This window comes from Anomalospiza imberbis, chromosome 4, assembly GCF_031753505.1.
Source record: "Anomalospiza imberbis isolate Cuckoo-Finch-1a 21T00152 chromosome 4, ASM3175350v1, whole genome shotgun sequence".
In the NCBI taxonomy this organism is placed as follows: Eukaryota; Metazoa; Chordata; class Aves; order Passeriformes; family Viduidae; genus Anomalospiza; species Anomalospiza imberbis.
Window position 1 is genome coordinate 67,743,254 of NC_089684.1, and position 284,722 is coordinate 68,027,975.

The 284,722-nt window shown below is 45.4% G+C and overlaps 5 protein-coding genes and 9 long non-coding RNA genes across 20 annotated transcripts; 8 read left to right on the forward strand and 6 right to left on the reverse strand.

The window, feature by feature from the left end:
- Positions 1-20,134: 20,134 nt before the first annotated feature.
- Positions 20,135-23,896, reverse strand: FOXI3 (forkhead box I3). Its single transcript, XM_068189009.1, has 2 exons — positions 22,822-23,896; positions 20,135-21,653 (listed from the first exon to the last, which is right to left on the reverse strand). Exons 1-2 carry the CDS (start codon positions 23,867-23,869, stop codon positions 21,064-21,066), a joined length of 1,638 nt encoding a protein of 545 aa, XP_068045110.1. The 5' UTR covers positions 23,870-23,896; the 3' UTR covers positions 20,135-21,063.
- Positions 23,897-34,760: 10,864 nt separating this feature from the next.
- On the reverse strand, positions 34,761-40,491 carry LOC137473193 (uncharacterized). The gene is made up of 2 exons (XR_010998638.1): positions 40,298-40,491; positions 34,761-35,025 (listed from the first exon to the last, which is right to left on the reverse strand). It is a non-coding gene; the product is annotated as an uncharacterized lncRNA (long non-coding RNA).
- Positions 40,492-40,572: 81 nt separating this feature from the next.
- On the forward strand, positions 40,573-44,919 carry LOC137473192 (uncharacterized). The gene is made up of 4 exons (XR_010998637.1): positions 40,573-40,703; positions 40,921-40,967; positions 42,093-42,185; positions 44,744-44,919. It is a non-coding gene; the product is annotated as an uncharacterized lncRNA (long non-coding RNA).
- A 1,319-nt stretch (positions 44,920-46,238) lies between these two features.
- LOC137473478 (uncharacterized) lies at positions 46,239-49,308 on the forward strand. Of its 2 annotated transcripts, none has more exons than XR_010998835.1 (4): positions 46,239-46,357; positions 47,417-47,546; positions 48,375-48,536; positions 48,980-49,308. It is a non-coding gene; the product is annotated as an uncharacterized lncRNA (long non-coding RNA). The 2 variants fall into 2 exon arrangements; XR_010998834.1 differs by having other exon boundaries at positions 49,012-49,308.
- A 22,404-nt stretch (positions 49,309-71,712) lies between these two features.
- LOC137473194 (histamine H2 receptor-like) lies at positions 71,713-87,784 on the forward strand. 2 transcript variants are annotated; one of them, XM_068189010.1, is made up of 6 exons: positions 71,713-71,937; positions 72,281-72,382; positions 80,444-80,555; positions 80,671-80,944; positions 84,687-84,863; positions 86,039-87,784. In XM_068189010.1, exons 4-6 carry the CDS (start codon positions 80,688-80,690, stop codon positions 86,709-86,711), a joined length of 1,107 nt encoding a protein of 368 aa, XP_068045111.1. In that variant the 5' UTR covers positions 71,713-71,937; positions 72,281-72,382; positions 80,444-80,555; positions 80,671-80,687; the 3' UTR covers positions 86,712-87,784. The 2 variants fall into 2 exon arrangements, with proteins under 2 accessions (XP_068045111.1, XP_068045112.1); XM_068189011.1 differs by lacking the exons at positions 71,713-71,937; positions 72,281-72,382 and adding an exon at positions 73,708-73,810.
- A 1,387-nt stretch (positions 87,785-89,171) lies between these two features.
- Positions 89,172-131,837, reverse strand: EIF2AK3 (eukaryotic translation initiation factor 2 alpha kinase 3). 3 transcript variants are annotated; one of them, XM_068189012.1, is made up of 17 exons: positions 131,437-131,837; positions 124,628-124,757; positions 109,871-110,065; positions 108,085-108,215; positions 106,150-106,384; positions 105,739-105,901; positions 104,718-104,855; positions 104,056-104,178; positions 103,290-103,510; positions 102,847-102,959; positions 101,638-101,760; positions 100,277-100,426; positions 98,473-99,241; positions 94,359-94,526; positions 93,724-93,825; positions 91,426-91,488; positions 89,172-90,376 (listed from the first exon to the last, which is right to left on the reverse strand). In XM_068189012.1, the coding sequence occupies exons 1-17, from the start codon at positions 131,697-131,699 to the stop codon at positions 90,200-90,202; spliced, it is 3,264 nt and encodes a 1,087-aa protein (XP_068045113.1). In that variant the 5' UTR covers positions 131,700-131,837; the 3' UTR covers positions 89,172-90,199. The 3 variants fall into 3 exon arrangements, with proteins under 3 accessions (XP_068045113.1, XP_068045115.1, XP_068045114.1); XM_068189014.1 differs by lacking the exons at positions 124,628-124,757; positions 131,437-131,837 and adding an exon at positions 113,296-113,435; XM_068189013.1 differs by lacking the exons at positions 124,628-124,757; positions 131,437-131,837 and adding an exon at positions 113,207-113,359.
- On the forward strand, positions 89,859-92,913 carry LOC137473197 (uncharacterized). The gene is made up of 2 exons (XR_010998639.1): positions 89,859-89,990; positions 92,693-92,913. It is a non-coding gene; the product is annotated as an uncharacterized lncRNA (long non-coding RNA).
- Positions 131,838-133,154: 1,317 nt separating the features above from the next.
- Positions 133,155-135,905, reverse strand: LOC137473198 (uncharacterized). Its single transcript, XR_010998640.1, has 2 exons — positions 134,917-135,905; positions 133,155-133,584 (listed from the first exon to the last, which is right to left on the reverse strand). It is a non-coding gene; the product is annotated as an uncharacterized lncRNA (long non-coding RNA).
- Positions 135,906-138,517: 2,612 nt separating this feature from the next.
- RPIA (ribose 5-phosphate isomerase A) lies at positions 138,518-155,789 on the forward strand. The gene is made up of 9 exons (XM_068189016.1): positions 138,518-138,784; positions 144,648-144,708; positions 146,730-146,785; positions 150,532-150,591; positions 151,449-151,513; positions 151,852-151,920; positions 152,432-152,573; positions 153,060-153,159; positions 154,948-155,789. Exons 1-9 carry the CDS (start codon positions 138,602-138,604, stop codon positions 155,043-155,045), a joined length of 834 nt encoding a protein of 277 aa, XP_068045117.1. The 5' UTR covers positions 138,518-138,601; the 3' UTR covers positions 155,046-155,789.
- Positions 155,790-161,332: 5,543 nt separating this feature from the next.
- On the reverse strand, positions 161,333-162,666 carry LOC137473479 (uncharacterized). The gene is made up of 2 exons (XR_010998836.1): positions 162,462-162,666; positions 161,333-161,497 (listed from the first exon to the last, which is right to left on the reverse strand). It is a non-coding gene; the product is annotated as an uncharacterized lncRNA (long non-coding RNA).
- Positions 162,667-162,750: 84 nt separating this feature from the next.
- Positions 162,751-165,445, forward strand: LOC137473480 (uncharacterized). Its single transcript, XR_010998837.1, has 4 exons — positions 162,751-162,963; positions 164,965-165,025; positions 165,129-165,251; positions 165,335-165,445. It is a non-coding gene; the product is annotated as an uncharacterized lncRNA (long non-coding RNA).
- Positions 165,446-173,230: 7,785 nt separating this feature from the next.
- SUCLG1 (succinate-CoA ligase GDP/ADP-forming subunit alpha) lies at positions 173,231-188,844 on the forward strand. Of its 2 annotated transcripts, XM_068189017.1 has the most exons (10): positions 173,307-173,381; positions 179,055-179,123; positions 181,858-181,961; positions 182,814-182,930; positions 183,425-183,637; positions 183,726-183,783; positions 186,100-186,183; positions 186,803-186,954; positions 187,449-187,637; positions 188,591-188,844. In XM_068189017.1, the coding sequence occupies exons 1-10, from the start codon at positions 173,330-173,332 to the stop codon at positions 188,615-188,617; spliced, it is 1,065 nt and encodes a 354-aa protein (XP_068045118.1). In that variant the 5' UTR covers positions 173,307-173,329; the 3' UTR covers positions 188,618-188,844. The 2 variants fall into 2 exon arrangements, with proteins under 2 accessions (XP_068045119.1, XP_068045118.1); XM_068189018.1 differs by lacking the exon at positions 179,055-179,123 and having other exon boundaries at positions 173,231-173,381.
- Positions 188,845-230,169: 41,325 nt separating this feature from the next.
- On the reverse strand, positions 230,170-233,967 carry LOC137473481 (uncharacterized). 2 transcript variants are annotated; one of them, XR_010998839.1, is made up of 3 exons: positions 233,090-233,967; positions 232,177-232,323; positions 230,170-230,580 (listed from the first exon to the last, which is right to left on the reverse strand). It is a non-coding gene; the product is annotated as an uncharacterized lncRNA (long non-coding RNA). The 2 variants fall into 2 exon arrangements; XR_010998838.1 differs by lacking the exon at positions 233,090-233,967 and adding an exon at positions 232,646-232,764.
- Positions 233,968-234,493: 526 nt separating this feature from the next.
- On the forward strand, positions 234,494-236,557 carry LOC137473482 (uncharacterized). The gene is made up of 2 exons (XR_010998840.1): positions 234,494-234,600; positions 236,282-236,557. It is a non-coding gene; the product is annotated as an uncharacterized lncRNA (long non-coding RNA).
- Positions 236,558-284,722: the final 48,165 nt, after the last annotated feature.

Below are 284,722 nucleotides of genomic sequence, written 5' to 3' on the forward strand. Positions count from 1 at the left end.
ATGTTCTGCATACTGAATTATCAGTTGGAAGATGATGAGTATGAACAAAAAATATACCAAAGGTAGCTAGTCTATTTTTTACACACTTTAAAATTAAAATTACAGGAAAACATGCAAAAGCAATTACCTTTTAATACACGATTCCCATCTTGCTGATGAAGGATCTGCTAAAGGCACCCTGCTCCATCTGCGCAGCACAAGGCTTTTGCTGGACATGTGCTACATTCCCATTCTGGGATGGACAGCCAAATCATAGCATGCTTGGAAAAGGAGGGGGAGAAAACTGAAGTGATCTGGATCTAGGGAGTTCTGAGCACCCTAATTTCTGCATGAATAGATTTCCATATTTAATCTACAGAAGATTTTCCCTCCAGCAACAGCCAAACACACAGAAGGGGACAGCCACCTGCATGAGAAGAAACTTAGATGGGTGCACACATTTTGAAACACCTTAGGGTTCCACAGTCTGAAGTGGCAGAGAACGTGGCAATTGCCATAGATGTGGGCTCCAGCCCAACTCTATTTGCCCTGGGTGTGAGGACTGCACATGGCCCAATTAATTGCCTAATTACGAGTTCACCATCTACAAGCTTACCCAAATATATTGTATGAAGGAAACGTTTTAAAAATGGGGATTATAGTGCAATTCCCTGGGCAGGAAGGGAGGCAGTGCAGAGTTGAAGGCAGCAGACTCTTTATCCAGACAGGTGAATCCAGGAGAGCTGTTCCCAGCCTCGGAGCAGAGGGTGAATCTCAGGCAAGATCAGGAGCAATGTTATCTAAAGTACCTTGCTGCCAATGCCTCCTTTCCCTCTCTGCTCTGAGAATTCCCTCCATACCCCTGCACTGGGCACTGTGAGCACTTACACACTCTCAATGCTGAATTTCCCCTGAGCTGATTGAGTCTTTGCCAAATGGGATTTTGTTGCCTTTTGGAGATTTTTCTGTTAGCTTTACAGCAAGGATGTCACATCTTTTCTTCAGTTGGGCGTGTTACGCTTGATTGCATTAAGGTGTATCTGATGGCACTAACACAGAGCAAGATTCAAAGTCTTGCAACATGTTCCAGCACAGACAGCATTATGAACTTACACACAGCTCTGTTTAGATCTCATATCGAATATCCTCTGGCATCAGATCTGAAATTCATTCTGTATGGCAACCAAAGAAACGCTCTATCTGTCTGAATAACAAAAAATGAAGAGAGAAAGAGCTTTGCTGTATCACCAGCTCCAATCTGGACAAATGGCAAACGTCCCAGCAGACAGGCAGCCCCATAGCTGTAAGCCCTCTGCTCTTCCCACAGCCCCCTCCCTCTCCCCACAGCTTCTTTTCCTCTCTCCTGCCTGGGCTCACATTTTTCCATAAAGGGCTTTCCAGTCATCCTAACCCTGGAGTGTCTCTCCACCTTCTTGCAGATGAACAATGGTCTTGTCCTTCTCCTTCCACTGGTCTGGATGGTGATGGGATGTCTCTGCCTGCCCTTTACTCAACAGGGTTACAGTGAGAGCGTTAGCTTAGGCACGGGCAGCAAATTTGGTAAATCCAAAATCCGCTGTGTCCACAGTGTGTGAAATTATTATCTTCCCCCATTAAAAGTTTTCCAGCTTTGGAAGGAGACCAGGATTATACTTGACTGAGCTGCTGTGAGCCTGTATGGACATTTTGCATAATGCCATTAGACCCCAGAGTTTCCCTGAACTCGCTCCAGACCTTCCCAATGGGATTCTCTGGTGTGGAAGGTGACGCGTAGATGTAAAACATCATTGTTGGCCCGTCTGTAACGGTACAGTGGAGCATTAAAATTTTGTGTTATAGTTCCCAAACGCAATTTCAGACAGCGCGTTAAAGGAGCTGGGTCATTGCTTTGATGGCTCTGACTGTGAATTGCTCGGGTCTGCTCAGGCATGCGACCCCTCCGTGAGCCACTCTGTGCTTGACTGTGCCACCGGTCCCACGCCACAGCTCCTCCAGCCACACCTCCCACCATGGAGCGCTCCATGGGGCTGCCCTTCCCATGGAGGAGACCCAGCTGCCTGCTGTTAGCTGAGACCTTGTGTCCCTCTGGTTCTCCCGCGAGGGTCCCAGCTGCCTGGGATGCCTGCTGATCTCCCCTCCAGCCCAGCAAACCCTGGGACCCTCGCAGGAGTGGTACAAAAGGCACAAAAGGCTTTTAGTGCTTTGTAATCAGGAAATAGTTGACTTCTGGTTGTGATGGCATGGATTGTAACATCTCTATTGTCTCACCCTTCATATGAGACTGAAAATGGAATAAAAGGTTTTTAAAACGCCTCTCAGTTGCCCCATCTCTGGGTCAGAAAAGGGCTAAATCTGACAGAGACCAACCGAGGCCAGCTGAGCACTGAGTGTTTATTGGCATCCAGCTCCAGCTGAGCAGGGATCATTTCTCCCTCCACCCTAACCGAGGGCTGTGCAGTGGCCAAAAGGGGAGAGGAATGCACACAGCCAGAGCTTTCTGGCAGCCACTTTTAGTGCAGATTAACTCAGTGCTTGCCCCCTTGCTAACTCCAAGCACCTTGGACCTCCATGCTGCCCCATGAGGCTTCCCCTTGTCCTGGGGCTGTATTTGGGGATGCTCTCCATATCCCCATAGCCCCACTGAGGGAGGAATTACAGCCATGGGTCAGGCTGTGCCAGCACCTCAACCAAGCCTGTCCAGTCATCGCTGAGGGCAGTGCTGTGTATCAGAGAGCTGGATAAACCAGAAAGTTTGGAGAACCCCAAGAGGAGGTAAAAGAAAGCCCTGTTAAATCATTGCTTTTCAAAGAACCTACCCTGGAGCTAGCTAACTGATCCTGTCAGATCTTTCTAAGTCAGATAAGAAAAATAATCTGGCAGTAGTCATCAAAGGCAGAATGATGCATTAAAAAGTCCATTGTGAGGAGACCTTGGAATCAAAGGTAGAGGATTTGCAGGCAAGACTGGTGGGACCCACAAGCACCAGCCACATGGAAATTTCCACTCCCTTCCTGGTTGTAGGAAGCAGGTTCGCCCCGCTGCCTTTGACTGAAAGCTGCTTTTCCTATTGACAGCAGACACCTCCTGACTTCCCTGTCTCGCGTGGTGACTCGTTTCCAGGGAAAGAGGGATAAAGAAAGGAAAGACAAGTAAGGCAACACTCAATCCTTTGCTGTTATTTCAGTTCAGTGGGAAACAAGTGAAGGCTACGTGAAGGTAAATACAAGGGTCTTGATTTGTCCTGATGACCCTTTCCCAAACTCCTGCTCTTGGTCCTGTTGGAGACACGACTGGGCCAGGCAGAGTGGTGATCTGAGCCGGACTGCCTGCTCTTATGTTCTGACTTTTCATGACAAAAGAAAAAATAACTAGCAACTACATGGTGCTTTAAACCACTAACCTGCCCTCACACTCCCTTCTGGGGCAGATAAATGGGATATCACTTCCTGCATTTACAGTGTGTGAAAATGGGAGAAAATCGTTCAGTGAGATGCTTTATCCCTTGAAGCTGTGTGGTTCTCACCTGTGCACGTGTCTAAGCAATGCCTGAGTCAGAACTGGCCAAGGAGGATTGGAGTCCCCTCATTGAACGCCTGAAGTGAAAAAAAAACCAAAAAAGAAATGGGAGCTCTGCAAACACAAGGCGTTGCCACAGGATGCACCTCATGTCTTGCCAGAGTGCCCATAAGCTAGAGATCTTGTCTCGTGTTGCCATATGTCACACACTATACATAAATCAGTTTGGTTTTGGCTGCCTGCTACTCCTCTTACAATCTCTTGTGTATCTTTCCATGTTTAATTATGAGTTAAGCCCTTGGAGGAGAGGGAAAGTCATTAAATGTCCTGCTGGCATTTCCTTTGAGACGAAACTGCATCTGCCACTGGAGATGCTGGAGAAAGATGTGGGAAAAGGAGAAATAAAAAGAGGTAGAGAAGCTACACCTCCAGGTTAAAATCCAAAGGTAAGCAAGCAGCTTTTGATTCCATTCACAACCTGTTTGGAACTCAGCTCGAATGAAAAACAAACAAACAAAACAAACCACATGTCATGAAAAACCACCACCACTGAGGAGAGAGGTTACAGATAATGGTCCATCGTCTCCTTCCCTCTGACATGTTGGCTTTATCTTGGCTGCCAAACAATCTAAGATGACAATAACACCTCATTTCTGCTTTGCACTTGTGCCAGAATGCCAGTTTCCCATTCCCAGACTAAAGACAGGGTTTGTGGACATCACCTGTGGAGTGATACTGGACCTTCTGGGCCAGGCTGTGAGGGGTCCCTGCTGCTCCACAAGGGTGTGTGATGCAAACATGGGGATGAATAATTCAGGGCACATATGCCAAAGCCATAAAAAGGTGTATTAGGGGCCCCTATAGAATTTAGCTGGAGTTATATACATACTGCAGTTCCTACATCTGTGCTATTACAGGGTTTGAGTCCTCCCTTTGGTTCTATGCTGAAAGTGAAAAAGGCTGAGGAGAGGCAGCTCACGGTGCTGATGTCACAGTGGGTAAACGTTATGGGCAGTGCTCGAGGAGATCTCCTGCTCCTGGACTGGTTGTCAGGTGTTCCAGTGGATTTCCAAGGGAAAGGAAGAGGAACAGCCAAATCAGTTGTGGATAGATAGACAGGACTCACCTAGCCTAATTGCAGATGTCTGTATGGAAGATGTCTGCTCCTGAGCTGCCAAGCAGGGCTCGTTTCATCAGTCAGATGCAGATATTGAGTTGAAGAGGCTCTGAGAAATCCAGTTTCTCTCCCCTGATGAGAAGAGGAGCCCGAGGCTGGCTCAGATGGAGCAAGGGGCTGGGCAGACACCTGCCTGTGATCAGGTGAGTGTCACCTATTTGGCCCCTGAGCACCTTGGTCGGTGCTCCAGGAGCAGAAATAATTTTCAGGGAAAATGAGTTCTCCAGGGGTAGCAGGGACTGCTCAAGAAGCCTCAGTGGCCACGTTGCCCTGGTGTCCACGCCAGCCCACACAGCACCAGCACAATTCCACGGTGCCTGGAGCTGGCAAAGTCCCACCTGCAGGGGAGACTGGAGGGACAGAAGCTGCAGAGGCTGCCAAGGGCCATTGGCATTAGCAGCTGCTCTCAGCCAGAGGAGGGGATTGCTTGTAAATGCCACATCCTGGAAACAGAAACTTTCCTTCAGACAGGGTTCATGTTTACATTTTTTCACAAATATTTAAAAGCTGGTTTGGTCTTATCCTGCCGTTTTCTCACCACAAAATTTTCGTGAGTAGTTATTAGTTTAAAAAGCATTTAATTTTTTTTTTTTTTCCTAAGGGGAAAAAATTTCATAATCAAAAATTTTGGCTTAAAGTACTATTTAATGCATTAAAACACTAAGATTTTGGAAAAAATATATTGAAAATATGTCCACATGCTGACACTTGCAGTTAATGAACATTTTTCAGGGTATAATTTCCATAAAAATGATGTTATTTTAGCTTTTCACTAGTTTTAGCAATAAGTAATTGAAACAAGAGAATATCCTGCAAGTGGGAAATTCTGGTTTCTAAAGAGGTGTGCTCATGATTGAACCAACTATTGTGCAGAAAGCCATAGTCTGATTTGGGTAATGACCCTCACAAATACTGTTGAGAGATCTAGTGTATTTCTACATAATTACAATCAAATAGTGACTATTATCCATCATTTATAACATTTTTCATTATGCTCTCAAAAGAGCTTGTAGCATTTATTAAACTAAAGTGCTCTCACTCTCTGCTCCTTTTAAATACTTGAAGCTATTTTAAACCCTGCGGGAAGGGATTTAAATTGTCAAAAGAAAAAAAAAAAGAAGAATTTTTAAATAAAACAATTATTCCAACGACCACTGTTCATATTAATCAAGAATAGTTTCTTAGCTGAGTTTTTGTTTACCAAACTCACTTTTCCTTGCTCCATGCTAATTATGAGGATTGCTAGATTATGTATTCGGAGGTTTTGTTTGATTGTTTGTTTCCAAACAAGGTTTGGAACCTTTGAGAACACTTGATAATGAAAAATTACCTCCTCACCTTCTTACCTAAGTCACTGACACCTCTTTGCAACATGCCTTGCTTTGTTACTCATTTCCAGAGATAAGACTAGAGCCCAACCAAAGAGCATTTAGCCAATGCTTTTTATAGCTTTTTATCTTTAAAAATTCCAAAACCCTGCCTGAAGATGAAAAAACTTGAGAGTTTTAGAGGTTTATTGTGTAATTACTTTTGCTCTGTAATCAAGGTAAAGTTATTTCAACATTATTTTACATGAGCATACGTGGGAAAATCATTCTGGAAGTCTTAATATCTACAAGAGGAATATTTTCTTTACCATCATGCAATGAATCAGGGAAAACTTCAAACTTGATAAGAATCAGGTGGAGATTTTCCTTAATCTGGTTTTATATTATGTGATGCTTAGCAGGACATTTCTAGATCTCCCCTCAGGAGCATTAATTAGAGCAAATGCAATTAGTCTATGGCATCCTTATTAAGGCAGAATTCTTATATTAATCAGTAGAAGTTTTGCTGAATTAAAGGATTGTCCCAGGTCTTGCCATAAGATAATACTGAGTTGGCACAGGAGCCAGAAAGGATTTAGAGGACAGAGCCAGGAAAATCTGCTGAACCACAGGAGGCAAGAACAGAAATGTGAATTTTTGCACCAACTTTATCCTGGGGTGGATCTTGTGTGCCATGGTTGACTTCAGATGGCTTCAGAGGAGTTTGTCATGGAGCTCATCTGCTCATGGAGGGCTCATCTGTACCAGCCAACAGGATGAGCTGAAAATTCCAACGCAGGTGGGACTGTGACCTTCAGGGATCTCCAAAAAAAAAAAAAAAAAAAAAAGGCATTTCTGTTGAGCTCTTTCCTGCACAGTTCCTGGGGTGCTGTAGGAAAATGGCAGGTGAATGCACCCACTTTGCCATTTGAGCTTGCACTGTGACCTGGCCAGGGTTCACCACAGGCTGTCAGGGAGATCACACGTGCTCTAAGTCTATTTTCTTGAGCATTGCCACCCAAATGAGAAAAGGGAGAGCAGATACTAAGCACACAGAGAGAGATGCTGGCACACTGCTCTGCCCCATCTTCCCCCACAGAGCAGCACATGCAAGGTTGCCCTGAGTCTTGTGAATCTTATGAGAATTCATGAGGACACTGCTCTGCCTATCACAGCATCACCTGGGCTGGTAGGGACCACAGGACAACTCTGTTCCAACCTCCTGCTCCAGCCAGGCTCGGTGCTGAATTCAGACCATCTTATCCAGCAATACTGTAACCAACAGGGCTGCAAGAAAATGGGGTAAGTAAAAAAAAATGGGGTCTGGTAACTACCCTGCCATTGGGATGCAATTCAGCTTTCCCTGAGAGCACACCTCTCTTGCTTCCTGCCTTCCAGGCAGATACATTTTTTATTAAGGAGGTGGCCTAACTCCAGCAGTGAGATCCCTGTGATAGGCACTTACCCTGAAGGTGCCAAGATTGCCCTGAACAGAACTTTTGGGACTGGGGGCTCAGCTTGCACTGCTTTCCTGTTCTTTCAGCACAAACAGCTCTTCTCTGCAATTTCCCTTGGAGCTCAGCAAAGAGCAGGAGGAAATTCATCAATCTGATGGTTCCATCCAGCTTAGAAAACCAATGCATAGAAAAACTTAGGTGAGAAAGATTGGTTTTGCTCCCAGAGTAATGTTCTTGGGATCTCCTTGAGGGATTAAGAAAAGCAACTTTGTGCATGTGTGTGAATCCTACAGTGGAGGATCCCATTTCCCCAGAAGGGTTAATGCAACCTCTCTTTTCCCCCAATAGCTTCATGGTCCTAACAACTTTCATTGTGAAATGGGTGCAGGTGTGGGCTATGCTTTGTTGATCACAATCCCTTTTGCAGAGGAAGCTTTGAATATGTTTGACATAATCAGCTCACAGCCTTTGCCCGCACTCTTTCATAAACAGGCCATTTTCACATCCTTTTCATGGGATCCGACAAGCGGAAAAATAATTAATGTTACCTCAGCCTAACAGTGACCCAGCTTTGATTCAAAAAGACGGCATGTTGCATAAACTAACCACTTAATTGAGTGATAGAAAAAGCCCACATGTATCAATTCTGCCTCCACGTATTATGATTACTGGGGCTTTGCGAGGATTGTGCTCCCTTGGTCATAAAGCAGAGCTTAAATTCAAGCCCATGAAGTGGTTTCAGAAGGACTGATTGAGCATGAGCTGGGGATTATCTGTGTTTATGGTGGCAGGACATGGGAGCAGGGGAAGATGTGGGTACCCAGCCACCATGGCGCACGTTCAGGTTCTGTCCAGGTTATGTCACGTGTCCTTGTGGGAACTGACAGTGGCCAGATGTTATCCAGCCACAGGACATTTGGGATGCTGATGACACTACATTGCCACCTTGCCATGACCTCAGAGCCAGAGCTAACTGGGATATTCCACAGTTAGGACTACGCCTAATGTGAATAGGACAGAGTCACTGTCGAGGTAACCCACCAAAAAGAAACGTCCAAGATGAATTTCAGTTAAACTGAGATAGAGTCTAAGGGTAGCAGTGACTCCTCCAGCAGTCTTGTGAAAGGCAGGTCCTGCTTGAATAACCTGATGTCCTTCTCTGACAAGGTGACACGCTAAACAGATTAGGGAAAGGCTGTGAATGTTGTCTACCTGGACTTTAGGAAAGCCTTTGACACTGTTTCTCACAGTGTTTTCTTGGAGAAACTGGCTGCTCATGGCTTGGATGGGCTCACAGTTTGCTGGGTGAAAAACTGGCTGGATGGCCAGGCCCAGGGAGCAGTGGGGAATGCAGCCACATCCAGCTGGTGGAGGGTCACAACTCCTGTCCTCCAGGAGAACATTTCTGAGGCCAGCTCTGTTTAATCTCTTTATTGATGATCTGGATGGGGGGAGGGAGGTACCCTCAGTCAATTTGGAGATGACACTAAGCTGGGTGGGAGTGTTGATCTGCAGGAGAGCAGGAAGGCTCTGCAGGGGATCTGGACAGGATGGATGGATGGATGGTCCAAGGCCAAAGGTCTGAGGCTGAACAAAGGCAGGTGCTGGGTCTGCACTTTGGCCACAACAACCTCCTGCAGAACTCCAGGCCAGGGGCTGGAAAGTGGCCCAGCAGAAAAGGCCCTGGGGGTGCTGGTGAACAATGGCAAATCTGTCCCAGGAAGGCCAATGGCACCTGGCCTGTATCAGCAGTAGTGTGGCCAGCAGGACCAGAGCAGTGATTGTCCCCCTGTGCTGGGCGCTGGTGAGGCCAAACTCAGAGTGCTGTGTCCAGCTCTGGGCCCCTCAGTTCAGGAAGGACCTTGAGGGGCTGGAGCCACTCCAGTTGATGAAGACACCACCCTACATGGTCCCCACCAGTTATTTCAGTGCAAGTCCTTGCTTCCACAAGAATTTACCCCTTTAATGTAGAGGGGAAATATTGTCCTTCTCCACAGTCTGAAGAGCCCTGATGAAGCCAGAAAAGCACTTGCTGAGACAAATGGATCAATAATCATGAAGCACATTAGCAGGCTTTACCAGACATCCCAATTTGCTGGGGAAAGGACTCCTGTGCTCAGTGTGGGTGCAGCAGAGGAGAATGAAACAGCCACAGACCCTCAGAAAGCTGGAGACACATGGCAGGCTGTTTGAGATTGAGGTGATGTCAAATGCTGAATGATTAGGAGATGTAGGAGCAGGTACAGAAACCACTCTTCCTCAGAAACCTTCAGTGTTCTCCAGTGGGCCATTTTGTATCTCTAGCAAGTATTGCTTTTAAAATTATCACAAATAGTGGAGATGGAGGAGATGGGGAGCAACAATTCTACTTCAGCTGATTGTATTTAGTTTCACAGCTACTAACACAATCCTCTGTATTTCATACCTGTCTTTGGCTCTTCACACCTCTAGCTATTGGTCATGTTTCTGGCTTGTCTGCCATGCTATTCACACTGAATCACTCTCTGTGTGTCTCACTCACTCTTGATCTTTTCTAATGGTGTTTGATGATTTTTTTTCTCACAGCTGTCCATGTCTTTTCCTTGTTCAAGTACCCCCATCCAACCTGATGGTGAAGGAGGGACTGAAGAAGCACTGATCTCTGGGCATTCACCAGTACCTGTGGCCACAGGAGCCAAAATTTGGTTCCTCCACTGGCCAATGAACAGCCCATGAAACACCACAGAGGAGGCCTCCACTGGGAACTTATTCAAAGGAAAGCTTGAAGGCACTGCAGGGACCAGATCTAGGACTGGTTGCTCCAGCTACCACACCTGTGGTCAAATGGGGTTGGGTGACCTCTTCATGCCTTGGGAACAGACAAGACCTTTCCTGCTTTCCCTGCTATGGATACTGCCCATAAAGTGACCCTGCATAGGCAGGGACTTTCACTTCTCTTCCACTTAAAATCTGAAATTCTTTACTGTGACTGTGGTGAGACATACTGGGAATGGGTTGCCCAGAGAAGCTGTGGCTGCCCCATCCCTGGAAGTGTTCCAGGCCAGGCTGGATGGGGCTCTGATCAACCTGGTCTAGTGGAAGGTGTCCCTGTCTACGGCAGGGGCTGGAACTGGATGATTTTTTAAGGTCTCTTCCAACCCAAACCATTCTGTGTTTCCATAATCTGTCCCCAGCACGGACATGCCGTGTAAAGAGCATTCCAAGGTTTGCTGCTCCCAGACTTTCCTCCTCTGAGCTGCTGGCTCCTCCATCATGGGGCAAGTGCCCAGAGGTCCTGTGGGAGACCTGACTGAGAGAGGGTTGTGCTTTCCCTGGAGATGTCTGCAGCAGGGCAGCTTGCCTAGCTGGGCTAGGTGTCCCTGAGAACTCAGATAAAAATGACCAGGCACAGAGACAAGCGGCAGAAAAGAGGTCTGTAATGCTCTTTCCATCTAGTGACATTCAGAACATTTTGTGAGGAAACTATTTAGTGTTTGTAACACTGCAGTGACACAGAGGAAGGATTTGCTTAGATCCCAGTGAGCGCATCAGCGACAATCCTGCAGCCTGCCTGCCAGCTCAGGGAGTGCATGCTCCTCACACCTGAGTCATCTTTGTTAGTCCCTAACACACAGCAAGTGCCTCTCTGCTTTCTATAATCAGTCACTGCATAACTCCCATCCATTTGCATTTGGGAAGACTGAAGATTAAGGTGCTCTTTAGTGCCTAATGCTGCCCTCATAGGAATGGAGATGACACAGGCAGTTCCAAGATGCTCCTCAGAGGGAGTACGCTGTGTATTTTTTCACAGGCAAAATCCTGGCTCTGGTGAGGTTTCGTCCTCAGCTGGAAGCAGAATATGCTTTGAGGCATGAACTGTCTACAGGCAGTGCCATCACGTTCACCTTTATTTCGGAGGAGGCTGCAGATTCCATGCCCTGTGGGGATGGCAGCCTGCTCCAGGACTGATCCTGCCAGCCCTGCTTACAGCAGGTATTACCTTACCCTGCCTGTTGGTTCCCGCAGAGCACTGACAGAGGAGGATGCTCTTCAAGGTGAAGGTGTGCGTGGGGGGATCAGCCCTGGATGGAAGAGTTTTAATGTGAAATAAGATCAAACATCACTGCCACACCTCTACCTCCAGCAGTTTCAGCCTACACAAGAAAGGGGAACGTGCAGAGGAACAGAGTCCAGGTACTGGTGTAACTTCTGCAAAGGATCAGAGAGGGAAGGGAAGGAAAGGAATATAAAGAAGAAAGAAGATTTAAAAAAAAAAAGAAAAGCTACAAAAAGAGAAAAAATAGAAAGGAAAAAAATTGAAATATAAAAATAAAGGAAAGAAAAATAAGGAAAAGAATGTCTAGAGCTGAAAATTAAATTTGGCTCTCTACTAATATCCATGGACCTCATTTGATTTATTGCCTGAGTGCAGGAATACTTGAAAAAAGATTATGGAAAAAGAAAAGAATTTGAAATTACCACATATAGTATGTTTCAATACAGATGTCAGGACTACAAATGCAGTTAAGATTTGGAAAAATTTTGTAAACCCAGAAAGATTTTAAGTCCAAATGTGATTTGGTGTGCATAGTCCTGATTTTTCTACCCCAGGCAGGTTTTGAAAACATAATGTGAAAGGACAGTTTGTGAGGGTCTTCTTCCCCTTGATTGAAAACGTTGAGGAGAGTGGAGGAAAACACAGAGCTCCCCTGGCAAGGAAGAAGGGAGATTTTCCCTTCACTTTGGGCTGGTGTTGACAGACTCCAAGCAGCAATGCCAGTGGAAAACCTGCACTGGGCAAATTTGCCTGCATCCTTCCAGTGAAAGACAACTGGAGCAACCCACTGGTTAGGAGGGTCCATGTGGGCTGTTCCTCTTCACTGCTTGAGCAGCATTTCACAATCAGGGCCATTGAATTCCATTTCTGGTGTCACTCAGCTGCCCTGGGCCCAGCGTGGCTCCCTGTGCTGCTTTCAGAGAAAATGAAGTTGTCCATGCTGTGAATGGCAGGATGCATCCAGAGGGATTTGCATCAGAAGAGGGACTTGGCCTCATTCCTTCAACAATTGGAGAAACACAGTGGCTCCTGTAGGTGTTGGAGCAAAAGAAAGCAAAGACCTCTTCCATGGGCAGTGAAATGAATGGATGGCTCCTGATGGGTTTGTCTGATCCTGTTTAACCCCTCCTGCCCTCCCCACCTCCCACCTTGCAGCAGCACAGTCTGAAGTCTGAAGGCCAGGCCTGGTGAAGTACAACTCTTTCCCTGCCCTTCATGCCCTTGATTACTTTAATCACACTTATTTTACTGTGGAGAGGGAACTGAGCTATCTAAAGCAAATCTCTCAAGGGATACAGGGACAAATGAATCCATTCCTGAAGAAAACCTAAAAAATTAAAAAAAAAATACAATACAAGCAGGTGCATCACTCCAATTTCTCTATCACTTCAAAGGGTGATTAGCTCAGATGTAGACATCTGACATTCCGTGCTGGAAACACCTGAAGCTGGTGAAACCAATCCCACTGCTAGAAGGAGCTGGGGAGTTTTGGTGGGGATCTGAGAGCCAGGCATGTAGGTGGGCAGGGAGGGCAGGATGCAGCTTGCAGGTGAGACACTGGATCACACATGTCTGCAGGTGGGTGTCTGTGGGTGAGCAGGGTGCCCAGGTCCTGTCAGCAGCAGGGAAATGGGCTGTGCACAGTCAGGGGAGCTCAGGGGCTGAGTCACACCTGGATGAAGGGAGCTGGGGCAATTCCTCTGCTGCAAATTGAAATATTTTCCTAGTTTTATTAAGCCGACACCTCCTAGCAGCTGAGGATCCAGTCACAGTGACTTGGTCAGGAAAGGAGTTCAGAAGTCATTCTCCCTCCTGCTTCCATCACCCTCCTCACAAAAACTCTGGGCATCCTTTGACTTAAAGTGGAAATAGATTGCTAGTGGCAAGGAGGAATGCAGCATTCCTGCACCCCAAACATTTCACCAGAGTCCAGGACCTCATCTGTCCACCAAATACCGCAGGAAAAATATCCCTCCACCCTCAGGAGCAGGAAGAATGGAGGCTCCTAGAGCATTGCAGTGTCTTCATGGAGCTGCACAAGTGCAAGCAAGGCTGCTGCTTGGAGAGAGCTCAGACTGGGTGGAATCAGATTGGTATCACTCCTGGATGCAAAGAGGTTTGCACTGGGGGTAGAGAAGGGACCTGAACTGCTGTAATTAGATTATCAGATCTCCAGAGCAGCATTCAGCTCATAAGGCATTTTAACCCTTTCTTCTAATATTGTGGTGTGCAAACTAAATGTTCCCACTGCAAAACCTGGGCAGATTTGTAATGTGTTGAAAGGGATCACAAGTTTCTGGTCACTGCAGCTCTCAACTGCTGGTATTGTTTATGGCAGGTTTAGCACATTTCCAGTTGTCCTGTGGTTAAGACCAGGTCTTACATCCTATGAGAATCCCTTGGGAGAGAGCCAGTTCCTGGATGTGTAGGTCACTTGTGGGGTTTGGTGGGAGGAAGACTAAGTGCTGCAGGATTTCCTGGGCAGGGCCAGTGTTTTCCCAGCAGCATCCATGCCTCTGTGTAAAGCCACTACAGATAAGACTTAGGGGAGAAATGCTGGCATTTGTTGTGCTTTCCTGTGACAGCATAAGGAAGGGTGAGTTTGGAGCCATGCCAGAGGGTTTCAGGCTGGCTCAGCAGGGACAGTTCAGTGGTGGAGGCATTGCAAAGCATGGATTTGACACCTAACTGCCACAGCACTCAGTGACCTTTGGCAAATCACTTTCCCATGTTGTTCCTTGACCCCTTGCAGTAAAACAGGGCCTGTAACACTTCCTCAGTCATACTTGTCTCTTGGGATTGTCACCTTTTCAGGGTAGGGAATGAGGTTTCACATGTGACAAGCAGCTGCTGTCTGGAATAGAACAGCATTCAGATTTATGCTAAATGACCTTAACATTCATGACATGCTCATTGCCACTGCTCACTTATTCCCTGCCTGGGACAGTGAAAATAAATACCATCCCTTGTTCCATTATAATAAACACATTGCCTGATTCCTTGAAGGGTCTCCTTGGTTTCTTGTCACGTCTGCTGCCCCACCGTGCTGCCAAGGATAAGGGACAAATGTTGGAGAGGAGGAAGACACTGCTTTTTTTCTCTACTGAAGTATGACAGCTCTTATCATCTTTTGACAATCTCTGCCCACATGTAGTCACACACTGCCTCAGCTACAGAGCCCAACTGCTCCCCATCATCCCACAGGGGTTTATGTGCGAGCAGGGGAAGTCCCCCCTACCTTTCTCATCAGTTGAGAGATCTGTCTGAAGAGACTGTGGTTTATTTTCATTTTGCTTGTGAAAGCCACAAAACTCACATTGTCTTAACCAGGATGTAAATGTGTTTCCCTGAGCTTGAAGATGGTCTCTGGTCCAAATGAGGGCCCTAATGAAGCTTCAGCAGTGCACTTCATGAGCAGTTCTAGCAGCAGGCAAGAACTGGGCAAGAGAGAACACACTGATCATGTTGCATTGCTGGAAGGTGCTTGCACAGATTACAGCAGTGTGTGAACAGAGATAAAATGAGTAAAAAAGCTCACCAAAACTTCCTATTCCACCTCAAAGAAATTGCCCAGCAGGAGCTTTCTTCTCCCATGACAAAGGATGCTCACCCATGGATTAGGGCTGTGTCTTGCTTTGAAACCTCCTTCTCTGGTGGTCATGCTACTATTCGTAACCAGATACATGACCCCACGTGACAGATGTCCCATATCTGCAGATATCCATGAATTTCTGCCCTGGGGGAGTAAAAAACTTGGCCTAAATTACCTCTTCAGGCAGCTGCAGAGAACAACTTATCTGCCCTTACTTGGCCAGTTTTTTTTTTTTTTTAAGTAATACCCAGTCTCCCGAAGGAGATCCCAGGGTGTCTCCATCACCTGTAAGGCACCTCCTCCTCTGGTCTGCTTTGAACCTGCTGCCCAACAGCTTCATTAGATGTCCATTGTCTAGACTAGAAGAACACCAACATGAGTGAAAATGTCATTTCCACCCATGGGGAATGTAATTTATCCCATCTGAGTATCATTCACTCTGCTGAAGGAAGCCCAAGCTTGGTTCTGCTCCGTGTTCACTTTGACTCCCTCCGCTGTTTTGGAGTTGAGGCACTATGCCTGTGTCTTCCAGGATCACTCCTTGTGGAGTGGTGGGGTGAGGTGTGGCTTCTGCCACCCTCTGAACTGGCCTGGGAGGGGGGGAATGGCCCAGCTCAGCTCTGCTATTTTCTTTAATTAGATATAAATTAGATATAAATTAATCAGCACCCCTTCAAGGGTCTGAAGGCAGGTTAGCCATCAGTCCTGACCTGATTTGTCACTGTTATGGCAAATGTGGATGGGCTGCACGGCGAGAGCCTTGCTTTGTCAATAAATCCCAGACACAATGGCCTGCAGGGAAGGGGAAATGATCCGAGGAGCTGGGGCAGACAGCTTTGGCTCTCCTAGGGCAGCCAGTGCCTGGATCAGGCCCGCAACTTTCATTTCACAAATGTGCAGCCTTTAGCTGCTTTTACGTGTCCCCAGGCAGTCTCATAGACACCACCTGAAGTGTATGAGAGCCTGGCTGATTATGGGTCTGCTCCAAAGCCCTCTGAAGTCAGTGGGAGTCTTTCCCCTGACTTCACTGTGTTTGGGGCAGGCCCTGGATGACTATCCCTCAGGTTAGACAGTTTAATCATCCATTCAGCAGCACACAAAGCAGATCACATACACTTTTAGCCTGCATTGTATGGTGTTATGAAACGAGAAGATTATTTGATATGATTCAGAGATAGCTCAGGTATAAGGTAAAAAAAAAAAAATATAACACCTTTGATGTTTTACATCACACTTCAGTTATTCCTTGAGGGGCAAATTCTCGTCACCTTACCCAGGTGAATATTGCACTCAGTAATTTGGTCAAAAACGTTCAATCAACCTTCTTTTTAATAGAAAAAAAGGGGCGGGGGGGGGGGAACACGGGCGGAAATTCAGCTTGATGGAGATTTCTGCCAAACAGGACAAAAAAGAAAAGGCAAATCCATGTTTTCCTTCTTTCAGCAATCAGAAAAAAAAATGGAACAAAAATTAGTTTTGAAGGGATTTTTTAAGAGGGCAATAAAACTAGTCTTTTTACCTTCCAAAAGCTAAGGAGAAATATCAATTTCCCAATTATTGCAGTCTCCATCTGGCACAACTGTTTCTAGCTGAGGTGTCAGCCATCCATGGACCATCAGCCAGGCCTGATTCTCATCTTGACTCTCGTTGGTCAAGCTACAAATGAGTCTTTGTCCCTCTTATTTTGTGTGCTATCAGAAGAAGACTAAGAGGACCAGCTTCCATTTTTGAGCTGGGCAGAATTAGGTACATCACAGAGTCAGGTGAGATCTGCAGGGTTTGCAGGGCCTTATCTCAAGAAGTCTGATGAAGATATTTTTTATCTCTAGAAATACAGAGATGGCAAGGGCAGGGATACTTGGAGTTTCCTAGAACACCGCTGTATCATTTGAACTATTCCTTAAAATATTAGGGAAAAATCACCCTTAATCATAATTTAAAAAAAAAAAAAAAAGGGCAATAAAACCTTCTGTACAGGCAACAAGGCAACAACACACTGCCGCCAAATTCCACGGACTTGGTGAGCGACAGGGCGAATCAAAGCCTCCACCTTCAGAGCAGCAGCAAACCACAATCCATGGCCAGTGGCAGTAATTGAAGCCCCACTTCTAAAGGAGTTGGCGGGCGATGAAACCCAGCGCGGATGGCTCTGTTCTGCCTCTGGAACGCCCTCCCACCGCCCCGCAACGCCGCTGCTGCTGGGGGTGGGGGGTTTAGCTTCACTGGCACAGGAGCTCCCTTTGTTGATGGGAGCTGGGTCTCCTCTAGGGGACGGGGCTGATCCAGCTGCGCTGGCAGAGCCTTTGTACTGCGGAGCAGCTCAAGTGCAGACCTGCAGTGGGTGCCTGCCCGAGCCTCTGCTGGCACGTCGATAAGGCCAGCGCTGAGCAGAGTTAAACGACCCCGAGCTGGAGAAATGCCACACGTAGGAGCCAGCAAGCATCTGTGTTACTGATCCAACGCAGCTCTCGAAATGCCTCTGGACCGTGCTTCTTTTCCAGCGGGGAATGCCTCTTTAAGGATGTATGTGTGCTGGGAGCGTGGCAGAGGTACCGGGCAGTCATCAGCACAACCGTGGTTTCTCAGCGGGTGCCACAGCTGGGGAGGCACCTCTCTGGATGCCGAAAGAGAGTGGAGAAGACAAGCAAAGATGGGGCTTCTTGTGATGCTTAACTTCAGTGACCAGCAGCTGGGATCCGTGGGCTACCAACTAATCGGCATGAAATCACTGCTCCCCTAGAGCCAGACGCCTGTGAAAGGCTGATTACGGGGTGATCCCCACAGCTGTCGGAGCAGAGAGGATGAAGGCCTGAAGTTTGAGCCTTTCTCCTAAGGAAGGACAATTCCCGGCTGATTTCCCTGGGAGTGGGCTATGCCCCGGGCTTCTGGGCCATCACCTGACCCGGGCTGGGGAGAGGCTCATTGTCATGGAGAACATGCCCAATCCAGGCATGGCCTTGGCATTTTTAGGGGACTGGGGACTCTCAGGGTGGGACAGCAGGCTAATTGCCTTTGTCTTCCCCCTCCCTCAGTCGGGGAGTCTCAGTAAATCCCTAAACCCATGACAAAAGCCCTGCTGCTTTTAAGTGCTTTTCATTAAACTCAATCGTCTTGCCCTCCCTCTCCCAAGATTTGCTAAAAAGAAGTCCCTTTCAATGTCAAAAGGACACCTAAAAGGCTGCCATTAGCTCATTCACGGTCTCCTCTGCAGACTGGGTGCCTATTTGCTGAAACCTGCTCTCAAGTGTCCCTTGAGCTCACCGGGGGTAGCTCCTCTGGAGGAGGGGCCGCAATCCCCGGCTCCAGCTAAGGATATGCTTTCCCTGGAAGAAGCAGGCTTTGGTGCTTATGGCTGGACAGGTGCGCTGGGGACAGTCAGACCTGCCAAAGCCTCCCTTGAGCCCCCACCATCCATCGGGACCAGGGCTGGAGCGCTGTGGTGGGTGAATCCTTATCTGATTCTGCTCTGGCAGGTTCTGGCTATGCCCCTGCCAACTGAAGTGGCACAAACCCTGTTGAGCCGTGGGATATTGCTGAGGACATACTGCCAGGTGCAGACCACCCTGCATTACAAATTTGTCAGATTTGGGATCCTCAGGAGCAAAAGTTTATGGGTACTGTGCAGATGTGCAGAAACACATAGCTGATGGAAGTGAGAACATGAATTTGCCATTGGTTCTGCATCCTCAAACATTTATGGGTAATGCCTGCAGAGACATAGCTGATGGAAGAGGGTAAATTTAAAAAAAATGTGAGTGGAAGAACATGAGCTGGACGCACACGAGTGTCCTGCATTGGCTCAACGCTTGCTGAGGTCTGAGAGCAGGCCGGCAGAGTGGAGAAGGGGTGCAATGGTCACTGAGATACACAAGTATGCAGTTCCTGGCTCACTTAGGGACTGGATCTTTATCTTTCAGAGGTGTTGGGAATCCCTCCACTGCTCTTAGATCAAACTCAGCAGCCCAAACTCCAAATAAAGCTATTCCACACCTGGTGGGATTGAAGCAGGGCAAGACTGACCACCTTGTCCTTTTCCTAGTGTTAATCTGCCCTTTCCTTCCCATTATGGAATTAAAATCAGGAGGAATTACCCCTAAAGCCAGGAAGATGGTATCTGTGCTGGGAAGGGGCGAGGGGGAGGGAGGAGAGGCAGGAGTTGCCACCCGCCTACTGGTCCCAGCTATTGCACAAAGGGCGCTTGGCCACTGCCGGGGCAAGTACTTGGTCCCGATCCCGAGCACATGGAAGTCATCTGATGTTTCGTCACGGCTTCATTATATTTTGGATCAGGCCAGCGGTTTGTCTTGCATCACTGCCCTGTATGTTCTGCAGGTAGCCAGTGCACAGGCGCTGCCAACTATTTTGTTTTGTGAATAGCCTGCAGGGATGGCCTTAAATCACGGCAGATGCCTGTATGTTAAACAGCTGCAATTTCACGCTCAACTTCATTGTGGATGCTGCATTCCTCAAGAAGACACCTACATTTATGCTCTAACTGCACACAGCCCCCAACAAAGAGCTCGTGAACACGGCAGGAATGAGGGGATACAGCGTACTGGCTACTGGATGATGGATTCTCCTTTCCCAGCAGCAGGAAATCGGGAAGGATTCCCAGAAACGCTCCCTGGCCCTCTGGCTGACTGGTCCCACCTCTTCACTGGCCGACAGTGTAAGCAGGTGCAATCCCATTAGAGAAACTGATTTGCAAAACGGACTGAGCCTCCTGCTAGCTGGCACCGCGCTGGAACCAGTCCCACCTCTTTTACTGTTGCAAGCTTTTATTTTTTTTACCAAACCGGGCTGAAAAAGGACAGTTGTGATTCAGACCGTTGAGAAAAACAAACAAACAAAACCGACATAGAGCCCACCCTGCACAGTGAGACTCCAAGAAACTGCAAACCAGCTCAGATGTGTCTCCTTTGGGAGCAAAGCAGGTCTTTTTTCCACCCTACTGCGCAGATGAAATTGTTCATAAGTTTTTACACCTTTTATCCCAAATGATGTGAAAGAAAAACCTGTCTCCCGCAGAGTTTTAAAATACTTCAAACATACTGATGAACAACCAGGCCAATATCTAACAATTGTTAATATTTTATTCCCGACAGCTGTTCAGCCTGAAAAGTTTCAGTAATACACTAAAAACAAAAACAAAACCAACAAAAAATGCAAAACAAATAAAACAACAAAAAGGAGGGGAAACAAAGTAAAATAAACTTTAACAAAGTTTAAAACACATTATAAATAAGTACAGCTCCAGAGCATAATTTACAAATATAAAACCACATAGAAACGTATGTACAGAAGAGTTACATTACGTACAAATATGTATAAAAATACCCCAGTGTTTATTCTTGTGCTAAAGCTGCGTGGCTAGAGTTATCTTTGGTACTAAGCTCAGGGAAAAAAGATTGTTTTACAAGACACAGCCCTGCTGTGCAATATGCCAGACACAGGAAGACCCTCCGTGAGTTTGAGGAGGTTTTGGGCGGGTGTTTATACAGGGTACTCCCCCTGTGCATTGCATATTGCAGGATCAGGGCACAAGCAAGGGCTTACAGAGGCAATTGCTGGCAGAAGAGGTTTTTTAATACATTGTACAAGGCACTTCATAAGAAATCTCTTCATTTTTTTTTCCTGCTCTCTTCTAAGACTCACTGGATGTCTACGCTTGGCTCTTGCCAATACCACTTTATGGCTATGGTTTTTAAACTTCTTGTTCTACATTCAGGATTAGCAACCTCTGAAAACATTAATTCAGTTCACGCCTGCAGAATTTAGATGGCAAACCACCTACACCACCTAACGTTTTCCTGGATGGGGAAAAAACATTGCATCTGCATTCTGCTGGTGCTTAAGGGGTGTTCTTATTTTGAAAGGTGAGAAGATCAGTCTTCCTGGAAGAACTCCTGGGAAGTGTCCACGTTGAAATGCTGTTTGCAAAAGCGCATGGTCCAACTCCCTTTCCTTTGCAGCGCTGGCCGGCTGGCTGCCCCAGCACCCTACACCTCTGTCCCATCCCGTGTGTAGATGAGGCTGTTGACTGTGAAGTTGTAGTAGTGGTTGTACTGGGCTCCCTGGCTGCCGCTGCTGGGGTGGAAGGAGCTGTAGTAGGCAGGGGAAGGTCCCGCGACCCGCTGCAGCTGGTCTGGGGAAGGCACCTCCTGAGAAGAGCTGCTGGAAGGGGTGAAAGTGCCACTGCTCAGCTGTCCAGCAGAGAAGTTCCTGTGGTGCAGGTCACTGCTGAGACCGCCGGTCAGCCGGCTGCCTCCGCCGCTCAGGGAGCTCATGCCGCTGAAGAAGGTGCTGAGACAGCTGGGCGTGGATGAAATGATACTGGAGGGAGAGGAGCTTTTGGGATGGTCCCTGGCAGAGGGTGAGGGGTCCAGCTCTGGGGGTGGGCTGTTTCCACATGGTTTGCCCGTGGCTGGGATGGGTCGCTCTTCCTCGGCCTTCAGGCCCCCCAGAGAGGAGGCCGCAGAGGCGGTCGCGGGGGCGTTGGGCTCAGAGCGCCGCTTGCGTTTGCGACGGAAGTTCCCGTTGTCAAACATCTTCTCACAGTTGGGATCTAAGGTCCAGTAGTTTCCCTTCCCTGGTGGAAAACAGGAGACACAAGAGAAAAAGTCAACTTCTGCGACAGTGAGCCCCGCTGCTGACAGAGAAGCAGCACCCATGTCTTGTCCAACTGGCACAGAACCCACATCTCTCCTGCACCTGCTCCTTCTCCCTTTGTTGTCCAGTCCATGGATCCAAAACCTTTCTCCAGGACATTTCCACCTCCATCCCTCCAATGCCCAAGTGAACCTTAAGGCCACATTGAAGAGGAGAATATCCCCATCCTAAAGCACAAACAGATCTGTACCTCCAACCTGGCTAAAGAGAATGTGAAGAGGGGCTCCCCTTGTTCTGGCTGCTTCACAGAAGCTGGGCCACTTACAGCCATCTCAGCAGTGGTGACAAGGCAGTGCCCGGGCCATGGCTCATAGCAAAGCTGATGGAGAGGCGGGCTGGCACACTCAGGCACTCCGAGGGGACGGCAAGCCAGCAGCGCTGAGCTGCGGGGCCTGCAGACAAGCTGCCCCTTGCACAAGCCTTGGTGCGGGGTACTCTGGTGGCATCAGCTGTCCCCTCTCGCCTCCTGGCCACGGCCGGGACGGGCGCAGTGACCCCACGAGGTCCCGAGCGGCTCCAGCCCGGCACGTCCCGGCACCGCCGGGCCGGACCAGCGCTGTCTGGGCGCGCCTCCGCCCACTCCCGGGCACCGGCTGTGCCCCGGGGCCGGTCCGGGCAGCGGCGGGCAGGGAGGGGAGCCGTGAATCACGGGCCGAAGGAGCCGGGCCTTGCACAACCGGCGCTCCCGGGCTGCTCGGGGACGGGGCGAGGGCTGGGGCGGCCGGCCCCCGCCTACACCTCCCGCGGGGCAGCGCCGGGCCGGGCTGGGGCGAAAGGGAATGGTCACATCACAGCGCCCGGGGCAAGGGACGGGGGAACGCGATCTCCTCACTGCGCTGGCCCCCGAGGGGACGGGCAGCGCGGTCCCATCACAGCATCCGACTAGAAGGGATGGAGAAGCGCGGGCTCATCATAGCGCTGGCCCTGGGGGCACGGGGAGCGCGGTGTCGGGACAGCGCCCGACTCGAAGGGGACAGGGCACCCGCCGGCCACGGGGACGCTGCCGCTCCTCTCTCAGGCGGTGCCGGTGTCCGCACCCGCCGTTCCCCGCTGCCCAGCCATCCCTCCCGCCCGGCGCGGCACCTCACCGGGGTCGTCCTCGTCGCGGGGCACCTTGCGGAAGCAGTCGTTGAGGCTGAGGTTGTGGCGGATGCTGTTCTGCCACCCGGCCTTGGAGCGCTTGTAGAAGGGGAAGTTCTCGGCCACGTACTGGTAGATGTGGCTGAGGGTGAGCTTCCTCTCGGGCGCGCTCTGGATGGCCATGGCGATCAGCGCCGAGTACGAGTAGGGCGGCCGCACCAGCTTCAGCAGCTCCTCCTGGCTGGCCAGGCTGAGCCAGCTCAGCTCCGCGCCGCCCGCCGACGGCGAGCCGGGCGCCGGGGGCGAGCCCACGAGCTGCCCGCCCCGCGAGCAGCCGTACGAGGCGGGCGGCAGGAAGGGCGCGGCGGCGGCGGCGGCGGCGGCGCCGGGCGGGCCCTGCAGGTAGGGCGCGGGGCTGTTCATGCCCCACAGGTACCCGGCGTTGGCGGGCGCCCCGTAGTCCCCCAGCGCGTACCCGCCCGCCCGCTGCCCCGAGGAGGCGGCGGCGGCGGCAGCGGCGGCGGCGGCCGCGGCGGCGGCGGCGGCGGCGCCGGGCGGGTGAAGGCTGGGCTGGGGGTAGACGCTGAAGTTCTCGCTGCAGTACACGGCCATGTCGGGGGCTTCCTGGGCGCTGCGGGGCTGCGGGGGCGCGGGGGCGGCCGCCGGCGCCGAGGCTCTGGGCTGCGCCTGCTGCAACTCACCGGCGCTCATAATCCCTGGCCATGCAGGGCGGCCGGCGCTCCCCCCCGCTCCCGTGCTCTCCCGGCGACACCCCCCGCCCCGCGGCCCCGGTGGCCCTAGACCAAAAACTCCCGGGGGGCTGCGGAGCGGCGCCCTTATAGGCGCTGCCGTGCGCCCGGACTCCCCGCCCGCGGCCGGGGCCGGGGCTGGGCGGGCGGCGGCGGCGCGCAGGGAGCAGCCAGTAGCGCGGCTCGGTGGCGGGCGGGAGGCGGAGGGGGGCAAGGCCGGGCCCTGAGAGCGGCGATGGGGGAGGGACCGGCGGGGGAGCTGCGGGAGGCGCCAGGGATTTGGCTCCCGGCAGCGCGGGGGCAGCATCCCCGAGCCGGACCCACCCCCCGTGCTGTGCCCGTCCCCCCCTTCCCGACCAGGGGGTCTCTCCCGGCGCTGCCCGGTCGCCCCCGCACCGGCCGCCCCCTCCCTGGAGCTGTCCGCGCTGCCCCGGCGCAATGGGATGCCATCCTGCTTTCCCACGGATGCGATCGGCCCCGATCCCTTCGGCGCCGCCGCTGAGGTCGGAGGGGGATGAGCGATGAGCATCGCTGCGGTTCCCCCGACGGGAATGCCAAGGGAGGAATTCGCTTAAACTCTGTTCTTGAAGTGTAGTTTTGCCGCCCGTCTCCCAACAGCCGGGGCTGAGATCGCCGTTCATTAACTTTGGATAAGGAGTTGTCCGAAATGAAACAAACAAACCCCACCGGCTTCTTCGCTCGTACCGCGGGCGGAACGGGCTGGAGGGCGCGGGGCGAGATTTAGTGAATAAAAGTTATTTCGCCTTAGTGCTCCGTGGCAGCCTGAACGGAAAGCGCATCCTTTTGCACAGAAAAAGCTCTCGGTGTTAATAACGATCCCGACACCCGGGATCTTCAGGGGCCAGCTCCGGCAAATCTTCTGGTCCGGGGCAAAGCGCACGTGTAACAACAAAAATACGGTCAATGGTGCGGGACGATTTAGAGACTTTGTCTAAATACCAGGTACATGAGATGTACGTTTCATTCCTCATTCTTAAATGGAGCTGTTATTCAGTTTACTGCTGGTAAAAATGCCAAAAAATGCCCTTTCCTGGTGTGAACACGAAGCGCTCTCTGCAAGCGCCGGGTGTCTTGGTCTGACAGCAGGATTTGGGGCAGAAAGGAGCGTTTGGGGAAAGTCTGCGTTTTATGTCTTCCATAAAATAGTTATAAAAGCACATGTAAACCAGTGAAGCTTTCCCGAGGTGACTCCAATCCCAAATTTTCGTCCCCTGAGTGATTTGAGCAGGGATATAATTGCCGAAGGATTTTCAACTTTGTATTTCGTTTTAAAACAAGTGAGCAAACGGTTTTTGAGACAGAAAATAACTGAAAAGTGTCTGGGTTAAAGAATTAGGATTTGGGGTTTTTTCCTTTAATCATAAAGAGAGGTGTTCTAGGGCTTTTTTTTTTTTTTTTTTTAATTTTTTTTGTTGTTTTCTTGGGTTCTTGTGTGTGTGCGTGTGTGTTTTTCTTTTTCTGTTGTTATTTTGTTGCCGTCACTGTTGCTTTTGCTGATTTTATTTTGCATCCCATGGGAAAAAAGCTTCCCGTGTGTATTTGAATACCCAGAACAGCAGGAAAAAGTTTACATTACGTTTCACAAGGTGCATTTCCCTTCTCAGCTTCCTTCTCTTTAAGATTTATAACAGCTCCTCATCTTTTTTAGAGCAGGGTCGCGCTGGAAAATGCCGGTTTGAAGTCTGACTGGACAACAGGCATCCAAACCAAGCAGTTTACGGGGAAATCACAGCTAGAAAGGACATTTAAAGGACAAGAAACAGGTAGACTTTTGAAAAGCAACTTCCCTCTAAGTCTGAGGAGCTAAGCCGAAAATATTATTCTCTAAAATTACAATAAATCTGTGTTTATCCGTTTGGCCAAAATCCCCGCGATCGTTGCAGGAGGGAGAGGAGCAGTCAGCCAGCAGTGAATTTCGCCGTATCGCTCGAAATTGAGGGTTTTGCTCCAGGGATTTGATGTTTTTGGGCAAAGGCAGAGCCATCTAGAGGAACAGCCCGGCTACGGCGAGGCTGGGAATGCAGTTTCCCTCACAGGCATGGGGTGCTGCCTTCGAGTTTCCTTTAGCTGATTTCTCTGCCTCCAACAAAGGAAACGAGTTGGAAAATAATGCTGAATTAGCTCTAACAGAAATGCGTGTCCTCAGAAAACTCCGTCTTGCTTTATCAAATCGTAAGGAATGTAAAACAAAAATAGCTTTAGAGAGGTTATTACATAGTTGGGATGGCATGGATATGCAAACCAACACTTAATTTAAAGAGTGGAGAGAATAAAGCTTTGATGCTGTGACAGCTGTAAAAACATTTAATTTTCTTAATGCATTTATCCTGCAAGTAGCATGCAGTGTTGCCTCGAAACATCATCAGCTCTCAGTACAGACCTGTTGCTGCTCCCTTCTGCCAAGGCATGAGGAGAGCATGAAGAGATCCAGCACTCTGCCTCTCTGCTCTCTAAATGCTGCTTTTTTTCTAGAGAGCTCTGGGAGACGTTTGCCTTGCAGAAACGCACCGGGCAGCTGGCAAGGGATGACGAAACACAAAACTGAAATCAGTTTCAAGGTAGGAGTCTGAGGCTACTGTCCATCACTGGGAGCAGATTTGGGGCTGCTTTTCAGCAGCTTTGTTGGCTCTGTGAGTGGGCAGGGAGGGAGAGGAGCCTGGGTAGAGGAGCCTGTGGCACATCGAGCTGGGCTGAGCTGTATCCCCAGCCAGCTGGGGTTAAGTGCAAGCCTCTCCAGCCAGCTGCCTTGGAAAGTGTTTCAAAGCTTCCCAAGTGCTGCAGGAGAGCAAGATCCTCCCCATCCTTGCCTGCTGCTGTCCCCACTGTTGGCTCAGGTGCTGTGCCTGTCCTTGTCATGCACGCAGCACACACTTTTCCCCCTGCAGGAAGACACTGGCTGTGCCTCTGGGGCCCTGCTCCTCTGAACATGTAGGTACAGGCTCCACTTTCTTGGTGTGGATCTCAGGTGTGTGTGCAGCTGAACACAGAAACCTGAAAATGCTTCAGAGCTGAGCGCCCAGCCCAGCAGTGGGAGCAGATACCTGCACCCACCTGGACCTCTCTGTTTCCCAAGGATGCTGAGCTCTGTGCACAGGGTGTGTGTTGGGGGAACAACACAATAGCCCATACTGGCTTCTACTTGGCTTTACCAGGAGGATAAGAGAAACCAGGATCCCTTCAATGTCTCCAGATCCCTGCAGGTTTGTTTTGTTTTGGCTGCACTTGCAATCTGAGTCTCGCTTTTTCCCCAGGGCTGGTGAGGAGCAAGGTGGTGACTCCGAGGTCCACGTAAAATCTGCTCAGTAAAAATTCTTTTCTATCTTTCTCCACAGTGATCAGTGAAATTGGGAATGAGTTCTTCATCCTCAGAGGCAAGATGGAAAAATTATCTTTTCTCCTGAAGTACTTCATTGTCTCTACCCTCAAGAACAATAAGGAATTGACTAAGAGCAGCTCAAATTAAATTTAAGATCTAGTATCCCTCCCTTCCTTAGAGCCAAGCATTTTTCTCCCTATTCTTCCCTATTAATATGCTATAATAACATCTCTTCTTTTCACTCAACCCCTGATTTGTCCTGCAAATGGCTACCAGAGAATGTCTGATGGTGTGCAATAGATGTTTCACTGCTGTGAATTTGGGAGGGGTGTTCTGTGTACATGTACACAGGTTAAAGTAATTTTTATCCCTTACCTGAGGAGAATGATGTATATTCCTCCCTCTCTGTATCTAGTCATTTACTGAAGTTCTGGCAATCTAATTTTGCCAGCTCTCCTTATGATAAGATCAGAGGTTTTCAAACCTTTTCTTGATTTTTCAGACTCTGTCATGTTTCCTGGGGAGGTGTCCTCATCCCACCACGTTCAGGCTACCAACAGCAGGCTTGGTTTGGTTTTGAGTTCATGGTCTCTGTTAAACTCTGCAGGCTGCAAACTGAAGGTTTACGTCCTGGATTATTTATAGTAATATTTTCCCAGTGCAATTCTATGCTGCTGAGTGCCACGGAGCCACAAAGCAAGGAATAACTCATAGCTCATCACAAGCTGTAGATGCTGCAGCACTTTGGGCTGCTGGGAGAAAATCCTGGCTGAAAGGAGCAGTGCCTGCTCTGTGTCCACTTCTCGCTGGTTTTTATGGCTGCTGTGCTCTCACAAGTGTTTCCGTGGCTGACTGGGGCACTAATCCGGTTTGAGAAGGACACCCTCTTCCCAATCTTTTTCTTTCCCCCTTTTTCTTATCCCCTCAGGTTAGCTTTAGCCTGGGCCTGCCTAGCCCCTTCCTGAGTGAGAGCTTGTTAGTGACTGATTAGCCGAAGTTTTGATAAAAGCTTCATTGTTTGTAACCCCTGTAAACTACCCGGAGCTGTGCTCCCAATAAAAGTGGGATTAAATAGACACCTCCGGAGTGAGACAGTTGCAAGTGGGAATTTCAGAGCTTTGAGGGACTGAGGGATGTGGCCAGGCTTCAGTAACTCTGTGTATCAGAAGTGATTTCACCAAAAGTGGGAAAGAAGCCTGACTTTTGTGTTTTGGGGGAAAAGGAACCTGGTGGGAGACAGAAGGAAGTCACCTGTTTGTGGCTGGGTTAAGCACACGCTCCAGGGGTTTGGAAACACGTTTGCAGAAGTTCTCAGCACCCTGCATTCCTCCAGCCTCTCCTCAGGCTTAAGATTCATAAAAAGTATTTTAAAATCCTCAGTCTGATCACATGAATTTAATCCTTCCTCCTTTTATTTTTGCAGCAGTAAAAAAGTCCACTTGGCAACGATGTGTGCCTGACTCGGTGCTATTGGGTTGTGTCTTTTCTGGGAGGAATGTTAAGCAAGGGGCTTCTTCCCTCCTGCCTAGAGCAAGAAATTGACCTGGGCTGAAATAAAACATCTCTGTGCTTTTTAAATGTTTTTTGTCTGCAATGGGATATTTGAAATAGAGCTTGGTGCTCTGGGCTGGTTATTCTAGAGTGATCTCCCCTGTAGGGTAAGGTGAAGGCCAAAATCTTTTGGTCCTAATTCATCTGAATAAGCCACCTCCACTCTGGAACGAGTAATAGAAACAGAAAAACCATAAATTTATGGTCAGCTAAGGTAAAAATAATCAAAACTATTAGTAGATAAAGGCAGTGTCTGCCATCACCACACCACAAGGAAATGGAGGAGTATTAAATTAGTATTTCTTTTCCATGTTTGTCTGGGGCAGAAAAAATCAGATAGTGTGTTAGTTTCAGGTGCTGACGAAAGAGCATTTTGAGCTCCATTAATAACTAGGGATTATGTTAAATAGCAGCCACATAAATGAAATATTTTGTGATCAACCAGTCCCAGTAATTCACAGCCAAGGGTTTCAGAACTCTCTGAACCAGGAACATATTGTGTGGGCTGTTAATGCTGGCTTTTCATTTTGGGACACTGGGAGGGTTTTAGAGCACTAAGAAAGCTGATATTGGCTCATTATTTAAAAGCTTTGGGCTAATGATTTAGTGATGCTCAGACTTTCAGCCCTTCACTGTTAAAGGCAAGAAATGTATGGGTGCATCCCTTAATTAATGATTAATTTCCTTCTTTAAAGAAGGCAATGAAACCGATGCCAACAAGTGGGTAGATAGAAAATAGACCTTGTCAAAATAATTAGCTGTTGTTCTCCAGCAAGAGTGAGCAACTCTTGATGTAACTGATTTCTGAAAGTGTTTGATTAGTTCTGTCTTGGAGGTGGGTTTTACAAACTGGAATAAAATCACCATGGTGCAAATTAAGTGGATCCAACTGGTTAAACCAAGATCTCCTAATTTCACTGTGAAAAAGGAATCCCTGAGTCTCCGCTCAGGGAAATTTGGTGGAAACTGGTTCATTACTCTGTTTCTGTCATTGATTTAGGGGTAAAATAAAGGATTATTATCTACCAATTGTGAAGGAGTCTAAAATTGAGGTCATGGAATGTAAAATAAGGAAGAGAACAGCTCACTGACACAGATCTATCTCTGCCTTGGAATGGGGGGTAAATGGGCAGGGTGTCTTTTGATATGGAAAAGAAAAAGGATACATTTAGGAAAAAAAGATGATATTGAATAGATGATGGAGTCTGTATCAAAAATTAATAATTTTTAAAAGGTTATCATGGTTCTTGAGAACAATCAGCTGTTCCTTGTGCTTTTGGGGTGAATGAGGCGCAAGAATAAGAAATTATGATAACTCCATATTGATGCTGTATGAAATTGTCATGGCACCTATAAAATCATGAGTAACAAGGTAAAATAACAGGGATGAAGTTGTTTATTATCCAGTTAAATACAATACAAATACCCTATGGGATTTAAAGTAACACTGGGACCATGCTTGTGAGCAGATACCACCACACAATGTGCAGCTGTGCCTTGAAGCTTCTCAAGGAACTCTCTTTAATTACTTACAGGAAGGGAATATTAGGGGAGACTTGTTTGTAGTCTATAAATATCTCAGCAAGACCTGGAGCTTGAGGATAAAGGACAAAGTCAGAGCAGGAATCAGGGGCCAGAACTGAAGCAGGACAGAGAGAAGGGGCTCAGTTCAGCTGGTCACACAGAGATGGCTGACCACAGTGACACTATAAAGGCTACTGTAAAGAAACGTTTTGAAATCTGTTCACTCTTCTTGACTATTTGGTGTCTCCAACTTGGTCAGTGTCTGATGAGGGGAAGTGGTCCAGCAAAAGGGTTGCTGCTAGTGGAAGCTTTGGCCTGCAGAAACAGGAGTCTGAGATCAGTTTGGGTAAAATCTCACTGCTAACGAGACAGTTAAAGGTGTTCCAGCATAATCCTGTGTGCCTTTGAAAATCAGGTGGACAGAAAATGGAGCGACACCACATGGAAAATCCTTGTTTTAAAGCAGTGATGCAAAACACCAGAGAGGCATCAGCAGGAATCACGCTCAAAAAACCCAAACCTGGTAAACTCAAGCTTTGTCAACTTACAGAAATCAGCCTTTCTGTTCAGGGCTGTGGACCAGGTTCCCTGATGCTCACAGCTCCATGGGCTCCTACAACTGATGCTGAGGAAGAACTTCCTCGATTTCTTTGAAGAATTTCAGGTGATTTTGCTGCCAGTCAAGGCGTGCCTAAGCCTGACCTTAGGAGTGAACCACTCATGTGCCCAGTGACTGACATTTGTCACTGACTGGCACATGCCAAAAACCAGCAAAGGCAATACTAACCAGGACAGGTATGGCAAGGGCCTGCAGGCTCTCATGAGACTCTGCATAAGCTAAAAGAAGTGCAAGTGCAAAACCTAAACAGTCAAGAGAGCTGAAAAGCTCTGATTGGCATATAGGAAGACCAAAATTAGCAAGGAGAGGAAGAGCAATATCTGGGTTTCCCCTGGGGTCTTCTGCATTAATGTTGAAGAGATCTTCCTGCTTTGAGAGGAGGACAGGCTGAAGAGATGGGGGAAATAGTACCAGAGTTTTTAAAGATGCCCCATCCCAGATTTAGAGACTCTCAGTGTTTGGGAGATTATAATGCTTCAGAAGCAGGCTGACAAGAAGATCTTGCTAGCAAAGGTGCAAAGAAGACTGAGAGAACTGGAATTGTTTGGCCTGGGGAAAAGAAGGCTCTGAGGTGACCTTATTGCAGCCTTTCAGTACCTGAAGGGAGCCTACAGGAAAGCTGGAGAGGAACTTTTTACAAGGGCATGTCATGACAGGACAAGGGGGAATGGCTTTAAACTGACAGAAGGCAGGTTTGGATTGGGTATAAGGAAGAAATCCTTTGTGAGGGTGGTGAGGCTCTGGCACAGGTTGACTTGGAGAACCTGCCTCATCCCTGGAAGTGTTCAAGTCCAGGTTGGACAGGACTGAGAACAATCAGGTTTAGTAGAAAATGTCCTTGCCCATGCTAGGGGTGTTGAAACTGGATGATCTTTAGGGTTTCTTCCAACCCAAACCATTCTATAATTCTATTAAAGGTCGGGACACTGAAAAGTTCTGAGGGGCTGAGAATGGATTGATTTGGCTGTGGCATGGGTCACTGGCCCAACCAGGCACCTGCATGTTACCAGGAGAGAAAAGATCCCTTCAGCAAGGAAAAGGGTTCCTAGTAGGTGAGTTCCCCCAAGGGACCTTCCAAATGTTGTGTGTTTCCTGACACCCAAGCAAATTCCTCACTGTGCTCCTTGCTGGAGGAGTCAGAAGGTGGAATCATTTCACAAAGCAAGAGGGACAGTACAGCAAAACCAGTGCAAGAGGCTGATCCCTGGCAAGTTCAGAGATATCAAGGAGTTCTTCATCTCTTCAGTTGCACAATTTCAAAAAGTCATTTGACCCGGTGTGTTGCAATAGGTGTGTGGAGTGTCCTAGGGCTATATGATATGTGTAAGAAGCTGCTGAAGAACATTATGAAGAGGTGAGGTCAGCAGTGCTGGTCAAGAACAAGCTGAACAACTGGTTCAACACCATGGCTGGTAGCAGACAGGGTGACTTGATAATTCACAGTAACTTCTGGAGCTGCCTGTAGAAAGCAAAGGATGGAGTTACAGACACCAAAGACTTTGGGCAAAGGCAGAAGATCAAAAACCTGAAGATGATCACATCTCCAGTGGTGGTGCCGGCTCCTCAGACATGCAGAGTCAGGTTGCTGTGTCCTGTGATGGATGATGCAGATCAAACATTGGCATGAGCCAGGCAAAGGCCAGGAGGAAAGGGAGAAAGGACGAGAACAACACGGACAGGCAGCAGCCGGGTGGACAAGATGGACAGCCCTGTTTGTCTGAGACATTCTGCCACACGGGCCAGCAGCAGATCCCTCACAGAGATCTGGAGGATGTAACAGGCACATGTGGGTGTAGATCAACTGAAACAGCCATGAAAAGACACAGAAAAATTATGGACGGAAAAAATAAGGCTACTCAGTCAGTCCCTGTCCTTGCTTTTTGTGCAAAGGAATGAATGGTCAGGAAGGTGAAGAAAAAAAGACAGCTAATGTTTGCAATGAGTTATCACCAATTTTAGCAGTGTGCCAGGACTGGGACAGTCAGCAGGAGGATGTGCAAAAAGTCATCTCTGTGAGGAAGCTTGGAGAGCTGCATGGATGGATAATCTCCTTGAACATACCCTGTTCTTTATTCTGGTAAAGGGGAGAGGATTAAGATTCAGATGTTAACAGAAATTAGTTTATTGCTTTTCATTTGGATTTTTTGATGTTAGTTTACAATTTTCTCAACAGAGGTGAGAAATATACCCTTATACCCTGCATTTGCACCTGCCTCTTAATATTCCTCCACAGACCCTTTGGGTCCACAGTCTGTGGATGGAAGGGGTGGAGGACATAAAAAAATGAACCTGTACTTGTTGAGCAGAGAGGAGCACTTGGGAATGACTTGTAACTGCCCTTTATGGTCATTAGTCCGTGGGACAAAAAATAAAGGGCAAACATCTCTGAAAATGGAGATGGCAAAAGCAAGGGAACTGGGAGGGAAAAGGAACAAAGAGCAGATTTTTGCATGCAGCAGTTCCAGTTGATCCGAGAGCAGGGAAGTCACTTTGTGTTTCCAAACGTGGGACCTGTGTCCCCAGGTCACTCTAATGGGCCAGGCAGACAGAGCCCTGACAGACAGCAACCAACACCAAGCGTGTGGAAGAGGCAAAATCAAATTTCCCCAGTCTCCTCTTGACAAGGAGAGTGTAATCTGGCTCTTTACAAGTCAGGAGATTCCTGCAGAGCGGTGAATTCGTGTCACATAGTCCCAAAGTTTTGGATGGGATCCCTTAGGAAAAAAAAAATGTTCAGGATGGAGAGAACCAGATGATTTAATCTGGGTTGTAGGAAGGGTGAGTGAGATAGAGGTGATTGAGCAGCATCAAAGGGTGACAATCAATTTGAATTTCCCCAGAAGTGATGTTGATGCCTGTGCTGCTTCTCCCCGTGCTTTTTCTTTAATTAAATACCGAATGTTCCATTAGTAGTTGGAATAACATGCTGTTCTTGGGGGAAAGAAAACCCAAGTAATCCCTTTATCTGCTAAAATAGATGATTTCTAGTAGATTAAACAATGGCCTTTCAGCTACCAGAGCATAGTTCAGGCCATAATTGAAGTCCTCTCCTCGGCCTCTCCTCGGTCCATGGCAGCCAGCAGCCCGTGGAGCCCCATCATCAGAGATAACCTCAGTGACTCTTGTCTGCCGTGAGTGTTTCTCCAGATGAGGAGATTAGTTGGAGATAAAGCATATTACCTGAAAATAATAAGTGATTACAGTCCTGGACTGTCTGTCCACATTCATTTCATGCTGGTTAACCCTTGCAAAACTGGCTGCTGGTTGGGATTAGGTCTTTAAAGAGGAGGGAGGGTGAAGGAAGGTTTCCAGTGCCTGAGTGGAAAAGGAGGAATTTTGCCTTTTGTTGTCTGTTTCATTGTCTGGGTGGGGATTTCTGGGGATGGCAGGAGGCCTGGCTGCAGCCTCCATGGAGGAGTTGGAGCTGTGCCTTTTGGGGTTTTTGTGTGATGCCATCACCCCCTCCTCCCCCTGCTGATCAGCTGGAAGCTGTAAGGACTTAAAACTCCCTTGTAAGTGATCTTCCATTTACCTGAGAGCAGCACAGGGGAATTCTGGATGCCCAGAACAGACTCAGTGGCTGGATTTCCCTGCTGCATTGAGCAGGACCATGCCATGGGCCCGGGCAGTGACCTGCAGCAGTCCATGCTGTCCAGTTATAAGCAGGGACCAGGCGTGTTTTGGGATTTACAGTACTCTCCCATCCCCAGGCATGGCTCAGAGGCCATAAACTTCTCCAGTGGGCAGTTTCCATGGGACCAGTCTGTTACTGGGAGTGCTGGCTGGGCTGTGTGGATGGGAGCTCAGAACACAGAACAGTCCCTGCTATTTTTTCCAGCATGGATGTAGCTACTCTCACTTGACAACACAGAACCATTTATAGCTTCTCTATTCATTCAACAGCAAGAGATCCAGAGAAATACAAAAACCTTGCAAGGATTTTACAGCAAATTTTAAACCTGTCTAGATGGAAAAAAATATAATATGGAGGTTTTCTAGCGATTCAGGTTGGCTGCCTAGGGATGATGGAGATAAAAATGTAAAATAAAAACATTGAAAAAATGCCTTGAAATCTGCTTATGAGGCTCTGTGTTGTTACCAGTGCTGGGAGTGAGCTCCTGTGCTACAGAGAGTGTCCTGGTGGGACAAAAATTTCCTTGGGCTCCCTGCAAATATTACAGATGAAGTCCTGGCCCCATTGGAGTCACTGGGAGTTTTGTGACCTACTTCATTAGCACCACGGCCATTTCATTCATAAAAGGCTCCTTCCCAGCTCCTGTGCCATTACAGCATCCCCTGTCTGTCATCGGGCTGGTCTCCCTGAGTGAGGGAGAGCAGGTTCATCCTTCTTCTTCTAAATGCTCCATCAGCCGCTCCCTTGAAAACTGTAAATAAAGGCCGCTGGGGATAGCTTTTCTGCTTGACCCCTCACCTGAAATGAAAATAAAGGTGACTGAATTTCATCCTGACGTGGAGCTCCTTCCCAGGCTGGCTCTTTCCCGTGGCTGTTGACAGTTACCTGCCAAGCCCCATGGTTACCTTTGATTTTGCCGTAATGACATCTCCGTGCTTAGGGTGGCTCTGGGACTGTAATCCCCTCTGCAGCCTTAACCAATTTATGGGGTAACCTGAGACCAGGCTCTCTCTTCCCCGTGATTTTTCCACTTGTTAATACTCACTGAAGGCATCAACAAACTAAATGCAGACGGTTTCTTTTGTTGCATGCCCAGGGTTGGTGAATATCTGCGTTCGCACCTGATATGAATCTTGGCCTTCAGAAAGATGCTGCATGTTCTTGCCACATGAAAATGGCAAAGGGTTTTATTTCCCCAAAGTGTGCTGCTAAAACAAATGCTTTGTTAGCAAAAGCCAGGCAGTGCTCCAAGGAGCTGTTAAGAGCAGAAGAGGATTCAGCAAAGTGGGATTTATCCACAGTGTTGCCACAGATTTTCTGTGTGATCTGTAGCTTGCTTTGCCTCAAAGTGCTTCATCTTTAAAATCCTTCCAGTCGAAATCTTGATGTGTCTCACGTGTTTAGACTGTAAGCTTTTCAGGGACAGGGCTTTTTTATTTGCACAGCAGCTTTTATATTAGGTCCCTGATCTCTAGGGAACCTACCTGTGCATGTGTAATACAGTGTTAAAAGAGAAGGCTCAAATTCATCACAGTGAATGATCCTGGTGTTAGGGGAGGACACAAATCCTGATCCCTGCTCCCTAACCTGTACTATTTGTCTTTTCTAAAGGAAATTTTAGGGCAGATGATTTACACGGAAGTAGAAGGAGGATCCCTGGGGAAAGCAAACACTTGAGACTTCAAGGTGGGATGGCTTTGGTGGCACACTTCTGCACTGGCCATCTGATCCAGGAGGTGCCCGCTTCCTAAGCACAGATCAAAGACCAAAGGTGACTTCTGAAATGACATGCAGCCACCTCTTGCATTGCTTAAATTCTCTCCTCCTGCTTCTGTTTGATCTCACTTTGCTTTTCCTGTCACTGGAAGCAGGTGGTTTCTTTATTCTCCCCGACAACTTTAGATCAGCTGAACAGCTCTGATGGCTGCAGTGAGAACCTCCCAGTGGCACTGCCAGCCTAAACCTTGGAGCAGTCAATGGAAAAGCTCCTCTTCACTGCAGTTGGGTGCAGATGGGGTCTGAATGAGCAGATTTGGAGCTGTCATTGTCCTGCCAGACTTGCCTTTAAGAAGCAGACGTGGTTGTAATGCGAGGTGACACTCAGGGAAAGCCCAGGAGCTCCTCCAGGCCTGTGGGCATACAGCTAGAAGATTTTCACGATCTGCTAAAGATCATGAAAGATTTTCATGGTGTGCTAAAGATGCACATTTCCTCTTTATGTCTTGTTAGCAAAGGCTCGTGCTTGTTACCCTGGGCTCTTAGCTCCATAGGGTGGCCCTGCTGACTGCTGGTGAAAATGTCCAGCACAGAGAAGATGTTCATCACATGGGATGAATGTGATCACAAGTGACAGGCATAAGTCAAGTCAATGTCATAGGGTAACCAGAGTTACATTCGGTCAAGGGACTCCCCAGACTTGGGTCACTTGCGTGCTCTGCTCTGAATTTTTTCTCTTTTTCCTATTTCTCTGTAAAGCTGCTCTGCTTTACTCCCGTGAGCCTGTCTCTAATTCTGCTTCTTCCAAGGAGAAAGAGAAGCAGAATTTACCTAACAGGCAAGCTCTTAACAAAGCCTCGGATACCTGATACACATAATGGTCCCAGAGGCATGTTTACTTTGGACTGAGTGAGTGAGTGAAAACCATTTTGGAAGGACTTTTTCACCTCCAGCAACTTAACCTAACGAGGAGAAAAGTGATGTGGTTAAAGGGCTGTTTAAACAACGGCATTAGGGAGCAGATTTAGGCTTTCTGACAATACCCATATGTATTTGCCTTACACAGGTGCATAAATATGCCATGATTTATATCACAGGGCACACGGCATAGGCAGCGATGAGATTTCAGCCATCCTCTGCTGATGGATGGTTTTTGGGGGATTATCAGGGACAAACAATTGATTGTTTTAGCAGGTTACAGCAGAATTGCCCAAAGATTTGGAACACCACGACTGAGTTCACCAGCTGCCCTTGTCTTCTGCGCAGAGGAGTGTCTGTGAAACAAGGAGTTTGCCTTTGAGGGCTCAGTCCTGTAAGTGCTTTAGGTGGCTGGAGGAGAGCAACAGGGGCCTCAGATTTAGGCTGAAGAATGCTGCTTGTTTCTGCTCACAAGAAGTCATAAATGCCCCACCAATTTATCAAGAAAGCAGGGGAGAAGGATGAAATAAATAACTCCATGGGAAATGTGCTCATGCTGGACTGAGGCACTGCCACAAAAGTTCATGTTTTTACACCCAAATGGGTGGCTGACCTCCTGCTGACAGAATGGGCTGTCAACACTCCTCCCTTGAAGAAGAGTCCCCTCTTTGCACTTTGTCTCCTGGTGGTGATAGCCTGAATGGAGATTCCCAGATTAAACCCTGCCTCTTCCACGGGCTGGGGGTCCTGCTTACCCATCACTTCCCTCTTTCAACATCCTCATGGGCAGCAATGAATCTTATTCCTGGCCCAAGGAGCACTTGTCAGGGGCTGGGTTGACAGGGAGGTATGTCCTCCTTGGCCATGTTTTTTGTGCATGGAATTGTTGATAGCTGAGATGGTTCCCCCAGGTCCTGCCAGTGCCCAGAGCAGTGCCTTGCACAAGGGCACTACAGACCTAGAGAGAACTCTTGTGTTTCACAGGTGGAAAAAGACAGCAGAAATGGTAAGTCAGGGCCAAACTGAAGTGAAATTTATCTCTGCATCATGTCCTGTATGCAACTGCAGTCTTACTGAGACTACCAGATTGACTTTCCAGAGTTACATAGGTACCTCTGAGTCGAAGGGCAATGACCAGCAGGATGCCAGGAGGGATCTGCACAGGCCAGGTACACAAATCTCATTGTCTTACATTTTAGTTGAGGTCCTTGACTCTAAGTCTGCCTATGTGATTTTAAAAGATCTTAGCTCAGCTATCACACATTTGGGCCCACTGGCAAATTCTCCCAAGGTACTACTCAAACACATTAATGTCTGCCTTTGATTTTCTGGTCCTGGCTGATTTGTACTTTGCTTTTGTGCATGCATGTAGCACAGTGTGGAGGGGCCAAAAGCACCAGCACCCTCTGAATACCTTCTTGGATGTGTGGAGTTGTCATTGCCTTGAGAAAGAGGGGCACTGCCGTTCAGGTGAATGGTTTAAGCTCCTGACTCTGGGAATCTGAGCCATCGTCTCCCTGGAGTATTGTGAAAATAAACCAATTATTTAAGAGTAATTTCCTCCTGCAGGTGTTTGTTTGGTCTTTAGCACTATCTTCTGTCTCAGGGATGTGCAGACAGCTACACATAGAGCAGCCATGCAGGGCACAGCTTTCTCCATATCTGCATTAGCAAAGAGGAGGCAAATTAGTTCTCTTGGAGGCAGAGGAAAATAAGACCTGCGAGTTTGGTTCCTATCCACTTCTAATTGGGATTATGCTGGCAACTATCAGCCCCATCTATTGATATTTGGGAGGAAGAAATAGGAAACTGAACAGCAATAGTGGGCTGCTCCTGCATAAACTATTCTGGCAAAATGCCTTTTAATTTCATGTGAGCTGTGCCTGCGAGAAGATGGAAGGATCAAGCTATCATCAAGAAAGATTAGGATTTGGAGCCAGGTTTTGGAAATTGTCTCCTATCTCAGTAATGAATCAGACACCTTAGGTTAAATTTGGATCCTACTGAATAAGCATTTTCTTTTTTTTTTTTTTTTTTTTTGAGTTTACCAGGGCCAGGATTTCATCCCTAACTTCAAATAATTCCAAACACTGCTGTGCCTGGGCTTGGAGCTGGTTACCAGTGTTACATCCTAAAATTGCATCTCATTTATATTGAGGTTGTAGGACCCGATTTTGCTCCCCATTATGGGGATTCCAATGCTGAGTTCAAGACAATGGGACAGTCCTGTTTTTACTCTGCTGTATTACAGAATAGTGATATTTTAAAAATGATTCTTCTTAATTTTTATTATTATTGGTAATTCTAGATTGCTGGCTTGGTTTCATTTCCATCAGAAATAGGATCCATTTTCTCTGCCCTGGAAGGAAGACACTCTCAAGAGCTTACTGATATTTGTGTGTTTGACTTCAAGGCAGAAGTTTGTTCCTAATTAATTGAATAAGTGCTTTAATCCCTGGCCTGAGGGCTTCCCATAGAGCATTAGCTGTATTAAGAAGGAAATGGAGTGTAATCCCTTTAATATAAGCACAGGAGAACATGAGAGTCTCACATTTCTGGAAATAGTTTCTTTCCTTGTTGCGTTATTTATTCTAATATTAATTTGCATAAAATGCAGTGAGGACAAAGGGCTTCTCCTCTTTCCTGACACCAGTGCAGAGCTGTCAGCAGCACACAACCCTTGCCAGAGCATCCCTGGGCTCCAGTTGCACACTGTAACAGTGTGCAGAGAGAAGTAACTCGTGGAATTCAGCTCATTCCGACAATGCCTGTGAACACAGATCTGTGGCTGGCTCTCTTCCTGGAGCTGAGATCTCATCTTCCTGCCCCATCACCAGCATTCACTACTATTTGCATCACTGTAGTGGCAGAGAATCTCATTTCTGAGCCAATGGCTGCACTAGGCTCGTGTGCAGCCACAGGAATTGGACTCTTGGGTGACATTCAGCTCACAAAACCTGGGTTTCTGGATTTATTTCAGCCCCTGCTATGTACCTGCATTGGTCACATGAATTGTCCTAAATGAGCCAGGAGGTCAGGAAGGATCAGCTCAGAGGGAGATGTCCTCCTTGTGTACACCCAAAATTAGGCAAGATCAGTCTTTTGGTGAAATGCATCCAAACCTGGTCAAGGCTTGGTGTTTTTTAAAGACTAAATACTGCTCTGTGTGTCCAGTGGGGTGTTCCTCTCTATTCATGGGACAGAGGACTCCATTTGAGCATCCTCTGCTGCCTCATCAGAGGAAGAGAATGGCAGCATGAAGGGGACAATTTAGGTGTCCTCAGCCACCCTCTGAGCCCAAATGGAGATCCCTGCCTGCCTTAATTCTGAGTGTTCCCCATCCTTCCATGCAGGGAGGTAAGGATGCTGTTTCCTTCTGCTCAGCACACTCACAAAATAACATCCTTTTCTTCTCAGTTTCCCCATTTTTGATCACCTCTTTAGTAGGATTTGAGGGGAGGCTTCAAGAGCTCACAAAGGGCAGGCTTTGTCCCTCTCCTGGCCACGTGCCCCCGGCATGGCTGGCTGCAGCTGAAAAAGTGATAACAGCTCCCCAGCATGATTGTTGGGTGCCTTTACCTCCAGGAAAAAACACCAATCCCCTCAGGCCCCCCTTTCTCCACTGAGGCCTCCAGGGTTCTGAAGTTCAGTGGTGTCACAATGGAGTTTTCCCTTGACCCTGGAAACACAGTGACCACACAGGCATTGTTGGATCCCATCAGTGATGTTCCATGTTGCAGGAGGGGTCACACCTGTTCACCCTCTGGGTGATTTTGGGGTTGCTGGTGCTGGGATGCCTCCATCTCGTCCCTTCTGAGTTCCAACAGACTGCATCCCCCGAGGTGTCCATCTCCTTATGTCCTGGTTGGGTATTTTTTACTTTGCTGAGGTTGGCTGAAATCAGTCATACTCTGCCAATCTGAGTATTTCAGCCCCATCTGAATCCCCTTCCTTCTGCCAGTAGCCAGCTTCAGGTCTCCAGTCCCCTTATCCCTTGAGGTGGGATGGAGGAGAAGACCTGGTCTGCTGGTTTTTAACGGAGGGATTTTTCTGCTCCAGGTTCCTGGTTCACCATGGAGATAATAAGGGATGCAAAGCCATGGAAGGTGGAGTACACCCAGGACTCTCATCCTCAGTGGTGTTTCAGTAATGGGTTTGGCTGAGTCTGCTGCTCTGGGAAGATAATAGGAACTGGTGACTATGGAATTCTGCATCCTGGCCAAAGGCAAACGCTGGTCTGCGAAGCCCAGAGGGGGAAAAGAGTGAAATGTTAGAAAAAAAGGACTAAGAATATAAAATATATACTTGCCCAAGGTGGGTGGCTATTGGCAAGGTACACAAAGCCCTCCCTAAGGTGCTGTGTGCTGCTGCAGTATCTCCAGTCACAGGGACATGGCAGTGCAGCACCTGCCAGGGCCGGCCAAGCCACCCCTGTGTGGTGGATGTGTTTGTGTCCCAATGGAGATCACAGTGACACCTGCAATCAGAGCTCACCTCCCCCAGCCCTTGCCTTGCATTGATGAGTTATCACGTTTAATGCTTCAGCAGAGAAACAGCTCTGGAGCCAGCCTGAAAGCTCATCTCAGCAGCTTTCCTGGCTCCAGCAGTGCATGCTGAGGGACAAAGCACACAGACAGTGCTCTCTCCCTAAAATCCACCCCCTGTCTCCCGAAATTTGCTCTGCAAGGATTTCTGGTGTTAGTGCAGGTGTCACTGCCTTTATATCTCCTGGCAGAGTTTTCCTCCATAGTTTCTCCAGTGGTTTTGCAGAACGAGTATTGACATCAGCCAGCTCTTTAAATATGTGATAAGCGCATGGCAAATGTTACTGAAATGGAAGATGGAAGCATGTGCTGATTTAACCTGAGTGACGCTGGACCTCAGCAGCTGATCAAAGTATTTCGGCAGCTCTGTATTAGTGCTCTGCCTGGGGCCATTTGGGCTCTCAGAGGAGGTTTGAGGAAGGCAGGAGGAAGGAGTTTGTTGCAAGGGAAATCCTGGGACAAGAAGAGCCCCAGAAACCATTGCCAAAAGAGTGTAGGGCCTTCCCAGCCACCCTGCTTGGGGCTTAACTGAGCAAGGAATCACCCTGTTGGACTGGTCCCAGGTGGCCCAGAAGAGCAGCTCATCCTCTCCCGAGCTATGAGGGAGCATTTTGGGGTTGTATCACCGCGTTTGAAGGCTTCCCCCGAGGCTTAGTGGTGCCTTGTGTTTGCTCCTCTCCCTCCCAGCTGCCCGCCGCACTGGACAAGTACAAGAGCATCTATCGGAAGGACTTCTGCTGGCACGACGATTATCACTCACCCATGCAGGCGCACGTAGCGGTACCGTGCTCTTGTCCTGCCTTGGATGCCCAGCCCAGGCTGCCAGCTCCCCTCCCGGCTCAGCTGGGTTCGGGGCTGGTGCCAGAGGGGCGGCAGGGCTGGCTGCTGTCTGCGGGGCTGTGGTCCCACGGCTGTGACCCCCCAGCAGCTCCCATCACGCCCAAATGCCCTCGGCTTGTGCCCCCGTCCCTCCTGCGGGAAATCCCCCTTGCACCCTCGGGTGAAGCCGCTGGTGGGGAGCGATGCTAATTACACTCATTAAGTCAGGGCACTAACGACTGCTTGCTGAACCGGTGCCTGAGCCTTGGACTGCGCCTGTTCCCCGTGGGGTGGCTGGGTCAGCCCCAGCCCCATCCCGGGAGCGCCCGGCGGACGGGAATTGCGTTTGGGATGGAGATGGCTCCTTGCCCATCACGGCCTTGAGAAGGCTTCTGTGGGGAAGCTGCTGGTTTTTTTTTTTTTTTTTTTTTTTTTTTTTTTTTTTTTTTTTTTTTTTTTTCCTAATCTCTCGCAGTGCAAGCGACCCCCTGAGCTATTTAATCTGATTTGCCTCGCTCCGCCTGCCCTGGCTTAATTGCTTGTGGCAGCCCGGTGGGGACAGCCGCGGTGTGCGCTGGGCCACTGCGGAGCAGTGGTGGGGGGCATGTTCGGCTGCTGGAGTGCTTTGGGCTCATCCGCTCGCGAGAGAGTGGAAAAAAATACTGAGCCTGGGGAGGAAAAGGTGGGGACAATAACAGAGAAATCATTGTGTGTGTGCCCACCGAGGCAGAGGGGCTGTCTGCGGGCACCGCTGCCATCCCCGCCCGGGCAGCAGCCTGTGGAGCTCCTCTCCTCTCCTCTCCTCTCCTCTCCTCTCCTCTCCTCTCCTCTCCTCTCCTCTCCTCTCCTCTCCTCTCCTCTCCTCTCCTCTCCTCTCCTCTCCTCTCCTCTCCTCTCCTCTCCTCTCCTCTCCTCTCCTCTCCTCTCCTCTCCTCTCCTCTCCTCTCCTCTCCTCTCCTCTCCTCTCCTCTCCTCTCCTCTCCTCTCCTCTCCTCTCCTCTCCTCTCCTCTCCTCTCCTCTCCTCTCCTCTCCTCTCCTCTCCTCTCCTCTCCTCTCCTCTCCTCTCCTCTCCTCTCCTCTCCTCTCCTCTCCTCTCCTCTCCTCTCCTCTCCTCTCCTCTCCTCTCCTCTCCTCTCCTCTCCTCTCCTCTCCTCTCCTCCTCTCCTCTCCTCTCCTCTCCTCTCCTCTCCTCTCCTCTCCTCTCCTCTCCTCTCCTCTCCTCTCCTCTCCTCTCCTCTCCTCTCCTCTCCTCTCCTCTCCTCTCCTCTCCTCTCCTCTCCTCTCCTCTCCTCTCCTCTCCTCTCCTCTCCTCTCCTCTCCTCTCCTCTCCTCTCCTCTCCTCTCCTCTCCTCTCCTCTCCTCTCCTCTCCTCTCCTCTCCTCTCCTCTCCTCTCCTCTCCTCCTGCTGGAGCTCCCGCCTGGCTGGCAGGGCAGGGTTTAACCCCTGCCTGCTGGAACGCAGTTCCCAAACCGTGCATCTCTTTTTTTTTTTTTTTTTTTTTCCCTTTATTTATTTCATTTAAATTTTGTTTCTGGAAGGCTGCACACTTCCTGTGGAGGTGCTGGTGTATCTTGGGAGATAGGAAGGAAGGAAGCTGTGTCTGATTCTCTTGGGTTGCAGCTCCCTTTGGCTCCTTATTCATTCCCAAGGCCTGCCAAAGAAAGCTGTCCCACTGGGCCGTGTGATGATGAGGTACTCGGGAGGCCCAGGTTTCCCTCTTGGCCCTGATAGGATTTGTTCCTTTTTAAGAGAGTAAAACAACTGTGATGTTTTTATCTGTGAAATTTTGGGTACTCTTCCCAAGGGGAAGGGGAACCCCTTGGGTTAAGGAAGAAAGCACTGGCTGGTGAACCATCCCTGCCAGGGTCTCCTGGAGGCTCTTGTGCCTCTGGAGATACCTCAGGAGAAGCTCTGGCCATCCTCAGTGGGGGAAGCACCCAGACACAGGTAGTTCCTGTAGCTCTGCAGCCTCCACCTGCCCTACTGTCAGCCAGGCAAAGGAAAAACATTAGGGGATTGCCCTGGGAACCCTGGAGTTTGAGGGACAAGCAGAAACCCACCGAGATCCAAAACAACAGACAAACCCTGTGAGATGGTCCTTGCTGGCCCAGCAGCCTGGAGTTGCTCACAGCAGGAGAATCCCTTTGTGAGCCCCTAAAAAGCGTCTGCAGCTGCAGCGGCTGGAGGCAGCAGCCACACCAGGATCCTCTTTAGCTTTCCCTGACATGAACCCTGGAGCCATTCCCTCTCCCACTGCTTTTGCCAGGGCTGCCTCCCTGCCTCCCTCCCACTGCCCAGCCAGGGCCCAGCAGAGTCCCAGGCTGTAAGATGGGCAGACAGAGGAAGCTGGAAGTTCCTGTACTTCAGTGAGAGCACAGAGCTGCTCTGTGTCCCCTGTATCCCCAGGGATGCTGACCCCACCCGAGCCCAGGCTTTGCTGTGGGCAGCTGTCGGATGATGCTTTAGCAGCTGTCCCCACCTGCTGCCTCTCCATTCACACGGGACTTTTCCCTGCAGATACCTTCATACCCTCCTCTGGAAGACCTCCCCAAGTGCTGCCTGCCAGAGTTCCAGCCCTCTGACCTGACACCACGGCGGGCGGGGAAACTGGAGATTCTCGAAGAGCCCATGCACGATCTGTGCTGCTGCTCGCCCCTTCCAGCTCCTGCTCCGACACGTGGAACTGAGGGTAACCCCTGATGGTTCACTGCTGGTGAACAGGCCGTGCCCAGCTGCCCGAGGGACTGTCTGCCTGGGCCTCTGCCAGCCCCCCAGCCCCTGGCCCATGCTGGCTGGACACACGTGGATGGGTGGCAGCATCCTGATGATGCCTCGGTGCTGGGCTGAGCCTGGCGAGGGTTCACACAGCGCCGTCACCACGAATATGCTGCTCCCAGGACGGCCCAAAGCATGGGTGTAGGGAGCTGGGGCTTTAGAAACACCTTGGTGTGTGAAGAGCCACTTCTAGCAAGGGTCTCTAAGGGTTTTATCTTTACAGCTCTGCTGGGATAGAGGGAGAGGCGGTCAACCCCACACTGCAGCCGTGCAGGGAGGGAAAAGGGCTCTGGTTGGGTGTGAGGGGTTTGGGTGGTTCAAAAAACCCTTCTGCTAAGGGTACCTGTCTGACAGCAAATGTGCTGGTAGCCAGCCCTCAGCCACACCATTTAACAGCTTGCTTGCATGGATTAAAATACTCATGGAAGTCAGGAAAACAAAAGGAGTGGTCACCAAGCATCATTCTGACATGCCCAGCCATCCCAAAGCAAAGATTTTTTTTCTGACTTCCTGCTTGAGAGGGAAGAGAGTGTCATTGCTCAGCAGTGCTCCAGAAGCAAGCAGGAGACATGGCCAGGGATGTCCTCTCTGTTCCCTGAGCTGACCTCTCCCAGTGTGGGGTGCCTGTGTCTGGATCCTTTAATGATCAGAGGGGAGCAAAGACACAGCCATCTCCTGTAGCTTAAATGCCACCCTGACAATGAGGTGAAGTAAGCCCTGGTGGGTTTTCCCTCTCCACTCAATAGAAGGAGAGTCTGGACAAGCAGCTCAGACAGATGTGTCTCCATATGGACTCCACTTACATCTGAGGGCTGCAAAGATCACCTTGCCAAGCCCATCTGAAGCTGTCTTATTCTAAAACTCCTGTGGGCTTTTCCCTTCCTGCTCTCCCCTGTGTATGCCTGCAGTGCACTCACACACAGACCTGCTGCAGAGGGTCTCCTTTTAGCGCTCCGGGGCAATGTGGAGACAGTGGGCTCCTTCCCCTTGCTTTGCACCAACATAAATCCTTCCCTTACTTGAGTCATGGACCATTAAAATTGATGTCCCTCAGCAAAGCTGATGCACCTTCAGCTGCAAAGCTCTGCTGAAGTGACTGGGTCTGCCCTGGTTTTTGCCAGCTGGGACTCCAACTTGCCCTATCCAAAAGGTAGGATTTGGATGAGTAATTGATGGTGATTCCTGACTAATTCACATTCTTCTCCTCCCATGTCTCAGGGGTGTTGGTGCCAGGGGAGCTGCCATCTGCTAACTTGGTCACCTACCAGCAGTTCGCCCAGGATTTGCACAAGGAAGTGATGTTCAATGCTGATAAATACAAAACCAAGAACCTGAACTCATCTGTTTTAATGCAAGGTCAGTTGATGGAGGCTGTGGAAGCTGCCCCATGAGAATAACTGGTGGCCTTCAGCCTGGTTTTATGGTTTTTAAAATATAATTCCAGAAGAGACTGAGGAGGGTGAAAGGAAATGAGTGACACAGGAAGGGTTCACAGATCCCCTGTAAACATCTGCCCATCCGTGGGGAGAAAGCAGGGCAGAGAAGAACAGTTATCTTCTAGAAGAGTTTGGAGTGCTGTAAATGGTGTTTCTTTCACCCCAGTTTCCATACTGCCCATCCCATGGACCACAGCCCTGCCCGATGTGGTCTCCCTGGAAATAATGTCAGGAGACAGGAGCTGCTGCTGGGTTGCATTAACAACCTGACACGGCCATGCACATGTGAGACACCTGTAACCTCAGCCTAAAAATACTCCACTAAGTACTCACTATAGGAATGTGTCATTTTTGAAATACCCAGAAAATGTCTACAATGGGCAGCTCTTCTTTGTGTGTCCTCCCTGCATGTTTATCCCCAGTTACATCTGCTTGATCAGAAGGACACACACCGAGCTCTTCACACACAGATAAGACGTCTCTGGAGAGTTAGATGGGAGATGGTACCTCTTCAAACCAGCTCCCACAGGGATTTTTGGGGAAGATATTACAGCAGAGGTGATGGTCCTCAATTAGGGGTTAAGTGTGCCGTGAATCTCTTCCTTGGTTTACTCCCTGATGGGTGGCAGGATGGAAAAGAAAATAGACAGTATGGGAAAATGTGTAGCAGGTGACAAGTCAATGTCCAGACAGGAAGATCACAAGATGTCATTTCCAGGTCTGCCTTGTGTGGCTTCCCTCACACAGTCTATAGAAAATAAGGGCTGAATAATCTCATCTAAACAACATTATCTACACCAGGGAAGCAATTCCTCCATTTTCCCTTGGTTAATCCCTTCATCATGGTAACTCCAACAGGAGAGCTGGAAGCACAAACAGCCAATGGAGCTCAGGGGAAGGGGGAACACTAAGACTGTGCAATATAGGAGACAGAGGTCCAAAAAAAAGTCTTTAAATTATTTGGACTCTCTTTCGCTAGACTACTCTGACCTTGAGTGGAAAAGTATCTACAAGCAAGATTTCGAGCCCCGGAGAGGAATCCATGCTGGATTATACACAGAGGAGATAAGGCCTTCTATCATTTTCCCTGAAGATAACCGCTTCAATGAGTAAGGGAGAAGTGGAATGGGGAGAAGGTGGATGCTGGGAGTGGGGGACAGGCTAGGTGTAGGTCAGGGAGGTTCTGGAGCTGCTTGGAATTGGAAGGTGTTTCTCAAGCATATTTCTCCTTGTATTTCTCCTTGTCCACGTTATGCAATGAGCCCAAGGAAATTCCCTCGGGGACAAATCCATTCCTAAAGCCTGATCAGCCTTTTCTTGAAAAGTTTTGCAGTGAGGTTCATAGGAGTGGGGAGACAACTCCTGGGACAGCCTCATCCCTGTGGATAGAAGATCCCCATGGGGCTGGGACAGGAGGCATGTCTCATAATTTCCATGCCCAGGCTTCCCCTGGGAAAGGGCTCTCTCAAATCAAACAGGGCAGGAGCTGTTTGCAACGTGACTCATCTGCACACTATGAACCAAACAGGCATCAACTGCTCCTGAGCTCTCATTTCTCACTGGAAAGACAATTCCTCCCTGCTGCCTCATGCCCCCCACCTTCCCCGAACACACATGTATTTCAGCTCTGCATTGCAGATTTTAATCTGTGATCCTGGACTTATATGTGGGGTGGAGACTGCACCTGGGTAATGGTTGGTCCAGGTGGGAGATGGATCCCGATGGCAGCCGTGTGTGCCGCAGCACCTGCCCCGTTCCTGATGGACACAGGCTGTTCTCCCTCTGCCCCATCCCACCTGAATGTGCTTTTGTTTGCTCCACACAGATTCCTGGCTGGCTGGTCGCACACCGCAGAAGGGGAGGCAGGTCCCTTGTCCCGGTGCACGAAGCACAGGGTGGTGGTCCTCTCCTTATGCTCTTCTCCATGTTCTCTGCAGGAGCCGCTGGGTTTCTGAGTATGCAGACAGCTACAGCATCTTCCTGAAGAGGCTGGACTGGTCCTCTCCCATCTCTGCACAATGGCTGCCCTTTGGGAAGGATGCGCGATGGACGCCGCGATGGAAATTGGTCGGTAACTGAGTGGTGCCAAGGTGGCTGAGGTAAGCACCAGGGTCATCCATTTTGGCCCTGAGAGCTGGGATTTCAGGGACTGAGGCAGTGGGAAAAAGTATGAACAGCTGTGGGACCTGGCACAAACTACCTTGAGACCTGAGAGTTCGGCTGCTGGAATGTTCTTCAGAGTAGCAGCATTTGTCCCAGCTGGGTGCAGGAGGGTTGGGTGAGACGACCTTCAAAGGTCCCTTCCAACCAAAACCATTCTATGATTTTCTGGGCTCCTAGAAAGTGATTTTCCAACCAGGTCTAATTTGGAGAATATATTTCACCGTAGGGGTGGTCAGACACTGTCTGTAGGCTGGAGAGGTGGGAGAGTGGCTTGGAGATGTTCACTGGGTGACAACGCTGGGTCTGAGGAGCCTCTTCTAGGCTGGCCCTGTTGGACCAGGACACCTACATTATTCCACATTTTTCTGATTTCCTTTAGGATGTGTTACCTATGTTGTTCTGTGATTACAGCTCTTTGGCCCTCCAAGCTGCCTGTGTGATATTGCTCATCAGAGACCCTGAAAGCCTTGGAAACCTCATCACTACCAAACCCACCACCGTGTCTGTCAGATGTGAAATGTTTGGCAAAGACCTCTTTAAGAGCAAATTATGATTAAAATCTCCCAAGAACCTCAGCTTTTATCATTGTCAGAAAATGTTTTTTTTTGAGGGGGACAATGGAGGTTACAGAGCTAAAATCACTCGGGTAGTTTCAATTTATGTACTTTAAAGAAAACTTGATGATAAAACTTTGACTCTCAGCAAGAAGTAGTGTGTGTTAAACAGCATTGTTGGTGTAAATTTACCCTCTAAAACCCTGTCCACTTACAGGGAGGGAAATATCCGTGTTATCCAGGGCAGCTGAGTACCAGCCTTGCAGAGCTCCTTCCCCTCCTTTCCATTTAACAATTTATTCCAGGTTTTGACCATCAATTTCCGCTGATGCTGGGCAAACCGGAATTGAGTTTGCCGTGTCCGTTCGGGATTTTTAGGTTTCTGGAAGGCTCAAGGCTGCTCCCAGCCTGAAGATGGCAATGGAGAGCCGCCGAACCCAGACCTGGAAAGGGCTGACAGCCCTTCTGCTGTGGCTTTAGTGATCTGAATGGGTCTTCTAAATTGATGCCAAAATTATCCCAGACTCAGTGGTGTAGAGAAACCTCTCCCTGACTCCTAAAAGGTATTCCTTTTAAAGGACATCCTTGCAGTATTGAGGGATAAGCAAGAAATTTTTAACAGATACAGCTAAAATATCAAAAATAATGAAAAAAAAAACCCCACTTATTTTGTTCTTAACAGTAATATCAACTATCCTCAGACCTGTTGGTGACAGGACCTGTGTAGACACAGCAGCACACTGGTCCCTGCCCCAAAAAGTTCATCATCCAATCTCTGCAGGATTTAGCAAAATGATGTCTGGCAGGGCCAAGCTCCAAGCAGAGGATACAGGGAAGAAGAATGGGCCAGTGTTTCTCAAAGCTGACCTGGTGTGGGGCATTGCTGCCCACAGCTCATGCAGCATTTGGGATTTCCACTGTAGCTTAGTGCAGTGGACTGGTGACAATTTTGGAGGACAGAAACAACGAAACTACCTTTAACTTAGAAAATAAGGAAACATACTTGCTTAGATCAGAGAGGAGACAGAGTTTGACTTCTCTGAGGAAAACGAGACCGTGAGAATTGAGATGTTCTTAAGGGAAATGTGTGCTTTTACACCACTTAAAATTAACCCCATGGCCTTACTGATAACTTTCTCTTATTTAAAAACCCATAATTTTCTTGCCTCCCTATGCTGGAGTTGGGCTCCCCAAACTGATTTCCACACTGCTCTGCTGTGTTTTGCTGCACAGATGGGGGCTGTGTCTAGATAAGTTCTCAGAGCACATATACAAGGTAATATCACTAGGAAAAAGCATATTGCTAAATTTTAATCACAACCACGGTGGGAAAAAATGGCTGGATAGGAATCTTGGGATTGTGCTACACCCTGTCAGGAGCACTAATGAGGATATTCAATCAGGCAGATGGATGCTGGGTTTGCTAAAGGGGTCCTTAAGTTTGTGCCAGGGAGAAGGAAGGAAGCTGCTGATGTTGGAGATAAATGTCCTTTCTGGTTTTTCTGGCAGCATCCTTGCTCAGGTACTTCCCAGATTTGGACACCAGGCTTAGAGATGCAGCTTTTGAAAGTTCAGCCCCGACAAAGGATCCAGCCTGTTGCAGCCTCATCTCCTGCCATTCCTCTTCCCAAAATTTTCTTTCAAACCTTTGTTTCTCCAGCCCTCACTGCCCCTTCCAAATACGGGTCTGTGTGCCATGGCAGTGATTGCTGTTAGTGCTTTTTCCCCCATCCCAGCTCCCTGGGAATGGAAATTGTGATGATCCCAAGGTGGTTCAAACACACCAAAAGGCTCTCACACCTCCCCAGGAGTCACTGCTGCACTCAGGAGACATTCAGGCTGTGTGCAAATATATCCAGATGGCAGAAGGGAGCAGACACAGAATCAGGTTTTCAATTTTCATTTTCAAATTGCATCCAAGGCTTTTCAGTGGATGGATCCTGTTCATGTGAGTGACACAGGGTTAACACTGAAGAGCACTGGAGTCAAAAAGAGATGAGAAGCTCTAGATAATACTGGCTTTACCTGAACACCATCCATTTCCAGTCCATTTTTCTGCAGCACCAAGATGACACCAGCCATGAGCTCAACAGGGTTCAAAAAGGGATGCAGTCAGGTTGTGCAGAAGTAACAAAGACCAAAAGAAAACCCCTGGAACAACACAGAGAAACAAGCTGGGCATGAGTCAGGAAATGGCTGGTGGAGATTAGGAGATTTTTCCAGGATTCTGTTGCCTCTTTACTGCTATGGTTGAGCCATAGGCATATTTTTTCAGAGTATTTGGTGCTTCTCTGTGTCCAAAACAGAGGAACATCACTGGATGGAGGCTGCTCTCATCTGGGGAGAACTCACTGGAGCCATGAGAAGGACAAACAGAAACATGTTCCCTGTCAGGACAATCGGTCCCATCACAAGAAGCACAACCCAGTGAATGTAAAATTTGCAGCTTCCCCCCCACAATGTACAACTTCAGAAAAAACAGGTTTTTAGTAAGGCTGAAGTGATGCTTTTTACCTGAATGCCTTAGTGCCATCTCCTGGGTAGAAGGGGAAATTCTCGTTTTGGAAGTGGAACTGAGCTCCCTTGCCTGTTCAGCCATTAGAATCCCGACTGGCATCAGGATCCCACACTCTGCCTGGTCCTGCTGAGCTGCTAAGGAATTGTCTTCCTTGGGATTCATAATGGAGATGTCTGTTCAGGGAAAAGGATGCTCTGTGTTCATCCCTCATCTTCATCACGAATATTGAAATAGCATTTTCCATCTTTAATTTTGTCTTTTCTATTTCCCAGCCTGGAAGCACTGACTGAACTCTAAATTTACTTCATGTATCCTTTATGGAAAAAATTAATTCAAAATTACATGGGTTAATCCATTGATGACTTTCTCTACTTTGAGTCTTTCTAGAACTCTCCACAAATTATCTCATTGTACATCAGAGGTGCAAAACACCCTTCTTGAATGGCTAAATGAATTTCACGGTGCTGAAAGACAGGCTAAAATATGTCTGTGGTCATTCTGGCCACCACTACAGAGCATCTACTTCACCAAGGAATAATTGAACCCTCAAATGTGTTTGATGCTGCCTGCACCTTGCATGGGAACAGGCAGAAATCCCACAAAAGCTTCCTTGGAAGAGCCTGCTTGGGAAGAACTGGTCATTTGTGTTGTAACAGGCACAAATTTTCAGAGGTGTTTTTACAAATGCAATTAGAGGATTAATTTAGCCCAGCAGAACAAAACATTGGGGTTTCAGTGGCCTGGTGTGACATTTGTAAAAGGGAAGGACCCGCAGTAAAAGCTTGGTCACCTTCACTGCTCTGCAAACAGCACTGCCCTTGAATGCCACCACATCTTTGAAGGCTGCAAAGGCATTCAAGGGCTGATCCTCAGCCCCATCACTGAACAATCAACTTTTCCTCCTGTTTTGGACAAAACTCTTCCCATGGCTGCCACCCAACTCACAAATGTGCAATAAATCATTCAGCAGATGCTTCATGTTAGCAGAGAAGGAGTTAATGATGCAAATCCAGGTCAGCCCTGCCCTTGGCTCAGCCACCAGCCTGAGCAGAAGTGATGAGCAAAGAATTTGCCAACCAACACATTCTGCCAAACTGAATTTTGTCAGGGGATGGTGGTCAGCTCTTTTTGAGTGGTATAGTTTTAATGGCACTTTCTTGGGCAAACGATGGAGTTCAAAAGAGATAGAAAAAAGTGTGAAAGGTTTATTGTGATGTCTTGGCAGTCCAGAACAAAGGCAAGTGCCAGCCACTCCTCCTGACATCCCTAAAAGCAGGTATTTTGCTTTCCAACCAGACTCAGCTGGCCTCATGCCTGTTTCTGCACTGTTTCTGTGGCAGCTCAGGTGCTGTTAGTGCTTGGGAACAGTCTGCTGGGCTTGAATTTGGGACACAACCTTCATAGAAGCTCATAAACCACTAAAAGTTCTTCACTGCCTTTATTTGAACTTGCTTAGATGAACAGGGTTTCTTTGGTTTGGTTAAAAGCTACATGAATCATCAATAGAAAGGGGATGTATTTCTGGATGGGATGACTCCATTCATGGTGTACAGATGTGTCTGATGCTGCTGCAAGATAAAAGTGAGTTTACAGCTATAAATGACTGCATGATGATGACAAGTCCTCTGCATACACCTGCCTGGGCTGTGCTCAGCTCAGAGGTGGCTTCCAAGTGCTTTGCCTCAGATCTCCTCCTTCTGGAAGGAACCACACTCCTGCTGTCAGGACCTGAGGGAACGGCCTGAAGCTGTGTCAGGGGAGGTTTGTGTTGGGTATCAGGAAAAGGTTCTTCCCCCAGGGGGTGGCTGGGCACTGAACAGGCTCCCCAGGGCAGTGGGCACAGCACCAGCCTGGCAGAGCTCAAGCAGTGTTTGGACAATGCTCTGGGGCACAGGGTGACTCTTGGGGATGGTGCTGGGCCGGGCCAGGAGCTGGATTTGATGATTCTTCTGGGTCCCTTCCAACTCAGTCTATTTTGTGGTTCTGTGATCAGCTTGAAAGCTGCTTGAAGGATTTGCCTCCATCAAATATAAACCATGCTGGTAAAACTGTTAGAATTTTCCACCAATTCTGTAATATGTTTTGATTTTGCCCATATTTTTCAGTTCTCCTTCCAGAAGTTCAAAACAGAATGTTTCAACCCAGGGTCATGCTGACCCACATATTTTACTTTCCTCTTCATCTCCTTGGCCACTGGACCTTGAAAAAAGTTGGTTTTTGGGTGGCCTGAGCCTTTCTTCTATCTTGTAGGCCATTCTTGGTGCAGTGGACACGTCTCAGGTGTTCTGGGATCGTGTGGCCTTGGTAGACCTGAGCATTGCTGCTCTCCCTGTGAACAGTGGTGATATCCAACCAGGCCTATCCCCCTTAGGAGGAGCCACTCTTACATGGAACTAAGCCTGTATAAAATATTTCCCTTTAAAAAAAACTCACTGTTAAATGGAAACATGCTGTAATATTTGCAAATTCAGTTCTCATCCTTCCATGACCAGCTGGAAACATCCAGCTGTGTGTGTTACTCAGCAGGAAAGTGATATGCCAGAGAAATATGAAAAAGAAATAGATTTTATTTCTCTGTGGGGTGGATATCAAGGGAGAATATTCTCATGGGTGCTTTTTGATGGCTCCTGGGGGAGTTGCTGATAATGAGTCAATTAATTAAGCAGGTCAGCAGGGCAAACAGTCCCATCAGGAAGCTCCTGCTCTAATCAACATGTGAGGGTCTTCCAGGCTGGGAGCTGCTCCTTTCTCTGCCAGCTGCTCCTGCTTTCCATCACTGCTCACACTGTGAGATTTCACTGGATTTATCCCAGGAATGTGCATGTGAAAGACATTAATAATGACAAAAAGTGAAAACAAGCACTTCAGCATTTTATTTCAATCAAACTGCCTCAGAAGCAGATGTGATTGATGTGCCACCTTTACAATCACCTACACCTTCTTCAATTCAGCTGTGACAAAAACTGCCTTACCTGGAGAGCCAGATCAGCTGTATTGCACTGCAGGTGACAGAGGAGCTCCCAAAATCCCATTGCACCTCTCACTGTGGTGGTGGTGGGTTCACACACCCTGAAAACTGCTTCCAAAGGCTATTGGGTTCCCTGGAAAATTCTACACTTACTTCAAGAGGCTCAGACTTTGTAAAAAATAAATAAGGAAAAAAATTAGAAGTAAATTTAATAAAAAGCAGAGAGAGGAGACCCCTGATGTGACTCTTTGCAGTCCCACAGCTGGAAGTGCTCACTTTCCCCATTGCCTCCCCTGCACTGTTTCTGGCAGTGGTCACAGCTTCCTGCAATAAAATCAATAAACCCAATCTTGCTGCTACAAATACCAGCCTGCAGGTTTTAATTCTGCCTTAGCCTGGCTTTGCAAGGTGCTGGTGCTGAGCTAGGTTTATTCACAGGATGCTGCTGCCCAGACTGGTGCCGAGTGCCAGGTGTGACAGGGCAGGAAAATGGCACAATAACAGAACCCTCAAAAATTGGAGCACTGGCTCAAAGCAGAGCCCCAAACCTTTGCACACCCCACTTTTGGAGGAATGTGAATCTTGAGAGGTGGGAAAAATTGCTTCAAGACGAGCAAAGAAATCAAGAAGTGGTGCAAAGCAGAAGGAGAAGAGCTGAGCAGCAGCTGATGTGCTTGGGGAATTAGGAGCCCTCCGAGCCTGTGCCTGCCCACTGCTGCCTTGGAACCCAGCCAGTGCACATATAAGAAGTGGCAGGTACCCAGTGTTGCTTTGTACCAGTTTCCTGTTTGCCTAATACAAAATAAATGGGCTTTTTTTTTTTTAATTCCAAATGGAGCTGTGCGAGCTCCAGATGGAGAAATGCCAGCTCTGATTCTTTGGTTTTTCATACAATTCTTTGTGATCCCAATATCGCGTTTGCAGGAAAAACATCCAAGCAGCATTTCTGCAGTTCTTGGAGAGCTCTAATATCTGACTCCAGTCCTCTCTGGAGGTCATCCTGGTGAGACAGGAAGACCATTGGTGCTGTGGCTCTGTGGGTTGGAGAACCTGGAGCTGCCCAGGCAGAAGGGAATGAGTGCAGGGTGTGGGAACCAGCCCATCCTGGTTGGGACTGAGGTGTGGGGTGTCAGGTGAGTGCAAGGTTGGGATGTTTTGTGGTTTCAGGAGCAAGTTGCTCTAGGTTAAAAGAAGTGTGGGAATAGTCTTTGAACTAGAGTCAGGCCTTTTCCTTTCACTGGCACGTTTCTAGCTTTTGAAGAAGGCTGAAAAACAGAGGAACTGGAGAAAAGACAATACTTGGGCTTTTAGAAAATCGTAACTCTCTTTTTCCATTCATTTTTGACCTAATTTAGTTATCCACCTTTTCCAGGGTAGAATCTGCTGTCTCTTTAATCAGCATAATCCTAACCATGCTAGCAGTGGGTGTTTGGCGAAACCCACCTGAATTTTCAAATAGTTTTGTGGCCAAAATATTTTTTCATCCTGAATGAAAACTGCATTGAATGGGAACCACTCTTCCCCCAGAATTTCACCTCTGGGAAGGAAGGGAAAAGTTCCTGAGTGTGAGCCCCAGACTCCCAGGCCTGCAGCTGGTAGGGACAGACAGATGGATGGATTTGGGATGCTCCTGGGGATGGGACTTGCACGACAGGACAGAAATCTGCGAGGCTGGAGATGAAACTCTCCACTGAGTCACGTCAGCTCTGCAATGCAGGTGCTTTCCTGTCACTCTGCTCCTCACTGTTTTGACCACTCTTCTGGGGATGACCAATGTCTGAGTCACCCCTCATAAAGCTGCTCCTGGATTCACATTTTCCACGGTTACTGCACGTCCTGTAATAGATGTTTTCCTATTCAAACCCTGTTTGTTGGGGTGTTTTCTCCTCAGAGAAGGCAGCAACCCACTCCTTCATTTGTTGATCACTCAAAACCTTGGCCAATATGTATAACACATAATCTTGTCGGAGGGATAGCACTGAAAGCTGTTTTTTGGGGATTGTTTTGTGTTGGGTTTTTATTATCTTTATTTATTGTGTTGTTTCCATATTAAACCAGACTATGGAGAATGGGTTTGAAAGGAATCCTAAAGGCACTTCTATGATGCTAAATCACAGGGCCAGGGAAATCAGCTGAAGCACTGGAACAGGGTGGTCCATGGAACTGAATTTGTGCTTAGCCCATGTCTCAGCAAGACAAAGCTGCTGTAGAGGATTAGTGACAACGGGTGTGGATGAAAGTCAGATCTGGCTGCCCAGCCTTGTGGCCAGGGTCTGGGTTTGAGCATTTTTTTAATTTAGCACTGTGTGGATGTACCTCTGTGTGTGTGTGTGTACCTGTGTGTGCCCCAGCCTGACTTCAGGCACAGCTCTGTGTTTGCCGGAAGAACAGCTCGTGCACCCCCCCATGCCAGAAGTCCAGCATCCCCAGTGCCAGCTCCTCCTAATCAACCCCTTGTGCATCATACCAGACCTCCTGCAGCCTGTCACCGTCAGCCATTCTTCTGTCACAAATCATTCATTAATTCAAGTTTTTTATCTCCTTGCTTAACACCAAAGCAAGCTCCTGGAAGAGCTCTGCTTTGGGTACTCAAGTTTTAATAGCTGGCTGCACACCTTACTCTGTGCAGTACCTCTTACTGTGAGCCAACCTCTGCTCACCTTGTGATACTCTCCAGATGTTTATTCAGCGATTTATTTAACACTGTCTATCATTTAACAATAATAAACATCCATCTCTTCCAGCCTGCGTCAGGCGCCGTCATCGTGGAGTTTTTCTGGCAGCAGAGAGCTGAGACAGGACGATCACAAGTGTGACACAGCATGGGATGGAGCATATTTAACTGCTGGATTCCCAAATGGGGAGTGATGAGATCCGTTAATGCCAGAAGCATCCCAGCAGTGCCTGCCTGCCCTTCACCTCCAGCTCAGCAGTAATTGCTTTGCCAGGCTTGGCCACAGAGCACAGCACACTGTGACAGCCAGCAGCACTCTTCTGGTGAGGACAGCTCAGAGGTTTAACCAGCTGAACACAAATCTCCACTGGCAACTTGTGCAGGTGGTTTTTTTTTTTTTTTTTTTTTTTTTTTTTTTTTTTTTTTGTTAGGGTCAGGATTAAATGTCTGAGATGATATTTTTTGTTCGGACTCTGATGTTTATTAGTTTTTATTTATATTATATATTTATAAACTGTGAGTTTCATAGTACTTTAACAAGCTAAAAATAGAGCTTTCTCTCTCTTTCTCTACAAGGCTTTTCAAGGATAAATTGTCTAATTAAGAAATGACAAATTATTTTTACTTTTAACTCAATAACTAACTACTTGTGGCCCTCAATGTGTGATTTCTTATTTAATTACACAATACTACATAACCCAACAGCAGCCCATGAAATCTGCATTTTCCCTCCCATTCCGTGTCCAGGGATACAGCGCCTGGATGCTGCAGAAGCCTCTTAGGGGTCACTGGGCACTCTGCAGTTATAAAGCACTTTCTTCAGTCAGTCCATGTGTTGTGCCAAGGGCAAGATGAAGCTTCAGCTTTCCATATTGAGCATAAAATATTAGACTCAACAGGTTTTGGGTTGTTTTGTGAGGCTGCCATATGTTAGTGGTTCAGTCTAAGGCTGAGCTGGGAACTTCAGTGCAGCTCAGACAACTTTATTCTCGGGTTTTTTCTGGCCTTCAGGCCAATTTTTTACTGCAGAAGCACTTGCTCCCAGGTGTGGACCAGTTCTGGGCACCAACACAGGTGTGTTTCACTGCTGGAAGGGTTTTGCCCTCTGGGATTGTGTTGTACAATTGACAGAATTTGGCACAGCAGCAGCAGGTCACCGGCTGGCGTCTCACAGGGCACACTGTATGGGTCAGGGATTTCACTGGGGACTTTGGCTCCTGTCAGGAGTTTCAGGAACACCTCCAGGACAGGTGAGAGCAGTGTAGGAAGGTTTAAATGCTTCATCCATCCCTACTCAGACTCATGGCTTGCTTCCTCTGGGTATTTCCAACATGTGCTTCAGCCATTGCATCTATGCCTGGGGAAAAAAAACCAAAAAAAACAAAACAAAAAAAAACCCCAAACAAATAAAAAACTCAAAACAAAACAACAAAACATATATCAATACATCTATATACATATATAAATATATATGGATTAAAAAAAAAAAAAAATATATATGGATATGCCAATTCCACAGGCAGACCCTAAGTGCCACAGAGGAGTGGGGTCAGAGAGCTGTCGGTCAGTCCTGCTGTACAATTTCCTGTTGTTTTTGTGAACAGATCCCTGAGTGCCTCCAGGAGCCCTGCAGGCTCTAGCACTTTTCTCCCTTGTGTTTGGTCATCCCTGGCTGACCATGCTTGGCAGGCACTGTCAGATGCATTTGCTAAAGGATTCCTGCAGGAAAAACAAACAAAGAAATGAGATTTTTTTTTTTTTAATTATAATTGAAAATGTGTTTTTTTTTTTTGAATGTGGGTCACTTTCCAAAGTGTCCCTGTGACTTATAGGCCCCTGGCTCTGCCATAAAGGGATTTAAGCACACAAGTCCAATAATGGCTTGGAAATCCTTGTGTTCCCTGTGCTTTTGGTTGGAAGAGTTTTTAGGGAGCTGATCATCTGACAAAGAAAGAGGATTCTGATTGTTCTTCAGAGGTGACCTAATCCCATCTATAATTCGCATTTGGGACTGATGACCTTCCAAACAGAACCTGGCCTTGGCCAGGGGCTGGGAACCAGGCTTGGATAGGGGATGCTCTCCAAACCCTTCTGCTCCTCTTCACACTGAGTTCCCACCACAATCTGGGACTGGCAGGAACTGGAGCTGGAAAATGGCTGAGTGTGGCAGCAAGGTCCACTTTGGGAAAGGTGGCCAGAAATGCTCAGAGCAACCATTTTCCAACACCATTATTGTCTTTTAGGCCCTCATCTGCATGGGTTCGGTGCCTTCAACCCCACCACAAGGCACAGGGAGAACTGGGCATGTTGGAAATGTGATCCAGGCACAGTGGGAAGAGGAAACTGCTGAACATCTTCACGGGGTGATGCTGAGCTCAGCTCTTCCCTGGGAAATCAGGCATCTCCCCCCATTTTCATAGGCTCGAGGGGGAATTTCTTGTTCTGTTCATGACCTTTTCCACGTAGCTCAGCCAGGGCTGACTCCTGATGCTGGGATCTGCTGGTGAGGACCATGTCTGGGTGGAGATGACACTTGGATAGTTGTGGAAAAGCATCTGAAAAGTTAACTCCGTCCCTTTGTTCACCAAAACCAAGTTTCTAGCTGCTATCAGATTAAAAAAAAAATTAAAACATTTATTTCTCAATTTAGAAATAAAAATGTCTCCAGGTTTTCTATTTCCCAGTGTTCTTGCCAACTTGAAAAAGGTACCAATGGGCCCCTATTTAAAGGATGGTGAACAACAGAAAACTAAATATTTAAAAAGCAAACAGGCTTTTTTTGCCTAAACACAGAGCTGGACGGGTAAATTTAAAACACAAGCACTGAGTTTAACAGGCTCTGTTTCATGTGTCAGAATGTGAAATGAAAAATATAGACTGCCTCTCACCACAGTTTTTTTTTTATCCCACATCTATCCCTGCCAGGGATGAGGGTGAATCAGGGGAGGAGGATGCCACTTCAGCAGGAGCAGCCAAGGGTGACACTGTCACTGTAACCTACAAATTATACATGGAGAATTGCTGCTGGTTTAACCCTAGACTCAAAGCCATTTTCTATTTTGATGGAAGGCTCTCCTGGGCCCCTTGGGGCCGTGTTTTGGGTGGGCATTGGCTCTGCTGCTCATTCCCCACCTCTGAGGACACACTTCTGCTTCTCCAGTAAGATATTTTTATTATTTCATGTTACACCATGAGCCAGTGAGGAGGTGCTGCCAGGTGCCTCCATCTGAGGAGTCTAGAAAATGTTCAAATACAGACATTCTTCTCCTTTGAGAAGATATGAGCCCTGAATTTTCCCTTTATTTTTGTTCTTATCGTTTCGGCCTCACAGAAAAGCAATTTCATCTGAAGTTCACCTGAGATTAATGTATCTTTATAAAATATTCCCATCCCTACTTTGGAGATGGTTGTTTTTCACTGTACACAATTTGTTTTCCAATCAAACTAAAAGTATTTTTGTGTTTTAGTGGCATTTTTCATTTTCTATCAAAATCCCTGCACTAAATCAAGTTTACGAAGACTGCAAATAAGTTTTCCTATCTCTAATAACAAGCATGAAAAACTGGATTTCAGACTCATCCCACTAATGGCAATGTTTTCTGTGTCCTGCTGTCTCAGTGGTATGGGATTTTGGGTAAGCACAAAACAATTTTGGTGTGTTTTGGGTAAGCACAGAACAATAAGAAGACTGGAGATTTGGGTTTTTTAAAACCAGCATCATCATTCACCTCTTCTAGACACCCCATACCTAGGTTCCCTCCCAAGACATTGCACAGAGGAGGCTCTGTAGCAGTTTATTTTATCTTATCTTATCTTTCTTTATTGGCTCTCTCCAGGCATTATCTTTTTGCCAGGCTCACTGCAGTTTTTTGGAGCAGTTTGTTTAAAACATGGATTTATCATTCAAGTGGCGGTGGGTGCTGGCACAGATCAATTCCTGCAGCAGCTCCTACACTGACAGAACTGCAGATATTGGCCTTCCAATCCACAGAAGCACGATGCCCACAGATGAAACACTGCTTATTTTTAAAATGACAGCACTTCTGTCACGGGGAGCTGGGGAATGTGGTCAATACATAAATCAGCACGCTGGGAAAAGGAAATGGAGTTGCGAGGTTCTTCTCCGTGAGCTTCAATTCTGTGAGTCATGCAATTCACAAGCAAAGGTTAAAAATGTTCTTGGGCTTCGTCTTGTTGTAATGCAGGGGCTGCCAAACTCTCCGGATTGCTCACTCTCTTAAAAAAAAAAAAAAAAAAAGCCCAACAAAAATAAAAGGAGAAATTTAATATGAAAGATTCTCCTACTAATGCATTTTAATTAAAAACTTAATTGGTTTGAGCTAAGTATTTCTGAACTCTGGTAAAGTAAATGAATATTTAAAGCTCCCTTGGGGCCATCATGACAAGCACAAGCCAGAAAAACAGGATTTCCTTTTACCAAAAAATAAAAGCTTTTAACAGAACACCAACAGGCAAAAGTCTGAACTGGGAAGTGGTGAGGAATCTGATTTGTACAAGGGTCTTTTCTCTTCACAGAAACTCTTTTGTTTGCTGCCCCCAACAACTGTTTTTATATTTTGTTTGGGGTTTTTTGGGGGTGGGTGAGGTTCTAGGTGATATTTTTTGTTCTATTTAATGGAGTAGCACTTCCCCAGCAGTGATGTCACTGGAAATTACTAAAATTGCTCTGATTAGAGCAGCCTTTTGGCACCCCCTGGGTGTTCATTGAAAAAGGGACAGGATACAGTATTCTTCATCAATGCTCTGTGCAACATGAACTATATATTAAAAAAAAAAAGCAAATAACCAAATTATCAGAGAAAAAAGCATCTTCACGTGCATCTTAACCTTCTGCAATAATCTACATGAAATCTGATGAATTTACATAGGATCTGATGACCCATCAAAGGGACCTGTTGCTAGAATGATGCTTTTTTTTTCAGAGTTGTGGCTGCCCCAACCCTGGAAGTGTCCAAGGGCAGGTTGGATGGGGCTTGGAGCAACCTGGGCTGGTGGAAGGTGTCCCTGCCATCACCCATCACCTTGTCTGCCTCTGCAGACTCACCCCCAGTCTGCAGGAAGGTATTTATCCCTCCCAGTTAATGGAGCAGAGAATGTGAAATGCTTTAAATTCAGTGCTCAGACCCTGCCTGGGACGTGCCCATCACTGACAGCATCAGAAACTGGCAGCATCTGGTTGTGCTGCTTGGGAAGCCTTTGCTGTCTGTGGTGATGGCTTCAGATCAGGTTGTTTTCCTCATTTTATTCCTGGAATATTGTGGGATTCAGCCTTCAGAGCCACAGGACTCTGCTTCAGCCTCAGTTTTAATAGATAAGCACTCATTTTTGACTACGAATTTCTGTAAAATAATTCTGCAGCCACTTCCAGCTCATTGCCCAAAGACTCCTGGAGATCCTCTGCCAGCTGTGATTCCTTTGGGCTGCCTCTCCTGGTTTTGGAAGGGGAGAGCTGCACAGCCTGAGTGAGCAAAAGCAGAGAGCAAAGCTTTGCTCCAGGTACTGCTCACAGTCAGACCCAGACACGACAGTGCTCCCCCAGGCCAGCCTGAAGGTCACTGTGACCTTCATCTGCTTCTGTGGATGTCCCTGATTTGGGAAATGTCAGCTTTGTGGCTATGGATGGTGTCTAAAGGGGGTGAGTGGCAACTTCATCACAAAAGTTAGAAAAATACAGTTTTGCAAAGAGAAGAAAATAAGAAAACACATGAAAGCACCTTATAACCTGTTCTTGTTTATTACCTGGTTCCTTTTCTATATTCAGATTTTACTTCTTTGCCCTGTTTAAAACTGATTCAGTCAAGCTGCTAACATAAATAGCCTGGATACCAATTCTTTGAATCCAACCTATATTTATCTGGCATAGATCATATTTATCTAGCACAAAGTGTAAAATAAACAAACATAGCCTGGCTTGTACAAAGCCAGACATGAAAAACAGATCAACAAAAAATGAGTTTTGGTATTACAGAGTAGGCAGTGGAAAGCAGACAGATGATTATTGGGAGAGAAGGGTTTTGGTGGTCCTTAGGGATAAGTCTGACACAGTTGTCAACAGAAATACATTTTTGGATTTTGTTCCTTAACCATCAGCTAGGGACAGCACCTGGGGCACCATTTAATGTGAATTCCTGGGAAAGAATTACTGAACTGGGAGAACAGGGGAAAAGGGGCAAAAAAGCAAACATGAGAAAGCAGTGAGATGAAGCAGAGATCTGCTGGGTGGGCATGGTTGTCCAGCAGGGCAATGTGCACACACTCTCACCCCCACCCCGGTTTCTGTTGTCCTCATCAATGATGAGGATTTTCATTCCCTTCCCCACTTTCTTTATATCTGCTCCTGGAAAAGATGAGGTTTTGATGAGATGGATTTTAGTCCTGCCCCTGAAGAGCTGCGTGACCCAGCTCAAAGAAGTTGATCATCTTAGCGGACAAGATGTATTTTCCTCTATTCAGCCTCTCCTATGTCATAACCCAGCAGATGAGTTTCCCTCTCTCCTGCTCTTTCTGAGAGCCAGCAGGTGCAACTGTGGGGTGGCAGAGGGCACAGCTGGGCACAGCTGGGCATCCCCAGCAGAGGTGCCAGCATGAGCACGTGCCCTCAGCAACCTACCAACATGTGCAGTGATTCTTGCTGCCCCCAAACCGCGGCATTTTTTCCATTTATATTCTATCCCTTCTCTTGCCATCCAGATTGAATGACCAAGTAATATTCACACACCACGCCAAAAGAAAAACCCTTGGAGAAGAACACCTGATTTCCAGCACATGCTTCTTTTATCTCCCTGGGGCTCACTTATCTTCGGAGCAGAGCAGCATTTCCAGAGAGTGATTTCCCACCACGGAGGAGCAGCACGCTCCTCCTCCTGCCGCTTCAAACGCATCCTCGTTTCCACAAACCCTTCCATAGGCGTTCCGATCAGGTGTGCGCTCTCGGCACAACCGCGGGCAATTATCCCACCATTCCCGGTGGAACAGCAAGGCTTTGGCTGCTCTCATCAGCTTTCCACCCGTGGAGCTGTGAGGTATTTTGCAGCTTTAGTTAAGCTCAAAAAGACAAGCAATGAGATGTTTTTTACATGCCAATGCACATTGCTTAACTTAGTAAAAGTATAGTGGCAAGGGATGCTTTGTTATTCAGCTCAAAAGTATTTTGTAACCCTAATTATGATTTTATATGTAAAATTTTGATGGGTTAAGTGATGAGAGTAGGGGGGAAGAGAAATCATATTCTAAACAAACAAACAAACATCTTCCACTAGACCAGGTTGCACAAAGCCCCATCCAACGTGGCCTGGAGTACTGCCAGGGATAAGGCATCCACAATTTGTTGGAAAAAAAAAAAAAAAAAAAAAAAAAGTGCATAGTTCAAGCTTTGAATCTTGAATCTTGTAAATGATTTTTAAATCCTCAAGTGAAAATCCATAATAAAACGTGAAATATTAACCTTGCCAGACAACATTTCGTTCTTCAACTAATGAGCCACATCAGTAAACAAGTCTTCTCCTGGACTGAGGATGAAATGCCTGGGAAAAAGTAAAGATTATTAATTTGCTGTTGCTGTGCTCTTCAGCATAAGGTATTCTACATCGTGTCTGTATTTCTGCCACTCCACTTGCTCTGGGTGGGCAGTGATAAGATTTGAAAGAATACCTAATTAAAGCTAAAAATAGACCACAGAGATACTTGTCAAGTGAAAAAGGCACAGCACAGCTTTTTGTAGAGAAGACCACAATTTCCCAACACAACATAGGATGGCCTCACATTGAAACAGTCAGAGCATAGCTCTTTTCCTGCCCAAAATTTCCCTGTGCACACAAGTATTTCCTCATGATTTGTAATTTTTTACTGTGAAACTTCTCAAAAATTCAGGCATCACTGCCCTGATGCCATCCAGCAAGATAAAATCTGTGTTCTGGGCACATTGAAGGAGCTGGGGAATGCACACAGCTCATTTCACACATTTCAAACATATTTCACAGCTCAGGAGCTGTCCCTGGCCCAGCCATGCCAGGAAATGCTGTGCATGTGAATGGGACTGAGTGCAGTGCTTCAGGGATTAAACAAGGGTTTAATCAAGGGATTAAACTTCAAAAATTAAACAGTGAGGGGATGCATTTTCAAATGGGACTGTAAAATTGAAATGAGACTGGCTCTTGTTGGGAGAGGTCCTGGCATCAATGCCATGGAAGTCGAGGAAGAGCATTTAAGAGACTCTGTGTTTCAGAAATTCACTGTCCATCTCACTGTGAAAGGATGAGTTTCTTCAGACTTCTCTGGGGTTTTAGAAGTAGCTTTGTTTTTTAAAAAATTGTCTACTTACTAAAGCCTATCTATAGCAGATCCATCATGTCTGATATTCTGAGACTTACTCCTGTGATCTCATCTTCTGCTCAGCCCGGGGCACTCCTCTGTGGCTCTGGTCTGCCCTGACATGCACAGAATCACAGAACCATAAAATGGTTTGGGTTGCAAGGGACCTTAAAGATCAGCCAGTTTCAACTCCCCTGCCATGGGCAGGGACACCTTCCACTAAACCAGGTTGCGCAGAGCATCATCCAACCTGGCCATGGACACCTCCAGGGTTGGGACAGGCACAACATCTCCAGTAAACCTGTCCCAGGGCCTCACTGCCCTCACAGTAAAGAATTTCCTCCTAACCTCCAATCTAACCCTGCCTTCTCTCTGTTTGAAGCCATTTCCCCTTGTTCTGTCACTCCATGTCTTGTCAAAACTCTCTCTCCAGCTCCCTCGTAGCTCTTTAGGCACTGGAAGAGGTTCTAAGGTCTTCCCAGAGCCTTCTCCTCTCCAGGTGAACACCCCCAGCTCTCCCAGCCTGTCTCCAGAGCAGAGATGCTCCAGCCCCCTGAGCATCTTCCTGGCCTCCTCTGGACTGGCTCCAACAGCTCCAGGTCCTGCTGGAGGTCCCAAAGCTGGACACAGCACAGCAGGTGAGGTCTCGAGAGCTGGTGTAGCCCCAGGGCAGAGAGGAAGAGGTGCTGTAGAACCCAGAAGGACCCTGGTCTTCCAGTGGGGTTGGAGAGGAAGTAAAATGCATTTACTGTGCACCCTGGTGAGGGTGTCCAGGTCTGATTCACCGTGGTGAAGCAGAAACCCTCCTCCCACCACCTGGTGCAGGGCAGGGCTTTCAGGCACCAGCCTTGCTCCTGCACAGGAGGTGCCCATGAAGATTTATTCCAAAGGGGGATCCCTGTGGCAAGCACATTTCCTTCAGGATTTTTTCACAGAGCAGCACAGAGGAAAGAAAGAGAAAATAATTTCTATTTCTGCTCCTTGTTTTTCCCATGTGGAATGTGTTTGGGGAATTGTTTACCTGGGGTGATTGCGTGATTGGATTCTGGTGAGGATTGTTTGAGCCTGATGGCCAATCCCACCCACCTGTGGCTGGACTATGAGAACAGGGTCACAAGTTGTGAGTTAAGTTAGATATGGTAGTTAGAACAAGTAGGTTTGTAGTTTTAATATCTCCTTTAAACAGCATATTAATGTATTATAGCATAGTTATAATAAAGAAATCATTCAGCCTTCTGAACTAGAATCAGACATCATCATTTCTTTCCACCGGATTTGCCTGCATTTACAATAGATCCCCTTTTTTTCTTTAAAACAGGAGGCCCAAGTGATAAATGAATAAAGGGTTTCACAGCCCTTTATTTAAAATAAAGGCTCTGTTTCTTCATCTCTTCTGGACTGTACAAATGGTATCAGCCTGCAACAGGGATTGCCATTGAAGGCACTGGATTGTCTTTTAGTGGTTTGTCTCCTGCCATACTTCCTGCATGCAATAATCCCAGATGTCCGGTGAAATCTTCCTCCCATCTTCTCCCAATTACTCAGCCTAATCCTTGCCAGCCTGTAATCAAGCCAGGCAGCCCTGCGAGACACTAATGTGTTCTGTGACTGCAGCTTGCTTGCCAGCATTTATGACATTTGCAAAGACAGTGGTGAGTCATACGAGACAAATGGTTAGTGCTATCTATTTTTTTATGTATGTATATAATTAGATTTTTCAGCACAAGAGAAAAGAGCCCCTGTCCAGCTTGTCAGGAGAACAATAAAAAGGAAAAAAGAAAATTATCTTTGGCAATTTATTTCAGCCTGACAAGTGGTTTCAATGATAAGTTTCTCTTTTTTTTCCTCAGAATTATACAATAATTTCAGCACTGTTGCTAGAAATACACAACAGAGCCAAGAAACATGATTGTTGGAAGCAATTAAAATATGGCAGCTATTCAAATAGATTCTGTGTCCTGATACAGCATGTAGGATATCCTGACTTTTTTCCTCCAGTGGTTTTGTCTGTGGGTGTTTAGTGCTCTCCTCTCTCTCAGGACACTGTTTGGTGTATCAATGGTGGCTTTTCTTCCAAGATCAACAAAAGCCCTTGCAACTCCCCTTGGTGGTCTCTGCAACAGAGCTCTGGTGTCTCCTCAGTGGGATTTCTGACTAGATTTGTCATTTTCTCCATCCCTCACATCGACACACTCTAATAGACAACACACAGAACCAGAGGTTTTGCCTCAGACCATGACGTTGAGTCACTGTGCAGCTTTTGGCAGGCAGCGAAGGCTTAAAAAATGTCCTCTCGTTTCTGATGACTCAGTTTGAGCATTTTTATACCTCTTGGACTTGAATTTTCTGATGGCCTTTGAGAGCTCAAAGCACACACCGAGCTCAGTGGTACAGCCCTGCTGCAAGCCCAGCCCAATCTGGATGCTTAGGAATGGAGGAGCCCATAATTAGAGAGCACTTTGGGGAATGTTACTCACTGGGTTTCAGTTTAAGGATAAAAATATCAAGGTTCCTTCTGGACAAAGAGTTTCTGTTTGCACAACATGGAGATCTTCAGGTGAGAGTGCCGTGGTGTAAACATGGCAAGGAGCGTGACCATGGTGAAACCCTGACCATCTGATAACTGGGACATGCCCTGCGCAGGGAAAAATATTTTGCTTAGAAGTGCCATCAAATTTCTGGGGAGATCTCCCACACAAATAAAAGTTATAATCTGCCCAACAGCTACAGGGAGATAAACAAGCCACTTCAGAGATGTGAGCAAGCAATTCATGAGAATACGTATCAGATGCGTGCACACTGCAGTGCGAGCTATCCAGAGCTCCCAGAGAGTGTCCTGATGTCTAACAGCTGTAAAAATCATTATTGCTTTCAAGTAAACTCAGGGACAGCTCCCTGGCAGCCTTGGATACCTCTGCTTGAATTACAGGGTATGTCTCTGCTGGATTATCGGCCGGTGAGAGAGGACGGTGATCTGGCAGTATCAGATCTACTATCCCTCTCTGGGATGAAATGTTCAAGGTCTCCCCAAGCAGTGGTGAAGATTCAGCTGGAATTTCTCACTCCTGTGTGGAGGGACACCAGACTGTGGCTGAAGTGAAGCTGCAAAGAACAACACGAACATTCAAGAGCACTCAGGAGCTGTCGCCGTTGCAAGTCACGAGGCAGAGCTGGGCCATTTCTTTGTCTGGATGTGCTTTTAGAGCTTGTGAGCCTCAAACCCTTCTCTAGCTCAAGGGTAAATCCATGACAGAGCAGAATTTGGACACAAAACTTCACTTACTGATTTACTCAGCTCAGTAGCTCCGGCGCTGCAGTTAAGAGGCTGTCAGCAGAGTTCTGGGGACAGTGACCAGAGGTCCCTCTGGCAAACACACATGGCTGGTTTGCACCAGTGGGAAACTCATGGGGAGTGACAGAAAAAAGATTTTGGAACTCATTTTCATCATCAAGCAGCTTCAAAGGAGTCACAGGCTGCTCCTCAGCAGTGCCTGCAGAGCAGCCCTCTGCACTGCCCTGCCCCGTGCCAGAGGTCACATCTGCATCCTGAGCACCAGGACAGACTGGGCTCAATCCACACTTGGCTGGGAGATGCCCACAGCGTTTTAGGGTTTGGGTTCAGGAGATTTAAAGTGTGATTGCTCTTCTTCCTCTCCAAGTGGGATTGATCCAATGACCCCAAATTGCCCTTGAAACCAGAACCATCGAGCATATCCATACAAAATTCCTGATTTGTACAAACACCAGCTCTCATGAGCCAGTTTAAATTTTGAGGATTGTTTTTCTTTTATTTTTTTTTCTATAATTCTATAACTGTATATCCATCTTAACTGCCTTGAATTAATGGGTGTGATGATAATAAATGTCTAATAAACTATCTCAGGCTCCAGTAATTCCCATGGATTTCACCAAGAATGTTTTGGGTCTCTCTAGTTCCCCTGACAGTGGGGAGGATGCTGATTTTTCAGCAGTGTGTCATAGGCTGCAGTTCAGCTGAGGCACACCCAGAGACATGGAGCTATTTGCAGGGTTAAAAGTGTATCAGCATAAACATAGTTGGAAAGTAGTGGCAATATTTGTATTATTTATTTCCAGAATATAAATTGCATACTGCTAAGACAGAAAAATTTAGATCAAGAACGCAAATGCTCCTTTCTTCCTTCTTCTTCTCATGCTGCTGCCTGAAGAAGGGGCTGGAGAAGAGGCAGTGCTGTCAGGACAGGCTCCTCCTCAAGAGGCAAAGGAAAACACCAAAACTGCCACTCCTACGGGCCTATTTGCCCAATGCCATGTGATTTACAGGTCTGTTTTATCTATCATTCTCTGTGCATTTTGTAAATCTCTGTGCATGGTGGGGTTATCACCTGCCACAGCAGCATCTCCACTGCTGAATCATGAGGTCTAAACCCCACCAAGTTTCCTTGTGTCCTTCTACTTGGCAACACAACACGTTGGTCTGAGCTCCTTCCCTCCTTCCCAAGGGATTTAACAATGCTGCCCAAGGGGCCACAGAGTGTAAATGAAGCCTCAATCCATTCCTGAGTATTCCAGCCCCTGCACCACCTTATTTGCCAATTTAAGGAGCTGTACCTCAGTGTCTGCATGTCTTGGTTTGAAAAGACAGGTGTCTGCCAAGGAAGGCAGGAGCCTCCCTTGAAATGGAAAATGTAAACCCCCTCCCTCCAAATTATTATAATTTTGAAATTAAGAGGTTCTCAGGCAAAGATATGGGAGTAGGAATAACAGTTCTGTACTAAGAAAATTTAAAATACAAATGCAATTGTACAAAAAGAAAACAAACCACTGCCAGAGTCAGAACAGGCCCTGGCAGCCTGTGGGTCAGGGTGGTGGCAGCAGTCCCATCCCATGGTGGCTCAGCCCTCCTGCAGTGCCAGCTGTGCTTCTGCTGGAGCAGGGATCCTGGACAAGGCTGGAGTTTTCCTCTGAAGCTCCAGGGCTGCTGGAGATGGGCCTGGGCTTCCTCTGGGAATGCAGTGGAGAAGAAAGCTGCTCCTCTGGGAATGCAGTGGGCAAAGGCTGCTGTGGTGTTGCCAAGGTCAGATTGTATCCAGGTAGGAATGCTTGGCTCCTCCCCCTGGGCAGAGCATCTCCCCATGGGATGATGGAATTTTCTCAGCCATGCAGGGACACTCACTGGCCCATGAACAGAAGATAATTAATTATTAATGGCCCATGAACAGAAGATATCTCCTGGAGGGAGGATTGGTTGTGGAAGAGATAAAGAAAAAACTGCCCAATGATCAGAAGAGAACTGCCCCACCTCTAACAGATGGCAGAAGGATACACACCCCCATTTCCAACCTAAGACAATCCCATTTAGGCCTTTTATCAAGTCCTAAAAACTCTCTACAAATCTGTTTCTCACACGTGAGTATTCCAGCTCCTGCACCACCTTATTTGCCAGCTTGAGGAGCTGTACCTTGGTGTCTGCATAAATGGCTCTACTGCTTCTCAAATTTTCCAAGATCAAGCTGCTTTTCATATGCAAAAGGATCTGAAATGTACATTTCCTATTACCCTCCTTGTTGTGAAGGTCAGAAAGCTAAATAAACTCCATTTTCCCTCATTCCTCTCTTTCCAGGTAGCTTTGAAAATATAATGTAAACCAGAACCCCAGAAACCATGAGACAACATCCCAGGCATCCCTGCTTGACAATATCCTCGAATTTCCAGTAAGTGTTAAATTTTGTCATGGTTTTTTCTGATGGTCTGTGACATGCTGACAGGTGAATTGATCACAGGGGACATTAATATGAGTGGCTGATGCAGCATTTGCAGCACTCTGTCCAGACCACTGCTTGCAGTTTTCTCTCTCCTTTGTCATTTCTTTTGAGATTAGTGCTTTGGAAGAGCTGCAGGCCTTTGCTATTATTCTCTACTCCATAAAAACTCAATTACTGGAGTCTGACAGCCTGCCTGGACTCCAGGAGGACAAAGAAGGACCCAGCCAAAGGAAAGCCAGGACCCAGCTGTGCCACTCTCTGGTGCCACAGACAGTGGCTCAGGCCCCTCCCAGCTCCCAGGAACCGGCAATTAATGCTAATTAGGGAAAGAGGCAGCTTCTTTCGGGAGTTTTGGGCTATTTTTTCACTATGAATTCAAGGGAAATAGAGGAGAAGGGGGTTTTGGCAAGGCCAGGTGCTGAAGCCGGGTGGATGCAACCCCATTATCAATCCAGGCTGGGGGATGAACAGACCAAGAGCAGCCCTGACAAAAAGGATTTGAGGTCCCTGTCCACAGCAGGGGCATTGGAACTGCATGACCTTGAAAGGTCCATTCTGTGAGTCTGTGAGTCTATGAAAAAAGTATGTTTTAGGAAGGTTCTATTAAAAAAAACAAACCAAGACCCACCATAAACTAGATATTATTAAAATAATAATATTATTATTATTAAAATAATATCCTGTTTTTTCTTGTTTCTGCAATGTAATATATTTGTTATGCTTTTAATATATTAATATGACACAAAATATAATTGATATAAAATGTGTATATTATCTATATACTTTAATTCTATTTGTTGATGTTTGTTTGTCAGCAAATGGAGAAATAAAAGACCTTGGTACAAGCTTTTAAATAAAATTTCTACCCTTTTGCTTATCTTCCCTGGTCAGATGCTCCTGTTTGGTTCAGTGGCATTAATGGAGTGAGGAAGGAGATCAAAAAGTGGCTTCAAGAGCTCAGCCTGCAAAGACGCTGGTGAACCATTTCTTCAGGTTTGAAAATTGTTCTTTTTGATCAGAAATAAAATATTTTGCTCAGGTTTCAAGTTTTATTATAAATTTTTAAAATTAAATGTAAATTAGAAGACAATTTTAAACACAATAATTTAAAATATTTACATTGAAGTTGTCAAAGCTGATTTTTTCAGAAACACATGGAAGCTTATTTTGACTAAAGTAATGGAATCAATCTAACTCCACAGAAAACTCTGGTTCAAACATTACTTATTTCTCCTGCTTTATAGAAAATATTTTGTTCTTATTAAAGGAAAATACAGGGATGAGGGTGTGTTTGGCTGTGACATAACCCTTTCCCTTTCCCTTTCCCTTTCCCTTTCCCTTTCCCTTCCCTTCTTTTTTTAAATATTTTATTATGTTCAAAGGACAATCCATTATTTCTGAAGCAATAACTGTGACACAAAGTGATCCAAACGTGCCCTTCCATCACAGTTTGGTTGTTAATGTCACAGAAAAACCTGAAAATTGAGAGGCCAATTGCCAGCCAGGAGCTGAGCTATTCCAGGGAGGGGAAAGTAAATCTGAGTTTCTTTACTTCCCACCAACCCTGATCGAGAGATTTCCTTTAGAATAAAAGGAAATCCATTGAAAAACCCATTGAAAAAAATTCTCCAGTGTCATTTTTTGGTGGTGGGTGAAGACAGATTTCAAAGCCTTTGCAACAGTCTTTGGAAAACAAATGGAAAAGGAGACCGACACGCCAGTGACACCAATTCAGTGTGAAGAGCTGAGCCTTTGAGCGTGATTTGGGCGTTGTTTTAGGACAGGAGCCATGGCCGAGGGTTCCACCCGCCCTTCTTCGTGTGTGACATTCACCCCAGCGCTCAAAGAGCCAGATGTTTACACCGAGTTCATTTTCTGCCAGCTGAGCTCCCCGAGGAGCCCGAGAGGTGCCGGTCCCTCCCTGAGCCCGGACCCGCAGCTGGGGACAGGACTGGTCCTTTCCAGGCCAGTTCAGCCGGGCTGTCCCACGGACATGCCTAAAGAACCCAGTTCCCAAAATCCAGCACCCACCATCCCCGCCCTCCCAGACTCGGGGACAAGGCAGAGCTGGGCTGGCCAGGTGACATCTCACCAACCTCGTGCCACAGGTCCCTCTTCCAGCCCGGGATTTTTCGGATTTTTCCGCTTAGTTTATGAACAAAACGCCCTGTCTGGCAACAGGGAGCCAAACCCACGGAACGCCTCTTATTTTTTTATTGCTGTTTTCATGCATCAGGTCGCCGTGTGCCCGTAGCTGCCGAGGCGGAGTGGGAAGGGCTGGTTGGAAAGCAGGGAGAAGGAGAGCAGCGTTTCCACGCGGAGCCCCGTGTCCCGGAGGGAAGGAAGGTTTCCCGGCTGGAGCGGGAGGAGCGGGCGCTGCGGGGCGGAGGAGAGACGGGGGCGGCTCCTCCGCCTTCCTCGGTAAGTGCTGCCGCTGGAATCCCCATCCTCATCCTCATCCCCATCCCCGGGCAGATCCTGACAGCCCTTCCCCGGGCTGGGCTCCCCTCGGGCAGGGCTGCCGCTGCTGCTGCCCGCTCCGGGGGCTACCCCAGGCACGTCCTGAACCCTCTGCCCCTTCAAATACAGTCTCCCCCTCGGAAAGGGTTTCCTCCTCTTCTTCCCCACCTCCAAGACAGATCGCCTCCGCGGGCAGGACCCCTGCCCCTCCCCGGGCTGATGCAGATGTGCTCCGCAGCATCCTCGGCGTTTTGCCCTAGCTGGGGCCGGGGGTTTTGCTGCCCTGGGGGTTGGGGGTTTTGTCCCCTGAGGTTTGGCGGATTTGACCCCAGGAAGGGTGGATTTGGCACCCCGGGGCTGTGGATTTGCCCCCCGGGGGTAGCGTCTTTGTACTCAAGGGTTTGATGTTTTTGCACCCCAGGGTTTGGGGATTTTTGCACCCGAGGGGTAGGGCTTTTTGCACTCTAGGGGTTGGGGGTTTTGCTCCCCAGAGGGTGAGGGTTTTGCCTCCCCAGGGTTTGGGTTTTGGCACCCCGGCTCCGTTCCTAACGCCGGTGAGCGCCCCAGCGCTGGCAGCGCGGGTTTAACCTCGCCTCGAGTTTCACTGCTGCGATGTCGCTCCGGTCTCCCCTGTGTCCCCGGGGCAGGCAGCGGCTGCCAGAGCTGCTGCGGCTGTGCAGGAGCGTTCCCGTCTGCCGAGGGGTGATCCCGAGCGCCGTGCCGGCTGTGGATGAGGATCCCGCGTCCCGCCTCGGGGCAGGAGCCGTCGGCCTCCCGCAGCCAGGCTGGGAGCAGCTCGGTGGGCAGGGATCCGGGCTGCCCCGAGCCCCGGCTCCCCTGCAGCTGGGAAAACACGCTCCGCGCTCGGGGACAGCGCTGGGCTGCTTCAGCCGGCACTTTGGAAGGTAAGGATATGGTGGTTTACTGTGTTCCCAGCCCCGCGGCTCTCCGAGAGGCTGGAGGAGCGCAGGTTTGGGGGTGGGAAGAAATCGTGCCCTGAGAAATGCTGTCCTTCCAACGGGAAAGCTGGATGGAGGGAGGGCGAGAGAGAGGGAAGGAAAGTCAGTGCAGAGGCTCACTCGCTGCACGGCCCCCTCGGGTGCGTGTCCTGCTGCTGGAAGCATCCCCAGGCATTCTCCCCCTCCTTTATCACCACCCACAGCCTTCCACAGTTCAACAAATTGCTCGCAGAGTTCAACAATCACTGAGCTGTTGCAGTTTTCTCATGGGGAGGAGGAGGGAAAGGTGTGTGAGGTCCTGGGGCAGGCGTTGTTCCCTGCTGCCATGTGCTGGTTTGTGCCTGATTCGGCAGAGCAGCAGAGCCTGGCAGCAAATAATTCCCAGTAATGTATTTCCAGTTTTCATCATTCCTCTAAGATTTTAAAGTGCAGTCAGCCTTGAGATTGCAGGGGGTTTTTTTCTTTTTTTTTTTTTTTCCTCTCTTGCCATCAAAATATGCATTTTACCAGTGAAATTAACCTTTAGCTTGGGATTTGTCTGCTGAATAAATTAGGTCAAACTTTCTGGATATTAAAGGGGAGCAGAAATGGTGGAGTTGCTTTGCCCAGGCAGCCTCAGAGCAGAATCCAGCCCATCAGTTTTTTGAAAGGAAGTAAAACTATAATATCAAAAAAAGAACAGTGCAAACCCTGAGGCATCTGAGATCCCCAGGAAACCTGGGAAGATCCCACATCATGGTACAACTGGGCATTTATCCCTTTGGTTTAAGAGGGCTCTTATAGGTAAGACTGAATGACTGATGTTGTAGAGAGACTCTGGGCTACCTCAGCAGTGTAACCACATGGGCTGCTGCAGCTCACAGGAGCATTTAAAAGCTCCAATATTTTAAGCTGAGGAAGTGCATCCCTGGGAAAGATGACATATCCTGCTTTGTCCCAGTAATTTCCACAGAGAGGTTAAGATAGTTTCATCCCCTGCTTCCCTGCTGACAATTCTCCAGGCAGTTTGAGAGCAGCACTTCTTAGTTAACTTAATTTAGCACACTTTGGATAAATGTTGGCTTCCCAGTCAGAGACAAAAGGATCCACACATCCACCCTGGGCTGCTTGGCTGTGATAGGGACTGTGGATGAGATTCCTGGGATTCTGCCAGAGGGTTCTTAAAAGGGATTAGGAGCAGCAGGATCCTGTTTTCTGCACCCTGAGTTAGAGTTCAAAGTTCAAACCTGAAGCTTCAAGAATGCATCATCTCTTGTTTTTATTGTTGGAGTAATGGATGTCAAATAAAGACAGCCTTATTTCCAGTCCCTCAGCCTTAGTGTTGATAAAAAGAAGAAAAAAAAATGACAGAAGAGTGTTTTTCTGGTGTTTTGTGGGTGTGGGCACATCTGTCTGCTGGTTTTGTGCACTGTCATACTCCTGGATGTATCCTGCATTAAGGAGCCTGCTGTGAGTTTTTCCCTTGAGAAGACCTTTCAACCCAGGCTGGTGGCTGAGATGGTACTTGAGGAGCACAGAGAGCTGGCAAAGAGGAATCCTAATAACCGTGTCCTAATTCTGCTCAAAGTTTGAGAGTGGTGTGTGTTCACAGAGCAGTGTGAGTAATGATGTTCTTTAATTAGAGTTGTTCTAAACGCTGATACAAACTTAATGACTGTGTGGGAGCAGTCATTCTTTGCAGGAAGGTGTGACTTCAAAACCTTCTTGTCTTGGTGTTACATCTAAAAAAACCCAAATAATGAATCCAGAATTCTCATCTATCATTCTCATCTACCCATGAACAAAAATTTGACAGTGATTTTTAAAAAACGTGAAGACCGAATGTTTTAAACTTTAAAATTTGACATAGTGGGGTTTTTTTTTCTGTAAAAAATTGATTTTTCATCAAACCTGATGTTTTGCTGTTCATCTCTTAGGACTATCCTAATGCTGCATGCCCTCCTGGGAGAACCTGGGGTTCACTGGATGGTACTCAAGTGTTTAAACTGGTTAGGGGTCGACTCCAGGTGGGGTCAGAGCGCATTTTCCAGGTCTTGTAGAGGTACCAGAGGTGTGAGGACACCAGCAGGTGTGGGACCTGAGGAGGAAGATGGCTGTGGACCAGGGAATGGCCCTTGGAGAGGCGGCTCTGGAGCCTGGCTCCCGTGTGGCCATGCACCATGTCCATGTGGATTTCCCATCTGGGTCCATGTGGGTTTCCCAGCCGTGTCCATGTGGATTTCCCACCCGGATCCATGTGGATTTCCCACCCGGATCCATGTGGATTTCCAACCCGGATCCATGTGGATTTCCAACCCGGATCCATGTGGATTTCCCAGTCATGTCCATGTGGATTTCCCACCTGTGTCCATGTGGATTTCCCAGTCATGTCCATGTGGATTTCCCACCTGTGTCCATGTGGGTTTCCAACCTGTGTCCATGTGGATTTCCCAGTCATGTCCATGTGGATTTCCCACCCGTGTCCATGTGGGTTTCCCACCCGTGTCCATGTGGGTTTCCCACCCGTGTCCATGTGGGTTTCCCACCCGTGTCCATGTGGATTTCCCACCCGTGTCCATGTGGGTTTCCAACCTGTGTCCATGTGGATTTCCAACCTGTGTCCATGTGGATTTCCCACCTGTGTCCGTGTCCATGTGGATTTCCCACCTGTGTCCATGTGGATTTCCCACCTGTGTCCATGTGGGTTTCCAACCTGTGTCCATGTGGATTTCCAACCTGTGTCCATGTGGATTTCCCAGTCATGTCCATGTGGATTTCCCACCTGTGTCCATGTGGATTTCCCACCTGTGTCATGTGGATTTCCCAGTCATGTCCATGTGGATTTCCCACCTGTGTCCATGTGGATTTCCCACCCGTGTCCATGTGGATTTCCCACCCACTGTCCCGGAGCTGTCTGTGTGGAACACACAGGGAGGAGAACAGCCTGAACAATTCCTTCTGCCAGGAAATGTGGCTGCATTGAAACCCAACTGTTTCACAGGAGCTCATCCAGTCTGATGACATCCTCAGTGGAGCTGTTAGAAAGAATGGCACAGATTATCCACTTTCCTGTCAATTATGGGATAGCTGGAGACTGGATTTTTTTATTTTATTTTATTTTTATGGGGTGTTACCAGGATGTTGAATGTTGTCCAAGGAACATTTTCATTAGGACTAAGGCACTTAAGACACCCTGCAAACTTTTAGCAGGGCTGGCCCAGGGGGCTGCCTGAGATGATGTCCAAAAAACTTGCTTCTTCTCAGTGCTGGAGGAGCAGGAGAGCTTCTGGCTTCAGCCAGCAACTCCCAGCTCCAGTGAGGAAGAGCTTTCCTTTAGGTTTTTTTTTTTATTATTATTATTTTTTATTTTTTACTTGAAAGAAAGGAAACTACTAAGTTCAGCAAATAAACAGAAGTCAGAGGACGGAGCTGAGGATTTTGAAGGATGGGTAGGTGCATGAGCACACAATTACATCCAAGGGAAGGTCACTATTGTTTTCAGAAAATGCAGTCCAGCCTCACAGTTGTGTAGGAATGCTTGGAAAAAGTCGGCAGGTGGAAAAGAAGCACCTGGGTGATGTAGGCTGCTTGAAATTCTGGAAAGTTTTCAATACAGTCCTTTATGGTGGGGGCTTTTAAGGAAATCTAATAGTCCCAAGTCAAGAAGGAAGTTCTCTGTGTGAAGAAATGTGGGAAATGGATTTTTAGAGATATACAAATCTATTTCCCACATTAAAACACTTGTGTGAAAGGTGACATGCAGGAGGGGTAAGTGCATGGTGAGTTACAGAGAGGTCAGGGATGCTCTTTACAGCGATAGGGGTTGGGATATGTGGGATTCTAGAGATCGTGAATCATGAAGTGGTGATATTTACAGGCAAAAGAAAGTGTAACCAGGACATGAAGGATGATGTCTGACTCAATGAAGTCAAAAAAAGTTTTTGTGAGACTCATTGAGAATTACAGTGGAAGAAAGAATTCAACTGTGAAGTGATGGGGTTTTGAAAAAGTGGAGAGAACTTAATTTCCTCATTTCATGCTATTTGCCCATCTAAAGCAGTGGACTCTGAGCTCTTGTTGCTGCCCAGGAATGTTGTTGTGGCCTTTGGATGGCCACAGCCCAGTGGAAAGGTCAGCTCAGTGCCACTCAAAGCAGCAAATCATGCCAGGGATGGTGGTGAAAGGGGAGCAGGACAGAGCAGAGATCATGCCCTTAGGAAAATCCACAGAGCATTTACCTCTTGGAGATTTTTTGGAGTTCTGGTCCTTCTCAGAGGCTCAGAAGAGCAGGAGGGATGGGCAGGAATCCTCCATTGCTTCCCTACTAGGAATGAGCAAGTTGGCAGATGAGGAGGGAGCTGGTGGGGTGTGGCAGAGGTTGAAGAGCCCACCAGTGGCACTGAGGGAGTGGCTGGGGAGGGGTTGTGTGATGTCTCTTCCAAGGCAAGGACCAGAGGCACCGGATGAAGCTGGCTGGTGGCAGGCTCAGAGCAAGCAAAAAGAGGAGTTTCTTTGCAGGGTGTGCAAGGCTGAGCCATGGAAGTTGTTGCTATGGGAGGTGATGGATGCTAAAAGTTTGCTGGGCCAGAGGGGAAGCAGGACAATTTCACGATTCAGAAATCATTGAAACTCTCTTAAGAGGCAATTCTGGACCATAGGCTGCAGGAAGGCAAAGGTGTTGGGAACATTTAGCTGCCTTGTTCTTACACCCCTCCTAAGACAAAGTTTGGCCCCCGTGAGATGAGGCAAGCTGGGTTACAGGGATATTATCCAGTCCCACCCTCACACTGCACTCAGAAGGATGCTCTGGAGATGTGGGATTGACCTGAGGGTGCTGTGGAAGCAGATCCCAGTCACAGGAGAAGTGATGATATTTAAATATAACAATTTTTCATCAGGAAATATTTCTATAATTCTCTTTTCCCCGCAAGTTTTGTCTTTGTGTTCCCTCAGCTGCACCAGTGAGCTTTGAACTGCTGGAGTTTTTGCAGGGCATCATTCCCACCTTCCCACCTACCTGTGGCACACTTGGTAGTCTGGGAACTGAGCTGTGGACAAAAGCATGTGGATTTCCTCAATGGAAAAATCCCCAGTTAAGGAGCTGGGAGCATCACCTCCCATCTGGGCACAGGGGGAACATGAGTCTGGGGTCAGGGCTGCACCTGAGACCCCTCACTGTGGTGATCCTCCAGCCCAAATAATTCTGAGATTCCCTGATTCTGCTCCCTGTGTAGCTGCTGGCAGCCCTGCCTGGCCATTCAGACTGGAGGATGGAGCTGCCCACCTGGTAGTGAAAAACTCCTAAACTTCAGAGTCTGAAAAAGCAGCAGGACAACCCAGGACACAGCACAGACTGAACAGTGGGGCTGTGGAAGCAGCCAGCCCGGGCAAGCAGCCCCAGCTGCTCTGGGGGTGGTGGCAAAGATGATAATGAGAATATAGAACCCAGAATGGTTTAGGTTAAAGACCATCTAGTTCCAACCCCACATTATGTGCACTTGGCATGCTGTTCAGTGGGATTTAGCCCAGCTGCTTTAATTTTTTTATTTCAGTTGTTTTCTTTTCCTCTCTCTGCTCTCAGTACATTTCTGTTTTGTTTTTTTTTTTTTTTTTTTCTGGTCTCATGCTTCATCTGATGATGCATTTTCATTCACAGGAGGGCTTTTAATTGCTGTGAAGGACTTCAGTCAATGCTTCACATTTTTCCTCACCCTCAGGATTTCAGACACTTCTAATGGGCTGCTAACCCAGGACACAGGCACAGCAGGGTGTGTGGATTTTTCCTGGAACAAATGAAGCATAAATGTTATTTCCATCCTCCCTTTCACACACCTACAAATCATCATTGAAGCAATTCTGGTTCTCCCCTTTTCTCTTGTTCAGATTTTAACAGAGGGAAGATGCTGATGGACAGGAATGAAACCCGGCTCTCTAATTTCTCCTCTGCTGCCTCCTCCTTTGCAAGGGGAGGGGCTGGGCTCCAGGAGGTGCTCGTTGGGCTTGTCCTCACCCTCATCGACCTGGTCACACTGCTGGGAAACACCGTGGTGTTCCTCTGCCCGGTGGTGGAGAAGAGGCTGCGCACTGTCACCTACATGTTCATCATGTCCCTGGCCATGGCTGACTTCCTGGTGGCCTGTCTGGTGATGCCCTTCAGGTGAGGAGTGTCTGTGGGGTGGGAGCAGAGGAGGACAAATGTCCTGTCTCCCAGCTCTTGGAGCAGGGCTGGGATTCACCGGCTGGGCTCAGGGCTGGGCTCTCCAAAGGGCTGAACGGTGGCTGTATGTGCTTCCCTGTCTCTGCTCTGTGTTATGGACCCCCTTATAATGCACGGAGACACAATTCCCAAGGGTCTTTTTCCTGTTGGCCACACAGGGACCCTGGCTGCTGATCTGAACTTGATTTCCAGCTTTGCATATGGAGCTCCAGTCGTTGAGCCCCCTCTTCCAGGACTAGCCCTGCATGTGCAATGTAAGGAATTTATTCAGTATAAGCAGAGAAATTTAGGCTTCCCCTACATTTCATGGAGGAAGAGGCTCTTGAGAGGGCACTTGTCCCTGCATGAGGCATGAGGTTTATATTTATGGGAGCTTCACTACCTGGCTGAAACAGTGAAACAAAAGCAGAAAGCAGCTGGCTTGTGATCCTGGCTGTCTTGTCCTGCAAAGCAGCCATGGGTTTGTGTAAATCAGGGGGCTGCACCCCATTTTGAGTTCATGGGGCAATATGAGGAAGCTGAATGCTTTTCATGTTCTATGCTTCGGTTCTCATTGGGCTGCCTACTCCTTTGAATTTGGCACTGAAAAATATTGTCTCAACAAGCAATTACAAACTGAGTTAAAAATTCATGGTATCAGGTAAAAAAAAAATGCAGTTAATGATGTTATTTTATAAAATATTACTGCTAACTTAAATTCTGTGCTCGATGAATTTAAAGTTCAGGTTCTGAAATTATAGAACCATAGTGTGGTTTGGGTTGGCAGGGGCCTTTAGGGGTCATCTAACCCAACCGCTGCACTGGGCAGGGAAAAAGGCAACTGGACCAGGTTGTTCAGAGCTCCATCCAACCTGGCTTTGAACACTTCCAGAGATGGGGCAGCCACAGCATCTCTGGGCATCCTCACTGTAAAAAATTTCTTCCTCCTATCTATTTTGAATCTACTTTTAGTGATGTTTTACTTAAGCAACAAAAAATTACAAAGGGGAGCAAAGATCAGAGCATGGTTGGTGCTTTGTGCCCCTCCTGAATGTCCTGGTGCTGCCTGGTGGGGAGACCTGCCAGCTCCTGGTGGGCCACGTGCTGAGGAATGGACCCTGCTGGCTCCATCAGCCTTGTCCAGCCCTGCCAGCACAGTGGCTGCTGTTTCACACTTTCCTCTCAGGGTCTGGGTGTCAGGATGACCCCAAGATTGTAAAAGTCCTTGTTCTCCCAGCCCGTGCAGCCAAAGGAGTCTGGAATGCATAGGGTTGGCTTCTCAAGGTTGTTTATTTTCTCTTATCTATAACATGCTTTCTCTGACCTGCTGAGCTCTGTCCAGCAGGTTGGCCATGGCATTCTGTGTGCCCTCAGGGTGGTGTTCACACTTTTTTACTCAAAACTACGTGTGCTATGTTTACAATAATGTGCCAATATCTATCATCTATGTTAGACAGTGAGTCTCTACCTTAAACCAATAGAAAAGTGTCAGCATCACACCAAGACATGGAGGACAACACGAAGGAGAAGGCCAGGACATGCCCAAATCCTTCCATCTTGACCCCCTGAACCCCATTCTAAAACCCCCAAAATTCTACTTTTTCACCCTGTGTTAATTCAGCTACTACACTACTCAAACCCTTGTGGCTTATAATTCCTCATACAAAGTTGGCAGATTTTCCATGGGCTAAAATCGAAGCCACAGGTGTTTTTGACTTCTTGCCAGGGTCTCTGAGCCCCCTGCCAGGGTCTCGAGACAGCCAGAGCAGCCAGAGGGATGTCCTGGACTACGACACTTTCCCACTGTTTTGGCTTCACATCTACACTGCTCTTTTGGATTTCAGTTTGCTCCTCAGTTGGCAGGTTATTGCATGCCAAAGGGAAGGAAAAGAAATGATCTTGGTAGGCAATTTGGCTCAGAAGAATGTGACAGAAGGGAAAAACAAATTTGTCTTTGGTGTCTTAATTTCATAAGAGTAAGACACTTGTTTTGTTCCTGGCTTAAGCAGGAGTGGTTCAGCTGAGCTTAGCTCGTTGTCTGAGTACTCCAGCCAGTCTGTCATTTCCAGGCTGAATATTTCCAGCTATTTTCTTCTGCAAACAAAAGGACAAGGCAGGGGCGACTTCATTGTGTGGGTTTTTTTGGCTTTTACTACTCCTTCTTATCCAGCAGCATTTCCAAGCTGCAGAGACTTTTTACCCCAGAGAAGAGGGGTCAGGTATCCATTACCCCATGCCGTGAGGACATCTGCAGGTCAGGTGCATCCCACCAGATGTGTGCAAGTGAGAACTGGGCACCTGCTCACCTGGATCTGTGTGCAAGGGTGTCCCCAGAGCAGCACATCTCCTTCTGGGAGGCCAGGGCACACCACGGGCTCTGCAGCATCTCTGGGGATAAGGAAGGCTCTGAGGAATGGCAAAACAGCACCCAAGTCCAGTGCTGAACCCGTGCTTCAATTCTAATGCCTCATTTTCCCTCTGTAAAAGAGCCATGAAACCTGTCCATGAGTGTGCTGTGGGGTCCTCCATGCTGCCCATGGTGTAAGGACAGGCTCTGCTGTGGTTTGCTTGGATTTTTGCATGGAATCCCACATAACAAAAAGCTCCTGAGGGCTGGGACCCTTCAGCAGCACTGCATCCACCTACAGCAGTTGCTGTGCTCTGGAACAGCCTTTACAAATCGATTTGGTGAACTGGTGCTGATGAGATGTAGATCAGGCATTGTTTTCTGACATCAGGTTGATCTTTCCCCCGTGCTGGACACCGGAGTGCTGCAGCTCAGCAGCCCTCATCTCACTCTATTTTACCAGCAAGCTGGGAAGTTACAGGATAATTAAAGCTTTGCAGGACTAGGGAGTTACTCATCAAATTCACTCACAATGGTGATTTCAGCAGCACCTCGGGAGCTGCAGAAAACTGGAGAAAGAAAGAAGCAAATGGCATCTCACTGAATGCTATAGAAATGTGCATCAGCCTTCCTACAGCTGCCATATGTTCCTTCCTTCACTGCTCACTTCTAACAGGCCCCTCTTGACTTTGTTAGAAATATTTTTGGTACGGTGTCTGTTTTTTCTGGTGTGTTTACCTTGCTGAGGCATTTATGAGCCACATAACGTACAAGCTGCATGGGCTTCCTCCTAGGATGATGTTGTTTTGTATTTTTTTTAACCAAGAGAAATCCTTTCTGGTTTTGAAGCATTTGATTGGATGTGAAGTGAGTTTCTTGGAGATGTCCCATACTCCAGGAATTGGGAAGAAATCATAAGAGACTGTGCTGTGTCAGTCACTGGGAAAATGCTGTGATAAACAGAACTGTGCAGATGTAAATTTGGGGAGCTTTGTGGGGCAAAGCGCCTCTCTCAAGGCACTCAGGCTGCAAGAAGCACAGGTTTGCTCCTGTTCAGTCATGTTCTAGCTGTGGGGTGCTCCTTTTTTGGGTTGTGCTTGGAGGATGAATCCCTGCTGTCTGAGCTGCGTGCCCATCTTTAATAACTGTGTGATAAAATACAGCATTACCTCAGTCACAAAGAAACAGTCACAGAATGGTCTGGGTTGGAAGGAACCTTAAAGACCATCTTGTTCCAGCCCTGGGCAGGAACACCTTCCACTAGACCAGGTTGCTCACCCAGCCTGGCCTCATGCACCTGCAGGGGCTGCTCAAACAGCCCCTCCAGCTCTGACTTCCAGCTGTTTTCTCTCCCAGCATCATTTACGAGGTGACGGGGATGTGGCTCTTTGGGAAGCTGTTCTGCAAGGTCTGGATCTCCTTCGATGTGATGTTCTGCACCGCATCCATTGTCACGCTGTGCTTCATCAGCCTGGACAGGTACTGCTCCGTGGTCACCCCCTACCACTACTCCAGGAGGATGTCCCGGGGCAGGTGAGTGCAGCTGCTCCTCCTTTTGGATCCCTCCAGGTTGTCACTTGGCCATGGCCTACACTGATCTGAGGCTGAATGAGCTCAGGTCATTCAGGTGCTGCCCAGAAGCAGAGTGATGTGGAGAAAGGAACTTTCACCATTTAAAACTGCAGAAAATGCTTCATGCAGTGCAGGAGAGGACAAGGAGGATGCAGCTGAAGGGCTCCTGGGAGAATATTTTTTGAGCTAAGGAAGGGTTGCAAAATCAGGTAGAAACCAGTGATATGGGCTGAGTTGGACCTACAGGTTTTTCCCTGTGCAGTCATTTCACAGGAATTTCATAGAATCACAGAATAGCTTGGGTTGGAAGGGACCTTAAAGATGACCTTGTTCCACCCCCCTGCTGTGAGCAGGGACACCTTCCACTAGACCAGGTTGCTTGAGCCTTGACCTTAAACATTTTCAGAGATGGGGAAGGACACTGAAGAACTTCTAAGGACTAGATGAAAGGAGACCCAGAAGGATGCATGTAGCAGTAGTCTTCCCTCTCTTAAACTCACCATCTTTTCTGAAGTGATATTTGGGGAAAAAAAGGAGAGTTTCTGAGTTCCCATGAGCGTTTCATGTGAAAGGCTGAAATGAGGACTCCAGGGCAAGGAAAGTCATCTGAGGGTGGGCAGAGAGGACCCTGCAGCAGTGGAGTGTTTTACAGGGTGGGTTCAGGCTCTTCCAGGAAGATTTTCCCACTGTCACTCTTGCTGTGTGTGATTTGTGGATCACAGGCAAAGAGAGGAGGGGTCTCTTTGCCCCCCCATCTGGTGTCCATCAGCTCCATCCTCATCAGGCCCCAGAGGGTGAGATAATGGCAGACACTAAAGCTGAAAGCAAAAATATCTATATGCTGCTGTTTCAAATACTAACAAACATCTGTAAAACCTTTCCTCATTTTTTCTCAGCCAGCTCTGAGCACTCCTTAAGCTGACCCCAATTCTGTCAACTACAGACCAATTACCCAATTGTTAGAGATACGCGAGTCTGGACTTGTTGTAGTCCAGCTTTTTCCTTCTCCACGCCCTGCTGGACTGCTCAGCAGCGATATCCCACACAGGTTACCATGGGAATTGAATCGTACTGGATGTTCTCAACCCAAAATTACTCAGACCCTCCCTCCCCTCCACATCTCTTTCCTTTTGCAGATGCATCGTGATGACCTGCACGGTCTGGGTATATTCCTCCCTCATTTCCTTCCTTCCCGTCATGCAAGGCTGGAATGAGATCCCCGGGGTGGACTTTGATGCGGGCAGGGAATGCATCTTCATCACCAACTGGGTTTTTGCCATCGTGGCTTCTGCCCTGGCCTTTTTCCTTCCCTTCGTGGTCATGTGCAGCATGTACTTCTTCATCTACCGAGCCTCCCGCCTCAAGGCCACCCGCATCATGTCCCAGACGCTGGAGATCCACTACCACCCCAACAGCAAGCGGCAGAACCACCTGCAGCTGGAGAACAAGGCCACGAGGACCATCAGCATCATCATCTCCGTGTTCGTGCTGTGCTGGCTGCCCTACTTCGTGCTGAACGTCTGGCTGGCGGCCAGAGGCACCGACTCCACCAGCACCGTGCTGCTCGGCACCTTCAAGATCATCACCTGGCTGGGGTACTGCAACTCCACCATCAACCCCCTGCTCTACGCCTTCCTCAACAGGGACTTCCAGCACGCCCTCAAGAAGCTGCTCCTGTGCAGGCGCAGGTCTCAGGTGGATGTTGGGGAAGACATGGTTTCCATAGCCACGTTTTCCAAGACCGCTCCAGAGCTGGAATACAGCGTGACGGTGCCCAACGGTGCCCCGAAGGGCAAACCCAAATCATAGGGATTCGGGATCAGTTGCTGGAGGTGGTGATACAGAAAGTGCTGGAGCACATCCCAATGGAAAAACAAAGGGTAGGAAAATAGGGGAAGCAGGGGCTGGAATATTACAGCTGGGGACAATACCACAAAGATGCATTTCTTCACCTTCCACAGTTTCAACAACGAGGAACTCGGATGTTTTAGAGGCAATCTGCCATATATTAATGGAACTAATTAATTCCTGGATAATTATTTTTCTAATGAGCATTTTCTAAGACAAATTCAACCTTCATGTTGGGTAAAAAAAAACAAACCAGTATGGTACAACGTGACCTTACATTTGTGCACATCCTGGTGACCTGTGTCAGGTGGGACAGTGTTTCTTATCATGCCACTGTAGCTTCTCATCTCAAAGTTTCATGACAGATTTGACCAGTTTTAATAACTCCACGTGTACCAGTCTGTGCATGGGAATTAGAGGCTGGATGTGCTCACTTCCTGAAGAGGCACCACTCTGCAGCCTGGGCTGTTGCTTAGGGTTCAGCTCACTGGCTTTTGCAACATCTGGAAATTCAGAACTTTCTGTGGCCTTCTGTGAATTATCTGTGGGTTTCCTTGTTAATTCTGGAAGGGAACATGCCCTGTGGTGGGCCCCAGGAGATGACAAAGACTTGCTGTAACAGCAGGAGCACTGCAGTTTCAAAGCTACAGGTGGCTGACACCATCTGAAGATGGAATGTGAGCAGGAATTATTACTTGTGTGTACACTGTGGTATCTACCACAGAGACAAAAAAAAAATCATGATAAATGGAAATGATTATTTTTACTACTCCCAAGTGCTTGTCTGGACTTCCAACAGCACTGGCTCCCTGCAGGAAAGCCACAAGTGCCTCACTGAAGGGTTTCTCTGAAAGAGTAGCAGGGGACTCTCTTCAGAGGTAGCAAAATGCAGGAGGACCTGCCTGGAGCATCTGAGCTACTGAATATGCCAGCACAAGGGTCAGGAGTTCTCTCTCAAGAGCCTGGTAGAAAAAGCAGCCCTGACCTAGGGTTCAAGAGTGGTTCTCGTGTGAAATGACGAGAGGGTGAGCTGTTCCAGACCCTGCAACTCCAGCAACAACACGGAAGTGGTAACTACCTACACCTTATTCTGGGGGAAGCATCCCGTGGGCACAAAGGTGGACAGGGCATAAATCCTGCTGCTGCCACCCAGGTCATTTTGATAAAACAGGACGAGGAATGGGGTTTCATTCCCAAGAGCTATGGGGGAGGAAAGGAGCTGAGGGATAGGCAACATCCTGTGAAAGAATGGGACAGGAGCCTGATGCTGCACAGCAGAACCCCAGGCCAAAGGCCCTTTTGCAGGGCTGTGAGCTCACACTATCCCACTTTGGGTGTTCTTCCACAAAACAGCTGGCAGGAAAGTACACATCATTCCAAGGAAAACCTCTCAGATTAGAGAAGAGCCTTTCTCTGTCAAACCCTGGAGCAAAAAGGGACAAAGACAGGGACATCACACTCCAGTGCTTAGAGAAACAAAGACTGACCAGGCAGTTCAGAGCCGAGCATGGACAGATGCTTTTGTGGCTGGCCAAGGACCCTGCAGGAGAGAACTCACCCACCCCTTTGAGAGCAAATGTAACATCCCAGATTATACACACACACCTGGTGTGAACACATATGCTAGCTCTGGTACTGAAATGCTGCAGGGCCCTTGGAATAGGCAGTTACCCACATCCAGATATACAGCAAGTTAAAAGTACCTTAATCCTCATTTCCTGTGCTCCACCTGTAATCACTGAGCTGGCAGGGAAGGCAGAGAGGCTCCACACGTGGCCATTTCACTGTGCAGCTGCAGCTGATGCAAACGGGGACATCCAAGGGAAGAGGACACACTTAGCTCTCCTACTTTAACCCAGCTAAACAGAAATTCTGTTCTGATCAGATACTCACTGCAGCACTCTGCTTTCACCTGGACAAGCCAGTATCTAGGAGCATTATCCAAGAGGACATGGAAGACAATCATTGTAATCTACTTCTGCCTTATCATAAAGCTGCAGGGTGTCAGCTGGTTTAATTGCTGGTCACAGTGTCACACCACAGTAATCCCCAGAAGGATTTGAGTCCAGTATCTTTTTAGGAAACTCATCTCAGAGACTTTAACAAATTTAAATTTGTAAAACAGAAAAACACAATTGTACAAGAACAGCTCTAACAGCCTAAGAGTCATCCCTCCTCCCCTCTCTGGTGAGCAATTGCCTCCATAATCCACCCAGTTTAGAGGTCAATTCCCTTCTTCCTCCAGATCCTGTCTCACTTCCAAGTGGCACATTCGGTTTTGCGTCATCACACACGCTGTGGCCAGTGTGAGACAGGGAAGCAAAGGAAGTTTCAGGAGTGCAGAGCCCATCCTGTTCCCACTGCACAGGGCTGCCATCTGCAGCACACACGGATGCAGGCTTCCAACAGAAGCAACTACCATTTTGTCTTATAAATAAAAAAAGTTTATTAAATCATTTAGACTTGAAAGAAGTCACAATAATCAATGCACTCAACAATTACAGCAAGTGCATCCTGTACACCACCAACCCAAATGGATTGATTCTGTATTTTATAAATAAAAATTAACATATTTACAGTGAGAAATAAAAGCACGGCATTAGGCAGTTAAATTAGCAGATTACACAAATGCCTACCAGTTGATTTTTTTAAAAAGTACAAATCTACAAGATTACATACCACATGTATGACTTCATTAGGTTTAAATTTTCAGAATCACAACATTTTTGTACATAATTTTGACTATGGCTCTTCCAACCACTGCCTATAAAACCCCCCATTTAATGGCAAAAAGCTCCTTTTCCTTCTCTACAGCTTCATCCATGTAAGATGCAATCCCTAAGATCTACCGTAGTGCAGAAGTATGAATTGATTTCCTCTAATGACAGGCTATGGACAGTGACAATATGTACAACTGTGGTACTTTTTTGCTTTAAAAATAGTGCAGATTCCCAGTTTACCCACCAGGGACAAAAATGGAGTCAAAGTTAATTTCAAAATCATTTTCATTTCACCAAAGAGCAAGTGACCCGGATAGACACTCACTAGGCTTAGAGACTGTAATTCGCTCTATAAAAATACAGTATTTTAATTCTATTTACATGTTACAGATCTCTCACTCACCCAGCAAGCTGACATTTACAAGCTTCAAGAAAACCCAAGAAACCCCCCAAAAAAAGGATAATGGCGCACAATATTGGCAAGCACAGCAGCTGGACCCGTCCGCTTAGGAGAGCAAAGGTAAGGAAAATGGAATGTGAGAGGTTTGGTTACTGGGCTTCGTTGGCTGTCAAAGTAAACAAAAATCGGTCCAACACGTCTTATACATCAAACATGGCAAAAAAAGCTGAAGTAAACTATTCCCAAGATAAACATTCTGCATCATAGGATCCTTCTGCTGAACAATCCCTGTGAAACCTGCCGAGTGGAAGAAGTGATCCTGAGGATAGTTATTTGCTTGGTTGTCTGGAATGTTTATTTCCTGATAGGCTCATTGTCCGTGACCTCTGCCTGAGCACGGGTTTGGGTGGGAGCTCCAAGTCTTCAAAGACAGGATTTTCTATGATTGCTGCAGCCTCTGGTCGTTCAGTGGGACTTGGAGAGAGCATGTCTTTCACCATGGTGTACTGAAAGAAAACACGACACATATTACACGAACCAATCCATGAACTCTTCCTCATTTCATGTCCTGGTGTCAGCTGTGGCTGTGTGAACTACTGGAAAATACCTCCAGCTGCTTTCTGAGTTATTGGGTGTTGGTGCTTTGGCTCAGTAGTTAGATGTGCACTAAAGATTTTAAAATGTATCACTGTCCATCTCTTAAAATGTCTTTACTGTCATCGGACTCAAGGTTTAAGAGAGTTATAAAAAACTTCACATTATTTGCAATCAAAATTAAAATTATGAGACATAACTTACATGTAATTTTTAGATTCATGTTTAAGCCATCACATATTTAGACACATTGAATTTTTCTCGTGGCAAATTAGAATTTTTCCTTTAAATATACAGTAGTCTGATTATTTGTTTCAAATTTAATCAGAATTAGTGTCCTGCTCCAGCTGAGCACAGCACAGCCCCTTCTCCCAGGCAGCCTTCAGCTGTAAAGCAGGAAAGGCTGGTCTCATTTGGCCACTGGTCTGCAGCTACCCTGAACACCTGAAAGCATTGCAGCTTTTTACTGGGGAGGTTTTGTACATCACCTCCTCTTTAGCTACAACCACATCACTTTACAGCCCTCACTAATGAGAACATGCACAATTTGCTCATGTGATTTTCCTCTTGGGAGGTCCACTTTTGGAGGGGATCCCATACAGCCACGGTGCTACCTACAGCTTCTCCTTTACCTGTATGAAGCACTGCACTTTCTCTTTGGAATATGGATTTGTTGCAGGAAATCATGACAGGATGTATGTGAAATGAATGACTGTAAGTGACAAAGGGAAACCAGGTAAAAATATATTCCTGGAGGAAAACTGTGACAGAAGTGTCGTGTCCATTACTGCAGTGTTATAGCTTTGAAATGTAGGGAAGTACTGGGATAGAGAAATGCATCTTAATAACATGAAAGCTACCTGGTTTCTCCATTTTTACCTGCAAAGCAGTTGGAAAGCAAAGAAGAAAAGCTACAATTATTAATGAAAAAGCTGTAATTAATAGCACCAGCTGTACCTACCTCTTGTGCATATTTCTGAGTGAACAATGGTGGAAACTTCAAATTTCGAACATCACTTAAGGTCTGCAAAAATATGAAGAATGACATGTAACTTTTCCAAAATATCATTCTTTAGTAATATTAACCTTATCCTTCAAAAATATGCAAATTATGCAAAGAAATCAACCTGCTGGAAAAGAAAATCCTTTGTTTTAAATTGTTGCTTTAGGGATTAAAAATCACAACCTAGTTGAACGGGTGAGTTGCTGCTTCCCTAGGTGCTGAGCTTGCAACAGGAAGAGTTGTGCTACAAGAATTGTGATCTCTGCAGTTTTAAATCAGTCAGGTACATGAACTTGTACTTTCTCACTTTAGCTGAACAAAATCAACAAATCTGTGCCACCCATAACTCCCAAGATGGCCTACACCAGTATTAAGACACATGAAATGACTGTCTCTGCATTATCGATGTAAGCAACTGTCTTTGTTCAACATTTAAGGACGAATGAGAACATTTATCAGCCGTTTGGAAAGCAGTTGTGTTGCGTATCTCTGTGCTTCTTTCATACAAAGGCCACTGGCTCCATCTAGTGACAGTGTTTTTCCCCTGTTCAGCCAGAAGCACAGTATTTAGCACTTCAATTTCTTTGGAAGGATCTCCTTTTACAAACGTTTGAGCACAAAATACAGGAGTTCTAAAGTTAAATAGAAATTAACTTCACTATTACTCCATTGGAAGTATAAAGTGACCAGTTAATAGTGATGGGCAACAGCCAAACTCCTGTTCAAGAGAACTGAGTTTGATGACATTAAAATGCTTCAGAAAACTTTTCTCCTTTTCTGTCAGTTGAGTCTGCATTTAGTGTTCTGTTTTCCAGCATGGCATTTGGAAATAAAATGCACTGCTACTGACTAACTGCTCACAGCTGGAGACAGAGGTAGCTCTCACACTCCAACTCTGGGGATTTTTTCAGCCAGTTGTCACAAATTCCTAGAATTTGCTGGGTTACTTGGTCAGGCAGAGCATGTTTTGCTTCAGCAAGCAGTGCTAATGCTTGGCTGATGCCAATGAAAACCTCAGTGTAACAACACAGAAATAACTACTGAAATAGTCAAGCTCCAGAACCTGGCAATGAAAGGGCAGGGGTTTCTTTTTAGCAAAAAGAGTGAAATGACAGTGAAAATACTGGAAAGTCAGGGCAGTCTTTTAACACTCTCCTCAAGTAAAAATTCAAATTAGATGGAATTTGGGTTTCATTCTGATTACTTGCTTTGCTTCTGTTCTTAGGAGAGAAACTGGAAGGGCAAAGCCTGTAATCACTGCTGCAAGACATCTGACAATCCAGGATGGCTCTTTCCAGGTATTTTGTTTCAGTAAAACTGATTTAGAGAAACTGAAACTGATTTCAGTGCCAGAAGTTCAAATTAAACACCAATTCCTCCTCTAGACTATACTCTTTGTGCCATTAAAAGCCAGAGCATTTAAATCAAGAGAATGCAACAGATGAAGCACTCAGTCAGGCTGCTGTTCAAGTTGTTTCTTACCTCTCTGCTAAACCCACTCCATCTTCACCTGAGAATGTAATGCCCTCAAGCACATTCAAATGATAAATACAAGTTTTAATGACTCTTTCTTTCCTGCACAGGTCACTGGTTGTCACAGAAGAGAGACCTTTCTGGCTGTAGCCCCTGTTCTCCATGAACTTGCTCCTGAGCAAGATGAATCTCACACTTTAAGAGCAAGCAAGAGCTGTAATGCACAATCAAACATCCCAAGTTCACATCTGGTGAATGTCATCAGTTACAGGAAGATTGTGCTTGAAGCTGAGCGAGACTCACAGCTAAGACTTGCTACAGGAAAAGGAAGAGCCATTTTTCACCATGTGCTCTGGGTGAAAAAGCACTGCAGATGCAAAAGAAGGAAGAAATAATCAAAATGCACAGCATGGTTCCAATTCTTGAATGGAAACCAAGCTGGTAGGCTTAAAGTCACAAGCTGTATTTGTTGCTTGAGTTCTTGGATATTGTAGTTCAATAGCTTCTCTTACTTGGCTTGACAACAGAGGAGCTTTGTAAAGAAATTAAAGCCTCAATTCAACTACACACAGTAGGAAGGCTGCAGTTTATTTTCAGTGATTCAGGGGGTCTGTACAAGGGTGATAAAGAAGCTGTGCTCCTAGCTGCAAGGCTTTTCTCCTTGAAAAGAAGAAGAAACAGGACAGAAGAAAACAGGACAGGAACCTCTTGCCAGTGTTTCACCAAGCAAATAGCTGTTTTAAACAAATGCTCAAACTGAAGATAATCCAACACCACACATACCTTGACCCTTTCCATCTGTGTGCTGAAGGGATAGAGCAGCTCAAAGAGAATCAGTCCCAGAGAAAAGATATCCACCTTGTGCGAATAGGTGTTGCCACAGATCTGAGAAGGCAAAGTCAGGGTCAGGGCAATCAAGCTACTGCATGCAATTATCTACAAAGTAAACATCACCCTTGCAAGTTCACTTGTGAAAGTCACCAGCCCTGTGCAGAGCTGAAAGCTGCAGCACAGGAATGTTGGTGAGCTTCAGCAATGAGCACCAGGGAGCAAGGTCCTGATCCTCAGCTCCTCTGTGCTGCAAAGCAAAATGTTTCACCCTACTTAACCTACACACAGGAGTGTGTCCTTCCTCAATTAAGTGGAAACTTTTACAGTTACCTTCCTATACTGCATTAAAATCAAGAAAAATGAATGCATCCTGTCTGAATAATTAGCTGCTGTTTTTGCTATAACAAATATATACATTTAAACATTCATTTTGGAATTCAATTTAGCTCAAAACTCTATTTTGCTGAGAAAGAATTTATGTGACTTGATTGCAATGGTTTACTAGGAATGCCTGATCTTAGAGCTCCCAAAAATTCAGGGCTGTTCTGGGCACTGCCAAGCACAGCTTTAGAGAGGAGAGCACAAACCTGTTCCGGGCTCATGTAGAGTTTGGTCCCTACTTGTCCTGTGTGCCTGGCATAAGCTGGCATTGGGGTCAGAACTGATTCCTCCTCCTCATCTTGGTCCATAGCAGTCACCAGTCCAAAATCCCCAACCTTTACTATGTCATCCATTGTGAAAAATATATTGGAAGGCTGAGAAAACAAAGAGGTGAAAAGAAAAAGTAAGAAACAAACAATTGTCTGTGTTTCAGTGGTTATAACACTTGGTTCTAACTCAGAAGCTGTCAAGGTTAAAAACACTCATTAAAGTGCTGAAGAACAGCAGTTAAGAATTTTAACTATTCAGAAAAAAGGAATTTCTCCTGCATTAACCATTGCCTCTTCCTGAAGCTCAGACTGCTCATTTCTTGTCATTCAGCAGAGGTTTACCAGCAGCACACAGGTCTGCTGAGGAACAGAGTCAGCACTGCTGGGAACAGCACAGGTAAGTTATCCAGCTCACAAGACACTTTCACACCACATGCTGCAGTTCCATGTCCTGGGCTTCTGTATTTTAATCCTTAAGTGCTAAAGTAGTTTGCTGCATTATCAACCAGCACACAGCACATCATCTCAGTGTTAAATTATAGATACAATGGGAACAAGGTCTGCTTTTCAGTATAACTCTGCAGTTTACTGTGGGAACACCTGTTTGCATAACAGAATTAGAAGATTATTTCTGGTAGAAGAATAATTTCTTAAGAATTTTGCAATTCATAAAGGCAGCAACAGTGATGATCTGGCTTTACTCTCCTTTAGCCTGTTTGCCAAACACCACCATCCTTGGCTTAGCCTACTGATAAAAGAGACTGGAACAGAGCTGTCCCTTGGCCAATGGTGCACATCCAAGAGTTTTTCAAGAAATTTGCTTCTGGGCTGATAGAACAGCACCCACCAAAAGAATGATTATTCCCTTGAAATATAACCACTCCAGCTGGGTTACAAATGCAGACACAGAGTTTTGGGGGAAGAACAGACTGATCCTGCAAGGGGAAGTAAGCAGCAGGATGCTGTACAGGGCCAAGCTGTGAAGAGGCAGGTGGTGCTGGGCAAGCTCCTCTCAGAGCTCCTGGGCCCTCGAGGCTGGGAGAACATGGTCTATGCTTTGCTGACACAAGCCCTGCAACAGGAGCAGGAAGTCAGACAGATGGCAATGTTTTTCCACAAGATAAAAGACCACAAAGCTGACCTATTTCAAAGTCCATCTGACTTCTTCAGTTAAAAACAAACCCACTGTGTGCACAAGAAACAAGACAGAGAAAAGGATTCTTGTTTTTTGGTTTTTTTGGTTTTTTTTAGGCAATGGCCAGCTCTGAAGGAAGCACTAGAGAAACAGTTCCACAGTGCCCACATCCTGCCTCTGCCTTCTGAACCAGGTCTTCCCCTCCACTCTATTTCCCTGTAATGAACATCCAGCCCTTTGGAGTCACAGTGCATTCAGGGCACAAAAGCCACTGCCCTGTAAACCCACAGTGTCTCCAGGCTCTGGCTGAAGCATTTACAGAGCACCCACCCCTCAGTGCACACCCATGTGGTCAAAAGTTTTGGTATCAGAATTTTAATGCTCAAGGAATAAACATCTTCATCAGGAGTTTGTATCCCATTGCCTTGATCTCCATTCTCCTCCTACAAACATATAAGGCAAGATTTGTCTTGCTTCCTGGGGAAAAACTCCCCATAACAGAAAGTTTAATTTAATACTTCTCTGGCTAGACACAGACTGTCTCTGAACTGGCTGGCACATGGTTTCTACAAATAAGAGGAATGGACTCTCTGCTATTGCAAAATACCAGCAAAAAGAAACCATCAAAATCACATTTGGGAGAAGAAAAAGCCTAAGGCAGAAGCACACAGTTTTGATTCAAATCATCAGCAGAGTACAAGCAAATATAACCACCCTCTAGTTTAGTTATCTGGCCACCTGCACAAAGAAACTTCTCTCCATACTCTTCAGTCAGAATAAGAATTCTCATTTTTTCACATGAATAAGCTTCTCACACATCTGGAATACTCTGTTTAATTCAATTAATGCTGCAAAATGTATCCAAGACTGTTCTTGCAGTTCTGTGAAACTGATAATTTCTTTTGAGCCGCCAAGCATGACCGACAGCTTATCCTAGGAATAACAGTTAATTCACTTGACAGGCAGACTTTTGTTTTTGCACTTCATTTTCTTCAAAAGAATTTGAACTCTGACCTCTTCACTTGCCCACATAAATTCCTGCCATCTTGTCATTACAGTATCTCTGATTAGCAGGAGCCTAATTAATGCATTTTTAATGTGCACTGTTAATTTAATATTTAGACTACTTCTTGGATCTTTTAATATGCCCACCTAGAAATTTATTTTCACACAGATCTACCAGCTTTTGTTGGTGCCAAGGGGAGCAAGAACTGGCCTCTGCTATCGCTGAGCTCTGCCTGCAGCCAAGCCAAAGCAACTTTGCAGGTTATTCAGTTGTTGGTGCTGGCACCAACTCAGGCCTGCATGACCAATCTCTTGGACAAATTACAAAATTAGATGAGATCTCTTCCTAGGAGCTTCTGAAAAGTATAGAAAATAATGAAGTAAACTGGCTGTTGTTTTGACCAAATTAACACATAACAAATAAACTTTGGGATCCAAGAATAACATCTATACATGCATAGAAAGTTTCCTGAAGGAGGAAGTTGTTCATCCAGGGAGATTGTTTCCAAGTTGGTTATACCAAGTAAACAAAATTAAATCTCTTGTTCAAACTGCTGCCAGCACTGAACTTTTAAGATGTTCCAACAAAACATTCTACACCTGATTAAGACTAATACAGTTTTAAGTGAAGATCTACATATGGTTTACTGAACCCTACTGAGCTCAGTGAAGACTGCAGAGGGCTACAACTGACAGTATTGTTAAGAAAGGTTGTTAATTAACATGTCTAGCAACATATTAGTTCAGGGATTTAATTACTTTTATGGCCAGTTTCTCAAGCACTAAAGATTTGTCAGATAACTGGTTCAAGGTAATTGCCTAATGCTGATGGGAAAAGAAAATACTTGGAAGGGCTCGTGACTTTTTCTAACTCTGACATACCCTTTGAGGATTATTGAATTTGAACCTCCTTTTACTGCCACATCTGACATGGTATTTTCTAACTTTTGCTTCTGCTGATAGCAAATTACCATCTGAGAAGACACAATCATTTCAGTAATTACTCCACCGAGGTAGGGTACTAATGCCTCCTCAACAAGCAAAGAGACAGAACTGTCCCCATTTGGCAAAAGGGATTCATTTCTCAGAGCTTGGCCTAATAAAACTAACTTTGGCTGGGCTCTTCAATTAAATTAATTTATTTGGTAACACATACTGACACTTCCAGTGCTTTAAGTTAGAGCAAAATCAGGCACTAGCATAGGAGGATCATGAACAAAATGAAAAAAAAGGTAACAAGGTACTCCTGATTTCAGTTACACTAAACACCAGGGGTGCAAACCACCTTTCCCAGTCCTCACTGCCAGGATGCTATGAGACATTAAAAACACTGTGAATCCTTCAGAAAGCTTCACTGTGACAGCTGGCATTGGCTCACAAGTCTGCTCCAGGAGAGTTTACATTTCAATCTCAGAGCAGCACTACTTAATTTTTACTTTCTCTACCAAGAGTAACACTGCTCCTTTTAGGCTACAGAAAGAAGGAAAATACCAGAATTAGAATCACAGAATTATTTAGGTTGGAAAAGACTTTTAAGATCAAGTCCAACTGCAAGCTCCACACTGCCAATTATCTGCTTCACTTGAAATAGTAGAACAGGATCCAAAATAGCTTTGTCATACAGCTCAGCACTGAACAACCCTGTACAAAGAACATGAATTAAAAATACCATAGAACAAATGCCACTGATCTGTGCTAGGTACAAGAAGTCTTGCTGTAAGAAAGACTTAATTGCAGTTACAAGTGATGAATATTTATTTCCTGGAGCACTGCACCTCCAGATTATTGCACAGACATTAATTCAGCTTTTTTAACATGCATGCCGAGGTCACTGAGAGGAGTCAGCTATTTTGGCAGGCTTTGTCTGCAGTGCCACGTTCCTCCCACATACAGCAACCTATGGATACAAACCTTGAGATCCCTGTGCATTAATCCTTTGCTATGCAGAAAGTCAACAGCTTCAGCAATCTGCAGAAAGATCTGCAGACACTCTGTCCTTTCCCTCTCCTCTATGGTGCATCTTCTGCTCATCCAGTCTTTAAGGTTCTCTTTCCGGCAGAGTTGCATCTGGATGTACAGATACACCTTTGGAGAGGTGGGTTTGACTTTTTCTGCAGTGTTTTTAGAAAGGTCCAGGCTTAAACTCGTTGGCCTTGGAGGAGAAACAGAGAGGGGACTTCCTGAAGCAGATTTCTTGTTATCAGATTCCTTTGTACTTTTCCCTTTATCCTCAGAAGGACTCTCATTATGTGAAGCATCAACTTTATCTTCCTTACTAGAGGCGTTTCCACAGCCAGAATCCTCAAACACAATAGAGGAGGAGGTCCCTTCCTTCAGATGTACAACAGGAACAGCTGAAGAACAAATTTCCAAGGAGTGTCCCAGCTCATTACTGTTGATAGTACTGTCTTCTACATCACAGCCCGTAAGGACACTATCCTGAAGGTTTAACAGTGGATCTTCTGAGTGCTGCAAGTCCCTGTTGTCTGTGTCAGAAAATTCCAGAGGAGAAAACTGGCTTCCAGATGAATCTGACTGACCACAGGGTATCCCCACAGACCTCACCCTCTCCGATGAAGCTGCAGTAACTTCAATGTGTTCCTTTGTTGAAAATGGCTCTGTTGTGATCTTAAATGATGGGACATCCATTGGGCTGGGAGAACTGAGTGGCCAATCAGTGCTGGAAGACAAAGAGGAGAGATCAGTTCTAGAGAAACTGTAGTAGATTCCAATCCTTCCACTAGAAACGCACTTCCAAAAACCCAGATTTTAACAACTGCTACCCCTGACACCGGTGTCATACTGCAACAAGGAGTGACTTCCCAAGTGTGGGAATCACCAATAACCAGGGTTTAGCATCTGTGCCTTAGCAAGGATAATGTTTTCTCATTGGGACAAAAGTGTTGATAAAGGAATATTTAACAAGCTCTACTGCCTGGATTCCTAATGCGCAATCAAGGCTCATCTTCAGTTTGAAAAAATGCAGTCCTTTGGAACACGCACTGCAAGGACTATTTAAAGTGCCTTGGAAGAATTACAGCTGTGAAATGTTAATTTGATGCCTGAAATATAAAGGTTGCTGTATTCTAAAAATTGTGAGGCATGTTAAGATGTTATTATGAAACCACCCAGCAGTCTTGTATTAGGCCTCATTCTATAAATGCCAACATACACCCACTTTTTCCTCTCCCTTCACATTCTCTAACTCCATTATCTAATTTTCCATTTTTAACCTACTTCTACACCAAGCTTCACAAATCCTCAGTCTGATTATCCCTCGTATTTCTAGTGAAATAAATTCATTGAATTCTTGGAGTTCTGTATCAGGTCCATCTAACTAAAGACATTGAACAGGAAGAAAGCAGTAGAAAGGAACAAAGAAGGCAGAAATGCCAAAGTTTGCAACTGAATCACAGCAGCAATGCTCCAAGCTTCCAATCACTCTAAGGTTCAGCTACACAAGTTCAATTAAGAACCATGTAATGTTTCCTAAGCTGAAAGAAGGACCTTAACACAGCAGAGGACCCATAAATCACTAACTTTATGCAGAAGTGTGATATATTTTTATCTGTTCAGTGGAAAAGTTGGCAGGCTAAGTTAAGAACCATCTCTCTCCTAGATAGTCTCTCCATCTTCCTGGACCCTCTACTAGTTTTTCTAGTTCTCCTGACATACAATCTCAAATTCAGTTGTTAAAAAGAGCCCCATGAGTTACCTTTCATCTTTTAACCACTGCTCATCCATCTTTTCCTGCCATCTCTCAGGGGGAGCTTCCAGCCATGCATTGAAATACCGAACAATCCCTGGATGCTCGAGCTTAGCCAAAGCCTTGACTTCCCTCATCACCTTTTCACGAGCCAGCTCCCTGTGGTTTGGGGTGAGGAGAACAAGAGACATGGTCACAAAAAGCAACAGCACAGCACAAAAATTTCTGCAAAGGAATTTAATCAAAGCTGCCCCAGTATACACCAGGCCAGTAGCATTGGTTTTCACATCAAAACAAAAATGTGTCTTAAATTCCCCAGAGTAACTCCTTTAGCTTAGAAGTGTGGAGGAGCAGAATGTGCACATAATGGCTCAATATTTAGTCTTCCCTTTTCACATAATTACAGGCAGCAAAAACAAGAAGAAATTAATCTTCCTCTCAACTGTTCTCAAGGACAGAAAAAAAGATTTTAAACAGCAATATTCTACAGGGATGTAGAAGACACTGACACAAAAGACAGACAGCAATACCTTAGTATTTGTTTTTTAATTGGCAATAGATAAGGAAGTTGCATAAGAATTATTTCTGTTCTGTGGACAGGAAAGCAGGCAGCCTCCTGTCTTACTGAAGGAATTTATCTCTCTTCATAAGACTGTAACTGGATCAAATAAAGTCTGATGGTTTTATTTAATAGCTTTGAATATGCTTGGAAAAGAAGAATTTAGGCTACCTTAAATTTCTGAACAAAACCTTTCATCTTAAATAGTTATGCTTATTGAACACATTAAAAAATAGTAATTCTAGATTTCATAGCTTTACCCCCTCCCTCTTGCTGTTCTAACTTGAGATTTTCAGCAGCAGTGTCTCCCATCTCCCACTAAAAGGAAGTGCTGCAAGCTCTGGGTAGGGTAATCCAGCAGCATGGCTTGACCACCTATGACTGAGAGAAAAGGTAGGGGTTGTGGGACCAGAAAATGAAACAAATGGGCAAATGGAGTCAAAAAAGTAGGTGAGGGAGAGAGAAAAGAAAGAGGAGGTGGAGTAGAAAAGGTAAGGAGAAGAAGGAGAGAAGCACATTAACAGCACTACAATAACTGGTCCTGTTAGCAAAGGCTCCATTCACCAAGGAAATCCCCACAGAGCAGCATCCCCACAAAGGGATCTGCAATGTTTTAGCCAAGCAGGCCACCTCTGCTGGGATTACATATGCCAAATTCTCTGTGCCAAAACTGAGACAGCCCCCCATTAAGAAGTATGTCATTCACCCAAATGAATTATCTGGGAAATCAGTTCAGGAGCAGATGGTTCTGTGTAGGATGGGATCCCACCATTCATTCATTATTCTGGGTCCCAACAAATCCATTCATTACCTGTTGGGCAGTCGGATCCTCTTGATGGCATAGTTGCAGTCATCTACTTTATTTCTGGCTTCAAAAACCACTCCAAAACCTCCACGACCCAGACACTGAATTGGTTCAAAATCTGTCAGATATCTGGGAAGAGAGGGGTGTGAGGAAGGGACAGAATAAGGGAGGGAGGATGGATAGAGGAGAAAAATGCATTAGTATAGATAGAAAAATAAAGTAATTTATGGCCATGACTGAAGTAGCTCTGTGCAGGCAAAACATGCTGAAGGACTTGCAGAATTTCTTATTTTTCCCTGCTCACCCACTGTGAGCAATTCCCTATCTATGAAATGGACAGTTGCTAAACATGTACTTATGCAGAGCCTATCAGAGGCCAGCAGGATCCACCCTGCATGCCCTGGACAAACTGAGGACATTTTTCAGAACACCAGGTTGCATGCCTACTGGATCCTGAGTATAGAGCCCACGTTTCTATAGCTGAGTCTTTTCTAAATCATGATTTGCCTTTAACCCTACTCCAAATAATTGTTTCTGCGACTAGTCCTTCTGGTTCTGATGTTTTTCCCTCCTCACTACAAATCAATTAATTCAAAACCAGCACAACATCCCATCCAAAACATCACTGTTCTTATATATCACAACTTTTCTTACTCTTCCTCATCTTAAACTCACCAGTTCTTACTTTCATTGAGTTACAAATGTACAGGAGATGGTCACATTTGCTCTGGAGCATAATGGCATGCCCCTATTAAGCCTTCTGTCTTAAGCAACTCCTTTGTAAAACCAATAAAGGTTTTATTTCAAGTAAAGACTGTTTATTCTGCAGAGTATATAAAATGTCATCTGTTTCCACGTGCAACTGCCTTTCTCTGCCTTACACCATAAACACAGGAACAGATGGAGTAAACACTGATTAAGACCTACAAGGATCAATCTCCCATTTTGCTTATCAGCAAGAAGTATGAGAGCAATACTTTTGATCACATGTAACCTGTTGACTCTCTGGAATTTCTAAGACTAATCATAACTGCAATCTCCCATGAGTAATGGGGTCACAGAGTCCTTTGTGCCAGTTGCTGATTATCCTGGGAAGTCAGAGGACTGGGAGTTCCTAGGTAAGAGCAGGTGAACACCTACTCACTCTATCTCCAGACAGCATTAGTAGCCACACTGATTAAACACCTTGTTTATGTTGTGTTGAACAGACCTCACCTTGACACATATCCAGAGTTCTTGGCATCACTCCAGCTGTTGTCTTTAATGTCTCCACAAGTGGGCTCATACTTACAATCAGTCTGACACTGTGTTTCAGACTCCTTCCGCAGCTAACAAGGATTTCCAAAACAAGAACAAAACAAACAAACAAACAAAATCAACTCCTTGAGTGCCTGAGACTGGTTTGTACCCTAGATATGGCATTAAATAAATATCTCCAGACACGTCAGAAGCAGTCTAATCTGCTTGCTGAAGCAGTTAAGCAAATTGTATGTGGCAGCTGGCAGCCTTCACACACAGATTAAACAATAAATTTAGGCTTCTGATTTTGTTATCTCATTAGTTATTAACTTATTAATATTACTCATTGTAGAGTCCAAACTGAAAGAAACAGCTAAAATAATTCCTTCTGTATTTGGGATTCCGAAAGAAATACTTACTCTGCTGTAAGGGTGGGGATGGAAGAGTTTGCGCACAATAAAGGTTGTGGCCACGATACAAAATAAAATGGTGCCAACAATTTCTTTCCACCAGTGAAGCAGAAGAACAGGATCCTTTTTGCGAATGTTCTTGTAATTCGTGTCGTCAAAAAATCTAACCGTGATCTGGTTGCTGCGTTTATTTCTCTCCCTCTTGTAGTAGGGTAAGTAATAACCATTATCTGTGTATAGAACACAAAGTGAACACAGATTTACTTGCAGGTACCTACAAAACAACTTTGGCTTCTCATTAATAGGTCTCAACAGACATGGGGTGTTTTTATTTCCATGCCCCATGATTTTAAATAGCACATAAGCAAATTCAGTTAATTAAGGTTGTGCTCAGCAACTAGGTCTCTCTAGCTTTAAACCAGAATATCTTCCATATGGACAACTTGTGACAACAATCCTGAGTCTCCAGCACTGTTAGTAAATTCTGAAAAAAGCGATTCCCAAGATTTTTTCCACTCCAAACAACTCTCAGTAGCAACAGCAGCACACACAACAGCTCTTCGGTGGCAATCCCTGGCACTTTGTTGTGCTTTACGTGGCACTAATTGTACCTACATTGCAATCTGGAAATCCTAGTTTGGGCAATAATTTCCTAATTCATTAAACATTAAAAAAATTACACATATTTTAGGTCTAACAAATGGTCATTTATTGAAAGTCACAGATAATAAAACCTGGGTATTTGAAACACTTCAAAGTCTGGAACTCCACCTACCATATGGGTACTGCAGAACTGACAGTGCTCCATTGCTGTACTCCTCATGAGAATACTTGTCATTGCTGAGACACTTATCAAACTCATCAGAGCCCACCAACACTGGAGTCCTGGAAGGAGAATCTAAGCACAGAAAGGACAAAATTCTCTGAGCTGTATTTCAAGTACAGACTGCTTATTCTGCAGAGTATATGAAATGTCAGTTGTTTGTAAAATTCTGCTCTCACATTAATTTAAAGAGGACTCTAATTGTATAATCTTACAAACGCCTCTTGAATCAGGTAATGAGAAGTAAATTTCATAGAATGAAACATTAAGAAAGGTACTTTAAGGTAACAATTACATAGTAATTCTCCCCCTTGACAAGTCAATTCACTCATATTCATGTCACTGCAAAAAATTTCTTCCTCTTTTTGTAGACAAATTTGATTAAGAAGACCCAGCATTTAATTACTAACAAAGTCCCTGTCAAATCCATAGTAAAAGAAAACAGACATTAAACATTTAACTAGAAAAAATAAACACTTAATAAAGCACAGAGATATTCCTGAAGTAGTTTACAGTTGGAAACATCAGACTAGTTTGAAACATACTGGAAACCAGAAAGATGCCCTCACTTTTCTGAGCTAAGGTAATAAATTAAACTCTGAATTGTTACTTACGGATTAAAGGTTTCCATTTGATTTTGGGAAGAGGAATAATTGCATTATCATTCCTGGATTCCAGAGCCTTTGGGTTGGTTGGGAATTTCTCAGAAATTCTGACTGATGATTGAAGATACAACTGGCCCCTGAACATACCTAAGTAATAAACAAGGAAGCATAGTAGTCTTTAGATTTGGTTCTCTTCACCCCTGGAATAAAACTGCCTAGTCAAAATACATGGTTAAAAACATGTTTGAAAATATTCCTTCTTATTCTGAGAACCTGAGATACTGCCTCTGATTGCTAGGCTGGATGAATTCAAGTAATATCTTCCCTCTTTTCTAGTAAAGCAAGTGTTCAGGACATCTCATTTTTACCACTGGAAAGCTGGTGCTACAAGAAAATGTCAGCAACTTTTAAGAGCTATAAAGGAGTTTGGGATTTCCAGAAGTAAGACCTCATTCAAACTTCCTACCCTTGTTAATGCTGCACAAAACAGCCATTACCAGGAAGGCTGCAACAATCTGGCTTCTTTCTAGTGTTATTCTTTATCTGTTATTCTAACCATTAACTGGAAAGCTGCAAGGTGCAAAGACTTAGAGAAAAAGGCTTAAGGCAAACCAAGTCTTAGAAAACTAAAGTACATTTACCTCCCAGAGACAGACAGCTGAGAAGGAGGACCTTGAGCCACTGTATTTCAAATAGTCACAAACCACATCCAATGAATCCTGACAGCTGGATGAAAACTAAGCCATGTAAAATCTTATCTGAATTTTCTTCACAGTAGGTTACTGCAATCAATGTGCAAATTAATGGGCAATAAGGCTGCTTTATTAGCTGTCAACCTGTCTTCTAAAGTTTCAAGACTTTTAGTCATCTTCAATGTACTGATACTACAAAGTAATGAACATTTCAGAATCAAAATGGGAAAAGATTTATGGATTTGAAATCTACCAGTACAAAAAGATTTGCTTTACTACAACCTCAACAGAGAAATGAATAATGTTTACTACAGAAAGTGCTGCAGTTGGTGTCTCACCCAAATAGACACTGGATTCTGTGGCCCCTCTGGCAGCTTCCACAAGATCTTCTTCATCTTCCAGTACCTCGTTATTTGCTGTGTAACTCGTGTCATCAAACAGACTGATTGGAATTACTTTGCCATCCTTAAGCAGCCATGCAGAAGCAATTGGAGTGCAAAACTTAAGAGGAGAGAGGTAATTGGAAAATGAATGTTGCATTAATGAGCTATTAAATAAGAATAATAAAAAAAAAGTGCTTAAATTTCTTGTTTAAATTTTTCTAACAGAGCAGCTCGAAGTCAGAACTTCAGTTAAAAAATTACAAGCAGATGTGTGCTCCTTTACAAAGACAGTGCCTGAAACCAAAGATGAAAGACATCTTCAAAACATCTACTTTTGTGATATTTAATATTCTGTCTTTCCCCCACCTGGTATTCCCATTCCAGATGTCCTCCTCGTCTGTTAAAAGCCATCACCTTCCAGTCAGCCACGGAGACCTTTATCACTGTGTCTTTCATCATAGCTTCCTGCTCATCCACATCTGAAATGATTTTTGTTTCTTCTTTGTTCATAGTTGATTTTAAATTGCTCTCAATGTATCCTGCTCTAGTTTCAATATCTGGGACATAGCGCAGCTCAAAGTGACCAACACTGAAATTCCACCTCAAAGGAAAAGAGAAAACCTCTGTAGAAAGAGTTTTTATATTCCAAGGAAGTCCCAAGTCCTCTGTGCAGAAGATTTCTACACTGAATTACCTATATTTGGCCCATATTTTCACAGTAAACTCTCAGACTGTCAAATGAACAAAACTGTACCAGGAGGGGAGTGCTAATCCAGAAGACAAAGCAAAGAAGCTGAGAAATGTTGTCCAACATGATGGGTGAACTGAGAAAAAAGCTGGTAAAGTAGGACCATCGGCACTAAAGGTTTAGTGTATGAAGGGGGAAATTGGAATCTTCAAGTACTAGAGCTGGGTCTGCCTAGAAAGAAAACACTCTGTAGCTGAGGAAAGCAGTAAGTACAAAACTGTTAGGAAGCAGCATTCTAACAAGCCATTTTTCTCTTCACTACTTAGGTGGATTTAACTGGAAACACAAGACTTTTCCAACTGAGAAAGGGACAATGATTTTTTTTTTTGTTTAACTCCACATACAACCTAACACAAGTCCTTTGACAGGTACTTTATGAAACCAGGACTGCTCATGTGCCATAGGCTAACACCAAAAAAAACCAAATGTATAATGAAATGTGTAAGGAGCTGAGTTTTCTTGCACAACAAAAAACTCTTCAATGCTTGTAAAACTACAAAGATACAGGATGGGAAAAGCATGGCATGTTTGGACAGCATGAAGGGGTAAATATTTATTGAACAGTATATTTGGGTACCTAAAGCTTCTTATCAGTCTGGCAACCACCAGGAGCCCAAACCGTCGCTTTAAAGAATTTACACCCTTATGGTAAAAGTTTGGCATATTTTATACATTCAGTCGATTTATTAAAGACATTACTTTTTTTCCTCTGGATTAAAAGCCCAGATGGTTCCTACCCATTGCGTGTCACCAGGAAAGCACCTCTGTTTCTCACCACAAAGACAGGAGGATTCTGGGACACAAGACTAAATACTATGGTTTTGACATACCTCTCCTGGCTAATATCTGTCACCAAGAAACACAGAAACCAAGATTTATCCTCTCAGACATCTGATCTGTTACTGAGTTCTCATTAGGTTCTCTCTGATAGGCTACAAATTCACAACTTGTCACATCCTGCTGCAAACAGAAGAGGGAGCAGGGGAACACGGAATGACTGGTTCTCCACTATGTTGCTGGGCAGTTACTTGTATCTATGTACAGAACCCATGTTTTTCAGTCTGTGTTTTATGAAGTGGGTTTGGTTTTGTGGTTTTTTTTTTTTCCCAGAAAATACGTGTCTGTAATTTTACAGAAATCTCGATGTATTAAAACTTCAGAGTGACAGCATTAGAAAAATCACAGATTGAATCAGTTTCTACAGCTTAGAAAGAACAAACCACCTACATTATGGAATGAACAACATAAATTTGAGAATGGTATAAAATATCAACTTAAAATGAAAACTTAAGACATCATGCATAACCTCCCTCCCCAGTGACAGTCACCATTAGCAGGTAAAGAACCTTAAATAGATTATAATAAGACTTTTAAACTGTCCCCTCTTGCACAAAAGCAGCAGTTAGAACAAATGTACTGACATTTGCCCTGTGCAGTACAGCAGTGACAAACTTTCCCGAGGTGAGCAAGCACAAGGGGAACAACGTGATCTGACTCCTGTGTTTTCTGCCTCACCATCTCTACGGGAGTGTTCCTGAACAGTTCAGACTCACTTCTCGTTGCCACTGCGTGGCCCCACAGCCCGGACGGTTTTCTGGGTGCGGTGTAGCAGGAGCGTCTCCTCCTGCTCCGTCTCCTCATCGTCCCAGCGGCGGCAGCCCACGGCTGAGCAGATGTACTTCACCTGAGGGACAAGGCAGGCTCATATGTGCGACTTCAAAACTAATATAATCAACAGCAATATTCAAAGCAAACAATCCTTACAGCCTGCTCTTGGCTGGCAGGCAATTTGGAACTCTGTGACTTTAGATGTTTGACTGGAGGGATGTTGAAAAGCCTGGTTTTAGAGATAACGGCTTTTCGGAAAAAAAAAACTTTCAAAGGATTCCAGAAAGTTTACAGTCTGTGGTGTTTTGACTACCGTGTGACAATATTTTGTATGTACTTCTAACACAAAGAAATCTGAGCTCTCTCTTTTCCCACTATTTCTATGGACATCAAAAGAACATTCCTGCAAGACCCACAGCATAATCGTGCTTTCATGTCATATTTGTCTCAGCATAACTCTATCAGCTTCAAATGAAGTACTACTGATTTATCTAGAATACCACAACGCCTTCCCCCTTTGCCTTGACAGCTATTAAAAGAAAACCTTAATGAACTCTCACAGTCACAGCTTCCAACAGTCCCAATCTCAAACAGAATTTGCATTATATGGGCAATGCCAGAGAGATGAAACTGCCCAAACTCTTAGGAAGGAAGAGTCAGGCACTATTTCCTCTAAGAGGCAGCTTTGCTACTGTGAGCATAAGCCAGGAATCAAAACAGAAATGACAATTTCCTCTTCTGAGCACTGGAAAAGGAGGAGCATGTTGGTGCACAGAGCCCTCTGCTACCAGTGAGGAAACCAAAAGGAATTAATGAACTCTGGTTTGGGGTCTGTGCTTTTTATCACTAGTGATGATTCCACACCACACCATAAAAGTGTTCCAGATTAAAATGTATGGTGAAAATGAAAAAAAAAAAAACAAAAAACAAAAAACCACCCTGATTTTGCTGAAAACAAACACTGGAAACTTTAAATTTTTTTAACTGAATCTGTTTTTTAACTTGTTTTAAACGGCAACATTTCTGAACTATCAAATATCTGTTCTTCACTACACAAAGTATTTACAAGCACTTCAATGACATCTGACACTTAACTTTTAAATATGACTTTAAAATATAAGGAGAACAACTTCTGATAGTAAGCACACTGACAAAAACCTGAAGTCCTAAACTTTTGCATATGTTGAATTTTTTCTCTTCTCAGTAGTTTTGAAAAATTTGAAATTAGGTTTAAGAAGGTGTCACCTAAAGCACTAATTGATACACAGTGAGCTGAACTGCAAAATCTCCTTCAAGCAGAGCCAGATGATAAAGCTGAACTCCTTCCAGAGAAAGGGGTCATTCCTCTCACTATGCTCTGGTGACAAAACCCCCATCCTTTCCCTTCTGCTGGCTCTGGCACCCCCTGATCCCCTGCTACAGCTAACCCAGCACAAAACGAATCCAGTAAAAAGTGAACAGTGCTCTGTTCACTTAGTTAGGTTAGCAAATTTGGGTTAGCAAATGATGAGACAAGGGTTAAAGCCAGCACAGGGGGCAGAGCAGGAGCTCCCAGGCAGGAGGAGATTGCAGTGCCATGCCACCTACTGCAGCCCAAGAGGCTCAGGTTCTGCCCTTTTGTGCCCTGCATTTAAACTCTTGAGCTGCCCCACAGTTTAAACCTCAGGAGTGCCCGGTTTGCAAGGCAGAGCTCGAAACACACAGACACAAAACACCTTTTCAGGCTCCTACCTTCCCTGAATAGGAGCTCAGCCCGTAGGTGGTCAAAGACTTTCCCCCAACTAAGACAACGTCCTCGCCGAATTTGTAGGATGACTCGAGAAGAGATTCCACTGTGAAAGGAACTGCTTCCATGCTCTCTCGATCCCGGTCCCACTGGAAGAGGTCCCCATCCAAGGAAGGGATAATCATCTTGTTTCCAAACACCTAAATTAAGTGAATTCAAGGTTAGCTATGATTTAACCATAATTTTATCAAAACACACAGACCACAAATGGCAACGAAAATGCTGTATAAGCAAGTCTAGTGCGTTATGCTCCAGTGTCCTAATGGATTTGTATCTCAGAGTCCTATTGGTTTTGCATCTCAGAGTCCTATTTTTTAAAGTTATACTGAAGACAGAAAACTTTCAGGCATTCAAATCAAATCCATATTTCACTATTCTTAGTTAAAAAACAGTTCAGTGTGTGACACTTCTTCAAAACATTTGAAAGCTCGATGAGTTGACAGGCTTCATCCAAAACTGCAGAAAATATGATGTGGGTTGAAAGCAAATTCTCCAAGAGACAGGCACTGGTTAAAGTGCAAAGTTTTACAGATTATTTGTGATAGTTTCAAAATAGAGTAATTTTGAAAGTACAACTGAGGTTGTTTTCATGATTAATGTCTATTTCAGAATATTCAACTGTCTGTAAAGCAGAGAGAGCAATTATCACTGAGATCAGAGCTCACATTTCACCTTTGCCTCTGCAGACAGTTAAATCTGACTTCTCCTCGGAGTTTCATATCTTTAAGCAGACTGTTCCTTTAAAAATTGCCTGGCTTTTCCCTAAACACACAAGTACGGGGATACAATATTTCACCCATTACACAGAGATTTTCAAGGAGATCCTAGTTCGGAAGTATGAGTCATTGTCAGGGAGTACTAAGGGACTTATTAAGAAACTCATTATCAGCATGATGGACCATAACTAATGCTGTGGAGCCACAGTGGCTGTGCCCATCAAGAACAGTGAGAAACTGTAATCCACATAATCTTAGCTTCTGAGGATATGGATTAACATGGGAGGTTTTACTGCTTTTTCAGAACCTCTGTCCATTTGGGCAGTATCCTACAACATAATTACATTAAATTTGGATACTTGACACACTAGGAATTAAAGACTGCTTCTGGTACATGTGTATTAGTCACTTGGAAAAAAATATTCCTGCTCAGACTCCAAGGCATAGATGTGTATTACAAAGTAGTACAAAAGATGCAGAAGGTTTCTTGTTGTTATGATTTCTGGAGCTACTGTGAGGATCTGAAACCACACCTTCTGCATGATTCAAATTCCATGTAACATGGAATTTTTATTCTTCTAACTGGGTCAGAGTTGAGAAAACAGCATGAAGCAAAGTTGGGATTCACCTGAACAGGGAGGGAAAGAGATGTTGTAGATGTGTGCATGTCATGACTACTATCTCCTCATACACTGTTCAACACACCTCATTTACAGAAAAAATTCAGGTGAGTTACCGCACACTGCTGGTATTTATGATCCCTAAAGGATCCAACACCAATGCTTTCCAGGTTTGAAAAGCCTCATGATGACAGACAATTGAAATAAAAACTTCTCTCAGGAGCAAAATGTGTAATTGAAGACATGATAAAAATAAACTCCTGAGATTAGCTGTGAAGCTCTCACAAAGCAAAACTAGGTGTGTTCTTTCCCTCTCAGATATTTACCTCATGGCAAGAAAGGCCAAATGTCCTGGAAGAGACATTGCATGTGACACACAAATGTTGCATTATGGCCTACCACCGGGGAGGAAAAATAAACACACACAGCCCTATGCACATACACACAGAAATAAACCAACAAAAAAGGAAATATTCCGGTAGGGAGTGGGGCAAGTCATTTGTAGAGATCACCTGATCGGTGGACAAAGCAAGCAAACAAGGTTTATATAAAGATTCATATTTAAGAGCAACCTTGTGGTCTTGAGAAACAAGAGACTGAGAAGATTTGGAAAATACATTTTTAAAACCAAAATGCCAGTGCCGAAATTGCAGCTGTAACCATGGTGGAAGTACCTTGTTAAAACATTCAACACAGAGGAGTAAAGCCACAAAATGTTTCTGTAATATATTCTTTCGGAAGCCCATAATAATTCTGATGACAACTTTTAGCCTGTGCAGCTGTTACTTTGCATTAACAAATCCTCTGAATGGATCTGCACATGATCCATACACATGCAAGTAGTCTGAAAGCCCAGCCAGTATGAGATACTCTGCTCCAAGGGCTGGAGACCATTCCACGGTTTGTGAAGAATGGAGACAGTGGTGTAAACTGCTCAGGAATTGCTGCTGAGCATGGAAGACTCTCTGGGGGTAACTGCAAGCTCTGGGGACAGCGTGACACATGTCACCTTAAGTGCCTCCCCTGTCCCAAAGCTCTCGCTCCAGGGCCCGAGTAGGAAATTTTCCAGCAGCAAACAACACACTCACACTGGCCATCTCTGGGAACCACACCCGAATTTCCAAGATGCATGAAGCTGACTCAACAACACACACCTCTACATCCCCAAAATATGGATCAAATCAGGTTATGGCTTTGAAAATTCCCTGGCAGTGCCTCTCTGACTGCTCGAGTGTTGAAACCTCAGTCCCCAAAAACTGCAGAGGATAGATCAGCTCTGCTGATCACCTGTCCGATCTCCCAACCTTGAGGGCATCCACAGGGAGCAGCACGTCCTGGTGACATTGGGAGGGAAAAGCTGAGAAAAGACACAGCTGCTGTCCATGAACACATCAGGGGAGGGAGCAGGGGCAGCAGGAAGAGCTGTTGCAGTGAAGGACAATGCTAGAGTAGGAGTGGATAAGGTTAAACTGACCCTAAGTGCAAGTGAGACATTTGGGTTACTTACCATCACAAATGAGCTATTTCACTACAGAAACAGAACAGGGAAAAAAATTCACCTCCTTTTAGGATGACTTTATTTATAAATGTATTACATGACAGAGTGCTGACAAGAGGTAGCACCTGATTACCATGAAGGTCTTCTTTCAACAAAATAGCTGTATTTGAAGAATGGGGCAGGTATGCAAATGTGCCAGTTGCAGGTGCCCACACTCATGTGTAACAAAAGACATTTGTGGCCACTTGTGGTGACATCCGTTTTCAAAAGAGCAGTTCAGCCAGAGGCTTTGGAAGGACATTAATAACAGCAACTATCAGAATTATGCAGCTCATTCTCTAGTACATGAGAAGCAGAAAAGGGACTTTCCTTGAAAGTACTAGCAACTAGCATCGGCATGCAGCTCAGGTAAAGGAATGACATCACCCTGTATCTCAAAAGCATTACCTCATCTCCTAATCCAAGGAGTGAGTCACCCAGGCAGTCAGCTGCAAATCTCTTGGCACAGAAAATGTAGGTTACCACGATGCACTTACACATTCCTCTGATCTGTCAATGTAAATAGCTATTTGTTCAGCTTCACTGGTCAGCAATATGGCACATAATTGTTAAGTGGCTTGTCTTTCAGAAGTAACACTTAAAAAAAGCCCCCCCATTAACTACGGAGCCCTAAACGAGCCGCTGCTCTTTTGCTCATTAAGAGTTTGCAGCCCAAGTTCTCCATTGGCTCTGCGAGGGGCTCTGCAGCCCTATCAGCGGCGCGGGCTGCGCAATCTCCAGGCCGACGGGTGAGGTAATGCAGTTTCTAAAAAGCCTCCACAAAAAAGCAAAAAGGCATAACGATCCGGAATGGCACACGCTTCCAGGGAATTTGCTGTCTAGACTCTTTACTGGAAAGGAGGGCACCGTGCGCCAGGTGCCACGGCAGGTTGATCGGTGCAGGAAGCCGCTGATTTACAGCGGTGGAGAGAAGAGAAAAAGAAAAGGAAAAATTGTGTAAACAGAGATCAAAACAAGCTGAAGTACTAAAGCTTCCAGGAGCTGTTTAACAGCAAGCGTGACATTCTACCCCCTTCCTAAGGCTCTTTATCGTCTGAAACAAAAATCAAGCCTGCTCACGTGCAGACACATCTGAGCCCAGTCTGGTGCCAAAACAGTCAATATTATTGTTTACAGATGGGCTGGACTATCTCCTAACTCCAAGGAAATAACCACGCACAAGTGAAATATTTTCCTTAAAATAGGATTTTATGTCGTTATGTTTTTCTAACACTTCTGCTTGTAGTTCTCAAATCTTACTGTTACTATAAGCTGCAAGAGCTTCATTCCAATTACTAATTAACTAAGACCAACCTACATGATCTTAAGCGATAAGGGTACCAGTTTTTTCCCCTCTATGATTATCCCTACAATAGAATCACTGTAACAAACAGGATCAAAGCCAACATCAAGCACGCTCTTAAGAAAACTACTTCTCACTGAGAACTATGTCTTTTAAGCCTCTTTAAAATTAATCTAGGCAACGTATTAAAAGTCACATATGGCAGTTTTATTCTGAAGGGTAGAAACAGGAGTCTGCACAAAGAAATCTGGGAAAGTGAAAGCAAGCTGGTATGCTCCATATTAAAAAAACAAACAAACAAATTAAAAACACAAACACACAGACAGTAACACAGGTATTCTTACTGTAATTGTTTTCAGATTTTTCAGGTAATATAGATATATATAGATATACATACACACACAACTTTTGAGACGTCCCTAGTTTGGGCTGGTCTGGAACTGATTTATTGTCTGCTCTTTTTTGCTATGCATGCAGGAAAATTATCTGCACAGAGACATGGGCTTATGACTTCCTTCCAATAGAAGAGGTTATTTCTCCTCCTCTCCTTAGATTTCAGGATGCTGATTCATCTGTTTTGCCTCCAGCTACCTGCAGAAATCCTGAAGCACAGGGCACTACGAGGATGACATTGTACTATTACTAACAGGCAAACCCTAATCAAACGGCAGCACACAGGGATGAAGGGGCCAACCAGAGTCTTCCAACTTCTGCAAAGCCCACAGCATCCCCACTTCCTTAACAGAACAAAGACCCAGACACAAGCACGGTCTTTTGAAAAACTGAGGCTGTTGAGCTATTCCACTGACTAAAGCACTGGTAAAAAGAGCAAAGTATTCTTCAAAGAACTGTTCAACCAGCCAGGAAAAATAAAACTGACTGTGAAAGGAAGTCCATGATTTAGATCAGTAAAACAACCTGAGACATGTTCAAGGGCAATGAGGAAGCTGAGGCAGGAAATACCAACAGGTTGTTGTTTGTCTAGAAAATTTTTCCTTCTTGTGAGTACCATTACTTCTGATCTCAGCACTACACTTGCTCATGAAGTGCATACCTGTCCTGACCACCTCCTGTGCCTGTTAAACACTGAACATGCCCAAGCCATCTCTGAGACCAGGACCGTGAGAAAGGCTGCACCTGGCCATCAGATAATCAGTATTTTACTGAGCTGTTTACAGACGGGGTTAGGTGGCCTTCCTCCCCTGCAGAGCTGAGAGCCAGCCAGTGCCAGGGCGGCACATCAGAGAAGCCACGGAAATAGGCTTCATCTCAGCTGGGCTGTGACAGCCTGAAAGAGCACACCAGGTCTGCACAGCAACAGTGAGCAGAGATGTTTCTCAGGGCTCAGGCTGATTTTTACCATCAGGCTGTACGGCTCACCCAGCAACAGTTCACAGCATCTATCAAGTGACCAAACCCGGTCCCTGCCTCCTGCCTGCATCAAGTACCTCATGACACAAGTTTGTATCTGTTACAGCCTTTCTTCTCCTTCCATCATCCCCCATACTCCACAAGCTGGTAGTTTCTATTTCATTTTTCATGAATACATGGAAAAGAGTAACAAATTCAACTTTCGTGGGCCTGTATTTTCTGTATGATGAGTGTGTAAAGTGATGCTGTAACCCTGTGCCTGGATGAGTACTAGAGAATTCATTTCAAAACTTCTTTCTTCTCTTTCTTCAAAGCAACACGTGCAACATCCTGCCAACAACTTTAATAAAAGACTAGAGCTGGTATCTCTGCCATGATTCTACAGTTCAGATCTGATCAAAATCTGATCAGGTGTAAGCACCAGAGTCCCAACAAAACTGTCTTTTACACAAGCAGTGTGAAAAGCAACAGATGAAAGCAGCACAGCAGCTTGAGACTTACACTCTCTTTTCCAATGTCAGGGGCGCACTCCCTTGTTCAGCCTGAGTTTGCCCTTAAAAGAATTATTCCTGCTCTGCCCTCCCCTGAAGGGCCATAAAAGAAATCTGAGGAACTGCAGTGTGCTAACTAGACCATCCCAGCTTCAACAGAGATCAGGAACCCAATACTGTTTGCTGTGCAATCACACAGACCCTTCTCTGAAGACAAGCAAACTGAAACACCACCCTTACTTTAATCATAGTCAAGCAAGACTTGGGGTTTTGAGATACAGAGATGCCAGCCTGCTCTGCTGCCATGGTAACAGACTTTTAAAAACTGTTCTCCTTAATAATAATAAAAAAACCAACTGCACAGTGCTTTAAGAAATACTTTATTTTGACATTATTCCATCCCCCTCTTTTACATGGCAAGTTTTATTAATAAGACTGCAAGTATTCTGAAACTTAAGAGCAGTGCTTTCTGAGACAAACTGGTGCTGCTGCTAGCAAGCCCATCGCTGAGCTCCTTGAAACTAACAGCACCTCTGGGAGTGGATTAATGGAAAAAAAAAATTACCCGAAGCCTTGCCTTTCCAGAAACAGGCCCTACACAGTTCCTCAGCCACCATGGCAAAACTGGTACTTGTATTTTGTTTGCAAGGCAAGGCTTTGGTAGTGGGGGGCTACACAGGTGGGAAGAACTCCACACTGGAGCAGGGGAAGAGTGTGAGGGGTCCTCCCCTGAGGAGGAAGAAGTGGCAGAGAAAACGTGTGATGAACTTACTGCAGCCTCCATGCCCCACCCCCTGCACCACTCTCAGGTGGGGGGAGAGAAAATCAGGGTGAAGTTAAGCCTGGGAAGAAGGGAGGGGTGCGGGAACATGTTCTTCAGATTTGGTTTTATTTCTCCTTATCCTACTTATTATCCTATTTATTGGTAATAACACTGGTTTCCCTCAATTGAGTTTGCTTTGCCTGTGACAGTGCCTGGTGAATAATCTCTCCCTGCCCTTACCTGGACCCAAGAGCCTTTTCAACAGATTTTTGTCTCTCCTGTCTAGCCGAGGAGGGATGTGACAGAGTGGCTTTGGTGGGCACCTGGCATCCACGCAGGAGCAATAGCAGAATCTTGTGGCACTTAAGGAGACCAGGATTCAAACTGATCTCAGCTGGACCCTGTGTGTTTCTTCCCCTGGCCCTGCATGAACAGGATGGTTTTGCAGATAAGGACACAGAGTCCATGTGAGAAACTAAGTCCCAGAGGAACTCCTATAGGAAAAGAGCCTGATACAGGAGGAGAACAGAACACGGCAAATCAGTCTCCTCTTTCAAAGATGCAAAGAAAGAGTGCACGAAACATGCAGTGAATCTGACAAAGATTAATAGTTACCTCCTTATGGAGCACAAAGTCCAGAAGAAATTAGGAAATGAGATGTCAGTGGCTGTGCTGCTAGAGGAATGATTTGCTAAGCTGTATAAATCACTTAACCCTTGAAATGGGCCCTTCTTTATATAGATAAAGATATAGCCTGAAAGTCAGAAAAGGCTCTAGGGCAGAATAAATTACTTTTTTTTTGTGTACTGGGCAGCTGAATTCTAACTATCCAAGTTATCTATTACCTGAAACAGGTATTTGTCTAGGTACTAGAGTTGATCCATTTTAGTATCTGTAAACACCAGAACTGCTAAACAGCCAATACAAAACATGCAGTGGGCCATATGCAATAAAATAACAAGCTCTCTTCCTGCCCTTATCCAGACCCAGGAGGTGAAGAGTCCAGACCACAAGATTTGCAAGAAGTGGCTGAGGGAGCTGCAGTTAGTGAGCCTGGAAAAAAAAAGGAGGCTCAGGGAAGACTTTATTGCTCCCTACAACTACCTGAATGGAAGTTTTAGCCAGGTGAGAGGAGTCAATCTCTTTTCCCAAGAAACAAGCAATAGGACAAGAAGGAATGGGCTCGAGTTCCATCAGGGAAGGTTTAGATTGGCTGTAAGGAAAACTTGCTTCACTGAAAAGATGGTCAAGCATTGGAACCGGCTGCCCAGGGCAGTGGTAGAGTCACCATCCCTGGGGAGATGTAAAAGCCTTGTGGATGTGCCACTTAAGGATGTGGCTTAGTGGTGACCTTGGCAGTGCAGAGTTAACACTTAGACTCTGTAATTCTGTAATCTTAGAGGTGTATGCCAACCTAAACCATTCTGTTATTCTACTATAAAGAGAATAAAAAGCCAGAGACAATGGGGATGGTAAAAAGCCTTTCCAATATTTGGAGCATTCTGACTATGGCTATGAGCATGAGATGAAAGCTGGTCACACACACAGCGACTCTGAGAAACTTTCCTGGCTTTGCTGAAGGCAGAGCATCACCTGAGGACAGGTCTCAGAGCTTTGGTATCGCACAGGCCACAATATCCTGTTCTGTAGCTGCTCACGTGTCCTGTAAGGGAAGTTGTCATCCTCAAAAATGTCCTTAAAGCAGTGAAAGGACACGTGTCAGCATTTCCTCAGGACTTTGTCGGTGCTAACTCCAAGTGTCAGCAATGCAGCCACTGAGCCGCAGCTACAAGAAGGCTTTTGGGTTTTTTAACTGAACAGGACACCAAACTAAGAGGACTGAAGATGTGCAGTTTCGATAAATGCATAACACCACTTGCTTAAGCAATAGCCCTACTTGTGGTAATGGTATGATGGTGCTGCACCACACTGACCACCAGCTCACCTCAGGCAGCTGTCAGCAATTCCTCTTTTCCTCAAGTTTGCCATTTCCTACTACAAAAGTTGGCTGTGTTTCCTATAAAAGCTCAGCTTCCAGCTATCAGGGTACTTTAAAACAATTAGTCTTTTGCAGATTACTTTTTGTCCACTAAATAACATTAGAAGTTTATTTTCAGGAGAATTGTAAATTGTGTTTTAGTTTCATCAAGAAAGCAACAAAAATCTGTACTCAGAAATCCACAGGTCTCGCTAGTGAAGTTTCCCAAGCCTGTCACCTCTTCATGCACATGTGTGTTTCCAGCAACAGAACTGAAAAGAACCACTTGTGCCATCAGCAATGCTAAATACATCCATGCAGTTTAAAAGTAGTCACATCCATTCTCTTCCTGCGAAACACAGGCTCCACTCCCCTCGATAGCCCTAATAAGCCTTCTCTGCCTCAATTGCAATTAGAATTTATCTTCCTTTGAAGTACAATTCTGGACACTCACTTCTTATTCATTATGAGCTTTTCCAGGACCATTTAAGACACTAATCTGTCTCTCTCTACCCCGCAGGCAACACGGAATCACATTTCCTTCCCCTGCAGTGGAATGGAGATGGCAGCTGATTCCCTGTCACAGGATATCTTAGTACACAGTTTTCTCAGTTTTAAACTGGTCACCTCCAACCTTCAACAATAAATCCACTGTTATCAATCCCCACATCTTGTATTTCATTTAGCACAGTTTAATTTCATGTCTGTTATAGAAAACCTCTATGACTGAGAAACAGCTGATGCGCCAGTCTTCTTTGGCAGGAATGACACCTCCAACTATCTAAGCATCTGGTGGTTCTACACATCTCAGTAGTACACAAAAATAAAGGCCACTACAGGACACTAGAATACTCTTTCAGACAACTAAAATTATACCAGTTTACCTACAAAGAAACTAGTTTAGTCACCTCAATAACCAGACCACTGATCTACACTCTGCCTGCTTGAAAAGAGTGGCAATTCAGTGCTTTATGTCTGCTCAGAACATATTATAGCTGGAAAGTAATTTTACAGCATGAAAATTAGAATTTTATTCTTTGTTGAGTAAAACTGTCCTTTATAAACCTTTTGTACACACTCGAACACTTCAGAGAACCACTTGCTATTCTATGTATATGAAAGTCTCAGTCTCCTGCGAGCTGCCTGGATGGTGCACAGAGACTCTTCCAAGTGCTAAGCAGGAAAGATTGTTTCTGTTGCTGGCATGTCCTATTCCAGATGTTTTAAGATGCACCCAAGACTAAGAGTTAAAATTACTAACAGTGAACTAGACAGAGGCATTCATTTTTAAGCAGAATTCAGAACAAAGACATTTTCTCAGAATGTCTGTGCAGTTTGAAAAGCATCTCCTTTTTGTTTGGTCAGTGAATGTTAGCAGAGTCAGAACAGTTTTATGCAGGATTAATATAAATTCCTAATATTCATCACTGCATTTAACAGCTGCTATAATAACCTCTTCAGTGGAAACACTCAAGTGTCTGAGAGTCTTAAGTGTTCCCCACCCATATCCAAGACAAACACTATCAGCTTTTCCTTGGATGGTATTTACAGACTGTGACTCAACCGAAAAATAACTATAATAGAAAGCCATGAACCAAACAAACACCTAAGTTTTATCCAAACTAATAAAATACTGCTGTAAGTGGTTGGTGAAACTTTCCTAATTCTTTCAAAGACACTGTTAAATTATTTACCCTCCCTGAACCTCTGGGAGGGCACAAAACAGAATTCACAATTCAAGCCCCTCAAAGGGCATTTTGACCTCTTGCCTTGCCCTGACCCATTTCAATGTGGATTTTGTATTTTCTTCCATTCCAGAGTATAAGAGGTCAAAGGATGGGAATTGCTGAGTTTCCTCCTGTGTTCCCAAAGCAACCCAAGACAGATTTGGGCTCTTCTCTGGCTTGTCTGGGCACAGAGGTGGCCTTATCCTAAGTGCTACAATGCGCAGGCAAGTCAGTACCTCAAAGTGAGTCCCAGGTGTCTGGACACTTCACAGCAGAATTCTGCATTTCTTTTGGGAAACCAAAGCACTGAAAATTTGGAAGGGTTAATGACGCAGATAAAGGGAGGGAAAAAGAAAGAAGATACACTCGTACTGTACATTAAATTCAGTCACTAGTGGAGTTTTTTGAGATTTCAAAATCCTTTTCCAACTCACTGCTCTAAGCAAAAAAGGAACAATCTGCTCAAAGTCTCTATGAGTTCACTTCATCAACAATACAGTGAGTTTTCAGATAACTTCAGTATAAAACTTCCTCACCTCTTCGGATTTCTCTGGAGAAAAAAAGTAACAGTAGGCTATTCCATAAAAATATGTCACTTCTATGTCCAAAAAAGATGACACAGATGTCTAGGTTTGTAGAAAAGTTGGCTTTTATGTGGCTATTACAATAAAATATATTTTTTATGCTTAAATATCTATATATACATACATACACATAATGCAATACAAAGGTCATGAGAGTCTTTATTGGAATAAGGATGTTGACAGATTTGGTGACATAGCATAATCAAATTATTGATTTTTCCAGGATACAGTGGTATGTTTACCCTGCTATAAATGTCAGCCTTGTGAGCTGAAACTGATTTTGTCCCATGATCTTCAATGTCTCAAATAAGGAAATAAGATGCTTACTTAGGGATTAGTCTGTAACAGCCTACCAGGTACTTTTATCGAGCCCATACCAGTGTAGCTTCTGCCCAGAGCACTGAAACAACTCTGATTGGTGCCCATTAAGTAATTTAGTATAAAGCTTGCAGGTAAAAGAATTAATCATCCTCATCAGCAAACTATGTGCTATGAACCTTTCCCACTGCTTCTGAAGCACTTCTCTCTTTCACTGTAATTAAGCATCATTATTTCAACACGCTGCTTCTCCCAAAAGTATTCTTTTCTAAGTATGGACAGTGTATTAATTACAAACCCAAATTTTAAAGAGCAAAGTGTTTTTATTAAAATTAAGCTCCCTTTTAGAAAAGTTGTGATTCAATGACTTTACTGTGAATTTCATCAGGCAATCTTTATGTGCAGGTAACAGGAGAGTTGTAACCAGGCTTTTATAGAGAAAGGTTTTCCATTTTAAAACAATGGATAGGGAAACAGAGTTTTTAAATTCTCACACACAAGCCTGAACTGCAGAGTCAACTCTTCAACATTGGCACCCCGACCATGATTTGTTTATGCTGGAGCTTAGAGCCAAGGAAAGAGTCTTAGCATTTTAGTTACCCAGACACACAATTAATACTTCAGCAGCCCTTCCCTTCTAATTGATCTGTTCACATGACAAATGATGAACATCTCACTTGTCAGTGTCTTAAGCAGTAGTTTCAAGATCTGAAGCGTTTGACAGAACTGCTGGAACATTTGAAATTTCACTGCCTCACTTTCCTAATTAACACAAGAGCTCCAGACAGCCAGGTTGACATTTTACAGTTAGGTAAAGGAAGTTAACTACAGTTCTGTTAAACACTGAAAGTTTGAAGATCTAACATCTATTCTTAAAAGGCACTTGGAAATTAAATTTAAGCTTTTGCACCAGGACTTGGAACTTCAGTTCATTATAGTCACACTACACCTGAGATAGTTAAAAAAACTCTCATCAAAACAATTAGGACCCAGCAACACATACTTTCCTTGCTCTAAAAGAACACAAATCTTTGTCACTGCAAGTGTTACACAGAGTTTCTCATCTGCCATTTCTTGCAAGAAGTTGCAATTTAACAGCTTACATAATGTTACTGCTTTATGAGGAATACTGTGTTGCTAGCACAGAAACCTTTGTTACTTCAAAAATGATGGAAGAGGAAGGAAAAGCCTCAAGACTCAGTTTGAGAGAATAAAACTCGACAGGTCACATGCTCACATCAGTATTTTGACCCAAACCAGAATTTTCTCAGCAATTTTAATGAGGTGAATACTTACTTAAGTATCTAGATTCACTGCATGAAGTCTTTCAGCTGATGACTGACAGCAGATTAAACATTTAAATATTTAAATGCAGTTTATTCAGAGTATTCATCACTTTTCATCATGTTTCTTGTTATGTTCTCTCTTAACAGCATTTGTTTACATGACAGTAAGCAGTCTAAAAAGGCCCATATTCGTAACAGTTAACAGCTTCTAAAAGGCCAAAATGTCCTTTTCCTTCCAAAATTAGTTTATCTTATAGGCTCTGCATGTTAACTGCCAAAATCCCTCAGTGTCTTTGGCCACAGCTGTAGAAATGAAAGTATTTGAAAGCTCATCTGAAAGTCCAACTTCCTCTATCCATAACAAAAGCTGTTAAAAAATGTATTTTTATGACTGACACAACCTACTTGTAATCACAGAAGGGAATTAAACACCACATGGACAAACTATGATTTTTGTTGTCTAAACCCCAACCTTCCATTTCTACAGTCATGCCATATTGGAAAAATATCAAAACCCTGGACAGACAGTTGAATGACAAAATCTATATTTGCAAAAACACTTCTATAATTGGAAATGCTTGCACTCCCAAAATCTTTAAAAACCTGGACTTAAGTTGTAGTGAAAAAACAAAGTTTATATTTGCACAGATTTGAAATGTGTGCTTTTCATAACCACTGGTTCTATTTTCATGTGGTCATCAGAAACTATTTGCAGCAACAGGTAACAGACCAGTATTTTATGTATCTACTGCTGAGAACATTTGTGAAGGAACACACAATCACTGACACCTTCCATCTCACAAAGCTCTTTACAGTTCTCTCTTCTGTATTCTTTTCAATTCTGCTCTTAAACATATTTTTGGAGGGAAAGTTCTTCTTTCCTACAGTGTTTTTTCTAAACCACAAAAATACACCTGAACAAATCTCACAAAGCTGCATCCATAAACAAAATTCTCTCTCAGAAACAAAAGAATGTGAGTAAACATTCACATTACTTCTGCAACCTGAGCTACTCATGAGCAGCTCTCGCAATACCACAGCAACAGATCACACCTTTCCTTTGACTTCTGTACACCGAAACAGAGGTCATGGCCACAGACAGCAACAAAGAACCACAAGCAAGAAAGTCAGGCAGTCTGAACAATCCTGAACTCAACTTTCATTCTCTGATGCTCATTGTGCAAAAGCATGATACAGGATAGGTCATCAAAACCAACCATCCCTGACAGAAAAGGACTGTGTACTTCTGTGGTGTGCTATCACCCCAAATTACCTCTTTGCTGGTGTTTTTATTCCTCCTGATTCTAGGAGAGAATGAATCCGAGATCTCCCCAGTGCAGGAAAAGGAAAAAAAAGGGAAAAAAAACTTTTGTTCTAATTTTTAGTCTAGTTTATTGAAACTGATGGTGGCCAATAGCACCAAACAAGAAACTGAGCTCTAGATTTTCTTCTTGCAGTTCATCAGCAAGAAGTGATGCAACCTTCTACCACTCAGTACTTCAGGGTGACCTTCAGCATTCTGTTTAATTGCTAACACATTCTACTTCACAGGCAGCCTGCTTATCTAGTATAAAACACCCAAAACAATCCTTTGTTCATTTATTAAGTCACAAGGACTTTTGCTTTTCTTGAGGGAAAAAAAAAGCCAGTACTTGCCAAGACATAGTCTAGTAATAGGAGGCAGATGATCCTTTCATTTGCTTGAAATTACAAGTAACTTGTTTTCAATCAGCAATTACACACAATTCCCCAACTCAGTTACATCATCTAGTTTGGTAGTTATCAAATACATCAATCCCAAGGCTGAAATGCTGACACACTCCAGTTTGAAATGGCAACATGATGTAAGCACTCAAAAAAAAAAAAAAGTTTGAGAATAGTACTGACAAAGTTTTCTAAGTGTTTGCTCTATTATTTAACATCTACCAAAGAGGAAGGAAGTTGCATTCCTTTTATTACAGACAACTCCATTTCTAAAGATTTAGTCAGGAAAGAAATTTTGCCTTACCTCTGGTTTACTGAGGCTGGATGACACAAGAGAACCTGATCCCACATCCAGATCCCACTGTTTTCTCCCACTGTTTTCTGGATCCAGTGCAGCAATTCGTCCATCCAAAGTGCTGATAATTACTAGAGATCTGCAAAATGAAAACATTCACAGTCAAAACTACAGCAGGATGGACTTCCCCTATTAGCTGCCTTTTATGCTCAGTAAAATCCAACTCCAACCCCTTAAGTCTCTGTATTCTGCAGAAAAGCAATTCAACTGGGTAGCTCTACCCAGACCAACAACAGAGTAGAAGAGCTGAAGTCTCTGGCTGGCTGTCATACACTAATTTCCATGTTGTAAGACACTTTCAGAGTTCAGATTCAGGGGATGGCAATTGACTTTTTGCTCTTGCATGCAGATGTTACCACTACAATACTGAATGAGATCATCTTTTTGGAGATATTTATACAAACAGTATGGATCCCACTTCTTCCAGTCCCTTCCAAACTGAGCTTTAATACATCCTTTCAAAACAACCCAAACCCGAAACTATTAACCCAACCAACCAGGATATAAGAAATATTAAGTTGCAACCAAGTTTCCAATTATTTTGGATTAAACATTAAATTTCTGTGATATTTTGTAAGTCTCTGAATAAAAAAAAGTCCCTCCAAAGGCACACACAGGGCACTACAAAACCTCCAACACCTGCAGACCACAAAGCAACGAAACTGGGGTTTGCAGCTTAGGCTTTAAGTAGCCTGATGTCTGGGGATACAGGGCCATGGCAGGATGGCTGCCGATTTCTACGGTGCCTGAAGCTCCTCAATTTCAGTAAATCTTGTTTCTTACAGAGCGGTACAATTAGAATAAGCATTTCTGGTTGGGCTAGAGCTCCAGCACTAAAATAAACAAACAAACAAAATAAACAACACATCAGAGACAAAGCACTGACAAGGCATTTCTCTGACGGGCCTTTTTTTTCCTTGAGGATTGCTTTTCTCTGACCTGAAAAAGCTGAAATTTCATTGTCAGTTTAGCTTGCAGCAGCTCCCGAGTCTTCAAAGGCAGAGGGAGTAGAACTTGATCACTTTAAAGGCTGCTTGCACTGAGGGGGGCTGGATCTAGTGACCCAGAAGGACCTTTATAGTCACTGACTTCAATGAGAATAATAAACTGTGCAAATAAAGTGATGGGGAGATTAACCAGTTTCGGGTGAGGGTGAAAGGGCAGGGGGCTGGTAGTGCACACACAGACATGTATATTAATCTTTATTTTAAACAATAAGGGACAATAAATTATTGTGCAGAACTCTGGCCAAATATATTCACTTGTCCAAAGTTAATGGTGTAGTAACACGGAATTTAGGGAAGAAATGATGGGGGTTATTAGTTTGCTTTAAGGAGGGAAAAACTGAAACCATGATCTAAAAACATGTTCAGGGAGAGTGGCTCATGACATCACCTCTAACAAAGGTCATGTAAAACATGGCCATTTTACATGTTAATGTAACCCACAATATTTATAGGACTTTATAATGCTTAAAGCACTACACTACTAATAAACAGAAAAATAAAGAGATCTTTAACCTGTTCCAAAAATGCCATAGCAGCTCCTACTTCTGAAGGTGGCCAAGCATCACATTCCTCCAAAAGCTAAGTCTAACTGTTAGAAAAATACCAATTGTGCAAATATTTGCACAGTAGAAGACACAAGTTTTTATAAGCTGATTACAAACACTTTTCCCAACTGCCTAGAAATGTAGACTGGGTTAATAATAAACCAGATTGCAGGAGATTGACTATTTTCAAGTACTGTAAACAAGTGCTCACACACTAAAGGCCTTGGACACATATTTAACACAATCTGTTTGCTTTATGGTAAAGCAATTTATCTGAAACACTCTAGCATTGCATAAGAAAATATTATTCCAAGTGGGTCTACTTAAATTTTATGTTGATCCTCCTGACAACTAGGTTATAAAAAGAGGTAGAAATGCAGCTAGAATGAAGGGAATTTTGGCAGCCATACTGCAGAGAAGACAAATCCTAAAATTGCACTGTGAAATGTTTTCTTCCCGTGTACTCCCATTGTTTTCTTTTACCTAATTCTTCCTCTTTGACTTCTCCCTCAAGTAACAAATGCTTCATGCCTTTCTATCTTACATTTCTGTATTATCTTTCCCCACCAGATGCAAACCTCAACCTTCCCTAGGAGTTACCTCACTATTTAAGGCTCTCCACCACCACTCAAGATGGTTTTGGAATCTGTACCTGCACCCTGACCTCCAGCCACCCAAATGGTGCTGTAACCACACTTCAGTTTTAAGTTTAGCTGATTAGGAAAGAGGAGGGGAGTGTGGGGAACCTTTGTGCCAGCAGCACACACTTGGAGGAACTGATTTAACCAACCACTTCTGCACAATGTAAAAATCCTGGCTTTTCTTGGGTGCAGTGGCACTCAGGGCTTGTCGCCAGCTGTAGAATGGACTTTGTTTCACCTACTGAGCACACACTTCCATGAGACAGAGGAACAGAGCCAGCCCAGCTATATCTAAATCTTAGGTGTGGCTACCTTTAGAACTGGAACTAGGTATAAGAAAAACATCCATTTCTCTCTGGTTTTTAAATAACTGATTCATTTTCAGCTAAATAGCCACATTTCTGGTTCCAACTTCATCTTGTTCTTCAGTGATACCACATACCAGGAAAAAAAGAGCTAAAACTCCTTACTCTTCTGATAAAATCCTTCATTCCTTACTCTATTTGTCCATGAGTTAAAATCTGAATACCTGTTCTCCTCTTCTCTGATGGACTCCAGTAAGTTAAAACCCCATCACTTGAACTCTAATTGATGCAAGATCTAAAATTTGTGCCCAAGACTCTCTCTAGTGTTAGACTTTCTCACTGTCAGATTTTCCCTTCTCTTTCTCTGTGAGATTCCAGTGCTTGCAGCTTTGTGTACTGGGAGCATGTGAAGTGGTGACAAGGTTGCTCAGGTAGTCTAGTCAAGCACTAAATTAACACATTATGATAAAAGCCATTTAGGCAACTATTTCAAGAAAATATTTCAGAGCTTAAAAACAAACAGGCAGGCGACTTGCTTTCTGTCACCCCACAGAGCCGCTGTGGGCTTACTGCAGTGCATTATGGCAGTTCTTACATCAAACTCTTAGCAACATGAGATGAATACAGCCACAGTTCCACAACACAGTCCTTTCAGCCACCTGTTTGCCAGCCTTTGCTGGCTCAAGATGTCAGGGCTGCAATTCCATTACATTAAACTGAAAAAGTAGTATTTTTGAGGCGTTTTTGGACCAACTGATTGACAAACTGAAAGCAAAAGGAATTCCTGACTCAGTTTCTATTTTGGTTAGGTCTGATAAACTCTTTTATTCTCTGAAAAACGGCACCTTTTTGCTGGCTTTATTAACATCACTTCCTGACTGGGGTAAAGCTGAAAGACTGCCTTGACCAAAGATGCCAGCTTTCAGGAACACACAGGTTTTCTGAGAACACTACCAAACCAGGTTCCCTTCTGAGGAAGGAAAACACAAAATATGACCTAGCTTAAGGCCAAAAGTCACAACTGTAACACCCAGGAAGTGAGGAGGATAGAGACAAACAGCATCAAGGCTGCATCAATACTTGTTGACAGTAAATCGCAGACTATACCAGGGAGTCAATCACATCACAGGGATACAAAATAAAGAAAAGAAAAACAACTATGACCAATACCACAAAATTATATTTCAATAGTCTCCAAAAGCCTGGACTAGAACAAAAAAAAATACAATAATAAATTGCTCAAAATGAGGCAGTCACTTAAATCCCAGGATCCCTCACCTGAAAAAGAAACGTCAGTAAAATGAAGACCTGCACTTCTCCTTGCCTTGAGCTGCTGGTCCAGAATATATTGTGATGGAGGAGAAGAAAATCCCTTCTGGGCCCTTACAGATGGCCAACAGCAGGACTAAAGCAAGGGGCCAGTTTGTGGAGCATACAGAGACAGCAGTAATCAGAGCAGCTGGCAGAGCACAAGCTAATGTTGTGCAGTGAGATTTTATTTGCACTTTGTCACTATGAATGCACATCTGGACATATTTCCCTGACCCCAACCATCTGAAAACAGTCTCTACGGCTGAATGAAAATGTTTTCTTACCAGTTCCTATCCTCTTTTGCTCACAGACAGAAACTTGTTATTCCAGGGCAGTGATAATGTCCCCCCCCTTTAAGTTATGCAAAATATCTACTGCAAACTTCCACATAAGTTGACAAAAGGCCAGTCCTGGGCCTTGAAACCTTTTTTAGTACCCCACAACGAACACAGCCCACTTTGGGAGATCAAGAGGCCTGAGCACAGCGCTGCTCTACCTTAAAAAAGTGAAGATTTACCCACAAACAAAAGGGCTAAGATAGCAAGGAGAGTTGTAAACAGGACAGAGGAGGAACACTTCTTTAGTTCACCTACACCCTTTCACTGCACCAAACTTTGCATTTCTTCAAGTAAGTTGTTTTTGTTAGAAAAACAAAGCAGAACTTGTCGTTATCTTGGTACATTTACCACTATTTCTGTTTCAGTTTAAAAGAATCATCAAACCCTCAACACTCAAAAGTCCATTGGAACATTGCAAATAAGGCTGTTTGTTAAACTTGAACTCTAAGCAGCTATTCCAACAGCAAACCCTGCATGTCTGTATGTAAAGAGCACAGTAAATCACTAATCCTCCTATTTTATTAAAAAAAAAAAAAAACAAAAGAAATCTTCAAACCGAGATGATTATATTAATTTGCTTACAGCAAAGACAGTTGGAGTTTTGGTTTTGTTCTTTTTTTTCCAGATTATATTGACCTCTATATTGCCTGTGTATTGCTGAAGAACAATTAGCTGAGATGAGTGGAAATCTCAGAAACACAGATTAAAAAAAATAAATGCATGCAAACACTATGGCCAGGCAGCCATTCTATTTTTATTTGATGACAGCAAATCTGTTCCTACATACTAATCAATTACAGAGCAGCTACATTTAATCTCAGGCTTAATTTACTACATTGAACATCTTTAGTGTATTCTACTTAGCTGTAGAAGACAAACAGAAAATATATTTTTAAAAATTTCCTAGGCTAAATAAACAAGGGTCCTATCAAAAACTGAATACAGTAGAACTGCAATAAACCAGGTGGTATTTTGATCAATTGATACACAAAAGAATTATCCTGGTGCTAACTGATGAGACTGTCCCCCAAGAAAACAGGGTGCCAAGTTGTCAGCCGGTTTCTTAAGTGAATGCTTGGGCATACTAAGAACAAGCTTTGGGCTATTCATTTTCATGTTTTCAAATACAGCAGGCATTTAGTCATGCTGTTCTTCCTTTGAACTCTGCCTGTGGCTTATCATCTCTTCGTTATCAGCCAATTCAGAAACAGACTGGAATCAGCTCAGTGGCATTTCTGCACTTGAATCATTCATCTAAGTCTTCCTTTTGCCAGAGCTTCTTGCCACACGCAGCTATTAAGAATTTTATTTCCCCTTATATTCTGAAAGTTGTTCATCAATTTGCCTGGCATGTTTGGCCTCCCCTCAGGCACACCCCAGTGTCTGCACTGAACAGACAATTAAGTACACGGGGGAACTGCATTTTATTTAAAACAAAACGATGACAGAAAAGGACGGCGTGCTTTGAACAACTGTGAGCTGCGGGTATTGGGGAAGAGTTTAGACTCCAGATGCTTTAGGGTCTCCTTCCCGCAGGCACAGAACTGCCACCTGCGACCAAGGCAAGGAACGGATCGAGACGTGGTATTACCAGGGTAAGCAGACGGGCCAGATGTCACATAGCGTGACATCCGGCAGCTTGTTTGTCTAAGAACTAAGACAGCCTTTCTCTCCTTCCTAACAACGGCGTAAAGAACAAGCACCTCAGCGCTGGCGAGGTCCCGAAGTTCCTTTTCCTCACTGTCACTGCCTCCCCCTCGGTCCAGCCTGTCCGCCCCTGTAGCGCTACTCCAGCCCCACCACGGGGCTCACCTCTTCCACCTCTTCTCCCTGCACCTCTCCTCCGGCCCTGGGACGCTTCCCTGCGTGTCCCACAGTCCTGCCTCACGCACCAGCCTGCGACACCCTTATTTCACCGCTTTCCCAAGCACTATTCCACCTCCGATAACCCTACAGCACAACTCTCCCTCCTCCCCTCTTCCCGCTCCAACACTCCCGGCCCATCCCAGCGCTATCCCCGTCCATGGCCATTCCTGCGCGGTCCTTTCCCCACACGCGACCCCCGGGATGCTGCAGCCCTTTGCCCACGCACTGCCCCCTCCCCAACACCCCCAGCTGCTGATTCCTAGCCTAGACACAATCGTGTCCCCCGCAGCACCCCTGGACACCGCACCCTTCTCCCCTGAGGCGCGGAACCCGCCCTGCACCCCCACACCGGAGCCGAGCCCGCTCCCCAGCACCTCCCCGCTGAGACCACTGACCCCCAGCCCAGCCCAGCCCCAGACAGCCTTCAACAGTCTCGGACACTGACTGCCATCCCAGTCACTAATACTCGCCCTAATCAGACCCAGGCACTGAGTCCCGACACTCTTCAGCCCCCCTCACGCACCGACCCCATCTCAGCCGCCCCACACCGACCCCCACCCAGTCACTGGCGCCCCTCAGAAACCCCAGCCCCCGACAGCCATCCCAGCCCCCGACACTCTCCCCAGCCAGCCCCAGGCATGACCCTCACCGCAGACACCGACCCCGCACTCTCACCCAGGCACTGAACCTCCCCTTCAGCCGCAGGCACTGATCCCCAGCCCTGTCACCGCCCTCCCCCGCTCACCTGCTGCCGGGCCGGGCCTCTCCGCTGCCCTCAGCGTCCGGCTCTCCGGACGCTGCAGGGGCCACACCGCCCTCATCGTCCTCCACTGTCACGTCCGCGGAACCAGCGGGCAGAGCGGCGGGAGCGGCAGCCGCCCCCAGCCCGAACGCGGCCTCTACAGCCGCGGCATCGCTCGGCGGCGGCTCCGGGCCGCCCGCCGCTACCCCGAGCAGCACCAGCAACGCGAAGGCGGCCAGAGCGCTGCGGCCCCGCGGCCCCCGCATGGAGGGGCCCGGCTCGCCCGCCTCCGCCACCCGTTAGGACATGAACGCCGCTGTCGCCGTCGCCGCCGTCGCCGCCACAGAATGGGCGCCCGCCGCGCGCGCAGCCCTGCCCGCCGCGCCACGCCCGCCCGCCACGTACCGGCACCCCGCGCGCACCCGCCCCTGCGCGGCGGACACGCACCCCATTGGCCCGCCGCCACGCCGCTCAGCCCGCCGCTTCCTTGTGATTGGCCCGCCCGGCGGCGGGGGGCGGGGAGGAGCTGGGTGTTTGTCAACAGAGCCCGCCGGGCCAATCGGAGCCACGCCGCTCTCTCCCCCTCCTCTACCGCCGCGCCGGCCAATCGCCGGGCGCATGATTCACCGGCCCGCCCGCCCATTGGCTGCCGGCTGGCGCGCGGGCGGCGCGGCCCCGCCCCTTCCTCGGCCGGGCTGGAGACGTGGCCGTTCCTGGGCGCCGGCAGGGCGGGGCCAGCGGCGCGCACCACCCGGCGCGGGGGGCGCACAGTGCTCCCCCCCCAGCCCCCAGCGGCATGGAGCCGTCGGGCGGGAAGCGGGCCGGGAGGGAGAGAGCGCCCGCGGGCGCCCAGGGAGGAGCGGGCACGGCGCTGAGTGTCCTGGGGCTGTGCGGGCACACGTGGGACTCGGTCAGCTCAGAGGTCTCGTCCAGCCGAACTGATGCTGTCACTCGGTGGTGCCCCCCCGTCCCCACGTGCCCCCACGGCCCCCCACATACCGTAACATACAAGGTATGTTACATACCTTGTAACATACCGTTACAAGGGCGGTATAGGTAACCCCAGCCCTGACAGCGAAATCGGCCCCGTGCTGACCGCACCTTCCTGCGCCCCCCACCCCAGCGCGCACAGCCCCGGGAGCGGTAGCCCCAGCACTTTGGCCCGGTGTCGTAGCAACCCCAGAAAGCCCCTGTGGTACCTTAAACTCGGGTTCCCTCCATGTGTTCAGAGATCTGGCCTGGGAAATGGTGAATGCCCCGTCCCTGGAAGTGGTCCAGGCCGGGCTGGATGGGGTTCAGAGGAACCTGGTCTAGTGGAAGGTGTCCCTGCCCATGGCAGGGGGTGGAACGAGATGATCTTTGAGGTCCCTTCCAGCCTGAGTCATTCTGTGAGTCTCTGTCTATGGTATACTTGATATAAATGATATATATGATATATAATTGCCCCCTTCAGAGTTAGTTTTCCCCCCAGTTTTTTTCCAGACCCAGTTTACCATGTTTTGAAGGACAGTCCTTTGTCATCCTGCTGGTGCCACCCGACTGATGAGGATGTCATCTGCAAATTGGATTAGGGCTGATTTTGTATTTATTTCCAAATGACTAATGAAAATATTGATTACATATGTGTGTAGCACATACGATCCTGGAGGGTCCTATTAGAAGCAGCCTTATTCAACAGTGATTTATATCCACTTATGAAAAAATAATCTCTGCGACCAGTGTTTAATGTATTCTTCACTGATGCTTTATTACCCTGTTTAATTAAAATATTGTGCAGTTCTAAGTAAAAATGCTTTTAAAAGTTTATTACAGCTTTCCTTCCTTTCAGAGGAAATTGAATTATTTGTTGTCTTTTAGAAGCATGAAATGAGAATTCTATTAGACCTCTGACTGGCATTACTAATTCTTTAATGAGTGACATAACACCCTTTTTTGGTATTTATCCAGAACATTATCCATACGTCTGATGTTATTAAATCTGCATTTCCTCCATATCATGCAGCCTCCTTTCCTGAAGACAGGCACCAACCTGGCACTTTTTTAGCCTCCTAGAATTGCCCTGGTCAATCAAGGTTCACTAAAGAGGAACATCAACACACATGGGGGGTCTCTGCATTCAGCTGTTTCCAAGCTCCTGGGCCACAGTTATCCCTGGAAGACAAGAGCTCCGCTGGTCACTAATGCACTGAAATGAATCCCATCACTGTCAAGTGACCCCCACGCATGTATGTATCTTCCTGCTTCTTTACAAACATTGATCATAAATGTTCAATGAACACTTCTGCATTGTTATTGACATTTTAATCATGTCCATCTAGTAATGGGTCTGTACCATTCACTTCTACGATTTTCTGGGATTTAGCCTTGCCAGCTATGGATTTCCTTTGATGTGCTTCACTTCAAATAACTACTCTGCTTCTCACAGCCTCTCATTTATACCAACACTTTCTTATTTCCTGCTTTCTCCATTTTGGCTATTTGTTTTTTAATTTTACTCACACTCTTCAGTCCATTAATAAAACAAGAGTTGTCAATGTTTTTTTCTCTCTTCAAGTTGTGGCTCTTTGATTGCCTAAAGAATTCTTTAAAAAGAGCTCATAATGGTAATTTTTAGACTTGCACCTAATTTTTTTTCTTCCTGCTTGCACTCTTATTTTCTGATGATTTGGAAATACAGCTCTTTTAGAGCGCCAGGTGAATGCAAACCCAGGTCACAAACACTGCTCCCCAGCCAACCACTGAATTGCAATCTAGGGATCTTTGTTTGGGTTTTTTTACTTCATTATAACAAAGTCCAAAAGAATTTACCTTGTGCCACATGCCAAATGGCACATGTCATTTTTAGAAACTTAAATGACATTTTATTACTGTACCCATATGGTCTTGTGCTACTATTTTCTTTCTTTAGATAACTCCTCTCTCTTGAGTGTCTACCCGTTCATATGTTCATAAAGAGTAATCAAATTCCTTGTTTCTCTAGGCAAACCAAGCCAAAGGCTTTTATTCTTCCCTTACACATTTGGCTCTCTGCTCTAACTTGCCCTCCCCTGCACCTGTCTCCATTTAAATTCATTTTTTCTTGCATGGTGATGTTTTGAACCGTCACGTTGGAGGGTAAATTTAGTTAAATTTTAAACTCCATTATGTTCCTAGACAATGAAGAAAAGCTGATTCCTTGCCATGCTTTTTACACTAACATATCTCTTGTCCCACAGTTATTTGAGGGACTCAGAGACATAACCACAGAGCCCAGAAAGGTCCAGAATATCGGGGTATGTCATGACTAGACTTGCACTTCTACCTTTGTGCTGGGTCATGAAGGTTTATTACACTTCAGGCAGAACAACAACCACCCCCTGCAAGCGTCCCTCTCACACCCATGAGCATGACCTCATTTTCTCACGCCCCCTCCCACCCCCAGCCCCAGATCAGCAGCCTTCCAATCGCAGCCTTTCATTTTGGGGAGGATCTGGCACTTCTCACCAGAGTACACGTTTCCTTCTAGACTCCTCCTAGATTCCGTGGCACCGAGGAATAATGAATAATAATCAGAATGCAAAAGCTCTTATTTTTCTTGTTTTGGAAACATTTCTCCAAGAGATGGACAACGTTATTCTCGAATCCTTATGACAAACATGGCAATACAGCCCTATAATTTTCTCTCTGTATTAAAAATTTGTGGCAACAAAACCAAACTTCCTGCTTTTTGCAAAGCATGACTCACATCCTCCATTCTGTTTTGACTGACTGACATAAGAGATCTATTTCAGTCATATGACAATAACTTTGAATCTGACTAGCCACTTATGTGGAAATCAAAGCCTGTTCTTGCAGGATGGATGGATGTTAACAGGAATGATGTTTTACATAACTCCACCGAAGATCTGCCTGCTTTTCCCGAATAACTTGCTCCTGGAAGAGCGAGGCTCAGCAGTGAAAGCCCAGCGTGCCACCTCGTGGCTGCCCTGTGCCCAGGGCTGTTCCTAGCGCCTCCCTTTTCCAGGAGAATCCAGACCTTCCAAGAGCTGCATATGTTGTAATTACCATAGCAGCACCCCTGCTGATGCCTTCTCACAAGCAGAATAAAACCGAGTAATTCTTCACCCAACACATCAAACCAGAGACAAGCAGGGAGGCAGGTGTTATTCTGAGGAGATGTCACTGAACTGGAGTTTGCAGGATAAAAAATTAGGTCACAGGAATGTAAATTGCAGGGATGTGACAGGCTTGGAGTGCTGCTGCCAACCAGAAAGAGTGTTTGTCTGGGAAATTCTCCATCTTCCACTTGGTTTCACCACTGTGTTGGTGAAGTTTTACTTTCATGGGTCTTGGATTTCAGCTGCTTCAACCTAATCAATGAGAGAGGAGTAGTTAATTGGATCAACACATCTGCCACCCAGAGGGGCTGTGCCTTTGCCAGGATTTCACTCGGGTTAGAATGCACTTTTCCAGCTGGTTTAGGCTGGCTTAAGCCTGCCATGGAAGATTGTCCCACAGCCATCCCTCTTCCAACTGCTAGATCTTGCTGCCTTCCTCAGGAAAGGTCAAGGAAATTTGATTTTTTTGGTTGCTTTACCTTTCAGAAAGAGCAGTTCTCTGCCAACACATGGAAGTAGCAGGAAAACTTGGCAAGCGATGGACCATAAGGTGGGAATGCTCCTTTTTTTTCCTGTCTTAGACCAGAGCAGCTTAAGCCAGTTACAAAACTCCCTTTCAGAGAGATATATTAAGTTTGGCTGACCCACTTCAACCTCACTCACCTGGCAAGAAGAAACTGCTTTTTCTTGCCTGCACGGCAAGGTGAATCAGCACAGGGTCATGGGAATGCCAGCACCAGCATAAACAATGCCCAGGCTGCATGTGGATGGTGACTGAAGGCAGTGAAGAGCAGGCTCTTGCCTTTTTGTCAACGGCAAGCTGTTATCTCAGCTACCATGTAATTTTCCTACCATGTAATTTCAGCCTCAGATGCAGAATTCAGCACCGGGAGTCACGCAGTCGCCCTGATGGCCTGAAAGGGCTGAGCTGCTCCTTCCTCAGCGTGGTTTTTGTTGGGGTTAACACCTCGCAGTTGCTGTTTGACAGGCAGAATGTCTGCTCAAAGCAGGTTCAAACACCTCCTGCACTGAAGCACAGAGGGTGAGAGTTGGCTCCTGGAGAAGCTTTGACATGGACAAAACCAGGCTTGTACAAAAGGACTTGGAGCTGTTTGCAAACAGAGCTGGTTGTTGCTGAAATTCACAGAAGATCCATTTCTAAAATGCCCACTACCAATTTTTTGTGCACAGGCAAGACTCAGCACAGCATAAATTAAAGATTTTTCTGCTTTTACTGGAGGTGTAACTCACCAACAGATTCAGATAAATTGCTAACAGAAAGGTCATTATCTAGAAGTGGAAATGTTTCTGTTTCCCCAGGCACTGCAAGATGTGTTTCAAGCCAAAGTTATCAGCTGTTGCTGTGAGGGTACAACAGGTTTATCACCCCACACTTCTGCACTAACACTCCCCACAACAGTGGGATTTGAGAGAAGCCCAGGCTGGGCTTCCAGAGTCAATATAAAACCCTAGTGGCTGTTCTTCATGTCAGTCACATACAGATCCTGAACAGAATAATCATAGAATCGTGGAGTGGCCTGGGTTGGAAAAGACCTTAAAGATCATCTCGTTTCAACCCCTGCTGTGGGCACAGACATCTTCCACTAGACTAAGTTACCTAGAGCTCCAACCTAGCTTTAAACGACTGAGGCAGCCACAGCTTCTCCGGGCAACCTGTCCCAGTGCTTCACCACCCTCAGTAAATTTTTTCCCCTAATATTTAATCTAAACCTACTCTTAGTTTAAAGCCATTCCCCCTTGTCCTGTCACTACATGCTCTTGTAATGTCTCCCAAAGCAAAGCTCCTTTAGTTTTACCCTTCTTGCATCATGGAAGAGCGCAGTGCTTGGGTCTGATTCCCTCAGAATATATATCCCACTAGCTGTGTGTATTTACACTTTAAAATGGGTAACTTGCAGGAAAAATCGTTGCCAGCTGGCAGAAAACACTGAACCACTGCATAGAACCACGTGCTGCTCTTAACAGCAGTCACCTGCGCTGTACAGAAAGGTAAGGCCTCACCGAGATGAGATAAGCCCGGGCAATGAATAGAGTCTTTGTTGAAATCCCACCCCATTGTTCAAGGACTGCCGTGCCGGCCCAGGGAGAACAAAAGGAAATGTTTCTAGTCCTTGAAAATCACAGCAGAATCAGAGGTTGGCAGCAAAAGCAAGCCAGTCATACACAGAATCAAAAAAGAGAAGTCAGCGGCAGCTTTTCTGTTGAGCAAATAAAGATTATAAAAAGATTATTCTCGACGAATTGTTGCCTGACCTTGGAGTGAGTAGTAAGGTTCTCATCCACCTTTGTGGGATTGCAGCTGGAGAGAAGCTGAGGTGCCTGTGAATGGTCCTAATGAGGAGTGAAAATGCCGGTGTAGAGGGACTTCAAGGTTGTTCTGCCTCTCTCATATGTTTCAGAAACAACTTCATCAGAGGTCAACCCAGGGTAGAGGGAAAACCTGTGACAAATAAAAAGAGGCTCTGTGTGTGTGCTTCAGGAGAGGAGATCTCCGAGGGGTTTTGTCCTGACCCTCCTGCTGGGTGGGGTAAAGACTAAGTGCTGGTTGATACCGTGTGCCCAGAGGACCCCTGGCATTCTTCATGTCCGTGTTGTTACTTTCGAGGGAGATCGTGCTAGACTTTGAGTGAAAGTCCAAGAAAGGCTCCTCCTCAAAACCCGTGGAGCCCGGCCAGAGTTCCAGTAACTCCCTGACCTCAGTGCATTGCCTGGCCTCCTGCAGGGGCTCCCCCCGCCATCCTCCCTCCTTCCCCAGCACTTCCCGGTGGGACACCCCGCATCCCTCTACTCTTTGTGGAAATGCCTGAACCTTTCCAGCCTCGGCAAACCCGGTCTCTCGGTACTTAGCATTGCACATCGATCCAACAAGTTGCTCCGGGGACTGTCGGGCATTGTGGGAGATGTAGTTCGCCGCACGCAGCACTACAAGTCCCAGCCTCCCGGCGGAGGAGAAAGAGGAGGCGGAGGCGGAGGCGGAGGAGGAGAGGAGCCGGCACGGCCCAGGCCTGCAGCCCGTGAGGAAGAGCCCCCCGGGGGCGGGCCGCGCCGGCATGCGGCTCCCCGGCCGGCTCGCCCTGCTCCGGAGCACGCCCCTGGCTGCCCGGCCGCCAGGGAGGGTCCGAACGGGGCGGGCGGCGGCGCGGCGCGGCTTCTCCCGCGGGCGGCTCGGCGGCACCATGGCAGAGGAGGCCAAGAAACGGGCCGCCTTCGCCGCCGTGGACAAGCACGTCCAGGTGAGGCAGCCCGGGCTGCTGCGGGGCGCGGGGGGCGCGGAGCCTCCGGGAGCACGGACGGACCCCGAGTGCACGGAGGGGCTCCGGGCTGTAGGGACCCCCCCCAAAGCACAGAGTGGCTGCAGGGTGCTGGGGTCCCCCAATGCATGCAGTGACCATGGAGTGCACGGAGCGGCTCCAGGGTGACGGGACAAGCCCTGGGTGCCGGGAACTCCAGTACATACAGCGGCTCTGGGGTGCCGGGATAGGATCTGGTGTGCCGGGACCCCCAGTACTCTGAGCGACCACGGGGTGCACGGAGCTTCCCAGCGCTTGGAGAGGCTCTGGAGTGCACGGACCCCCCAGTACACACAGAGATCCCGGAGTGCAGGGACAGGCTCCGGAGTGCCGGGAGCCCCGAATGCACGAGGGACCACGGGGTGCGTGGAGGACCCCAGTGCACGGACGGAGCTCAGGGTGCACGGAGCGACTCCGGGGTGCAGAGACCCCCTAATGCCCGGAATGAGCTCAGGGTGCACGGAGCGACTCCGGGGTTCAGAGACCCCCTAATGCCCGGACTGAGCTCAGGGTGCACGGAGCGACACCGGGGTGCAGAGACCCCCTAATGCCCGGACTGAGCTCAGGGTGCACGGAGCGACTCCGGGGTGCAGAGACCCCCTAATGCCCGGACTGAGCTCAGGGTGCACGGAGCGACTCCGGGGTGCAGAGACCCCCTAATGCCCGGACTGAGCTCAGGGTGCACGGAGCGACTCCGGGGTGCAGAAACCCCCTAATGCCCGGACTGAGCTCAGGGTGCACGGAGCGACTCCGGGGTGCAGAGACCCCCTAATGCCCGGACTGAGCTCAGGGTGCACGGAGCGACTCCGGGGTGCAGAGACCCCCTAATGCCCGGACTGAGCTCAGGGTGCACGGAGCGACTCCGGGGTGCAGAGACCCCCTAATGCCCGGACTGAGCTCAGGGTGCACGGAGCGACTCCGGGGTGCAGAAACCCCCTAATGCCCGGACTGAGCTCAGGGTGCACGGAGCGACTCCGGGGTGCAGAGACCCCCTAATGCCCGGAGCGGCCACATGGTGCGCGGAGTCTCCAGAGGCACGGACGGGTCCCGGGCGGCGTGGAGCGGCTCCGGGCGCAGGGACAGGCTCTGGGGTGCTGCGACTCTGAATGCACGAAGGGGCTGTGAGTTGCACGGAGTCCCCCGGTGCACGGAGCGACTCCGGGGTGTCAGGACTCCACGAAGCACAGAGCGGCCGCGGGGCGCACGGATTTTTGCAGTGCGTGGAGCGGCTCTGGTTTGCAGGCACTGTGGAGTGCCGGGACCCCCCAGTACACGGAGTGGCAGTGAAGTGCACGGAGCTTCGCAGTGCATGGACAGGCTCCGGGATGCACGGATCCCCCAGCACACAGAGTGGCTCTGCGGTGCCGGGACTCCCCAAAGCACTAAGCGACCGCAGGGACCCCCCGTGCATGGAGGGACCTTGGAATGCATGGAGCGATTCTGGGGTGCAGGGACCCCCCAAAGCACAGAGCAGCCACGGTCTCTCCCAGAGCACGGATGGCTCTGGGTTCATGAAGCCGTTCCAGGTGCAGGGACAGGCTTTGGGATGCTGGGACCCCACAAAACATAGGGGTGCATGGAGCCTTCCAGTGCACTGCCAGACCCAGGGCTGTGTGAGGCAGCTCCAGGTGCAGGGACAGGCTGTGGAGTGCCGGGACTCCCCAGTGTATGGAATGGCCATGGAATGTACTGAACTTCCCAGGACATGAATGGGCTTCAGGTGGCACAGACACCTGCAGTGCATAGAGTGGCCCCAAGGTTCATGGATGTAGTGGGGGGCAATGAGAAAACCACTTCCCCCCCCCGAGCATGAACAGTCCTGGGTGCAAAGAAGGACAGAAGGACCCTGGGGTGCATGGATGGGTCTTCCTGAGTCTCTTTCTCCTTTGTTTTGGACTTCTCTCCCTTTAGCTGAGGCGAAGGGAGAAAACTGCTTTTCCTTCCCCAGTGCGTGCCTCCCTAGCAGCAGCTTCATGCCTGATCCAGCTCAGCACTGTGTATGCCGAATTTGGGGTAATGTCTTGCACCTCCAAACTTTCACTTGCACCCTCCTGCTAGGGTTGTGCTTTTTGGCTAATGCCATGTACTGCTTCTTTCTCCAAATCCGGGATGCGCTGCTGCTGCTGCTGCACCCCATTTCTGAGCACCCAAGCAAGGAGCAACAGTCCCTGACCAGGAGATTCTATCTTGTCCTCTGCAGGGAGGGAAATGCAGCCAGGGGCTTGATTCAGCCCCATGAATGTCAGATAGGGCTGGAGCTGCCTGAAGTTTGGCACAGCCTGATTTGGAAGGTCGACGATCAACGGTTACAGTCACGCAGGAGTTTATCGCAGCGCTTGCTGTGCCAGCCCTTTCGCAATAGCAGTGGTGAAATCGGGGTGAGGAGTTGCTGCTAAGAATGTAGATGTTAGCAGTTAGGGGAGAAAAAAAATCCCTTTTCCTTCCTGCTTCCCCCTCGCTGGGTTAGTGTTTTGAGGTTCAGATGGCTTTCCTTATGTGCCATGGAAGTTTGGTTTGCTCTGCAGCCCCGTTCCTCTGAGCAGCCTGTACCTGCCTGAGAACACAGCCACATGTGGTGTGAGACCCAGCCCCTGCCAGGCCAACACCATCAAAAGTGATAAGTGTGTGAGATGGGGGAGCCTGGGGGCTCTGGTAGTTGCATAAAAATCCCCTTTCTTATCCAAGGCAAACCCAAAACTGTGCATTGAGGGGTTGTGCGAGGAAGGACTCGTCTCACGAGGCAGGGAGCCAAGACACCACTGTTGCTGTGAGGCATCATAAATAGGGGTCCTTTGATTTGGATTAGGACCAGTACTTTTGGACTTCAGTAGTGAAATAGCTGGCCTTTATGCTGTTCTATGGCCAGGCAAACTGAGGATAATGTTTCTGGCTGTGTCCCAATGAATTAAAGTTCAATGTCTGACTTGTGATGCCGGTTAGGTAAATCAGGCAATGTCTGTGTGCTTGTGCAAGCTGGCTTCAAGAACTGATGGAGAAGGAGGTCAGAGTCACTGCCCAGGAGCTGGATGGTCTCAGTTCTCAGTTTGCACTGGCAGGGGGCAGCTGCTGTTTGTAATGGATACGTTTGTGTTTGCTTGTTAGAGCTCTCAGGAGCCAGCAATGTTATCTCTGAAAGCAAAGCTAAGGCTTCCCTTGCGCAGCAGGGATGTGTAGGAGACACCAGGGTTTGGTTCTCCTGGACAAGTCTCTCTTGCTTAACTGTGCCATAAATCTGTGGCACTGGGGGCTTGGGACTGGTACTGGCTGAGGCTCCTCGCTTGGCATCCACCTTCACATCCATCCCTACCTTGCCAGGACAGCAGCTCCTTGTGTGGCAGATGTAAACCTGGGTGTGGGAGGGGGATTAGGAGAGGATAACTTGTTTTTCTCTTTCTTTTTTCTTTTTTAATGAAAGGTAGATTGGTGTGTTCACCCACAGCACTTGTCCCTGGGAGCTGCAGGAGCAGAGTTCCCCAGTTCTGGAGTGGACACTGAGATGAGCAGCCTCAGAGCCGTGGACTGTGGGGCTGTGACAGCTTGGGGGAGTGGGGCTGGCACAGGGTTGGGGCTTTAGAGCTGTAAGCTGCTTGGGGAGAGCTGGCTTTGCGTTTATACAACACCTCTGAGGGCGGGCCCTGCGAGCACCTCTGTTAGAAATGAAAATACAGTTACTGCCCTATGTCATACTGCCCCAGAGAGGACTGAGCAAACTCTGGGCTTTGCTCTGTATTTATCTACTGATTTTAGATGGAGCTCTTTGTTCTCTGACCTTGGAAACTTTATGTGGGACTGGCCAGTGCCTGTGTGCTGCGGGTACTGCTCCATCTGTGTTGCCTTATTGGCTTCTGTAGTGCTGGGCAGTGTCTTTAGGCCCTTGGGTTGGCTGAGAAAATGCTGTGGTTATTGCCCACTTCACCTGTACTGGGGTCCTCTGCTGTGCTGTGGCTCAGTGCCTTGGTTTTGTTTGGTGGGCTTTTGGTAAACAACTTGAAATGTAATTTTTTTTTTTTTTTGCATGAGGTGCTTCTTGTCAGTGCTCTGCTTCTCACCAATGTTTGCCCTGCCCCTGTTTTTTAAATGTTTTGTGGTTGGTTTTGCCCCTGGCTGGGGTTGGAGCTGAGGAGGGCGAGGTGGGAGTCATGGTAAGGCAGGGGCTGTGACAGCACCAGTTTAGACTGATTAAAAGTGCTGCTTCACCTCTAATCACTGATAAATGGATGGGCTGGGACCCTTGTGTGCTCCTCCTGCTTCATTATAGTGGAGTTGCCCATGCTGAAGCTTTCCCCATCCCTTTAGGGCACCCAGCTGCTCCAAGAAGCTGTCCCACCCTACAGAAATGAGGGCAAAGAGAAGAAACTTCCTCTCCCTGGGTCAAAACAAGTCTTTTGGGAACACTGGTACTGCCCATGTCCTGCCAGCCTCTGCACAGCTTTGCTTGCCCCTTCCTTGGCTGGCCTTGCTTGGCTCTGCCTGCTGGGTGGGTGACACGAGAGCCTCAGGAGCTGTTGGGTGTCTGCTGGCCACGTTGCAGGTGTGCAGCAGTCACCTGTTCTGCTCAGCTTTTGCAGAGTCACAGAGGTTTAGTGAGAGCTGAGCCTCTGGTTTTGGAGAACTTCTGTATTCTTTAAGCTTTTAACTTGCAGAAGCAAGAGAAATTACTAAACCTAGGGGAGTGTGACCTGTCTTGAACTCCACCTTTCCAGGTAAACTTGCGTGACAGCTAGATTTTAGCTGGTTGAAGTGCTGCAGGTGTGGCTTTTTCCACAGCTGCTGAATTCTGGATTTGCTGCACATGAGCAAAGAGCTCCAGATCTATTTAATGTCCAAGAGATAATGCACAACAGCTCTGTGCCTGCATCTCTGGTTGTCTTCATATCCTCCTCATCTGAAGTCTCTGTGGTGATGCTGGGCCTCTTTAAGTCAATTTGAGCTTTGGATCCCATCCAAAGAAAACAAAGTACACTGAAAATGGGAAGTGCAGAAGGCTGCAGGTCACTTACAGGGGGTGGGAAACCGAGTTGATAATAAACAGAGACTGACATGGCAGAGAACATGTCTTGCAAAAGTAACACAAGTGCACCCATCCACCCTCAGCCTGCAGCACCTTTTAGGAGTGTATCTGTGTTACAGATGACAGGGTAGTGATCTTTCTTAAATCAGGCAATACACAGAGAAAGGCCAGGATGGAGCTGTGGTTAAAATTTCATCCTCTTCAGCACATGCTGCCAGGCTCACCCACCTTCCAAGTTTTGTTGGACTCTCCTATAGGCAGCTTTACACTCTTGTTTTTGGAAAACATTTTTTATTATTCACAGGAACAGCTGCTGTGCTCTCCGCTTTGGCTGCTGGTGCATCTGTGCTGTTTACTAATGATATGGTTGGCAGCAAACACAGCCTTTTACTGTGTGGCTTCCTTGGGAGATTTTATCTTGAGGTTGTTTCCCCTTCTTCATCTGTGGTATTGTCTGAAATTCACAGCTTTCCGGCAGGAGAGCTTTCATGGAATGCCAGCAACCACCAGTGAGTGTGCATTGAACACCCTGAGATCGGACTGTGCTGGTAATTAGCAAGCACATGTCCTTTAATGAGAGGGAGAGTTGATTACAATCCCTTGGCCACAGACCACGGCCGTGCCCTCGCTGGCACAGTGTGTTCCCTCCCTTGCCTGCAGAGTGCTGAGATGCTGTGTCCACGTGCATCCCTGGACAAGGCTCCTCTTGCATGTGTTTATAATGCCAGTTTCACTGGGAAAGTGGAGTCTGGAGCCTCCAGTAACAGCATTCCTCTGTCTCTCTTTGATTTGCAGAACAATCAAGTTCTTGGGATCGGAAGCGGATCTACGATTGTACATGCTGTGCAACGATTAGGTAGGCTGCTCCCCCCACTCCAAAAAGTCCCCTTTTCCATCTGCCCCAACTACTTGAAAAATCCCCTGTGTGCTGACTTAGAGCTGATGCCTTGGGTCTGCTTACCGGCTGCTGTGTCCTGCTTGAAGCTGAAGGTTAAAACTGGGCCTTGGGCTCCAGATCTATAGCCCGAGAGTCCTGAGGAGGTAATGATTTGCCACCTGTTCCTGACAGCCAGGAAAAGCTCTCCACTGGCACCCACCACAAACTGGAGCTGGACTCCTTGGTCTGGTGCCAGCTTTGCCAGCTCTGCCCAGTGCTGACTTGCTGTGTGGCTCGGGGCCATGCAGCTGCTCTGCTTCCTTTAACCCGTTTGCCTGTGGCTCATTCTGCTCCCCACGTCCTCACGATTCACACTGAGGGCCCTGCTGAGGTGTAATGAAAATGAGGAATGTGAAATCCTGCTGCATTTTATTTATGTACCCCGCAGCCAGGTTTACCTACTTGCTCCAGGTGCAGGAGTTTGCTCAGTGATTGATTCAGAAAATGTCAGTAAAATATTCAAGCGAGGCACATGCATTTTTGCAGAGTGAGTGTGAGGGTAATTACTGTCATGGCTCATTACAGAGAGTGCAGAGGTTTAAAGTTCCTTTGCAGGGCAGTCTCAGCCCTGCTTGTGGAGGTGCTGAACTTTGGATGTCCTTGGATGCAGAGCTGAGCAGCTGTGGGGGCCATGGTCGGTTGGGAGTGCAGCATCAGCCCTGTTGTTCTTGGGGGTCTTGCTTGGATACAGAGGGGGGAACCACAGAATCATTATGGTTGGAAAACACCTCCAAGATCCTCAAATCCTACACAGCACCACTGTGTTCACCACCCAGCCATACTCCCAAGTGTTACATCTACACTTCCAGATACGAAGATTCCACCACTTCCCTGGGCAGCACAGGTCAGTGTGTCCCACCTGGGTGGCTCTGCCTGTCTGAGGAGTCCCCTGGTGACCTCCAGCTCCCTTGGGCAGAGCTGTCCTGCAGCCCAGAGCAGGCTGAGTTCTGAGCACAGCTCAGCCCTTCACTGTGCAGGGACACAGCAGGGCTGGGGCTGCGCCTTGTCACCCATTTCCCCACTCTGTGTGTGATGCACTTCATTGTCTAGGAGCTGCTGTTCAGCCTTCTGGGCTTGGCTCAGTACAGCAACCACTCCCTCCTTGAGCACAGAATCAGACTCTAAATAAATGGCTATTGTATTTGGAGAGGAGTGGCTGTTCCAGGCTGCAAATTCTGGCTTTTCACATCTCCTGATTGCTTTAGAACTGGGATGTGCCTTGTAACAACATCCAGCCTCATGTACTGCATGTTCAATCCTTCCAGCAGCAGCATTACCTTGGAGCATGTCGCTCGTGTGCTTGCTCTGGTGCACCGGCTCTTGCTGGCTCTTTGGCTGTTGGCTTGTGCCTGAGTATTGTAATTACTAAAATAACATTTTATCCATAATGATATCTTAGTAATAGATTTTAGTCATTTGAGGTTGGCCTGGGGGAGGAAATATTTCCTTCCATTTAATGGAATACTGTACTTTATTAGTTCTTTTCCTGCTATATATTTAAATGTTCTATAATAAATTAATGTGATGTCCCCAGGGCAACAAGCCAGCAAGCCTTTCAGACAGCTGCTGGAGCTCTGTGTTTACATGGAGAGCAGCAAAAACCTGTCTAATGGAGTGAGAGAGGGGATGGGGCCGATTTCCCAGGTGAGGATTTGCTGATGGGGCTCCTTTGCTGCTGGAGACATAAAGGTTAATGGCTCATGGTGGCTTGGGCTGGGCCAGAGTGGGTGTTTAAACATTTCTGACTGTTGAAACTGAGCCTGAGCCCATGGAGGGGGGCACCTGTTTGCATTTTGAGCGTGACTGAGTTATTTGCAAGCCAAGCAAGTAATTGCAGTGAATCAGAGGGGCTGCGCTGAGCTGAGGTTTCTTAAAGAGAAAGTTGCTGTGTTTTTGCCTTGTGCAATGAACAAACCAAGGCTTCTGCTTTTTGCCTGCAGCTGAGAGAGTTAAGGAGGAGAACCTGACAATTGTCTGCATCCCTACCTCCTTTCAGGTGAGTGCTTTCCTCCTTTGCTTCCTGCCAGTCCAAACACTCCTGCAGGGGATCTCCCCCTGGGCTGTGGGAGACCACCTTGCCTCTCTCTGGTTCACAGCGGTGTGAATGAACCAAAAGCACCAGTGGAAGCAGTCCTGGTGCAGCCTACAGAAAGACCTCACAAAGAAGGTGATGGTGCTGTGTTACCCTGACCTGAGCTCGGTGCTGGGAGGTGTATTTGGAGCCAGTGTGGTAAGGCTGGTTGTGTCAGGGTTGGTGTGTGGCTTCCTCTGGATCCCACTTGCAGGAAAATGCTGCTTAGTGGTGAACCAGGCTCGTAGTGCAAAGCTCACTGGAGACACTTTGTCTCCTTTGAGTCCGTGTCAGCCCTGACAGCTGTAAAGAATAATAGTAAGCTCTTGTGTTTTCAGTAGGAACTTCAAAAGCATCAGCTGGATTTGATAAAAAATGGTAGAAGAGAAATTGGCTTAACCTCTTATTTGCTGTGCAGCCTTTGCAGGAATTGTTTCATAGCAAGCTAGATGTTGAGAGGGCTGGAGGGAGACTCTGGCTTGGTGGTGGAATACAGATCTGCTGGGGAAGCCTCTGAGCATCTCCACTGCCTTTGTCAACTGGCTTTGATCTCTTTGCCTCCGTTCCCTGAGGTGGGAACCTCCTTTTGAGCAGGCAGAGGTGACACAGTGGGGACCACCCAAAGGGTCTTCAAGGCTGGGTGGCAATACCCCAGTCAAGGAAGTGGGCATGTGTCCTTCTCACGGTCATGGGGACTGTACTTTTGTCACAGCCGTGTCACCATGAGGGCAGTCAGGCAGTGTGGCAGGCGGGGCAGGGCCTGTCCTGTGTGCTGTTCAGGGGCTGGGTGGATACAGCCCTGAGCAACCTGGCAGCTGACCCTGCTTTGACCTGGAGGTTGGATGGACAGAGACCAACCTGAATTATCCTAAAAGCTTAGGAAAACCAAACATCCTCTTACCCTGCAGTTGTTTAGGTGTGGGGGTGACAGGGCTCTCTCTTCCCAGCTGTTGCAAACAACTGGGATATAGTGCAAGGTGCTGCAAAGGCCAGAAAGTGAAAAAAAAAAAAACCTTACAGTGATACTTCTCTTGATTATATAGACTGTGGTGAGAGTCTGTCTTTGATCTGTCTCAGATGGTTCCCACCCTGAAATGCCACGTCCCCTTTGAATCTAGAAGTGTTGTGAGTTCAGTCATTAGTTCATAAAGAAAATACTGATGAAGCTCTTGTAGTGAGCATAGGCTGGAGCCTGTCCTGCCTTGAAATGTTGTCATAGCTCATTTAACACCATCGAGTTTCTTACCAGCAAAACAAAAAAGTTGCTATTAAAGGGAAGAGAGAGATTGTACACCTGCAGGAGCCAAAATTCCCAACATGGGGCTGCCTTTTATCTCTTGCAGTCCCTTAGACCTCAACCAATTCCGAGTGGAGCATTGCCAGGTCAGCAAACAGCATTTTATTTTCACTATGTACAGGTGTAGATGGCTGCCTGAGGTCACTGGCAAGGAAGAGTTGGTTTCAGTGGGCTTTTATACTCCTCCCTTCCCTGTTGTCAGGTCATTAATCCATCACCATCAGTAAAGCTAGAGCAGGGTAAGTACCTGTCCCTGGCGTTTGCGTTGTCTCTTCTCACCGGGACGTGTGCGAGGGCACGGAGTGGGACTGCTGCTGTCGAGTGCTGTGCAGTTCCCAGCACTTCTCCCTCAGTTCTGGGAGCTCTGCTTTTGATTCCCACTGCTCCCATTGCCTTGCAAGCAGAGCCTGGAGACAGCCAAGCCACATCGTTGCCACACTGCTGACTCTAAACCTGTTCAGGGTCTGGCCTGCATGTGCAGCACAGTGTTTTTCAATGCTTTGAGTTTCCCAGATCCCTGAAATCTCCTTTTGTGGGCACCATGTGATGAATGCCAACCCACTGGTTTTTATTCCTATCATTGGTGGGAGTCCTTAGGGCCCCACAGCCCATGGGTGTTAAAACTGCATGCTATGAAATGCCATGATGAACTATTCAAATCTTACCTCATTGCCAGGAGTGCCACCTGCTAATTCTAATGTTTCTGGGATGCCAGTACCTGTGACTGGTGCACTTTGTTAGTGTTAGTGGGTAGAATTCAGGGGAATTAGCTGATCCAGGCTTGCATTGGGGTTTCTTGGTGTAGCTGCAGCATGGTAGCAAGTTTGGACTTGAGCAGAGTCTGTGCAAGGAGGGAATCTCACTCAAATCATGATTTGTAGCATAGAAAATTCAACCAGTTAGAGCGTCTGCAGATGACAAGTTGGGTGGGAGTGTCGGTCTGCTGGAAGGCAGGAAGGCTCTGCAGGGGATCTGGACAGGCTGGATGGGTGGATGGACCAAGGCCAAGGGTCTGAGGTTCAGCAAGGCCAAGTGCTGGGTCTGCACTTTGGCCACAACAACCTCCTGCAGAACTCCAGGCTGGGGGCAGAATGGCTGGAAAGTGGCCCAGCAGAAAAGGCCCTGGGGGTGCTGGGAACATGAACCATCGTGTGCCCTGGTGGCCAAGGAGGCCAGGGGCACCTGGCCTGTGGCAGCAATAGTGTGGCAGCAGGACCAGGGCAGGGATTGTCCTCTCTACTGGGCACTGGTGAGGCCACACCTTGAATCCTGTGTTCAGTTTTGTGCCTCGTGACAAGAAGGGCACTTAGGGGCTGGAGTGTGTCCAGAGAAGGGAGTGGAGCTGGGGAGGGGTCTGGAGCACAGTTGTGATGAGGAGCAGCTGAGGAGCTGGAGAAAAGGAATCTTCTCACTCTCCACAACTCCCTGACAGGAGGCGCAGCCACGTCGGCTCTATTCTCCCAAGAAACAAATAACAGGACAAGAGGAAATGGCCCCAAGTTGTGCCAGGAGAGGTTTAGATTGGATATTAGGGAACATTTCTTCACTGAGAAGGTGAAGAAACTGAACAGGCTGCCCAGGGCAGTGGTGGAGTCACCATCCCTGGAGGGATGTAAAAACCATGTGCATGTGACACTTGGGGACATGGTTTAGCAGTGGCCTGGGCAGTGCTGGGTTAAGGGCTGGACTTGATGTTAGTAAACCTGGCTAAACAATTCTGGCCAAGGGCAGCTCTGGCTACCCTGTGTTGTGTTGCCATTGGAGGGAAACAGCCACTGCAGGAGACCTACATCAGAGCCACCAAGCAGCTGTTTCAGCAGCTTCCTACACTTTTCCCACGAGTTGTGCATTTGCTATTTACTTTCTAGCTTATTTCCAATATGAAAAATACTTTCTCTGTTAGTTCCACATTGCTGTGGTGTAAATATTTAATTTTCTTGGTCCCATTTTTCAGCAGAAGGAGATAAGAAGGGCTGGATGGGTGTAAGGGAGAATGATGTCCAAGCTGAAACAACATGGGATTTAAAAATTCCATATCTGCTTTAGTGCTTAGATACAAGTGATTCCCACCAAGCTGTTGAGGCCTCCTGCTATTTAGTATGGAGACACCCAAACCCAGGAGTTCTGTTGTACCACCTGAGCATTTTAGTTCAAATCAGCAGCAGGATTTTCTTTTGATTAAACTGCTCTGGTGTGGAAACATCATTTTCTCCTTGCTGTGTGTTCCTGCTGCAGCCTCTCCACGAGCTCAGAGTGGAGCAGTGGAGCTCTCCCAGGGAGGCTCCATCCTTGCTGCAGGCAGGGAAGGACACCAAGAATCTGTTTTCCCTTCCTGCCACTGGTAAATGGTGTTTTTTGTCTTCTTGGTGCACAGGCTCGTCAGCTGATCCTGCAGAATGGCTTAACACTGAGTGACTTGGACCGAAATCCAGAGGTAAGTGGGACCACAGAGGTGAGACCTCACCTGATTTTCCTCTCACCTGGTCATTCAGAAAGCATCCAGGCTCCTTAGTCCTCCCCTGTGGTTGAGTTTGGGCAGCCATGCTGCAGAACTTGAGTTGGGACAACAGGAAACAGCCTCAAGTTGTGCCACAGGAGGTTCAGATTGCATATTAGGAAAATTTTCTGCACTGAAAGGTTGGTCAAGTACTGGAACAGGCTGCCCAGGGCAGTGGTGGAATCAGCATCCCTGGAAGTGTTCAGAAAACATGAAGATTTGATGCTTAGGGACATGGTTTCATGGGGACCTGGCAGGGTTTTTTGAATGGCTGGACTCAGTGATCTTAAAGGTCTTTTCTAACCTTAATGATTCTATGATTTGAACAGGTTTAGTTTATTTTTCCCCCAAGTTCTTTCTTAGTTCTTGTCCCTTTAGATGGCAAGAAGGCTGCTGGATTGTGTTGCCTTCAGCTGCTTGGGCATCTCTTCCAAGATGAGGCTTGAGACAGGGATGTTGCTGAACTGTCAAAGATTTTTCCTGGGCAAATCTTGCATGCTGCTCCTTAAACAACACCAGAGGCTAAAGAGATGTGCCTTGCAGGCCAGCAGGTGGTTTGGGTTTCTCTTCCTCTCACATGCCTCTGGTTGTTAGAGGGGCTTGGGTGGTCTCAGGGTGTCCTTGGCTGGCCCATCAGACACTTGTCTCTGGTCAGGCTGGCACCAAGGTGGTCCCAGCTCTGGTGACATTTGTGACTGCTGCTTGGGACACTCCAGCCCAGGAGCTGCACCAGGAGCAGGGCCTGGATGCTGCTCAGAAGGGGTTTATACATCCATTTTCTCCTCTTCCCACAGCTTGATGTTGCCATCGATGGAGCAGATGAGGTGGACTCTGACCTCAACCTTATCAAAGGTGGAGGGTGAGCCTTGCTGTCCTTCTGTCTGTCTGTCTTGTCTGTCGCAGTGCTGGTGCTGGGGGCACTGAGCATCCCTGTGTGGCTGTGGGTGTCTCTGGGCTGGAGGGGATCCTGTGCAGGGCTGTGTGTGCACCCACAGTGGGAGATGGCTCCTGGCCAAGGCTGCCAGGGACAAGGGACACAAAGTGAGGGGTGGGGATAATGAGGATAAGGTGGGGGGCAATGGTAGCTCCAAAACCAGCAAGAACATATTAGAGGGCACTGGATTTCAAGGCTATTAGGTACAGTGAGGAGCAGTCTGATGTTTTCTGGTTTTGTTTTTATTTTTTTCCCCCTTGCAGTGGCTGCTTGACACAGGAGAAGATAGTTGCAGGATTTGCAAAGTGCTTCATTGTTATTGCTGATTACAGGTGAAGATATTACTGTTCATAATACCTTTCTCCTCCATGGGAGGTTTCAGATGGTGCTGTGTTGGGCCATTATTGTCATTCCAATGGTTACAGGAGAGCAGGAATGGGTGGAAATGAACCTGGCTCTCAGTATTTCTGCAATTCAATTTATCTTTTTTTTCTTAATTTTCAACTCAGCAGGCCTGCTTGGGAGTCAGCAGAGCTTGTGGGGAAGTGACAGTTCTGCTCTCTGAGCTCAGTGATTGTCAGCATGGAATGAATTTTCCAGCCATGGGGCTGTGGAAAAAACAACTCCTGTTCTGCTTGTCCAAAGCATGTCAAAACAGGGCTTTTGAGTGGATAGAGCATTTTGCATTAAACTGGCTCTTGCTGCACCAGGGCACACATGGACTGACCCTGTGTCCTCCTGATGAGCCTTGTGCCTGAGGGGTTTGCCAAGGGCCTGGGGTGATGTTAATGGTGTCAGCAGTGTAATGTCCAGCACTAATCCCACCTCAAACTGTGCCCTCAGGAAAAAATCTGACAGCCTTGGGGAGCAGTGGAAGAAGGGAGTTCCTATCGAGGTCATCCCCATGGCTTATGTCCCTGTCACCAGAGCCCTGACCAAAAAATTTGGTGGTGTCGTGGAGCTGCGGATGGCTGTTAACAAAGCAGTGAGTGTCCCTGTCAGCCCTGCTTCCCCTGGGGACCCACTTGAACGTGGGCAAAAGGAGGACCAGAGGTCTGGCCCTTCATCTGGTGAAATCTGGGCTTTCACTCCCACAAGTGACATCTTGTGTAATTCCTCCTTGTTACACTTTGGTTACTGGATTGTGTATTTATGTGTTTGGGCTGCTCATTGAAAGCCTCTCTGGCTGTGACTCCTAAAGAAGCATCCTGCAGCAGGGAGCAGAGGGATTGCCAGCCTGGGTCTGACCTGCTGCTCTGGAGGTGTTGGGGGGCTGCAGGGCAGTCAGAGAGGGTCTTGAGCTGGTGATGGTTTCATTGACAGGTTTATTGTGGGGATGGCCCAAATTTACCTGAATGATGACTCTAAACCACTGCAGAGGGGACAGCTGGTCCCAGTGAGGGCTGTGACAATCCCTGGCTGGGATCAGGAGACACAGGGCTCATGCCATGACAACTGGGTTTGCTTCCAGGGCCCTGTGGTGACAGACAATGGGAACTTCATCCTGGACTGGAAGTTTGACAAGGTTCACGAGTGGCGTGAAGTGAACACCGCTATCAAAATGATACCAGGTGAAGTCTGTGAGTTTTTAAAAAACCACAAAAGCTGGCTAAGGCTTGGTGTGTGATATGTAACCTGGACTGTGGCATCTCTCTCTTGGGTAGCAGGAAATGTGTGTGTGTGTCTATTTGCTGCCCTCCTGCAGATCCCTGCGTTTGTTTCTACTCAAGAGAGCAATCAGCTCAGTTGGTACAATTGTGCTCATGGGGCTTTTCCCACAGGGTGGTGAAAACCTGGAGTGATGCTGGTTGATGTTGACACTGTTTCCCATTAGGCACAGCAATTCTGTCCTCTTCCTTACTCTCCTTGTGCCCATTTAGAGAGGGACTTTTAGTGGAAACACCGGTGCACTCTGGAGGGAGGGTTTGCACTGTGCTATGGTATTTTCCAAGAGCTGCTTACAGCTCTGCATCCCATTCCCATTGGGAAGCCCTCCCTGCTGGCCTTGCTGGGAGGATGAAGTGTACTCAAGCTCTTGCTGGGCTTGAGCAGCAGTGGCTGAGTGCTCTGTTTGCAAACAAAACAGCCTCTTTGCAAGGACTTCTGCCTTGCATGAGAGCTGCTGCCCAGGCCAGGGCTGCCTCTGGACCATCCAGGTCTGCCCAGGGGCACTGGCACTCTCTGAACTTCAGGGAATCAGCAGGGAAGCAGCATCTGGATGTCTGGATGTGTTGGCAAACTTGTCCCTGAAGTCCTGCCTTCACACAGCTGCCTTCACTGACTGCTCATGTGTTGCCAGGAAGTGCAGGAACAGATTGGGATCTTGTTGCACAAGTGTCAACATCCCATGCCCAACATCCCATCCAATGCACAAAGCAGCCATATATTGTCCTGGCTCCACAACTGAAACACCAGGCCAGGCACAGGCTCTGGTCAGTAGTTTTGCTTCCCTCAGTAGTGCTTATCACAGAGTCACAGAATTGTTGGGGTTGGAAGGGATCTCTGGTATCCTGGTGCGGTGCTCCATATCCTAATCCAGCTGCTGCCCATGGCTGTACAAATCTCTGTATCATTAGAGCTGTGTCTGTGCAAGAGGCAGACAATGCCTGGTTGCTCTGCACAGCAGGAGCTTCTTCCCTGCATTTCTTGTTGTTTGAGAAGGGAACAGTAAATAATGGGACCTGTTTTCTGCTCAGAAATGGACCTGCTAAGGGAAGTGGATGAGCCTAAATGTGTGGCTGTTAATGCCTAAATGCAGTGCTGGGAGAAGGGTTTTGGCCACATAGTGCTTGTGGTAGCCCTTGTCTCCATTTCTCTCCACCTTCCTGGCCTCTAGCTGTGTCTCAGTGATCTCTGTGAAGTTAGGAGCACCCCATAATTAAATGCAATCAAAAGTACATTTACAAATGGGTTACAAATTGCAGAGGTAGCACCAGAGCTGCTGAGTCTTAACATTTGAACAAGTATTAGCCAGGTGATCTCTTACAGGGAAGTCTTTCAGGTGAGTTTAAAGGCAAAGGGAGTGATCCCCAGTCCTGTGGGTGTGTGCAGCTTCCTCTTGCTCCCATGGGTCATCAGGTAGCAGAAAATGCTTTTCTCGTGGTTGTGTTGGTGCAGCAGTGGTGGCTGGGGCAGCGTGAATGTCGGGGGAGCTTCGGGAGGGGTTCTTCAGTCTCTGGAGAGATCTTGCTGGAAGTGGCTGCATGGGAAAGACTTCCCAGAAGCTGGTCCAGGTTGGACACTTCTCCAAACCTCTGGTGGAGACAGTGGTGCTTTTGAACGAGCGAACCTGCGGGCAGAGCAGAGGACACGAGCGCAGGGGTGGCCCTGGCAGTAACCAGCGACCTCTCGTTCCGCAGGCGTGGTGGAGACGGGGCTGTTCATCGACATGGCCGAGGTGGTGTATTTTGGGATGGAGGACGGCTCCGTCAGCGTGCGGGAGAAGCAGCCCTGCTGACAGGGCCCTGCCCGGGGACTCAGCTGTCCTGCCCGTGCCAACCCGACGTTTTGCCTTAAGGAGCAGCGGCTGTCGCAGGAGACCCGCGGAAAAGCCCGTCAGGATCCGCTGACGTGATTCTGAATGTCTTTTTTTTAAAAAAAAAACAACCAAACAAAAATAGATTCTATTTATATACAGATATATTTTTACTTTACAGGAATGTTGTCTTTTTTTAATGAGTCGTTTCAATGAATTGCTTTAACATTTTTATTTTCTTTTCTAAGAAATACTTACCAAAAACATTACTCCCTGGTTTTGTGTTTAGAGGTTTGTTTTTTTTTTTGTTGTTGTTTTTTTTTTCAAAGAGAACTTGAACCCTTCTGGTTGCTCATAGCACTTAATGATGGAGGTCAGAAATACAATCCTAATGCATCATTCCTAACTATCCTGGCTGGGAGGGTGATGTATGTAACAGGAGCACATCCAGTTGGGACCTGCTGATGCCTTATTTGGAACCTTTTTGGTTCAGTATTTTATGCCTTTTATTTTTCTATACCACTGTTTTTTAATAGTTCAGGATGTCTGGTTGTCCTCTGTGCACATGACAATTCTCTGAGCCTAGGGTGGTCTCTACATCCCCCTCTCTGGGAAACTAATAAGGGCCTTTTCTGGGCTTCTGTATGGAGGAGGCATTCATCCTTTGAGCCAAACTCTGCTCTCATTTAATTCAGTACCTCTGATTAAAGTCTGTCCTGTAGCTGGCGATGTTTGGGACTTTGTCCTTGTAGACCAAGAGCAGAACTGGGTGCTTGATGAAGCTTACAGGAGCATATTTTAGGAGCTTAGGGCATCATGGAATAGTGTTCAGTGGCAAATGATTTGGTTTGGAGTGAAGGTTAATTACCACCCCTCACAGCTGGTTGATTTGTGGAAGGATAGAGCAGAACGCACAGGAAAATAGAGTCTTCCTGCCTAAATTTTTCACGTGTAGCAGGAGAGAGACACTCGTTCAGTATCTCATTTTTGGTGTATAGGTGCTTTGCATGGTTCTGATGTCAAAATGCAAGCCCTCTCTTTGTGTTTTAGACTCTGAAATAAAGAGCTGTTATACTAGACGTGGTGGTAATTTTTGTTCTCAAAAATAACTTATTTTGTGGATAATGGGGTAGATCATGGTCAGACCAACTTCTGCTAACTTCCTCCTTGCAAGAATCCCTCACCCTGACCAAATCCACCCCTCTGCATTTGATTTCTTTTTGCTTAAGGTAAATGAATTATTTAAAATGCACCAAATTATCTGGTCAGCGCTTGTTATCTGCAGTACTTTCCTCAACAGACACTCTACAGTTTGCACATCTAAAACCTGTGCATCTAAATCCAGCTCTTGTACTGAGGAAACTGCCAACAGCTTCCTGGAAACACTGGGATTTCTTTTCCCACAAGCCAGGTGCTGCAGAAGCCATTTGCAAAGCCCTAGCTCTGGCTAGGGGCTGTTTTCAGATGCTCTTGGGCTCCTAATGTAATCCTGGATAAACAGAGAGCAATTGAGCACAGCTTTGTGCCCAAGTGCCTTCTCACTCAGTGTGCTGCTGGAAATGAGATTAGCAGGAGTGAATGCTGCTGTTGCCTCTCCTCTGCCTGAAATCAAACAGCTCCTTCTCAAAAAGCCAATAAACCCATTACTGCACCATTATTTTCTGGCCCTGAGCCAGCTGTGATCTCATTCAGCTTTGTGCTTAGCTAGGCTCCACAGCCTGAAGATGGGCAGGTCTGATTCTTGAGTTGCTCTGGGTGCTGGGGTAGATCCCATGGGGCTTTTGCAGCAGATTTCCCTGCTGGAGTGGGACTTTGAGTGGGTCTTGGGCTGTGGGTTATGGGCACAGTGTGCACTGTACCACCCAGCTGGAATTAAAATGTCTGTGTGGAATTAAAACCCCTGAAGAAAATTTAGCGTCTGAATCCTTGTGCAAGCTCCCCCAGCTGACATCTGCAGTCAGTAGATAGGGTTTGACTTCAGGTGCTCTTGGGAATGGTCATGTCCTTTCCCTTGGAGGCTGCCAGGCTCCCTCATCTGTCATGACCACCCTCATCTTCATCTGCCAGCACATTCAGGTGTGCTGCAGGGAGTCCCTCCCCTCCTGCGGTGGCTTTGTGCCCTGGCTCTGCCCTGTCACCAACACAGCCCACTTACACTGATGCTCAGCTGCCTTGCCACAAGCCTGTTTGAAGAAAGTGAAGTGTACAGGCAGCAGAAGTATTTCTAGTCCCTGCTCCTTGCTTTTCCAGGCTATCGCCATTATTCCATATGTTTTTGGAGAGGTAACAGTTCATAGATGAGCATGCTGTGGTAGATCTCCAGCTGAGGGCAGGCACTGCAGCTCTCTGTCACTTCCTTGGGTAGAAGCAGTGCAGCTTCTGAGAGCTCCTGAGCCTGAGTTTGTTGAATTTGATTTTAACACCTTGGCTGGTTTCACTGTGGCATTTGCTTTGGGCTTTGGTTTTTCAAGGTGCTTTTCAAAAGAGCCTTTGGAAATGGGCTGCCACTTCTCTCCCACCCTGCTCCCTGGCACCCTGGGAGGAAAAGCAGGGATATATTTTTAGAAGATGGCATTGGGAAGAAAATTGCTATCAAAAGCAGGTGGAAGAAGGTGTCCTTTTACACCCAAGGCAGGCTGGTGGTGGCTATTTAGGGTGCATTTTTGTAGTGGGTTCTGTTACCTGATGTGATCCAGCCCCCGCCCCCCATTCCCTTTTGGGTTGTGCATGGTGGGTAATGCACGGAGATTTACCATTAGCTCTGAATTATGGATTAACTTGGCCCTGGAGGAAACAAATGTTTCAAGAAAGAGCAACAGCAGCACTAAAATTAATGAGCAACAGAGGTAATGAAACACTAGTCCCATTCAGGATAAAAATAACAAGGCAATATAAATATAGTAAGAGAGTGCATCAGATCCAATTTAATTAACCTGTGGTTAATAGGTTAAATAATCAAGATAAATTAATTAAACTAACTAGAAAGAAATGATGTGTTTTGTTAAACCAACTCACCTTATTCCATGTTATATAGAAAGTATTACTATTTGTCAAGTTATTATAGTCAGTGTAGGATGGGGTTTATGATCTGACATAATTACTGATCTGAGAAATGTGAAATAAAAAGAGGTGAAAATAATTAAGCAGGCAGCATAGAGGATGTGTGCTCTGGGTATTAAACCAAACAATTACAGCTAAAGTGATGAGGAGGAAATCAGCATAGCATAACCAGTGATAAAAATTAGCTGTGAGGAATATTAGTAAGCTGTAATATGTATTAACATCTTTCAAACATAAAGCCAGGTTCATTTTTTAACTGTGTGGATTTAACAAAAAATGGTGTAATAACACTGTCTGTGGTCCAGCTGGACCAGGAAAGGAGGAGGAAAAGGAAAGATGTCCTTATTTTCAAAGTGATTTTTCCAATTTATCAAGGCTTTTGAATCCTCAAAAATGTCTTTGCAGATTTACTTCACTCAGTACATCAGCAGAAAGGTGATGCATTTCAGATTAAAGATGAACTTAAGACCTAAAACTGCTGGGTTTTTGTACTGAAAATTTGTGAAGTTCATTCACTTCCCCTTCCAGTAACTTTCACAGGAGTTTTATCATCCCTGTTACTCCATAACCTTGGTAGCTGGGACCAGGAATTTTTTTTTTCAGAGCATGAGACTTTTCTGTTTGTATTTTTACACCTACCAACAGAAACACCTCTTAATGACATTTCTAGCCTTGTGAAAGTCATGCCAGACCATCAACATTAAAATGTAGTGAGCAAAACAGAAAAGGATCAGTCACTGGGTTTGACTACAGGAAATTACATAAACTATTTTTTTTTTAGTGGAAACAGAAGACTTTGTACAAGAATGTCTTGAGTTAAAACCATCAATCATGTTGGAAAGCAAAATGCTTTTCATGATTTATGTTGTTTCTGGAAGTCAGTAACAGAAAGATGAAATTCAGCAGAAGAAAAAAAGTGACTATTGAGTCAAATATCTCAGATCTGTAAACCTCACAACATGTTAATATCCAAGTTCCCTTGGGGATGTAGAGTTAGAAATATTCTTAATCACACTAAATTCAAAGTTCATCTCATGCTGTATTGTTAAAAATACGTGCACATGAATTTGATCATGCAAATATCCCCACAGAAGCTGAAGTGCCTGCTAACTGGAATGATCTTTTTTATTGTGCACCAAACCCTAAATTCCCTTGTGGTGGTCTTCCAGTGCAGGATTAATTAAAGAAAATACTACATCAAGTATCCTTTCTACTTATAAATGTCTCACAGCTTTGTGTAATCTCCTACTGAAGCTATTACTTGAATGCCTTATAGATCAACATCTTTAATTAAACATTAATTCCCTTAAAACATTTTCAAAGCCTTAATTTCAGTAACTTGCAAGTTTTATTTGCCTGCCACAGCACGCTGTCTTCTTGTAATCAGTATTTAATAACCTGTACAGTTTAATCCCAATGTAATGTATTTGGCAATGACAAATGAAATTGAAAAACCCTGCTGTAAATCTAGATGGTACACTGGGATGCTTTTCTTACTATCTTAATGTATTGCAGGGGAAAAAAAGACAGTCCTGCCTTCCTTTAACCCTTAAATGAGTATTATTTTTTTGAAGAGGAGATTATAATTATTTCCTTTACTTTTATACGTAACTTAGTGAGGGTTGGACCAGATCAGTGAAGAGTCAAATCCAACAGCTCGTAAGTAATGTACCAAAATCTTGTCTAATTGAAGAGCAAGGAGATAATCCCATGTTCTACTGAGAGGGTTTTCAGGGTGTGATCCTCTGCATATGAGCACCTTGGGCAAACTCAGCCTCTTTGCCACAGACCACCACTTTTTGGACAGGGTACTTGCAGGTTTCTCTGCAGGTCAGCTGGGGCTGTGGTTTATCATTTATGAAATGTTTCTTTCATCCTTATTTGAGAGCTCAAGCATCACATGCTGACCCTGGCTGGGGCTTTGGGGGCTGCACTGGGTGTTTCTGCTCAGGCTCTGTGTTTTTCCTGTGGATTTGCTGCTGTGATAGCCCTGGCTACCAACAGCCTTTTCCAGCCTCCTTCCAGAGACTCCTCAGCAGCAAAAGGTTGCTCTCTCATCTGATCCTTGGAAGCTGCTCAAGGAGTTGCTTTGCTGTAATTCATATCTCTGATGCCCACAAATGCCCAATGGGCTTCATTGCCAGTTCCTGCGATGCCCTGCCTCACCAACACCATTGCCTCAGCATCAGCCAGGCTGGCCAAGAGCTTTTTATCACTTTTAAAGCAAGTCAGCAAGAAACTTTTAGCAGATTGAACATCCTCAGCTGTAGAATCATTAGAAAAATCTTCTCTGCTCATTGGATTGTACAGCTGGAGGTTTTGCCACATGTGACAGTCACAATCACAACAAAACATTACTCAGAGGTTCAGTATCATTTAATCTATCCTGCCTGGGCAATTTCTTGCCTTTTTTGTTATTCAACGAAATCAGTTTTGGGCCATGTATAAAGAATAAAAAAGGTAGGATTTTTTTTTTCTGAAAATCAGATGGACATGTTTTGAAGCTCCCAGGCAAGCAGGCACAGTTCCATGTTCCTTCTCCACAGCTGAGTTTAGCCTGTGTCGAATTGTGAAGAGGAAAACCCATCTGGTTACTTAGCTGGGATTTTTTTTCCCTGGAGTAAATCTAATACCTGAGCCTTAAAAGTCATGGATGTTCTAGAGATAGTGAACTGAAAGTAGCTGATTACATCTCCCATATGCCAGGTCAGCAGGGAATATTTCATCCAAGCTCCTTTATCTCAAAGTGACATTTCTTCACTTCAAGTGCCCAGAATTCTGGACACCAGTCAGAGGATATTATTGTTCCAGCCAGGACATGGCGTATTGGAATTATTCTTTAAGGACTCTCAGGACACCACCAACCCAACCACCCCTGTCCTTGTGGGGTGATTCCACTGGCCAGATGTTAACTGGGAAAAGACAGGTCCAGGAGATTCCCAAGACACCTGGCTGACAACTTCTTGGCAGAGGATCTCGGGGAGCTACTGTGGAGAGCAGGACCAGGAACAACTTATTCCTAGTTTTCCCATATCAGTAATAGGCTTTATCTCACATAACTTGCCACTCAAAAGCTACATGAGCTTGGACAAACCTGGAGCCTTATGGAAAGGTGCCCTTGGTGCTTTGCTACTCGTTCCCAGTGAGGCTCTCGTGGGTGAGGTGGTGACTGGTGGCTGTCTTGGCCACAATGACCATGAAAACACTGATTTTCAAATCTCTGGTACTGCTGGAACCCACCTGGGTCCCGAGGTGGCTCACTGAGCACTGCTGACAAATCAGCATCTTTTATTGGCGTGTCCTCCTGCAGGAAAGGTGCTTGTTGCTTTGAGTCTCTGTGCAGTAACGAGGGACAATGACGATTCTCCAGAGCACTTTGCAAATACAAAAAGAATTTATTGACAACTGAAGTACCCCAAGTGAACTGATTTGAATTAGAGTCTGGCAGCATGCACTAATCATCCAGCTGCAGCTCCATGCAGGAGCACCAGAGCAGGGTGCACAGAGCCTGCAGAGCCCGCCTGGGGCTGGAGGGCTGCCTGTGGACACGCTGCAGGTCACCGAGGGTCCGGGCTGCCAGCTGGGTCCGTGAGGAACAGGGAGAGCAGCAGGGGCTGCCCGGGGCAGGGCTCTGTGTCCCTGCTGCTGGCACCTGCTCATCTGATGTAGAAGGAGTTGCTGCCTTTGCCTCCTCCTGGAGGGGTTCCCACAAGAGCTCCGGGTAGTTGGGGTTGATCCAGACCGTCCGGATTGTGATGTGTCGCCAGTTTTCACACGCCAATGTTTTGTTGCTGTTGTTTTCCCCTTGGGATGGCTTCGGGATTCTGTTGACTTCCCCTTGGGAAAGCTCTCGTTCCATGTGGTTTTCCCCTCGGCACGGCTCAAGGGGATGGCAGACTTCCCTCTTTTCCTCCTCGCTGGCCCAGGCCCCCTCCCCGGGCTCTGGTGCTTCCAGCACTGACCCAGGCCCGCTGAGGGTCTGGGCTGCCCCCTGGGCAGATGAGGGGTCTGGGGGAGAGCAGGAGCTCTGCAGGGGTGGGACACGGCTCTGTGTCCCTGCTGAGGACACCTGCTCGCCCAGGGCTGCTGCCTGTGCTGCCTCTTGTGCCTCAGGAGGAGCATTAGGGCAGTGCTCCTCGTTCTGAGGCTGCCTGTGCTCCACCTGTGGCTGCTGGAAGTCCATCTGTGGGACACAGGAGGCATGGGGTGGAGGGGGCTGTCTTGGCACAGCCCCAGCCCAGCCTTGTGCCATCACCAGCCTCTCTGTCCTGCCCCATTGCTCATCCTTTGCCTCTGCAGGCTCAGCAGCCCTTGGGCGGGCGAGGATTTGGGATTCACCTTCTCCCCGCTGGGTGTCTCTGTCATGCTTTCCTGCAGAGGTTCTCAGGCTGCTGCTGCCTCCTGAGAAAGCTGCGCTGGGGCAGTGGCACCCCAGGCCTCTGTGCCCCAAGAACCCCCCAGAGGTCACAGTGGCCTCTGGGCACAGCACAGCTCCTGTGTCACAAAGGGACATCCCCACAAAGGGACACGAAGGACACTCTGTCACAAAGGGACACCCCAGCACCCCCAGCAACCATGGAACCAGCCAGGACTGGCTGTGCCCAGCACAGGAGAGCCCCTGGCTGGTCTGATCCCACCCCTCCCACACAGCCCCACGGAGACCCCCACTCTGGACTCCTGGGTCCCTCTGGATCACACTGGCTTGGCCTTGGGCCTTTATTTCTCTCCAAGCCTTGATGGGGGCAGCTCACATTGGGGAACATTTCTGCAGGTGTTCTGTGTTTTAACTCAGCTCTTCCACTCAGCTGCCTAAAAGTGGTGCAGTCACCAAGTGCCTAATGTGAGCTCTTGGAGCTTATTTCAGTCATCCAGTTTGGGAACATTCTGGTTATAAAGGGGAAAATAAGCTTTGTTTGGTCAATGAATGCTTAGAAAACTCAAACTTTTATTGATTAAATAATACTCAAGAGTTCCAAACTGAATATTCAGTAAATGAGACAGAAAAAAAGCCTGATGCCTTTCTAGCCTTCATTTGACTAATTTAAGAGAAATAGATAAGATAAAACCAATGTGAGAGAGAGAATCCAGATGTTGCTGTTACTCTGTGGTGGATGGCTGCTTTCCCCAAGAAAAATTCAGTGGAGAAATTCACGCCTGAGGAGTGAGGTATTTCATGGATATCATTATTTACAGGATCAATATTGCTATTTAGCCAGATGGCTGGCCAAGCACAGACAAACACTGTCTGCTATAATTTGTTTATTTGTCTATTGATCCATCTCTGCACCCATTTTGCTGATCAAACAGATGGATAGAGCAGGACCAGGAACAACTTATTCCTAGTTTTCCCACATCAGTAATAGGCTTTATCTCACATAACTTCCCACTTAAAAGCTACACGAGCTTGGACAAACCTGGAGCCTTATGGAAAGAGCAAAATGGATTCACCCCATCTATTTTAGGCAGAACCCCTCACCTCCTGGGGGTGCCAACCCCAGACAAAAGCAACCCACATCCCCTCCTGCATACAAGTCTCTCAACACCAGAGAACTATAATAACACTTTAGCAAAGTGCTGCATTGCTTAGAGCAGAAAATGTGATTCTAGGAGGGATGTGTAGAAGTGGAAAGGATGGATACAAGATTTTCCCGAATTCAGAATATTCAATGGAGGACGCAGAGAGGTTTTTTTCAGATCTGCTGAGGTATACAGAGTACCTCATGTTGGTCCAAGCTGTTGCTTACTTGCTAGGAAAACGTGAAGCCTAGTAAAAGGCTTCCACTGATCAGAAGGTGACAACCCACAGTGAGGGTTCCTCACCTCCACACCAAGCAGGAACAGCTCCAGTGAAGTGGGTGGAGCTGATGAACCAGAAATCACTGTCAGCTGCAGATGGATTCACATATTGAGAGGAAAGATGTTTTGAAAGCTCGAGTGAAATGCAGTTTTAAAAATCAAGGTGTTCCACAGAAAGATCCCTGATGGGACACATTCACTGGGCTCGTTGTGTGCAGAGGTGTGATCAGGGGGAGGATTTGGAGATTAATGTGCTGAAAAATTCCATGGAACCCGTGTGGGAGTGGGGGATGCTTTCTGGGAACCAGCTAGACCACTGCAGAAATACAACAGGTGATTTTTGGAGAGTGAGATGAAGCCAAAACACTCAAATTTGTGTTATCTCCTCATCACAGGGATGGTGACAGTGGCTGTGCTGGGGATGGGGCTGTTTGCCAGTCACCCCCTACATCCAGTATCAGCCCTTCATCACCCACAAAGGTCTGATTTAACACACTCAGGTGCCAGCAGTCAGGCTGCTAAAGAGAATTTCTGGGTTATGACCAAACCTGACCAGCTGTGGGGCTGTTTGTTTTTCAATACAGTTCCAAGAAGACAAAAGAGAAGAGCCTCTCAGTTTTCACCTGGCAATAGTAGTTGTCACCCCTGCTGATAAACAGATGGTTTGAAACCATCCTGTTTTTCTGGAAATATGCAATATTTGGGGAGATCAGTCCAAACAGTCAAGGCAAAACACACAAAGAACCTTTGGTGTCTTGAGGATGATCAGTTGGGGCATCTCTGACACAGCTCCAAGCCCGGAGGGTGGGCTGGTCCAATTGGCACAGCTTGGGAAGTTCACCAAAGGGAGGAAGCCTCCCTGGGTCTCACAGGGTGCTCCCCACGCTGACATGGGGCAGAGGAGGGGCTGTATCTATAGCTATGATTAATGCTTTCATCTAGGATTTGTTAGATTGATTTAGAAAAAGCTGGGCTATGTATTGAGGATGGGGCGGGGGGGGGTAGTAGAAAATGATTCTCTTCTCTCTTCCCTCTTTTCTCCCAGGCAAATTGTGGGCCAAGTTTCTCTTCCCTCCAGTCACAAAGGGAGTTGGCATTGGGCTTGGGTGAGCTGTGATTTGGTGTCATCTCAAAAGAAAGCACGACTGAGTCCAGCAGAGGAGCTCATTTAGCAAAGCCTGTCAGCTTGAACAGACTGAATGGTCTCAGCTGGTTTTAGGCTGCATCTAAAGTCAGACAGACAGACAAAGCATTGTTTTAAAGTGAGGAAGAGGAATTTTACTAAAGCCACTGTAATAATTAATCTTGTAATGGGCAAGTCATGCAAATTAGGTGAATGTAGGCAGGCTGGGAACCCTCTGCCCAGGCCTGAGGCAGTTCAGACACCTTTGTGCCACTCTGGGTTCCTGTTACAGTGGAGAGATGTGGGTCCTAACCCATGGTCCACCCCCTGCTCTGAGGTCCACCTCCTCCTCTGCAGTCCAACCCGACGTGGAGGAAGCACAGCCAGAATCAGCCACTTAAAACCTCGCCTTTCAAATGCTTCTTGTCCTGCACAGGTAAATCCAATCAAAATCATAGTTTGTCACACACAGGTGTATGATGAGTGGTGCTTTGCTGTGGTCTCCTACAGGACCTGGGCTTGTTTCACTCTAAACCTGTCAATAATCCCAGTGAATTTAAGCACTGCAAATATTTCAGTTTGAGGGTTAATGTGCCTGGGTGTTTGAGTGGAGTGTGAGAGCAGACAGCTAACACTCCTCTGTGGCACCCACTGAAGTAGTATAACCAAGCAGAAACCCCACTGAGCAGAAAAATGCCCCTTGCTCAGGAAAAGCAGGCTCCTGCCCGTGCTTCCAATGCCTTGTGATGGGACATCTCCCAGAGAGATGGGAGCACCTCCAGTGGGTTCCTCTGGAACCCACTGCAGGACTGATTCAAAGCTCACTCAAGGTAAAAGTGCCATTTATTTTCTGTGGGATTTTAAATCTGTTTTCCCATTAAATGCACTCAGCTTTTAGAGAAGGACAGTTGGGATACGAACTAATTTAGCTGAAGTTTCTGGACTTTCCCATTTCATGTCCATTTTAGGGATGAAGTTAAACCAGGTTCTTCACAGAATCACAGACCAAGCTGAGTTGGAAGGGACGCACAAGGATCATCTAGCCCAGCTCCTGGCCCAGCCCAGCACCATCCCCAAGAGTCACCCTGTGCCCCAGAGCATTGTCCAAACACTGCTTGAGCTCTGCCAGGCTGGTGCTGTGCCCACTGCCCTGGGGAGCCTGTTCAGTGCCCAGCCACCCTCTGGGGGAAGAACCTTTTCCTGATACCCAACACAAACCTCCCCTGACACAGCTTCAGGCCGTTCCCTGGGTCCTGTCCCTGGGTACAGAGCAGAGATCAATGTCTGTCCTTTCTCTTCCCCTCACAAAGAAGATGTTTCACAATTCAGCACAGTGAGAATACCCCCACCAAGATGTTCACTGCTTCATGTAAGGTGCTGCTGTTCTGACAATCACTTTTGCTTTCTTTTTCTTTGTACTTTTTTATTGGTTTTAGGTGTTTTTTTTTTTTTTTTTTTTTTTTTGTTTTTTCACCTTCAGGAATACTTTAACAGCAATTTCACAGGAATTCAGTTTTGGTATTGTTTGAAATAATTGTTGTCACTGGAGTGAAAAAGGAATCCACAGGAGCAATTACTGGTCATGAGCGAGTGAATAAATGAATTCATTATCCTCAGCTTTGCTATTATTTTCATGCATATAATGATGGCACAGGCTGGTGCTCTGACTACAGTGTGTTTAGGGGAGGGAGAAAAATTCTCTAAAAGCCTGTGGAAGATAATTAGTTTGAACCTCCCTCCAAAAACTATGTATTTTTCTTTTGTGGCAACCTCAGTGCCAAGACCTGAGGATGCACAGGTTCCTATGGATGACACCAGCAGAGACAGAAATCAGATTGCCTTGGGAACAGAGGAAGAATATTCTTCCCTGACCTTCACATGGGCTGAAGCAACTGTGCTCACTCCTTCACCTTCCAATCGTTTGCCTCTCTGCCAGGAGCTGCTAAAATAGGGCAGAGATACAGCCAGCCTCTGTGGCAGTTTGGCATCTAAAATTAGCTTCTGCAACAGAAAACACCTCGAGTTTGGCCTAATTAAGTTCAGTTGATGTTATTGCTATTTCTTCACTATTTCAGTAGGAGGAGGTGGGTGGCTGCTTGTGTGTTCCAGGACCATCAAGCATCAACAACCACAGTGACAACACAAATGCCATATGTTGTACCCAGGGAAAGCGCAGGAAAGTCACTGCCAGCACTGAAATGATCAGAATAAAGGCAAAAATAATATCCTGCGATCACTTTGCTTTCCTGCCTCCAGCACAGTTGTTTGTGTCCCACATCAACTTCTTCTCCACAGTTTTTTGCTGTAGTTTCAAAGGGTCAGTGTGGTCCTGCACAGGAATTTCCTTCATACTGAACAAACTGCAGAGCCTTTTTTCTGCCCAAAACCAGAGGATTTGAGAAAAAACATGATTTTTTTTTTCCTCAAGAAAGGTGTATCCTACAGCACCCTGCACTTCCTGTGGACAGAACCTTGGTTTTGCTTAGTTGTCTTTGTATTTTGCTCCTCAGTTAAACCTGCAAAAGTTGTTCTTCAGCCGAGGCTGTTCAGAAGGGAGCAGTCAAACAGTGAAGCAGTTGTGACATCTAGTGGTGTTTGTGGCTGTTACAATGCACGGAAAAATCAGGGAATCGTAGAATAGTTTGGGTTGGAAGGGACCTTAAAGACCACCTTGTTCTAATCCCTGCCATGGGCAGCAACTCCTCCCACTAGACCAGGCTGGTCAGAGCCTCGTCCTTGGACAATTCCAGGGATGGGGTAGCCACAGCTTCTCTGGACAATGAAAAATATACACTGAATAATACTAAAAATGAAAAATAGGTATACTTATTGAAAACTGATTTTGTGCTTTAAAGAATAAATAGCCAGAGGGGTCTCACAAAGGACAGCAGGTCTCAAGTGCTGCCATTGCAGTGCCTTCACCGCTGCTGCTCCACCTTTAACTGCAAGGATGTGAAATGAGGATTAGCCCCTGTGGATTTAGTTTAGACATTTGTATACATTTTGTAGACATTGAAGAACTAGTCCTAAAGCAAAGGATTTCAGTAGAACATTAACTTGGACCTGCAGAACTTTGCACACTGACATTGCTGTGTCAGCAAGATTTCTGCGATTTCTGCAAAATTAAAACCTCAAAACTCTTCCTTTAGAAAGAATCTGGGTTCTTTTAATGTAGTCAGTTACTTTTACAAGGACAAAGCTGGCTTCAGTGTAACAACAAATTTGAGCAAAATTCTTTTTGTCTTTAGGTGCAAGACAAATCCTGCCATGGAATAAACCTATATTCATATTTTATTCTGGGGCTGTTAAGCCTCCAGAGAAATGGTGGACTCTAGAGAACTTCTACTCTTCATCAATCCCACAGTGCCTGAAAAGAAAAGCAATTTTAGTGCAGAAAAAATCCAACAGATGTGTTTGTGAAGCTGCTGTGGTCAGCTCTGGGATTTCCAGACTGCACATAACCTGTCTGACCACTGAAAATGAGCTGATGGCATCCAATAAAAGGGAGTAAAAATGTGTAATTTCTCAGCTCAGCACTTCTTAAGGCATTGACATATATTCAGATTTGGCAGGGCTCTGAGAAACTTAGTCTAGTGCAAGATGTCCCTGCTCATGACAGGGAATTGGCCTAGGTAGGGGACCTTTAAATGTTCCTTCCAACCCAAAGCACTCTATGGCTTGATGATGCAGAATTAAATAAGAATTGCAACGGAGCTTCTCTTTGCGGTTTTGTGTGTGTGACTCCAGGAGAGATGGGTGAACATCACTGGAACTAAGGGAATTGCCCCAGGAGACTGCTGGAGGGAAAAGCCACCAGTTCCTGCTCCAGGACCACAGAGCCCTTCCCTGCCAAGCCCAGTTGTCCTGCAGTGGCCCGACCAGTCTTCCTATGAAGTAGCTGATGGCAGTGATGGGGGAACAGGGCAAAAGGGAAGGAGCTGGATTTTCTGCTCTCCCTGGTGAAGGTGAACACATTGTTCCATGTGTTTGTGACTTCTGGGGACACCAGACCAGACCAGACCTGATCTGTTGTAGGCTGTGCTACATTTAGCCAGGTTGAGACCTTCCTCTTGGCTGTGGATTTTGGGTGCTCCCAGTCCTTACCACTCTCTTATTTTCTGATGCTGATGTTCAGAATTATGGCTTTCTTAAACCCCACAGGGGTAAAAAAAATCATTGCTCCATGACTAATTATGCAGAGACACATGAACCACAGCATTTCAGGGATGCTGAGGTCAAAAGGAAAGTGTCTATTTCCACTGCTGCAGTTCTGGCCCTTAGATGTCAGGGTTTTATCAGCTTTCAGCTTAACTCCTGCTGAAATGCACCCCACAACCCTGAAACCTTAAAAACAACTGTGGCCTCCAGTGAAGAAGACTTGAGTTTATTTATCACACAGGGATTCATTGGTATTCAGTGGAGTCTTTTTCAGGGCAAAGAATTAGGGGTGGAATGAAATGGTCCCCTTCCAACTCAAACCATTCTACGATTTTATGAAAGAATTAAGAGCCAAACTCAATTCCTGACAGCAGGGAGACAAGCCATGGCCAGAGGCTTTTCTGGCATAAGCATTTCAAGGAACTTATATCCCATTTTGCTCCTGCTTCTTCTTGTGTGGCAGAGGCTTTGCAGGATCCTGTATCCTGCTCCAAAACCAGGAAAACCCCGTGCAGGGTCTCTGAGAACAGAATTTGTCCCAGTCTGCTGTTTTCCCTTTGTGAACCCCTCCCATCTTCAGGTCTGCTCCACTCCTTGTGACCAGCAGTGCAAGCTGATGATCTGGAAGTGCAGGTCTGCAGGATGTGACCTTTCCCAGCACCGTGGGGCAGCCCCAGGTGTGACACCTGTGTTTTTAATAAACCAGATCGCCGTGCTTGGCTGCCCTGTCTCCAGGAGGGAGAAAGGCAGTGGGAGGTGTACGGCTGCAGCCCAGTGAACTGCTACAAAAACCCATCAAATGTCAAGCTTTTCTCTAAGACCTGGAGCTGCTGAAGCATTTCTGGCAAAACTTACTGAATAAAATGAGTAAGCTCTGATAAGCCCCTGATATGTGACAGAGCCAGACTTGCTTCAAATCACAGAGCAAAGGAAAAAAATAACACTATTTGGATGAAGATCACCACAGGCCTTTGGCAGCATCTTCATTCCAGGAGAAATCCAAGCCATGATGGACCTGAAAGGATCATTTTGGGGCTGGCAGGCTGCAGGTGTCCATGCTTGGGACTTCCCACTGAATGTTGTGACCACAGTTGGTGCCAAGCTGAAATCTGATCCCCTGTTTGTGAAGCACTTGTAGAAATGTCAGCCTCTTTAGAAATAACCAAGCCACAGTTAGGGGACGAGGGGTAGTGTTTGTGTGCTTCTTTATTTTCATTTGGCATTAATCATACTGAGCCCCCCAAAGTAACTATACTACTAGTACCACAAAGGTTTGCAGGATTTTTTTCAGAAGCAAAGTATAGAATGTGTTTGCTGAAAGCATAATGGAGATTGCACAGAAAAAAGAGCATGCTGGATGATCCTTTTCCTGCTCCACCTACACCCTCCCTGCCATAACTCTCCATTGGTCCTTATCTCTGCTCTCTGGAGTTACAGAAGTCCCAGCAAAGTTAATTTCTAACTAATTCCTTAGCAGATGCTCTCACCCATAGCTCTCTTACTGAAAACTATAGGCTGCAGGTTAAAAATAAAGCAGGTTAAAGCACAAGTGTGGCTAATCCCTCCAGAGGGAATCCTCAGCTCTGAATTTCTCTTTGCTCTTTTCAAAGGAAAGGAGAGCAGTGGTCCAGCTCCTCCCAGTTACTTTCCTGGGGCTGAGATGCTGGGATTATTTTTACTTATAACCTATACATTAAAGTATAGAAACCCACAAACTTGTCTGTTTTTAGAAGGGTCAGCTCCCCTTATCTGCTGGAAGCTGGATAGATGTGAGGCCAGTGTTTAGCTTCACACTGGGGTTCCTGCCTTGATTCCAGGGAGATGGTGAGGAATGACCAATTTGTTTGCACATCCTTAAGTTCCAGTGATAGGAGGTGATGATGCCACTACAGCTAAGAAGACTCATGAGGATTTCAAGCTGCTGGGTTGTTTTATTGAGGGCAAGATCAGACATCAGCTCAGATCAGACATCAGACAGCAATCAGACATCAGCTGATGCCAGAAATGTAGGTCCAGAGTCATCCCTAAGGTGAGTAAGGGCTAAACCAGCTCAAGCACTTGTCCTTGGTTTAGCAATTCCCTAAATACAGGTTTTCCCTCCAAGGATGGCCTTCCTGCTGAACCCTCCCTACTGGAACCTGCATTTGTCCATGGGGTGTCTTTTAGCTCTGGCTAGCACCAGGAGATGAACCTGCTTCAGGTTCTGAATGGGAAATCAGGGGTATATTTGATGCTGTTCAATACCTGCCCACAAAGTCCATTTTGGGGCTGTACCAGCTGTGCAGTTTGTACAGATGCCAGGCTGAGCACAACCTGAAGTTTTTTAATATGCCCGAGTTTATTGTATGGATCAAGTGTGTGACTCCTCCCACACAGTTACAGAAGGGCTTGGGCTGGAAGGGACATTAAAAACCACCTAGGTCCAACCCTCTGCCTCAGGCAGGGACACCTCCCACCAGACCAGGTTACTCAGAGCCCCAGCAAGTCTGGTCTCAAACACCTCCAGGGACAGGGAATTCACAGCTTTTTTGGGCAACAAGATCATCCCGAAGGATTTCTGCCTGGTGGGAAGCTCACCACAGTGTTTGTGGCACAAGGGGCTGCCATCCTAGGACAGTGAGCAGTCCTTTGGCCACCAGAACTGAGTCTGACCTGAGCTGTGTGAGGCAGCCCCTGTCACTGCTACCTGAGTGTTGATAATTGCTGCATTGTTTCTCCCTGGGCTGAATGGTTTCTCATGAGAAGCTTAACATTTGGATGCTTCATTCGTTACAGCCTCCTTCTGGCCTCAGTTTTAGGGACATAATTAATTAATAAAGCAGGAAGAAATCAGAGTATGACTTTGCTTGTTTATTTTTGTTCCGAAGCAATACTGAAGCAATACTTTGTCTCTTCTTGACCACTTCCACAACCCTCCCACCCCATCTATGCCTGTAAATACACAATTATTTGTACTGGTTATATTTACAGGAATGTTTCTGGAGGCAGCTGATGGCATGGGTCGAATCAGGTAATGCATGGTGGTTCCTCCCAACCTGACCCATCCTATTATTCTGTGAGGTGACGGAGTCACAGAATCACAGACCAAGCTGAGTTGGAAGGGACCCACAAGGATCATCCAGCCCAGCTCCTGGCCCAGCCCAGCACCATCCCCAAGAGTCACCCTGTGCCCCAGAGCATTGTCCAAACACTGCTTGAGCTCTGCCAGGCTGGTGCTGTGCCCACTGCCCTGGGGAGCCTGTTCAGTGCCCAGCCACCCTCTGGGGGAAGAACCTTTTCCTGATACCCAACACAAACCTCCCCTGACACAGCTTCAGGCCGTTCCTTGGGTCCCGTCTCTGTCACCACAGAGCAGAGATCATCGCCTGTCCCTCCTCTTCCCCTCTCGAGGAATTTGTAACTGCACTGAGGTCTCCCCTCCGTCTCCTCCAGGCTGAACAGACCAAGCGCCCTCAGCCTCCCCTCACACGGCTTCCCCTCAAGGCCCTTCACCGTCCGTGTGCCCTCCTTTGGGCACTCTCTAATAGTTTAATGTTTTTCTTGTACTGTGGCACCCAAAGCTGCCCCAGCACTCGCGGTGAGGCCGCCCCAGCCCCGAGCAGAGCGGGACAATCCCCTCCCTTGCCCGGCTGGCCATGCTGGGCCTGCTGCCCCAGGACAGGGATGTCCCTCCTGGCTGCCAGGGCACTGCTGGCTCAGGTTCAACTTTCCACTGACCAGAACCCCCAGAACCTTTTCCTGGCACTGCCCTCCAGCCCCTCATTCCCCAGTCTGTCCGTACACCCAGGGCTGCTCCATCCCAGGTGCAGAACCCAGCACTTTCCCCTGTTGGACCTCACATGGCTGGTGATTGCCCAGCCCTCGCACTTGTTAGATCTCTCTGCAGCGCCTCCCTGCCTTCGAGGGAGTCAGCAGCTCCTCGCAGTCACCGTCCCTGGCGGTGTCTGAGGACAGACTGACGCGTCCGTAGCGGTGCCGGGTGCCGGCTTGGACTCGGCGATGCCGGAGCCCTTCCCCACCCTCATGGCTCCCGTGCCTACAACACCCAGAAGGCCCCGCGGAGCCGCTTCCGCCGCCGGGGCGGGCCGAGCTCGGGGCCGCCGCCGCCGCCGTCTTTGCGGACGGGACGATGTCTCGCTGCAGCCCCGCCGCCGCCCGCCTGCTCGGCCGCTTCCTCCGCCGTGAGTACCGGGACGAGCCCTCCCGGCCCCGCCGCGGGGGCCGCGGGCAGCGCCGGGGCCCGGCCGGGCCGGGCGGGGCAGGGGCCGGGCAAGGTCACGGCGGAGCGCGGCCGGGCGCGCTCGGCCCGCGGGCAGCGGGGCGGGACTCGCGGTGTCCCCGGGGCGGGACTCGCGGTGTCCCCGGGGGTCCCCGCGCTGCTCCCGGCGCTGCTCCGGACATCGCTGGGCGTTCGGAGCGGGGCAGGGGCACGCCTGGCTGCGAGGGAGCTGTGTGTCAGTGTAATGGGAAGTTTTCCCGTGGAGGGTGGGCGGCCGCACGTGTGGGGGCACGGGAAGGTTTTCTCGGCGTTGGAGCCTCGGGAAGACTCCAAAGGGCAAGGGCCGGAGGGAGCCCGTAGAGTTGGGGCTGGTCACTGCGAGGGCTGGAGGCCTCCGGAGGGCCTTGGATTACCCTGTGGTTTCAACACGGCGTGGTGAAGTTCTTTCTGTTGCCAAGAATAAGGTTGTAGACTTCCCTTTTGGAGAGCACGAGCCCTCTGAGACTAGTACTTCAGCTCGAAACATTCAACATGTGTTGTTCTGAACATCACAATGAAAAATAAAGTTCTTTGCTCCCTCTTTTTTTTTTTTTTTTTTTTTTTTTCTTTCCCGTGTGCCTTTTTTTTTTGGCTGCATCCTCTTGAAGAGGAGACTGGTAGTGGTAGAAAGAGGGCAGTGGCTTCAAAGTGAAAGAGGGGAAGTTTAAATTGGATATTAGGAAGAAATTCTTTACAGTGAGGAAACTGGAACAGGTTTCCCAGAGAAGCTGTGGCTGCCCCATCCCTGGACATGTTAAAGGCCAGGTTGATGGGGCTTGGAGCAGCCTGGTCTAGTGGAAGGTGTCCCTGCCCATGGCAAGGGGTTGGAATGAGATGGTCTTTAAGGTCCCTTCCCACCCAAACTATTCTGTGAGATCAGTGTGGGTATGCCCAGGCACAAGAGAAGTTACTAGAAACACCAACAGAGAAAATTGTGCATTAATGTGGTTCTTGTAGCTGAAAACGAATGAACGCACGTAAACTTACCTCACTGGACTGCACACAGAGTGTTTTTGTCTCGGTGGGATGGTGACTTGCAGGTCGGGTAACGTGATCTCACAACCACAGGCTGGTCTGAGTAGTTCCTGTGGCACGCCTACTGTCCAGGTGGGTATCCATTCCTGCCTCTTGTTCTCCACAAGCAGGGTCAGAAAACTATTTATGCTGTTAATTCCTGCCACTTCAGCTTTTTGAATTGGCTCCCCTGGGCCCAATAAGAATTGGTTCTGATGGAGGGGAACAGATGGGAATGTAGCACCTTCCAATTTAGTTTAATTTATACTCCCAGCAGAGCTACTCTGGGGTGCAGTTTTTTGTGTAAAAACCCCACATTATTCCCTTTACAAATAGCAGTAAGAGATTCAGGGAATAGTTACCGAAATTATTTTGAGGGGTAGAAAGCAGGAAGAAATCTAAGTGGCTCAAGAAGTGTCTTTATGCAGCTGTTCATGAAGTCTTTTACAGAAATTCCTGCAAGATGAAATAGTCCTTCATTGGAAATCTTTGGTTTGATAGTTTTAAAGACTGCTGAAACCTTACATTTGGGCTTTGTACATACATTTTCACTAACAGTTAACATCTGCTTCTCTGAGTGATTTGAAATCATGAGTGTCCAGTGTGTTCTGTTGCAGAAGAGATGCAAACCTTGTTTTTTTGTTGGTGCATTGCTGAAGGAAACCTGCAGGGTGTGTATCCCTATGGTTGAGATCAGGAAGTTGTGGAAATGGAGTATGAAATCTGTCAGTGAATGGTGAGTGCTGTTCAAAGGTCACCTCAGAGCACTGCTGGTGTATGGACAGAATCAGGAGAGACCTGGGCTTGTCCATACCCTTGAAGAGTTTTTGTAGGCATCTGAACTGACTGGAGAGTCAGGATTAGGGGTTCCATTGTCCTGGATGTGTTAGAAGGCTTTGGCGAGCTCTTAGATTAAAAGATTACAGTAATTATGTGAGTAATCTTGGCAAAGGATTGCTGCAGAAATAACAACTCAAACTGAAGAATTCCTTAATTGTTTTTATGTCAACAGTGCGGAGGGAGGAAAGGTCACAAACCTTCACCTGCAGACATTCTTGGTGGAGGATACCTGGGGAAGAGCAGCTTGTTGGCTTGCAGGGAGCAGTGGATTTGTACTGAGGAGAGGCTTGGATTAGGAAAGGGAGATGTGTTGAAAGAAATTTTTCTGAATGTCATTTCCCACTAGTTGTAGATTTGTTTTAATGTGATGGGTGTAGTGGAGGCATTGCATCTGCCCTTCACAGACCGATTGATTTACTTAATTCCTCAACTCCTATTTCATGGTCACAGATCTGGGTTTCCATAACTAACAGGATTTTGGCAAGGGAATGGTGAGAGAAGAGAGTGTGGGGACTGATAAACAAGACTCCTGGAGTGCATAATCCTCTTAAACAAAGGAGTAAGATATTTTGAATAGCCCTCAATAGCCTGAAAACGTCTTTGTCATGAAGAAGCATCTTCTGCTAATGTAGCTGATAATTTCAGGGGTGAGTTCTGGGGATGGGGTTATGCTCCTCTGCACTGTCAGGAGCTCCCCAGAGCTGTTCTTGTTGTGGCTTCCTCAGGCCTTGCAGAGGTTGGCAGAGGAAGGAGAAAGGAGATGGTTATAAAAATGTAAATTAAATGTAGAAAACATTGAAAGGAATTCTGAGGAGCAGGGCCCATAACTGATGGGAAGTAAAGAGGGGGGTTTGGGATGTGTGTGTGGAAAAAAGACACAGCATTTTAAGTAGCACTCCTCATACCTCAGTCCTTCCCTGAGCTTTGCCTGCACTGGCCTCCATTTTCCCCACTTACATTGAAGCTCCTATGATTCTAAGGCTTTCTTCTTTCCTTACATAGTTATAGAAAAGAAAAGGAGTATCTTCCATCGTCTCCAAGTTCTGTGGCTATTTCAAGGAGCAATAGAGGAAGAATTTCATTTATTCTTCTTCCCTTAAATAGGTAGTAGAAAAGAAAGGGAATATCTTCCTTCATCTCCAAGTTCTGTGGCTATTTCAAGGAGCAATAGAGAAAGAATTTCAGTCTTCTGGCAACGTAGATGTCAGCTCAGGTCATTGTGGAGAGGAATCTGCTGTTTCACCTTGCTTTTATACTGGACTTGTTTTATGAGCAGCCTCAGATGATACCTCAGCTTCCAAATTTCCTTATTTTTTTGGTTTGGGATAAATATGGTTAAGGAGGAGACACTTTGATTGGATTTGTGTCCATAGGAAATCTTACAAGAAGTCCTGATAATAGTAAATTTTGAGCTTTGTATAGTTTGGATGAAGAAGAGATTCACCCTTTAGTATCTGTGCTGTCACCTGGTTTGCATAACCCAAATAGAGAAGGGCTTGGACTAGATGACCTCTAAAGGTCCCTTCCAACCCAAACCATTCTGTGATTCCATGAAATGTAGCTTGAGTTGCATTGTTTTAAATGACATTTGTGCCTGAGAGGTGTTGCTGCTCAAAGAGGGCCTGAAAGCTCAGTGTAAATGGCATTTAAATACCCTGTGTGCTTTAACATTGTAAATGGATCAGTTTTCTTTTTAACATGTAAATTCCTGTTTGGACTCCATGATAAATAATAGGGTATTTTTCTAGAAAGGCTTGTTAATTGTAATGCACAAATGAGCTTGAAGTCCTGCTTGAGCCTTGGGATTGTGAGATTTTTTTTTTCCTAAGAGGTAAATGAGGTGGATTTTCCAGTTATTTGTACTGCAGTGAGTTCTGCTCTTGGCTGGGGCCTCGTTGCCTGGAAATGCCAGAGGAACCAGCAGCAGTGTGTGGTGTTGGAGTAACTGTCCCTTAGTTTCTAATAAGGTTTCTTGACTCTAAAACAGCTGGTGTTCCACATACAGGCTTATGCCCCACTGCTAAATTTAGATATTGCTTTTCAAATCTCCCCTGAGACAGCAGGGGTTGGGTACTTGAGCACTTTTCATAACCGCTGGCTTTTCTATACCACGGACCAAAGTAGGCTCTTGCCACAGTACATCTCACTTTTTAGCTAAGTAGAAGTTAAAGTACTGAAAAGCCAAAACAATCTTGTTATTTGTGTAACTTTATTTTTAAACCACAGACTGAACAGGGGTGGGGCAGAAATGAACATTGTGCTTGGAAAGATTGTCCAGTCTCTTACTTTATTGTTAATACACTTTGTTTAAGGTCTGTTACAGGCCTTTGTTGGACATGGTAATATTACCTTAGAACTCTGACTTGACAAAATGTAACATTTTCCCTGTGCTTTTGGGAAGAGATGGATTTGATAAGACTTGTCCTTGTGCTCTAGGACTTCACCTTTGTAGCTTGGCCTGTAATTTAGATGTGAGCATTAAAATAGCATCACCAATGGGTTTGGCCTTGCTGGTTCACAGCTGAAGAAGATTTTTTTAAAATTTTTTTTTTTTCCTCCAGTCTTCATGAAGCAGCATGCATTTACACCTAAGCACCCAGATTTTGTTTTGTAGTAAAATCAATTGTCTGGACTGGTTTGGAAGTTGTGAAGCGGGTCCTGGGTGGAAGTTGAGACTTGGCTTCTATTTCTGACTCATACCTGCTGTGAACTTGGGTATGCCATTTCCACTTTCCACCTGTTTCCTTCTCATCTTGTATCTGTCTTAACTATTGCAATTGCCAGCTGCCTGCACCCAGGGCTTGCTGTTTGTGCCACGTGGAGCAGAACCTCATCCTGACCCATGGCCCTGCTGCTCCCCCTCTGTTGATAACCTGGGCAAACCTTGCTGCTGCAGGTGGGGCCAGGAACACAAGTACAGAACTGTATCAAGCCATTTGAAAAACCCCAGGAACTCAGACTCATCCAGCCCAGAGACTGCAAGGCGATTTTTAGGTTTTTTTTTTTTTTTCATCAATCGCTTCAAAAATATATTGCTCTCCAGACATTTGCCCATGCTAAGCTGCCTGCCTCTGGAGACAGCAAAGGGCTCAAATCTATAGCCAGGATTTTTGAACCAGCTGTATTTTCTCTGAAGGAAGGCCATACAGTAATGTAAGAAGCACATGGTTTTCAAGGGTAAATCCATACAAAGCTTAAATTTTAAGCTGCTGTTTAGATATCAGTGCCTAATTTTTTTTAATAGTTTAGAAAATGCTCCAAAGCTTTTTATCCTTGAAAAATATATTAATACTGTCTTCTGAAAATGGAGGAGTGGCAAACTTAAGCTTTCAAAAACTTTTTTGTGCAATGTTATAAATATCTGAAAATAGATCTGGAATGAACAGTTGAACCGGGAGTGTGCAATTGCCATAAGGTGTAGAGAAATGTGACTGTTTGTCAGTTTGTCAGCAACAAGGAGGCACTGGAGTCTCCCTCACTGAGATGTTCAGGAATCATCTGGACACAATCCTGTGCAATGTGCTGTAGGGAGGTTGGACCAGCTGACCCACTGTAATCCCTTCCAACCTGACCCATTGTGTGATTTATCTTTTTTTTAAAGTACTGAAATTGCTCAGTGACAGGTGGCCAGCAAGCATCCCTCTCTTACTTTGCAGGTGGATTTGTCAGTGGTTGGGCACAGGCTCTGTACAACTTAGATCTGAATCAGTTTGTGTTGCCTGTTTGTTCTCTCCCCTTGCAGGCCCATTTTCAAACAGTCATTGCCATTCTCCTGGAAGCCTGGAGTGTTCTCCCCAAGGCCTCGCTGGTGGTAAGGACTTTAAGAGCTCCTTCTCAAGGGGAATCATCCTCTGCTGTCCTCAGGGCTGGGTGTCACCCAGGCACATCTCTTGACAGTGAGGGATTGCCTGAGTGGCTGGGCTCAGGTAGATCAATTCCCTGCTCTCCTGACCAGCATTCCAGCTGGTCCTGGTTTTGTTTTGCCTCTCCTTTGCTGGAGTCAGGCTGCTCTTCTCCAGATGTGCCTTTGAGTTGATTCAGGTGCAGGGCTTTACAGCCCTGCCTAGGAAGACCCAGTCCTTAGCCTAGGACAAAGATTATCCTGTGCTGTTTTCTGTAGCAGTGGCTTCTCTCTCCCCTCCCACAGCCAGCCTGGTAGCATTTGTTCATTAAATCTCAGCCTTAGACATATTTTCATAAAATCATAGACTCACAAAGTGCTTTGGGTCAGAACGTGACCTTAAAGATCATCTTGTTCCACTCCCCTGCCATGGGCAGGGACACCTTCCACTAGACCAGGTTGCTCCAAGCCCCCTCCAGTCTGGCCTGAGACACTCCAGGGATGGGGCAGCCACAGCTCTGGACAACCTGTGCCAGGACCTCACCACCCTCTCAGTACAGTTTTTTTTTTTCCTAATATCCAGTGTAAATGTGCTCTCTTTCACTTTGAAGCCATCCCCTGTCCTGTTATTACATGCCCTTGTCAATAATGTTATTCCATCTTTCCTCTAAATTCCCTTCAGGTACTGAAGGGAATTGAGTCACCCCAAAGGCTTTACTTTTCTAGGCTGAGCAATCCTAATTCTCTCAGCCTATCCTCATAGCTCCATCCCTCTCATCAACTTCCTGCCATCCTCTGGATTCACTCCAGCAGCTCCAGGTCCTTCCTGTGCTGGGTCCCAGAGCTGGACACAGCTCTGCAGGTGGGGTCTCACCTGAGCAGGGCAGAGGGGCAGAATCCCCTCCCTCACTCTGCCCATGCTGCTTTGGATGCAGCCCAGCATACAATTGGCTTTTTTTTTATGGCTTTTCTTAAGGATTTCACATGGATTTTGTCCTTTACTGCTTTGTATTTCCTGGCATAACAAGTTCTGCAGCAGTATTTGTGGTGATTTAGGTTAAAGCCCTGCAGGTCATTAAGCTGAAGTGCACTTTTGCCACTTCCCTTAAAAGTTTACTGCATCCTAGTCTGTACCTTTCTGTATGGAGTTTTACTCTGTGTCTGTGTGAAGCTGAGGATTTGCTGCAGCTCCTTAGAGGACAGCAGAAGGTGGCTGGAGTTAAACCCTGGGTTTGCTAGCACTGTCTAAGAACACAGTAAGGACTTCAGGTTTAGCAATAGCACTGATGTGTGTAGGCTGCTTCTGGCATGGTTTGGTTTTTCTGTTCACTCCTTTGAATACAACTGAAGCATAAAAGCAGTGTAGCACTAAACTTTAGTTGGCAAGAGAGAGCTGTGAAGCTCTGTGATGGAAATGTGTGTGTATGTGGATCTTAAAATGTTTCTGCAGATTTACTACCCCATGGAAATTCTGTTATTATAATAATTTAATCATGCATCTTAACACATTCTGTGCGTTTTCATAAAGATACTTTTAAATTTCTTTCTCCTTAAAAGCTTTTATTCCCTTCCTAAAAAGAGAAAAAGGAAAATCTACTCCCTTGTTCAGTTGTGCCTGTGTATGTATATGGAACAGTCTGGGGACTGTGATTCAGGATCTGTTATTTTGATTTCAACTGCACTGTTTACTTTCTTGAGTCTTAGTTGCAAAAGTTTTAAAAGAGCTAAAGGGGTACATAGTAACTTATTAGTGTATATATTGGAGATCTTGTATTAGGATTGTGCCTTCCCAGGGTGACTCCATGTATAAATTAAGGTTTTTATGTCAGAACACTTGCAGGGAATAAATTAGTTCTGATCCCCTCAAAACTCTGGTGTTTGAAAAAGCATATGGCAATAAATATAGGTGTGCATCCTATTTATACCAGCCCTCTCTTCTCATCTCAAGCTTTCTTCTGTGTAACATTCTGTGCACTTGCTGTCATCATTCCTTTCCCTTCAGCACAGATGCAGTCATTCCCCTTGGCTTTTTGTTGCCAGCATGCACTGTGCCTTTTTTCTACAATTGTGTTGTGTTGTTTTCTTCTCTCAGCACCAGAGTTGTGAGAACTGAATTGAAAATCACTTTAGTGGAGTGTCTGGAGAACTGTGTTTCCTCTCGAGCCCAAATGCATGTCCAGCAGTGATGCCATAGCTACAAATCTGTTGGAAAAAGATCTCTTGCTGTCTTACATAGCATCAGGTTTTTCCTGGGCTGTCTCTCATTGTCTGCTCTGTACTGTGCTCTGTTCACAGGAGGTGTCACATAGTACCAGTGTTGTAACAGCCTCAGGATTTTAGTTCTGCTTTGTCACCTTGCAGAGTATCTGAGAAGATAAAAACGTGTTTGTTTGCAAATGGAAGCAGTGCTTAAGAAGTCGTTTCTGTCTGTCAGGAGGAATCCTGATATTGAGTACTCAATATGAGCAACCTCTCCTAATTTCTGGTAAATTGAGTAATTGGCATAATAGGATGAGCTACAGGTGTTTAATGTCTTGGCATGACAAGCACTGAATGAGGCTTCAGAGCTCCTTTTGAAAACATGAACTGCTCATGATTTTTTGATACAAGCATTGGTTGATATGCACTTACTTGGTAGGACATTTTTTGTCTCAGAGTCTACTAAAGGAGTGAATTAATGGTTTGTGCTCTCTTTTCTCTCCAGTTCAACAGAATGGAGTCCGACACTGCTCCTACACAGCATCCAGAAAAAACCTGTATGTTAATAAAAACACAAAGGTTATCTGTCAGGGTTTTACAGGCAAACAGGTATGTTTATAAGTAATTTTTTCTATCAGCCTTTCAGTCAGAAAATTAATTGCTCAGAAAACGTAGTTATGTATGAAATGGATTATATACTGCCTTTGTCTGTGTTGATAGGAAGCTGGACTTCCTTCACCATCAGGAAGGTCCCTTCAGCACTGAATGTAGTGCTGAATGTAGTTTACATTCTTTGGCCCAGATACTTGTGCACAAGCTTGAAAGTTGGTTTTGAGTCATCTCTGTTCATTTTTGTTTTTCATATTGTATACAGCTGAAAGGGTTTCTCTGTAAGAGGCAGTTTGCAAAAAAACTGCAAAAACCTGCCCATTTCAAAGTGCTTTTTTTCACAAATGCAGTTAAATGTCAATGCCTATGAATTAAATTTCTGTTTTTATTTCAGGATATTTAATAATTTTCTCAGGTTCACTCTTTTACACATTTGCAGGCAGAGAAGGCTGCTTTTGTAAAACTATCAGTTAGTCATGGATGAGCATGCTAGTTTCTTCTATTTCACTGTAGTGTTTGTCGTCTGCCAAACTTGATGTGGGAAAGAAACTGTGGCTGCTGTGTCTGCAGGTGTGTTAGCAGCACACAACAGAAGACCCTTGAGCATGAAACTACAGTGCTATGATTGAAAAACAAAAAGAGCATTTTAGCATATTCCAAATGCATTTAAAACATGTGGATGCACTCGCCAAAATCTGATTTTGTATATATATATGTAGTGAAAACTTCCCTTCTTATTGCAAATTTGCAGTGACATAAATTGCCTTCAGAATTATAAATAACATAAAACTTGTTGGTTAAGTTTGTTTGCTATTACATGCCTTCTAACTTTACTTATTTTCTCTCTCAAAGGGCACCTTTCACAGCCAGCAGGCATTGGACTATGGCACCAATCTAGTTGGAGGAATTTCTCCAGGGAAAGGGGGAAAAACTCATCTAGGTCTGCCTGTGTTTAATTCTGTGAAGGAGGTAATTTGCAGCAGTGACTGGAGGGCACAGAGTTTAAAGCTGAAGGGCTCCTTATTTCATTACTCACACTGGAGAGACAAATATTTGAGCTGAGGATGTCATTGGGCACAGAGTGAAACAGAAGCCTTGTAAAAGAGGGAGCATTCAGGGTGGTCAGGCACAGTTTGACTTCCACTGTGAAGTTCACAGAGTCTGGGTACACTTGCTTTATGAATGCAGCTGGTTTCTGATCGATTCTGCTGTGCATGATGAATTTTTAGCAAACTGTTACGTAAGAGTATTTATGATGGTGATCACAGGGCAGATCCTTTCCAGTTCTCAGTTCCCTGGTTGTGCCCCATCTTCAGGGAATTTAACACTTGCTTAGACTATAGTAGATTAACACAAATTCTTAATTTATGCCTGAGAATGGATGTATTTTAAATGACTTGTTGTCAAACATTCTCTTCAGCCCCGCTAAACACACAATGTGTTTTTTTTCGTGTCTCTTGCAGGCCAAAGAACAAACGGGTGCTTCAGCCACTGTCATCTACGTCCCTCCCCCATTTGCTGCTGCTGCCATCAACGAGGCCATCGATGCAGAGATGCCCCTGGTGGTGTGCATCACTGAGGGCATCCCCCAGCAGGACATGGTGCGGGTCAAACACCGGCTGCTGCGACAGAACAAGACCCGGCTGGTGGGCCCCAACTGCCCCGGAGTCATCAATGTAAGTGACCTCTGGCTTTGGTCCAAGGCTGAACTGTTCCTAGTGGTGGTTGGAATGTTCCATCTGACTTCTCCCACTCTTTCCTTAGCCTGGAGAATGTAAAATTGGTATCATGCCTGGTCACATTCACAAGAAAGGAAGAATTGGTGAGTTTTTGAATATTTATGCGTCATCTAAAACAAAAGTTTGGTGCTCTAGTTCTTCCTTGTGAGGCAAGGCACATCCTGCCCTGGAGAGAGTTGATAACACTGTGGGACAGCTTGTCTGTCCTCAGTTTGTACATGACTTTTAGCATTATCGATCCTGAAGGCCCAAATCTGGAATTCTTCCATAGTAGACACTGGGTGCTGATGGTAGAGGCAAAGCAGTTGGGAATTCCCGTAGGTAATGTGATTGCCTTGGTATCCTCAAAGGAGAGCCTTGAGGAAACTTCCATTTTTCTTGGGATTTGAGAGCACTAAGCTCTCCAACACTATTCCTTTCAGCAGCTTGGCTGCTTGGGACTGGGATCCTACTCTTGTAGTGATCTCAGTACTACAGCAAAGAGAAGAGACTACAGATAAGTTTATAACATAACTTAGACAACTATGAAACCATCACAAGTGGAAGTGACAAATATTCCCAATTTTCAGGCAGTGTGGTAAAGGACAGGAAGGCAGCGACTTGTTGGTCACACTCCCTGTGTGTAATGAGTTACACACCCTGTTACATGCTACTCTCATGTCCTGACTTCTGTCAGCTCCTTGTTGTAAACTATAGAAATAACAACTTGATTTTTTTTTTATTTTCAAATAATGCAGTTCAGGAGCTGTAGAGAAATTTCTTCTGAAATGTCCATTTGTACTTAGGTAGAGCTTCAGAAATATTGCTGTAAACAGCACATGCTGCTGTTGCCTGTCAGCAAGGCAACCAGTTTCACTTGAGCACAGTAGTACCCTTTGCAGCATTACCTTTTTTTTTTGATGGAAAATGTGTTTATTGTGGGAAAGCCTGTTCAGTGCTGTTGAATTACAGGGACTCAGTGCATTTTTTTAGCATGGAGAGCTCCGTCTGCTATGTGACCACTTCTGGCTTGAGACTTGACTGCACCTAAGGAATGCTGGAAGATGTGTTAGCACTCATGTTCCACCTCCAGCTTTTATAAGTACCCATAAACCTGGAATTGAAAAATGAAATGGCTGCAATTATGCCTTTTATAAAAACCACTGAGACATTGCTCTATGACTGTAAAAGGGAACATCGACCAGTGTTGCTCTGAGATCCCTTCTGAATCAAAGTTCTGTTCTGATTTTCTGAATATATACATGTGTTGCAGCCACAAGTTATGAGAATCTGAATGCAAGGCACATCAAGTGCAAAAGAATATTTAACATCTCGAATCCAGTAGCTGTGCCATTGCTGGAAATGTTTTCAACGGTGAGCCAAGAATCAAGGAATAAAAATGTGGATTTGCCACCCTCCCAGTTTCATCTAACGTGTGACCTTTGGTGATGTGCTCTCCAGCTTTCTATTACTGTGAGGCATCCAATAATCATCTGAATATACTGTGATGCAAGGCACAAAAATAGCCACAGTCTTTGGACTTTCATCTGTAGCTTCTCTGAGGCAATCTGATCTTAGTGGTAAACAGGGAGGCCTTTTCAAACATAGCAAGGAAAAAGCACTGTGCTAGAACACATCTGAGCTGGCCAACAGTATAAATAGTTGATAAAACTAAGGTTCTTAGTCTAGTGGTGTATTTTCTCCTCTGTTCATGCAATGTGTGTGTTATATTCCTTGTTATACGGCTTGTAGTAGATGGAAGATGGTGTCTGTTTTTCCTGAAAACTTCTCCTTTTGTTGTGTTAACAGAAGTCTTGACTTGAAAAAATGAACAAAAAGCCATGCAAATATTCTGCCCCTGCTCTAAGCTCTGTGCTACCTTCCATCCTGAATTTAAAACTGGGCTTGTGATCTCTTGTGATTTTGTAATGTAAATGCCAGATGTGTTCTATAGAGCAGCAACAAATATCTTGGTAGTGATAACTTGAATTTGTGCAGCATTTTTCTGTTTTGGAAGATCTCTTGTGTGCCTGACCATACTGGGGATGTTATTAATACAGAATTCTTTTGTTAACTGTTGAGCTGCAACTCTGTTTCAAGACCAGTACATCAGCTACTCACATACAAGATAAGAAGTATTTTCTTTTATTTTCTTTTCAGTCTTCTTTCTTGGTAAGGCTTTTAGCAGGACAAAAATATTACTGACTTTCTGGGCAGCTTTAGTCCATTGACAGTTAAGTGTCAAAAGATGAAAACGAAGAAATGGTACCGAAAGAATCTTACAGAGTGTTTTGGCAAGGACAGGTGGAAAACCTGGAATCTCATGTTGTTTACTGAGGTGATTTTCATGACTATAAGAACAGCTGCCTCTAGTTATGCGCTGTGTTAGTGGTAAGTTTATCTTCTTTTCTTTCCTCAAGGTATTGTGTCAAGATCTGGAACCCTGACATACGAAGCTGTTCATCAGACAACACAAGTTGGGTTGGGGCAGTCTTTTTGTGTTGGTAGGTTCCCTCAGAATCAGTCTCTTGGACCTAGACTAATCTGCTTTTTCTTCACAAGCGTAAATCCAAAATAATTCCTTTTTGCAAGTGTAGAGTTTGCTGAATGGCAGTTGTGTTGACAAGTGGGATTTCTATGTGCTGTGAAGAGTGCAGCTCTTCTCTGTTACCATTTCCACATCAGGTTAATAAAAACCTTAAAGCCAGCTTTGAAATGAGAACTGCCAGCAAATATGATGTCAATTTGGAAATAGACTGTCCCAAGTTGTTCAGTTATAAAGGATTAGGGCATTCTTAGGCATTTAATTGGGTGTGTTAAGTAAACTCAGTTTTCATACACCAAAATTCTGGAGCTGGCATCTTGGTCCTGCTGTGTTCATAACATTTTGTTTATGGTTTAAAAGGTGAACAGTCAGATATCAGAGTTTTCTGTGAATTGTGGGGGAGGTATTTGGAGCAGGACTTTGACATGCTCTGACTTGGGTAGAGCCTTCAGAGCTGCCTGTCTTATGAGCCTCTGGGAATACTCCTCATGATGAAATTTACTTCTAAACTTCCATTGTAAGTGTAATATCTTTATCCTGAGTTACTCTTTTTTTTGTGGTTTTAATATTTTTTGTAGGTATTGGAGGTGATCCCTTCAATGGAACTAATTTTATTGACTGCCTTGATGTCTTCCTGAAGGATCCTCATACTGAGGGGATCATACTGATTGGGGAGATTGGAGGAAATGCTGAAGAAGATGCAGCAGCATTTTTGAAAGAAAATAATGCCGTAAGTCTTAAAACACCTTGCTTCCAGACACTTTCATAGTTAGCCAGCTTCTTTTCCCACATCAAGGAAAATTCGTTTCACCCTTTCATCTCTATTTACAAAAACCACAAACAGTCATGGGTTTTTAAAGAAAAAGAGTTGAAATTAAGAGTGTTGTCGAGTTTGGACTCAATCTTAGAGGTCTTTCCAGCCATGTTCTGTGAAGTGGGGAGCATTGTCAACTTCAGAATTTTATTCCTGTAACAATATTTGTAGTGATTTTTTTTTTGTAGTATGCATGGGTCTGTAGAAAGATTTAAAGTTTGTTTGCTTCTGGTTTATGATGATTATCAGGAGAGGAAGTACTCCACAATTCTTTGTGCTGTGTGAGCTTATTTTATAAATTTGCCTGGTGAGTTAATATTTAAATAAAAAATGAACAAAATGAGCAATTTGCCACCTGGAACTGCTTTTCCCCTCACCCTCCTCACACATAACACATTTATCTCTTCCAGGGCCCCAATGCCAAGCCAGTGGTGTCCTTCATAGCTGGCCTGACAGCTCCTCCGGGCCGGAGGATGGGCCACGCTGGAGCCATCATTGCTGGGGGAAAGGGGGGAGCCAAGGAGAAGATTGCAGCCCTCCAGAGCGCAGGGGTTGTGGTCAGCATGTCCCCTGCTCAGCTGGGCAGCACCATCTACAAGGTTGGTTCCTCAGGCATTGGCTCATCTAGAGCAAGAAGCCACTTTTGAGGGAATATGAGCTGGGAGTCCATCTCTTACCCAGACACTGCTGCTCTGAACTTGCTTAAACATAAGAACTCTATTGGCTGGACAAGCTGAAATCACTGCATAAAAGATATGTGCACACAGTTTTAGTTAATATTGTTTTATAGAAAAGTAAATGTAGCAAAATAGAGGAGAGATTACATTCTGCTTTCACGCGTAGCTACTTGTTGAAATTGTTTTCTGGATGCAAAGAGCCTGAATGAATGTAAAATATGAGAACATTATTTCTAAATAGGGTATTTGAGGAAGGAGAACCTTGGCATATAATTCAGAGTTGTGGTTGAATATATGCTGCTGAAAAATTGAGGTGTGGAATGGGATTATTTGCATTTTACTTAATTCATATCCAAAAAAGGGATTGCTTCACAGCTAGAGGAGATGCATAATTCAGCTCTGTTAGGTATTTTTTTGTTTCCTGTGGTGACTGTATAGTACAGCATCTCCACAGGCTGCTGTGGGATTCTTCCCTTCTTTTGTCGTGCTTTTTCTTTACTGAAACGAAAATCTTGATTTTGTTGCTTCCCTGGCTTGAGTCCTTTACTGTAAGGATTCTCCTGCAGTTCTGATACAGATTTGGTGTTTTTCAAGCCCATTATGCTGTGTCTGGGAGCAAATGGTTCCTTGACAGCATTGCAGTCTGGCAGTGATTATAGTCTGGCTTTCCAGAGCTGGCTTGTTAATGTGAGGTGGGACAATGCTCAGTTTCCTTTCCCCCTAACTTGCACACTTCATGCTTTTTATATTTTAATTTTTAATACCAGTTTTTAAACATCAGATTTCCTTAGATACATACAAAGTAATTTGAAATAGAAGAATAATAGAAGCATTTTATGTTTTCCCTTCTGGTAACATCTGTGTGCTCTTTGCAGGAGTTTGAGAAAAGGAAATTGCTGTAAGAGAAGACACTTTGGAATACTTTCTCCAAAACACCAGTGCAGCACCCGGCCTACGCTTATCTTTTGTCTGCTAATCTTCAGTTGCCCCAATGTCTTGACACTGGTCAATGAATTTGACTCAGAAGCCATAAACCTCCTGGCTAAACCTGTTTTGGTGTCTCCTTGTTTCAGACGTTGTCACCCTGTTGTAAATCACAGCAAATTAATAAACCTACTACTAAATCTGATCCATCTTTTCAATTCCTGGAGCAGAGCTGTTTCTTCGGTCATCATAAACAAAATCTTTTGTAACTTAAGCACTGCTCCTTTTTAAGGTGAAGTTGCTTGTAGAGCTGCTTTTAAGGATCAAGGCACTGACTTTATGCACATACCACACTTTGCTTTATTTTTAAGAAGTCCAGTCCTGCTCGTTCGTTGCTGGCCAGTACCTTTGAAAAACAGGCCAAAGTTTCCGTCCATTAAACCAAAGCTGCTGGATCTGGAGGGATTGGTGTTGATCCACGTAGCTGGATATGCCTGAGGTCCAGACTTTCTCTTCAAGGCTGATTAGCCATGCACAGTGCAGTCCTCTGCTGGCAAGGAATTCTGTTTGTTGTGTATAGAAATGGAATTGTTACTGATAAAAATTAATATAATTTCACATGCAAAATATATATTCAAAGTTGTCTGTAACTATGAAGATGATTTGGTCTTTAGCTGATGTTACCCTAATTTCCACTTTATCTTAACTAGCATTACACTACTTGTATTCTGAAATCCAAGTAACAATGGGACACAGTAGAGAAGGATTTTTATTCTCTAGAAAAGAATATAATAAGGTAACTTTCTTGTTAACCACTCCCAGCACTGTAATGGAAACCCCTCTTTTTTTTACTGTGGATATAGCCCAAGTATTGTGCCTATAAATGTTGCAAGTTTCATCAGGATGGATTAAACCCCAGATTGCTTTATATAGAGGACTGAAAGTTCATGTAACCTGGCACTTGTTTAAAGCTAACCTCGTGTCCCATAAAGGTGCTGTTACGAAAACCCGTGTCGTTATTTATTTAAAACTGTTCTTAGTTTTCCTACTCAAATAAATCCCTGTGGAATTTCTCCTCCTGAAGCAAGCAGGTGTGTCACTACTGACATTTGCAGCTCCTACGGCTAAGCCCTGATGAAGTGCATAAGGGACAGGTCATGTCTCTGCACACTGAAGGTGTATCCATGCACTTGATGTAGGGTCTGGTGATCCAGGCCTTGGGACACAGAGACCAGGTGCTGCATTGTTCACCTTGGCATGATTTACTGAAATGAACCTGACACCCTGTCACCAGACAGCTGAAAGCAGCACTGAGCAGTAAATCATTTGATAAAGCCTATGACAACAGATAAGGGTTTTTTTTTTTCACTAGGTCTGCCCAGTTTTCTGGTGATGCTTGTTTTAATCTGGAGCAAAAAGACTGATGGGTGCCCTTTGGAGAAATAGCACTGCTAAACTGACTCAGTCTGTGCAAGAGTGCAATTCCTCAGCAATGAGTGTCAGGGAATTGCAGCCAGTCTTCTTATGAGCCAGGTAATCAGAGTAACTCATGGAGTGCTGTGCTGCTGCCCTTTGGGAGTGGCACTGCTCTGTGATGAACTGCCTGAATTTCATCCCTGTAACAGATGCTCTTCCAGGACAGCTGAGGTGGAGGGAGTTTCCTCCTAGGGATTGCTCCTTGGAAGCTCTTTTAGAGGCACCAGCTATTTTAGAAGAGAGTTATAAACTCCAGTGATTGCTATATCCTGAGAAAGTGTTTCCTTCTGTCTTGAGGGTGGGTTTAGCAATTCACCCCTGGTTCTAAGGTTTCCAGCAGTGTCCAATGCTGTGCCTCAGCAGCTGCCTGGATCTGCTCCAGCCTGGGCAGCAGTTTGTGCTAACCTGGCACTGATGTCATCTCAGGATGGAGAAGGACCCTGACCTTGTCTGGTAGAAAGGTTTGGTTTGCACAGTTTTTTCTTGCTGCCTAAAAATGTGCACTTGACAAATATCAGCTAATTAATGACAGCATCTCTTTGGAAAACATTCACATCTGTTTAGTACCATATGTTCTTGTGGATAAATATTTTGAGTAATCTGATCTGGAAAACTGTTTATTTATTCTTTTTAAAGGCAAAACTTAAATTAGTGCTGAGCCTTAAAGCAGTTGCTACTTTATAACCTAGTAGTTAACCTATATAACTATAACCTGGTATAACCCAGGGAGATTTTATGTGCAAGAGAAACTTGCTGCCAATGTTGGTGTTTCCATATTTCGTGGAATAGTCCTTTTTGCGTTTCTTGATCTACACTTGACAGTGGTGTCGATCCATAAATCACTTTCACTTTGGAGAGATGAATTCTGTAAGTTCATTTTGGTCAGGGAACTTTATTGCCACGCTGATTTTCTTCAACAAAGAGAGAAGGATGTAGAGCCCCTTGGGTTTTTTTCCTCTTACTGGACAATACGTGGTTCTGGATCATCCCTAACACTTTGTAGTGGCTGGATTCCCTGGCAGCAGCCAGGTGTCAATGCAAACTGGGCCAGAAAATGCCAGGATCTGAGCCATGAGAGGTACATTTCAAGAAGAACTTCAGACTGACTTCTGTGCTGGTGGTTTCAAAGCAATGCCCAACTTGTGGTGTCCAAAGTCTTAATTTTGCTGGAAGTGTGGAATTAAATCTTGTGCTGCAGCACAACTATTTGCTCAGTTTACCATCACCTTTGCCTTCCCTCTCCCACTGCCTGTGGCTGGTCAGGATTAGATGACAGCTTTTCCCTGGAAGGTCTGTCTGATACCATGGGCAGGAGCCTGCAGGTGATTTTGGGGGGTGGCAGAAGGTTCTGGGTGTTGTACACAGTGGGCTGTTCCTCCTGGAGCATCTGTACAGGGCTGGGAGTGCTCAGACAGCCTCTAGCTTTGGGATGACTAGAAATAGCTGGTGAAGAGGGAAGAGTCCAGGTTTGATGCTTTCCACAGAAATTTTAACACCAAAAAAAACCCCAAAAAGTCTCTTGGATATCAACTTGCAGCATTCCAGTAGCAATTAAATAAGGCTTATGCTACTGGCCATATTGTTAAATAATTGTTTTTCCTGAGTTACTGAATAAGGGGTTAAAACTGTATTTCTCTGTCAGAGATTATACCCCAGCACAGGGTGGTGCAGTTAGTTAATTAAGGCTACAGGCAAGAGCATATTTGGGAATTGCTGTTTGATTTGCATCCAACCTTTGCTCTGTGCAGCCCAAGGCTCCGAGGACCCTCACAGAGGCTGATTGAGGTGAGTGGTGGGGGTAAGGTATTTCACAATGTAGGCTAAATAATGCACAGTCCTGAAACTATCTGCCACTTCCTCCTTTCCTGCCTGGGCTGTATGATGAACCCTGGAGCCCTGTGACTGAATGTGTGTGATGGAGGTGATTCTACGATACAGCAAGGAAAACCTGTCAGGTACCATTGTTAGGGAGAGGTTACTTCAGGATGTCCCCTCTCCTTTTATCTCTGTGAGTTTGGTTTAATGTTCAATTGACCTGAAATCAATTCCAGCAATTTTGGAAAATTTCTTGACTCAATAAATGCCGAAAGTCTTTCAATTTTCTAAAGGAATTTGTCAGTTTGTCCCACTTGAACTTGAGGTACAAACAGGGTATTTTCTTAGAAGTGGAAATCTGAGAGTTTTACTCAAGTTAAAAACCTCAGGGAGATTGCTCAGAGTTGCACCAGGGTTCTGGTTTGTTTATTTGTTTTGTGTGTATGTGGTCTGTTGTTTGGATTTTTTTATTGCATGGGATTTTTTGTTGTTTGTTTGTTTTTGTTGGTTTGCTTTGGTTTGTGGTTGTTCTTTTTTTTACTTGTTGGACCTGCTGACCCTCCATACCTCACTCACAGGGCTCAGACCCAGACAATTCTCTGCCACTCAGAACATCCAAAAACTCTCATGAAATCTGACTTTATTTCTGCAGCAGTTACATGATCTCAAAAGAAAAGGCAAGAGATGCCTCTCTGTTTACAAAGCCACGTAAATTTCTAGGACTGGGAGTAAACCTGTGTTTCTGAGCTGTAATGAGTAACCATGCAGAGCAGTGTTGGTGCTGGGAGTAGGAGCAGTATCCTGTAACTATGTCTGTGCTGTGCGGATAACATAATTGAGGGTCTCTTAAAACCTGTTTTGTTGCTGTAAAAGACAGCACAGCAAATTTATAGTTTCCAGCACATCTGAAACATTACGAGGTTGTTGCTTTAAAAATCCCCACTAGCCTCCAAGCCTGCTCCTTCCCATTTGCTGTTTTGCTCTCTAGGTGGCAGGTTTTGACTCCAAAACATGGGTTTGGTTCCTGCTCTGAACTCGGGCTCAAAGTGTGCTGGAGAAATAAAAGATGGAAGCAAGCTACTGCTACTTTATTCTTTCTTTGTGTTAGATTGATTTATGATAGTATCCTTTTTTATGAATTGGAGAGAGGTGTTAAAGAGCCCACCTGGTTTCCTCGTGGTGTTCTCACTACTCTCGTGATGTTGAAATGTCTTCGTGTTTTTCTTGCAGTGTGTTGTCTGAACTGTGTGGGTTTGGCAGTCAAATGGGACCTGCCTTAGAGAAACACCTGTCTTCATTTTGAAACAGGCAATAAATGGCTCAGACTGTTTCTTCGAGGGCTTAGCAGCTCTGCCTTTACTTTTTTTCCCCTCTTTTCTTCTCTCACTTGTTTGCTCCTTGGAAGAGAAGCATCCTCTGTGCTGCTGTGTCCACCCGGCTCTGTAACCTCCAGGGCAATGGGTCAGCTGTGCCCTCAGGGCTGGACCAGTCCTGCTGCTCCCAGTGCCAGCTGGGCACGAGACCAGTTTGGTTGAGTGGAACCAACCCAGTCTTGTGGGAGGTGTCCCTGCCCGTGGCAGGGGGGTTGGAACTGGACGACCTTCTGAGGTCCCTTCCAACCCAAACCATTCTGTGATTCCACGATTCGAGGTCTGAAGTGCCAGCCCTTGCATGGAAGAGGCTGCCAGGGCTCTTGTGGGCCAGGAGCTGTCTGGGAACAGCTGCTGTGTGTGTGGAGCCAGATGTGTGCGTGTACAAGTGTCTCTGAAGGATTTGTACCCTGAGGGACGGTGCCTTGCTCAAGGTCACCCTCTCCTCCCTTGTTCTGCTTTCAGACTGCAAGTCTAATTGCTGACCAGAGCCTTAGCTACAAGGAGAATACAATAAGCAGGAGATTGAGCCTCCAGTCATTTCAGTCATTTAACTGAGTGCATTTTATTTATATTTCTGTAGGCAACTGTTATGTTTTGCTCAAGACAGGCACTACATTTTTGTCTTCCCCAGAGTACAGATGACTTAGATGTAAATCCAACCCAAGCTCACAGATGCCAGCCTAGACTGTGGCTCAGCCCTGTCCTGAAACATGGAATTTGGGGCAAGATCCATATCCACATCCCAAAGTTTAGACACGTGGTAGAATCCAGTGCTTGGGGAACACATAAGAAACAAGGCAAAGACAGCAGAGCCTCTGAAATTGTCACGTTTCAGGCATGCTTGATCACTGACCTCTCCTGGTCAGAGCAGAAACTTGGACACCCTCGCCTGCATGGAGACAGCTGTGCCTGCAGGACAGCTTGGCTGGCTCTGCCTGGAGCTGCAATCTCCCTCCCCTTGGCCAAGTGACTTACCCAAAGTCATGCTGGAAGTCAAGCTGCCACTCCCACACCTCAAACAGTCACCTGAGCTTCCCTTCCAATTTTAAATAGGTGCCATTTTACTCAGTATGGGCCGTGTCATCCTCATTCCTGATGCATTGAAACGCAGCAGCAGATAATGTATTTTTCAATTTGTCCTATTTATGGTACAGCCCATTTCTGTTGCAAAAACACAGTTAATAATTTATTTAATGTATCTTTTATACAACACTTGAGAATGCCAAGATCTGATTTTGTACAGGGAATGAAATCATACAGCATGAATCCTCTCTTTCGTGCAACGATGGAAAACAATATAATTAGAAGCCATTCTTTCAGCCTGGAAATTGTAATTGGATTGTCAGTTTTATAGCGTCAGCCTTCAAAGAATAAACAAGAATTAGTCAACTAAAGAAAATATGCTCAGCTTGTTTTCAGCAGGGGCTGTCTTCAGTGGTTAACTTTAGGGGTTATTGTTGTTTGTTCATTTTTTTTCTTTGCTGCTGGCAAATAAGGCATCCTTAGAGGCTTAAAACAGATTTTTTTTTTCCTAGGAAAACCCACTGTGGTGCTAGTCACTCAGCCTGAAGCACCTGCAGTGCTCCTGTCCCCTTTGCTTTCCACCTTGAAGGTTGCTTGGATCACCTCTGGGGGTATCAGTGATCCTGTGGATCAGATTTTGAGAATTGGTGGGGAAGCCAGTGCACCCGAAATGGGGGTGATATAGCAATGGCAAAAATGAAAGAAAATACCTCAAACCCCAAAAATGGGAGTGCTGGAGAGCGACAGAGGCAGAAGAGAGAAGGCAGCAGGGGAATTGTGGAGGGGAAGGGGCTTGACTGTATTTACTGCTCAACCATTTAATCTGCATTGAAAGGCAGAAAAGAAATTGCTGGTCAAGGTATTTATTAGCTCTGCTTATGACAAATGGTAGAAATTATCTTGTGTGAATCACTTAATGAGTACTGGGTAGAAAACAGGCTTCCCCTCCAGTGGGAATCATAGAATCATTAAGGTTGGAAAAGGCCTCCAAGATCATCAACTCCAACTGTTAACCCAGCACTGCTGGGTCCCCACTAAGCCATGACCCTGAGCATCACATCTACATGGCTTTTGAACACTTCCAGGGATGCTGATTCCACCACTGCCCTGGGCAGCCTCTTCTAATGCCTGACCACCCTTTTCTGTGAATAAATTTTTCCTGATTTCCAATCTGTTTGGAGCTTCTTTCTAGCCCTGCCAGCCCAAGAGTGAGGGTGGTGGCTGAACCTGCAAAGCTATGGAGGTATCTCAGGGCATCTCCTGCACAATGTTTCGTGTCCCAGCAGCCCGTGGAGATGGATGTTCTTCCTTGAGGACCTCCACCCTCCTCTTCTTTCCTTAACGTTGTCTCTGGTTTCCCAGATGGAAAGCTGTTTCCAACTCCTTCCAGACCAAACACCACATGGTGAGCTTACACAGTAAGGGCCCATTTGAATTTTTTGTCAGACAGTGAGAAGTGAGGTTTTGGCAAACACTGCATATTCTTATAGAGACGTTGTTACCTTTGGTTTATGGTTAAATCAACCCAGTAACAACACAGTCTCTTGAAAACGCTCCTATCCATAAATTTGTGATCCTCCCTTCTCCCCCCAGCCCATGAGGCTTTGCAATCATCCTCACTACATCACTGTCCCACAGACAGGGCTGGGGATCCTCCTGTGACAGCTTTATGGTTGATGCCTGAAGAACGAGCTGTTACTCCTTGCAAATTATTTTCTAGATTGCCACCAAAGTATACATCATTGTGTCATGGGATGGCAACTGTATTAAATCTGGTTAGATAGTTAGGGTGGGTTGCTGTCATAAATCAGCCCCTGCCTGCCTGCCTTGTTGTGGTGGAAATACAATCAATAGTTGTTGCAGCAGTTTATAGAGTTAAAAACATTTCTTTTTGCAAAACAAATTTTTAATACTTCCCCAGTTCATTAACATCCTGTCTATTTACTGCTTTGGAAAAACCCCGAACACATCCTCTTGGAGTGTGCATTGTCACTTCAATAACGCATCCGTAGGAACATTTGGAAGTCGTTAAAAAGGGGAATTATTTCATCATGATAAAATAGAAGGATGAGAACAGCTCAGCTGAAAAGATTGCATTGTCAGTTCTGATTTAATGTGTGAATAATGCTTGCAGGATGGGGAGATCATCTTCTGCTGGAAAGATTGTTTTTATGTTGCTAGAGTCTGAGAACTGGGATTTACAGCTTCAAACTATGTTTCTTTTTTTCAGAGGGTAGTTGTAATGAGACGGGGTTTGTTTCATTCCCCTTGGCTATAAGGATCTCCTGGATGCCAGTGCAGAAGCCTGAAGATGGTTTGGATTAGAGGAACTCATCTTAAAGTTTAGACCAAAAGCCCTGCTGCCAACTCTCAAATTCTTGTTGCATGCCCTATAACTTAATTCTGCTCCTTCATTGCCCAGCTCCAGGGGCTGGAAGCCAGAACTGTCCCTGTGAGGCTGCCAGCCCATTGCAGTGTCTGTGTCTCCATTTGGAGGGACACTTTGGGAGCTTGTACCCCCGGCTGTGCGGAAAAGCCTGAAAACCTGACCTTAGAGCTCAGAAATGGATATGAGGGGAACCCTGCATCCTCTGGAGACAGAGCAGCCATAAAGGCCTTTTGAAGAGTTTCCTTTCGTCTTAGGTGACAAAATGTAGCTGGGGGTGTGTATCCTTCTGCCATCTGTCAGAGGTGGGGCAGTTCTCTGCTGTTCATTTGGCAGTTTTTTCTTTATCTCTTCCACAACCAGTCCTTCCTCCAGGAGATATCTTCTGTTCATGGGCCATTAATTATTAATTATCTTCTGTTCATGGGCCATTAACTATTAATTATCTTCTGTTCACGGGCCAGTGAGTGTCCCTGCTTGGCTGATAAAATTCCATCATCCCATGGGGAGATGTCCCGCCCAGGGGAGGAGCCAAGCATTCCTACCTGGATACAATCTGACCTTGGCATCACCACAGCAGCCTTTGCCCACTGCATTCCCAGAGGAGCAGCTTTCTTCTCCACTGCATTCCCAGAGGAAGCCCAGGCCCATCTCCAGCAGCCCTGGAGCTTCAGAGGAAAACTCCACCCTTGTCCAGGATCCCTGCTCCAGCAGAGCCACAGCTGGCACTGCAGGAGGGCTGAGCCACCATGGGATGGGACTGCTGCCACCACCCTGACCCACAGGCTGCCAGGGCCTGTTCTGACTCTGGCAGTGGTTTGTTTTTTTTTGTTTTTTTTTTTTTTTTTTTTTTTTTTTTTAAATTTTTTTTTTACTATTGCATTTGTATTTTTAATTTTCCTAATAAAGAACTGTTATTCCTACTCCCATATCTTTGCCTGAGAGCCTCTTAATTTCAAAATTATAATAATTCAGAGGGACGGGGGTTACCTTTTCCATTTCAAGAGAGGCTCCTGCTTTCCTTAGCAGACACCTGTCTTTTCAAACCAAGACATGCAGACACTGAGGTACAGCTCCTTAAACTGACTGGACAAGTGAATTCCTTAGGATTTGATTATTTTGTTCTCCACAGATGCAGCACTAAAGATCAGCTAATAAATGCCAATTACCCCAGGTAGCAGAGTGTCCTGCAATGGCAGGAGGCCACCAAATTTGATGACTTATTTGAGCCACCAGTGACCTCTGCTGCATCTGCTCTCTGCATCAAACCATTTCTGCTCTCTTTCCTATGGCAAGGCCCCCTCATGCAAAATATGAAAGAAACACACCTGTAATTAAACCACTGCTTCCACAGATGGGACAGTTTAAATCCTGCTCATCCGGAATAAGGATATTGGTATTCTCATTATAAATGACTTATCAAATAATTGAATTTTCCCCCTTAAAACACTAAAAGCTCTTTAGAAACTTTACAAACTAGCAAATGATTTCTTAGAGGGTGTTTTAGGAGACTGTGAGATGGAGCAGAAGGGGAAGAGATATCTGATGGTGTGAACAGTGGTCACGGAAGGGGAAGAGAATACTCTTGTTCAGCTCCAGGTTCAGGCAACTAAATTCATTTTTTGACAAATCGTAGAAGTGGGATTCAGCTTTCCACATGGAGATGCCAAATAGGCAAATCTTCCACGTGGGGCTTGTGAATGTGATCCAGCACCTGTGGAAGATTCATGGGCTAAAGGAGAGCAGATGGAGGTCGGGGAGGGCAGCCTGATACATCTGAACAGACATCAGCTGCTTGCCAACTTGCCCCTGTGATCTCCACTGAGACTTAGAGAACCAGCTAGTTCCTGCTTTTGGATGCCAAGATGTGTCTCTTGTGCTGAATCCCATTTTTAATGTTGCTCAAAAATAAAAGGGGGATGTGTGTGTGAATTTTGACATGAAAAATTCTGCTTCATTAACTGACTTTCTTCTTTGTGTGTCTGTCAGGCTGCCTGTCTGTCCAAACTGACCAGCATCTGTGTTTCTGTGCTCTGTGGCTGTTGAGGAGGTCTGTGCTGGCAGATCAGTCTGTCCTTTGTGATATGGGTCCAAGTGTTCAGCTATTAATTGATCTGGCAAAATGTTAGAAGCGTTTTCAAGTTTCTCCTGAGCCTGAGACTTACAGGGTGTGTTGTGTCACTCTTCACCACCAAGGGATTTAAGATATATAAAATATTATTTGAGCCTGCGTCAGTCTTGCACCCATTTTCAGACTGATGTGAATTTCAGACCCAGCTTTAATCACAGGTTGTGAGCCCTGTGGGGAGAACAAGGATGGCTGGACAAGAAGAGGCTTTTCTCTGAGGTCCTAAATTGCTGCTGGGGGCTCCTCTTTCCTTTTGTGGTCAATAAATAAGCACCTGTTTCAGCAAAAGGGTTACAGTGCCTCTTTCCTACACTGGCATCCTCTTAAGGGATTAAGACCTTCAGGTGTCTCAGCTCTGAAGGTGTTTGCAATGCCTCTACATTAATGGGCAAAGTGGTCATGGCAAAGAAGTGTTTAGTGCAGAACATTGGCTAAAATGCTTTTGTCTGTGTGTTCAGGAGGTCACACTCAATGACCATGATGGTTTTTCTGGCTTTCAACACCTGTTAAGTCATTTTTATTCTGCAGACCTGGTTGGCTCATCATCATCATGTGCGCCTGATTTGGTGTGTGCCTGCAAAGCATTCAAAATAGTGATTTGTACCACGGATTACTGTCCTGCAAGGGCTTTGACCAAAACCTTTGAACACTTCACCTCAGGGAAGCTCCAGCTAAGTACACAACCAAGGTGGCAGGAGGGGAGTGGCTGGGGGATCACAGGATAAAGCAAGTGAGGAAGGGACCTCTGGTTCAGTTTCCTGCTCAAAGCAGGGCCAGCAATGAGGTCACTGCAGCAAACACAGGTGGGCAGCAGCAGCTTTTTTCAGAAATTTGCTGTTTGAACATGAAGCTGCTCTTTGCTTTGTATCCCCACTATAGTCCCACACTTCAGTTTCCTGTTTGCAGCCTGATTCTGCAGCACCCCCAGCAGAGTTTGGGTATTTTAAGCTCTTTGTCTACATGGACACTTGAATTATTCATTCTGGTTGGGCTTGGTTTCTTCAACACTCATTGCCTGGTCTAGAGGTGGGTTGACTCATCCTCAAGCTGTGTCAAAAGGAAAGGAAAGGAAATCCTACTGGTCTTGCCCATCATGGTTAATATGAGAGTTGTGCTTCTGCTTCACTATCAGTTTTGCTTCCTAAACATGCTGAAGGAGGAAAAATACATCCAATGGATTTCTTGAATTCCCTTTCATGTATCTACACACCTCAGGAAGATATAAATCAGATATGATACTTAAAGGCTTCAGACCAGTTTGGCATTAAGATTTAAGAAGGAACAAGAAGACAAATCAGTTTGATGTTGAAGGTAGTGTGAACCACAGCTTCACAGCATTGAAGGGTCCTTCACTGCTGGAATATCCTGAACTGGAAGGGACCCACAGGGATCAGCAAGTCCATGAGTAGCAATCCCATGCTCCATTTCCTGGCATCCCTCACCAGCTTTGCTGGTGCAAAAATTTCAGCATTTTCTGTAAACAACCTGCACTTTTGAAGCCATAATTATAATTCTGAGTGGAAAACTAAGGGAAGGAGGGAGACAAAGAAGAAGTTCTGTTGCATTCTCTTTCCTTTTAGTTATATCTTTCTTTTATCCCTCCTTTTCTGCCCTTCCCTCCACATGTTCCTGGCAGTCCCTGCAGGAGATTATTCATTGGAATGGGAGCAAGTGCCACTTGGAGGTAATTGTGAAGGATTACAACCACGATCATGGCAAAAGAGCTGAGGTGTTAAATTCAAAACTGCTTTATTTGTGGAGCCAGGTGCTGATCCATGGGGCTCCCTGCTCCAGATAGAAACATTCCTGCTTCCCATGTGGAGTGATGGACTTTGCAGCATCAGCCACCATGCAGGGGAAAAGCCTCTGCTGGCACTTTTGGCAGCTCTGTGAAAAACCTCATCAATAAGAAGAGCTCAGGGAAGGAAAATTAAAAGAATCAGCCCCACAGAAAATATGTCTGGTGAAAGAAATGAATACAAATGATGTTGTAAGAAGTGAGTCTATCATTCAGGCTTTTCTAGCCACACTAGACCAAGAAGCCTCCTAATGAAACACGTTTTAAAGTGATGAAAGCAAACCCCTCAGAACAAATACAGAAGCACCTGGAAAAAATTCAGCAGGAGATTTTCTTGAGAAAGGCATAATGAATTAAAATAACTGACACTTTTACCAAAAGTGTACTCATCACATGGGAAGGGGACATCAGGAGGGGTGGCATCAGGGGTTGGGGGCAGGTGGAGGGGAAGGAGGCAGCTGCAAAGGTTGACACAGGTGAGCCCAAGAATATTTTTTAACAGGCTTGGAGGCAGTGGCGGTTTTAACACTTTGTTATTTTAATGAAACTGAACCACCTGCAGCTGAGCCCTGCCTGAGAGGCAGATGAACCTTTGGCATCTGAGTTAGGAAGCTTTGGTCTGTCCTGGGAAGAAATCTTTCCTTCTGTGAGCAGCAGTGTGAGTGCCAGCTGTGCAGGTTACCAGCCTTCATCCTTGGAGCTGTTAGGGCTGGCTCTGATTTGGCAGCCCCTGTAGAACAGAAATTCCCCTGAATTCCCCTGCAGAGACACTGATGTAGCCCAGCTCTGGTTCAGCTCACACAAAGTTAAGGCCACTTTGTACTTTTCTAACAAAACATCAGGCAGAAGTTCCAAATAGTTCAGGAAAGGCTGATATTGCCCAGTGCAACAGAAAATTTTGTCATTAAGGACCAAAAATTTGTTATGGACAGTGCAGCAAGAGTATGAAAATGTTCCTGCCTGCTTTCCCTTGTACTGTGGATGCTCCTGCCTGGATGCTTGCTCTCTCCTTGGAGAACAATGGTAGTAGCCTGGTGAACTGGCCTTCACCTGCCATCCAGTCTGCTCTCAGCCAAGCACCTTCTGGAAAATAATGCCCTGACTTGGTAAGTTTATTCAAGGATCAATGTCTCTAGGGCTGATTCCCTTTGGGAATCCTTGCAGTGCCTCTTCTGCACCTGGATACCCAGTCTGAGAAGTAAGCTGGGTGGCAAGCGAGGTGCAAAGGAGTTTTACAAACTGAATTATTTTCTCTCATTCTGAAGCTCTGGAGCTTTTGAAAATCTTCATGAAAGTAATTCCTTACACAACTCCATCTGACACTGTTTCCACTTGTCTATTTTTCTCTCTGTTTCCCCTAAGATTTCCTTGTATTTCCATTCCCTTAACCCTGTTTTATTTTTCTCTCAAGGCTCTGCCATGTGCATTCCTCCTGCTGACATGGTAAGTTTTTCCTTCTCCACTGAGAAATGACTCATTTATTACAGTGGGGGTCCCAGCTCTTCCCCAACAGTGTACAGATGCCCTTTGAATCGAGCTTTGAATGAGCTTCATGAATAATAATCCAAAAATAACCCAGTGATGTGATTTGACTTTGGCTCTTGGAAACCTGTAAATCATCTTAAGCACGACTGGTTAAAAGAGCCTGCTGTGGAGATGAGCACAAGCCAGAAACAGGCTCTGTGCAACCTGTTTACAAGACTTTGAAACTCAGGCAAGTGGGGAAATCAGGTCATCTGGGGGACATGTGGAGGCTTGGGCAAGGCACCCGTTGCTCTGAGAGCTCGCAGACATCCATATCAATGTCAGGAAGGTGTCAGAGTCCAGATGGCTGGTGCCCAGCAGGGCATGGCAGAGCCAGAGGAGGAGGGTGCTGGTGGACTGGGAGCAGTCTGGGCTCAGGCTGCAGACACCTTCCAGCTCAGCGTGGCACAGGGCAGGGCAGGCCCAGAGCAGAGAACGTCTGGAGCTCTGGTGCCAGGTGGAGGGCTTGGACTCATGATCTGTTTTCTCTTCAGGAGGTGGGTGGGGGTGGCTGGCCGGGCAGCCCCATGGGGTAACTGTGAAAAACAGCAATCACTTGTTTTATAAAAATCTTAAAAGTTTATTAGTAATAAAATTGTTACAAGCAATAAAATTAGAGTAATAAAAATGTGGACAATGAGGATTAGGACGCTATGAGACAATAAAAAGCAAAGAATTACGGATGCCCGGATGTTTTTGGGCACGGAGCTGCCAAAAGCATGCCTTGTGAACAAAGGAATAACCCTTAAAAGCAACAGCCTGTTGCATATTCATATATCTCATACATGATGCAAATTAAGAATTTTTCTGGTTTTTGTCAACCTCTTCCGCTTAATCCTGATGGTTCCATAAAGAGGGAGAGAAGGTGGAAGAATGTTTGTCTTTTCCAATAAGGAGGCTGTAACTCTTTATGTGCTCTTTTGCTGTTATCTCTGTGTGAAGAGTTTCTTGATTATCTTATCCCTTTTCTTGAGCTAGTAAAAAAAAATCTTACATCACAGAGTTTCTATTTTAACATTATGTTATAACCTAAAACTATATTTAACACACTACTTAAGAGAATTAATGCAGCATAACTTTCTAACATTACACATCTAATAATCATTGTAATATTTGCAAAAAGCCAGTCATAAAATATGCATTTTTCACAGTAACCAAGGCTGTGCTACTCTCTTTGAGATGTTGCAGTACAAGCTGACCTGTGGTGAGCATTAATCCCGTTATAAATAAGAAATCCAGCCCAGTTCCATAAACCAGCCTCTGGGCTGACTGACAGAGGTTTCAACCAGTAACAACTCTCCTAAAATGCAGGCATTGGACTGGTTCAGAGTCTAGAGCCCAGAGCAATGACTGTGTAGCACCAGGAGTTTTTGAATTGCCTATAAAAGCTGTTCAGGAGCAATGAAACAGGCTGTTTGGCTGATGAGCAACAGGGTCTGGCCTGTGTTACGTCTCAGACAGACGAACATCACGGAATCACGTGGTGACATAGATAAGAACCAATAAACATCTGACTCTGAGCAAGAAATATTGTTCTTGAGATGTAATCCCGACCTTGGCAGAAAAGAAGCAAAGAATCCACTAAGCTGGATCACAGGGTGCTGGGAGGAAGAGAGACCCAGCAGCCCTGGCTTTGCCTCTTGTCCACGGCCTTGCTCGCGCCTCGTGGACATAGGAGCGACAAGGCTCAGCCCAGGAGGATGGGGAGATGAGGTGGATAAATTCTGCCCACAGGGTCTGCTTTGTGCAGTGCAGTTATGAGCCTCTAAGTGCAGCTCATTTGTAAGCAACACCTCAGTCTCACTGGGCGCATTCTCACAGATGTTTTGGGGTTAATTTTTCCTCTTCTTCTGCCCTGCTATTTGTCAGTGGCTACCAGACGATGAACCAGTATTTTTAATTTTTTTTTTTTTAATTTGTCTTTCCAATCCTCTCCTTTCAACCATAAAGCTTTTTTGTTTATTCCTCTTTTTTTATTGTTGTTTTTGTGGGTTTTTTGTTGTTGTTGCGTGTTTTTTTTTTTTTTTTTTTTTTGAGGGAGAGGGGAAATGTTTCCTTTCATAAGTTGTACTTCATAAGACTAATCAGTTCATAGCTCTCTTTTTTTTGCTAGCCATGTCAGGTTAGTAACTTGTATAATTCCAGTAGTATCTTTCAGGCTGGAAGCTCAAGCAGGATATGCATCTGAATGGGCAGTTTTAGCCCTGCCTGCTTCACCTGTGCCAGTCTTTCAGCTGCCCCTGCATCTGATTTTGAAGGAGTTCTGGACTGATCTGATTTGATTCTGAACCCTTAACTCCACCACCCAGTGTCATCTCCCAAATTCCCTCTCTGCCCCCTAGCAGCCCCTCTCTGAAATGCTACATTGGCCTTGCAAGGACTGGGGTAAGAGAAGAAAGAGCTCTCCCTGACAGTTAAAGGGGATTTTTTTCTCCTTTTATTTTTTTTTGTGTTATTGGCTGTTTGCTCTGCTAGTGAAGAACAGTGAAAATACAGAGCAATGTCTCCTTTGTAAGAAAGCTGTGGGTGAGCCCCTCCTTGCCCTGGAGCTTCTTGCTGTTGCTTTGGCAGCATCTTTGGGAGCTGAATGTACAGCTGGTCTGGCACTACTGGAGCCTGTTACTGCAAAAAACTGAACTTTTTGGTCCTAAAGTGCTTATTCTCAAGAACTTTACTGGCTGTGAGTGTGAGAAACAGGACAGTAAAATTTGCTGGGCAAACTAGGCTTTAACCATCATCTCTGCAGATTCAAGGATTACTTATAGTCCTTGCCTTCATGGCCTGGTGAACACAGCAGAGCTTGAAAGAGACCAGATAAATTATGATGGATATAGCTCTACAATAATGGGCTGCTTGCATCTCTGCCAGTGTCATAGATCAAATTTGGTTCAGCCTTTCCATGTTTGGACTACACTGAGATCCTGAAATTGTGTCTGCTAATTGTGACTTAAATGCTTGAACTCAGTGGGAGCTTGGTGGCTGACTGTGATTAATTGTCATATTTTAGTGCTGTTGGTGTTATGGACCATGAAGTTTGTTTCAACAAAATGCCAGCGAAAGTTAAATATATTAAAAGACAAGAATGGTAAAAGGGTCTGGGCAGAACACCAAGCCTGGGACTGGCATTTTTTTTCCTTACTCTGCTGCTGAGTAACTATAATAAATGTCCTAGGGTTTTTTTTTTTTGTGGTGGTTTTTTTTTGTGTTTTTTTTTTTTTTTGTTTCATCTATTCAGCTCAGGAAAGGGGCTGTGTCTTCAAACCCATCTGTGTGGTACCTGGAGAAATGGGACTGTAAATCCTGCAGTGTGTTTGCGTGTTCCTGGAGTAAAGTCATGGCAAATCAGTCTCCCCGCAAGCCTGCGTGAAATGTGCTCCTGTCTCAGAGCACACGGTGACTGAGGTGTGTCACTTTGATTTTTAAAAGATTTTCTAAAGCCTTCTGAGTTTACATTCTTGTAACAGACTTTCTCACGCAATGTTCTGTAAATAACTTATTGTTTTTGCATTCCTTCATAGAGGTGGAGAAATCTGATGGACTGGTAGTTTGTCCAGTGTCATTGGAGAGGTGGCACTTTCACCCTCCAATCCACTGACACCTTTGGAAAACTATAAATGCTGGAGTCAGGAAAATAAACTCGCCTTTTTTACCTTCACAATAGCGGCGGCACGCGTCGTGTTTTCTCGTGTCCTATAGGGACAGAGGTGGGAGGAAAAACAGCTGAGGAAGGTCATGGATGAAACTGGGAGCCGAGCAAGATGGGACAGGTCACTGCCTGAAGCGCTACTGGAAAAGGAAAGACACGGGCACAGGGGGACCTGTCCTAGGCAGGGACAACTCTCCCAAGAGCTGAAGTGGTGACCAGTGCTTTCCTTGTGTCTGAAAACATAAGGACACCTGGCAGTGTCATGGTGAGCTCAGTGCAGCCTTTTGGGGGGCCCAGACTCTGTCCATGACTTCTCTCTGATACCTAATTTGAGTTGCCCAGCCTCACCTGCTGGCAGCCAGACAATAATCAGAGCCCATTCCTGCTGCTGCTTCATGTATTAAACTCACTTCCTTGGGACCGTGTGTCTCACTCTTTCAAGAGTTTTTCTTTTCTTGGCAGTGAGACCACCTAGTCCAGGAGTTTGCTCCCCTGCCGTTTCCTGCTGTGTCATGGGATGGATCAGGTTAAACACAACCCAAGTTCCTTGGTGTCTTTAGGTGGAAAGGGGGCTTAATTGCCATTTTTAAGAGGAGAACATTTGAAGAACTCATTGATTTTACCAAATTTTGAGACTGCCTGTGGACTCCAGATCTCTTTGAAGACATCTCTCAGCATAATGTTTTAAAAGAGATTATTTTGAGTTGCTATAACTTTGTTTATCTACTGATAAAAACAACAGGGAGATGGCTTGACCCCGGTTAATGTTCTGTGCTGTGTTTTTTGCTTGTGCTGAGCAGGGGGATTACAGATACTGACTTTGTCCAAATGGGAGAGAGATGGGTCTGGCTGTGGCATGGATTGAGGAGATACTGATCAGAGAAAACTCCCTGCAGGGTACAGAGACCTTAAAGGAGAGACCAGGTGCTGCCTGAGATGTCCCAAATGCCCAAATTAGACGGAAGGGCATGGAGTTCCACAGGTCCTGTGTGGTTTGTGCCCACTGCAGGAGGTTCTCTCATGTCCCAGTGCATCCCAGATAGCCCAAGGTACCAATCTGGGTCATTAAATTGTGCCTTTGTGTCTCTTCATCTTTTGTACCCCAGATGGAGGGGTCTGCATTTTGCTTCACCTTTAGCAGTCTGGTAGGGGGATAGACCCACCAAAATCAGTGTCCAGTGCCCACAAAATCAGCTTCTGTTTCCTCACAGCCAAGTCCTCTCTTCCCTAGCAGGGCAGCTTTGAGAGGCTTTCAAGGTACTTGAGACAGGCTCTCTTGCTGTGTGCCCTTTTGAAGAAGGACACAAATTCCTAATTTGAGTGTAATCTCATCCCTTTGGTGCTGAGCAGAAAGCCATTAAGGATGTCAGAGACATATTTTAGCTGTAGGAAGTCTTTAACATGAGATCTTAGACAGTTTGACCACTTAAGCAGCTCCTAAAAGCCTCTATATTTCTATTGTTATTGTATCTTTCCTCAGTTATTTCCACAGAAGATTTTTTAGGAGGAAATTAGCAATTAATTACAGTAACAATGATGATGATGGTTAGCTGTAATAAGAATAGTGATAGAGCAGAGCTTACCACCCACATAAAACGCCACCAAACCTAGATGAATGAAATCACTACAGGAAATAGATGAGTATTAAATTCATAAAGCAATTTCCTCCGGTGGTGTTACCACATCTTCTGGTATAATCCGAGAAAATAGATGTTCACGTGGCAGCTATAAATATTCATCTGCACAAGGAGATTTCAGTCTCTTGCCTCCTGCTATTGGTTTTTCCATTGCCAAGAATTTTGTTGTTTTATTCCCCTCAAAGCTGAGCGTGAGAAGGCACCAGGTGCACAATAGCAAAGTTAGAGATGGCGCTGGCTGAAATTAAATTCATCCCCGTTGAATCCTGATGAACGTTTCTTATCTCCAGAGCCACTCCTGCAGAGAAATGTTTTTGTAATCTATTTGGCCATTATGAGGAGTAAAAAAGGCTCCTGGGCCTGTTTCATCCTGGAGTAAAGGATGTGGACATGTGCAGTGCCCTGCACGAGGTGCCCCAGCTCCTCCTGACTGGCTCTGAGCTCCTGAGTTAATGCAAACAACATTATGTTCCCTAAAGGAGTTTTATAGTTAGAAAGAGTTATATGGTAATAAGAGTTATATAGATGCAATACACCTGGGGTGTATAAAAATGCTCAAATTGCAACCCTTTCAAAGAAGTTATCATCCTTGGAAGTGGCTATAAACATGTGTGAGCAGGAGCTGAGGGCTGAAAGGGGAAAAAAAAAAGTCAGCTGAAGTTTTCTATTCCCACTTCCCCTGCCCCTTCCTGTGAAATTCAAAGTTATATCAAACCTATTGAAATAATTCAGAGCCCTGTATGATGGAGCAGTACCATCTTATGGGGAACCATAATCCTGGTAAGAAGCCATAACCATACAAATAACGCCTCTCACTCTCAAAATAAATGATCATAACAAAAAAAAAATCGATAAATGCAGCTCTACACACAACAATATTTCATTTTTCTTTTAAGCAACATGTTTGAAACCCTACTGATGTTGCTTTAATTCATTTTATTATACATCTATTTATTTTCTAACCCTCTGAGGAAAATAAAGTAAAAGAACATGTACCTGTACTTTTATGTTAAAAGAGTTTGTTTCCATTCCACTTCTGCTTTCACTCTGCAATCTGTTCTTTTGAAAAGCAAAGTAGATTAAAATATTTGCTTTATTTGAAATTTTCCTGCTGGGAAAGGATTTAAAGGTGTCAGCCAAAAAAGATTTCATTGTGGAATGTAAATTCCTTTTGACAAAAACCTGTTTTCCAGCAGAAACAAACATAATCCAGTCACCCTCACTTCACATAGCAGTGGAGCCATGTAATCTCTCACATGAAGCTAATTTCAGAGAGAATTTTTCTCAGCCATTCTGCAAGAATCAACATGGCAAGGCCTTCACAAAAACCCAAAGCAAGATTTTAATGGAAACCATCAGATAAGCATAAACCTTTTCCTCTTTCAATATTCAGGTGCATACAAACCTCACTGATCTGTGCAAGCAAGCTGGAAAATCTCCCTTCCAAAGGGCACAGTGATGGCAGTTGTGAAAAGAGAGTTATTTTTTCCCAGTGTAACACAAATGAGTAATTTCAATTTAGGTTTGAGTAAAAAAAAAAACAAACCAAAAACAATTTATCATAGCGATCTCCCTTTGAGGTTGGTTTTTTATCATACTTAAAACACATTCAAGGCACATGATGTTGATGAGCTCCCATGGTGTCTGACTTCCTGCTTTTCCTCATGTTTTTAACCCAGTGACACAAATGATAGATGGTTTCCAAATTCATAGGGACCTGTGGGAGGTATTTTTATCAAGGAACAAGAGGCAGGGCAGCTGTAGATATAAAGTGCTTGCAAAACTGCTTGCATGTATATGAATGTTAATTATTATGAATTAATTTTGTATAAACAGTAATAAAAGATTTAAACACAAAGTGAGTGCTGTTTTTTTAGGAAGCAAGTCAGTTCCACCTCGTTCATGAAGTTAAAGACATGTTTGCCAGGCTGATAGCTTTGAAACACACAAAATCATTTCAGGGGAGCTGTGCTTACACAGCAGCAAAGTAAGCAAAACTCGAGCTACCTGCTTTTATTGCTGAAATCAAAGTCTCTTTCAACACACTCAGAAGCCTGGCAGGCTGGATGGAAGATGAATGACAGCTGTGGGGGAACTGCTCCAGTGTTGTTCTCAACAGCCCTTTTACCTCTAAAGCAGGCAGAGCAATATCCATGAATTAACTGCTGGTGCTGCCACTGGGCAGTAAATCTGGGCTACCATATCCCACTGATTTAGCATAACTACAGTCACATTTGTGGCACAAAAACCCTGAGTTACAGCATCATTTTTAACCTTGCTCATTGATTTCTTGCTATGTCAAGCTGAAAGTGGTTGTCTTGTGAACAAACTAAGAATTGTAGATGTCAAATAATTTCTGAGATAAAAACTTATTCCCAGCTTAACCAATGAATACATCTCAAGGCTTTTTACCCTGCTGCCTTATCAAGAGGAGCCCAAATAACATTTGTTGAAGGTAAGCCATTTGTGCATCTCTATCTGTACTGATCACCTGAGCTTGCTTCTCCTGTAACTCCTGATGAAATTCCTCAAAGGAAAGCCCTTCCAGGCAGGAAACTCACCAACCTTTAGAGGTATTTTAATACATCTGAGTTGAAATTTAACCTCTGCTTTGCCTTTGGAAGGAGACAGAGGGCACAGAGCAGGAGAAATGTGTAATCCTGGCCCTGGCTGGAGCAGTCCTGGTGCTGCAGGAGCACTGAGAGCAGTGTGGGGCTGTGAAATGCTGCTCAGACTGTACAGCTCTCAGCACACCAGTGTTTCAGTGGCATTTATCCGGGCCAAAACAAGTTGGATGTCTGTAAGATCAAGGTGGGATAATCCCAGGAAAGGTCCTTGGTATTCCCAAAATGTACCCAAGTGGGCTTTCTGAGCCTAAGAGCTTTCACCTGAACTTCACAGGGCTCTTGGTGGGAGACTGAGGGGAGATTATTCTTTGTGGTTTTGGAGAGCAGGCCCTTGTTCTCTTTTTGTTGCTTGTAGCCAGCCCACTTTCCTTCTCAGAAGCAGCAGTAATGATGGCTCTGGGGTGGCAGTGTCACCTGCTAAAGCTGACACTTGGGGTTTTAGTATTGTAACCTGGAGCCTCCCTCTCTGGCACAGAGTGCTTTGTCAGGAGCACTGTCACAGATCTATCCAGAGCAAAAGTAAAGCTGCCTGGATGGGGGCAAGGCAAACTGCTCTTCCTTGCACTTATGTGTCTTTCTATCTCGAGAGATTAAATTGGTTTGCAGAAGTGCCTTTCAGCACTTTGGAAAAATCCATCCTGCTGGCTCTTACCTGGAGAGGGTTACTGAGCTGGTGTTGAGTGGGGCTTAAAGATATAAACTGGTGGCAAGGTCTCCTTGCAGTGGCCAAAGCTCAGCACCTCACCCAGTGCTGGTGCTGGCCCTGCTCCAAAGTCCTGTGATAAAAAGGACAAGAAAGAAAAGATTTCAATTCACAGAATGACCATGTTGGAAGAGACCTTCAAGATCATCGAGTCCAACCTGTTCCCTGACACTCAACTAAACCCTGGTACCCAGTGCCACATCCAGGCTTTGTTAAACACATCCAGGGATGGTGACTCCACCACCTCCCTGGGCAGAAAATTCCAGAACTTTATCAGTCTTTCTGTAAAAAAACTTTTTCCTAATATGCAACCTGTATTTCCCTTGACACAGCTTAACCAAGAGCTTATTTGCTGTTGGTCATGCTCTGCTGTGTCTCAGCAGACTGGGAACTGGAACCTTCCCTGCCAGAATGTCTCAACAGGAAAGTCATCTGTGCCATGAGCTTTCTGGGCTCAGCTACAGGGCCAGCCTTGGCCTTGCCTCCCTTCTTCATCTGCTGCCAGGGCTTCCCAGCAGTGTCCCTGCAGCTCCATTCCAGCTCAGCAGCTCCATCCAAGAGGCAGGGATGCCTTGGAGAGGCTACCTAGAACAGTGGCTGCACAGAGTTAGAAAATAAAGCAGGTATTTGTTGAAAGGCCTTCAAAGGATACACCCTGGGCAGTGCAGGAGCCTGGAAGAGGCTACACCCAAGATGGATCACAGTCACGACTTTTTCAGACAGATATAAGTTTGGTCTATTTACATATCAGGGGTTAATTGGCCAATTACAGCTTCAGGTGATGAAGTCACATCCCCTCAGTTTGCTCCCCCCAGTTCATTTTTGTTTGTACTTTTTGGGCCTGAGGCTGAGATGATGACCTTGGTTCCCATCTGGGAAAGGATTGTTTTGTCTGACCAAACTGTGAAGAGAACTTGCTAACACTCTATATGAAGTTCAGAGTTATACACTAATGCAGTACAGGATCTGAAAAATAGAAAAGCTAAAACTCAAGGCATCAGGAGGAAAGAGGTACCTGGGAAGAAGGAGGACACATCTCTGGATAGGGAAATCTTCCAAGGGGGAAGGTTGAACTCCTTTCCCCTTCCCCACTGCCCGTTGAGCTGTGAGGAGGACCCACCTTGTAGTAAATTCAATATGGCAAAGAGGCAAAAGGTCCCAGCCTCCCATTTCTCTAATGCAGAGCAAGCATAAAAAAGATGGGCAGGGGAATGTGAAGGGAAAATTCCTGTTTTATGTCTGCTTGCATGCAAGTTTCTTTTCGCTCTTCTAAACTGCACCTGATATATTTTTATTGGACCAAGATGTAAAACCTGAATTTGATTGCAGCCATGATTTCTGACCCACTAAGTGTTGCTGAGAATTATCTCTTGAGGCAGAGTAACTATTTAATACTGCACACCTCTTGTGTTCAGTCGTGAAAGCTGCCTACAGGGTCTAACATTTCCAAATTGAGTGATTATCTGTTGGTAATTGCAATCTCTAGACAGACCTGGGGAACAGACATATGGTTAGAAGAATGGCTCCATTTTTTACTCCTTCCTTTTCTTTGGCTGCTCACTGCTAACGACAGCACTTCAGCTGTTTCCAGGCTCTGAAAAAATGTTAAAGAGTCAGGAAAAAGAAATAAATTCATGAACAGCAGCTTCCCCTGGCAGAAATGTTGTTACCCCTGTCACTTCAAGGTGCTTTTATGCCACACAGCCAAGCTGAATAGAGAAGTCCACACACTGAGGTCTAAAATCAAACTCAGCTTTTTTCTTCACTGGCTCTGCTAGGTTGGTGCTCTGTTATCTGGACATGCCTCATTTCCAGTACAAATCTGTACAGGAAGAAATGTGTATGACTTGATCTTTGCACCTCAACTCTATTTGCTGAGTCTTGCCTCTTCATCTTGCAAACAGGAGTTAGAAACAGCCTTTACACCCTGAGAAAGTCCCACTGTGTTTATAATAACTCCGATTTCAGCATGACAGAAATATGGATTCCAGAATGTGAACTAGGGCAGCATGGCTCCTGTGGCAGCTGCTGACCACAGTGAAGAGTGGTGGCAAAATCTGTTGTCTGAAAGGGTAAATCTTCAATAATATATCTTCTAAATAAACATGGAAAATTCCAGACAGCTCCCGTAGACTTACCCAAGACTTCAGCTGCAAGAGAATTTGCAAATTCCCTGCTAATTATCAATGCTCAAGTACTTTTCAGTGGCTGTGTTGATTCTACTTTGAGGTCTAAATACTTTCAAGGCCTAACTTAATGCATACAAAATCTGGAACTAATATGGATCCATGAAGTCAGTGTCTAAAGCTTTGTACCCGTTGAAGCAGTAATAACCTCACAGCTGCAGCTCAAACGGTATTTTAAGGCATCGCCAACCCTGTTCCCTGTGGGCACGATTATGGCAAGTCCCTTGAAGTTTAAGCCACCTTCTGAGGTTGTCACTGGAGTGATGCAGTGAGGATGAAGGAATGCCAGGAGGTCACTTGGTGTGGATAAGGATGTTGCAGTCAGTACTGCAGCAAGGGAAAGCTTTTCTCCCAAATGCAGCTTGGCTGGAGATATACAAAGCATCAGAAGCTGAATCAAGATCTGTGAACTGCTGGCTGTCCCTGGGGTCTTGGGAATCTGCACGCTGCTCTCCAACAAGGAATTCTCAGAAGGAACCAGCAAGGAACTGTCAGAACTTTGGGCCTGTGAGCCAAAGCTTAGAATTGAACACAGGATTTGATCTGAGACCTTGGAAAAGGCTTCCAAACTTAGGTACTAGAAGTGAGAATGTGGATTTGTAGTTTAAAGCAGAGACATGTTAAGTTAAATAAAGGAAAGTTTAGAGTTTTAGAGTTTAAGATATAGAAAAGATAAAAGTAGTTACAAAGGTAAACAAAGAGTTTAGAATGCAGTACTGCAGGTTTGTGAGTCATAACTTGATTGGCTAAGAAAACTGACACTGCAGCATGAGTCCATAAGATGAAATATCTAAAGATTGGGTCAAAAACATAAATATCCTTGTTGGCAGTGTTTTGTTGGTCAATAAATTCTTAAAAGGTCTTGTAACTAGGGGTCTTGTGACCTTCTGAACCATGGGGTGAAGACGTGAGCCGAACTCACCTTCCTGCCTATGTAGAAGATAAGAAAATAAACCTCATCATCTAAAAACTCAGCGGTCCCCTCTCTAACTTATTCAAAATTCCTTCAAAAATCCCCATATTCATGCTCTAAAGAGATCTTAACAGAGTGTGAAAATCCACTCTGTGGAACCTCTTAAACTCTCACTGCAGAGGCCTTTCCCTGCCTCTAGATCTTGCAGATCGCCTGCCTCTCCCCCCATCACACATGACCTTCCTTTATGTCCCCAAGGTGACCTGTGAGACAGGGAGCTGCTTCCACAGGACCAGTGAAGAGGTGGTTGTTTAGTGCTGTGCTTCTGAATTTCAGCATGACAGTGTTTGGCATGCAGATACAAATTAAAGGATGAGAAACAGGTGTTTGGGTCTGGAAAAGGCTTTTAATTATGAAGAATATTCTTGCTGACTGGTTGTTCTGTGGTTAAATGGGTCTGTCATCATGCTCCTGAGCTCTGTAAATAAACAACACCCAAACATTCAATATTAATTAGAAATGTTACACAGGCATATGCTAATATTGAAGCACCATGACATGTTCACAGATTGCACAGCTGGAAATAATGGTGATTTTTTAAGAAACACCATCCCAGCTAGAATTGTCTGTGGGGAGAAAAAGAAATCCAGCAAAACATCACCACCCCCAAAAACCCAAAACCAAACAAAAACCCCGAGGTAGCAAATTTCCACGGATAGAAACCGATCTGTAGAAGTTGGTCAGCAAACAGTTCTTGGCCAGATGACAGTGTGTGCCCAACAAGTGGGCTCTGTGTCCTGAAGCAGATGTCTCAAGCTGCTGCTGCTCCTGCCTGTGCCCCCCATGCCCTTGGCAGGGGAGCAGAGAGCTGTGCAGCTTCTGACACCACCAGAGGTGGCTGTGAGCTGGTGCACCTGAGCCCTCTGCTCACAGCCATCCCCTGCACTGGAGTCACCCTGTGCTCGAGAGCATTGTCCAAACACTGCTTGAGCTCTGCCAGGCTGGTGCTGTGCCCACTGCCCTGGGGAGCCTGTTCAGTGCCCAGCCACCCTCTGGGGGAAGAACCTTTTCCTGATACCCAACACAAACCTCCCCTGACACAGCTTCGGGCCGTTCCTTGGGTCCTGTCTCCGTCACACAGAGAAGAGAGCAGTGTCCTTACCCTTTGTGCAGAGACTTCTTGGCCTGAGCTGCCTGGGTTTCCCCTGGGTGTTTCCAATCTTGTTTCTTTTAACTTTTTGGACACCACTAATATCTTAGCCTTGAGACATCTTCTACTATGACAAGAAGGAAATCATCATCTCTGTTTTAAGATCTGTGAGGACTCAAAATCTCTGGTGGAAGAAAGGGGGAAATGTGTGGACGTACATCTCTAGAATTAATCCTCCAACTGAAATTCAGCCATCGGTCAAAGATCCAGAAGCATTCTGGGAGCTGAAGTTAGAATCATTAGTAAATGACTAATGGTTTACCTTTTAATCACTCTAGCATGGACTGTGTTCCAAAGAGCTTTGCTGAAGTGGCTGGAGCCTGCACAGATGGATGAGGAGCAGAATCAATCAGCAGTGGGTCACAGCCCCCCGTGAGGAGAAGCAGCCCCTGAGTTATAGGGACTTACAGAAGGACTCGAGTAATCACACTGTGGGACTGAGCTAAAGGGTTTCATGGGGAGTGGGAGGGGTTGCCAGCCTTCCAGGACTCTCACCAGGGTAAATGACTGCCACAGCCTGAGTTTTTCCTTAAACAGGAGGTGATTAGAAGGGCAATTTTTATGGCAGGCTGATTCCTTGGCCCCTTGCAGGGTGGTCTGCTGAGAGCTGGCATCTTGTTTTTCCCTTTACAGATGGAATTTCAAGCACGTGAACCTGTGGCTCAGATGGCTGAGGGTGGCAGGGCTGGCACAGTTAAATCTGAATTTCTTCACAGTCAGTGCAACCACAAGGCACAACTCACACAGCATCAGCAGTGAGCCTGAGCAGCCTGGTTTATGTTGTGGCTTGTCCCTGGATGAGGTGGGCTGATGACTTTTTTATGGTGTCATCTTAGTGTGTGTTTGACTGCTATAATATGGCAGCGTGGACCTGATTCAGCCTCTCTGTCTCTGCCTCTAAAGCAAACACTTTTATGCTGCCTGAGACTCCTTCCAATTCCTCCCCACACCACATCATTCTCCTCCTTGGCAGCCTTGTACAAGCTAAGGACTGAGAGGAAGCAAAAACCTATCTAGCAAAGACAAATAAATGAACAACGCACACGAAAGCAGCTTGCCTTGAAACTTAAATTGTCTGCTAACTTTCTTCTGGTTTTGGCAGGGAAACAGATTATTTCCAGTGCCCCAGCCTTAGGAGCTTGGCTGCTTTTCAGTATCTGACTAGGGCTTCAATGTTGGGAATTTAATTGTCTTCAGCACCTGCAAAGGCAAAGCTAATAAGTTATTGAAGTTGCAAGGTAAAGTTAGATGCTGTTTGGTTTGTTAATTGAATATTTAGCCTGACTTCCTAAGGAGGCAAAGCTTGCTGGCTGTATATGTCTTGCCATTAAATTTTAAACCAAAAATTGAGCAGGAATGATACCTGAAAGGCATAAGAAGTGTCCAGTTAGAGATGAGAACTCATTCCTAGTCCCCAGAACAGGAGATAAAAGGCAGTGTGAGGGCTTTGAGTATTCCTGGGCAAATGCACGTAGAATTGCACTGCCTGAGGGTCCAATCCTGACTTTGCACCATGTTTGCATATTAAGACTTTTCACGAGCCATTTCAGTTGCAGGCTGAATGATTTTGATCCTTGTCATGGCAAATATTTCATGTGAGGGCTGAGGGGTTAGATCATCTTCTTCCTGTTCATTCAGTTAAAAGAAATATTTTTGCCTGCTTGTTTTGCATGCATTAAGCAATGCAAAAAAAGGTATCTTGTGAGACAATGGTATCTTGTGAGACAAAGAGATAGTTATGTAGAAGAATGGCACTAGATCTAAAGACACACCTACCTGCAATTTTTCCTACCTCTTGCAACAACAACAAGAAAAAAATCCTCCTAAAATGGTCAATATTGAGCTAAGAAGAAATCAATTCCCACAAGTAATAAATACCAGAGACTCAGCTCACCAGTCCTTTACAGTTTGTCTCTATTCACATTGTTATATGCAAGGTGTTGGGCTGTTCTGCAGGATTCAGGATGAAAGAGTTGGCTGGAATGAGAGTTGATTATAGCCAGTTCAAGACATTTAGAAGAAAAATCCTCACAAGTTCTTCTGAGCAGGGTCACACAAAGTGTAGTGGGTTCTGTTGCTTTTATTCTTGTGAACATGGCCCTGAATCAACAAAGAATTAGGCATGCACCTGGCTTTGCAAGCAGAATAAATTTCCACTGCCTGTGCATTTAAAGCTCATTAGCCTTCAAGGGGACTCTGCCCAGAGCACTGAGTTAATCTCATGTCACTGAAGAGCTTCAGAAATGGGTCTAAGGGTGGCTCCAACAGTGAGTTGTGCTGAAAGTCCCCCTCCTTCAACTCTTTTTTTTCAGAATCTGGGCTTCTAGGGAAACTTTTGAGCTTTCTTAGAGGAGAGGTGTATGTATCTCACCTTCTGGCATGGTTGTTCAGTCCATCCAGAGTTATCTTTCTCCTTCCAGTAAAGAGATGCCAGTAAAATGCTTCATTGGGAATAGATTCTGGGTCTGTGGTAGGAGGTAAAGCAATAAGAAGGACTGTCATTGAGGTTTTATAGATCTGAAAACCAGAAACATCTAAAGAGCTGCTCAAGGTACTGAACCAGCAAGTTGCCTTGGTCTCTGTGTATGATCCATCCCAGAGCAGCTGGGAGCAATGACTGCAGAGGCACTTAGCAGTCAGAAGATCTTGATAAGTTCATTTCATGCTCTGTATTGTCAGTCCAAGCCTTGCAGGTAGATTAGGCTCAGCCCTGGGGTTTATTTTTCACTCCTCCCATCCCTGTCAAAAGCCTGTGAGTGACTCTTGAGAGGCAGGAGAGTTTGGTGCCATTTGGTTCAGGCAGCAAAAAAGGAGAAGCAATTCCAGCATTAACTTCAGAAATATCCAGAAATTAACCACATAAATATCCATTTACATGCAGCTGCTTTGACTGGGTCATTTTCAGGGGAGAGGAGGCTGGTGTGGAATGCTCTGCATCTCCTAACACAGAGGTGATGTGAGAGAGCTCTCCTTTTCCCTGAGAAGGAGCAGTGATCCCACATTTCTCTTTTCTTTGGCTCACCCGCATGTGAGGGTGCAGGCAGCAGGGCTTCCAACCTGTGCCAGACACTGAGAGAAAGAAGGAAGACCTGGGATAAATGAGTCTGTGTGCCTCTCTGTGGAAAAACCAAACCAAATAAATATATGAGAATGTGATCCAAAACTTCCAATTGCCAGTTGTCCTTAAATTACCATCACTTTATTATTTTCTGAAATAAAGCTGGTTTTTGATAGTTGATGTGATGAGTTTCATGTCCTGTGCTGAATCAGAAGGACTGGACAGACAGATCATCCACTTTGGAAACACATTTTGCACGTATTGTTGTTTGTGGCTCCATGAACCTCCCAGTAAAATCTGCTGCAGAAAGTCTTTGGCCTTAATTTCTGCACAGAACAAATTCTGGTTCAGTGTAGATCTAAGGAAAAACCTTGAAAATTCAGATAGAATCCAGATATGCCATCTATATAAATCCAGTTATCATCACTAGCAGACAAGCCACCACTTCCTTTTGATTGTAGCAATTAATAACTCACACCCTTTGGGAGTTTAGGATTAATGTCAGGATTAACACCAAACACCAGCTCTCCCCTACAGAGCTCAGAAATTTCAATACTGCATTGTAATTAGGCCGTGTGAGCAGCAGAGGGTAGTGTATTACACGGAAAACCTTCCAGCTGGATACCAGAAGCTATTTGGGAGTGCTTTTCAGAAAAGCAGATTGCTAGGAAGCATTTAAAGTGAGAGCAGGACGGCCCCTCTCTGCTGCAGTCCTGCGTGGAAGGGCTGCAGTGTGCGAGCCTTGGCTGCTGCATTGCTTAAAGATGATTTCAAAGTGATACTTATTTGGGTGCAGGAGGCTTGTCTGTGCTGAAATGCTTCAAACTTCTGCGCTGCACCAAGTTCTGATGCTGGATTTGAAGTTTGATTTGCAGGTGTCCAGGCAAAGGTTTTCCAGGATTGCATCTCAGCTGTGTCCCTTTCCCACTGGGGAGAGGCTTGAACATGCCCTGTGCTCCTGTCGCACAGTTTACCTTGCAGGGGTGTCACAGCCCACTCTGAGGTCACCAGGCTCACTCAGCCTGGGTCACCAGGGCTGTAGAGCTCACACAAAATCACAGAATCATTAAAGCTGGAAAACACCTCTAACACTGAGTCCAGTCACTAGGCCAGCACCGCAGTGTTCACCACTAGACCATGACCCCAAGTGCCACAGTTAAACATCTTTTGAACACGTCCAGGGATGATGATTCCAACCACTGCCCTGGGCAGCCTGTTCCAGTGCCTGACAGCTCTTTCAGTAGAAGAAATTTTTCTTATATCCAATCTAAACCTCCTCTGGAGCAACCTGGGGCCATTTCCTCTCACCCTGTCACTTGTTACCTGGGGAAACAAACTGACCCCCCCTGGCCACAGCCTCCTGTCAGGGACTTGCAGAGAGCAATATGGTTCTCTTTGGGTCTCTTTTCTTCCAGGCGAAACAGCCCCAGTTTCTTCAGCTGCTTCTTGTCACACTTGTGCTTCAGACCCTTCACAAGCTCTGTTCCACAGAGGCCACACCTCGAGTGCTGTGTCCAGCTCTGGCCCCTCAGTTTGGGAAGGACGTTGAGATTCTTGAGCACGTCCAGAGGGGGCAACGAGGCCGGAGAGGGGCTTGGAACACAAACCCTGTGAGGAACGGCTGAGGGAGCTGGGGGTGTTCAGCCTGGAGAAAAGGAGACTCAGGGGTGACCTCATCACTCTCTACAGCTCCTGAAAGGTGCCTGTGCTCAGGTGGGGTTGGTCTCTTTCTCCAGGCAGCACTGGCAGAACCAGAGGACACAGCCTTGAGCTGCACCAAGGTAAATACAGGTTGGATATTAGGAAAAAGTTTTTCACAGAAAGGGTGATAAAGTACTGGAATTTTCTGCCCAGGGAGGTGGTGGAGTCACCATCCCTGGATGTGTTTAAAAAAAGCCTGGATGTGGTGGTTTAGTTGAGTGTCGGGGAACAGGTTGGACTCGATGATCTTGAAGGTCTCTTCCAACATGGTCATTCCGTGATTCTGTGATTCCCTTCTCTGGACATGAAAAAATCCAGTGTAAAAGTAGCTTTAAAAAGTCCTGCCCTATGGGGGTTCAGCAAACATCTGCCTGGACGTAGTCTGGGTTAAATACTGTGAGGACTATCAATGTACCACCCTCTTCCCTCTTTCCATCTACTGAGATGTCTTGCTTTGCCTCTGAAGAGCAAACCTATGCCTTCCCAAGCTGCTCCTGCTTTTCCAAGAGTATTTGAAGAATTAAAGTGGTGTATAAGCCTCTTTGTGTTGCTGCTTCACCTCTACACCTCTCAAGGCTCAGGATAAATTGTAGCAGACTCAGTGAAGAACATCTCACCTTGTCATCTTAGTGCCTCTGGAAAGGAGAGCTCCAAACAGTGACTGCAAAATTTCTCTGCCTCTCTTGTAACTTAAGAGAAGGAAAATTTGGTAACTGGTGCTGAAGGAAGCTGCTAGAGAACAGCTGTGCTCTTTGAGATAATACACGTATATTTGCACATTAATATTTACAGATATGTGTGAGAGTTTTACTTTTGCTTTTTTTTTTGGTTTTTGTTTTGGTTTTTTTTTTTTTTTGCAAGGAAGTCCTTGTTTAGCAAACACTAAATGGAGTGTAGGCCAGAGCACAGAGGATCTTTTAGGGGTGCTGGGAAGGACTGTCATCACCTGATTTCTTTCTTTCATTGATGCATCACAGTAAATATCCCACTAGGGCAGAATGGTCTTTCTTGCATCTCCATTTGTATGAACGAGGACAGTGAACAAACTCTTCTTGACCTTTCTGATTTCCTCTGGAACATTTGAATGCTAATTAAAAAATTTCAGAAGAAAAAAAAAGATCTTAGGAATTACCTCTATTCCCCCTTACACAGAGACAACTTGAATATGGACAAAATGGCATTTTGCAACACTGTTTGATTAGAAAACCCTTGCCAATTTCTGCTGGCAGTGGTGATGGAAAGGAAGTCAAAAGGAAAAGGAAGTCAAAAGAAGTTAAGTGATGTTAAGGTGGATGTGGAAGATGGGATGTACAAGCACTGGAGCCCTTTCTGGGCAACCACCTGTGCCTGGATGGGTTGTGCTCTGTTAGAACCATGGTTCTCCCTGACACAGAAATGCAAAACAACGTGATCTTTTTGTCTTAATAAAGTGGATTTTTCTCTCCCATTTCCTAATGAGGTTTCTGAACTCCTGCCAAGATGCTCATAACAAGAAATGTTATGAAGCCCATTTCCTAAATGGTTTGGGGTTTAATTTGGTCCTTATGGCCCTGGATAATTTAAAGACTTTTGATCTGCTTAATCACAGTTATTTGTTTTATGGTCTGAGGCCTTTGGGTCTTGCAACAGTCATTCATCCATTCCTTGTGCTAAAATGCTACTTTCTGTCCTTAATCATCACCTTGGTGATAAAGGTGATTTATAATGTTGCTTTTCCCTGTTCAGAGGGGGATATGACAGCTACAATCCCTCAGGTGTACTGCACCCTCCATCAAGCAAACCATTAATTCTAGCACAGCAAAGGTGTCACCCTAACTGGTTTGGAGGTCCTGAAACACGTGTATCTCCCCTTAGATAAATGAAGTCAATTAAATCTCCCATTAAGATCTCCTACTTCCACAGATGGTCTTTCTTTTTCTCATATGATAATCATATTAAAATTGCATGCAGAGCCATTTGTACATTTTAGCATTAACGTTTGCTGCTCCAAATCAGCTGGGGGAAGAGGGAATTGTCACAGTTTTCATCAGCCTCTTCTGCTGTCATTGTAATCCTTCCAAAGGGAGCCACTGCAGCCTGAGCAATCAGCAGCTAAAATTTGTTTGCATGGGCAGGTGAGAAAAGTAAAATGGCGATCCAGGGACTCCACTGTAAAATGGAAACATGTTTTCTGAGAAATGATTTGTGTGGGAAATGAATGGGCCCAGGGCATGCCCTGCCCATCTGGCTCTTCTCAGATTCTGTTGGGCCAATACTTTCAGCAACTGAGAAAAGCAAATTTGAGCCTTGGAGTTCCCTGCTGCCCTCGAATCTGGGACCGGCCGGTGCTGAGTGCCCTCAATTTTCAGTTGTTATGATGGCAGCATTGGCAGTGTTGGAGAACGCAGCAGAATGAGGTTGGAATTGGTCTCATGTGTCAAGTTGTCTGTAATAAAAACCAGCACCTCATACCCTCCTCTCAGAGAGCAAGAAACTCTGTCCTTAAGAGGTTTTCTTTTTTTTTTCTCTTCTTTAATCTCCACGTGGGACTTGACTTAGTGGAAGTTGTTTCTAATTGCCAGTTTAAATATGTTAGTGGCCAATTTTCCATCAATTTTTCTTTTTGTCAGTGTTTTCCTTCAGCTTCAGGGTGCTTTTCTCTGTCTCTTGTTACGAGCCAAGAGGAATTAGGTTCCCTCAGCTCTCTTTGCCAGGCAGGGGAAGCCTCATTTCAGAAGAATCATTTTTCATCCACATCTCATCATCTCACCAGTTTTCTGCCACATTTCCCATTTCAGCCTCACCCTCTTCTAGATATAGAATAATTTAATTCCTTTCTAAAATGGCTTTGCTGTATCTTTGCCTGTGCCTGGAAATACATAGGTGCCCACCTTGAGTTAAGAGAGGTCTTACCAAAGGGCTGACAGATGGATTTTGGGGTAGGGTACAGCTCAGCTGACTTCAGCTCTGTGTAGTAGCTGTGCCTCCCTCTCAGGTTTCCTGAACAAATGAAGTTTGTTGTGGAAGAACCTGTCTGTTTGGTTGGCCATGAGGAACTTGGGTTTCATCCTTGCACATGAAAGGTCATCCATGGGCTCCTGAACTTGGCAGTTTGGGAAGAGGTAGAACAAATTCAGCTCTGTCACACACACTTCTCAGTGATTTCATTAGCTAAGAAAATACTCCATCTGTGGTACTTCATATACATCATTCCTAGTGGTTTTCTAGGAGAGGAATGCCCTGGATTTACAGCTCAAGGACAGAATCTTCATCAAAACTTAATAAAGATTTATTTTTAATTCTCATTTATTTTACTTTACAACATTTGCAGACAATGAGCTTTACTGCTTTAATGAAACATTTCTTATTCTAAACCTGTCAAGTCTGCTACAGAAAGAACACTGATTATTTTTTCAGTGCATGCCAAGGGGATTTAATTAATTTTTTGTGATCACTGACTTATAGTTTATGCCACAGCTTCCAAAGCAACTAGACTGGAGGGTATTCCTTTTGCATTGGCCCACTTGCAGTGAAAAGGGCTACATGGTAAGAATACATTGGTGGCAGCCTCAACATCTCTTTCTGGTGCTGGGAAGAGAGGTGCTGGGTGCTCAATAATTTTGTTTGTGAACTACTGTTAAGTAAGGGACTAGAAACAAAGAAACTGGGATCTTGTAGTATTCCATTATGCCCTCGGGCAGTTTCACAGCTCTGAGTCACTTTCCTCACTTGTGAAAGGAGAACACCATGGAAATTCAATAATGTGCTAAAATTGACATGTAGAAAACCAAGCAATATGGAGACAACACTTGAGCCACTTCTGAAGGGGCTCCCACTAAATCTCGTGGAACAGAAATGTGGTGAAATTTAACACAAAACAACCAGACACAACTGTGCAGCAGTTTGGGACAGAGGAGGAAGAGCGGCTCAGAGGACTGGGTGTGTACCTATTTTCTGTATGTAGCGAACAGGGAAAATGATGCAGCTGGAAATGGTGTCCATAAACACCTGCCAGGCTGACAAGTCATGGGAAATGCCCAAGTTCTGTCTGAGCCCATAAAGATCTCCCTGACCTTGGTATCCACCTGCAGTTGTTTGTTGGCTTTCTCTTTTTAGTGAGATTTTCTGGACAAAACCATACCTCTCATATTTTAATTTTTTTTAAACCATAGAAAAATGGCCTTTTTTTCATTAAAAAAGACAGCAGGTATCAGTGATATCTACCTGTTCCTGAGAGACTAATAAGAGTTTTGGTCCAGAAGTAGTATATTGTTTTGTGATCATTTTCTTTTAAGCCTCAGGGGTTGGAACTCGCATTTGCTTTGCTTCCCAAGCCCCTGGCAGAGGGAGTTTGAACTCACAGTTGTGGTGTGGCTGTGTCACCTGAGCCCTGGTGGGTGAGAGGAGATGGCTGGGTCAGATTTCAGGTCAGATGAGTTTTTCCTCTTCTTCATATCCTGGAGCCTGGATCTGGTGCATGGCTGATGTGCAGTGGGAGTCACTGTGAGACCTTTTGCTGGCTTCACGGGCTCTTCAGGTGGAGTTTCTTGAGAGAAATGAGGTCTCTGACCTGACTGACAGCACAAGCTCTGGAAGGTGTCTCAGTCCATGAACTGTAGGATTTAAACAGCCCCTCACAACTTCCCTGCAGAGGGGTGACTCTAGTGCAGCCCACAGTTCTTTGATCCACACAAAGTAAAAACCTAAAAATCTCAGAAATGGCTTTTGGTTGAGAACTGGATAAATACAAGTTAGGGCTAAAGTTTGTAATAGAACTGAGCCCCTGGCTGTTCACAAAATACTGCTACTGTGATGACTAATAATAATTAATAATAATAATAATAATTACAGCCATCATCATTATGGCTTCTGATAGAAAGATTTAATGGGGGATGAGTTGAAGAGCTTAAATGTCAATAAACTTGCTGTGGTTTCAGAAATGCTCAAGTTCTGCTTTCCAAAGGTAAAGTGGCCAGGTTAATTTGGCTCTCAGCATTAGAATGAGCTTCTAAGGAGAGGACAGCCTTCCTCAGCTGTCAGAGTGGATCTCATGTGGTTTGCATGCCCAGCCTCTCAGCTGCTGGTTTTTAGGGATCCTGCCTGGGCAGTGCTGTGTTTTCCTGGTTTTGCCTCTCCACGCTGTGCCCCTCTGCTGTGTGTGTCCTGCTGCACGCTGTGCATGCCAGGCTAATGCTGTAAATTACACCACTATGTAATTGTTCATAAAAGCCTCATCAAGCCACACATCCCTGCAAATGACACCAGAATGCCTGCTCAAGTGGCTCATAAGTCAGTGGTGACTGTCAGGTCCAAGCTGACATCTCCCAGTGGATAGAAAAAATAATTATTGGTACTTACAATCTTACCTCCAGACCTTATTGTTTCTGTGTCTTATTTTCAGAGGAAGGAGGGGACAATTACCAGCACTTTGATGAGGATATAAAGTGAGAGTTATTACCTACTGTTTAGTACTCGGTTATTCTTTTTCATTTGAAAATTAGAAAGAAAAATAACAGAGAAAAATAAAACCTCAAAAAGCCATACACACAAAAAAACTTGAAAGCATGACCTGTTTGGTTAGGATGGGTTCTCTGTCCTATACTGACATTTTCCCCTAGCCAAAGTCACCTCACAGAGTCATGAGCCTCCTCAAAATGGTCATGGAGCTGCTTCTTTGTCAAGTAAATGATAGCTGGCAAAAAGCTGGAAGTGCTGCTGGTTTTGCTTTGCTTGGGATTGTGTTGGTCACTAGAAAGCAGGGAGTGCATCAGCGCCAAAAGAGGGGGAGAATATCGGAGTATTGTACCTGCAGTGAAGAAAACTCCACTCCAAAATGAACCAGGAGAACAGAAGTCTCTTACTGAAAATGATTTAGCAGGACTGAGGATCTTGTTTTGGTGGGTTGTGAGAGTGTGTGCCTGGTGTACAGAGTGGGACATCCTGGTGATCTCCAAATCCACAGGTCCTGCCTTGACTTCCTTCACAAGATCTTCCTCTTGTGGCTACAACCACACAAGCACACATCATTCTCACTCTCAAAAACTAGACTTCCATTAGGTTTTGGCAGTAGCCTTCAAATTTATCCTTTTGGGAAGAGGAAAGTGGATAGTCTGAGCATGGATAGACAGGGGAAAAATAAAAGTAGTCAGTATAATTCAGTTTTGTAGATATTTTCATCTGACAAATATATGCAAAGCAATCTTTGCTTTCTCTTGCCTATTAAAGGGTTATCAAGGGGTGTTGGTCTTAGGTGGGACCATCCCCATGTTCCTCCACCCCTGTTTCCTCAAACACCCCAAGTCCCTTCTGATTATGGAAGAAAGGTGTGAATACAATGGGGTCCCCCACTTTCCTCCTTTTCACTCACATTCCTTCCCAAGTAACCAACCCACACATACTCACTTTTTTTTTGTCCAGTGGTCACAATTTTGCTGTGTCCATCCCGAAACTTGATGGTTTCGATATGGTTATTTGCTGTTTCTGATATTTGCAATCTCATTTTTTGCAGCATTGCTGATTTGGTTCCCCAGTTGCTGCTGCTGGCCTTGCTACACTTGGATCCCCAAAATGTCCCTGGTGTTCCCATCCAGGTACCCAAACAATCTGGCCACTCCTCACAGCACTATCTGCAGATTTATTGGTTTCTCACATTGTTATTTAATACATTCAGCACTTCCTTGTGTCAAACCTGGCAGTTTTCCACATCCACCCAGTTATCCAGACCTCAGCCAGAGCTTTGTCCTCTGCCTGCAGCCTCAGCACTCCCAGCAGGGACCTGCTGGGCAGGCAGGAAGGATTACATTGCTTAATTCATTCCAGTGCTGATCAATCTACTCTCTTTAGGCTTTCCTTATCAGAAAAGTTAACTATTTTTACTTATATTTTATTAAAACATAGCTTTTGGGTGCTAAAAAGCCTTTTCAATCTCTCCAAGAAAAGAAGGTAAAGGCACATCCCCATTAGTCCTCGTCACTGCCGTCGTTGCTTCACTGCTCAGGATCTAATCTCTCTAACAAGTCCCTTGCCTTATTTCTGGAGACTTATTCCTCAAGATCTCTCCCTGGGAATCGCTTCTGAGAGGACATTTTGCCTTCCTCCTAATCCTATCTCACAGCAAGAAATATTTAAATATATTCTAGTGGGTGCACTGGCGTTTGGCCAGTACTGAAACCCACCCCAGCAACTGAAATCCTTCTGGGAGAGGCTGTTCTCTTGGAAGCATCTCTGATTTTGGAGCTGTGCACCAGCGTTCAGTCAGATCCCTCACCATCCATTGATGGACCATTAGCTTGATCCACCCGTGCACGTTTACTGGCCTAGATGTGAAGGAGAAGAGGAAGAGCACCCAGCAATTCTTCACTGACTCCTTACTTTGGCAGAAATACCAGTCTGTAAAATTAAGAGTTGTTGAGTCATTACTTGCACATATTATTCAGTTTCTCTTCAGGGCTGATATTTTTTTTTCTGGAGAGTGGAGTGAAGGAATATATTGAAAAATTTAATTTCCCCCCCCCCATTACTTGATACAAATGGCTCTGTGACTTTCCTAGGGGCTGCTTGCCCTAGTCAGGAACACCTGCATGTGGCAAATATTCAGGGATTATGCTTTACAGCAAAAAAAAAAAAAAAAAAACAAACCCAAAAAACCCCAAAATACCAAACCAAAGCAACCAAAAAGGAATTTTACTTTTTATGTTCAGTGAGACCAGATCAGGAGGGAAAACTACAAGAATACAGTTCTTCCTACGTCAAAAATAAATAAGGAAGGGAAATGCCCTAAATAATGGTGATGAGGCATTAATTCTGTGAACTGAGGTCACCCCATACATTGAGCTCCAGTGAAAGGATGGCACAGTAAGGGATGGATATGTCCCAAATGGCAGGTCCCTGTAGGTAGGAGCCACTCCAGGGAGCCTGTGGAGAGAAATAATGCTTGGCTATCCATATGTGCATGTGGAAAGCATCCATCATTGTTACTTATACTGTAGGCTCATTATTAACATGCAGCTCACAGCAGCTAATGGCTAAAAAGATCAATCTTGCTCATTGAGGAGAATGGGAAAGAAATAATTTTTTCCCCCTTTCAAGAAGTTTGGAAGATAGCTGTTTCCACCTTGAAACATTGCTCAGAGAGGTGAAAAAATAAATAGGGGAGGGAAAAGGAAAAGAAGGGAAAGTAAGTAAATTCCTGTTGTGAGCAGCAGGCTCTGAAATGCTCTTCGGGTCTGTTTTAGGAGAGAGAAATGGCTCATAATAAAAAACGGTGGAAGAAGCCTCCCTTATCTTTTCAGTTCGGCAAGAAGTTATTGTAGAGTGGCTGGGCCAATACTCACCTAAAGCATGTCCCAGGAGGCAGCAGAGCTTTGACAGTTACAGAAATGTGTTTTCTAGATAAACTGATATTTTCATGTTTCCTTTTCCAAGCTACTTTGACAACTGCTGCCCAGCTCATTTCACATATTCCCTGGAGCAGGTTAGCACTCAAGATCCCCTCATGACTTAGGACCAACAGTTCCCTGAGCTGAAGAACACACACAACAAAGGCAGGGAACGAAAAAGTGGCCTCCAGTTCCCATCAGGCTTTAAATCCAACACCCCAAAAGATCCAGGATCTGTTTAAACTGGGATTTCTTGTGGGACAGCAGAACAACTTCAGCTCCTGGCTAACCTGTCTGTCAGCTGGATAAGAGTGAAATTGTGCTTTGCTTGTGTCTCTTGCATCCCTTAAACCAGCCTGAAAGAGACAAAAAATGCAAGTTCCGTTTATTTATTCAGGTTCTAAGGATTCTTATAGCTCATTAGGAGGACATAATAACTTAGAGAAACAAGTTTTATTATGGCTCACTTGGAGCCTTTCCAGCTTTTGTGTGACTGGTTTTTTCAAAGTCTCAAACTTCTACACCAGCTTCTCTGACACATTTTTCATGAAGTAGAGCCCAAAAGGAGGAAATGATTTTGTAGCCATAATCAAGAAAGTCAGGAAAAGAAATGAAAGCAGGGTGTGCAGGGTTTATACTCACTCGTTCCTCTGAGTGTCTCCCAAGTAATCTGGGAGGAATTCTGTTTCAGGTATTATGAATGTGCTGTGATGAGTAAAGCTGAAATTTAAACATTATCAGTGCAAACTGGAGGTGGATTCAGAGACCACACACAGGCTGCTGAATGGGAGAAAGGGATCTGCTTAAAATTCTGCTGTGCTTTCTGCATGACTCAACGCAAGATTGAGACGGTAGGTGTTTGAATACCTGCACACCTTTTATTTTATAGATAATGTAATTATATTCTCACTTCAACTCACCTATAAAAAGAACTCAAATTTGCAATAAAAATATCTTTACCCCTTTTCTGCTGATCGTTGCTTAGCAAAGTATTTCACACAAGAGGTTTGTTATCTTTAATAGCACTAAAATTACTTTAAGCAATTACCTGCATAATTTTAAACTCTACAGAGGTTATTAAAATATTCTCATGGCAACTCTAAAGAAATATGAAAATAAGTAAAGACTAAATTGCACTTTGTCCCAAAAAGTCATTTGCCTTAAAGCATGTTTGGTGCTTTATTTCTAAATAGGCTTTCTTCTTTGTTTCCTGAATTGAATATTCTCCTCTATGTTTGACCTTTCACATTCCAACTTTGAAGGTGGGTCTTTTCTTTACAATAACCATTTCAATTTCAGAGCAAACAGAGATAACCAAACATATTTGGCAAAATACCTGCATGGCAAACCCAACAATGACATCCCAGACATGAACCTGAGCTTTGAAAATCTACTGTTGTATATGAGGAACCAGAAATTAGCTACTTAAGACCCAATGTCATATCCTACATGTGGCTTTGATTACTTTTATTTCTCTTTAGGCAGAAATTTCTTGCAGCACCCAGTGGCATAGGCCAGCTGGGGAAGAACTTTCCACTACTGGGCTTTGCTAAGTATTGGTCTGGAGTCCCACCAGGAAAGGGGGAATTGTACAAGAATTTGTGGAATTATCAGAAAAATCTTGTTGCTTTACATCCTAGAAAATTATGCAGAGTAGTGAGAGTCTCTTTGTTGCCTGTGGTGCATCCTCTTTACTGGTCCTCTTTTGATTTCCATCTCCCACATCAACAATGTGGAGCTGAAAGAGTGGCTTTTTATAGAATAATGATGTTGAAGGAAATTAGCATGGTTCTAATTAGGGGATGAAAGGAGCAATTAATTTAGAGAGTTTTGACTTCTGTGTCAGAGACATCACCCCAGCAGACCTGGAGCGAGGCAGGAACATTTCAAAACACAATGCTACAGCACGGCACAAGTGTCAGTGAACATGAAAGCAAAATTAATTGAGAGAATAGAAAATCTAGAGCAATTATGTTACAATTTCATTTATTTTTACATGTTCTGTCAAGATACCAGATTTGCAATATCCACTCCAATTCAGAATCCCATTTTTTTCCACAGTTGTTATTAAACCAAGTGGTTTCTTATACTATTTTTTCCTCCATTGAAGAGCCCAGTCCCAGAAAACCTGGGGGCAACAATTCTCCCAAGTTCCTGCAGAGTCCAGGGTTAGGAGGCAGCTTGGTCATGACGTGGTGCTTTCCCCCTGGTAAGCTGTGACTTGAAATCAATTACAACCACAGTGGAAGGGCTGGAGGTTGCTGACTCAAGCAGCCCTTTTCTGGCAGCTTTGCACTTAGTGCTTCCTTGTCTCCCACCTCCACAGATAAAAGCTGGAATCAGAGATCAAAACTTCCTCAAGCTGTTAAGCTTCTGACATCTGCAGAGCCAAGAGTTCAGAGATGATGTCAAAGTCATTATCTGCAGCTGAACCAGAAACATTTCTTTTTGTTAGCAGTCACACAGGGAAGTTCTTTTTCTATTATTTTCATATGGTTTCACGGGGTTTCAGGCCAGGATGGGTGATTAGATAATTTAATTTGTCTTGCTGGGATTTGCTAGTTACTTCTTCCTTCTTAGATTCTCCCAGGTGACTTTGAACTCAAGCATTCCTCTCCACAGGCAACCAAACCTCTGGGAAATAGGAGAAATGGACATAACCTTATAACTGAGGCTCCTGCAATGGCAAGAAACTAACTCATAATGCTGTGTGTGACCAGAGAAGTCCTAATTCTTTGCCCCAGTGCTCCAGAGAAAGCCAAACTCCAAGTGAACGGCTCTGAAAACCCAGGATAGTACAACTGAGTGGAGAGCTGTTCCTCAGGCATCCATCTGCCAAAGCTGTGGGGTGAGCTCGTCCCTGAGCTCGTTGGCGGTGGAGAAAGCAGGAAAGCCTGAGTGCACTGAAATCAGACAGGTCAGGCTGCCCAGAGATGACTTTGAAGGCTGCCAGCTCCAAAGATCTCCTTCCTAAACTGGGTGACACCGCCTGCCCTGTTAATGTCACTGCAGGAAACAACAGCTCTGTTTCCAAGCTGAGTTACTCAGTGTAGGCTTTGCACCAGCTCCAATTTTCATTTCACCTCTCCAAGCTAAAATCAGTAGATTAAGGGTGATAATCAGTCAGGTGCCTGACGATTAAGCAAGTTTTAGGGTGCCCCACTTGCCCTGCAGCAGCTGTTCCAGAAGAGCCAAGGTCTCCTGTGGGTCCTGTGTGGAATCTGCCAGGTCTGAGCTCCCTGAGATACCCCAGAGCATCTTGGACTCCTGTTTTAGGTAATTCATTACACAGCTGTATCCTGCTCTGAGCTTCCCACTGTAAGACCCACATCACAGGTGTCTCGTGTGCAAATTGTGCAAGTTCTCCAGTTTTAGAAACTAGTATATACATTTTATAAACTATTTTATTATAGAAACTATTCTATTTTACTATTATTTTAAATAAAAGCCTATTTTTATTATATAAGCTACTTTATTTATATAAACTATATAAGCTATTTAACATATATTTTATTTATGTTTATATAAAATATTTCTATTTTTATTTATAAATATATATAAATATAAAAATAAATATATTTTTCTAATTTATAAATTATTAAAATTTGAAATTATAGATTTTCTACTATTATAATTTATAAAGTATATAAATTATATTAATTTATATAATATTAATTTATTAGTATTATATAAACTAATACTAATAAACTGTGTTAGTTTTCATAACTAATTACAGCTAACATGAACCTAGTACTTGATTATTTTTTGTATAGCACATTAATCAGAGATTTAAGTGCAGGCATAAAGGATTAAGATAATTAAATTCTGAGACTAATTAGTCTCCACCCCAAAATTTAGACAAAAGTCACATGTGGACTTGTGGGTCTAATGTAAGTCTAACAAAGTTGGCAGTATTCACTTTTCAAATAACAAAATTTATATATGAATAAGAAAAAAAATGGCATCAGGCACATACAGATTTTCTAGTGTGGCTGTAATAGTGAGGAAAACTTCCGTTTTTTCAGAGGAAAAAAAAAAGCAATTCCTGCTGTAAGCCTGGAAATCATCAATGGAGAAGAAAGAAATCTTGGTTGCATTTGTTGATCTTAAGATGTTTATGGACCTTCAAGAAAACAGTGAGAAAAGAAAACTGGATGTGAACATATCTCACAGAAGGTATTTCCAGCAGAAACAGGAAATTATGTGGTGGTACACAATTGAATTTGGAATTATAACATATAGTTCTAGTCACACATATTCAAGAAGTATTAACTAAAATTAAAATAGGTGATAGAGAACATAAATTAAAAAAATAGGTAATAGCTTTGGTTATTTAACCTAGAAAACTGCAGTTTAAGGGGAATAAGAGTATATTGACATAATGATATAAGAGAGACTTTGCAACTACATCAGGAGCTTTGGCAGAAGAAGCATAAAATAAACACCTGAGAGTGGTGCAAAAAGCTTGGAAAGGATTGAGGCTGCATTTCACCTGGATATTTGAAGGAAGTTAAGCTCCAGAAGGCTGTAGCTCTGCAGTGACTTTTCAACAGGGACAGCAGAGGAGAAGCCTGAGGTTTTAGCTGTAGCACATAGTTGTACAAAATGCATGGATAAGGTAAAGAAATTTCTGTTCATTTTATGTCCTACCTTGAAAAGTATAACTTTTTGTCCCTGATCAAACTAACTTGTGATTCTTTTAGTTTGTTTGGCTTTTTTAAAAATATATTTCCATTGTACAACACATTTAGGCCAGAACTGATTTGATCTTTTCTATTTATATTCTTGCAGTTGATGACAATTGATGTTCTTTCACTTGGGTTTCAAAGGCATGAACCTCATGATCAATTTATGCCTTGCCACAATTCACCTCAGGATATGATATATACCTGGCATCCAGTTCCTGGGTAACAGATCTTTAGGACAGCTTAATGACTGATGCAGCTGTGCAAGTGGTGATGATGAAAAGAAAATCCATATTTCAGTTTTCACTCAAAATGGGGGACATTCAATCAGTAATTCCGGGGGAGGACAAAAGCAGAGATGTGAAAGATTTTGGCCTCTGCTAATTTTTATAGCTGTCAATGGAAATAGTTTATGTGGGCTCCTGGATTTACTCAAAGGCAGGGTGCTGAAGGCCTATTTGTCATTGGAAGAGCATTTTAATGCAAGCTTGACCAGGTCTGAGATGTTGTCATTTAGAAACACTGCGAAATGTCACTGACCTTTCTGTACAGAAGTTTGATGATCGGAGATAAAGTGAAGATGAGAGTGGCAGTCGTGTCAGATCTGTGGTGAGGGAAACTGGGATAGTCAGAGAAAGCACTTTGAGCCCAGTGGCCCCAAATCACCAAATTTTATGCATGTCTGACTTCAAGCTCAGCAATGAGACATGTGGACGTACAGAAAACAAATCACCTGCCTAAGCTGGCCCCATTTTTAATCTCAGTCTGGGATGAGACCCAAAAAGAATAAAGACAGTAAATTGCCTAGAAAGAAAAGCAATATGTACAAAAGTTGCTGTTATTTACTGACATTAAGAAATGTCAGCAAAGAGTTCAGGGCTGGGCAGTGCTCAGATCACTGGCCCCTCTGAGTCACTCAGACTGCGCTCAGGAAGCGATGGTCAAGCTGAGCTCAGAAAAGGCAGCTCAAATGCATTATTTTAATCATTGCTTGCAAACCCACAATTTATTAAATTCTGGAATGTAAATCTTGTCAGATTTGTAGGAAGGAGGACAGGGAATAACATTAGAAGTCCACCAGAGCTGCAACTTGTCTCAGTATGCAAGTGGGGAACAGAGAGCCTCCCCTTAGATGTGAATTTGCAGTTAAATGCAGTTAAATGCTCAAATGAGGCTTTGCTTTGGACTCATCCAGCTCTTCTTTTCTGCCCATGCTTGGTTCCATGTAGCAGTGTAGGAGAGAACAGGGAGATAAAAGTGAGAGAAGAGCCTGTCTGGAAGTGCTTTTTCAGTGTGGTGTAAGGAGGAGACAGTGAGAAGGGAGATACCCCAGGCAAACAGCACTGATTGAGAATGGTAGTAAAAACTAGGAATCTCTAACTTGCTTTGAAGCAGGGAGATGTTTCCCCTGTCTTTCAGGCAACAAAATTCAGAAACAAAATGGTGCCTCAGGTAGAAAATGGTGTGATCTTGAGCAGGTGCTGAAGCAAAGATGGGATAAATTACCTTTTATCTGCTTTGCTGGGTACATTACTCTGAGACTGGAACCACACCTGGTTTCTCAGGTGCTGATAATGGTCCCCAAGTGACCACGGGGGAGCAGGATAAAGCAATTGAACCTGCCTCTTACCAGCAAGCTCTCCACAATTAGTACCTGTGTGGAGCTTTGGTTGCCCAAAAGTTGATGTTTCCCTGCAGTCCAGCACCCTGGGCAGGTAATTGGACATTGATGCCTTTTCTTTCAACTGTGTGCTGCAGCACTGGAGGATTTTGTTAGATGTTTTATCTTTTATCTATCATTCACATGGTTTTGGCAGCTCTCCAAAAACAGTGATGCTCTTTGAAATGATTTCTGATTTTTGGTAGTTTGGTGTTTTTTTACAGAGGATCCTCTCTGCTGGACTTGGATTAGAGCAGCTCTTCCTTTAAGGTACTTACAGGTGAATTTCAAGGGGTAGAAAGGGAAGGAGAGGAGTGAGTTGTACCCAAATTAATGAGAAAAAGTAAAGGGCAATGTTATAATTTTCCTGTTTCTAACATAACAGCAGCCTAGTCAGGCCAGTGATCTATGCCCAGGAGGGAGTCCATTTCATTGGCAAATAGACCTGGCAGGGGGAAGAAAAAGGCAGGTGAATTGTTCTCATATATTTGTGGGGAAAAAAAACCAAAAAAGCAAGCTCATTCTGCAAACGAGAAAGAAAGCAGGGAAACTCTTGTTGTTCACAGGCAAAGGAGCCCAAAAGCTAAACTTTTTATTGAACTCTTGCACTAAAAGGTCTGTGGGCTCCTTCATCTTCCCAGGAGAGACCTCTCCACAGGATAAGCCCATGGCTGCTCCCAGCTGGGGCAGTGGATGTTTTATGGCTCTGAGCTTGCAGGGAAGCTCAGTCCCACAGATGATTCAGACTGCAGATGCTGAGGCACTTTCATTTCAGGAATCACTATGAAATGAGGTTTTATATTGCAGCATTGAAATACTCTGGGAAAATCTATTAGGGCAGCTGCAGGATGGGGTCAGCAGGCAGCACAGCGAGGAGCCCAGGGGACTCTAATTTACACAAACTCTCAACCACGAGCAAACACACCAGGGGTGGCATTTAAACAGTCTCTTCACTCTAGCTGTGCTACCAAAACAAGCAATTTGTGGATGACACTAAACTAGGAGGAGAGTCTGATGTGACAAATGATAGAGTGGCTGCCTAGAGGGGACCCAGATTAATTTGAAGAAAGGGCTAAATTAAACTCCGTGAGGTTTGGCAAAGGGAAGAACAAAACTCCATTCTTGGGGCAGAGAAACCAGCTGGGAGCTGACTGCCTGAACAGCAGCCCCACTGGAGAGGAGCTGTGAGGGTGGGGAGGCTCTGGGACAGGTTGTTCAGAGAACCTGTGGATGCCCCATCCCTGGAAACCTTCAAGGCTGGGTTGGATGGGGCTCTGAGAAACCTGGGCTAGTGGAAGGTGTCCCTGTCCATGGCAGGGGGTGGAGATAGGTGGTCTTTAATGTCCAACCCAAACCATTCTGTGAGCTGAGAGTGACGAGGGTGCCAGGTAAAACACCATCTATAAAAGGATGGATCTTGCTGTGATGGGTCATGTCCTGCACCCAGCAGGAGAAATTTATTCCCCATGGCTGGCACTGCTTAGGTTGTCCACAGGTGGAGAGGGACATGGAGAAGATCAAATGAAGGGCCACCATCCATCCAGGGTGTGCTGGGAGGGAGCCAGGGCTGTTGAACATGATGAAGCGACCAGAAGAGTGATCCATAAGTTTTATCCATATCACACCATAAGGGGTTACACTACAACTTTTATTTTATTTTATTTTATTTTTTTTTAATTGAAACCAAGGCTCAGAGCTTTTTTCTTTCTTTTTATTTTCCCCCTTCTTTTTCTGAGGATTGATTGACTGGGAGAGCTGATGGCTTGAAGCAAGACTGCAGGGCGTTGAGGCAGCTGGCCATCAGTCTCACAGGAAATGCCCAAGAGTGAGGCTGTTTCTGCAGTTGAAAGAGCATGTTCTAGTGGGCACTAAGTTATGGGATTTGTTGTCATTTTTTATTTCTTTTGCTGTGAAATAATTTCTGAAGAAAAGGAAGAAGAATCAAAACAATTTCTCCAAGGTGGCAGGAAGCAGAGCAGAGAAGTGGAAATGCCTCAAGTGGTTAATATCAGGTATGGATGAAAGGGATTTGACAAGGATTTCAGGAGTTTTCTGCACTCTCACTGCAAGAGATCATCTAATATGAATGATGCCTGAGCAACATTTTTAAAGACTGGACAAATGTAGCCATTAGAAACTTCAACCAACCTTAAGAACTTATTTACAGGAATTTATCTCAGGTTTCATGCATTTGTAAGCAGATTTTCCTTGTTTGATTTTTTAAAAAAATATTTTGCTCATCATGCAAAATTATTCAGTGATATTTCCTGTGAGGATGTTTTCTGACATGCACAGACATTTACTGCAATAGCAACTTTCGAGATTTTTTCTTCTGAATTTGCTATTTATTATTTGCTTTTCTTTCCCTTGAGCATTCCTGCCTATGGGTATGAACCCAGGAGGAAATCTGCAGAGTAGGAAATCTGCAGAGTATCTAACCGGCTTTGTAAAATCCGTCCAGGGAATTTTCGCTTTTCATTTTGTTTGAGAAGATTTGGCAGGTTGAAAAAGTAGAAGGTTTAGATGAAGAGAGACAAACAAGGTGATGATAGCCCCTATTGTCTCTGCCTGGTACAATGTTTATGTGTTGGGTCTGGGGTGACATGGCCACGTTCTCTTTTCCTGACCTCCTGCCCTCCAACCCTCATTTTTGGGACAGGGTTACTTCTGGGTTTGTATGGAACATTTATAGAGGAGTAAGAGGAGAAGTTTACATCTCTCCAGCCTCACATAAATTACAGTGATGCTTTATTGAGTGTGCCAGATGCTGTGTCTTGTTGGGTTATCCTGGGCTTGCTCTTGAGCTGGCTCATGCAAAGCTGGGCTCATGCTGGCTTTCCAGGGAGTGGACTTGAGTGTGAAAGGAGGATGCAAATTTCCAGGGCCGAAGAACATGGAAGCTGGATCCTGAAACTAACTGAGACCAAAGGAAATGTAGAAATTTGGGCCTGGTATTGGGAACCCAAGTACAGCAGATGTTTGGTCCATGGTTGCATCAGCTGGTGGTGGAGCCCAGTGGGTGTTTCTTTCCAGCCACATGTGCTGCAAGAGAAATCACTCAGGTGATGGTGAGCTGCTTCACTGGAAAGCTGGAAAGCCCTTCCCAGCTTGGTGTAATGTGGTGTTCACAGAAAAGGGACTCAGGGAGTGCAGGAGGGGTTACCAGATACATGAAATGGATTTCAAACCAGATCTGTAAATTAAACCCCTGTCTTCAACAACCATTTCCGCTTCCACCTGAACAGGATTTCTGGTTGTTTTTTTATATTTTTTCTCTCTTTCTGTCAGTCATGGCAAAGCCTGCACACTCCTGTGTAGCTTTCATTCCAATTAAGGCTTTTCAACATCCACAGGTGTGTGATGTTTTCTTTTTTTTCTCCTTTGTCTTGCAGCACCAGGTGCTTTCTCCTTGAATCAGTCCTACTTTGATGCACTAGTGAGAAGATGCAAACTGACAAAGACTTGGCCCCTATTATTTCTTGCCTAGTGATATTTCTTTGACAGAAGTGAATAATTTGTCATTTAAAAAAATCTACACATTTGTCCAACGTCTTTTGAACTATCTACATTCCCCTTGCAACTGTCTCAAAGCAAACCTTTTGCATTGCCCATGAAATTTCATTTTTAGTACTAAGATAAACTTCAAGAAAACAAAACTTTCTTCTTTATTTCTCTCCTTTTAACTCCCCTGGACAGATAAAACTTCAGAAAATGATCTCATCCTGCTTTGTCGTTTTGCCAATATCTTGTGCAAGATGAACATCCCAATAGGTACAAAGTGTTTGCTGTAACAAGTCAGCGTGTTTGTTTATCCACTTCCCAGAAGAATATGAAACCTTTTGAAATGCACATCCTTTTTAGTACTTCAATATGGGAGTCAAGAATAGAGTTCCTGTCACTCTGGTCAGACTGTGGGAGGGGTAGAAACAAGACAGCAACTCAGCACAGGAATTCATGCAGCCTCCCATGGAAAACCTCATGGCCTGAGTTAGAGGAGTCACTCTAAACTGATCAGAGCAAAAATGTGCACAAAGATGACACATCTGTGGAGATTTAATGAGCACAACTGTGGGACTTTACCAGTATTCAATGTAATTCCCGTTGTAGTTTATGTTCATAGACAATAAGAGGCCCTTAGCCTGATCCACTTCAGCTGCTCTCCTCTCTATTTGCTTCTTGACTTGTTCTGCAAAACTTCAACCTGGACTTTCTTTTCTCTAATGAGCTAAAATAGAAATTCCACTTGCTGTTGCCCAAGATGTGGATTTTTACTTTGGTAACAGCACATGACAATAAAAATAAGCCATAAACACATCCAGGCACATCCTCAAATATAACGCCTTGGTTCTACTCAAATTATTGTGTTTAGTTTTGTTTTTTATAAGTTTGTTTTACTTTTAAAAGAAGGAGGTCTGTGGGCAGGTTTTGAACAGACTACACTTGTGTTTTTGCTTGTATAGGAATCTGGACATGTTGTTTTGGGCATGTTTTCTTTCCAGCATGGACCTTGTCTGACTGCTTCATGTATCTGTCTGTGTTATGGATGTTATGTATTTTATTTGTCCTAGAAAATCCCTGCTCTGAAAAAAATAAACTAGAGAGAAAGTAAGATGCTATAAGCATGGATAGAGCTAGCACCAAAATTCAAGTGTTTTCCATTCTTTTTGCAGCCCTTTGGTAGTAGAGCTCCTCTCCACAAAGGCAACACTTCACCCTGCTAGACACACTCTGTAATACCCCTGAATAAATCTTTTTAGTGACAGCAGAATAATACCCAACTTATGTTGAAGGACTCCCATTTTCACTCTCCTTGCTCTTCGAGTGTTTTTTAGACAGCCTTGAATGACAAAGACTGGGAAGCAAATAGAAAGGGTCAGGACAGCACATTTTCGTCAGCTGAAGGAGCTGGGGTTTTGTTCAAAACCCTCCTTTCTCCTCTGTGTTAGCAATTTGAATTACTGCAGCTGAGTGCTGAGCAGAGATGTGGATGATCCTTGTGGATTGAGTAGAGGGGGTGAAGCACGTTGATGTGCGAATAATGCAAGTGTGTGGGTCATGCATGCCCTGCCTGCTCCCACAGACACACTCAGGTTTTGCTGATGAAAAATCCCTCCACTGGCTAAAAAAGACCTGACAAATTGATGGCTCCACTTTCTCTGTCCGAAATTGCCCTATTGCGTCACGTTGTAAAATGTCATGTGAAAGACAGACATGGAAAAGCACCCTCCGTACAGGCCCAGGGTAATAAATTAATGAGCTATAAACAGCAAAATAACCATGCTCTGTGCCTCTGAGACTGGAAGCCTGGCTCTTCACATCCAAACCCACCTGCCTGGAGCTCTTGAGCTAATGGTAAATCTCTCTGACGTGGTACAGCAGCAGGTCTCCTCTCCTTGCTTACCAGCCACAGCACACTCCAGGGGAACATCACAGCTGGAAGCCAGGAGCTCTCATAAAGTTTCGGAGGCAGAATAAACCCTGCTGCCTGCATGTGAGGACACTCACCCAGCTGAAATATGGCTTGGGAGACCATTTACTGTGGCAGTCTCAGCTTCGGCTGCCTGCTGTGGGAAGGGCTGAGCTCGTGCACCCCACAGGCTCTGGGGAGCAGAGAGGCATCAGAGGCCACGAGGGGCCCCAGGGGCTGGAGAGACACATCGGTGAGCTGACAGTGTGCCTCTAAATACTGCCACGAGGGGTGATGCACCCCCAGGGAATGGCACACTTCCCAGGCTCTGTGGTGGCACTCACCTCTAAAGCAGCCTGGACTTGATCCTATTACAGTGGTCAGGTTAAACCAGCTGGAGCCCTGACAGGATGCATTAGGGTAATTTTCTGTGCTTTAGAAGGTCTTCACTCATTGCTGCTCTGTGCCTACCTCGGCCATCAGCTGGAGCACTTGGTTTGTGTTGGCTCAGGAATCTGAATAAGGAAGGGGCTCTAATTCTGGTTGCCTCTGATCCATTAAGATGAGTTTTAAAATAATCTTTCTTAACTCTCCTCTCACTAAGAATAGTGCAAATTGAAATGCATTTCATGTCATCTCTCTGTCTAGGTGTGCAAAGGAGGCACTAAAACTTCAGATTTTCTCAAAGGCTGGTGGCTGAGGTTTGGACATTGTCTGGCAGATATAAACTTTATCAGCCAAGGCATTTGCAGAAGCAAATAGGGCAGCCAGATTCAAAGAGGCAGCACTGGTTTGATCCCAGGCAGGCAGAGCCTCTGAACTTTATTTAATCTTAACTATTCCTGAAACTGCAGCTGTGTTTACTCTCACAGAGGAGAGCAGGTGGCATCAGACCCACATGCCCCAGTCAAGAGCTTTAGATGAAGCAGCTTTGATGCCCAGAGTGCTGGGAACCCCAGCCTGGCCTGTGGGAATTTGACTTTTGGATCTTAGATTAGAAGGATGCTACTTGACAAAATCAAAAGAAAGTTTAGGTTTGTGATCAGCTGGTCGTTTCCTTCCTCTCCCTCCCTGCATGAGGCAGTGGTGGTGATCAGGGCCTTTAGTAAAAGAAACATTTCTCTTTCTTTAACACCTTCCAGCAAGGCCCCCCTCAAAGCTGCTGAATTTATTCAGAAAGTTCAACGCCTCTCCTTGAAAAGCTGAAACGTTTGACACGGCCTAGTGTGGTGGGAAAGGTTGTTTCTGAGGCCACGAGTGCAAAGCCTCAGATGTTTGATCCCTCTCATCTCCATCTGCGAAGAACTTGTTCTTTGATTTCCTTTTCCCTACTTTGCTCTGGCATTGTTGTCAGGAGACTCTGCAAATGTCAAAACCATTATCAGTCACAGGCAAGCAGGCTCTTAATTGAACTTTTATTCTCACGGCACTCCAAAGAAAAGGCTACACTGCTAGCATGGAAATGGCCTTGTGGAAATCACTGACTGTTGAAAGTAAATTATCTAAAATTGAGATATATGTGCATATATATTTATTCCCACTCAACCATTTCTTTGATTTTTATACGTACACGTACAAATAACATGCAGATTTTTTGTAAGTTCACAGTACCACTGTGTGTTTGCATATATAATAATAAATTATAGGTCCAAGTGTTTGAATATACCTTTCCCCTTGTAACTTCTCTCAGGCATATAGCATCTCCTAGCTCGCAAAATATACTCTTGCCTTGTGACAGGAGCCCACAGAAAATAAATAAAAAATATATGAGGAGAAAGTGCAAAATAACAGTCCTGTTTGCTGCCTTGTGCTGTCTCCATCCTTCTTTTTTATCCTTTGTTCACATTGTTTCCCTTCTCCATTTATGTTGATCGAGGCATGACAGGCAGACCTGATATTCAGCTGCCTAAGTCCATAAATGTCTCTTTGGATGATGCTGTGCTCCAAACAAAGTTCTGGGCAATTGGAACAAATATCCCGAGTCCATTATTAGTCCTTCTGCTTTATTAGGACATTTTTTTCCCCTTTATGTCTCCCAAAATGGTTAGCTCAGCTCTTGTCACATCTGCTTTGGCTTCAGTAGTCTACTGGATTCTACTGGATGGCAAATGCTGTTTTTGCCACTCATCCCCCAAAGGGCTCCGAGCCATTAGAGCGTCTTCTGATTTATTTCTTTCACGCAATCTGACTCACTGTCCAGGCTCTGTGTGCCTGTATTTTGTCTTTCATTCCACAGGAATTCAAAATGTCTTACAAATCAATAACCTAATCCTGACCATTTAGGAACTGAGCCCTGAACCCAAGGGTTTTTTTTTTTTTTTTGCCTTCTTGAACGGCCTCCCTTTATCTTTCACACAATGTAACCTGTGGTGAGCTCATTTTAATAATAATTGCAATACCTCCACAACCAAGCAGAAAAAAACTTGTGAAATACATCTCATTTTAGTCCTACTTATACTGAGTTTATTTCTGTAAGAAGTCTGGTTTGGGGTTCTCGCCTTCAAGCAGTCTCTGGTTTGTATTTTATTTGTATTGAGCAAAGATATTTCCAGTTTCCAGAAACAGGGCTCCTTTGCATGAGCCCAGAGCACTTCCAGCTCAGATCCTACGGATGTACAACATCCAGAGGTGTAGCAAAACATTGGCTGAGGTTCTGCTGTTAATCAGGTTTAGGAATAAAAGGAACACCTCTGACACTTTTTGCCCAGGGAAGTGGTGGAACCACCACCCCTGGAAATGTTTCAAATGTGTGGATGTGGCACTTGGGGACTTGGTTTAGTGGTGAACAGAGTGGTGCTGGTTAATGGTTGGACTTGATGGTCTTAGAGGTCTTTTCCAGCCTTAATGGTCCTATGAGAAGGCAAAGATGCCTCTGGTGCCCCACAAAAACTGTTTTTTTTTCCATGAGTGCGCAGCGAGGTGTTGTGTTAGCAGTCAGAAATTTCCCTTTCCTGTCACTGATGCCAAAATCATTGTGGAGGTTGGGGAGTCCATGTCAGGTGGCAGCTGTTCCGAAGTCACCCTGGAGATTGTGCCATTGAAGTGCAAAGGAAGGGGCTGCAGCACACTCACCACCTTTGTGGGGAAATCCCAGAGAGCTGGCTTTCCTCAGTGGTGTCTCTCTCCATGGAAAACCCCAAATTCTGTAGCAGAGTGCCAGAAAACCCTTCCAGATGTGACTCCTTGTACTTTCCATCCCACTGTCCCTCACTTTGTCAGTCAAGCTCTAGACACAGCCTATTCTGACCCAGCCATAGAAGAAGAGAATTTGAGTTGGAAAGGACCTTTCAAGACCATCTGGTCCAACCTCCTGCTGGGGACAGGGACACCTTCAACTACATCAGGCTGCCCAGAGAGGTGATGGACACCTCATCCATGGAAGCATCAGATGTCAGGTTGGACGGAGAGAGGTGATGGACACCTCATCCATGGAAGCATCAGATGTCAGGTTGGACGGAGAGAGGTGATGGACACCTCATCCATGGAAGCATCAGATGTCAGGTTGGACGGAGAGAGGTGATGGACACCTCATCCATGGAAGCATCAGATGTCAGGTTGGACGGAGAGAGGTGATGGACACCTCATCCATGGAAGCATCAGATGTCAGGTTGGACGGAGAGAGGTGATGGACACCTCATCCATGGAAGCATCAGATGTCAGGTTGGACGGAGAGAGGTGATGGACACCTCATCCATGGAAGCATCAGGTGTCAGGTTGGACAGGGCTCTGAGCCTGAGGTGTTTTACCACCCTCATTGTCAACATCTTCCTTATGTATAGTCTTAATCTATCTTTTTTTAGTTTAAAACCATAACTCCCATCCTATCACTGTATGCCCCACTAAAAGTCAGTCCCCATCTTTCTTTAAGCTCTCTTTAAGTACTGAAAGGCCACATCTGATGGTTCTTCAGCTTTCCCCCTCTCCTCAGCTGACACAGCCCCTATTTCCAAGTAGGGAGGCACTAATGAGCAGCCAAGGAAAGGGAAATGGCAGGTAGATGGTGTTGAGCTGTGACAGCTCTGCTGGCAGCACCAAGAAGCTGCTTCTATTGTTCCCCACCCTGTTACACGACTCAAGAGGTACAAAAGGACATGAATTTTTGGATTTTTTTCACCTATGCTACCCGCAAACAATAATTAAATATTGACATGCACTTTAATTAGGCCCCTTGCCTTTAATCAAGTTGCAGTTCACAAAGAGTTTTTTGTCTCCCACTGATACCCTGGATGGGGAAGAGGCAAGGGTGAATATAAATTATGTCTCATTTCTGTGTAAGAGCTCTGTAACTTACACGAATCTCTTTTTTTTTCCCTCTTTGATATCTTCACTAAAATATCTTTTCATCACTTGATGGCAGTAGAGCTATAATGTAAATTTATACATACTGATGCTGCATGGATGCATCGAAGAAAAAAAAAACTACCTCATATTTATGTTTGTCTATGTATTTTTCTAAGGGTCTGTTTTGCATTAAAAGTTTGAAAATATATAAGGCATAGGAAAGCTTTGTATTTTCAGAAGGGATTAATGCAGAGAATATTTAATTTCTTCACAGTCATCATAAATAACAGTTGGTGCAACCAAACATCCCCTAAATTCCTTCAGCTGTAACTCCAAACTCTGCAAAAATAAAATCAACTTTCTTCTTTAATTTTAACTTCCGTGCACTTAATTTGCTTTCTGTTGTTAGTGCTGTGGTAAAGGCAGCAGCTCTTGTAATTATCAGCCTGTGAGGTTTCACACTACCGGCAGTGCTAGTGCTTGCTCTTTTACAGTCAAAATATACATATGAAATGCAACAATACGGATATCAAGTTACTCCCTGCTCTCATTACCTGAAACTCAGATAAGTCCCTGGCAAATAATAAGACTTTGCTGTGCAGCTAACAAATGCTGATGCCTCTTTGTATCAGCGTTCCTACAATCCAGGTGAAAGTAATCTTCATAAAATCGAGCCTGTCCCCATGTTACCCTTTCTGGCTCACCCTGGAAGGTGCAGCATGCTGTGCCTTTACTCCTGATACAACAAAAATCTGGCTCCATTCCCCAGAGATAAACCTGCAGCCCACCAGGCTGTGTTTAATGATGCACTGGCTATGCAGCAGTGTGAACTAGTTGCTAACTACACTGCGAACTAAAAATAAGAGCTGTTTGCCTTGCTTGTCTTTTTCCCCAAGTGACTGGCATGTGTTAGTGGCTCCATTACCTGTGGCAATGAATCCAGAGTCTGCCTTGCCAGAACCAAGCCTTTATTTTGCTGCCTGGATGCTCTCTGAGCTCCAAAATATTTCCTTGCCTGGAGTTATGAGTATACAATTTCATGAGCTCCAAATCTTGCACAAACCTGACAGTGCCTTCTAGAGGAAAAACACCTCCCATCCCAGAGCTGATCACCCCTGACTCATATTTTTACCCTAATTTGATATCAGACCAAGCTGTTTTTCTCCCTCTTTTCTAAACTTCCAGTTCTAAAAAGTTTTGCAAAGTATCTGGCAGTAGCACAGCTGCAATATTTCACCATGGAGGGCACTCCACTGCAGATATCTGTGGCTGGAAGCAGAGCATTCCTGCAGAGTGCAGGCAGCATTGCACCGTAACCTCTCTCTGCAGACCCCGGAGAGCTGCGCTGGCAGACATCCTCCCCTGCCTCTGAGCATTTATTTCCCCAGGCACAACCATTTCAGCATCTCCTGCCGCTGCTGGCTGGCAAAGCTTTTGCTCAGTTTGCCCTCCCAGGGGTATTTTTGCAGGGACACCGGAGTGCCTCACTGCTGGAGTGTTCACCTGCAGAAGGGATGCAGACCCAGGTCTGCTCCTGCAGGCAAGGCAGCAACAGCCCCTGCCTCCCCCTTCCCCCGTGAGGCTGTTCCAGGGAGCATTTCTTATCCTTTCTCTCTCTCACACAGGTCTCTGGTTCAATTAATATTTAATTCTTACACTCGCTGGGACAACCTGAACTGGGGAGATGAGGGAAATCTTGTTCCAGGCTGCGTTGGCAGCCTGCTGAACAGCTGCCTGGGGAGGTGGAAGACACACAGTCATTTATCCCTTTCCAATCAGGCAGAGATGGACTTGAAAATATCTCCTATCACAGACAGTTCTTGTACATAAATAGATTAAGGATTTTTTTTTCCCCCCCAACCTGTACAACTCAGAGAGAAGGAACTGGTGGTTTGTCTGTCCTTGCTGGGCAGCACCACCCAGTGCCCTGCTCTGAGCCTCACCCTGAGAGGTGCTTTGGCAGGACTTTACACACCGGAGGGCTCAGTACCTGAGCCCTCTCCCTCGAGGACAGGAGTTCATGCAGGGGACAGAGCCCAAGCATGCCCACCACAGCACCCACCTTGCAGAGCTTCTCTCTGAGCCCTGTCCTTGCTCTGAGCTGTTTGTTCTGCCTCTGCACTCCAAGCAACCCCCACTTAGCAGCACCTGTCCTTGATGATTCCCCATTCCTCTGTTCAATCCACTGTTAAGCGAGGCAGGCAAAGGAAAAGAACCCCTCCTGATACCAGAAAAACTGCTGTGATTTCAATCCAAGGTATTTTGACATTAATAATGTTGGGAACATTCAAATAATGCTGCCAGGGGAATGGAGCAATATTTGACTTTCTTTTTACCTTGATCTCATTACTGGCTAGAAAGCCTGTTATAGAACAACAGCTTTTTTGTTTATGAAAGGAAAAGAGGGAAAAATACTCCATAATTTTAAAACCTGAAATTGCTAAAGACAACACAGAGATTATTTACCCCAAAGCGACAGTCTTAACTTCAGCTACAGTAACTTTATAGGAAGTGCTGCTTCTTTTCAGTTTTCTGCATTTTACGACTGGTGAGAATTTTCACCATAAATTCAGACATTTGCAGTTCCTCTATCTGTCATAAGGAAGTGGTTGGTAAATGAGTGAAGTGCTCCAGTTCCCAGGGATGTTATGATCCAACATCTGCTAAGTCCATGGAAATACTCCCTGTTGACTTCTGCCAGTTCTGGATCAAGCACTTTTCAAAAAGATGGAAAAGGCAGAATATTTTTGCCCCTTTATCATTTAGCAGAAAGAAACCTGTTAGTCTGAAGTTCCTTTCCTGTGCCAGTGTAATTCCACTGGACTCAGGCCTTCACTGAAATGGAATTAGACCAAGAAATACTGGGACAAGGTATCTGAGTAATGAATTATGTTTGTCCTGAGGAAATGAACTCCTGTGATGTGCTTCAAATCCCTGCAGGCTGTGGGAGCCAAGCTCTATAAAACATTGCTTTCCAGATGACTCTGCTGGTTCCAGTCCCTTCAGAAGGACTGTGACCTCCCTGCACTAAGCTCAGACTCTACTGAATGTACTTTAAAATATTGCTGAGCTGCTCTGATTTTTCACCCTTTCACAGAAAAGCATTAGCCTTCTTTGTTTAGATGCTTCCTGAAATGATTTTTACTCTGACAAGCCCACACTCCTCTGAGGAGAGTCCCTTGCTGCCATTTGCCATCAGCAGTGTTTCTGGGGTGCTGCTGCACTGCAGGAGGACTCAGGCTCGGGACTGATTTCTTTCCTATGCCATTGCAAATACTCCTGGTGTCTGCATAAAGCAAGCCTGACAGGAGCCCAACAGCTGTCTCTGCTGAAGACAATATTGTTAAACTCCTAATTTCTTCTGAGGTCTTCTATGGAGAATAAAAAATTAACTGCTCCCTCCATCCTGTTTTCTTCAAAAAGAGAGGGAAAATGCTCCAGGATGGTATCAGTCACCCTTCTCCATCAATTCCACTTTCATTTTCAACACTGAAATTTGGGGTTTAATGAAATTCCTCCACTCCCTCCCCCACAAAAATTTGTCACCATTCCTTGTTCCAGCCCCCTTTCTTTATGTTACCATCTTCCTCTACAGCTCCTTTGCAGCGTTGCCATCTGTTAGGATGGAGCTACCTCACTGCACTTGGGGTATCCACAACCCTGACCATCCTGTCTGAATGTCCTCAAGCTGTCCCAGTATAACCCCAACTCAGTAAGAAATTCTTTATGCTGCCTCAACCTTGCTTATGAGTGCAGCAATGAGGTCCTTTATTAAGTCTGGTACCCCTAAATCAGTTCTAAATTGCAAAGCCTGAGATTAATAGTGCCTATTTCAGGGTCCAGGCTTCTTTTATGATTTTCAATATGCTCTTTCCATGCCTTTCCCCCTAAAAATGGCTATAGAAGTGTCAATTTTCCAGAAAAAAGGCTAAATAGTTGGCTTATTTTCTCCTTATTTTTATTTCTTTTTGAAATACTTGTATCAAACTAGATTTCCCAGAAAATAAACCAGTTTTAGTTTTGGAATGAAAGAGCATCAGGCACATCTCAGAAGGATTGAAGCTGATAGACAAAAATGTTTGTCTCAGGGTAAGGCATGACACCTAGAGTGTTTGTAATAGGGAAAGAGTTTAGGGTCTTAAAAAAAAGGAAAGGACAAGGAAATTGCTGAAGATCTTCCTCTTGTTCTGTGTATTTTGGATGTCCAGTCCCTGTGAACTTGTCCTGTGTCTGTGGGCTTGGATTCATGTTTAGGGTGTTGAAGGCTGGAGGGGCACCAAGGTTTAATGGATGATGGAGCAAACTCTGAACTGGTGTCTGGGCAGTGTTACCTGGAAAAACATGCACAGTACAAACTGTTGCAGTCCAAGTGCTTGGGAACAGCCTGAGTTTGGGATGTATATTTCATTTTTTGGCTGCTCCTCCTCCTCCTACTTCCCTTGTCCCTGACCCAGATCACTAAATTTGTGGCAGATTTAATCCTCTATGATATCTAATAGAATGCTACACCAGTTGTATTCCCAAGTTCACACCCATGTGACTTCCAGTCTGGGGGATGAGGAGAAGGAGCTGCCTCTCTGGACTCTGACCTCTCAGATCCCTTACGAGCCCTCTTTGCTGATACTGAAGTTCCTGGCTGCTGCTGGCTCACATGAGACCCTTAAACACTTCTGCACTTTTATTTTTTTCTGGTGTTAAGAAGCAGGCAGGCATTTACTTTAGCGGAAAAAGCTGAAGTCCTTTATAGCACCATCATTGCTATTCTGGTGGTGGCTCCCCTATGTCTCCCTGGACTTAGCAGGCAGAAGGTCTTCTGACAGCCTGAGCTTTGCCTCTGGTTCAGAGTGAGCATCTCCTTATATAAAGTCCAGTGAGAAGGGGAAAACTCTGGAGAAAAGAGCTCTTTTTTTTTTTTTTTTAATAATAATTGTCCTATTTCTGTTGGATTTCCTGCCACACCAACACAGCCTATCCTTTCACACCAGCTTTGCCATGAACAGGGACATGCTGTGTTCTCCTTCCATCCCTCCCAACTGGAGCTGCTGCAAGTAAGAGAGTTACTTTATGTTCAGGAGGAAGCTTGCTGGCTCTGGCTAGTCCAAACTCCAGAATTATGAAATAAAATGAAGGGGATCAGCTGGTTAAGTTTTCTGGGTTATCCTCAATCTGCAGAAGTGGCTTTGCACAGCTCTGATGTGAATGTTCCTCTATGCCTTGGAAATCTCCTTTCTCCTGTGTGGGATCCATTTTACCTCATTATAAATGTTGAATTTAATTGTTCAAGCTGAAAGCGTCTGTGTGGACATCCACTGTTGTTGTTAAAGTGTTTTCCAGAGGGGGATTTATTTCATCTGCTCTAGGATTCTGTTTTACAGTCTACTTAATACATCACTCTCAGCTGGTGTAGAAAATAAGCAATTCTATTACCCCTCTTCCCTTTGGCTGTACAATCCTGCCTGTTCTGCTAAAGATCATTTCCATGAGGAATCTGGATGGGGAATTCAGCTGGCAGAAAATTTCCCTTGGTGTTTTCTGAGGCTTTTGTTGGGGGAAGTGTGTAGATTTTACTTTTGTTTCAGCCAGCCCAGTTTCTGGGACACTCCACAGTCAAAGAAAATCTAGCAATGACAAAAAGAAAGACAAAGGAAAAATTGGCTGAGACAGAGGGAATTTCAAATGATACCAATACCCAGAGCCTTGGGTGGAATAAAGGGACTGTGGAATTTCCCCCTTAAAGAACACAAATGTCTCTTTGGGGGGATGTCCCATACACCAAATGAGCTTAGAAGATTTCCACTTATGAAGAGGCTGACTTGACTTTAGCCTAAAACCCAGCCTGAGAAGGCTTAGCCTAGATGGCTTTTGAGGGTCCCTTCCAACACAAGCTGCTCTGTGATTCCATGCTCTGAAGGAACAGCAATAACTGCTGTGCTGGAGTTGTATCCCCTGGCCTCTCTTGCCATATTCACTATCTTCACTGCCTCCCCTTTGCAGTTTGTCCATCCTGGCTGGGGTTCAGCTCTCCTTCTGCCTCTGGGGACAGCAGGCACATGGCACTGCCAGCCTCGTGGGGCAGTGGTGAGAGGTGGACACACAGAGACAGTCCCCCCATTCACAAACCCCTTAAAAAAATATTTCACATGGACTTATTCCCACTGAAGTCAGCATTAGTGAAGACTAGAGATGTTTCTTGGTGGAGTAAGGAGCAGGCCTATTAAACTGATGGGGCTTTCCATTAGGTTAACAGGATTTGGGCTGGGCTACACATAATTTGTGAAAAACTTAGAATTTATATGTTTCCCTGTGCTGTACAAGGAAGAGAACAGGGACTGAAGAAAACCAGGCAACATTTAGAGGCCTCAGTATCCCATCAGCTTTAGCACAGCAGGGTGCAGATGACACAGGAATGCAGATGTGATGAGAGATTTCTGTGGCAGCTGAAGTTCACTGCAAAAACTTCACCAGAAAGCAATCCGGGTAAGGAAATTGCTGCAGGGAACTGTAACAAATAAGAATTACAATAAGGAACAAATGACAAGAAAGCAGAAATGACAGTTTTTTCTGGAAGCATTTCCTGATTTATCTCCAACCAGAGTCTCTCCGAGTGAGCATATTAGAGCTTACACCACATAGCAAAGAAATAATGAAACTCGCTTAAGATACAGGCATCCTCGCTGCCTGAGTCATACTGGTTGCTAAAAGATACTTAAATAAGTGAATAGCCTTGAAGCACAAGATGACCAGATGAAGAAGATTGTTCTGAAGTGCAGATAAGCTGGCTCTTAGTGACACACAAATCCTAATTCTACAGCTAGTACTGAGAAGAAACGATAGCAGGGCCATACGGTTTACTCCCCCCTGCCCCTCCTGGCAGCAGGATATTAACTGAGATAATATTTAAGAATGAGCACAACATCCTGTGAGTGCCACACACGCAGTGCAGGCACAGATCACCTCAGCTGAGCTCCCTGTGCCCCGGGCACAGGCTGAGCATGGCATGTCCCCTCTCCATGACCACGCTGCAGTCGTGCCCCGGAGCGGGGATGTGCAGCCCTGGCTGACGTCAGGCCATGACAACCCCGCTGTGAACCCTCTGCTCCTCTGGGGCACCCCCAGGAGAAAGGCAAACGGCAGTTATGGGTCAGCAGGGACACTGCACAGGGCTCAGAGATCTGAGATGGAGCATGGACGTCCACATGGAGCATCCACAGTGGATGGTGCTGCTGTGAGCACTGTGGACATGAAGCAGACAACTCCAGCTGGGTCAGGAGGTGGGCCCATTCTTGTTGGAGTCCAGGACATCCCTCTGGCTGCCCTGGCTGTCTCGAGACCCTGGCAGGGGGCTCGGAGGCCTTGGCACAAAGTCAAAAACACCTGTGGCTTTGATTTTAGCCTGTGGAAAAAGCTGCCAACTTTGTATGAGGAATTACAAGCCACAAGGGTTTTAGTAGTGCGATATTTGAACTAACACAGGGTGGAAAAGCAGAATTTTGAGATTTTTAGAATGGGGTTCAAGGGGGTACAAGATGAAGGGATTTGGGCATGTCCTAACCTTCTTTTCCTTCTTGTCCTCCATGTCTTGGTGTGATGGTGACACTTTTCTATTGGTTTAAGGCAGAGATTCACAGTCTAACATGGGTGATGGGAATTGGTAATAAACTGCAAACAGAACACGTAGTTTTGAGTATATAAGGTGGGAGCCACCCAAGGCTCGGGCAGAATGCTGTGGTGGACTGGCTAGGCAGAGCTCGGCAGGTCAGAGAAAGAATGTTTATAGATAAGAAGAAATAAACAACCTTGAAAGCACAATCGGACGCATTCCAGGCTCCTTCTTTGGCTGCAGCGGGCTAGGGAGAAAAGATTCTTTACGATCTTGGGGTCACCTCGACCTTCAAAACCCCGAGAAATCGACAATTCTCTGGTGGGAGTCAAAGGCAGCAAGGATGAACCCACTCAGGGTATCAGGTTTGATCTCTCTACAGGAAGATGAAGGACTTCTCCAGTAGACCCAGCATCTTTCTGCAGCACATTTAGTTGTCTCACCGTAACTTGGCTGCATCCCTTGCATGTTGGGAAGGCTTACAATAACCTGGGCATTTTCCCTACAGTGAGCTGGAAACCAAAGGCTCCATCAAGGGAACTGTTTTGCCAGTGGGCCATGGCAAGTTCAGCTGGCAATCACAGGGGCTTCCAGTGACTCTTGCCTCTGGGCAAGAGCTGTGGCACACAGAGTTCAATGCAAGTGTGCAGAAGATGCCTGGGAAAGTGATGGGAGGGGTGGGGTCATAGCTGCATTTTAGGAAAGGTCTCTCTCTAACACAATACAATAGCACAGTGAATGAAAAACAGGAGTCTACAGTACTTCAGGTTCAGGCACTGTTTTTGAACAAGGACTGGCTGCTAATTTCTTCGTATCTCCACAAAAAGTGGAGAGACAGTATGAGCCAGGGAGGTGGGGAGGAATGAATAATGTGGCATTCTCCTTTTGCTAAGTGACCTTTTAAAATCAAGAAGCTGAAATCTAAATACCAGGGGGGAGCCTGGGGGAGAAATTACAAACAGCATTGCTGTTCCATGCTCCAGCCCTCCACTGGAAAGGCAGCACAGGAGGGTGAGTTAAAGCATGGAGAAAAGGGTCACTCCTTTTTCATTTAAACAACCAGCACAATCATTTCACATTTGGCAGATCATTACTAAAAACCTACTCATAAATTCTGACTCAGTTGGTTTAGAACACAAAATTATGGATTCAGGCAGCTGCAGAGTACAATGAAATATTGAAACAAGTGGTATTTGGTGTTTACACTAAATATGACATGGCAAATAAAATGGTTTGCTTTGGTGTTTTCTGCATGTGGGCAGCATACTGAACCAGTAACATTTAAACCAGACTTATATGCTGCCCTATCTGCATTTTGAAGCCTTTGTTAAATTCAATCATTGCTTTGTGTGTCCTTATAATCCAGGAACTGATCTGCAGATCATTGTGTGACGCCATTGGTCTGGCTGAGTTCTTATTTGCATCTGACTCATGGCATGTCCCTGCCCCTGTTCAAATTCCTGAAGCCAGAGGCCACTACATCAGGAAATCAATTCTTCCTGCAGTAATGCTTGACCCTGAGCCTCATGCATGCCTTTAGCAAGTGATTCTTCATTGAGCCTGAGAATTTCCACGTAAGAGGGGCCAAATTATCATGGAATGCCAGGAGTGACTCTGAAAATTGGTATTGCAGCTTAGAAGAGGTGAAGTGGTAGGGAGGCAGAGTGAATGGATGAGAAACCTGTGAAATGAGGAGGATTCTGTGGCCCAAAATGCTGCCAAATGCAGCACTACAGTGTAAAACTCAAAGGTGGGTCTGAGAAGCATTGAAGAGAAGCAAATTCCTGGAGCATCTCTCAAATCTGGTACAGAAGACAGGCTTTGCTAAGTTTTGCCAGACCCAGAGGTCACTGAATGGATCAGGGAGTTTATTTCTGTCTCTTGTGACCACAGGCAGCAGGTCACGGCTGGCTGGCTCTGATGGCTTTGGGCAGGGTCCATCCCAGTTTGACCTGCCCTGTGTGAATTGTGACAGAAGGTGCATTTAAGCATCCGAATGACCTGAAGACCTGGTGACTGCTAATGAAAAGTTCTAATTGTCTGCAGTCACTGGCCTAGTTTGAGCCACCTGCAGAGTAGCAGAAGTCTGTAAAGAGACAGCACTGAAAATCTTAGGCTGTAAAACATCTGCTGGCTTTAAAATGACTTAAATAGATTATAGTCATGCTGTGAAGCTGTTTGTTTCTGTTCCCTTGTTTAGATTGTACCAAAGAATTGCATTTAGTGGGGGAGGTGATGAAAGAGAATCAGATAAATAGGTAGAAGATGCTCCAAATCCTTCCTTTCCTGTGGCAGGCTCTGAAAAGACATCACCTTTCTCCTGCTGGTGCCGGACTTGGAGACAGCGGGAAGTCAGAACTGGCATCTGTCACCTCTCTGAAAGTTTGATAATCAGAGATGCACTAGACTATTGCAAAACCAGCCCCACAGTCATAAGAGGGCTGTTGCCCAGCATTGCTCAGAGAGAGAACCTCTGATGTGATTAGTGGGGTGGTGAGGCAAAGCTACGAGGCTGCATCAACTCCTCCTGCAGCAGGTCACAAAGTGCCACACTTTGTTCGTGTGAGAAAGGTCAGATAATCAGCGTTCAGACAGAAGAGAAAAAATGAGCCTGGGATTCATCAGTGTTAAAGCAAATGTTATAAATTATGCATGACCACTCATTTATCTGTGTATTTCCATTCATAAGACAGTTGAGGATTTTTGGGAGGGAAAAAAAAAACCCAAACCCAAAACTTCTGGTTTGGCTTAGTGTCCAGAAGCTAACCTTTGAGCTGGAAACAAAGTTTTGCCTAAGAAATAAACATCCTCCTCGCCCTAAACAGTCCAAATGTTTCTTAGTGCAAATTTGATAAGCCAAGAGATATTCTAATTATTTTTCTGTTATACCATAATCCTTTGACCACTACTTCCTTCTGATGCATAACTTTGACAACTACGTGCTGAAGAATAACTGATTTTTATTAATTCTGCCAAAATACATAAAACCTTCACACCTGAGCTTTCAGAACTCCAGTTGCAAACCTCTGCAAGAATAACAGACCACAGGAATTCAGGGTACATAAGGGGAAGGTATGAATGACATGTGTGTGTATATCAAAGGCAACTTTGGTCTTTGGACCTCAAGTCTTGTTGCCTGTATTCTCAAGAAATTTTATTGCACAGACCATTTCACCAGAACCTGAAAACAGAGAAAAAGAAGAATTTGAGCAGCTGTTCATGCTGTCACACAATCTTTCATCAGAATCACCACTCGTGTTCTTCCTTTCTGGTCTATCTTCAAATAACTCTGATGCAGAAGACAGAACATCCAGATAATGAATTTGAATGCTTCACCATTCATTAGATTATTTATCACAAATGCCTAGCCTGTAATTTTTGATATAATTCAAGATTCATTCTCACTTTGTCAGAGGCAGCAAGCATAGATTATTCTCTTTGCAGCAGTCTGTTTGCTGTCTCTCTCCTCTCTTCTTTCTTTCTCTTCTTTCCTTCTCCTCTCTTTTCCGTCTTCTTCTTCTTCCTCTCCTCTTCTTCTTCTTCCTCTCCTCTTCTTCTTCTTCCTCTCCTCTCCTTCTTCCTCTCCTCTCCTCTCCTCTCCTCTCCTCTCCTCTCCTCTCCTCTCCTCTCCTCTCCTCTCCTCTCCTCTCCTCTCCTCTCCTCTCCTCTCCTCTCCTCTCCTCTCCTCTCCTCTCCTCTCCTCTCCTCTCCTCTCCTCTCCTCTCCTCTCCTCTCCTCTCCTCTCCTCTCCTCTCCTCTCCTCTCCTCTCCTCTCCTCTCCTCTCCTCTCCTCTCCTCTCCTCTCCTCTCCTCTCCTCTCCTCTCCTCTCCTCTCCTCTCCTCTCCTCTCCTCTCCTCTCCTCTCCTCTCCTCTCCTCTCCTCTCCTCTCCTCTCCTCTCCTCTCCTCTCCTCTCCTCTCCTCTCCTCTCCTCTCCTCTTTTTCTCCCAGGGGACATGATCTGTAAACCTCTCTGTGTTCTACATATAATTTACATCCTCACGTGTGCCACTCAAATCTGGAGAATCAAGGCACTTCCAGTAGTTAAGAGCCAAGGAATTTGTGTCTCATATGGACCTATATAGTCTGCCTGGAGTTTTTAGTAGCACCAGCATATTTAACTTGACCCTGCTTGGATCTGCAAAGTCTCCCAGGTACTGTGGTGAGGAGAAATTGTTTAAGCAGTTGGATCCCATTCTCTCTCTCCCTCACTTGACTTTTACTGAAGGTTATTATTTTGCACTTGTCCACATCAATTTTTCTCCCACTTGTTCATCTCACAAAGCAGCTTTTTCTGTCTTGTAGTAGCAACAAAATAGAACAGGAATTCACTGATGAAAACACTGAAGAGTGCAAGACCCACTGCAAATGCTGTGACAAACTACTCAATACATCACTTCAACTGCAAACTTTTGACAACTCTCTGGGTCTGATTATTCCACCAGTTTTGCACCAATTCTATGGTTTTTTCTTGCTGAGTTGCTTCTGCCACTTGTTTATGAGGACATCATATGGGGTATTACTAAAAGTGTTAAGTAAAAGAGGCATTTCTTGCTACTCCTCTCTCCACTGGCCTTTATCCTGTCAGAAAGAGAGAGATTATATTTCCTTTACATTATTTCTTCTTAACAAATCTGTATTAACTGACACCCATTTCTTCATTATTTCCCAGTAAGGTTATTTGTGTATTGTTTACAAACTGCTCAGCTATTTATTTAAGGAGGAGAGTATTCATATTTTTATTGTCTTCTGAGTGCTGAAGTTATCCCAACAGCCTTCCCTTTCCTTCTCCCTTTACTCACCCTGTAAAAATGTTTGTGTACCCACTCTGCTCCACTTTGTATTCCATTAAATTCTAAGTTAAAAGTAGCTGGGTTTTCCTCCCTGTTTGGCTGAATGCTTCCTCTGCACCTCAGTGCTCTGTCTGGAAGAAGCCTTTCCCTTTTATTTTCAGGCTGGATTTATTTATTTCTGGGCAGTTTATACCTACTTTCTCTTTTGCTAGGTCTGTCTTTTGCCTTAAGTAGTTCTTTTCTCTTCCCTGGTGTTTATCCCCAAGGACAGCTTTGCAATTTCATCCCTTTCAGACTTCATATTTATAGAGTAAACAGAAACACTGGTCACCTATTTTATTTTAATGTTTCTTTTTTTTTTCCCTTGCATAAACTAGAATATCCTATCAATTCCAGGAATAAATTTTCTGCTCCTTTGACTGTTGGATTTCCTCTTTCTTCAGCACAGATGACCTGGCTTGTCCCAAGAACACCAGGTGAGTGCTCAGTGGTCCCTGATGCTGATGTAGCTGTGGGTTACCTTTGCCTCTTCCATGGCTGCATCTGGCTGGTGTCAGTCCAGGAGTGACTCACACCTTTTCAAACACCCTACAACAGAAACCCCCATTTTTCATCCCAAAATGCATGAGATCATTTTGTGCTACAGAGCATAATCCTTTATTTTTTATTGTTTTGACAAGCTTCAAAGGCATGTGTTTATTCCTGTGTGGTTTCCCAAAGCTTTTTGCATTCATGCTGCTCTCCTGCACAGTCCATGACTTAACTCCAACTTTCAATGCAAGACATTACTCACAGAAATACTTTATTGAGATTAATCTCCTGAGAAGTTTTGGAAGAATAACCCCTGTTCCCTTTACATACTCCCTGTTTCTCTTGCTCCTTCCCTACCAGTCCCTTCCAGCTCCGTCTGCCTTCTCTGGAAACTTCTACCATGAGATCAAACCTGAAATACAAAAAGAGGGACCCGTGCTTCACTTCTTACATTTGCAGCATCAAATCTTGTGAAACAAAGACAAGAAGGACCCTGGGTAAGACCAGGGCTGATCCAGACTCCTTTTTGCAGTGTTAATGCAATTCTAGGCACAGGGGTGTATCCTACAGCAGCTTCTTATTTAGGATTAACATCCCACAGCAAGCTGTACAGCTCTCCATTATCTCTCCTGAGCAGAGAGAACTGATTGCTTTCATTTAATTAAAACAAGATGTCATGCTTTGGCCCTCGCTCCCACACACATTCAGCCCAAACTCAGCAAACTCAGCAGCATTTCTTGAGGCCTGACTTGTGGGGTTAGTTTGTTTCTTGGCTTTGTTTTGTTTTGTTTTAATTTGACTTTTCTTTGTTAGCTCTTTGCATTCTTCTAATTTTGAGTTGTGTATTATCAAATTAATAAGTGAGACTCACCATTTTAAGTTTAGGTAACTTTGCAACAGCCCTGTGTCTTGGGGAAATATATTATCCTGCTTTTTTTTATGGGCAGGGAACTGAAGCACAGAAGTAAAGGGTCAAATCTGCCACTGCAGATTTATCCCAGTGCAATTCAGGAAAGCAGACAGCTGTATAAAACTGCAGTTACACAGTGATTAACCAAGCTATTTGATTTGCACTTAATGGTTTATTACAGTCTTCTTTTAGTTTGGCTATATTTACTAAATCTGCTGTGGAGCAGCTTAGGGTCAGGATGCTAAATCAGCATAATGATTTTCAAACACTGTGCTGCTGTAGAGAAATTCACATATTTTTGCATGTCTGCTCTGCCCAAATGAAATGCCTGAATCAGCAGCAGCAGCAGCAGGGGCTGAGTGCACACCCAGCAGTGGGTGACACAGCTCCCCAGAGCCAAACCCCTCTGCCTGCCTCCTCCTGGGCACGGGTTATCCGAGGACACACTTTCTAGTGCCATTTCCTTAGGAGGGAATTAGGCTGTCTGAAGTGTGATTTGTATCTAAGAAAATATGATAATTGACTCACAGCTGAGTGCTTTGACCCATCTGACTTTGATGTCTGTGTTCTTTCCCCAGTGCCAGGTCGCGCTCACCGGTGACAGAATTTTCCACTTTTCATCCTTGCTTTGAGTTGACTGAAATCTGCCTTTTCCCTGAAACTGGATAGCTGTTGCCATCTCCCTGCCTGTTGCAGAAAAAGGCTAAGGAGGTTTTCATCTTCAGGGGTTCGCTGGAAAGGCAGCCAGAAAGATACAAAGGGTAGGTTCAAATTTAAAAAAAAATGCTTTTGGTTTGCCTGCAGATGGCCCTGAAAGGATCCGCTCCAAATGGCACCCCTTGTTTATGGGGAAGGGTTGTGCAAGGTGATTCCTGCAGCCAGAAACAATCTCTGGGAGATTTCTTGACTCACTGAGCAAGCTGATTTACAGCCAGTGGGGGCTGAGAAGTGAAACTCTCTGTGCGGGTATTCTTGGTTCAGTGTCTGATGAGGGTTAAAGCCACTGGGCCATAAATATCCTCAATATGCTCCCAATCAAATCTGGCGGTGGTGAAGGGTCAGGCTCCTGTTTCAGGATAGATGCTGGAGCAGGGGGAAATTGGCTGATTTGTGCCAATTCATTTAGTCCCACTTGATACCCAATAACATTTTTGAGCCCCACTGTGCTGAAAGAAGGGGAGACAGCTCCTGCACCTCACAACAGTTAAATTGATGCAGTGTGAAGCTCCACAACCCTGCCTGGTGCCTCTCCTTGTGGGAATGAACCCACCCACTGCCCTTGGAAGGGCATGGGCAGGAACTGGGGTTGTGCAGGACCTGTCTCTCTAATTACACACAGCCACTTCCTCACTTCTGAGCTGAAATCCATCAGAAAATACAGGGTAACAGCATTGATTTTACCACTTCTGGCATAAAACCACCCTGCCTTTCAGCTGTTGAATAGACCCTGGAGCTGGTGTTGGTGCAGAGGGGAAGGGGAGCTGTTTTGTTCGGGAAGGCACTGCTAAAAGTCAATGCTGAGAAATTATTGCTCTATGTCCTTGTAATGACCTCTTAGTTATTTTAGTCCTTTAGTCATTCTCCCATTCTCTAGAAACAAAGAGATTTTGTGGTTTTGCTTATCTACTCATTTGCTCACTCCTCTTTTCATCCCTCTTCTCCCCAGGCTTTAGGGCCAACTAAAGACCTCAGCTCTGTGAAGCCAGCTGAGTCCCAGGAGAGATGAGGCTCAAAGAATTAAACCCAGGCTTGTTAACCCAAAACACCTCCCAGGACAGCCAGGTCCTGACTGTCTGAGCCTCTTTTCAATCAGTTGCAGCAAAAATGGTTTGGGATGATGACAAACCTTTGGCCATGGCTCCCGGGGAGCTGGAGCCCGCCCGGTGCCACAGGTGTTGGCTGTCTTACCCATGTCATTATCTAGCTGGAAAACACGCAGGGATGCTAATTTAAATGTCAGCTCTGCTTAGGATTTTATCATCAAAAGGACATTGTGCAGCTATTATCTGACTTGCACAATTCATCTCAGGGAATGTCTCCTCTGGTGACCCAAAGCTGGTGGCAGCTCAGCGCAGACTGAATATAAAGCTGGAATTTTATTAGGCTGCTGTTTAAGGATGAATCCAGCTGAAAACCACCTCCAGAGCTGCCTGGATCCTCTTCCAACTGTTTAAAACAAGTGTCACTAAATCAGACAAATGCTGGTGCTGGGACACAGCAGGCACTAATTTTACCCATATGCTCTGGGAGTGCTCCTACATCTGTTTGTTCTGGGCAGAACTAAACAGAGGAATTAAATTTTTTTCTCCCCCCTATCAAGTAAAATTGTACCACAAGCAAGCCATGCAATTTTAAGCCCACTGTGGCAGCTCACTAATTGGTGTTCTCGTATCGGAAACTCAAACACTGCTGAGCAGTTTGAGGAGGGGTTTTGGGTTTCCACAGCCAGATTTTGGGAAGGGAGGATACAGGGATGGCTCCTGTCAGAATCTGCTGGATTCTTCCCCCGTGCCCAGGGAGCCAGTGCCAGCTGGCTCCCAGACAGCCCCAGCCCTGAGCAATGGTGGGGAAGCCTCTGGGGTGATGTGTGCAAGAAGGGGGAAAAGCCTCCATCAGCCGGAGAGCGGAATGGGAATGTGTGCGAGGAGCAGCTCTGCAGACCCCAGCTCAGTGCAGAAGGAGGGGCAGGAGCTGCTCCAGGCGCTGGAGCCGAGATCCCCCTGCAGCCCCTGGGGCAGCCCATGGTGAGGCAGCTGTGCCCCTGCAGACCAGGGAGGTCCAGAGGAGGCTGTGACCCCACAGGATCCCCACTCTGGAGCTGTTTGCTGCCAGGACCTGTGACCCCACAGGAACCCCACTCTGGAGCTGTTTGCTGCCAGGACCTGTGACCCCACAGGAACCCCACTCTGGAGCTGTTTGCTGCCAGGACCTGTGACCCTACAGGAACCCCACTCTGGAGCTGTTTGCTGCCAGGACCTGTGACCCCACAGGATCCCCACTCTGGAGCTGTTTGCTGCCAGGACCTGTGACCCTACAGAAACCCCACTCTGGAGCTGTTTGCTGCCAGGACCTGTGACCCCACGGGAACCCCACTCTGGAGCTGTTTGCTGCCAGGACCTGTGACCCCATGGGAACCCCACTCTGGAGCTGTTTGCTGCCAGGACCTGTGACCCCCATGGGAACCCCACTCTGGAGCTGTTTGCTGCCAGGACCTGTGACCCCATGGGAACCCCACTCTGGAGCTGTTTGCTGCCAGGACCTGTGACCCCATGGGAACCCCACTCTGGAGCTGTTTGCTGCTAGGACCTGTGACCCTACAGAAACCCCACTCTGGAGCTGTTTGCTGCCAGGACCTGTGACCCCATGGGAACCCCACTCTGGAGCTGTTTGCTGCCAGGACCTGTGACCCTACAGAAACCCCACTCTGGAGCTGTTTGCTGCCAGGACCTGTGACCCCCATGGGAACCCCACTCTGGAGCTGTTTGCTGCCAGGACCTGTGACCCTACAGGAACCCCACTCTGGAGCTGTTTGCTGCCAGGACCTGTGACCCCATGGGAACCCCACTCTGGAGCTGTTTGCTGCCAGGACCTGTGACCCTACAGGAACCCCACTCTGGAGCTGTTTGCTGCCAGGACCTGTGACCCTACAGGAACCCCACTCTGGAGCTGTTTGCTGCCAGGACCTGTGACCCTACAGAAACCCCACTCTGGAGCTGTTTGCTGCCAGGACCTGTGACCCCATGGGAACCCCACTCTGGAGCTGTTTGCTGCCAGGACCTGTGACCCCATGGGAACCCCACTCTGGAGCTGTTTGCTGCCAGGACCTGTGACCCCACAGGAACCCCACTCTGGAGCTGTTTGCTGCCAGGACCTGTGACCCCACAGGAACCCCACTCTGGAGCTGTTTGCTGCCAGGACCTGTGACCCTACAGGAACCCCACTCTGGAGCTGTTTGCTGCCAGGACCTGTGACCCTACAGGAACCCCACTCTGGAGCTGTTTGCTGCCAGGACCTGTGACCCCATGGGAACCCCACTCTGGAGCTGTTTGCTGCCAGGACCTGTGACCCCACGGGAACCCCACTCTGGAGCTGTTTGCTGCCAGGACCTGTGACCCTACAGGAACCCCACTCTGGAGCTGTTTGCTGCCAGGACCTGTGACCCTACAGAAACCCCACTCTGGAGCTGTTTGCTGCCAGGACCTGTGACCCCATGGGAACCCCACTCTGGAGCTGTCTGCTGCCAGGACCTGTGACCCCACGGGAACCCCACTCTGGAGCTGTTTGCTGCCAGGACCTGTGACCCCATGGAGGACCCATGCTGGAGCAGCCTGTTCCTGAAGGATTGCACCCCGTGGGAGGGAGGGACCCACCCTGGAGAAGTTCCTGGAGGATTGTCTGCCATGCTGGAGCAAGTGAAGAGTGTGAGGAAATGCTCTCCTGAGGAGGAAGAAGTGGCAGAGACAATCTGTGATGGATTGCCCACAGTCCCCATTCCCCATCCCCCTGTGCCACCAGAGGCAGGGAAGCAGGGAATTTGGGAGTGGATTTGAGGCCATAAAGAAGGGAAGCACAGGAAGGAGGTGTTTTAAAAAGTTAATTTCTCCTTACCCTGCCCTGATTTGATTGATAATAAATTGATGTCCCCCCGTAGTGTCCGTCTTTCCTGTGACAGTAACTGGTGACTGATCTCCCCCCGCCCTTTCCAAGCCTTTAGATATTTTTTTTCTCCCTTTTCCAGGTAAGGAGAGAAGTGCTGGAGTGGCTGTGGTGGGCACCTGCCATCCAGCCTTGCTCATCTAACCACAGCTGGAAATCGGGGATAAACTTGGCTTGGTTAGAGAGAATTGTGGCATGAAGGAATTACCCTGAGAAAGAAGAGTTATGAGTTATTTATAATATGAAGCCAAATTTTTGGTTTGTGTAGTGTGAAAAATGTATATTTTATGATTGGTTTTTTGCAAATATTACAATGAATATTAGATGTGTAATGTTAGAAAGTTATGCTGTATTAATTCTCTTAAGTAGTGTGTTAAGTATAGTTTTAGGTTATAACATAATGTTAAAATAGAAACTCTGTGATGTAAGATTTTTTTTTACTAGCTCAAGAAAAGGGATAAGATAATCAAGAAACTCTTCACACAGAGATAACAGCAAAAGGGCACATAAAGAGTTACAGCCTCCTTATCGGAAAAGACAAACATTCTTCCACCTTCTCTCCGTCTTTATGGAACCACCAGGATTAAGTGGAAGAAGTTGACAAAAACCAGAAAAATTCTTAATTTGCAAGGAATTTATGCATCATGTATGAGACATATGAATATGCAACAGGCTGTTGCTTTTAAGGGTTATTCCTTTGTTCACAAGGCATGCTTTTGGCAGCTCCGTGCCCAAAAACATCCGGGCGTCCGTAATTCTTTACTTTTTATTGTCTCATAGTGTCCTAATCCTCATTGTCCACATTTTTATTACTCTAATTTTATTACTATTTTTTTTGGTAACAATTTTATTACTAATAAACTTTTAAGATTTAAAAAAAACCCCAGTGATTGGTGTTTTTCACAAGCAGGCATTTGCCTCTCACCATTCCTCTCTCCCCATAGCCCCGGCTGTCCCAGGGTGGGCAGTGGAAAGTTACAGCCTCTCTTGTGAAACTTTATCTCCTCCTTGCCTTCAGAGAGCTTGGCCACATTGCTGCTGCTTTTGTTAATATTTATGCTTTTACTCTTTCTCTGCCCCATTTTGTCAAACATCTCGTCCCTTCGCTGTTTCTGTATTTGCAGTGTTTTAGTTCTCTTGCCCATGCTCTTGTCTTGTTCTTTAATAGTTCAACAGCTGAGAAAGGGATAAGGCAAAATAAGACCAAAATCTGCTTTCTATTCTTTTAAAGCTGGTATGTAAAGTAGAAATCAATATGACATCAATACCTGATGGGAATATGGAGCTCAAATAAGTATAAATGTCTTATTTATAGCCAAGGTCAGGTTACCAAATGCTCAGAATTCAGTGTTTGTGTTATCCATTTTATTATTATCATGGTGTGCTTCAATTAATTTGAAGCTTAGTCACAGAAAATGAATATGGAATATCCACCTCAACTGAAATGTTGGTATTTTATGTTGAAATTGGTATGAAAATGATTTCAAAATACTTTGAAAGAAGAAATTTCAATTTCTTTCTGAGTATATAAAAAGAACCTTAATGGCATTTTTCCTTCCAGTAATTTTAGGCTGTGTCACTCCAGGTGCATGTGAACAGTAGAGTGCTACTTTGACCAGATCAGTGCACAATATATTAAAATATGAACACTTTAATGATATTCATGGTTATTTCAATTGTTATTGAAAAGGGACATCCAAGTAAACAATTTCTTATTAAGAAGGGAAGATTGCAATGAATGTTTAATTGGGCTTTCTGAAACACAGTGAATGTGAAATTTCATCAATAATTCTGCTTCTCACCTAATGACTGCAAACTGAACATATCTTTTTGCAAAGACATTTAGTCTTGATTTAGAAACTCCCAAATGAAAAAGAATCTACCATGAGCCTCAGTAATTTGTTCCAGTGGTTAATTATCATGCCTTAAATATGTACATCTTATTTTCAGCTTGCATGAAGTTTACTCATATATTAATGGTATATTTGATTGTAATTTGCTCTATCTTAGCTAGTTAAATGCAATGCACTTTTTTTAATTCTCTGATTGGATGACATCTTTAAATAGCCAACTTAGCATGAATTACAAAGTTTTACAATCAATTATACAAATGCAAAAATTCAAGAATTGAACTTCAGCTGAAAAATCAACAGATAGATTTTTCAGCTGTGGTCCTCCAGTTTTAGAGTATGGGCAGGAAGGAAATCTCAAAGAATCCAGTCCTGGTTTTGGAGTGGGTAGAGTTCACTTCATAACATGGCTTTATCCAAGCATACCAATTTCTTTCTGTTTTCCTGCTGATTTTCTCAAAAGGCACAGAAATGCCTCTAATGTGAGGGAACCTCTGAGCAACCTGGTCTGGTGGAAGGTGTCCCTGCCCTTGGCAAGGGGTTAGAATGAGAGGATCTTTAAGGTCCCTTCCAACCCAAACTATTCTGTTATTTGGGAAATAGTCCCTTACACAGAGACATGATATAGAGATAGTACAAATGTCAGAGATAAAGAGAGCACAATTTTTCTGGCCTCTTTTCATTAACTAAAAAGAGAACCTAAGGTGAGAAATTCATATATAAATGAAATGAGGTGAGTTCTTATCTGTGTTCTATGTGCACACTTTGATTTGTAAAAGAGAATCAGAGAAAAGGGGAAAAAATTAAATGAATGTAGATGAAACTTGAAAAAAAAGCACAACATTCTCATTGAAATGTTAACCTTCATTGAGATGTGTATAATTCCTCCAGGATTCCCCAGATTCATCTTGCTTTTCAAACAAATGTTTTATGAAGAAAATGATTCACTAATGAGTTTAATTCTCACCGGCGTGACGGGATTTGGGGAGGGCTGGAAAGGATGAATGCTGTGGAGGCTAAAGTGGCACCAGAAGTGGGACAGGGCTCTCTATTGCAGTTGGCAGGGTCATAAAGCAGGGAACAAGAGGATAAAAATCAATCTGTTGATCAGGAAGATCAGGAAGGTAAGGGAAGGATAGCAGGCATGCTGGGTGGGAGGCATCTGCTCCAATTTAAGTACCCAAAAGGTGGATCTCTCCAATTTAAGTACCCAAAAGGTGAGTCTCTCTAATTTAAGTACCCAAAAGGTGGATCTCTCCAATTTAAGTACCCAAAAGGTGAGTCTCTCCAATTTAAGTACCCAAAAGGTGAGTCTCTCCAATTTAAGTACCCAAAAGGTGGATCTCTCCAATTTAAGTACCCAAAAGGTGGATCTCTCCAATTTAAGTACCCAAAAGGTGAGTCTCTCCAATTTAAGTACCCAAAAGGTGGATCTCCAGGTGGATCTCTTCACGGCTCTTGCAGCTGAAGGGAATGAATGAGTGGCCTCAGGGAAGCCTGCTGCCAGCCTTTCAGGTGGATAATGCTCAGTGCCTTAGATGTCAGTCTCTCTCCACTGAGGACTAAAGAAAGCCTGGAGTGGTTGCTTTGAGGACAGATGAATCCCCAGCCCCGGGAATGGTCCATATTCCCTCCCAAAAGATGATGTGGAAGGAGCAGTTTACTTGTCTGATCTTCTCCTAATCTGCTGAGAAAGGAATCAGGGACTGAGGTCTGCTAGCAGAGATCTGTAGAGGGTTTTTCCTCTCACCCAATTTAGGTTTTTGCTGTTGGACATGATTTGGGTTGGATGACATGAGAGGCCATACAAAAAGACTTGTCACAACACTATTACCATCTTTATTTCATGTTGCCACACTCTGTGCTCCTTTACACTGCCTCAATAAGCCCAACCTGTATATTCTTCCCACAAACTTTCTCCAAGCTTTTTAATCCTATTTCTCTGTTCCACGATCTGGCATCATTCATGGTCCTCATCTCATTATGAACTCAATTTCCATACCCCTGCCGACTTTCCAACCCCACTTGGGACTCTGCAGATGAGTTCCTGCCAGAGCTCCAGCCCAGAGAGGAGCAGAAAACCTGCATTTAGCATTAGCGTGGGAACATTTTCATAATCCAAAGTTGTGTATTTTTTGTCATTAGCTGGAGGCATCCTGCACTCCCCTGCTCCCACAGGACTTTATATCCTGAGCTGCATGAGTGTGTTACACACTTCATGGAGCTGCTGAAGAGCTGCAGGGGAGATGCTTTGGATCCCCTTCTCCTCAGCAGCTCGGCCAAGAGATAAATGGAACAGAGCCCTACATAGAAATGCTGATTCCTGGTGCTGCTGACACACACATTGGTGATTCAGGCAGTAAATTGGGCTAATGGGTGTAAATAAAAGGCCAGTGCTCAGAGCAGAGCAAAGGGCTGTAAGCTGTAGGGTGAGGGGGGGATTTTATGTGGCTGGATAGAAATCCCTCCCCCTCTCTGGGGAGAGGTCACTGTTAGGATCCTCTGAGGACAGACTGAGGGAGTCAGGGTTTTTCAGCCTGGAGAAGGGAAGGCTCTGGAGACATCTTATTGCAGCCTTCCAGCACCTAAAAGGGGATATAAAAAAAAAAGGGAGAGTGACTTTTTTACACAGACAGATAGTGATAGGACAAGGGGGAACGATTTTGAACTAAAAGAGGAGAGATTTAGGTTAGATGTTAGGTGTCCAGCAGCAGCAGAGTTGGATTAGTTGATCTCTAAAGGTTTTTGGTTTCCAACCCAAACAATTTTATTATTTCTATTCATCTCCTGTGGTGCTTTTGCAGCTTTGAAGACTAAATGTCCTGTGCTTGGAGCACCATGGGGTGATTGCTCTTGTGAGGAAGAGGTTTCAGTGATGGCCAAGGATTCTTCTGGAGTTCTGATAATATTTATTTCCACTGCCAGATTTTCTTGGATGTTCCAACTGCAGCTAATCACAATCCTATCTCTGGACCATGCACTTGCAAGAAGTCTCCTTTAGCAGTAATTAAATCTGTGATTTGCACTTCCCATGATTGTCTTGGTATATTCAAACTCCTTCTCTTCTGCAGTTATCTTCCAGAGCCCTGCTCTTTTCCTGATTGCTTGCTCTGACTCTGTTTTCCAGGACCAAGGGAAGGAAGAAGTGTGTAGGTGTTTAATCTAATAGATGTCACTCCATGGTTGAACCAGATGACTATAAATGAGGTGCCAGGATGTTTTCCTCAGGCTTCTGCTTTCCCCAGTCCCCGTGTTAAGAGTACAGAGGAGTCCACATTAAAAAAAAAAATTCCTTTTTTCTCTTTTTGGGTTCACCTTACAGCCTTTTCTTAGGCTAGAATGCTGTATGTCCTGGAAAGAGATACCTGAAAACTTGCAGAGGGGTAAAATAAACAGCTAAGATGAATTTTGTTTACTCATATGTGGTAACTGACAGAGAATCAAGTAGATCATGACCTTATTTCTGATGTTTACAGCAATTTGTTATGAGAATATGGTCTTCAGGCTCGAGGTCTTAAAAAAGACCTATTTATTTTCTTTTCTATATATTTACATTTCACTGGGTTTATTTTCTTATGCTTAGGTTTCTGTTGATTGCTGTTTGACACGCATCACATTTGTGTAGTTCACGGTGAATTTCTCATTTATGTCAGTACTTGCTCACATCAGAGTGCTCCCTGTTCAGTTTTAATTGAACTCCTGGCCAAATAAATGTTCTTGAGTCACAGATTTTCATCAATGATAACAGTAAAAAGACTAGACGCCCCAGGATGTTTTCTTTTATTTATTGCAGCAAATGTGATTTAGAGACATGGAAATACGTGAAGATCCAGTGAAAGAGATAGTTACAGATTAATGCAGAAAGAAAAGAGCAGGGTGGAGTGACAGCACACTCCCTGCATGGCTCCTGTTCTTCCTGTGAGAAGCTGGATACTGAACAGCAAGACCTCTGGAGGATCTTTTGATCTTTGCTTGGTAACTTTCAGTATTTTTTAGCTGGATCAGGTCATCACAGCTGGAGCAACCCATGTGCTTGCAAAATCCTTCTTGATTTTTCCTTTGTTTTCGTGGGAGTGAGGAAGTGAGAGCATGGGATGAGCTTTGCAGCTCCTTCACGTTGGAACTCAGTCTGAGCTGTGGTGAGTTATGAATTGTCTGGAGAGGGGATGGTGCTTGTCTGTGCACTTCCACCAGCTGCAAAGCACAGTGGTTGTCTTACAGAATCTATTGGGTTGACAAAATGTGAGCTCATGGGATTGCTTTCTCAACACAAAGGAAGGAAAACAGAAATACTGCTGGAAATAAAACAGTCAAAATAAATTCAGAAGAAACCATGATATCTTCAGCTCATATCCATAAGGCCAGATTCAAGCTAAATACACTCTCTGGTTTTCTTTTAAATAGTGTCACAGATCAAAATCTCCATATTCATGTTTTTCAGCTGACTCTGCCCTGCTCTCTCAGGGCTGTCAGTGGGTGCACACCCTGGCAGAGACTCCAACACAAACAAGAGAAATAAAATTCCAGGGTAAAAGCCTGAGAAATTTATTACTGAAGTTCTTGCAAACATCCTCCCACCACTACCAAGGCTGTTTGCAATGGGGGGAGCCCTTCAAATTAAAATTGCACTTTAGACCAAGACTTCCATGCCTGTAAAATCAATAGGAATGACTGGTACTTTTCTTCCACAAAGGTCAAAGGAATGCTTTTAATGATTGCAGGTTGTAACATCCTTGGCCAGGCTGGGCCAATGCCTCCCACTTACATTTGCTTCCATTTTTAATGGAAAAGGATATGTCTCTTTGCCATATTTTGCTTGCTTGCTATGAATACTCTTGTGTATCAGAGTAATTTACCCCAAAATGATAGATTTTAAGCTGAAGGACAAGTTTCAATGGGAAATTAACAGTGCTGCCACCTCAGCACAAGGGAATGTCCCTGCTGCAGCTGCTGAGCACCAGGATGCATTTGAAGATTCAGGCTGAGAGGCCCCAGCAGTGCAAAACCCTTCACCCCTCTGGATGCAGGTGCTGTAGCTGGGCCCTCAGTGTCACACAGATGCAATTTTATCAACGGATTATTGAACAGCTCAGTATTTATACAGAAACAGCCCAGCAGCAGCAGTAACACCCAATGGGGGAGCCAAAGATCATAATGCCGTGTATTAATTGATAAATAAACCCACGAGCCAGTCTGAACAACGGGTAGTTTTCAGGATATGACATGCTGAAATTGGAAACAAGGCAAACTGCTCACTACACAATATTTATGCCTGTCTACAGGACGGGGAAATGTGAATGTTGAACTACAGAGGCAGAGAAAATTGGATGTGCTCCAGGGAGCTCATGATCCATGAATTTCATGAGATGAAACAGATGGATGAAGAAGACACATGGAGGGGGTAGGAGGAGGTGGGAGGATGTGTTAAAGGAAATGGCTTTGTAGAATTACCAGCACTTCATTTTCTTACACAGATCTCCCTATGACACCAAAGATGTCACTGAAAACCGGGGTTGGGCTTTTCCTTAACAAACAATTATATTCTGAAGGAATTGGAGGAATTTTTACAAAGTGATGAATTTGGGAACTCTAATGCAAACCATGAGGAATTGGAGATGTTTGTCCTTCTGACACTGCACTCAGGAATTTTGCTCACTGTCTCTGCTCCTGATGCTCAAAAGATAACGGACAGAGTCACTGATCAAAATGGGCTTTGGAATTAGGCCCTACATATTCACCATTACTGAGCTTATGGAAATAATTAATTTCTTTTTATAAAGCCCCTGGAAATATGTAAGTGGAAAAACTTAGTTATAAAGTATTAAAACAAAAAAGAATAAAAAAAAAAAAAAAAACAAACAAAACCTTGTCAAAAAAAAATGCCAAACAAAATAAACAAACCAACCCCAAACCAAACCAAACCACCAAACCACCATCAACCAAAAAACCCTACCCAAAATACCATCACATGTTCACACTTGTGATGTTAGATGCATTTACAGGTCCCTCTTCATGTGACAAGTGACCCTGACACCTCCAGAGTTAATGTTGTGCTTAATCACAAGGGCTGTCTATGTGTGAAATATTTCTATTCATTCTTGCTAGAAATGTCCTAAAGCATTGGTTGGGTACCCAAGGCAAGGAACTCTCTTTCAACTAGCCCTGCCTGTTAGAAATGAATTGCTCTTTTCCACTCTAATTCTTTCCCAACTTTTGTATCTCTGCAGGGCTTTTTCTACACCTAAACCACCAAACTGTAGAATTGTAGTATTTATTGATGGACATTTAGAAAGTACCTGAGCCTCTGTTGTTCACAAATCACCAGAGATGATTAGTGAACATCATTTTGAACATGATTTTTACACCTTTGGGCAGTCAATACAGGTAGGGTCTGCCTCAGAGAAAGCCCTGCAAGATTGATTCAGGTTCAGAGGTGTTGCCTGGTGTAACCTGAGATCCCCTGCATATGGGGGACACCTGTGCAGACTTACAAATATGATATAGGATTAATGGGAGAGCTGTGCCCTTCTAAAGCAGGTGGTGGAGACCACACATCATGCACTGGGGCCTCCTAAATCACATCAAAATCTTGTTTCAGCTGCTAAATTGTGTCCTCCATCTCTGGTGGCTGTGATGGAAATTCAGACACACGGTGAATGTACAAGACTGTGATTAGGTGCCTTTAATCTGTGATCAGACCAGTCTTATCTCACTTGTCCCCCTTCCCTTGCTCCTCTCTCTTGTCCCCAGTGCTCCTTGGGGATCATCCCTTGCCCAGTCCCTGTGAGCCAGGGGTTGAGTGCCAAGGCAGTGCAGCTGGCAGAGCCCTGGAATGCAGGAACAGCTCCCAGCTGAGCACAGCACTGCAGCACTGCTCCATATTCACCTGTGGCCATGCCACATCCACATCCACCATTCCACACCCCATGTCCAGCAGGCGTGAGGCAACTTGCCAGGAGTCTGCATTCCCAGGAGTGAAGCAGCTCCTGCACAGGACCCCAAATTCAGGTCAGTGGAAGGTGGGAGTTTGCTTTGCTTGCTCCTTTCATACACATGACCATACAAACTCTCTGCCTCCTCCATATAATTTTCAGTTTTTTTCCAAACGATTTTTGAGAGCTTTTTCATCCTTTTCTGGCTGCCTACATATTGTAGCTGCTAACCATGAGCCATCCAATAATGAAGAGGCTTCTCTCACAAAAATTCTTATTTACTGACTGCTCTTCATCTTCCTTTGAAACTCCAGAGAGAAAGCTCTGCTAAAATCCCTACAGAAAAATCCCCACGAGGCAGAGGACAGAGGTGGGAGAGAAGGGACAGCAGATGTGTTTTGCTATTTCTATTAAACATGTTTCTGTGATTCACAACAGTGAGCTGGTGCCTACATGTGATTGAAGTAAGTTTGCAAACTCTTTGCTCTGGCTGTTGCTCTGCTTCTCCCTTTCATCTTGCTGTTTGTCATATATTCACTTTCTGCCTCTTGTCTTTTCTGACATTTTCACTATCTCAGGGGGGCAGCACTGGCACTTTCACACATCACCATAATAGAAATAAAAGCTTGAAAGATCTAGATCTGAGGTGTGCCTATTCCTGGGGCATTGCAATGAGACATCATGAAAGATGTAGCTTGGCTGGATACTCAGGAGATCACAAGAAACCTGGAACCATAGCTCCTGAGAATAACTGAGCTGATGAAAGCAGACAAACATCTCTGCACTTCTTTTTCTGGTGAAAAATCCTGTCAGAAATTGACATTTTTTCTGTGCATGTAGTTGAGATAGTTGAGATGAAAGTCTGTTTTCCAGTGGGGAAGTAATGTTTTTTGGTGTGGTTTTTTTTTTTTTGTTTTTTTTTTTTTTTTTTTTATGAATAGCTCTGGCCTGTCTACACTGACACATATTTCACACAATGCAAGTGAAAACACTCCAATGAATCTTTCCAACGTCCTATGGAGTTTCAGTTTGGGATGAATTAAAACATGTATAATTGGGTCAGATCCTCCATCAGTCCAGACTGGGCCAGTTCTGCTGCAATCAGTTAAACCACATCAGTTTGCATTATAAAATATGACACAAAATATCATACTGAGACATACTAAATGCAGTTCCAGTCATCAGTGCTGCTGCAGGCATGGTTCAGGGATCACCAGTCACTTTTGCAATTTGCACCTGTGTCAGGCAGCAGAGCAGCTCCTGAGTTAACTTGGAGTTAACTCTGTTCCCTCTGTCTCATTGCCAGAATAAAAAATACCCAACTGGTGTCACGCGTGGGGAGCAATTTCTTCCTGCTTGCAAATCCCATCTGCAGGAGCTAAGGCATTTCCCAAATATTTTACAATCAAGAAATAAAGTATATCAAAACTAATCCAATGCATCAAACAATTTTGGATAGCTTTACATGAATATCTGGCTACTAATCTTCAAGTACTTTAGGGGGAAGAAAGAGAGACCTATTTAGCATGTGCTGATATGTTGTTGTGACAGGTGATGCAGGCAGAAGCCCATTCCCAGATGGAAGAGCTTCAGCAGCTGCATCTCCCAGCACAGTGTCTGGTGATGCATCCCCACCTCCATCCTCAGAGGCAGCTGGCTCAGGCAGCTCAGGATCTGAGTCTGCCAGGGCTGGCTGAGTTTCTGCTAGGTACAGGATGCTCACACACCTGGGGCCCTGCAGCTCTGTCTCCCAGCTGCTGGTACCACTTCAAGGCTTTAAAAAATACCTAAAAATACAATAAAATACCTAAAAATACAATACCCTCTGTCGCTATTGGACACAAAATGAATGCACAGAAGCTTGGTAAGTTCAAAGGAGAAAAAGAGCAAGTTTTATTCGAGCATCTGGTATTTATAGAATTCTAAAGGTGACCGTGGATTGGAGGATGGAATTACCACCTCTCCAACCACAGTGGTCCAAACAACAATCAATAATTTCTCTCCACCCACAGCAAAATATGTAAGCTGTTCTATTTATACATGAAATTGTGTTGGAACTCTGACTCTCAAATATGTAATCATTATCAGAAGGCTAAAGAAGTTTTATGAGAACTTTAACACTTTCAAAAGAACTATAAAAGAAAACTTAACACTTTTAAAAATCAGAGCAACAACCCTCACTCTCCAACTGACAGAAGGGATTCAGCTCTTCAGGCGTTCCTAAAACATCCCAGCAGCACAGGTGTGGGGCAGCAGCAGGCTCTGGTGCTGAGGCAGGCAGCAATCACTGTTAATTTGGGGGGGTTGGCAGCCTGATGTTAGGGCTGCAAGAGCAGGAAAAGGAGCCTGGGCATATTGAACCAGAGACCTTCCTCCTGAGCCATGGAAAAATAATAGCTTGACATTTGTGAGTGTCAATAGCAGAGGGAGGGCTGAGAGGGACAGCAGAACATGTGGCTGATTGCTCTGCTCCACATGTGCACAGCAATCCCCTTCTAATTCCAGCTGCATACGCGTTTCCTTCTGATCATAAGGTCTTGAAGATAACTCGAAGGAACACACCCACCAAGCCCTCCCACCCCGCCTCAATTTGGTTAATGAGGTCATTAAAAAGATGCATGAATGTCTTGCAAAAAAGGGTTGAATTTTTATGCCACAGTGGCAATATCTTTCCAGAGAAAGGCTATTAGGGAAAAGAGACTGCTTATTATATCTTTGAAAGCAATTTTCACCCCTTTACCTACTCTGAAGAGACTTGAAAATAACATGTATGTACTGAGGAACAGAAATAATCCAGGATAACACGTCTGAGAAATCCTTCCTGTCACAGGGCAGTAGTTTCCCATTTTCTGCTGAGATTGTCTCCTCTGTCCTGCATCCAGGAACACCTTCCTCAGAGACAGAGATGATGCTTCCAGCCTTTCTCAGACCGTGGTCCTTCGGGGCAGCAGTGGGAACTGGTCACAGCTCTGTGTCCTGCAGCCTGTATCCCTGTGAGCTGAGTCACCCTGTAGTCAGGAAAGAAAGAAAAAATATCTAGAAAAACACTGTATTTTAAAAATAAAATCACTGCATTTTAAAAACACTGTATCAGCTCTCTACAAGTGCCTGAGCTGGAGCATTTATAAGATGATCTCCTTTTTGTTATTTTTTCTGGATTTTTTTTTTAGGTGTTTGCTCACTGGGAATAACTTTGTTCTGTTTGTCTAGTTCCTGACCTTTTAAATTCCTGAAGCATGGAAATGGGAAGATTCCAGCACAGTGTGTATGTGTCAGGGTCTGCTGGCAAGACCCCAACAGTGTGAAAGTCCTTTTTTCCCTAGCCTGGCCACTGAAGCAAAGGTCTGGAAGGCGTGAAGCCGAGTTTTCAAGGTTGTTTATTTTTTCTCATCTATAATATTTTCTCTCTGACCTGCTGAGGTCCACCTAGTACAGAAGCCATGGCAGTCTGCCCCGAGCCACGGGCATCTCCCACATTATATACTCAAAATTAGGTGTGCCATGTTTACAGCTCCTGTACCAATACCTAAAATCTATGTTGGACAGTGTGTCCCCATCCTAGACCAATAGAAAAGTGTCACTATCACACCGAGACATGGAGGACAAGAAGAAGGAAGAAAAGGCTAGGGAATGCCCAGATTCCTCCATATTGTATCCCTGAATTACATTCTAAAAAACCCCAAAATTCTACTTTTTCACCCTGTGTCAATTCCCTTATTTCACTACTTGAGCCCTTTTGGCTTGTAATTCCTCATATAAGGTTGGCAGCCTCTCCCATGGGCTAAAATTGAAGCCACAGTGTTTTTGACTTCTTGCCAAGGTCCCTAAGCCCCCTGCCAGGGTCCCGAGGCATCCGGGGCAGCCAAAGGGATGCTCTGGGCTCCGACGGGTATGCAGGAATCAGCACTTTCTGCAGATTAAATTGTCTGCAATGCCACGTTTTGGGTCTACATGGGAACAGGTTTCAGCCCTAAGAAAAATCTCTGTGTGGGTAGAAGCAAGGCAAGCTGCAGGCACGTGCTGAAGTTGTGTGTGTGTCTGGGCAGAGTTTTTTTTGTTTCACTGTTTTCTTTTCTCAGCTGTCAGCAGCAAAGGTCACGGGATAAAAGAACACAGAAGCTGCCACTTTCACCTCTGACACTCGGACCCCCCTTCCCTGCCCTTCCCAGCTCGCAGCCCTTTCCCATCACAGAGGAAGCCCCCAGCAGCTCACCAGCCCTCCCCTGCCACACAGCAGCCAGTGACAGAAACAATGTCTGAGAGGACAAGGGGGAGCAGTTTTGAGCTAAAAGAGGAGAGATTTAGGTTAGATATTAGGAAAAAAAATTCTTCCCTGTGAGGGTGAGGAGAATCTGGCACAGGGTGCCCAGAGAAGCTGTGGCTGCCCCATCCCTGGAAATGTCCTAGGCCAGGTTGGACAGGGCTTGGAGCAACCTGGGATAGTGGAAGGTGTCTCTACCCATGGCACGGGGCTGGAACTGGATGATCTTTAAATTCCCTTCCAGCTCACACCCTTCTGTGATTCTATCATGAAATAATCCCCCTGTGTGCACAGAGGTGGGCATTTGAGCTGTGCTTGCTCTTATCCGGTGAGTTAGAATTTACTTTACCTTTCCACAGGGAAATGAATTTGTGTCATCCTGCCCTGGAGCCACGTGAAGTGCACAGTAGCTCTGGCATTGCTGCTGTGCACTCAGCTGATGCCTGAGTCACTGCATCCCTTGACTCAGAGAAGATTTCCTCACTGGCACTTGAAAAACAAGCACGAGGGGAGAGGAGAAAGAGAGGGAAAGGTGGAACCTCTGTGCTTCTCTCAGAACTGAAATTAAAACTGTGCTGCTCTCAAAGGACAGTGATTTCTCCACCCTCAGTCTCTTTCCAAAATTTCTGTAGCTCAAAGGATGTTCTCCCTCTCTCTTTCACTTCAGAAATGGAAGAAACAATCATGACAAAAGTCAAGTCCAATTGATAGCTTTCCACAAATATCTTGCCTTGTTTACGGAATTGGCTGAGTGGTTCCTCCAAATCACTTAACTGAGGTGATCGTAGGGTTTATTTCAAAATCTTGAACCAGGTTTTATTTTACATCCCATTCAGGTGTTTAATCCGTGACTTGAATCATCCCCTTGTTTTATTTGTTTGTCATCTGTTAGGATGTGTTTGTGCAGTTCCCAGAGCAGAAGTATCCTGATCTTCACTGAGTCCCCAGAAACTGCAGTTGGAGACCAGTCAGATCTGATAATCAGATTATTATTTCCATATTATCCCTCCTTCAGTGAAACTGTTATTCAGGCATGTTCATAGCTTCAAAGCTACCCTGGATTAAATTCCCATCTGGATAAAAAGCTGACACTTGTGTGATGAGCACACATGAATATAGATGACAGATACTTCAGGCTCAGGTGTAACCTCACTTCTGAGAGGTCACATTCCATTGGAAGTGCCTCGGGGTTTAGCATCTCCTGACTTTTTACTTTTGCCTTGGAAGAGGAACAGGAGGCAAAGAGTTTGGTCTTTTAGTCTTTGCTTCTCCTTATTGATAAATGTCCTCTGTATTTCCATACTTCAAAGGAATGTTCTTTTGCCATGATGAATAGCCCTTTTAGGCCCAGAATCAATTCAGACCTTTTCCATCCCAGCACTTGAAATTCTTGGGAGGATACTCCAATCTCCATAGTCTTGTTCGTTGTTATGCGACTGCATCAGCATTAGAACAGAAATCAATCTTGATTTACATTTTGCTCTTGTCCAGGTGCCCAGAGCAGCAGCTTTTCCATGCTTAGTTAGTGGACTTTGAACTAAATAAATTTTTGGAACTTTTGCTAGTCTAATGACATAAAGTCTGGAAAATTATTGTAAACTTTGACATGTATCAGCTACGCTCTATGTTAAGGCTGTTCCGTCCTTTCAAAATGCACTCTGATTCCTGGTATTAGTTGCCTTCTCATTTTTATTCTCTCCTCTTTGTTTCCAAATTGTAATTCTACAGCTGCTTATGAAATAGACTCTTTGTGTACCAATTTCTTCTTGGCACACACTACAAAAAGGCTCTGAAATCCTAGAAGAAAGACAAGGAACCACTCTAAAAATATTTTTAAGGATAATGTCTTCTCTGTGCCAATAGGTAAAAGTTATTCAACACAGTAACTGTAGAAAAGAAAATAATATGAAACCCTGTTCATCCTTGGTAGTGCCCTGCCATGTTCAGATTGCTATTCCCAAACAAATCCACTCAGATGTGAAAAACACAGGAAAACACATTCAAATGACTTCTAATTATATTGAGCTGCTATTAATACCTTGAACCTTCTTTGATCTGGAATTATCCTTGCAGAATATGTTGGAATATCTCTGAGTAAACCCAGCCATCTGTAATGTCAAGGTGCATGAACCAGTCCCTGAATCATTATTCATGGTGCTGGCCCTCAGCCAGGACCTGGAAACTGGGATAATTCTGGGAGCCATCAGCAGAAGGCAAGAAATATAAGCAGAAAAAACCTCTTTTTTGAGGAGTTTAACTCAATTGTGGAGAAATACAGCAAAATAGTTCAAAAACATGTATATATATATATATGCAGTTTGATTTATAAAACACAGAAGAAAGAATTTAAAGTTTTAAAAATTAAAAGTTTTACGAAGATAGAAGCCAGTGTAAAAGCTACTAGGCCAGTCTGTCTGGGATGCATCTTCTCTGAGTTTTAGAAAATAAACTGTGATGATATGAAGGTCTCTGCATCTGCAGACTGGAACCAGAGCATTCACATGGCTCCAGCTGAAAGGAGACTCATTGTTTCTATATAAATAAAGCAAACAGCTGTGCATAGTTTCTCACCAGATATTTGTCTTCTGAGGTTTTGTAGCCAACATTATCGTGTCATCTGATTACTTTTTAACTGTGGGGGTGTAAATATCTTTGCTTCTAATGCCTGTTCCCTACAACCTTTAATTTTCATAATGTTTGGTTTTGTTGTGGGTATTTTTAACCTCGGCTGAGAAAGAAGAATGAAGAAAGCATTGTAAGGGCTACTCAAGAGCTACTACAACAATCTGCCAGTAGCAGTAATGGTATTCAGTGTGCTGCTTCTCCATGGCTTTGGCTCTGTGTTCTGCTGGTAGTGCTCCAGAAATGGAGAGGAACAAAGGTATCCAGGGGCATGATTTAATCCATTCTTCAGGAGGCAGCTCAGATGAGACAGATGGTTTAATTGCTGATTTTACTTTTTTTTTTTCCATTGACTGAGGTTAGATGTGATGTGGGATACGTGTGACTGGGAGATGATAAAGGTGGGAGAGAACAGATGGGATTTGTAACCAAGTCTTTTCATAATGTGTGAAACTTCTATTCAAAAAAGTGAGAGAAATTAGTGGACCTCACAGCATGTCTGGTCCTGTTGTAGGCATCATCTCAGCCTCCCCCTCAATGTGATTTTCCTCTGTCTTGATTCCAGAATTTCCTCTTGCCCCCAGTTGCATGATACCCACAGGACATCTTAAACCTACTGAGAGAGATGGAGCTCAAAATGTTTAAGGAATTGCTGGAAGGGCAACAGTCTACTGTCTAAGAGACTGAAGGAACAGAGGATGCAGTTTTTCATGGAACCTCTTGGATCCCTCCCGGGAAAAACCTAAATAAATGTCATTTATTCTTTGAACGTGGCTCTTTCTCACTGGCAATTTTCCTTCCTCCCCTTGCCCTGAGAACTGTGGTGACTCCACTTCTAATTTTCTTGTCTTCCCTGAATAATTCCCATGTAAAACTGAAAAAGCAGGTTCTTGTCTAATTTTTTCTTTAAAACATGAGATTTGTTTGTTCTCTGTTAAAAATAAAGGATAATAAAGAAATTGCAGTGGATTGAGCTACTCACCTAAAATATTCCTAATCTTGAATTCATCAGCTAGAATAAGTTGAGGGGGAAGAACCTGAGAGGGAAAATTACTCTTTTATCAGTAATCAAACAATATTGAATAATCTGTTTTGTTAGTGGAAAGTCCTTACATTTTAGACCTTCATAATTAGATCCTAAAAGAAGTCAACTTCAAGGCACATGGCTTGATCCCATCAGAAGCTGTTAAGGTGTGTTGATGATGGGCAATGAGCACATGGGAATGAGGAGCTGGACAAAACTCAAATTTCTCTTCAAGTCTGCCTGGACAAGGATAATGGTGTTTGGAGATATTAGGACATGGCCAACTCTTTGCTGATCTCATCCTTCCTCTGGCTGAGGATTTAAGAGGTTGATCGGGTAAAACAGCCCTTTAAAGTCAGAGCTGTACAACACACCAGCATGAATTTAGGAAATTTGTCACTTAAGAAAAATTGCTTTGAGGACCAATTGTGGCAGGACAGAGAGCTGGCAGTTCAGAGCCAGATGATTCTTATGATTCTTTGGGTTATAGAGGAATCAAAACTGCTTCTGCAGATTGAAAGGGAGCAGCAATTTAATGTCTTTTTGAAAGATTTGTAGCTTCTAAAATTCTTTCCTTGATGATCTCCATTGCTATTTTATCAGCGGTTATTAAATATGTTCCAGAAGATTTGCTGAAGGCTGAATATTGCTTTCTTCTCCTTCTTCTGCAATAAATGAGTGAAACATAATAATTTGAGGGTTTGCTTTAGTGACAGCATCTCATTGAGAAGAATGATCTGCATATAATGTCACGAGAAAAGAGCAGAGGAGGCTGAAAGGGCTGACAAACCAATGACATTTTCTACATTCCTCAGTTTGTGCACTTTTGTCTCTGGTGGCTTTTTTTTTTTTTTTTTTTTTTTTTTTTTCCTTCTCTTTTGTTTTTGGAGTTTGTTGGGTTTTTAGCTAAAAACTGGTTGGGATTTTTTGATGTTATTTCATTCACAAGGGTGAGGTGCTTCAGTTTGACAATTTAAACATCAGGTGAATTAAGGGAGTTGTTTTGCTCCTTCAGCATCAATAGATGAGGGCCTCAGCACTATTACATGTGCAGTTAAATGAGATTATTCCCATGTAAATGACAGCTTAACTACACTGGAATGTCTAACTGTATCAGTGGGACAGTAACAGGAGGACAAGACAATTGCTCTGAGATAAGAGAAATCCATATAAAAATCCCTATCCCAACGAACTACAAACTCCCTGAAGGCTAAGATGCCCACGCCCAGCAAAGAAGGCAGTATCCCTTTTAGGACAAATGGGGTGAAAATTAAATTTAAATATACATCACCAAAATTTTTAATAAGATCCTGAAAGAGCATGCCACAGGCTATTTCACATTAATTTCCCTTGAGGCTTATGAAAAACTTGAAAACCCCTTCATTTTTTCTCAGTACACAAGGGAAAAAAGTTTTCACATCTCCAACTATGTGTGAACTGAAGAAGTCATTGCTGCCCACTTCTGCAGAGAATCTCAAAAGCCGAGTGTACTCCTGCAACATAAAGCATTGGCCTTATAGTGTGAAACAGTGTCATAGACAGCTGATAGAACCAAACACTTCATGTAACATTTACATTACATAAACATTAGATATTCACAGTGTGGATGTGTGCTGATCATCTCACATCTCCGCTAATAACCAAGGATCTCTTCACAGCTGATGGGAAGAAAAAGAGACATTTTTAGGGCACAATTAATTTGCCGTATTTTGCAATGTGCTTTAAAGTGAGATGAAGTGCCTATTTGTCTCTGGTGGGTTTGTGGGAGCCTATGGGGACTCACCCAAGTGTACAAATCTACATTGCAAAAGTCTACAGTTGGTCTGAAAAATCACCTCCTCAGTGCCTATAACACAGAGGAGCGCTAAGTTCTAAAGAAAGCCTGTAACTATTTTTACTTTATTTTATAAGGGAAGTTCCTCTTAATGAGTTCCCTTTTCAAATCTAATTCCCCAGCTTCTTGTTTGGGAAGATTTCTTCAGATAGGCTCTTGTATCTTTAATGTTGTGGTGTAGGACTGCTTTTTTACAAAGTCTCCAGCTATCATTAGTGCAGATATCCTTCATCTATAATGCACTTGCAGTGGTTCCCATGTGTCCTTGCTTCTCTGTTACTTTCTCATTTGTGTCAAGCTCTCAGCACTGGATTAGTATGTTGGGCTGGGAAGCCTCCATTTCCTGCTGCCAGCATGGATTTTGTCTGGTGGCATTTTGTCAGGTCTTTCCCTTGGGGTCTCTGCTCTGCAGCCCGTGAGCTGGTGGCTCTGGGTTGTGCTCCGAGGGCTTATTTGCACTTAAGGCAACTGTACCCCCTTTTCTTTTTTAATGCAAGGGTGATAAGTGAGCCTTGGCTCAGGCTGAATTTGAGTAGCTGCTGCTGGGGTGCACCCAGGGCCTTTGGGCTGTGTGGACACTCCAATCCACTGGTATATGGGATTAATAACTGAATATACTCTGTGAGCTAAAAAGCAATGTCCTTTGGACCATTTTAAAAGAGGATGGGTGGGGAGCTGGAGACTCAGAGTGGGCTTGATTTGCTTTAACATGTGAGGTTAGTGCCTGTCCAGGTGCTCCAAGCTACCTGAGATATCCTCATGCTGGCAGGACCCAGGGATGTCTGAAGAGGCATCCAAAGTCACGTGAACCACTCCAAGGTATCTAAAATGGCAGCAGGCACACACTGAACCCTTCCTTTGCTCCATGTCCAGGTCTCTTTCACTTCTCCATCAAGGCTTGTGTCACTGCTTGTGCTCCCCAGCCTTTTCAGTACTACAAATAAAGTTTTCTTCCTTGGAAATGGCACCAGTGGACAAATAGAGCACTTCAATGCCCTTTCTGTCAGCTATTGCCAAAGCCACGATTTATGGAGTTTGCTTCTCACTTTATCTGGAAGAGCCCTGCCACTCAGGGCAGAACATTGATGGTGTGCAGGGACAGGGACAACGCACAGCCTGGAGCAGAGGGGTCTGATCTAGGCTGGATCGTCAAGCACAGCAACCATTGATCAACACAGTCCTCACGGGAGTGTATTTCATTGGCTTATTTTAGCCTAGTTGCCCATTTGCTTTATTTGACCCATTCTATTCTATTTAGCTTCTTGATAATACTGTGTTTTCCTCAGAAACCTTTTCCAAACACAGTCTGCTGTTTGGTGATAGTGCAGTTTCAGTATGTCCTGTGGCCGCACTGTTTTAATTAAAGATGAAAAAAATGCATGTTCCTTTAGTCAAACATCTCTGGTATAATAGAATGGTGACATAGGGCCTGGCATAATAGAAAGGGTGACATTTTGGATATGTTTTTTATAGTTTGTCTTGTCTGCATGAGTAGTACTAAAAATAATAAAAGGCCCAGGTTGTTCAGAGTTCAAAGTCAAGCTGTTTCAATCCTGTTGTCTTTGAGGGGAATCCTGAGAGACTTCAAGACTTGACTTCTCTTTTTTTCTATTTTTTTTTTTTTCCTTAAGAGAGAGATTTCCTGATATTTGCTTTTTGGATTCAGTGCTGTTGGTGGCAAGGGAGATGAGAACATCTGATGGGCTTTGGGAAGAGTGGACAGAGGAGCAGGAGGTAGACTGAAAAGCTGAGTAGAGTCTGGAAGCAATCTGGGGATATTTTAATATGATTGTGTTGTTGCAATCCAGAAGGGGCAGATAGATGAGCTGAGGTGGGGACAACTTTCCAAGGGAGAGGAGAGCAGGTCCAGGAAATAAGGAAATTAATTATTTCCTGAGTTGCCACCTTTGGATACCACAGGGGTGGACAGAGATGTGGGAGGAGATGTCTAAAGTACATGGCGGTAGATGTAAATGCTTTTGCTCTCCTCCTGGCTGGAGGATGAAGCCATTAGAGGCAGAATTTAAAGGTCAGCCTCTGCTCCCTGGCTGCAGAAGCCCAGCAGAAGCAATTCCAGCTTTGGAAGATGTATTAGAAATCTGCTGGACAAGCTGGAGCCCTTCTCCAGCAAGAGAAAATAAACCCTGTCTGAGTGGTCCTAGCCTGCTTTGGGTCCTATCCTGGGGTGGGAAACCTTGGAGGAGGCTGGTCCTACAGCTGCCACCTGGATGGACCTCAGGTTGTCACCTTTAAACTCCCCTGGAAAATAACAGCACTGGATGATGACTTTGTTGTTGGAAAATCTAATTTTTGGTAATGTTTCTAAGAGCTGATTACAGCTTTGTCTCACTTCACAGCCTCAGATTTCCTCTGGCCACCCCACCAAGTGAGAATAATATTTACAAATATTGTAACTCTGGACTGGATGTCTTTAAAGATGGAAATATTGTTTGAAGATTGCGGATCAAAGGCTGAGTGGAGAACACTCTTCACTGAATTTAGGAAGCTTATATTTTGCTCCTTAGGGAAAAGGCTGCCAATCCTAATTTATCTGCCATTTAATTCTTACTGATCTTAATTTTTTATGACAAACATATTCATTTAATTGTGTCACCTCTGGCCTGTGTGTATGTCACAAAAAAGAAGTTTTCAGTTTAACAGTGGGTAGCAAAGGAGAGCTCTGAGTGATAATGTCAGGGTAGCTTGCAAAGACACTAACTGTGGGAAGTGATGCTTTATTTTGGGGCAAAATTACACAAGATAGCAGCACAGGCTTGTAGTTTTAGAGAGAATTCCTTTCCAAAGAGGATTGTGCCTTTAGCATGGAATTTAGCTAAGCCGCTCCAACCCTTTACATAGTTTTCTGAACTCGAGAATATTTGCTTTCAATAAAACAGGCAATAATAACTCTGGAGATTAATTGCTTGGTAATATGCACTGGCATATAGGTGATAGCATCTGTGTCTAATGGAAATACAATGGAAATGGGCCTTTGCAGATGAGTTCAGCTAAAATAAACAACTAGAAAACAATCTGGATTCCTGGCTAAGGCCAGGAGAGGAAATGAAAATTAATGTGCAGAGAGATTATCCCATGTGCTGCCTCTGCTGTAAATGTCCTGTAGCAGCACCAAAAGGCAGCTCATGTGTTTCCATCCCTGCCATGTGCTCCCTCTGAAGCAGAGATCCTGGTGAGAGCCTGCTCTGAGCATTCCCTCTCCCTGCTTGTACTGCTCCTTTACATACCAACCCCATCCTCTCTGCAGGAGTAGGACCCTAAATCTGGGGACCAAACTGGTGTCTCAGCTTCAAATGCATACAAAGATAATTTTTCTGGATTGCCTTTGTGAGCAACTTGTTTTGCTGTCACAAGGAAAACTGAGTTAAGGTTTCTAAGATCATGTTTTGTGTTTTAAATAATTATAATAAAATTCATGCAATACTCATATTTTGATTTCTCCTTACAACACAGTGATTT

Bases quoted from the DNA above. Each gene is read 5' to 3' on its own strand.
- FOXI3 (XM_068189009.1), bottom strand. From the start codon at position 23,869: ATGCTGCCCCCGCGCTGCCGGGAGCCAAATCCCTGGCGCCTCCCGCAG. The intron at 21,654-22,821 runs GTGAGGTGCCGC...GTTTTCCACCAG, and splicing joins CCGCGACGAGGACGACCCCG to GGAAGGGAAACTACTGGACC.
- EIF2AK3 (XM_068189012.1), bottom strand. From the start codon at position 131,699: ATGCGGGGGCCGCGGGGCCGCAGCGCTCTGGCCGCCTTCGCGTTGCTG. The intron at 102,960-103,289 runs GTAAGTATTTCT...AATCCTTGTTAG, and splicing joins ATCCCCACCCTTACAGCAGA to CTGCGGAAGGAGTCTGAAAC. The intron at 99,242-100,276 runs GTAACTCATGGG...TTTGTCTTCCAG, and splicing joins CAGTGGTTAAAAGATGAAAG to CACTGATTGGCCACTCAGTT.
- SUCLG1 (XM_068189017.1), top strand. From the start codon at position 173,330: ATGTCTCGCTGCAGCCCCGCCGCCGCCCGCCTGCTCGGCCGCTTCCTC. The intron at 173,382-179,054 runs GTGAGTACCGGG...CTCCCCTTGCAG, and splicing joins GCTCGGCCGCTTCCTCCGCC to GCCCATTTTCAAACAGTCAT. The intron at 183,638-183,725 runs GTAAGTGACCTC...CTCTTTCCTTAG, and splicing joins ACTGCCCCGGAGTCATCAAT to CCTGGAGAATGTAAAATTGG.
- LOC137473194 (XM_068189010.1), top strand. From the start codon at position 80,688: ATGCTGATGGACAGGAATGAAACCCGGCTCTCTAATTTCTCCTCTGCT. The intron at 80,945-84,686 runs GTGAGGAGTGTC...TTTCTCTCCCAG, and splicing joins TGTCTGGTGATGCCCTTCAG to CATCATTTACGAGGTGACGG. The intron at 84,864-86,038 runs GTGAGTGCAGCT...TTCCTTTTGCAG, and splicing joins AGGAGGATGTCCCGGGGCAG to ATGCATCGTGATGACCTGCA.
- RPIA (XM_068189016.1), top strand. From the start codon at position 138,602: ATGCGGCTCCCCGGCCGGCTCGCCCTGCTCCGGAGCACGCCCCTGGCT. The intron at 150,592-151,448 runs GTAAGTGGGACC...CTCTTCCCACAG, and splicing joins ACTTGGACCGAAATCCAGAG to CTTGATGTTGCCATCGATGG. The intron at 151,514-151,851 runs GTGAGCCTTGCT...TCCCCCTTGCAG, and splicing joins AACCTTATCAAAGGTGGAGG to TGGCTGCTTGACACAGGAGA.